Genomic DNA, 204,464 nt, shown 5'->3' with positions numbered 1-204,464 from the left:
TTTTGAGGTGTTTTGACTGACGTCACGTCTATGCTAATATGGCAAAAATGTGCTAGCTCGCTAACCAACAACTGTAACAATGTATTTGAGAGACAACAATTGCTCATTGTGCAAATGTATTTATGTTTTCAATAAACATAGGAGAATATAGTTTACATGTTGTCAACAATCTAAGCCAACCACATCTGTTTTGCCCCATAGTTGCGCACACGTCGGTTTTGTTGCTAAACAACTAACCCGTCTATAAGTGACTTTGTTGAGCTTCACAATACATTTGAGATACTTTCGGATGATTTGAACATGATGTGCGAAAAATGCTAATGTCGGTCCCATGACTTGAATGGGATTTGTGCCACAAATGCTAAAATATTGGCAATTGGAAACATTACCACGGAAGCTAAATTAAAGGATGGATTGTTGTCATATCTTGTCCAAAGACTGCTAACAGGGTAAGGAAACCAATATGGGTGAACTATCCCTTTAATTGCTGTAAATGTAAAGCTTTAAATGAAGACTAACATTGGATGAACAAGACACTACTTACCTGAAAGTTTTGCTATTTTGATGTTTTTCATGAGACATCTGATGCTGAACATTTTCTGACTGATAGAGGGGACAGGACAAATTACAGAAATGTATCCAACCTTACAGTATTTCTAGACAGATTGGATAATGTTTTCATATCAGTGATATTTGCCCAATAGTTCTCTCTCTCTTGCATGATCACACTATGACATCAGCATCTTACCTGTTGACACCAGTTCTCCAGTTGCTTCTTCAGCTCCTGAATATGGCAAACAGCTTTGTTGACACACAGTGAGGGAGTGTTAACCAGGGCACAACTGCGACGTCTGCTGGGGCACACTGCTTGAAGATCTGCCTGATCTTAAAAGATATCAGAAATTACCAGCCATAAATGAAATTTAAGAGTTATGCCTCGAATCATGTTTACTTTTGGTTGGCATGATGAAAAGCCAAAAACACATAACTGATTTCCATAAATACTATACATACAAATAACAGTATGACAGTATATGACAGCTAGCACTGCATCGCACTAGAGATCCTGGTTCGAATCCAGGCTCTGTCGTAGCCGGCGCGACCGGGAGACCCATGGGGCGGCGCACAATTGGCCCAGCGTCGTCCAGGGTAGGGGAGGGAATGGCCGGCAGGGATGTAGCTCAGTTGATAGAGCATGGCGTTTGTAACGCCAGGGTTGTGGGTTCGATTCCCACAGGGGGTAGGAAAAAATATAAAAAAATGTATGCATTCACTAACTGTAAGTCGCTCTGGATAAGAGCGTCTGCTAAATGACTAAAATGTAAATGTAAATGTATAACATAAAAAAATGAACATTCAATGTTTATCCCTTAAAATCAGACACAAAGGTACATATAGTATATCAGACATGTAATCCACTATGTATGAAAGACTTAGTATTATGAAAACCAGTGATTGACTTGGGCAGGAACTGAATATTGACGCCTCAAATGTTCTACTGCTTGAGTTGCACCTCTTATAGAATTTTATCTCAAAAGTATTGTGGAGTTCCTGCACCTAAATATGAACAATACCGTCATCCAAAATTAGTACCGGCATCTATTTCAGTCCACTGATTATGACAATAACACAATGAGTTTATGTCATTTCAGTATCACCCATAACTGTTCATAACCAATCACCGTATTGTAAGGGTCAGTAAATAGGCCAGGGAAGCCTAATTTGAGCCTCATGTGGCACGACACAAAGGCAATATAAGCATAGTGGTGTAAGGGCGCCATCTGGCTGCAGTATGGTTCCTGGCCTAAATGCACAATATTGAAACAGATATCCTACCCAGCCGAACATGCACTTTATGCCAGTGCTTTCAATGTACAACATACATTAGTTGCAGGTGGAGTGCTCATAGGAAATGTGATTAAGCAAGTGAGTGACTTTCACCTTTTGTCATGGTCTGTAATTTGATACAGTACAATACCTGGTGTTGTGCCAACCTGTCAATCAATCAATCAAATGTATTTATAAAGCCCTTTTTACATCAGCAGATGTCACAAAGTGCTATACAGAAACCCAGCCTAAAACCCCAAACAGTAAGCAATGCAGATGTAGAAGCATGGTGGCTAGGAAAAACTCCCTAGAAAGGCAGGAACCTAGGAAGAAACCTAGAGAGGAACCAGGCTCTAATTTTTCTCTGGGAGCAAGACAACGTGTGATGACAGACAGAGTATAACCATAGTAGAAAAATTCCACCACCTATCTCTGTTCTGTTTCAACTGCCTTTCAAGTGTTAAGGTTGTGTGCGTGGGGGAGGGGAGGGGTATTTCAACAAACCTCCAAACAAGCTTCAACGCCATACAACACTCCTTCCGTAGCCTCCAACTGCTCTTAAACACTAGTAAAACTAAATGCATGCTCTTCAACCGAAAGCTGCTTGCACCCAATCTAGAATCACTACTCTCGGCGGGTCTGACCTAGAGTATGTGGACAACTACAAATACCTAGGTATCTGGTTAGACTGTAAACTCTCCTTCCAGACTCACATTAAGCATCTCCAATCAAAAGTTAGATCTAGAATCGGCTTCCTATTCTGCAACAAAGCCTCCTTCACTCATGCTTCCAAACATGCCCTCGTAAAACTGACTATCCTACCGATCCTTGACTTCGGCGATGTCATTTACAAAATAGCCTCCAACACTCTATTCAGCAAATTGGATGTAGTCTATCACAGTGCCATCCGTTTTGTCACCAAAGCCCCATATACTACCCACCATTGTGACCTGTACGCTCTTGTTGGCTGGCCCTCACTACATATTCGTCGCCAAACCCACTGGCTCCAGGTCATCTATAAATCACTGCTAGGCAAATCCCCGTTTTACCTTAGCTCACTGGTTACCATAGCAACACCCACCCGTAGTCTGCGCTCCAGCAGGTATATCTCACTGGTCATCCCCAAAGCCAACACCTGCTTTGTCTGCCATTCCTTCTAGTTCTCTGCTGCCAATGACTGGAACGAACTGCAAAAATCTCTGAAGCTGGAGACTCTTATCTCCCTCACTAACTTTAAGCATCAGTTGTCAGAGCAGCTTACCGATCACTGCACCTGTACACAGCTATTCTGAAATTAGCCCACCCAACTACCTCATCCCCATATTGTTATTTATTTTGCTAATTTGCACCCCAGTATCTCTATTTGCACATCATCTTTTTCACATCTATCATTCCAGTGTTAATACGAAATTGTAACTATTTTGCACTATGGCCTATTAAATTGCCTTTCCTATTAAATTGCCTTTCCTCCATAACTTACTACATTCGCACACACTGTATATATATTTTCTGTTGTATTTTTGACTTTATGTTTTATTTACCCCATATGTAACTCTGTGTTGTTTTTATCACACTGCTTTGCTTTATCTTGGCCAGGTCGCAGTTGTAAATGAGAACTTGTTCTCAACTGGCTTACCTGGTTAAATAAAGGTGAAATAAAATATAAAATAAAAATGTCGTGCAAAATATCATTAAAACCTTGTAAACTCGGCCCCCCTTCCCTGGATGGAAATCTAAGTAGTTAAACTTAAGGCACTGTAGCAGTATGCAATCACCACAATCCTGTGCAAAAACAAATTGTTAGTTAGATCATTGTTAGTGAAATTAAATCACTTATTTGGTACCTACTACATCTTGCCACTGTGTAAACTAATGGCAAAAAAAAGCCCATGTCATTTTAGCTGGCTAGGTGTGTGTCATGTGGCATGAAGGAAATTGAAAGTGTGATTCGCCTGGACTGGAGAGAGTTGGGTTGGCTATCAACTTACGTGACTTGTTCCCAGAATGGATAGATCCTCGTTTTTTAACATTGCAACGTCCTGATTCAGGCGCTACTGTAGCTACCACAGCTACTTTTACCGTCAACAATATATCCCGCGAAACGTTCAACAAAGTTTATTTTCTGACTAGCTAGCTAGCAGCTACATACAATACATTATAATAATGCCCCATAAGATTCTATTCCGCCTTGAATGGCTGCGTAAAATACCGTATCACATTGTTGCTAAGCAACAAGCAGGTTCTCAACGGGGCTGCATCCAAGAGCAGTAGCAGTGGAGGTTTGTTCACTTTACAAAATGCCAAATAATTTCAAATGTTGTAGTTGTTCTCGACTGCTCGAGGCCTTTTGCATGGCACAGGCATAGCTCATCATCTGCCATCTAAATTAGGGGACATGTGATGCATTGTATTAATTCAGAGGTTTACACCAAGGTAACACAAGAGTCAATACATTTTGAGACACTATCAACATTTAAAGCTGGGGTGTCAAACTCGACGCTTTAATCTACGTTCACGTCATCCGCGCCCGGGGAGCAGTGTTGGAGGTTAATGGCCCAACGCGCTTAACCGCTAGGCTAACTCGTTGAAGATGCTAGAAGTTTCACAGTGAAACTGTTTGGCTGACTAGGAGTCAAAGGGATAACAGATACATATGATTATATTAGGGTAATGCTTGCTGTAGAAATATGAGTCACGAAGCAAGTGATAGCATATTAATTAAAGGACAGTGAGACTCATCCTGATTTCCAATGGGGCATCACATTTGTGCTAAAGAAGCAATTACACATACATTCATGTGATAAAGATGATCTGTTATTGATCATTAATTGATGAAATACTAACACCTAAATGTCAGTTATATCAAGGGTTGGGGTTAATTCCACTTTCAATTCTTGTTCAATTCCCTCTCCCTGTGAATTCCATGTAATTCAATTCAAATCCCAGGTCAGTCTTTGAATTCAAAGATAATTCAATTCCTCTCAATTCAAAGGTTAACTAAATTTCAATAATTCAAAAATATTATCCCCAACAATTCCACAAATTCAAATTAAATTCCCTCAGGCTTTCAGGCTGATCATGTCACTGTTCAGACAGCCTGGAAATATATAAATAAAAAAATTGAAATTATTTAAAACAAATCCTTCAGTAATTGTTTGATACCAAGTGCATTATTCCATTAACTGTGAAATTTACAAATATTGAATTCAAATCCAATTAAATTCCAATTCCATAACTTGAAGATTGTTGGAATTCAAATTGAATTCAATGTAAATTCTCCAGTTAATGAGTGAATTCAAGAATTGAATTGGAATTTCAAATTAAATTGGAATTGACCCCAACCCTGCTTATGTCCTTATGGCAATCAACTCCACTTGAAAGTCCAATGTGCTCTACAAGTAAAAGAGCAGATATAGGCCTACTATTGGTAGATTTGTAACAAACAGGTTCTAGGATAGGCCTGGGTCATAAAGACCTCAACTGAATACTGGTATGGAAGCAACACAGGATTATCACAAAATATATTGATTTGATTACAAATATAATTTTTACAGTTCTACAAAGGCCTGTAAACAAAGCACGGCAAATATTAATTGTAAGCACAGCAAACTGATTTTCAGTGCAACACAGCAAACAACACAATATTCAATCAATATGAAAGGTCTTAACAGACTAAAGTGTTACTATCCTAAAACTGACCACGCTCTCTTAATAGACACAATTACAGTATAAAACACAAGGACTCACTTCTGTCATCATGAAGTCCTTTGAGAGGTTAGTTACGGATCATATCACCTCCACCTCCACCTTACCTGACACCCTAGACCCACTACAACTTGTGTAACACTTTACTTGACACCCAGCGTCATAACACTTTATGACACAGTCATAACCATTACATAAATGTCATAACAGCTGACATAACTTGTCATAACTTGTCATAACCCACCATAATATGGCGGCAGGTAGCTTAGTGGTTAAGAGCGTTGTGCCAGTAACCGAAAGGTCGCTGGTTCTAATCCCCGAGCCGACTAGGTGAAAAATCTGTCGATGTGCCCTTGAGCAAGGCACTTAACCCTAATTGCTCCTGTAAGTCGCTCTGGATAAGAGCGTCTGCTAAATGACTAAAATGTAAAAATGTAATAACACTGTCATGACCCATGACACCTGTTGTGATATATATAGCATTCTTTTATGGCTGGTTATGACACCTACATAAGAGTGTCAAAACCCACATTTATTCAAATGTTTTTTCTCTGCCAAGAACTTTCCTTTCGTTTGAAAGTTTGTTTCTTAAGTCCTTTGTTGTTGTTGTAATGAATTATTTACAGTCATCTTTTTTTTCATCATATTTTAAATAACTTGTAGAACATACACTTTATGACACTGTCATAAAGCATTATGACCATCCTGTGTCACTTTACTTGGACTAAGAAAATACACTTTATGACACTGTCAAGAATTGTTTTGACCATCATAATCATATAAGCCAGATAGGCCTATCACGTACAAGCCCTTATCTCAGTCATCAGTCAAAAAGAGGGTGTCTTGTCCTGCTCTTGAAATCTGCTCCTGCATTCATCCCAGTCATCAGCAACAGAGCATTGGGGTAGGTGTATGTCTGACATCAATGTGTGCGCATTTACAATGATAATTTAATATGGTCAATTTTAGAAAATTGTATATAACATAAACATACTGTTGACAAGTAGGCTATGATGTAATGGAATGTTTTGCCTTGTGTGGTAGGTTTTGGATCTCTTATGTAGGTGTCATAACCAGCCATAAAATAACTACCGTGGTAGGTTTTGTGGGTTTTGACACTCTTATGTAGGTCTCATAACCAGCCATAAAATAAAGCAATATGTCACAACAGGTCTAAATATATGTGTCAATCGCCATCGCACTGCACACTGCCCTATCCCATCTGGACAAGAGGAATACATATGTAAAAATGCTGTTTATCGACTGCAGCTCAGCCTTCAACACCATAGTGCCCTCCAAGCTCATCTCTAAGCTCGGGGCCCTGGGTCTGAACCCTGCCCTGTGCAACTGAGTCCTGGACTTCCTGACGGGCAGATGCCAGGTGGTGAAGGTAGGCAACAACACCTCCGCCACGCTGATCCTCAACACGGGGGCCCCACAAGGGTGCGTCCTCAGACCCCTCCTGTACTCCATTTTCACCCATCTCCAACTCAATCATCAAGTTTGCTGAAGACACAACAGTGGTAGGCCTGATTAGCAACAGCCAGGAAAATAACCTCTCCCCTCAACGACATCAAAACGAAGGGGCTGATCGTGGACTTCAGGGAGGTGTGGTCAGCCCAACGCATCACCGGGGGCACACTGCCTGCCCTCCAGGACATCTACAGCACCCAGTGTCACAGGAAGGCCAAGAAGATCATCAAGGACCTCAGCCACCCATATAATGTTCATTCTGTCTATATTTATATTCCGGACTCTGACATTGCTCGTTATGATATTTCTTTATTTCTTTATTTTTGGATTTGTGTGTATTGTTGGAGCTAGAAACATAAGCATTACGCTGCAGTTTCGATAACATCTGCAAAATATGTGTACGCGACCAATACAATTTGATTTGATTTGAATAACTACATCTGCTGGCTGTCTCCAAGTCCACTCCAAACACCCACCAACAAGGTTGTACTGAGAATACTTACAATTACTACTTTACAAGCACACAGAAACTGGAAAAGGATTATTCAATGTGACTGAAGGGCTGCATTTACACAGGTAGCCTAATTCTGTATTTTCTTTTGCCAATAATTTGTATTTTGTCCACTCAGAGTAGATATTTTGCGAATAATTAGGCAAAAAAACAAGGGTGCGTTCAGTTCGATTAATCGCTTGCCACGTTGCTTGCTACATTGTATGACGGTTTTACTGAAGACACGTTTTCACAAAACGTTATTCAACGTTCTTGAACAGACTTTGAGAACGTGTGCTCCGTTTTGTGGGTGTGGCTTGAAGCAATGAGTGATGGTATTTAGAGGGAAGCAGAGCGTTTCCCAACCACCTAACCCCTCCCTGTTTTTCTACTGGTCGTTCAGAACAGCACCGTTTCCGTTTAATTGAACGGTGCACAACGCAAAATGGGCTGCCAGTGAGGGAGTTTGATTAATCTCGCCCGGGTAATGTGTTTTGCACTGGCTGGAAGTTGATTGCATTCGATTTGGAACCGGGCTGTCTCCCGGGCGTGAGCCAGGTGCACCACTCTGTCCGACGGCAAAGTCGGTTCAAAACAAAAGTGACGCAATCACGCACGTGTAGTAATGAGTAGGATTCTGTGTTTTCACGTGCAAAAGTGATTGCTTTTGATTAAAACGCTTTATTTGCCTTCCCAATGGAAACTAGTTTGAAAGGTCAAACATTTATTTTATGGAAAAAACGATGCACCATGTTGCCTTGTTGACAACATGACCGAACGGCGCAGATTACTATTCGAAACTGTTCCTCCCTCCCCGCTTTCGCCCGAAGACGTGACGGACAATAGCGTGACAGAGTACAGTAAACTATCTTTGATAGATTATATTACATGTTATATGTTATTACATTATATAGACATATGCCCACTGTAACCAGATCCTCAAAGGAAAATTGAATTGTGTTGTCGTCTGCATCCTCTCCATCTGTGCGAGGTAGCCTGTGCAGCCTATTGGGGGCTATTGATCTCGAATATTGTCTGTGTTTAATGTGAGCCTAGAACAATCCAGATGTTTCACCGGATGTATAAATCTGAAGCCTCCGGTAGGCAGTTCCACTCTTTACCAAATATGGTGGTGAGCGGGAGCCCAGTGGCTGGCAGTGGGAGAAGATAGAGCGAGATGGATTTTGGACGACCGGTTCGTACGTAAAACATCCTCTATTCCGTCTGCAAAGGCATCTGTTTCCTCCTTAACTTGCTTTAATAGCGTGCCGCCTGATTAAAAAAAAAAGTGCTATTAAATGTATTAATAAAACACTTTCTCCACCACCATTTTCGGATTTTTTGACAACTTCAGGATGTTTCACACCGCGTTCAGCCAATCAGGTTGCAGCAGTCTGTTTACTCTTAGCTGAACAAGGTGGCCAACATCGTGAAGTAGCATTAGCCACTCTAGCATGGTGGTGGAAAATTGTGTTTTATTAAGACAGTACGCACATTTTCCCAGTTTTTTCCCCCAGCGGCACGCAATTAAAGCTAGTTAAGGAAGAAACCGATGCCTTTGCATTCGGAATGGAGGATGTTTTATGTACGAGCCGGTCGCCAGGCAAAGTATTACCCGCTGATCACATAGCCCAGATGATAAGATCCATAGCGCCCACTAGCGGCTTCCCAGGCTATGCATGAGGAGGATGTTTTGTCCTACTCTGAAAGCAATTTCTAAACTCCTTGAAAGTGGCCGCTGATAATCACATGGCTGCTATTACTGTGCTTATCTGACTTTGATGTGACGCTGATTTCTCTCATCCGTTTCTCACCATGTTTCAAGCAGACAGCACTGACTAGTACAATTCAGAGACAGGGCTGTCCAGTGTAATACACTCCCAGACAAACATGCAATTGTTGAGACTTCTTATTTACTGGCTATATAGGCTACTATAAAGACGTCGACATGATGCAGATTTCTCTCATCAGTTTCTCACCATTTCTTATTTTATCAGATGGTGGTTGTTTTCACAGACTGCACTTATTCTTCCTGTGCATTCTATTCATGGTGTTATACAGTAAATATATGGCTGAATCATTATGTGTTTGAATGTTTATTTTGTCAACTTCAACATTTGTAAAGAATACACTGACGCAAGTGAAGAGATTCCGCATTACGTCATCGGCAGAAGCCATACATACTCGAGGCAAATGCTGGGTTGCGCTACTCGAAAATTTCCATCACATCACCACTGCAAAAGGCGTTTGTAAAAACAGGAATAGACCGTTCTAGGGGTAATGTACAATTGACCCAAATGAATCTTAATCACGTCTATGGACACGGCTGACACGTCTAACCTGGATGTAAACAATGCAGTTTTATTCCTCCAAATCCTGGTAAGTATAGACAGCACAAGTGCACTGGAACGACCTTATTATTACTCGTGTAAAATCCAAGTTACTGTATAGGAACTAGTGAGATCGAGATGTTTTTTTAAAATCACGAGGCAAAATGCATGTCAATTGTTAGGATTGAAGGATTGACAATTTGGGTGTTGTAAAAATGCCTCATTTGTTGTTATTATGCCTCATTTGTAGTGCCTCTGTCGTAACATGGGATACAGGTTATTGCAATGGATGTACATATACATCTGTTGTTGCCTTTCTTCACTCATCATGTGTGTTGGACAAGAAACGTTGACAAATGATGCTCTTGGTATTTCACACTGTAAATCATAGTGTTTCTCAGTTCTTTCTGAAATGCACCAGAGCTGAGCAGGATCCATTGTGGTTAAAGTAATCAAGTCATTGACATGGCTATCATGGCTCGTTTATAAAACTGTAACGGCATCAGCAACCAACAGTTTGGTAGACTACATGACCAGAACTATGTGGACACCTGCTCTTCGAACATCTCATTCCAAAATCATGGGCATTAATATGGAGTTGGTCTCCCCTTTGCTGCTATAACAGCCTCCACTCTTCTGGGAAGGCTTTCCACTAGATGTTGGAACATTGCTGCTGGGACTTGCTTTCATTCAGCCACAAGAGCATTAGTGAGGTCGAGCAGTGATGTTGGGCGATTAGGCCTGGCTCACAGTCGGCGTTCCAATTCATTCCAAAGGTGTTCGATGGGGTTGAGGTCAGGGCTCTGTGCAGGCCAGTCAAGTTCTTCCACACAGATCTCGACAAACCATTTCTGTATGGACCTCGCTTTGTGCACGGGGGCATTGTCATGCTGAAACAGGAAAGGGCCTTCCCCAAACTGTTGCCACAAAGTTGGAAGCACAGAATCGTCTAGAATGTCATTGTATGCTGTAGTGTTAAGATTTCCCTTCACTGGAACTAAGGGGCCTAGCCCGAACCATGAAAAACAGCCCCAGACCATTATTCCTCCTCCACCAAACTTTACAGTTGGCACTATGCATTTGGGCAGGTAGCGTTCTCCAGGCATCCGCCAAACCCAGATTTGTCCATCGGACTGCCAGATGGTGAAGCGTGATTCATCACTCCAGAGATCGCGTTTCCAGAGTCCAATGGTGGCAAGCTTTACACCACTCCAGCCGATGCTTGGCATTGCGCATGGTGACCTTAGACTTGTGTGCGGCTGCTCGGCCATGGAAACCCATTTCAGGAAGCTCCCGACGAACAGTTCTTGTGCTGACGTTGCTTCCAGAGGCAGTTTGGAACTCGGTAGTGAGTGTTGCAACCTAGGACAGGTGATTTTTACGCGCTACGTGCTTCAGCACTCTGTGGTACCATTCTGTGTGCTTATGTGGCCTACCATTCCGTGGCTGAGTCGTTGTTGATCCTAGATGTTTTTTACACTTCACAATAAAAGCACTTACAGTTGACCGGGGCAGCTCTAACAGGGCAGAAATTTGACGAACTGACTTGTTAGAAAGGTGGCATCCTATGACGGTGCCACGTTGAAAGTCACTGAGCTCTTCAGTAAGGCCATTGTACCGCCAGTGTTTGTCTATGGAGATTGCATGGCTGTGTGCTCAATTTTATACACCTGTCAGCAACGGGTGTGGCTGAAATAGCCGAATCCACTAATTTGAAGGTGTGTCCACATACTTTTGTATATATAGTGTATACAGTGCCTTCGGAAAGTATTCAGACCTCTTGACACATTTTGTTACTTTACAGCCTTATTCTAAAATTGATTAAATTGTTTTTTTCCCCCCTCATCAACCTACACACAATACCCCATAATGACAAAGCAAAAACAGGTTTCAGACCCTTTACTCAGTCCTTTGTTGAAGCATCTTTGGCAGCGATTACAGCATTGAGTCTTCTTGGGTATGACGCTACAAGCTTGGTACACCTGTATTTGGGGAATTTCTCCCATTCTTCTCTGCAGATCCTCTCAAGCGCTGTCAGGTTGGATGGGCAGCATTGCTGCACAGCTATTTTCAGGTCTCTCCAGAGATGTTCGATCGGGTTCAAGTCCGGGCTCTGGCTGGGCCACTCAAGGACATTCAGAGACTTGTCCCGAAGCCACTCCTGCGTTGTCTTGGCTGTGTGCTTAGGGTCGTTGTCCTGTTGGAAGGTAAACCTACGCCCCAGTCTGAGGTCCTGAGTGCTGTGGAGCATGTTTTCATCAAGGATCTCTCTGTACTTTGCTCCGTTCATCTTTCCCTTGATCCTGTCTTGTCTCCCAGTCCCTGCTGCTGAAAACATCCCCACAGCATGATGCTGCCACCACCATGCTTCACCGTAGGGTTGGTGCCAAGTTTCCTCCAGACGTGACGCTTGGCATTCAGGCCAAAGAGTTCAATCTTGGTTTTAACAGACCAGAGAATCTTGTTTCTCATGGTCTGAGAGTCTTTAGGTGCCTTTTGGCAAACTCCAAGCGGGCTGTCATGTGCTTTTTACTGAGGAGTGGCTTCTGTCTGGTCACTCTACCATAAAGGCCTGATTGGTGGAATGCTGCAGAGATGGTTGTCCTTCTGGAAGGTTATCCTATCTCCACAGAGGAACCTCCCTGACCAAGGCCCTTCTCCCCCGATTGCTCAGTTTGGCCGGGCGGCCAGTTCTAGGAAGAGTCTTGGTGGTTCCAAACTTCTTCCATTTAGGAATGATTGAGGCCACTGTGTTCTTGGGGACCTTCAATGCTGCAGACATTTTTTGGTACCCTTCCCCAGATCGGTGCCTCGACACAATCCTGTCTCGAAGCTCTATGGACAATTCCTTTGACCTCATGGCTTAGTTTTTGCTCTGACATGCACTGTCAACTGTGGGACCTTATATAGACAGGTGTGTGCCTTTCCAAATCATGTCCAATCAATTGATTTTACCACAGGTGGACTCCAATCAAGTTGTAGAAACATCTCAAGGATGATCAATGGAAACAGGATGCACCTGAGCTCAATTTTGAGTCTCATAGCAAAGGGTCTGAATACTTATGTAAATAAGGTATTTAAGTTTTTTATTTTTAATACATTTGAAAAATATATATATATACACTGTTTTCACTTTGTCATTATGAGGTATTGTGTGTAGATTTCTGAGGAAATGTTTTTATTTAATCAATTTTAGTATAAGGCTGTAACGTAACAAAATGTGGAAAAAGTCAAGGGGTCTGAATACTTTCCGAATGCACTGTATATCAGCATATTCCCAACGATCCAGTTTTTCTGTTGTTGCAGAGATATCCTGAAGCAGTTTCACTAATCACCTTTGTAAAGCAGCCAGTATCAGAGTTTTTTTTTTCTCACTAAGGAGCTCACATTTGGACACAGTGTCAGTTCAGGAACAACACAGTTCTGCTTTTCTTTCTTTGACTGTGGTAAAAAAAAAAGAGCCATAATAGAAATAAGGGACTTATAAGGGAATGGTTCAGCGTGGCTGAAATTCAGTTAATAACTGCGCAAGAGAGTTTATCTATCCACTGCAGGAAGAAATGTGATAGTTTTAATATCGCTAACAGAAACTGACTTTATAGCCTTGGTTTGATTCTGGCAGGGGTGGTGCGTTACAAGTCATCTGCAATGTTTATGATATGCGATGATTTGCTCATTTCAGGGCAGTTATTTTTAATACTGCAAGTGTATGTGACACTGGCACAGAGCAAGAGTAATGCTCGCTGGGTGGACGCCAAGTGAGAGGTTGGAAGGGGCTGCAACTGGAGAGCCAGTAAAGCTGTACAAGAATGTGGAGCCTGTTCATTTGAAGTTAAAGATAGAGGCAGCAACACAACCTGTGTCCTGACAGTTTCTAATTTCAGATATCTGACTGTAGCTAAGCTAACCCCCATCCAACTGGGGCTGGCTGCTTTTGTTGTCATGTTTGCCTGGTAGAGGGCTTTATATACTCTGTACAGTTGTTATTAAGAATGACAAGCCTTTGGGGTAGCACACAGACAGACAAGGAAACAGAGGACCATGGTACATTCTGAAGGGTATGTTCAAAGTTGACAAGTTTGTCATCTCCTGATTTGTGTTGTTTGTGGTTGTTTTCAATCTTCAATAGGGGAATAGTAGTTTGTGGCAATCTTAGCTATTTATTTCACTGATTTAGAATAGCTTTCGTAAGGTCAAATACTTGGCACAAGAGCTTGGCTCTGTTCCTTTGTGATATGAAATGGGAGTTTGTGTATGTTACAATGTTATTATTAGTTAGTTGGTTACTATGCGTTTGTTATACAGGGGATGTAGCTCAGTTGGTAGAGCATGGCGTTTGCAACGCCAGGGTTGTGGGTTCGATAAAATAATGTATGCGCTAACTGTAAGTCGCTCTGGATAAGAGCGTCTGCTAAATGACTAAAATGTAAATGTAAATGTTATACTATATGAGACTCAAGTTGATTGGATGATTAATGAATGATTAACTGAAAAGTGTTTAACATTGTTGTAACTTGCTTCAACTAAAACTTGACATGACAGACAGATAATGCAGTCATCTTTATTGTGTGAATACAGTGTCTAGGAGTGAATGCACTACTTGCTACCAATTTGATCCAGTGTTACCATAGAGGGCGTTACTCTGCAGAGAAGGGGCTGTGTGCAGAAATAGTTTTCATTTTTGTGTATGTGTACAGTACCTTAAATTAGCATTTGGGATGAAGCTTTTGGAAGTTCCTGCATGTAACCTGAGGCCACTGCATAATATTAGCATATTTATCCCTTTCAATTATGTAACTTCTACTTCATTGGTGAAAAGTGGCCAGTCTTAGTAGAAAGAGTATAATGAATCATAGTCGTTTATCATTTTGATGTCATTGTGTAATGGATAAGTTCTATTCTATTTTCATTCTATTTGTAATTGCAATGTATTCCAATCCTGATTCAAACATTGATGTTTTGCTCCACAAACTTTGGTCCCCTCTAAAGTGAGAGAGAGGGAGGGGAGGGGGGGCATTGCACCCTGTTTTTTAGGAATGGAGTGACTGGGTTCTTTGCTACCATGGCAACTTACCACATGACTAGGTGTATTAGATTTCCTTGGACAGTGTGCAGCGAGGCATGGTGTGAGCATTCGCTAGCTCTGCCACTCTGCTACTGTGAAACGCTCGTCCTTGTCTCGCTCAAGTTTTTCAATGCCCTGTAGGGACCGTCCGCAGGCTATTAATATGTCCTGACGGTCACCAGGTAAGAAATTATGTGTCATGTTGACATTCATTCAAGTGAAAATGGGCAGTGTGAGGTGGTCAAATGTTATTAGGCATTGATGGAAGAAATGACCCTGAGTTGTGTCATTCATATCACAGATTATGTTTAGTGAAGGACTCTTGGTACTAATGATACAGTATCTTGTGTTGATTCAGGCTATGAAGTGAATTGAGATAATATAGTGTGGATGGTGACATCAAGTGGATGGTGATACAGTATGTAGAGGGTACTGGTGGTGATAACCAAGTGGATAATAGTGTTGCTGTTGTAGAAGTGGTGTCAGATACTTAGTACTGTAGTGTTTGACTGAGGGCTTACTAAATGCATGAGACAGTAGGATGTACATTACATGATAGCAGTTGTGGCTGAGCAGTAGCACAACTATGGAGTAATACTACAACTACTAAAGCTGTTGAGTTAGTAGTGTTACGTTCATGTATTTCTTTTAATAAAATGACCGCATGGGAAGCAATATTGTATTGTCTGCACTCAATAATTACCTAATCATTGATCCATTACAAAAGTGTCACAAATAGGACTCAAGTACTCAAATAATTTAAAAAATGTTATTATTTTAATTCAAACTGTCATGGCCCAGTGAGTGTAAGTCATTACTCATGAATAGTGTTACGAAACCAATAACTAGCCTACTGATTTTGCTGCACTCGTTATGTCTTGGGGTATTAGGCCTAGCTACGTGGTCTGTAACCTGACTGAATGGGTGCTTTAATGTGAGAAATCAGTGTTTGAGGACCGTGTTGGATGCACATGTGCCCAGGGAGACAGCAACCTTACCTTGACCCAAGGCTAGCTCTGTCTCTCTTGACTTCTTGGTCGGCCAGTCCAAGCAGATTATTATTTGCTCAGATGGTGACAAAACATAAATATGTACAAAAAGGAAAAACACCAAAGGCATGCCCAAACTAAAGACTCAAAAACAAACGGAAGGCCTGATGGCCACCAAGCAAAACCAGCAGCATCATGTTGTAAGCTGGGACATTGACTGACAATCCTAATTGACAGCACCTGATATGCTTATCAAGCCTTGGCTCCGCACCTAGACACGGTTGCTGCGAACTGGGGGATGGAGTGTGGAAGTGTGTCCTGGATAGTGTGTTTGTCTATGTCTTAACACTAACATTCCCCCATATCATAACAATAGTCACTCTGTTTTCCTCTCCTCTCCTCCTGATCAGAATGATTGAAGATCGTGGGAGGAGTGGTGACATAATGGCGGAGAGACGACAACTGTTCGCAGAGATGCGTAAGTGTACAGGGCGATCTCTGAAAAGTAGTGAACCACGTTCAAAGTATTATAACTATTGTATACATAATAATAACATTCACCAGGTTATTAATGACATTTACCAAGTAATTTACCTTGTTACCTCTAAGAAAGATTCCAGTATAGGATCCAGTATTGGCCAACACAGCTTATTTTCATTAGCAATACTAGACAGGAATCTATCGTTAAGGACCACATGAATGCACTATCTGCATGGACATAGTGTGTGAGGCAACACTCTTCCCCCTGTAGCTCCACAAAGTCTATCATCAGCAGCATTCCTGTGTTACTGTCTGTCATATTGCCTTGCACACAAATTAATTTTTTCCTACAGGGGCACAAGAGTTGGATTCCATAAGATTGTCCACGTATAGAACAGCTTGCAAACTCAGATTCGTTCAGAAGAAATGCAATCGTGAGTATGATGTGATGTCCTCTGTCTGAGGTTTGATTGTGATTTTCTTGTGTTTCTAAAATACACATGGATAAAAGGGAAAGTGTCCATGCATTTCTATTCTACTCTATCTTTTCACAGTCCATTTGGTGGACATCTGGAATGTGATTGAGGCGTTCCGAGAGAACGGCCTGAACACCATGGACCTCAACACAGAGTTCACTGTGGCTCGCCTGGAAGCAATACTCTCCACCATCTTCTACCAGCTCAACAAGCGCATGCCCACCACCCACCAGATAAATGTGGAACAGTCCATCAGTCTGCTGCTCAACTTCCTGCTGGCTGCCTATGACCCGTGAGTATCCACCATGACCGCATCACTGTGGCACGGTCACTGAGCATGATGATGGGGCGATTTTGTTGCATGTGTGTGTGTGTGTGTGTGTGTGTGTGTGTGTGTGTGTGTGTGTGTGTGTGTGTGTGTGTGTGTGTGTGTGTGTGTGTGTGTGTGTGTGTGTGTGTGTGTGTGTGTGTGTGTGTGTGTGTGTGTGTGTGTGTGTGTGTGTGTGTGGTGTGTGTGTGTGTGTGTGGTGTGTGTGTGTGTGTGTGTGTGGTGTGTGTGTGTGTGTGTGTGGTGTGTGTGTGGTGTGTGTGTGTGTGTGTGTGGTGTGTGTGTGTGTGTGTGTGTGTGTGTGTGTGTGTGTGTGTGGTGTGTGTGTGTGTGTGTGTGTGTGGTGTGTACACCACTTCATTGATGTGTGATTATTCAGTCTTTCATGGGAGAACGAAATCCAGACTGACTGTTGTTTTAGCAATGTAATGGTCTCACAATGGTCTTGTGTCAAGTGATGCATCTTTAGTTCTGATGAAAGAAAAGAGAAAGTAAACGGTGAAAATGACATAGTGATGATGATAAATGCAATTTAACCGTTTTTGCTTGTTTTTACTGTTGTAATTACAGCGTATAAGAGCAACTTAAAGGTGCTGCACATAGGATTTTGGGGAATTTTTGCATTGTAATTTCAGAAAATGTCCAAATATATTTGCCGTTAATAGTGGAATGATAGTGTTTCACAGTATTACTTACCCGCCAGTGTTGTGATTGGCTGTGATATTCGTCTATTAATTTATCCCGCCGGAGTGTCATCTGTTGTTCTGACCTTGTGGCTGTGTTATCTAGTGGAAATCGCTAATTTCCTGGTTGCTAAAATTCTACAATTTCAGTTTATGTGAGAAAATAAGCACTGAATACTGTAGGGAATCATTGTACCATCTAAATCAATGTGAAATGTATTTTCAATGACAAAAAATATTGTTTTTACAGCTGTTTGAAGCTGGTGGACCAAAATTGAAAGTTACTTTCGGTTTTGGTCCAACAGCTTCAAACAGCGGTTTTGGTCCACCAGCTTCAAACGGCTGTAAAAATGATATTTTCTGTTACTGAAAATATATTATAGACATTTTCAGAAATTATAATACAAAAATTCAAAAAAATCCTATGATTACATTATTGCAAGTATTATTCTTGTACTGTATATTCTTGACCTTTTCACAAATACACAAATTATTCTGAAAAAATACTAAACACATTTCTTCTTTTAGGGAAAGCCTCGGAAAAATCTCTGTCTTTGTTGTGAAGATGGCCCTGGCAACCATCTGCGGAGGGAAGATTTTGGATAAATTAAGATGTAAGATACTTGGTTAATCTTTATTAAGATTATAAATTAAGATGAAAATGCCTGATTTAGAAATGTTTCTGCATATAATTTCCGACGTTTTGGTAGGCTATTTGTTTGTCAACTTGTCTATAAATAGATACATGCACTGAGTGTACAAAACATTAAGAACACCTTCCTATTATTGAGTTGCACCCCCACCTTTTGCCCTCAGAACAGCCTCAGTTTGTCGGGCCATGGACTCTACAAGGTGTTGAAAGCATTCCACAGGGATGCTGGCCGATGTTGACTCCAATGCTTCCCACAGTTGTGTCAAGTTGGCTGGATGTCCTTTGGGTGGTGGACCATTCTTGATACACACGGGAAACTGTTGAGCGTGAAAAACCCAGAATCGTTGCAGTTCTTGACACAAACCAGTGTGCCTGGTGCCTACCACCATACCCCGTTCAAAGCACAGGAGGTTGGTGGCACCTTAATTGGGTAGGACGGGCTCGTGGTAATGACTGGAGCGGAATCAGTGGAATGGTATCAAATACATCAAACACATGGTTTGATGCTATTCCATTCGCTCTGTTCCAGCCATTATTATGAGCCATTCTCCTCTCAGCAGCCTCCACTGGTTCAAAGGCACTTCAATCTTTTGTTTTGCCCATTCACCCTCTGAATGGCACACATACACAATCCATGTCTCAATTGTCTCAAGGCTTAAAAATCCTTCTTTAACCTTCTCTATCCCTTCATCTACAGTGATTGAAGTGGATTTAACAAGTGACATCAATAAGGGATCATAGCTTTCACCTGGTCGGTCTGTCATGGAAAGAGCTGTTAATGTTTTGTATACTCTATGTATGTAGCCCTAGAAGACTAAGTAAACCCTTGCTCATCAGAATAATGTCATAAATCGATAGAATGAATGCTTCAATCTAGTAAAGTTCTCTCTGTCATATCTGCTTCTTTCGTGGAGCAAAGACATTTAGGGACCAGGGAGAAAATGCAATAACCCTAAAGAAACGGGAAATATTTCCTTTGCAAAATTTCCAAATGGCATCAGGTTGACCAGTTGTAAGGAAATAATAAAAAAAATAAAAAAATAGATGATGATAAGATTTCAGTTCGGCTTGGATGCATATTTTATGTGGTTGAAATACTATCAGCTTTTATGACGCTGATAAAGATAGCACCTCTACAGATGGTATCTAACTGCGCATTCGCATTCTCTCAAGATGCCAAAATAAATCAATCCTATTTCTCCACTCCTGTTCCCGAGTAAAAATGTAGCCTACATTTGGTGTTTAATTTTACTGCAAGAAACGCTTAATTCTGCAGGAGTTAATATTAAGGCTATGTGAGAAGTTATAGACCTACAGTCAGTGTCCAGATTTCCATTTAACCCATCTGAACAGTAGGCTACAGTTCCCTTGACGTGCCGTGAAAAAGTATTTGCCCCCTTTCTGATTTTCTCTATTTTTCCATATTTTTTTGATACTGAATGTTATTAGATCATCAACCAAAACCTAATATTAGATAAAGGGAACCTGAGTTTACAAAAAAAACAAATATGATATACTTATTTTATTTATTTAATTAACAAAGTTATGCAACACCCAATTCCCCTGTGTGAAAAAGTAGTTGCCCCCTTACACTCAATAACTAGTTGTGCCACCTTTTGCTGCAATGACTGCAACCAAATGCTTCCTATAGTTGTTGATCAGTCTCTCACATCGTTGTGGAGGAATTTTGGCCCACTCTTGCATGCAGAACTGCTTTAACTCAGCAAAATGTTTGGGTTTTCAAGCATGAACTGCTCGTTTCAAGTCCTGCCACAACATCTCAATTGGGATTAGGTTTGGACTATATCAACAATGGACAAATAATGAAACAAATACCAAATAACTATTAATGGCTGGGAGAAGTCATTATTTATAGTAAAAAGGATAAACTTATTACATAATCCACTAATCTATTGCAGCAGAGCAGCCGCAGCTACTCATAGGGAAAATAAATGGAGGGTTAGGGTATTTTAGCTTATGTTTTATGGTAATTAATATGGATTGCTACGCACCTTTCATTCGTTTAGTTTTTGCAACGCAATACACAGCATGATTGCACTGCCTATTGCTGCAATTAGCGAACAATGGTGACAGCTGACAATGAATTTGATCAATTAATTATATATTTTGGAGTAACGCCTCCCCCCCCCATTTTCTGCCCAGATGTTTTTTCACAGATGTCAGACCCTGGTGGCATAATGGTATACTCCCAATTTGACCAGTTTCTGAGGGAGGTTCTCAAATTACCAATGACTGTTTTTGAGGGACCTTCCTTTGGCTATACTGAGCAAGCCACAAGAACTTGCTTTGCACAGCAGGTGAGAGTCCCATCTACACTGAAAATTAACATACATTTTCAAGTAAATCAATGATTGAATGTATACAACACACTATTGGTATAGATACTGTATAGGGGATGGATGTTGTAATTGTGTATGAAACATCCATCATATTACTGTATTTTCTTTCTAGTACTACCCCATATGCCAAACCTGTATGTGATGTGTAACCCCCTCCTCTACTGTATGTGATGTGTAACCCCCTCCTCTACTGTATGTTGACAGAAAAAGGTCTCCCTCAACACATTCCTGGACACGCTGATGTCAGACCCTCCTCCTCAGTGTCTGGTGTGGTTACCACTTATGCATCGCTTGGCTAATGTGGAGAATGGTGAGCCACCACTGCCACCACAGCATATTTAACACATTCATGGGATAGCTGCGGGTAGGAATGATGGGTAATTTTGTTTCATATCATCGCATTGAGTCACTACACAGTAGACATACATGCTCAGGCACACACATTCCCATGCCCGAGTGTGAGCACACACACACAGCGTTCCACCATCGCCCACCTCTTAACCCCTCATGAATGACAAGGAACTGACAACAGAATTAAAGTCTTACACACACTGATGATCACAGAACACCCTACCTTATTTGCTGTCTGATAGACCTGCAAACATCCCAGGGTCGTTGTCCTTTATAAAGATATCGGTTGCACCCAATATGTATTTGTATCCAACAACCTTTGGCGTGTGTGTGTGTTATATGTATGCACGTGTGCGTACGTGCATCCCCATGCACGTGTGTGTTTGTCTGTGTGCGTGCGTGGACATGTATGCACATGTTTGTGTGTGTGTGTGCCATGCCCCCCCCCAACCCTTTCCCTCCGTCCCTGCAGTGTTCCACCCAGTCGAGTGCTCTTACTGCCACAGTGAGAGTATGATGGGCTTCCGCTACCGCTGCCAGCAATGTCATAATTACCAGCTGTGTCAGGACTGCTTCTGGAGGGGGCATGCCAGCGGTTCCCATAGTAACCAGCACCAAATGAAGGAGTACACGTCATGGGTAAGGGGGGTGATGGGGTGGGGAGAGGTGTGGACGTGACTGCATCAGGCCAGCCAGCCAGTGCAGCAGCCATTTCTGCTTTGCTTCACCCAATACAGCGCTATGGAGATGATGATGAGACTGTGATTTGATTCTCTTACATTTTGGTCAATGACGTCTAGTCCTATATCAAATTTTCTGTCATTACTCTGTTTTAAGTGCCTCTCCTTGCCCTCCGAAATCACACATAGCATCTTTTGGGTTTCTCCCAGAAATCACCTGCTAAGAAGTTATCTAATGCTCTCAGCAAGTCTCTGAGCTGTGCATCCAGCAGAGAACCTTTACACCCTATGTTTCCTGACATGCCAGAGAAACCTCTGAACCTTGCCCACATTGTGTAAGTATGGGGCCATTCTATTCTATTCATACAGTAACATAGTAAAACTTGTATTCAATACCATAATCATCCTTTTCAATTTCAATACATTTCATATCCATCCCATCATCCCTTACCAGAGCCCCTTATCCCCAAAGTAAATGTTGAAACATGATGAATTGTATGTACTGTATATCTACATGTTTTGTAATTACCTTATATTTATATACATTACACTACATGCTTCTAACACTCAAGTAATAACAATCAATCAATTGTCGGATGCACATGATCAATTCATGTTAGCTGTAGGAATAAAATAGTGGCAATTTATTCTAATGGTTGACAGTGTGAGACAAATATTAATTTGGTCATCTATACCCTTTTCATGTGAAAGTGAATTCAGTTGTACCACTCCCTGTGGCCGTTGTAGTGCATGCATGGATTGCATGCACTACAGGATTGTAACAAATGTCTTTGTTCTTTTCTTGCTGCAAAATAGAGACACTTGGTAAGTTTGCTTTGAATACTTGCCTAGAATATGCCTGTAGTACATTTAATTAGATCAACTCAAGTACTATAGAAGGCAGTGTAATATGTTACTAGTAGCTAGTGGCATATTATTTTGTCCTTATATACTATGCCCTGTAGTTCCTGAAAGTCACATCCATTTTAGCACAACCAACTTGTGTGCAGTTTACTACAGATTTCTGCATCAGTTATCCCGACCCTCCTTTGTGCCACATGTGAATACCTTTTTAGGTCATGTAAACAATAAGATTATGAGGAGTTAATGACCTTTGGATGAGTGAGGAGGGAATCCACACCCACGCATTGTTTGCATGACAATATTGTCACAATCAGAAACTGCAGTCATTGTGCCCTGACTCCCCAGACCCATTCAATGCTCCTTCGGCCTTCTGAGACCTAGATCAGAAAGACACAGGCACACACACACACACACAGTCTGTGTCTCTCTCTCTCTCTCTCTCTCTCTCTCTCTCTCTCTCTCTCTCTCTCTCACACTCACACTCACACTCACACTCACACTCACACTCACACTCACACTCACACTCACACTCACACTCACACTCACACTCACACACACACACACACACAGTTATGCAACAGTGGCTTCTCTTCCATTTGAGGATGGGAGCAGCTACTGTCATGTTGGCTGTTTGAACATGATCAAGTTTGTCTCCTGCACCACAGGCCTCCCAGACCAATGAACAGCACCAATGACTTCATGCTCTCCCACTCCATGCCCACGTCAGGGAACCCTTACTCTAAGAAGTAAGTATCTGACTGCAACGAGGCCGTATGCAGAATCTTCAAAAAGAGAATCAGGTTACCTGACTGTACATGTTCATCTTGATTAAAGATGAACACATCCACTTAAGTCCCCTGAAAGTCAGGGTAGATTGTTGTGTTTGTGTGTGTTGCTCCTTTCGTGGTCTCACTCTTTTGTCTGGTGTAAATAGCTTGCCTTATAATACCAAGAATAATGAAGCTGAGCAGAGAAAACAGTTGGCTAGGGCTGCTCCAGATCTGTTGAAAGGAAGGGGGTAAGTAACCCAGTGACCCAAGGGGGCCTACTGCCTATGAGAATGGTTTGGTGACTCAGATGCATTCACAAACTAATTTAGATAGATATAGGCTGTAATTTAAATGGAATTATATTCCTTATATAGCACATTACTTAAGTAGTGCTCTATTATTGGGAATATGGTGCCATTTCAGACGCAAATATAGTCATTATAGAGCGTACACTGTAGTGCTCATTGTTCCAGTGGAGCCGTTCACTCTTCTCGTTTCCTATAGATGGGTTTACACAGTGATACTCAAGGGGCTATTTGAAAGATGCTAGATGGTGCTTGCATAGTAAAGGCCATTGACCATTCATTAGGATAGAGTATCTATTACAATCATTTTCATAGGTGTCCCACATTACCTGGGAGAGTGAAACTAACTGTTGCACTAATATTAACTTGGAGTCTCTCGCTCAAGTTTCTTTTACAATGATTAACATACAACTACACTCCTTTTTACATACTTGTATATCCTTTTATTTTCTGTTTCGCTGGCTCGTAATGTCAGCCTTGGACTCAGGAATAATATAAGTGCACGGTAGATACACACACACACACACACTGAGCGAGCCAGGGAAAGTTACAGGAGAAGTTACATACATAGTTATCTGGCGTCAGTGAGTCCTCAATCATTTCTATGTATAGGAGCTGCACCTGCACTTGATGCTAGTCTAAGGAAAGAGACAAAGGCTCCATTGGTTTGAACACTGACCCCATTCATAGAGCCAGGTTTGTAAAGATATATACCTTCAGTGGATGTGATAATTAGTAGAGGTTGTATGGGGTCAGTTGTTGACGATGTGGTCAAGGTGGGGTTTTGGTCTTGTGAGTCAGTAGTAAGCAAACAGTACTTAGCAAAAATCACTCATTCTTGTCTTGAAATGCTTATTGAAATGATTAGCTTTATCAGACAGAGTGGCAGTTAGTGCATGACTACGCTTTGCATCTTGGAGCTATAGGTTATTTAGCAAATTTTTCAAAATGTCAAATGAACGACATATTAATGTTTTGACATTAATTTACTTACATTACTTTCACTGTTGAAAACCTTAACACTGTCTATTCAGATTAAATTCCCATAAAGATATTATGATACAGGATTAGAGATATAAATGCAGGGTTTTTTCTCTGTGTACTGTAAATTATTTGAAAATGCAGTACAGGTACAGTATCACATTCCTATCCATAGTATTAGTATCAAAAGAGAATACAACAGGGATAGCATAACACAGTTTTGTGTTTTCTTCTATTGACTCATTCAATGACGGAGAAGACATTCTGTCTCTCTCCAGACCTGTTCTTGTCCAGTACTCTCTTCTCCTTCCTGTTCTCATCATGTATGTCGTTTGTGTTTGTGTTCTGAAACCCTACACTGTTCCAGGTTAAACTACAGTCTTGATGTGGCCGATAGACTGGCTGATGAACATGTTCTCATTGGGCTGTATGTGAATCTCCTACAACACAACCCCACATCATGGTTAGTCTGGAATCCTCTGTCTGTAAAGTAACAGTGGAAACTACAAGCTACAGTGCCTTCAGAAGGTATTCTTATCCTTTAACTTATTCCACATTTTGTTGTGTTACAGCCTGAATTCAACATGGATCAACTATTTTTTCTCTCTCACCCATCTACACACAATACCCCATAATGACAAAGTGAAAAACATGTTTTAGAAATTTTAGCAAATTTATTGAAAATGAAATACACAAATATCTAATTTACATAAGTATTCACACCCCTGAGTCAATACGTTAGAATCACCTTTGACAGCGATTATAGCTGTGAGTCTTTCTGTGTAAGTCTCTAAGAGCTTTGCACACCTGTACAATATTTGCACATTATTCTTTTAAAAATTCTTCAAGCTCTGTCAAGTTGGTTGTTGATAATTGCTAGACAGCCCTTTTCAATTCTTGCCATAGATTTCCAAGCCAATTTAAGTCAAAACTGTAACTAGGCCACTCAGGAACATTCAATGTCGTCTTGGTAAGCAACTCCAGTGTATATTTGGCCTTATGTTTTAGGTTATTGTCCTGCTGAAAGGTGAATTTGTCTCCCAGTGTCTATTGAAAGCAGACTGAACCAGGTTTTCCTCTAGAATTTGGTTTATTTTTATCCTAAAAAAACTCACTAGTCCTTGCCGATGACAAGCATACCCAGAACATGATGCAGCCACGACCATGCTTGAAAATATGAAGAGTGGTACTCCATGATGTGTTGTGTTGGATTTGCCCTAAACTTAACGGTTTGTATTCAGGACAGAAAGTTCATTTCTTTGCCACTTTTTTTGCAGTTTTACTTTAGTGCCTTATTGCAAACAGAATACATGTTTTGGAATAGTTTTATTATGTACAGGCTTCTTGTTGTTGATCCATCCTCAGTGATCTCCTGTCACAGCCATTAAACTCTGTAACTGTTTTAAAGTCACAATTGGCCTCATGCTGAAATACCTAAGCGGTTTCCTTCCTCTCCTGCAACTGAGTTAGGAAGGACGCCTGTATCTTTGTAATGTATTGATAAACCATTCAAAGTGTAATTAATAACTTCACCTTGCTCGAAGGGATATATTCAATGCCTGCTTTTTTGTTGTTGTTTTTTACCCATCTACCAATAGGTGCCCTTCTTTGTGAGGCATTGAAAAACCTCCCTGGTCTTTGTGGTTGAATCTGTGTTTGAAATTCACTGCTGAACTGAGGGACCTTACAGATAATCATATGTGTGGGGTACAGAGATGAGATAGTCATTCAAAAATCATGTTAAACACTATTATTGCACACAGAGTCCATGCAACTTATTATGTGACTTGTTAAGCAAAGTTTTATTCCTGAACTTATTTCTGAACCGTAACAAAGGGGTTGAATACTTATTGACTGAAGACATTTCAGCTTTTCATTTTTTATTAATTTGTAAAAAATTCTAAAAACATAATTCCACTTTGACATTATGGGGTATTGTGTGTAGGCCAGTGACACAAAATCTAAATGTAATCCATTTAAAATTCAGGCTGTTACAACAAAATGTGGAAAAAGTCAAGGGGTGTGAATACTTTCTGAAGGCACTGTATTCACATAGTATTTACACCACCCCGGCACGGCTCTCCCTTTATTAATTGGAGCTACAAGCCTTAATACTGCATACACTACTCACGTCAATCAGAATAAATGGAGTATGTGTATTCACAAACCACTGACTTGTCTTTTAACAGCTGACATACAGTAATGTAGCTAAGCCATTACAAAATGTAACACTTCTTTCATTCACCATACTGCTTTTGCCAGCTGTTGTGCTACTTAGCAATTATTCTTTACGGCTAAATCAGCGTTATCTTGCTCATGAAGTTGTTACAGGGCTGTAGAAAGTTGCATTTGTTTTGCTCTTCACATAGTAAAAATCTAGTTTACTGCCCTAGAATTGTCATTTGAATGTGCTTATGATGACAGCTTAGAATTTGCTGCTTTTCCTTATTTGCTTTGATAAGTGGCAGTAGTCAGTTCTTTTCAGAGAATATCTGTGTGTTTATGTTTGTCCTCTATTAGAACATCTTGGACTGTTACAGTAAATAGTTTGATTGGGATTTCGATTCTTGGACTTTAGTGCGTGTTCATGATTTTCAATAAATGCTGTACAGTAAATCTCAACGTCTTCTACAGTTTTGTAATTGTTCCTTTTCTCTGAAAGGAAACTCAGACCTTAACAAAATTATCCAGTGGAAGCTACTGACCGTTTACTGAAGTATCCATCCAAAAGGAATATTTTGTAAGGGTGCTAAGATTGTAGGAATCATCTGCTTTAGTCCTTGCTGCTCCGCTCTCCTGCTGCCTCCGCCTCTCTTGACTCTGTAGTAGTATCATCATAGAGATCTTTCTGCAGATGAAAAATACTTACAGATTCAACTGCATGTAACCTTCCTTAGCATTTGTATAAGCTCAATGTTGTTCTTTATTGCGTATAGAATGTGCGTGTGTGCGTGAGTGCGTGTGTGTGTGTGTGTTTGTATCTAGCTGCTTTAAGGCTTTGGCAAAATGGCTATGATTTGTCCCTAAATAGCATCACCAATTGACATGGGAGTCAGATGATTTAACAGATGTACAAACTACTTTACCAGTGTTTGCATGTAAATACTGTACATTATACTTAACTAAACAATCAGATACACTGTTCCAATTACCATTTCCATGAGAAAATTCCCATGTTTTCCCAATTTATGTACAGTAGTGTAAGTAAGTACAGAACTACTCTTTATATTTGTCTGCAGTATTTTGTGGCTGTGTGTCTAGTTGCTGTACTTCACTGCAGTAAATATGTAGGTGGAAGTGTGACTGTCTCCTCTCCTTTCTCCACCTGTAAACAGTTTGCTGGAGAGCAGTAACCACCAGGATGAAGAGCACAGTCTCATCGCCCGCTACGCTGCTAGACTGGCCTCTGACGCAGCCACCGCGGTGAGACACATGCTATCTGAGGGCATAGAGGGAGAAAATACCATGAATAGAAACCTGACATCTTCATGTGCACAGCACAAATACACATTTGTTCCAATTACCTGTTAAAGAAGATGAAAGTTGAGTGTGGGCCCTGAGTCAGGTCACCCAGTCAGGAAAACCTTGTGCCCCTAAGCATATGATCTATCAGTGTTCACTGTGGCTGCTAATGTCACTACTATGTAGTGGTTTATGAGTAGCAGTGTATAAGGAAATGACATCAGCAGGAATAACCTCAGTACAGTAGATAAGGTAATGTGTCCCTGTATGTTATGATAATGTCATGTGTCTGTGTTTTACAGAAACAAGCCCAGCAGCAGAGGGTGCCCAACGACATCTCTTTCTCTCTGGACGCCAACAAGCAGCAGAGGCAGCTTATTGCCGAGCTGGAGAGCAAAAACAGGTCAGGGATGGATTCCCTCTGAATTCGCTTTTCTCTCTCTGTTCACCTCTTTTTTCCAACCCTGCCAATCGTGCCAAATTACAAGAGCGGTGATAGGTTACTTAATGTTCTACTCAATGTGCTTCAAAATTACAATGTGCTTCTCACACAAGCTGTGATCACAAGTTATTCAAATGGGCTGTAGTAGGGCTGTGACGATTATGGGATTTTGGGTAACAGTTAATTGTCATGCAAATAGCCACGGTTATTGACATAAGCTGTTTTGGTGAACTACCGGTAAGCTTCATAATAAAAAATGATCTAACAGGTGAAATGAAGAATGCGATCTGCTTCATCTATTAATGCAGAAGTTGACTGCGGGTATTTATTTAAAAAGTACACATGTATTCAAAAACAAACAACACATTATTTCTACGGTATTGAAAATCATACCGTGGGTATTTCAAAACACCCAGGAATACGGTATATACGGTATACTTCCCAACCCTAGTGCCAGCCCTTGGCTGTAGCCCTGTTTTCATGGTAGTATCAGAAAAATGTGAAAGCAAGTCTAATGACATGATGTGGTTATAGTAGACTTAATGTAGTCAAGCTAGCTGTTAATAATAATAATTTGGTGGGTGCTTATAATTGTCCTATTTCACAGATGTACAAGTTTGTATATTATACGCATGTGTGAATTGGAAATATGTTTTTTGCATATCCCAACTCCCCATGAGACACCCTCGGCGAGTGGGGTCAGCCATTATCAACAGCGACCCTGGAGCAATTAGGGTTAAGTGCCTTGCTCAAGGGCACATCATCAGATTTTTTCACCTTGTCAGCTCAAGGATTTGAACAAGAGACCTTTCGGTTACTGGCCCAACACTCTAACTGCTAGGCTACCTGTCGTCCCTAGACCCCACCTGTAAGGCAAAACACACCATCTGAATCACACAAAACAAAAATATACTGAACAAAAATATAAATGCAACATGCAACAATTTCTGCGATTTTACAGAGTTACAGTTCATATAAGGAAATCAGTCAATTTAAATAAATAAATTAGGCACTAATCTATGGATTTCACATGACTGGGCAGGGGTGCAGCCATGGGTGGACCTGGGAGGGCATAGGCCCATCCACTTAGGAGCCAGGCCCAGACAATCAGAATGAGTTTTTCCTCACAAAAGGGCTTTATTACAGATAGAAATACTCCTCCGTTTCGGCAGCTTATGGTAGAGAAATGAACATTAAATTATCTGGCAACAGCTCTGGTGAACATTCTTGCAGTCAGCATGCCAATTGCACGCTCCCTCAAAACTTGAGACATCTGTGGCATTGTGTTGTGTGACAAAACTGCACATTTTAGAGTAGCCTTTTATTGTCCCAACCACAAGGTGCACCTGTGTAATGATCATGCTGTTGATATGCCACACCTGTCAGGTGGGTGGATTATCTTGGCAAAAGAGAAATGTTCACTAACAGGGATGTAAATTAATGTGTGCAAGGAATTTGAGAGAATAAGCTTTTTGTGCGAATGGAAAAATTCTGGGATCTTTTATTTCAGTTCATGAAACATGTTACCAACACTTTACATGTTGCATTTATATTTTTGTTCAGTATACTTCAGAAAGACTACATATGTGATATACTAGCTTCAACTGGCATGTGTGTACGTGTGTGTATCACAGAGAGATCTTGCAGGAGATCCAGCGCCTGCGAGTGCAGCACGAGCAGGCCTCCCAGCCGCCAACGGGCACGGCCCAACAGAACCCCACTCTGCTGGCCGAGCTACGGCTTCTCAGGTAGACCCATCTCAAGTTTCTTTAAAAAAAACAATGCTGACCATGTAAATGGACATTTAAATGTGTGTGCATATAATTTATATACACTATATATACAAAAGTATATGGACACCCCTTCAAATTAGTGGATTCGGCTATTTCAGTCACACCCATTGCTGACAGGTGTATAAAATCGAACACACAGCCATGCAATCAAACATTGGCAGTAGAATGGCCTTACTGAAGAGCTCAGTGACTTTCAACGTGGCACCGTCATAGGATGCCACCTTTCCAACAAGTCAGTTCATCAAATTTCTGCCCTGCTAGAGCTGCCCCGTCAACTGTTGGTGCTGTTATTGTGAAGTGGAAACGTCTAGGAGCAAAAATGTCTCAGCCGCGAAGTGGTAGGCCACACAAGCTCACAGAATGGGACCGCCGAGTGCTGAAGCACGTAGCGCGTAAAAAGTGCCTGTCCTCAGTTGCAACACTCACTACCGAGTTCCAAACTGCCTCTGAAAGCAACGTCAGCACAATAAATGTTTGTCGGAAGCTTCATGAAATGGGTTTCCATGGCCGAGCAGCCGCACACAAGCCTAAGATCACCATGCGCAATGCCAAGAACGTTACCTGCCCCAAATACATAGTGCCAACTGTAAAGTTTAGTGGATGAAGAATAATGGTCTGGGGCTATTTTTCATGGTTCGGGCTAGGCCCCTAAGTTCCAGTGAAGGGAAATCTAGACGATTCTAGACGATTCTGACATTCTAGACGATTCTGTGCTTCCCCAAACTGTTGCCACAAAGTTGGAAGGCCCTTTCCTGTTTCAGCATGACAATGCCCCCGTGCACAAAGCGAGGTCCATACAGAAATGGTTTGTTGAGATTGGTGTGGAAGAACTTGACTGGCCTGCATGGAGCCCTGACCTCAACCCCATCAAACACCTTTGGGATTAATTGGAATGCCGACTGCAAGCCAGGCCTAATCACCCAACATCAGTGCCCAACCTCACTAACACTCTTGTGGCTGAATGGAAGCAAGTCCCCGCAGCAATGTTCCAACATCTAGTGGAAAGCCTTCCCAGAAGAGTGGAGGCTGTTATAGCAGCAAAGGGGGGACCAACTCCATATTAATGCCCATGATTTTGGAATGAGATGTTTGACGAGCAGGTGTCCACATACTTTTGGTAAAGTAGTATGTGTGTATATATATATATATATATATATATATATATATATATATATATATATAATGGTTGTTTTCCTCTACCAGGCAACGCAAAGATGAGCTGGAGCAGAGGATGTCCGCTCTGCAGGAGAGTCGCAGGGAACTCATGGTACAGCTGGAGCATCTGATGCTGCTGCTGAAGGTGCGTAAGAAACACACACCGTGCATGCCATACAGTTTAATTTCTACTATAATGTAGGCCTACTCAGGCCCTCCAGGAGCCGCGATTCTGTGATCGCAAATTCGTTTGAAAAATGAAAAATTACCCGCATATTATGCGAGGGCTTGCATATTTTACCAATCACCGCACTATTTCTGCATAAAACAGTCAAATCATCGCAATGTTATTGCATAAAATTGACCCATACGCAGTACAAAAAGAGGGCTTGCAATTTCAACCAATCAGCGCACATTTACCGCATAATATAGTTCACTCAAGTCATACTTAAACAAACTTTACCTTGTCAGCGCATTTTTTGCGACAAATTGGACAAAGTCATTGCATATTACCATGCAATAAAACAGAATTGCAGATGCAAAATGAAGCACTTTTGCCGGCAAATATCACAAAAAATAATCCCTGCTAAATCCTGGAGGGACTGGGAAGAAGTGGAGAAAATCGAACACACTTTTCATTATCTGACCACTAGAAGGCGCACTTCTTCATCTCTCACCAAGGAACTTCCCTGGCTTCAGTAAATCCTCAAGTGTTGCTCTGGTCTTGACAAGTCTTCCCTTCTCATCCTCTGACCATAACCCATAACTCTGTCTTTATAAAAAATGACTTTGTGTTCCCCAGTTTCTTCATGTTAAGATGTCGAGATATACGATTTAATTCTTCTGGTCTTTCTACCCAAGGACAGTGTTTGATCATAGGATCATAGGATTATGACCACTGACAATATACCACCAACATCACTATCACATAGTAATAGGATAATATTCAGCCAGAGAGTCAGGCACAACAACAATGGATAGAGAAAGGTGTTTAAGAATTCTGACATAAACTGCTTACTCTACTGGCTTAAGTGGTAAAGCTATCAATCTAATTACTCAACAGAAAGGATAAATGCTAATCCAGTTGGCCCTAGCTAGCATTGGCATGCTAGCATCAGACTTGCTTTAGGCCTAGGCAGAAAATCCCAATAGGTTTTTACATGTGAAAGAAATTGTCTTCATTGAATGATTATGCTATTGTGTGTTTTTGGGACGGTAAATGAATAACCATTTTTCTTAACAGGAGGAGGAAAGGAAGCAAGCTGTAAGTCTGTCTGTAAAACCTAAAAATAACTAATGCTTCTTTCAAAGAGATATGAAGAGACTTGGGGACAAATTAATGTGATTTTATTGTGTGTTTGTGGTTTTGCTGACAATATATGATCAGCTCTAATGGGAACTGGAAATGCAGCAGTGAGTTGAACTAACAGCATGTTAAATATTTAGATAATATTGACTTAATGAAAAGTGCTGCTAAATGAACCTACAATTCCTTATGGCATGTGTGCAATGTTTGTTGCTCACCAATTATGGATGTATTTTTTTATATGCATAACCTAACAGCTTTTTCAGCACTCAGCTGGTCTGAACTTGAGGAATTTTTGCTCCATTACTGGGTCTTATAACGTTGTAATTAACATATGGGAATGATGCTATAACTGATACAACTCTTGACCAAAACTACAATCCCCACTTTAAGTTCCCCATACAGACCTATGGAGATTCATAACTGAATCATTCAGTATAAAAATACCTCAACCAACATTAGATGGATCAATGTTGATCAAGATTATCACTGGTTGTTACTGCACAGGTGTACTACTACTACTACTACTACTACTACTACTACTACTACTACTACTACTACTACTACTACTACTACTACTACTACTACTGAAACAGTGACAGGAAGTCACTCTGGATAAGAGCGTCTGCTAAATGACGTAAATGTAAATGAGGAACTGACACCTAGAGTCATACTAATCCCCTACTTCCTGTTTCAGACTCAGGGGCCTGGCTCCCCCCGCTCATCCCCAAGCCACGCAGTCAGCCGGCCCATCCCCATGCCAACCCAGTCAGAGTCTGCCGCCACCACACCCACTCACACCCCTCAGGACTCACTCATGGGTGTGGGAGGAGATGTGCAGGAGGCCTTCGCTCAGGGTAATACACACGTGCATGTATTCACACACACACACACAACTTTATAGATGAGAGTGGATTGGCCTACTCTGGGTCTGGAGAGCCACAGTTCTCACAGAGCCTCTGTTCTATCCCCAGGCCCCAGGAGGAACTTGAGAAATGACCTTCTAGTTGCTGCTGACTCCATCACCAACACCATGTCTTCATTGGTTAAAGAGCTCAATTCAGGTGATACTATAGTCTCACTGTTTCTATCTGACTTTTGTCAGTATACTTTGCTCATCCTTGCAACATTTTAACACTGTGTTGTCTCCCTCAGAGGCTGGAAGTGAGACAGAGAGCAACATGGACTCTCAGACAGACGAACTGGTCTCCTCTCCCTCATTCGATCTTCTAGCACAGATAACCACTAAACCACAGTAACTACAGTCTGCAGTATGCATAGTGTGCAGATCAGTACTTGACTTGGGCAGGAGCTCACTGGAACTAAGTACCGGCAACTCAAATGTTCTTCTGCTTGAGTATGTGACGACCAGCTCGATTCGGTCTTATGGAGCAAAATTTGAAATTGTGTTTTTACATTGGATAAAAGTAGTGACTGGTATATCATACACTACAGTTGAGGAACAATGGGAAAATAATTCTGCTTAGAAAGTTGATAAACTTGTAACCTCACTTTTGAGAAAATGGCCTTTGAATGTTTTGGTACACCCACTGGAGAGCTCTTCTTTGTCTACACCCATTCAGCATCGTTCACACCCTCTTAAGCTATAGCCCCGCCCGTAAACTCAGAGCTTTGTCAGATTGTCCGTTCGTAAATTCAGAGCGTTTAGCTCTCTGAGCATTTAGAGCGCACACTGGACGCTCTGGCCAAGGAGTAGGGTTGATCAGAGCGTTCTGTCCTAACAACAGCAGTCAAGCACCCAAGCTAACTGGCTAACGTTGGCTAGCTTGCTAGCAACTTCCAGACACAAATGAGAGAACAGCTCACTGACCATTTTACTCACCCTAGCAGAGCTGGTTAGGCAGTTTTTATGTTATCCAGAGCGTTGGTGACTGCAACTGTGCTGCTGGCAACAATTTAATTATGCTTTTTTGCCAACGTTTACTAACACCGGCCATATTCAACAGGTGTTGAGCGTTCGTAAATGTGTCAGTTATTCTGCACTATGGGACACTCAGACGAGAGTGCTCTGAAATCGGAGTAGATAGCCAGTGCGAAGTTACCAGCTACGTCTATCAACAGTTGTCGCATTGACATCATGAACATTCTATTGAAATGGTTACTTGCGTAGTGGAGTCTTTTGTTAAGACATGTAGCTAGCTAAACAATGAACCATAATCCCAACTCATGACGTTACTACCCTGCATGAATCTGCAGGTAGCTAACCAACCAGGTTCAATGTTAGTTAGCTAACAATGCCTATAACTAGCAAAGCAAATGGCTCTGAGATACGAATAATATTACTACACAGATCATACACGTAACGTTAGCTAGCGAGCCAGCCAGCTAACGTTAGCTAGCTAGCTAACAGTAATAACTTTAAATGAAAACGACTTTCTGACAAAATTAGAAACGTGTAATATCTGAAAATGTAGCTAGGTAGAGTATCTTACCCGTATACATGGATGGACGCTTCTCCCTCTCTGCCATGGTTGCCCTTAGTTTGAAGATGTAATCCGGAGACAAGTGTTTTCTCCATCTCCTTAGCTATCATACTATAATTCCACTGATTTCAAAACTCGATCTCTCGTCATGTCCAGCCCACTCATTATCTCAGCCAATCATGGGTAGCGGGAAGGTTGCTGTCTTTTTCTGTGGCTAAACCAACTAGGCTCGTAATTTAACAATTGTATTCGTATTTACAGATGGCATACAAGTTTGTTATTAAGGCACATGAAAGTTCACATGTTCCAGAAGGCATTTCTGCTTAAAAACACATTTTGATAAAAAAAAAAAGTTATGTTCAAATGGCTCTCCTGTGAATTAGTGACACGCGACATACACCTAGTTTCCTGAAACGAGTCTCATATAGAATATTATCTCAAAAGTATTGAGGAGTTCCTGCACCTGAATATAATTGGTACCGGCACCCAAAATGAGCCCCGTCACCTATTTCAGTCCAAGTCAAGCACTGGTGCAGATGTAGGAATCTATGAATCTCTATAAAAGCTACACAATCTTATACAGTAGATTTTAGTATGGTAATGTTGGATTTACCTCCATAGTGTTGGTCGCAGGAACACTGGTGGAGTTGAGGAGGAGTGCTATGAGAATGACCTGGTTCAGGTGCTGGAGGATGAGCTGAAGATGGAGGAACTACTAAAACACAGACAGGAGCAAGAGAAAACCCGTATGGTGAGCTATGGTTAAATATAGTTACATTTAGGGGAATTAGTGCATTACAAAACATATTCCTTATATTATTCCTTGAAATCTTCTCTCGTTGTCTTGGCTATGTTCCTTGTGCCGTACAGGTGACTTTGCAGCAATGACCATGTTGAAAGAGTTTTGTGGTAAGTAGCCTAATTAATTTCTCTGTGGTCTTCTACATCTTCTCACAATTTGAAATATATTGTTTCTCACTACGCTATATACCAACTCAAATGGGCAGAGTATTTAACCCCCTATCCTCTGAACAGCTAAACAATATGAAAAGCAACTAAAGAAGAAAAACACTGGAAGATGGATGAGAAGAGAAGACACAGAGAAGCTTATGAGGAGATGATGTTCCACGCGCATGCAGGATCTCCAAGCCAAACTGAAGAAGAAGTGACAGGAAGGAAGGATAAAGTTATGACACTGCTAAATCCAACAATAGAATACATAGTTATATTATGTAAAGATCTATTTTTTAAACCAACAGCATATTTAAGTGAATACTGTGAACTGATATGGAGAGAATATAACAACAGAGCTGTCTATTATACCACCGGTGCCATAAAATCAAATAACTTTATTGGGAATTATTTGTTGATTTTTATCATATTATTTTTAGGTACGAGCTGTTGAAGAATTGTGCAAGTATATACTGTAGGTGTATGGTGGACAAACCAGGCCATTGTCTTTCAGTGAGATTGCTTTTGAATCCAAATATTAACCTGGTGTATGTGTAAACTGAGGCACAACTGTCTATAACGTAGAGGTTAGCTACAGTATGTCTGACTGCTATGACCAGGTTGGCCTACCAGTCCAGGATTTTTAACTACTGGTGTTGTGTGGCTTTTGTATGTGTTGGTTGACCTTTTTATCTTTGCTTTTAACCAATTGAAAGAGTGGCTTGTCAGAGAATGTATTTATTTTGACTTATCTCATATTATGTGCACTGCCTTAGCTGATTAGCCTAGCTCAACTTTGGATGGGGTACAGTCAAACCTTCAATGCAACATGTAGCTAACATTGTTCCAGCCACTGTTAGAATGCAAAATTTCATCACTGTCAAAATCATTTTGTTTATTTCACTGAGAAATATTGCCTATTAGTTAATAGTACTAGCTATATTAGGTAAGAACTTTGTGGCAGAGGAACAATGTTATTTGCATTCTTCTGTATTTTGTGATTCCCACATTGCATATTTGATTGAATTCCACCTGGAGTATTGAGCCGGTAGGTGATACTAAGAGAATGAGACCGTATAGGAAGAACAAGCTGAACCTATGATAAATCTGATGCTGGAAAGTGATATTGTCTACTGAGGTGTTTTTGTTAACTAATAGCTATATACGTTGATGAAGAGTTATAGTTGAGTTTATTTTATTAATACCTGCTTGAGATTTAAAGATGTGATGACAGACATGAAAATGGAGTAGGAAGTACAATACCTTAAAGAAGAATAGAATGGAAAACAATGTTCATAGCACTTCAGATTCAAAGGTTTACACTTGCAAGAACGGAGAACATTGTTTGTTTACCATGTTTCAGAATTAATATCTACTGTCTTACCATATATTTTGAAGTTGCTTTGTCATTTAAATGTTCTGACCAAATTATTTGCATTTTTCTGCTCACTCACACACATATCTCTCTCAAACACACTCAGTCACACACTTGATACCTGAATTCAGTGTGTGTAAAATGTTACCCAGTCACTTTAAAAGAAGTGGTGCAAGCCAATTTAAAATCATAAATGTATGAAATATATCTAGTATGATTTTTGCGCTAGTTCATATCAGTGATTTTGCATGTTGGTGATGATCCATAATAAAGAATTGACACAACGTGAGAATGTTGTCTCTATGACCTCTTTCTTGCTTCTTTTTTCTATCACTTATAAAAGGCACCTGGCACTGCATAGCCTGGAATCAAAACTGAAACAATGGTGAAATGGAGCACATCAGTTTGGATTCCAGGCTAGTAATATGAATTCCCATAGGCTTGGTTTACTGCTCCACATTTATTATCTGACACTAGTTCACTGCTCACTGCCTCTAATTCATCACATACCATCCCAGTTAGAACAAAAAAGCAGACAACCATTAATAGATGAGATCAGTGCACTCATACTTTTGTATAACCGTCCACAGTAGGTGTATCTCTTGGCTATTGTCAGTAAGATAGGATCCCTGTCAAATAGCCTTCAAGTTGACATAATTCCAAAGAAAAGGCCTTTGACTAATAATTTCAGCCAAGGTAATCTTAAATGCTAATGTATTTTATGCTTTCTTGCTCTCATTGCTTTGCCTGCTCTGTCCTCTGTTTCTGATCCCCTGCTCTTGCTTGACATGCCACTTCATCGTCTGTCTTCCTCCTCTCTAGGTAGGACTTGAGTGCCTTCCCCCTGCTGATGAAAAAGTATCTCAGCACCCAGAACCAAATAATGTCTGCAACGTGACTATTAGCTGTGTTGCTTTCCTACAAGCAGTGGTCCAACCAGTTGTTGGGTCCAACACAAATTATTCCTCTTGACATTCACTTTCATTGTTTGTTTTATGACTGCCTGCACAGACAGTGCTACACAAGCTGTGATTATATATACCTGAGTACCTCAATGGCCTGTTTCCCAGACACAGATTAAGCCTAAAGACTGAAAAGGACTAAAAAGCATTCTTAATGGAGATTATCCATTGAGCTTAATCTGTGTCTGGGAAACCGGTATTAAGAGTACACACTTTTGCCAATGACATATTATGATTGATCAATATCTGAGAGATTTTCTCTGCCACTTTATATAATTGCAGTGTGCTAAGGGAAATGCTAAGGGGAATCTGAACTCCTGAAATTTGTATTTATTTCAAACAAATCAAGGAGCTCAGTATGCAGGCCATTCATTGCAGTCCAGCACAGTCAATGCAGAATTATGAAATACGCTCTTTGACTAAATTCTCATGCAAGTATGCTTAACCTACACATTTTTCTTTTAGGGTCCATGACCCCCAACCCATCCAAAAAAAATTAAAATAAAAAATGCACTTGTCTCTTCCTACTACCACTGACTTTGCTGATAACTACTTTGTTGAGGGAAAATGTACTTGCTACGATTGTGACGTGTGTTGTCTCACTTAGCTATCTTAAGATGAATGCACTAATGTAAGTCGCTTTAGATAAGAGGGCCTGCTAAATGACTTAAAATGTAAATGTAAAATGTTTAATGGAAATGGTTTGTAGATAAGAGCCCAACCTCTAATGAGCTATGAACCTTAAGTCTCGCAAACACTTGTGGGAATGTCTCATTGGTTTGTTTGAAATGTTCTGATGTGATATTTAATTAGTTGACCAAGTCACCTCAGGTGAATGATTTCTTTTTGGCCTGAAACCAAGTTCCATAGAAGCTTCAAAACATAGAGTCCTATTAAATATGGCTGAAGGCCCTTTGGCCCTAGACCACAGCGTCTCAGAAAAAAATTATTTATGGTTAGAAAAATCTATATGGTATTCCTAGCCTCACAAGATACATTTAAACAAACACATGAAACTTGTTTGGCTTTAGAGCTTAATTTAGCAAATGTTGAAACTATATATACTTGCACATTTGTAGCTAAAACTCTCTTGGAGTCTTGCGAAAGGTGCAAGAATGTAAAACTTGGATATCGAAAACCAAGCAAAAGCTTGTAAAAACGAGGTTCAACTATGACGTTCATTGCAAGTCTCAGCCACCAGAGACATAACCTGATTTCAGCACTGCTGTGCTGACTGCTGCTAGGGTTTAACACATGAATGGCACCACAATGGTACAGTTCTAATCAATTCTGCAATTCAGTTGCAGCCAGCAAGGTGGCCCAGACAGCTGATGCTGCTAAGCAGCTGCTGAAAATGCATGTTGAGATCTGAAATTTAAAATTCAACTTGGTATTTTTGCTTTATAGTATGATTTCTGCAGTCATTATGTTTATATGGAGAACACCTATGTGCTAAATCATAATACTTCCATGCAATCTCTTTGGAATTTTTTTTATTTATGTTTTCCTTCAGCGCATGTGTGTACTGACTGAATATTTCTTCACAGAGTACACTTCACTTCTGCACAGAGTACACTGTGTTCAAGTTTACCAAGAATAAATGTATTTTATATACACTACCAGTCAAAAGTTTGGACACACCTACTCATTCAAGGGTTCTAAAATATTTTTACTATTTTTTACATTGTAGAATAATAGTGAAGACATCAAAACTATGAAATAACACATATGGAATCATGTAGTAACCAAAGAAGTGTTAAAGAAATGAAAATATATTTTCTATCTGAGATTCTTCAAATAGCCACCATTTGCCTTTATGACAGCCTTGCACACTCTTGACATTCTCTCAACCAGCTTCACCTGGAATGCTTTTCCATCAGTCTTGAAGTAGTTCCCACATATGCTGAGCACTTGTTGGCTGCTTTTCCTTCACTCTGCCGTCTGACTCATCCCAAACCATCTCAATTGGGTTGAGGTTGGGGGATTGTGGAGGCCAGGTCATCTGATGCAGCACTCCATCACTCTCCTTCTTGGTAAAATAGCCCTTACACAGCCTGGAGGTGTGTTGGGTCACTGTCCTGTTGAAAAACTAATGATAGTCCCACTAAGCCCAAACCAGATGGGATGGCGTATCGCTGCAGAACGCTGTGGTAGCCATGCTGGTGTGCCTTGAATTCTAAATAAATCACACAGTGTCACCAGCAAAGCACCATCACACCTCCTCCTCCATGCTTTACGGTGGGAACCACACATGCGAAGATCATCCGTTCACCCACACCGCGTCTCACAAAGACACTGCGGTTGGAACCAAAAATCTCCAATTTAGACTCCAGACCATAGGACACATTTCCACCGGTCTAATGTCCATTACTCGTGTTTCTTGGCCCAAGCAGGTCTCTTCTTGGTGTCCTATAGTAGTGGTTTCTTTGCAGCAATTCGACCATGAAGGCCTGATTCACACAGTCCCATCTGAACAGTTATTGTTGAGATGTGTCTGTTACTTGAACACTGTGAAGCATTTATTTGGGCTGCAATTTCTGAGGCTGGTAACTCAAATGAACTTATCCTCTGCAGCAGAGTTAACTTTGGGTCTTCCATTCCTGTTGCGGTCCTCATGAGAGCCAGTTTCATCATAGCACTTGATGGTTTTTGCGACTGCACTTGAAGAAACGTTCAAAGTTCTTGAAATGTTCCGTATTGACTGACCTTCATGTCTTAAAGTAATGATGGACTGTCGTCGTCTCTTTGCTTATTTGAGCTGTTCTTGCCATAATATGGACTTGGTATTTTACCAAATAGGGCTTCTGTATACCCCCCCTACCATGTCACAACACAACTGATTGTCTCAAACACATTAAGAAGGAAAGAAATTCCACAAATTCACTTTTAAGAAGACACCTGTTAATTGAAATGCATTCCATGTGACTACCTCATGAAGCTGGTTGAGACAATGCCAAGAGTGTGCAAAGCTGTCATGAATGCAAAGGGTGGCTATTTGAAGAATCTCAAATATAAAATATATTTAGATTAGTTTAACACTTTTTTGGTTACTACATCATTTCATATGTGTTATTGTATAATTTTGATGTCTTCACTATTATTCTACAATGTAGAAAATAGTAAAAATAAAGAAAAACCCTGGAATGAGTAGGTGTGTCCAAACTTTTGACTGGTACTGTACAGTCGTGGTCAAAAGTTTTGAGAATGACACAAATACTAATTTTCACAAAGTCTGCTGCCTCAGTTTTGATGATGGCAATTTGCATATACTCCAGAATGTCATGAAGAGTGATCAGATGAATTGCAATTAATTGCAAAGTCCCTCTTTGCCATGAAAATGAACTTAATTCCCAAAAAACATTTCCACTGCATTTCAGCCCTGCCACAAAAAGACCAGCTGCCATCATGTCAGTGATTCTCTCGTTAACACAGGTGAGAGTGTTGACGAGGACAAGGCTGGAGATCACTCTGTCATGCTGATTGAGTTAGAATAACAGACTGGAAGCTTTAAAAGGAGGGTGGTGCTTGAAATCATTGTTCTTCCTCTGTTAACCATGGTTACCTGCAAGGAAACACGTGCCGTCATCATTGCTTTGCACAAAAAGGGCTTCACAGGCAAGGATATTGCTGCTAGTAAGATTGCACCTAAATCAACCATTTATCAGATCATCAAGAACTTAAAGGAGAGAGGTTCAATTGTTGTGAAGAAGGCGTCAGGGCACCCAAGAAAGTCCAGCAAGCGCCAGGACCATCTCCTAAAGTTGATTCAGCTGCGGGATCGGGGCACTACCAGTGCAGAGCTTGCTCAGGAATGGCAGCAGGCAGGTGTGAGTGCATCTGCACGCACAGTGAGGCGAAGACTTTTGGAGGATGGCCTGGTGTCAATAAGGGCAGCAAAGAAGCCACTTCTATCCAGGAAAAACATCAGGGACAGACTGATATTCTGCATAAGGTACAGGGATTGGACTGGGGTAAAGTCATTTTCTCTGATGAATCCCCTTTCCGATTGTTTGGGGCATCCGGAAAACACCTTGACCGGAGAAGACAAGGTGAGCGCTACCATCAGTCCTGTGTCATACCAACAGTAAAGCATCCTGAGACCATTCATGTGTGGGGTTGCTTCTCAGCCAAGGGAATGTGCTCAATCACAATTTTGCCTAAGAACACAGCCATGAATAAAGAATGGTACCAACCATCCTCCGAGAGCAACTTCGTTTTTCTGGATTTTTTTTTTGTTATTCTGTCTCTCACTGTTCAAATAAACCTACCATTAAAATTATAGACTGATCATTTCTTTGTCAGTGGGCAAACGTACAAAATCAGCAGGGGATCAAATACTTTTTTCCCTCACTGTATACACTGAAACAGTGACTGAGTTTATCAGGAAGTGTATAGGTGATGTTGTGCCCACTGTGACTATTAAAACCTACCCTAACCAGAAACCGTAGATAGACGGCAACATTCACGCAAATCTGAAAGCGCGAACCACCGCATTCAACCATGGCAAGGTGACTGGGAATATGGCAGAATACAAACAGTGTAGCTACTCACTCCGCAAGGCAATTAAACTGGCAAAACATAGAGACAAAGTGGAGTCGCAATTCAACGGCTCAGACACGAGACGTATGTGGCAGGGTCTACAGACAATCACAGACTACACAAAGAAAACCAGCCAAGTCGCCGACACCGACATCTCGCTTCCAGACAAGCTAAACACCTTCTTCGCCCGCTTTGAGGATAACACAGCGCCACTAATGAGGCCCACTACCAAGGACTGTGGCCTCTCCTTCTCCATGGCCGACGTGATTAAGACATTTAAGCATGTTAACCCCCGCAAGGCTGCCGGCCCAGACAGCATCCCTAGCCGCGTCCTCAGACCATGCGCAGACCTGCTGGCTGGTGTGTTCATGGACATATTCAATCTCTCCCTTTCCCAGTCTGCTGTTCCCACATGCTTCAAGAGGGCCACCATTGTTCCTGTACCCAAGAAAGCAAAGGTAACTTAACTAAATGACAATCGCCCTGTAGCACTCACCTCTGTCATCATGAAGTGCTTTGAGAGACTAGTCAAGGATCATATCACCTGTCACCCTAGACCCACTTCAATTTGCTTACCGCCCCAATAGATCCACAGACGATGCAATTGCCATCACACTGCACACTGCCCTATCCCATCTGGACAAGAGGAATACCTATGTAAGAATGCTGTTAATTGACTATAGCTCAGCATTCAACACCATAGTAGCCTCCAAGCTCATCATTAAGCTCGAGGCCCTGGGTCTGAACCCCGCCCTGTGTAACTGGGTCCTGGACTTCCTGACGGGCCGCCCCCAGGTGGTGAAGGTAGGAAACAACATCTCCACTTCGCTGATCCTTAACACTGGGGCCCCACAAGGGTGCGTGCTCAGCCCCCTCCTGTACTCCCTGTTCACCCATGACTGCGTGGCCAAGCACGCCTCCAACTCAATCATCAAGTTTGCAGACGACACAACAGTAGTAGGTTTGATTACCAACAATGACGAGACCGCCTACAGGGAGGAGATGAGGGCTCTGGGAGTGTGGTGCCAGGAAAATAACCTCTCACTCAACATCAACAAAACAAGGGAGATGATCGTGGACTTCAGGAAACAGCAGAGGGTGCACCCCCTATCCACATCGACGGGACCGCAGTGGAGAAGGTGGAAAGCTTCAAGTTCCTTGGCGTACACATCACCGACAAACTGAAATGGTCCACCCACGCAGACAGTGTGGTGAAGAAGGCGCAACAGAGCCTCTTCAAACTCAGGAGTCTGTAGAAATGTGGCTTATCACCTAAAACCCTCACAAACTTTTACAGATGCACAATTGAGAGCATCCTGTCGAGCTGTATCACCATCTGGTACAGCAACTGCACCGCCCACAACCGCAGGGCTCTCCAGAGGGTGGTGCGGTCTGCCGAACGCATTACCGGGGGCAAGCTACCCGCCCTTCAAGACACATACAGCACCCGATGTCACAGGAAGGCCAAAAAGATCATCAAGGACATCAACCACCCGAGCCACTGCCTGTTCACCCCGCTATCATCCAGAAGGCGAGGTCAGTACAGGTGCATCAAAGCTGGGACCGAGAGAATGAAAAACAGCTTCTATCTCAAGGCCATCAGACTGTTAAATAGCCATCACTAGCACATTAGAGGCTGCTGCTGCCTATTGAAATCACTGGCCACTTTTTAAGAAATGGAACACTAGTCACTTTAATAATGTTTACATATCTTCTCATCTCATATGCACTACTCATCTCATATGTATATACTGCATTCTTCTGTATCTTAGTCCATGCCGCTCTGTCATTGCTTGTTCATATACAGTGGGGAAAAAAAGTATTTAGTCAGCCACCAATTGTGCAAGTTCTCCCACTTAAAAAGATGAGAGAGGCCTGTAATTTCCATCATAGGTACACGTCAACTATGACAGACAAAATGAGGAAAAAAAATCCAGAAAATCACATTGTAGGATTTTTAATGAATTTATTTGCAAATTATGGTGGAAAATAAGTATTTGGTCAAAAACAAAAGTTTCTCAATACTTTGTTATATACCCTTTGTTGGCAATGACACAGGTCAAACGTTTTCTGTAAGTCTTCACAAGGTTTTCACACACTGTTGCTGGTATTTTGGCCAATTCCTCCATAAAGATCTCCTCTAGAGCAGTGATGTTTTGGGGCTGTCGCTGGGCAACACGGACTTTCAACTCCCTCCAAAGATTTTCTATGGGGTTGAGATCTGGAGACTGGCTAGGCCACTCCAGGACCTTGAAATGCTTCTTACGAAGCCACTCCTTCGTTGCCCGGGCGGTGTGTTTGGGATCATTGTCATGCTGAAAGACCCAGCCACGTTTCATCTTCAATGCCCTTGCTGATGGAAGGAAGTTTTCACTCAAAATCTCACGATACATGGCCCCATTCATTCTTTCCTTTACACGGATCAGTCGTCCTGGTCCCTTTGCAGAAATACAGCCCCAAAGCATGATGTTTCCACCCCCATGCGTCACAGTAGGCATGGTGTTCTTTGGATGCAACTCAGCATTCTTTGTCCTCCAAACACGACGAGTTGAGTTTTTACCAAAAAGTTATATTTTGGTTTCATCTGACCATATGACATTCTCCCAATCCTCTTCTGGATCATCCAAATGCACTCTAGCAAACTTCAGACGGGCCTGGACATGTACTGGCTTAAGCAGGGGGACACGTCTAGCACTGCAGGATTTGAGTCCCTGGCGGCGTAGTGTGTTACTGATGGTAGGCTTTGTTACTTTGGTCCCAGCTCTCTGCAGGTCATTCACTAGGTCCCCCTGTGTGGTTCTGGGATTTTTGCTCACCATTCTTGTGATAATTTTGACCCCACGGGGTGAGATCTTGCGTGGAGCCCCAGATCGAGGAAGATTATCAGTGGTCTTGTATGTCTTCCATTTCCTAATAATTGCTCCCACAGTTGATTTCTTCAAACCAAGCTGCTTACCTATTGCAGATTCAGTCTTCCCAGCCTGGTGCAGGTCTACAATTTTGTTTCTGGTGTCCTTTGACAGCTCTTTGGTCTTGGCCATAGTGGAGTTTGGAGTGTGACTGTTTGAGGTTGTGGACAGGTGTCTTTTATACTGATAACAAGTTCAAACAGGTGCCATTAATACAGGTAACGAGTGGAGGACAGAGGAGCCTCTTAAAGAAGAAGTTACAGGTCTATGAGAGCCAGAAATCTTGCTTGTTTGTAGGTGACCAAATACTTATTTTCCACCATAATTTGCAAATAAATTCATAAAAAATCCTACAATGTGATTTTCTGGATTTTTTTTCCTCAATTTGTCTGTCATAGTTGACGTTTACCTATGATGAAAATTACAGGCCTCTCTCATCTTTTTAAGTGGGAGAACTTGCACAATTGGTGGCTGACTAAATACTTTTTTTTCCCACTGTATGTATATATTCTTAAATCCCATTCCTTACTTTTTTGTGTGTATTGGGTATATGTTGTGAAATTGTTAGATATTACTGCACTGTCGGAGCTAGAAGCACAAGCATTTCGCTACACCCGCTATAACATCTGCTAAACACGTGTATGTGACAAATAAAATTTGATTTGATTTGAAGCGTGATTCATCGCTCCAGAGAACGCACTGCTCCAGAGTCCAATGGCAGTGAGCTTTACCAGCTGACGCTTGGCATTGCGCATGGTGATCTTAGGTCATGGAAACCCATTTCATGAAGCTTCCGACTAACATTTATTGTGCTGACGTTGCTTCCAGACGCGATTTGGAATTCGGTAGTGAGTGTTGCAACCGAGGACAGGCGATTTGTACGCGCTACGTGCTTCAGCACTCGGCTGTGCCGTTCTGTGAGCTTGTGTGGCCTACCACTTCGCGGCTGAGCCGTTTTTGCTGTCATGGAGATTCAGGGAGTGCAGGCCTTTGTTCTAGCCCAGCACTAACACCTGAGGGTGTGGCAGGGTGGTGGTTAGAGAGGTGGACCATTAATCTGAGTGTTGGCGGTTGGAATGTCTGACACTAGGATAATCTGTCGGGATTCACAGGAATCAGTCAACCGGCAACCAGAGGTTACTGGCATCACTTTCTCAGGTACAACCAACAACCATTTTGCCCTTGGGCAAGGCAGGTCTTAAACCCACCCGGCCTAACCAGGTGCTGCCATTCAGCTGACCCTTTGCTGCTCCCAGCCTGCCATGTGGCGTGTCAGTGGGGCCAGTGCAGCCCTCTATGTACAGTCTATTCAGACCCCTTTAAATTGTTTTTTTCCCCTCATCAATCTACACACAATACCCCATAATGTTTGCAAATGTATTACAAATAAAAGACTGAAATGTCACATTTACATACACTACCGTTCAAAAGTTTGGGGTCACTTACAAATGTCCTTGTTTTTGAAAGAAAAGCAATTTTTCTGTCCATTAAAATAACAAAAAAATTATCAGATATGCAGTGTAGACATTGTTAATGTTGTAAATGACTATTGTAGCTGGAAACAGCTGATTTTTTATGGAATATCTACATAGGCGTACAGAGGCCCATTATCAGCAACCATCAGTCCTGTGTTCCAATGGCACGTTGTGTTTGCTAATCCAAGTTTATCATTTTAAATGGCTTATTCATTATTAGAAAACCCTTTTGCAATTATGTTAGCACAGCTGAAAACTGTTGTGCTGATTTAAAGAAGCAATAAAACTGGCCTTCTTGAGACTAGTTGAGTATCTGGAGCATCAGCAATTGTGGGTTCAATTACAGGCTCAAAATGGCCAAAAACAAAGAACTTTCTTCTGAAACTCGTCAGTCTATTTTTGTTCTGAGAAATGAAGGCTATTCCATGCGAGAAATTGCCAAGAAACTGAAGATCTCGTACAACGCTGTGTACTACTCCCTTCACAGAACAGCGCAAACTGGCTCTAACCAGAATAGAAAGAGGAGTGGGAGGCCCCGGTGCACAACTGAGCAAGAGGACAAATACATTAGAGAGTCTAGTTTGAGAAACAGGCGCCTCACAGGTCCTCAACTGGCAGCTTCATTAAATAGTACCCGCTAAACACCAGTTTCAACGTCAACAGTGAAGAGGCGACTCCGGGATGCTGACCTTCTAGGCAGAGTTGCAAAGAAAAAGCCATATCTCAGACTGGCCAATAAAAAGAAAAGATGAAGATGGGCAGTTTGAGATATGGCTTTCTCTTTGCAACTCTGCAAAACAAGGACATTTCTAAGTGACCCCAAACTTTTGAAAGGTAGTGTAAGTATTCAGGTACTTTACTCAGTACTTTGTTGAAGCACCTTTGGCAGCGATTACAGCCTCCGGTCTTCTTGGGTATGACGCTACAGGCTTGGCACACCTGTATTTGGGGAGTTTCTCCCATTCTTCTCTGTAGATCCTCTCAAGCTCTGTCAGGTTGGATGGGGAGCGTCGCTGCACAGCTATTTTCAGGTCTCTCCAGAGATGTTAGATCGGGTTCAAGTCCGGGCTCTGGCTGGGCCACTCAAGGACATTCAGAAACTTGTCCTGAAGCCACTCCTGTGTTGTCCTGGCTGTGTGCTTTGAGTCGTTGTCCTGTTGGAAGGTGAACCTTCGCCCCAGTCTGAGGAGCAGGTTTTCATCAAGGTTCTCTCTGTGCTTTGCTCCGTTAATCTTGCCCTAGATCCTGACTAGTCTCCCAGTCCCTGCCGCTGAAAAACATCCCCACAGCATGATTCTGCCATCACCATGCTTCACCGTAGGGATGGTGCCAGGTTTCCTCCAGACATGACGCTTGGCATTCAGGCAAAGAGTTCAATCTTGGTTTCATCAGACCAGAGAATCTTGTTTCTCATGGTCTGAGAGTCCTTTAGGTGCCTTTTGGCAAACTCCAAGCGGGCTGTCATGTTGCTTTTACTGAGGAGTGGCTTACGTCTGGCCATAAAGGCCTGATTGGTGGAGTGCTGCAGAGATGGTTGTCCTTCTGGAAGGTTCGCCCATCTCCACAGAGGAACTCTAGAGCTCTGTCAGAGTGACCATCAGGTTCTTGGTCACCTCCCTGACCAAGGCCCTTCTCCCCCGATTGCTCAGTTTGGCCGGGTCTGAATACTTATGTAAATAAGGTTTTTCTGTTTTTTTATTTTTAATACATTTGCTAAAATTTCTAAAAACCTGTTTTCACTTTGTCATTATGGGGTATTGTGTGTAGATTGATGAAAACATTAATTTAGTCTATTTTAGAATAAGGCTGTAACGTAACAAAATGTGGAAAATGTGAAGGGGTCTGAATACTTTCCAAATGCACTGTATGGCTTTGGTTGTGGTGGGTACTGACTCAGCAAAAATACAAGTTTCTGGTGTTATTCTACACTGAGTATACAAAACATTAAGACCACCTGCTCTTTCCATGATGACATAGACGGACCAGGTGAATCCAGGTGAAAGCTATGATCCCTTATTGATGTCACTTGTTAAATCCACTTCAATCAGTGTAGATGAGTGGGATGAGACCGGATTTTTAAGCCTTGAGACAATTGAGACATGGATTGTGTATGTGTGCCATTCAGAGGGTGAATGGGCAAGACAAAATATTTAAGTGCCTTTGAACGGGGTATGGTAGTAGTTGCCAGGTGCACCAGATTGTGTCAAGAACTGCAACACTGCTGGGTTTTTCATGCTCAACATTTTCCCGTGTGTATCAAGAATGTTCCACCACTCAATGGACATCTAGCCAACTTGACATAACTGTGGGAAGCATTGGAGTCAACATGGGCCAGCATCCCTGTGGAACGCTTTCGACACCTTGTAGAATCCATGCCCCGACGAATTGAGGGGGGGTTCGCAAATCAATGTTAGGAAGGTGTTCCTAATATTTGCTATACTCAGTGGATAGGCAAATTGTTAAATTAATTAATACATTAAATTAGATAGTTTATTAGTCACATGAACAGGGTCGTAGATGTGATTGTAGGGTACAGTGAAATTCTTAAGCTCCAACAGTGCAGGTCAAAGAGTGAATAAATCAATAAAAAATAATATATACATATTTAAAGCTGTAACAATGTTAAATGTCTATTGGGGGGTGGGGGCAGGATAAATGTTCAGCAACCTAGTGGTGGCTATTCAGCAGCCGGATGGTCTGGGGGTAGAAGCTATTGGCCAGTCTGCCAGTTTTTGCCATGATGCTCCAGTACTGCCCACGTCTGAGGGATGGAAGCGGGGAAAACAGGCTGTGGCTCGGTGGCTGAGGTCCCTGATGCCTTCCTGCGACACCTGGTGTTGTAGGTGTCCTGGAGGGCAGGCAGTGTGCACCCAATGGTACCACCTTCTGTTAGAGTCTTGCGGTCAGCGGCGTTGGAGTTGCTGTACCAGATTGTGATACAGCCCGACAGTATGCTCTTGATGGTGCTCCTGTAGAACACTGAGGGCCCTCTGGGACAGGCCAAATTTATTCAGCCTCCTGAGGTCGCTGTCGTGCCTTCTTCACCACAGTGTCGTGTGGTTTGACCATTTCAGCTCACTGAAGATGTGTACGCAGAGGAACTTAACGTTTTTGACCGTCTCCATGGTGGCCCAGTTGATGAGGATGGGGGCGTGCCCAGCCTGGTTCCTCCTGAAGTCCACAATCAGCTCCTTCGTTTTGCTGACATGGAGGGAGAGGTTGTTTACCTGGCACCATGCCGTCAGAGTGCCTACCTCCACTCTGTAGGCCTTCAAGTCGTTGTTGGTAATCAGGCCTACTACTGTTGCGTCGTCAGCGAACTTGATTATGGATTTGGAACTGTGTGAGGCCACACAGTCGTGGGAATACAGTCAGCGGCAATCCTGTGGGTGAAAACAACTTGTTGATGAAAGAGGTCGAAGGAGAATGGCAAGAAACGTGCAAGCCAACAGGCGGGCCACAAACAGACAAATAACGGTGCAGTACAACAGTCGTGTGCAGAACGGCATCTCAGAACGCACAACTTGTCGATCCTTGTCACGGATGGGCTATTGCAGCAGACGACTTGACCGGGTTCCTCTCCTATCAGCTAAAAACAAGAAGAAGCGGCTCCAGTGGGCATGTGATCACCAACACTGGACAATTGAGGAGTGGAAAAACATTGCCTGGAACATGACAGCGAGTTCAGTTTACTTGAGTGGCCTGCGCAGTTCCCAGACCTCAACCCAATAGAGCATCTTTTGGATGAGATGGAAAGGGCTGTTTGCAGCATGATTGTACAGCCGTCCAATCTGCAGCAACTGCGTGATGCCATCGCATCAGCATGGACCAACACCCCTGTGGAACGTTTCCGACATCTTGTAGAATGCCCCGAAAAATTCAGGCTATATGGAGGCAAAGGGGGTCCGACACAGGACTTGATCGGTGTACCTTGATGGGTGTACCTAATAAACTGTATATTCTGATTCAACTAATCAAATAATTCCCAGTAGTTGAATCCGTGTTTGTGCTCCCCATAGCTCTCCAGGACCAGGGTTGGTGACCTTATTGTATGATGAGCATCAAAGGCTTTTTTTCTGCTACACTACACTAGACTATAGCTAGTTATGATTGCAGCACAGCACTTTAGAAGGCAATAATTTAAAGCCATCACTGGAAGAGGATTTTCAGTGCAAAATGAATTGAACTGCTTACCGGTATGTAAAAGAAAAATTAACATTTCATGACTTGATAATAGTCCTGTTCTTGAAGGGCAGCATGTTTTGTTGCATTAGGCTCCATTTGGTTTCATTATGGAGAGTAGAGTTCCAATTCAGAATTGGTCCAATATGTCCCGGTCATAGATTGAATATGATTCTTTCTGCATTTCAACAATAAACCAACCACCTGTGACCTTTTATTATTTTAATGTCAATGAAATCCAACATTCAGTATAATTTCCCCTAGCTCAAATACCGGAGAGAAGCACAATAGATGCATAATCTTATAATTTAGGCTTGTCATTTAAATAAATATCTACACGTAGGCCAGCTATTGCTATTGAAGCAGAGACACGAAATAAAGAAAACATTTCGCGTGTGTATGAGTGAGAAAGTAGCAATATGCTATGTCCCTTCGTGTTCTATTAGTGGAATTCGCCGTCCACTGTCCAAGAAGCGCGCCCCCATCACCAGTCACGTGGTTGGTTAGTGTCCGCTGACGTCACCAGAGCCAGATTTGTGAAGAATAAGCAGACAGGAGAACAAGCCCGAGGTGCGGCACTTTATATCGCGTCGTCCTTTCATAGAGAGAGAACAGATAATCTGTTCAATATTTTAGAGACCCAATGCCTGGTCCCACCCAAGCACTGTCCCCAAATGGAGAGAATAACAACGACATCATCCCAACGGACGGATCCAACTGCATTCCTTACAGAAAAAATACAGTGCGAGGAGAGCGCGCCTACAGGTAAATCCGTGCAAATGCCGCATTTGGCGTGGCTTCATAGCAAGGCTTTGAGCAATAATAAGGTTGCTGCAAAACTCTGAATATTTGTTTCACGAGCATTGGATGTTTTCCACGCCATCTGCTCGATCCTTTTCAATTCTGTTACAATGTATCAGCTCGTGCAATACATTGGATGTATTCCCTTTTGGTGACTGTTTCTTGACCATGGCGTAAATCGTATTGAATAGGCCCCTGCAAGTTCACAATTATGCCAAAGCGAAATCGGTGACATTTAAACATAAAATAACACACATTGTGTGGCCAGTTGGAAATGGGACCGTTGTGGAAGAAACTAGCAGGTTAGCTTGATTCATTGTCAAATACACAGTTACTCTCTTGACTATAATTGCAATAGCTGCTAGAATATTCTTGCTGGCCATACGCTACCTAATCGTGTGTTCTGGGAAAAGGGGCACGGTTAATGTCTTAGCTCTTCCGTTTATTTTATGACATGGTTTTAAACCCAGTCTGTTCACATTATAAACTCTTCTGTTTGGGTCAAGTACAGCCAATGAGCTAACAAAGCTAGCAGTACATCTGCTTTGTTGACACGAGAACGGCTGTCCGATTTTCTGTCTCCCCGAATCTATCAGTGCACAATCAATGAAAAGGATAGTTGGAAACCGAACCTCCAGTCCACATTTTGTCCGTTTTTGCCATTCATGTTTAGGGTTTAACTGTTAGGATGTTGATTATGCGCTTGATGTAATTGTAGCCTAACGTTAGCTGTTACCATCATCTTATCAAATGGAAATGCTTGTTCGTAGCATTATGGCCAGCCCTGTGACAAGCGATGTAAGCTCATTAGTTGAATGTTTGTATTTTGAATGGTGGAGCAATAGATACTAGTAGACATGTGTCTCCTATGTCCTAAACACCAGGCCCGTTATTTTTGCGGATACCCATTTGAGAATATGAAATGTTGCAACAACAATTCGGGTCTTACATTTTGACATGATGTGTGCTCCCATCATTAGAATAAAAGTATTCCAAATACCAAAGCTGTGAAAAACTTTATTTTTTGCTGAACTTTACAAGGCTACACTTAAAGACAAGTTTTGCATTTACTGTGAAGGGTGATCAACAGTTTCAAACATTATACTATTCATGCCATTTGTTTGCAGTGTGAGAGCTTACACCACTTTTATGTCACTTTGCTTTGTTGATGTTTCTGAAGATAACATCTCAACTCACAGCCAGCTTCATTATGAAAATGACCGTTTTTAGCTTATTCCCATCCAATGTGCTCCTCCTTATCCCATATAGATTTTGTGCTACACCCATACTCAAACTCCTGTTATGAGTGTATTTACATGATTGTTTACAAGAGTCGATAGTGTGTATACATTTCAGCTAAGTTGGGCATCTCAATCTTATAGCCGCATTACTAACATGTTATTACATTACTGGACCTAACATGGGATATGCATAGAGATCAATTGTAATAGATGTTATTAAGCAATTTGACAGTGGGAATTGGTTGGAATGAAAATCAGCATACACACTGATCTCACAGAATTGGATTTGAGACCAGTGTGCCTTTATTTCGTAGCTCTGGTTATAGGCCTAGGTTTACTGGCTCGCTGTCGAGTTTCCCCTTGATGGTTTGTATTGTTGTTATCTGCCTTGCTTCATCTTTGCGACCGCATCACTTTATATTTAATGTTAGTAGTTGAAAATGATATGGTGGCTTTTATCTGTTGGTCAACAATTGTGTGTACAGAATATGTTGGCTAACCATTCTGTAAAAGAGATTACAAAAAAATCCTTATTTTGAGATGGTAATGTTTTGGAGAAAGTGAAATGTAACTGACTGAGAGGTGGCTTTTTAAAATCTTTTGCAGTTGGGGGATGGCGGTCAACGTATATTCTACCTCAATAACCCAGGAGACTATGAGCAGGCATGACATCACTGCCTGGGTTAACGATCTTCTCGGTCTGAACTACACTAAAGTGGAGCAGCTCTCCTCAGGTAAGAATAATTACCCTGTTAACCTTGCTGCAAACTGTTCTTCCTCCCAGACCGAAGGACCTCATTATGGGCTAAAGATATAGGCCTAGCATAGGAAGGGAGATGCAGAATGATACTGTAGGTATTGGAAGGGAGAGCGATGTCCATGCTTTTCCTCTGTTCCACACTAAGCTTCTGCTAATTACCAGGTAATAGGTATAGTCAAATGTATAGTCAAAGAAACCTGGTCTAAACCTAACCCTGCTCCTAACCTATCCTTGCTCTGACAGAGAAGACATACAGTGCTATTAATACAACTAGTTTGCGCACTTGCTGTGGCTACCATGCCATGGCTGCCCCAAGTTATCCAATATCTCCTGAACCACACACAGTCATGTAGCAAGGTGTGCTAATGGTACTATTTTGAGGTTAAAGCTGCTTGTCACTTCCAGCACTGTCAAGTCTGTTGTGTCTGGTCCGCTGTAGGTAGTGTTGTGCACAGGTTGGCTAATGGCAGTGCTGTGAGACATTTCGATCAAGCGTATGCCTGAAAAATATCATTTGTTCGTTATCATTAGTTTCGAACCTGTATCAGAAGAGAAACAAATTGTAGTTTTGTGTCACATCTTCTGACGTGGTTTTATTTTCATTCACTTGTAGGAGCGGCCTACTGCCAGTTCATGGATTTGCTCTTCCCTGGCTGCGTCAGTCTTAAGAAGGTTAAGTTCCAGGCTAAATTCGAGCATGAGTACATTCACAACTTCAAGCTGCTGCAGGCCTCCTTCAAGAGAATGAATGTGGACAAGGTGAGAGAATGAGGCTGAGTGAGTAGTGTCCTGACGGGACCTACTGTAGCTACTAATAACAGTTTACCATTAGATAGGGCTTTTCTTTAGTTACTATGGCTAGCCTAGGCTATATTTGATTGAACACACACAAACACACTCACACTCACTTTGCTCCTAAAATATATTTTTTTATGAATGTGTCATATCACGTGAAGTGCAGATTATAAAACAAGTACCCCAATTCTTTGTTCTTGATAAATTGTTTTCCTCTTCTCCTCTATAAAGATTATTCCTGTGGAAAAGCTGGTGAAAGCTAGATTTCAGGACAACCTTGACTTCATCCAGTGGTTCAAGAGGTTCTTTGACGCCAACTACGACGGTAAAGATTACGACCCACTTCAGGCCAGACAGGGTCAGGATGCCATCCCCCCACCTGACCCCGGTGAGCAGATCTTCAACCTGCCTAAGAAGTCTCAACACCACGCAGCCAGCTCCCCCACTGCAGGTAAGAATACCAGCCGCCTGAGGGGTATAACACAAAGCAGGATCAATGAGTTAGCCAGTTAATTTGCCTAAATACTCTGAAATAACAGTTTACTTTTTTAGAAAGATAAGCTTGAAATGGGCATGGTCTAATTAACTTGACAACCAAAAACAAAGTGTAGCTTTCTTAATAAACCAGAAAATGAGTAGTTCATTCTGGTTGCTTATGCAAGTTAGCTGGCCAGGAGTTTTGAACAAGGTGGTACTGATGAGTAATAATAATAATAATAATATGCCATTTAGCAGACGCTTTTATCCAAAGCGACTTACAATCATGTGTGCATACATTTTTACGTATGGGTGGTCCCGGGGATCGAACCCACTACCCTGGCGTTACAAGCGCCATGCTCTACCAATTGAGCTACAGAGGACCACAGTAAGGTGGGGGGGGGGTGCCTGTAGTGGGGCTCTGCTCCCCCTTGGACTCAGGTGTTCAAAAAAGCAAAAAGCTCTAAATGCCATTTCCTGCAATCTTGAGCCTTAAATTATAACAAATAAAGTAAAAAATAGTTTATATAGTGGCGCAGCCAGTCCACAAGGTGGTGCAGCGCCCCTCTTACATTCATTTGGAAGAACTCTGCATTGATTCTATTTTGTAGTATACCCCTTTGGACAGCAGACATTGTTTATGTAGATTAGGAAACTGACTGACTAACCTATATTTGTGTTCAGGAGCCACCAGGGCGAGCGCAACAACCCCGAAACAAAACCCTTGCAGCCCCCATCCGTCCTCCAGACCCTCTTCAGCCAAAAGAATCCCAGTTGCAACGACAACTCTGGCCAAAGGAGAGCGGGAACTGGAAGCACAGGTCACATTGCTTAATGACCAGGTATAAAGCCACTACTACAGCATCATAACAATTTAATATATATAAGTTACTACAACAACGTCATTACAACTTAATATATCTAAGTTGGACTCACTGGTAAGATTTGTAAGAATTTGTAATGTTTTTGGCAGAACCAAAATGACAAGTAATTACAAATTGCCTTGAATGATAATTACATAATCCTGATCTTACAAGGATTAGATTACTGTTGAACCCTAAACATGAAAAGGATCCAAGAAACAAGTAATTGGGGATCAGAGGAGCAGCAGTGTATAACAGCAATATTTTTATGATGGAGCATATGTGACCATTTGGATTTGATTGGACAACTGGAAAATCATTAATACTGCAAAATCAGTTTACACACAGACAAATTTGTGGTGTAAAGTCAAATAACAAGAGATGATAGGAATATCAATTTGTCTGTCTCATTTTGTGTACAGGTGAACACATTAAAACTTGCACTGGAGGGGGTGGAGAAGGAGAGGGATTTTTACTTTGGAAAGCTGCGGGAGGTGGAAGTGCTGGCACAGGAGCAGGGTCAGGAGAGCGCACAGTTCGTGGAGAGGCTAATGGAGATCCTGTACTCTGCAGACGAACAGGTCAATTGGCTGTTATTGATTGGCTCTTCAGTGATCATTCATAGGAATTTCCCAAAGGCGATTGGGTGTGGGTTGTTGTAGTGCAACATTTGTTTTAGATTCTAGAATGTTGGTACTGGTTTGAATAGTAAATGTTTTGCTACTTGTTCTTTTCTGGGGAGATATTTTCTTTGTAATCACAGGCCTTTGTTTGATTAATCGATCAATTGATTTAGGTTACCTAATGCTATTAATTACTTGAAAAGATCTATGGTGGCTGTAGCCCTAACATTTTGCTATGACTGCTTGTGTCCCCTTAGGAAGGTGCAGGAGAGGGGGAGGGAGAGGATGTGGACCCAGGGGTCCATGAAGAGGAGGTTCCTGATGATCAGCAGGATGAGTACTGACTGCCATCCCTCCCTGTCCCCACCACCATGCCCTTTTGCTTTGTGAGAACTTTGTTACAGGTTAGATATTTTTGTTTCTTTTATATTTAATTTTTTCCCTCATGGTTTATTTCTTTTTGGTTTTCCTGAAGACTGAGCACATGAAGCAACCTCATGAAAAGGAGCACGACCCTTTTTTTTTTTTTTTTTGATATCCCTCCGCTGTTCTGCATTCTGTGTGTTTTGTTGACTGTCGGTGAAATGCTGTGGGCAGGTTGCTGTTATTACATACCGCCACATGCAGAAAAGCTCAGACCATCACAGAATTTTCCAAGGGCAGTGAAAAAGGGTGAAAATATAAGTCATTCAAAATTCTCGATTTTATTAAATGGTAGTATGGAGTAGACAGATATTGTTTTTATCTGACGTGTTACGTATGTTGCCAGCCTCGGTCGGTCCCATGATCCATCCATTATGTACGTTGTTTCAAAGTTAATGTTTATTTTAAAACTTGTACATATCAACCATATTAATCATGAGAACGCAATAAGCAAAAGCCCTGAAGGGCCGGTAGTAGCTCCTATTTAACCTTCCTCCATATGTTGCACTGACATTTTACTCTGGAATGGACAATCTGTCCATAGATTCTCACAATTCACACAATTACAAATTAATTGCAAAAACAATATTTATTAAAAGCTAAGAAGACTTGATATTGCCTCTACGCGAAGGGAGGCAGTACAGTCCATGAGAATCATGAATGAAAAGTAGTAGTAAGTTAGTTAGTTAGACCAATTATGACTAGTATGTGACTATCTTCAGAAATTCAAAGAATTTTGATAATCAGTGTGTACTCAAAAATGCCTTATTTGGTGCTACAGTGACAGAAACAAGGTTGATTCATCAGTATGGCTTCATCATAAGAGAAGGGAGAACATTTTAGTGTAGACTAGTATGATCACAATAAAACATTTTTTTAACTTCAAGAGCAACTAGCCACCGTCGTATTCTATGGAAGTCGGGTATATTTCAGATGTTTTCATATGATTTTTGAACCACAGGTCTTAGGGAAAGTTGTGAGTCAGTTCACTGAGTAATTTGACATACTATATTCCAAGTACGTATATTGTATACCCTTTCTTAATGTTGCATTTATTCTTATTGAACTCGGCAGTGCACCATAATGCTTTAGTCGTATATTGTGTAAATGAAAAGGAATGTAAACATGTACTGTCAATAATTATAAATAGATCATGTTTTTTCTTCTGATGTCCCACTCATTATGCATTCCCCAAAATGTGTTGCATGTTTGCATTTTATTTGTGAATAACTTGACCTGCTTTTTACATATTTAATAAAAAAACAACTATGTTAAGTGAGCTGTGTTTTGTATGTTGAACTTGCTATTTAAAACTGTTGAGATTTGGATGGATTTCCTGTAATAAAACCTTTCACCTTTTCAGTCAAAGGGAGTGTTTCATTACGTTGTCTTATCCATCAAATAACCAACCTTTATTATTATTATTCACTGCGACAGTAGATTGGAATGTGAACTGTTCATTTAGATTTGGCAGTGGTCACCAGTGATGAAATGGCTACCTGCTGGATAAAGAGAATGAATCCTGATGTCACGTCTACTCCCACTCCGGCGCTCGACGTCGCCAGTCTACTAACCACCGGTCCTGGCAACCAATCCTTACGCACTCCTGCGTCTCATCATCAGTCACACCTGGACTTCATTACTCCCTGATTACTTACCCTTTATATAGCAGTCTTTTGTTATCAGTTATCAGGCAGTATTGGTTATGTTTCCTTGTCAGACGTTTCTCTTGTTTTGTATCGTTCTATGTTCATTAATATTAAACTCACTAACTGCATTTGCTTCCTGACTCCCTGCGTCGATGTTACACCTGAGCTTTGATGCAGGAATCAATCAAGAGGTATTGATGCCCAAAACATGCTCTGGCTACCTGTGTGTTTACTGAAGGAACTGACTCCATTTTGGTTGAAAGAGTATCATATTTCTAGTGCTCCTGTTCCTGTCTATTGCATCGAAATAAATGTAGGGCACTGTAGAGTAGACTGAACCAATGAATCCTCTAACATTTGTCATTTTAGAACCAAGTTATCAGCCGCAGACTCAGAGGCCAGACGGTAGATAAATATCCTCTTGCTTTTCACTTGCTAAGTATTTAAACATCAATAAATCAACAAATATACTGAACAAAAATATAAACGCAACATGCAACAATTTCAACGATTTTACTGAGTTACAGTTCATATATGGAAATCAGTCCATTTTAAATTAATTCATTAGGCACTAATCTATGGATTTACATGACCCCACCATCACCATGGGGCACGCTGTTCACGCTGTTGACAAACCTGTCGCCCGCATGACACCATACACGTGGTCTGAGGTTGTGAGGCCGGTTGGACATACTGCAGTGTTTCCTCTGGAAAATGTATTCTACAGACACCCGACAAGGCCCAAATCCCTGTCATTCGCATGACAAAGAGATGGAGATATCGTGGACGTAGGTCGGGGTGCCTTGTAAGGATCCGACGGCGAGCGAGTAATCTGCCTCTTCCATCAGTCCTATTAGCCAACGTACAATCATTGGAAAACAAAATGGACAACCTAAGATCAAGGATATCCTACCAACGGGACATTAAAAACTGTAATATCTTATGTTTCACGAGTCGTGGCTGAACGACGACATGGATAACATACAGCTGGCGGGATATACGCTAGATTGGCAGGATAGAACGGCTGACTCCGGTAAGACAAGGGGTGGAGGTCTGTGTATATTTGTAAACAACAGCTGGTGCACGAAATCTAATACTAAGGAAGTCTTGAGGTTTTGCTCGCCTGAGGTAGAGTATCTCATGATAAGCTGTAGACCACACTATTTATCAAGAGAGTTTTCAAATATATTTTTCGTAGCTGTTTATTTACCACCACAAACCGATGCTGGCACTAGGATTGCACTCAATGAGCTATATAAAGCCATAAGCAAACAGGAAAACACTCGTCCAGAGGCAGCGCTCCTAGTGGCCAGGGACTTTAATGCAGGAAAACTTAAATCCGTTCTACCTCATTTCTACTAGCATGTTAAATGTGCAACCAGAGGGAAAAAAACTAGACCACCTTTACTCCACACACAGAGACGCATACAAAGCTCTCCCTCGCCCTCCATTTGGCAAATCTGACCATAATTCTATCCTCCTGATTCCTGCTTATAAGCAAAAACTAAAGCAGGAAGCACCAGTAACTCGGTTAATAAGGAAGTGGTCAGATGACGCAGATGCTAAGCTACAGGGCTGTTTTGCTAGCACAGACTGGAATATGTCCTGGGATTCTTCCGATGGCATTGAGGAGTACATCACATCACGTAACTGGCTTCATCAATAAGTGCATTGATGACATCGTCCCCACAGTGACTGTACGTACATACCCCAACCAGAAGCCATGGATTACAGGCAACATCGGCACTGAGCTAAAGGGTAGAGCTGCCCCTTTCAAGGAGCAAGACTCAAACCCGGACGCTTACAAGAAATCCCACTATGCCCTACGACAAACCATCAAACAGGCAAAGAGTCAATACAGGACTAAGATTGAATCGTACTACACCGGCTCCGACGCTCGTCGGATGTGTCAGGGCTTGCAAACTATTACAGACTACAAAGGAAAGCACAGCCGCGAGCTGCCCAGTGACACGAGCCTACCAGACGAGCTAAATTACTTCTATGCTCGCTTCGAGGCAAGCAACACTGAAGCATGCATGAGAGCGTCAGTTGTTCCGTGTGACTATGTGATCACGCTCTCCGTAGCCGATGTGAGTAAGACTTTTAAGCAGGTCAACATTCATAAGGCCGCAGGGCCAGACGGATTATCAGGACGTGTACTCTGACCATGCGCTGACCAACTTGCAAGTGTCTTCACTGACATTTTCAACATGTCCCTGACTGAGTCTGTAATACCAACATGTTTCAAGCAGACCACCATAGTCCCTGTGCCAAAGAACACTAAGATAACCTGCCTAAATGACTACCGACCCATAGCACTCACATATGTAGCCATGAAGTGCTTTGAAAGGCTGGTCATGGCTCACATCAATACCATTATCCCAGAAACCCTAGACCCACTCCAATTTGCATACCGCCCCAACAGATCCACAGATGATGCAATCTCTATTGCACTCCACACTGCCCTTTCCCACCTGGACAAGAGGAACACCTACGTGAGAATGCTATTCATTGACTACAGCTCAGCATTCAACACCATAGTGCCTTCAAAGCTCATCATTAAGCTAAGGACCCTGGGACTAAACACCTCCCTCTGCAACTGACTTCCTGACCGGGCCGCCCCCAGGTGGTAAGGGTAGGTAACAACACATCTGCCACGCTGATCCTCAACACGGGGGCCCCTCAGGGGTGCGTGCTCAGTCCCCTCCTGTACTCCCTGTTCACCCATGACTTCATGGCCAGGCACGACTCCAACACCATCATTAAGTTTGCTGACGAAACAACAGTGGTAGGCCTGATCACCGACAACGATGAGACAGCCTATAGGGAGTAGGTCAGAGACCTGTGGTGCAAGGATAACAACCTCTCCCTCAACGTGATAAAGACAAAGGAGATGATAGTGGACTACAGGAAAAAAGAGGACTGAGCACGCCCCCATTCTCATCGACGGGGCTTCAGTGGAACAGGTTGAGAGCTTCAAGTTCCTTGGTGTCCACATCACCAACAAACTATCATGGTCCAAACACACCAAGACAGTCGTAAAGACTGCACGGCAAGCGGTACCGGAGCGCCAAGTCTAGGTCCAAAAGGCTTCTTAACAGCTTCTACTCCCAAGCCATAAGACTCCTGAACAGCTAATCATGGCTACCAGGACTATTTGCATTGTTACCCCCCTGCCCCCCTTTACGCTGCTGCTACTCTGTTTATTATTTTACATTTTAGTCATTTAACAGACGCTCTTATCCGGAGCGACTTACAGTTAGTGAGTGCATAATTTTTTTTTTTCATACTGGCCCCCCGTGGGAAACGAACCCACAACCCTGGCATTGCAAGCGCCATGCTCTACCAACTGAGCTACAGGAGGTTGATTATCTATGCATAGTCACTTTAACTCTACCCACATGTACATATTACCTCAATTACCTCGACTAACCGGTGCCCCCGCACATGGACTCTGTGCCAGTACCCCCTGTATATAGCCTCCCTACTTTTATTTTATTGCTGCTCTTTAATTATTTTTAACTTATCTATTTTTTACTTAACAATCTTTTTCTTAAAACTGCATTGTTGGTTAAGGGCTTGTAAGTAAGCATTTCACTCTTTCATTTCATTTCACTGTTGTATTCGGCGCATGTGGCAAATCAAATTTGATTTGATTTGAGAGGAGGGTCAGGTTAAAGGTGTTTATCCTCTCACTAGAGAACGCAGCCTGAGGTCCCAACACACTGAAGGCTCCCAGAAGCTCCAGGTGTTGGAACCTCCAGTTGTCACTGGTGTAGAGAGGAGTAGGCAGGAGGCAGTCGCAGGTTTAGAACTACTGAATGTATTTAAGTACCATAGATCAAAGTGGGACGAAACCCAAACGCTGTTGTGCTCAAAATATATCTTCATAAACAAAAAGGCACAGGGCGAACCCAAGGGCAAAATATAAAGTACTCAGGAAATAGTAGGAGTGATTCCTCTCAGGAAAACAAGTAACATTTACAATGACCGACAAAGGTACATGGCAGATGGAGTATATATACAGTGATAGAGTGGGGATTGGAACCAGGTGTTAGTAATGATGACAAGACAAGTCTGGGTTTGATGAGTGAAGGGCGTTTGCCAGCAGTAGGTTTGGCAGCAGCTAGAAGGCCGCGACGCCGAACGCCTGAGCTGGATAGGAGGGGGAGCCAAAGCGAAGGCTGGTGTGACACCGGTCTAGGCTGTCCTGGAGGCCAACAAGATATGGATCCATGACATAATTACAGCACAAAACAGAAAATAAGTGATTAATAGTTTATCCAACACACATGTAACATTGGTTTCATCACAGCATTTGAAATCAAATGTTTTTACCTCCTCTCTGAACCGAGCCCAGAACTGCTCCCTGGTCTTGGTCTTCTCCACCTGGCCTCTCCCTCTGCTCCCCCTCCTTGATGTTGAATGCGCCCAGACCCATTGGGTCATCGAGGTCCTGGTGGAGTTGGCTCAGAAATGACCGCGGGGGCTGGGAATCACCAGTATTTCTTATGGCGAGGAGTGATGCCATTGTCACAGGGACCAACAACACAAGAGTTGTTTTGCTTGAAGTTTTTATAATGAAGTGTCAGTAGTTCTTAAATATTTCACTGAGTAGTGCTGTCCTGTGACTCTGTTAAACTGAGACATTTGCACACGTTTGAACATGAAGATAGAAAATAATGTACCTGCTCTTTTATGGCCAGTTTACATCCTCCTTTTGGAATCCTTTTGAAAGCTGCGTCAGGTGAGGCAGCACATCCGCCTGCAGGTAAAGTGCTGCCACATCTGTAGAGTTAGAAAAGTTTGTCACTCCACAATGATACATCAATTGACAATACAAAACAGGTTTTAAAAGCCACATTGTGGACCACTCAAATAGAGTTTTGAGACACTGAAAGCAGTAATAGCAACATAGTACATTATTTAATTTGGAGTCCACTATAATCTATAATACATGTAGGCCTACCTGTACGTGGCACAGAAAGCGTAGAGGCCCTTAGCAGTTGGGCACCGGTTCACCTCCACCTCCTCAGCCACTGCAGCCAACACTGCGCTGTCTAGTAAAGTAAGCCATACACTAACGTCTTCCTAGCGCCATAAAATACCCCCATGAATAAACATGGACTGTCAATGAAGACATGTTTTTTTCTAAGGCGTCAAACTGCCGACGCGTTCACGTCACGTTCATGTGACATGACACGTACACGTCATGTATACGTAGTAAGGCGTTGGTATGACGGCATGTTAGTCAGATGTTCAATGGTGGGCGACAGCCACACGGTGGTACAGTTGCCTAGGCTTAATTCTGGCACTTATCACCCCCCATGCAGGTGCATTCTGAAGTGATTCAAGTGAATTGTGTTTTGTGCCACAGAGTGTCTGTATCAAGCACTGGTCACTCGCGCACTCGCGCACTGGCATGTTTCTTGAGTTGCAGGCTGCCTGCCACAGCTCACAGAGCTAAATAACCTTCAGAACTGTGTTGAACCCAGACAGATGATCTATTTACCAAGAAAAGCGAATGTGCTTTACAGAACATTATTGAAACTATGTTTGGTAGAAATTGGATGTTTCCTTTGGTGTGGCGGCAATGATTCTGCCGTGGCGCAACGCCACACTTAAATGAACGCAGAGGAAACACTGCATCGTACTGCCAAATTCTCTAAAACGACGTTGGAGGCGGCTTATGGTAGAGAAATGAACATTCAATATCCTGGCAACAGCTCTGGTGGACATTCCTGCAGTCAGCATGCCAATTAATTATAACATGCCAAATGTAATCATACGCTCCCTCAAAACTTCAGACATCTTCACATTTTAGAGTGGCCTTTTATTGTCCCCAGCACAAATTGCAATGTGTAATGATCATGCTGTTTAATCAGCTTCTTGATATGCCACACCTGTCAGGTGGATCGATTATCTTGGCAAATGAGAAATGCTCACTAATAGGGATGTAAACAAATTTGTGCACAAAATTTGAGAGAAATAAGCTTTTTGTGCCTATGGAAAATTTCTGGGATCTTTTATTTCAGCTCATGAAACATGGGACCAACAGTTTACATGTTGGGTGTATATTTTTTGCTTCCAGCATTTTCACCTGAATGAACGTAAGGACTGATACAAGCAAATTACTGGAGTATAGGTGCGTCACAAACATTTAGTACTGCATTTCCCAGAAGCCTTAGAAGATTTGACCACTTCCGGAAAGCTTCACGTGAACAAACGACGCCAGCGGCGCGCCAAGAAGAAAAGTTGTGGACAAGTCAGCTAACGTTAGTGGCCATTTCATATACTGGCTAAAATACTGTATCTCACAATATTTTAATATGCTTGGACATTTCATGTCATACCTACTCACACAAAACGACATGTAGCCATTTGGCAACATGCCTTTTCAAGGAAAGGTACGTTTCTCTAAGTCTATTCTGCTTGGTAGCTAGCTAGCTAACTTAGCTTGCTCTGAGTCTGGTTCAATCGCGCGGCGACAACAACGTTCCAATGATTCTTTCATAGAGGGTTTTTCCCACGATTCTTGTTTAGTGACTGGCTTCATTATACTTTAGTAACTCACTAAAGTGAATGTTGATAGAGTGCAGAGCATCTTTCTCTGTATGTGCAGGTTGTCGCGTCTCCTAAATACGAAATAAACTACTTTTGAGCACGCCAGAATAACTTTGGTCCACGCGTTTGTTGGGATGCGCATGCATCTGGTAGTGCAGATCCGACGCATGCACATGGACCAGAGTTATCTAGCTAACTAGACAGTTTAATTAAATATCTACTTTACAATGTTTTACATATGAAGTCATTTATTTTTCAGCGCAAAAGATATTCCAAGGACATAAAGTGTATGTTCTTTCCTGATGTCAAAGTTGGTGTCTGCAAAGTGGGACGAGGGCCTTCAATCACTGCCACTTCTGCTACCAAGTCCTGGGAGAGATGTGGAGACAGCTTTTTGGATACTCCTGTGATAAAGGTGGGTAATGTACACACACACTATATGACCTAGAAGCAGTCTGAACTACTATATTTCATGTTGTCATTGCAATTAATCTCCATGATTCTGAGTTGCTCATAATGCTTCAAACATATCATTGTGGATTTATTGTAGAACCTAAGTTCATCTGGGAAGAAATGGAGAGCTGTACGACAACTGGCACAGTCACCAGCACAAGGTATTGTAAACAATCGTTGAATAGTCAACAATACGGTTAGGCGATATTATGATACTTGGTCTATCGCCGATTGACAGCGATTGTCGATGGTGACGACATTGGGATGTGACAGACGATCGTTTAGCCTATTTTAACTTGACTGGCGGCCCTATCTGCTATAGCCTATTTCAATAAATATGTACAGAACGCAAGAGAGGAATGTAGGCTAGACGGAGCACAGAATTCCACCGAAGCAGTGCAAATTGTCCAGTCAGTGAATATTGTTTCTCTGTCGGATTCATGGGTCTTATACCCTAAAGCTTAAAAAAAATATATATATATACACTGCTCAAAAAAATAAAGGGAACACTTAAACAACACAATGTAACTCCAAGTCAATCACACTTCTGTGAAATCAAACTGTCCACTTAGGAAGCAACACTGATTGACAATACATTTCACATGCTGTTGTGCAAATGGAATAGACAACAGGTGGAAATTATAGGCAATTAGCAAGACACCCCCAATAAAAGACTGGTTTTGCAGTTGGTGACCACAGACCACTTCTCAGTTCCTATGCTTCCTGGCTGATGTTTTGGTCACTTTTGAATGCTGGCGGTGCTTTCACTCTAGTGGTAGCATGAGACGGAGTCTACAACCCACACAAGTGGCTCAGGTAGTGCAGCTCATCCAGGATGGCACATCAATGCGAGCTGTGGCAAGAAGGTTTGCTGTGTCTGTCAGCGTAGTGTCCAGAGCATGGAGGCGCTACCGGGAGACAGGCCAGTACATCAGGAGACGTGGAGGAGGCCGTAGGAGGGTAACAACCCAGCAGCAGGACTGCTACCTCCGCCTTTGTGCCAGGAGGAGCACTGCCAGAGCCCTGCAAAATGACCTCCAGAAGGCCACAAATGTGCATGTGTCTGCTCAAACGGTCAGAAACAGACTCCATGAGGGTGGTATGAGGGCCCGACGTCCACAGGTGGGGGTTGTGCTTACAGCCCAACACCGTGCAGGACGTTTGGCATTTGCCAGAGAACACCAAGATTAGCAAATTCGCCACTGGCGCCCTGTGCTCTTCACAGATGAAAGCAGGTTCACACTGAGCACGTGACAGACGTGACAGAGTCTGGAGACGCCGTGGAGAACGTTCTGCTGCCTGCAACATCCTCCAGCATGACCGGTTTGGCGGTGGGTCAGTCATGGTGTGGGGTGGCATTTCTTTGGGGGGCCGCACAGCCCTCCATGTGCTCGCCAGAGGTAGCCTGACTGCCATTAGGTACCGAGATGAGATCCTCAGACCCCTTGTGAGACCATATGCTGGTGCGGTTGGCCCTGGGTTCCTCCTAATGCAAGACAATGCTAGACCTCATGTGGCTGGTGTGTGTCAGCAGTTCCTGCAAGAGGAAGGCATTGATGCTATGGACTGGCCTGCCCGTTCCCCAGACCTGAATCCAATTGAGCACATCTGGGACATCATGTCTCGCTCCATCCACCAACGCCACATTGCACCACAGACTGTCCAGGAGTTGGCGGATGCTTTAGTCCAGGTCTGGGAGGAGATCCCTCAGGAGACCATCCGCCACCTCATCAGGAGCATGCCCAGGCGTTGTAGGGAGGTCATACAGGCACGTGGAGGCCACACACACTACTGAGCCTCATTTTGACTTGTTTTAAGGACATTACATCAAAGTTGGATCAGCCTGTAGTGTGGTTTTCCACTTTAATTTTGAGGGTGACTCCAAATCCAGACCTCCATGGGTTGATACATTTGATTTCCATTGATAATTGTTGTGTGATTTTGTTGTCAGCACATTCAACTATGTAAATAAAAAAGTATTTAATAAGATTATTTCATTCATTCAGATCTAGGATGTGTTATTTTAGTGTTCCCTTAATTTTTTTGAGCACTATATATATATATATATATATATATATATATATATATATATATATATATATATATATATATATATATATATATATATATATATAATACACACAGTACCAGTCAAAAGTTTGGACACACCTACTCATTCTACATTGTGGAATAATAGTGAAGACATCAAAACTATGAAATAACAAATATGGAATCATGGGACGGCCGGTAGCTTAGTGGTTAAGAGCCTTGTGCCAGTAACCGAAAGGTCGCTGGTTCTAATCCCCGAGCCGACTAGGTGAAAAATCTGTCGATGTGCCCTTGAGCGAGGCACTTAACCCTAATTGCTCCTGTAAGTCGCTCTGGATAAGAGCGTCTGCTAAAAATAATAATAATAATAGTAACCAAAAAAGTGTTAAACAAATCAAAATATATTTTATATTTGAGATTCTTCAAAGAGCCACCCTTTGCCTTGATGACAGCTTTGCACACTTGGCTTCATGAGGTAGTCACATGGAATGCGTTTCAATTAACAGGTGTGCATTCTTAAAAGTTAATTTGTGGAATTTATTTCCTTAATACGTTTGAGCCAAACAGTTGTGTTGTGACAAGGTAGGGGTGGTATACAGAAGATAGCCCTATTTGGTAAAAGATCAAGTCCATATTATGGCAAGAACGGCTCAAATAAGCCAAGAGAAATGACAGTCCATCATTACTTTAAGACATGGTCAGTCAATCCTGAAAATTTCAAACGCTATGATGAAACTGGCTCTCATGAGGACCGCCACAGGAATGGAAGACCCAGCGTTACCTCTGATTTTAGATTCTTCAAAGTAGCCGCCCTTTGCCTTGATGACAGCTTTGCACACTCTTGGCATTCTCTCAACCAGCTTCTCATGGAATGCTTTTCTAACACTCTTGAAGGAGTTCCCACATATGCTGAGCACTTGTTGGCTGCTTTTCCTTCACTCTGTGGTCCAACTAATCCCAAACCATCTCAATTGGGTTGAGGTCTGGGGATTGTGGAGGCCAGGTCATCTGATGTAGCACTCTATCACTCTCCATGGTCAAATAGCCCTTACACAGCCTGGAGGTGTGTTGGGTCATTGTCCTGTTTAAAACAAATGATAGTCCCACAAAGCGCAAACCAGATGGGATGGTGTATCGCTGCAGAATGCTGTGGTATTCATGCTGGTTAAGCGTGCCTTGAATTCTAAATACATCACCAACAGTGTCACCAGCAAAGCACCATCACACCACCTCCTCCATGCTTCACGGTGGGAACCACACATGCGGAGGTAATCCGTTCACCTACTCTACGTCTCACAAAGACACGGCTGTTGGAACCAAACATCTCAAAGGACAGATTTCCACTGGTCTAATGTCCATTGCTCGTGTTTCTTGGCCCAAGCAAGTCTCTTCTTTTTGGTGTCCTTTAGTAGTGGTTTCTTGGCAGCAATTTGACCATGAAGGCCTGTTTCACACAGTCTCCTCTGAACAATTGATGTTGAGATGTCTGTTACTTGAACTCTGTGAAGCATTTATTTGGGATTCAATTTCTGAGGCTGGTAACTCTAATGAAATGATCCTCTGCAGCAGAGGTAACTCTGGGTCTTCCTTTCCTGTGGCGGTCCTCATGAGAGCCAGTTTTATCATAGCGCTTGATGGGTTTTGCGACTGCACTTGAAGGAACTTTCAAAGTTCTTGACATTTTCAGGATAGACTGACCTTAATGTCTTAAAGTAATGATGGACTGTCATTTTGTCTTTGATTATTTGAGCTGTTCTTGCCATAATATTATTTCGTATTATTTTATATTGTATTTTTGTGATTCTTTCTTTAAACTGCATTGTCGGTTAAGGGCTTGTAAGTAAGCATTTCACTGTGACAAATACAATTTGATTGGTTTTGAATATGGACTTGGTCTTTTACCGAATAGGGCTATCTTCTGTATACCACCCCTACCTTGTCACAACACAACTGATTGGCTCAAACGCATTAAGAAGGAAATAAATTCCACACATTTACTTTTAACAAGGCACCCCTGTTAATTGAAACGCATTCCAGGTGACTATCTCATGAAGCTGGTTGAGAGAATGCCAGGAGTGTGTAAAGCTGTCATCAAGGCAAAGGGTGTGGATACATGATTCCATATTTGTTATTTCATAGTTTTGATGTCTTCACTATTATTCTACAATGTAGAAAATAGTAAAAAATAAACAAAAACCCTTGAATGAGTAGGTGTGTCCAAACTTTTGACTGGTACTGTATATTGAGTGTACAAAACATTTTGAACACCTGCTCTTTCCATGACATAGACTGACCAGGTGAATCTAGGTGAACGCTATGATCCCTTATTGATGTCACTTGTTAAATCCACTTCAACCAGTGTAGCTGAAGGGGCGTAGACAGGTTAAAGAAGGATTTTTAGGCCTTGAGACATGGATTGTGTGTGTGTGCCATTTACAGGGTGAATGGGCAAGACCAAATATTTAAGTGCCTTTGAACGGGGTATGGTAGTAGGTGCCAGGCGCACCGGTTTGTGTCAAGAACTGCAACGCTGCTGGGTTTTTCACACTCAACAGTTTCCCGTGTATCAAGAATGGTCCACCACCCAAAGGACATCCAGCCAACTTGACACATCTGTGAAAAGCATTGGAGTCAACATGGGCCAGCATCCCAGTGGAATGCTTTTGGAAGGTGTTGTTTTGTACACTGTGTGTATATATAATGGACACTCCTTAACTGGCTTGTCTAGCTGTTTCTCTCTCCATTCGATAGGCTATGAGTACGACTTTGGGCTAAGCTTTCATCGTTTTATGCATGGCTTTCTCCTGATCAAACAGAGTGAATCTAATGGAGTTCCATCTCAAAGTTGTTTGAATGACCTAAAAACGTAAGGTAATGATTAGCGAGAACAAACAATATCAATAACCTATTAAAAAATCGAGTGACAAGTTTAATCAATTTTAAGTTTATTAAGAAAAATCCCTCCATGCGAGGTTGAAAACCAAATGGCCAATCCTCCTGCAAAACTTGTCATAAAAGCTTTAAGACAAGGTAAAGTAATAAACAGTAGCCTATTTCCCAAATCCCTAAGGTGTCCTAAAGTTGCCGCTTTCAAAAAGAACAAGAAAGTAAGTCTGATTCTATAGGCTATTCTCAATCACAGTTTTATGAGAGATCCAGAGATTAAACAAACAATATTAAGAGAGGAGGATGACGCAAATAAAGCATTTCTTATCCAGTTCTGAAGACGGTAGACTTTGCGTTTATCCAGCCCATGATTTATAACCTTGCCTAACTCACTACGGCAAGACAATGTGTTCCTTATCGGAGATGGACACGCACAAACCTGTTTCATGCTGAATCTCCACCAGAAAGGAATATTAGAAAAGATATGCCTGCACTTAGCCTCTCCAGGGTTTCAACAACATTATCTTTCGTCATGATTCGTCTAGTTGTGGCATGCAATTTCGCACTATAGCCCAACAGTGGTTAAACTGAGTTAAAAAAAAAAATATCTATATTTGGTTGGCCAATAGGGGGCGATAGCGTTGTACATCAATGTTTTATGAGTACATAATCTCAATAGGCCAAAGGTTGACATCTCACAACCCTAGTCAACAATGCTTCATGATGTTTACTTGTGTCATTTGTGTCAGTGTCTCTTGTGATAACTACCTTGTCAAATATGTTGTACTATACTGATTAAAATACCTATTGGAAGGTTCTGTAAGTGCCTGATGCAAAACTATACAAATGCATCTTCATCCATTATTGACAATCCATTATTACTGAAAATGCTTTATTATTATTATCCATTATTCATGAAAATCCATTTATAGCTCTGTATCGCATGAGACTGACTGTCTTTGTCCTTGTCCCCCCGTGTGTCCAGTGCAGTGCAGTGGTCCGCAGTGTGATGAGGACCCAGTGCACATCTCCTGGAGCTCTAGTGAGAGTGAGCTGTCTGACAGTGAGCCCCAGGCCCAGCAGCCTCCTCCACCTCCCCCCAGCAGCACTGTGGCTCAGGAGCACCGCGGGCCCCGGAGACCAGCAGCCCCCATCCAGTCTTACAGCAGAGCCCTGCGCATGCTCAGCACTGAAACAGGTACTTGAGACGGGTGCAATGTTTAGTGCTCTGTTTGCATTCAGCTTGCATCACTAGCAAGGATTTTGTCCATCGTATGACACAATCTGTGGTTGGTATTTTGATTTCAATATGTATTTGTCTTTGAATAGCATTCAGAGAATATTCATTAATGCCTCCTCATCAGTGCAAAAATAGCAGTCAAGAAAGGTTGTAATTAAGAATTGAATATACTGTGGGCATGGGGGAAAAATCGATAGAGTAGAGTATTGCAATATTATTTTTGCAGATTTTATATCAATACTGTGACTCCTGGGTAGTTAATGTTAGCTAGCACTATAGTCGGCTGTACCTGCACCAAAAATATATACACTGCTCAAAAAATGTAAGGGAACACTTAAACAACACATCCTAGATCTGAATGAATGAAATAATCTTATTAAATAATTTTTTCTTTACATAGTTGAATGTGCTGACAACAAAATCACACAAAAATTAATAATGGAAATCAAATTTATCAACCCATGGAGGTCTGGATTTGGAGTCACCCTCAAAATTAAAGTGGAAAACCACACTACAGGCTGATCCAACTTTGATGTAATGTCCTTAAAACAAGTCAAAATGAGGCTCAGTAGTGTGAGTGGCCTCCATGTGCCTGTATGACCTCCCTACAACGCCTGGGCATGCTCCTGATGAGGTGGCGGATGGTCTCCTGAGGGATCTATTCCCAGACCTGGACTAAAGCATCCGCCAACTCCTGGACAGTCTGGTGCAACGTGGCGTTGGTGGATGGAGCGAGACATGATGTCCCAGATGTGCTCAATTGGATTCAGGTCTGGGGAACGGGCGGTCCATAGCATCAATGCCTTCCTCTTGCAGGAACTGCTGACACACTCCAGCCACATGAGGTCTAGCATTGTCTTGCATTAGGAGGAACCCAGGGCCAACCGCACCAGCATATGGTCTCACAAGGGGTCTGAGGATCTCATCTCGGTACCTAATGGCAGTCAGGCTACCTCTGGCGAGCACATGGAGGGCTCTGCGGCCCCCCAAAGAAATGCCACCCCACACTATGACTGACCCACTGCCAAACCGGTCATGCTGGAGGATGTTGCAGGCAGCAGAACGTTCTCCACGGCGTCTCCAGACTGTCACGTCTGTCACATGTGCTCAGTGTGAACCTGCTTTCATATGTGAAGAGCACAGGGCGCCAGTGGCGAATTTGCCAATCTTGGTGTTCTCTGGCAAATGCCAAACGTCCTGCACGGTGTTGGGCTGTAAGCACAACCCCCACCTGTGGACGTCGGCCCTCATACCACCCTCATGGAGTCTGTTTCTGACCGTTTGAGCAGACACATGCACATTTGTGGCCTGCTGGAGGTCATTTTGCAGGGCTCTGGCAGTGCGCCTCCTGCTCCTCCTTGCACAAAGGCGGAGGTAGCGGTCCTGCTGCTGGGTTGTTGCCCTCCTATGGCCTCCTCCACGTCTCCTGATGTACTGGCCTGTCTCCTGGTAGCGCCTCCATGCTCTGGACACTATGCTGACAGACACAGCAAACCTTCTTGCCACAGCTCGCATTGATGTGCCATCCTGGATGAGCTGCACTACCTGAGCCACTTGTGTGGGTTGTAGACTCCGTCTCATGCTACCACTAGAGTGAAAGCACCGCCAGCATTCAAAAGTGACCAAAACATCAGCCAGGAAGCATAGGAACTGAGAAGTGGTCTGTGGTCACCACCTGCAGAACCACTTCTTTATTCAGACCACTTCTTTATTGGGGGTGTCTTGCTAATTGCCTATAATTTCCACCTGTTGTCTATTCCATTTGCACAACAGCATGTGAAATGTGTCAATCAGTGTTGCTTCCTAAGTGGACAGTTTGAATTCACAGAAGTGTGATTGACTTGGAGTTACATTGTGTTGTTTAAGTGTTCCCTTTATTTTTTTGAGCAGTGTATATTTTTTGGTGACCAGTATTTATTTAGTTTGTAATTTTTCAGAAGGGGGTTACAGGTATAACATTTTACATTTACATTTTAGTCATTTAGCAGACGCTCTTATCCAGAGCGACTTATAGTTAGTGAGTGCATACATTTTCATACTGGTCCCCCATGGGAAACAAACCCACAACCCTGGCGTTGCAAGCGCCATGCTCTACCAACTGAGCTACAGGGGACATATTCATTCAGATATCTTTCCATTTGAAATGTTCTTGTACCTATGGGCTGCCACAAAAACAAAACAAAAATAAGAGAACTGCATATAAAGAACAGTATCAACAGTTTTGTAATATTTAGTATGCAAGGAAAATAAATAAAAAAGGCTCCCCCAACCCATTCCTCCCCTCAGTCCCCATCCACCTACCTGCATTATCCCTCCCCACCCGGAAACCATGTTTCCCACACCGCCTAGCCCCATCCTCCCGCATCTTCATCCAACTCCCCGACCCGAAGAAAGCATGCCTCCCACCTCTTTCCGTCCCACCCAGCAACCGAGGTTGCTTATGAGTTCCCCTTCCACCCAGCCATCCCCATAACGATTAGAGAACCCCCAAAAAGCATTGAACTGCAGGGCACTCCCACATCATATGAAGGAATGTGCCTACCTGATTTAGCGGACAGTGAACATATGAGGCCAATTTCATTTATACATTTTTATTGTGTGTTAGTCTGTGAACAAACCTGAAATTAATAAATTGGTGGTTTGGATTACTGGATGCTAAGGTCATATTTTTCCATATTCTGGTCCAGTTAAAGTATGATTCAGTTACATTTAGATCTGTGGGCCATACTTTTTTAATGGTTAGCTCAGAGTATGATCTTTCCTGTAGTTGTTCATAAATTACAGAGATTAGTCATTTCAGGAGACCAGATAATCTGTTTACAAATTACATAATTGGATGGTTCGACAACTGACCTAAATTGGAGATAAAGGAGAAGAAAAGTTACCTGGTAATATAAATGCTTCTTTCAGATCTTGGAATGTCCTCAAACCATTACTATCCATGATATCCCAAGGGTACGATACCGCATTTGGACCGTTGGGGGGGATGTAATAGGACTTCCTTCTGATTGCAATGCATTATTGTTAAAAATTGAAGTCATGGCATTTCGTTTCCTAGTTGCATCGTTTTTCAATTTTGCGTCAAAAAGAAATTGTGTGAGCGTAGTTTATATTGGGTGAAATGCTAGTGCTTGGAAATACAATTTAAAGTTTGAATTGGGTAGCCCTCCAGCGTCTTTCCTTCTGTTAATTTAATCTGGGATCTTTTACTAGGGATGTTAACCGTTAATCTGTTACAGAGATTAGTCGTTACTTTAGTCATGCCTTTTATTTATGACATGCACAGCATACAGATCTTAGTTTGAGGTGCGGAATAGCCTACCACCTGTCAGACAGCGCGAGAGTAGCTCCTCAAAAAGACTGTAGGCTACTGGAGTGAAACCTGCTATTGTAAACCCTGTCATTGGGCAACAAATAAAGATTCTAAAAGCAATCGCGTGTTAAACTTTGGTGGCCACGATTTAAAAAGGAGCAATTTTTATTTCACAATCTTACCTTGTAAAGCGTGCCTCTCATTCGCCATTCGGATGCATAGGCTATAGCCTGCCTACCGTTGACTATCAACGCGTCACCAACCACTTTGCAACTTGAGTTTGAGGCAGCATAATTGTTTAAATGTGAACGTTTTACTTTACTTAAATAAAGATACGTCTTACCTTGCTTCAAAGTAGCCATGCGAAAATCCATCCATAGAAACGTGGAGGCAATTATTTTATAAAGACTTCCTCATGCCATTAACCAGCATTTCTCTCCTGTTATATTAGTTTTCCTATCAACTTTCTTTCATTGTCCAGATGCCAAAGGCACAATCCTAGTCATATTAGCAACCCATCGTAGTAGTTGCTATTAGATTTCCGCTCTTTCTAAATTTCTAACTGAGATTTTCATCTGTCACATATGGAACTGCTCACATTAGGTGTGCAGTGTAGAACTGTGTTTTCCGCTAATTGCGGAAAATTACGTTTGATTAGCTGCTTCATTACAGGTGTTGCATGTTCAATAATAGGCTATAGCCTTTTGACTGTAATACGATAGGCTTGCTATTGTTGCACGTTTCCATTAAGCTCTTAATGAAAAATGACCGGTCCTTGTATGCATGCGTATCATCAGAGAGGAAGAGGCAAAGCGAGAGGTTTCGCTCTCGCCAAAATCTGTCCAAAATAAATCCAATGCGTTTCTATGGGCATGTTTTGGGCCTTACTAAGCTTGTCGCCTGCCTTCCCACCTTGGGACGACTCCCATTGTTAGAGCGGAAACATAAGCATCTCGTCTTTATATACAGATCTCTGATAGTATTTTCTGTTGGTCACGTCATTTTACTATTAGTTATTTTATTTTTTTTACAATTTGTTGACCGTTTAATGAGGGTCACTTAGTCTGCAGCAAAATTGACCGAAATTTGCATCCCTATCGCTTACCTTTCCATATACATTTTGAAAACGCACTGTGGATTTTATCCCAAAAGCCGGAAGGGTGAGACATAGGAAGCATTGAGCTCACGAAATTCAACGGAGGCAATATGTTCATTTTCACAATATAAATTATTCTGGTTAGAGCGATTGGGATGTTAGTCCATCTACTAAGGTCTGATATAATTTATTTGAGTGTTCTGTTATGTTTTTGGCAATGGTTTTATTTAAAGAAGGAAATACAACAGTACCAGTCAAAAGTTTGGACACACCTACTCATTACAGGGTTTTTCTTAATTTTTACTATTTTCTACATTGTAGAATAATAGTGAAGACATCAAAACCTATGAAATAACATATGGAATCATGTAGTAACCAAAAAAGTGTTAAACAAATCAAAATACGCTCTTGGCATTCTCTCAACCAGCTTCATGAGGTAGTCACCTGGAATGCATTTCAATTAACAGTTGTGCCTTGTTAATTTGTGGAATTTCTTTCCTTATTAATGCGTTTGAGCCAATCAGTTGTGTTGTGACAAGGTAGGGGTGGTATACAGAAGATAGCCCTATTTGGTAAAAGACCAAGTCCATATTATGGCAAGAACAGCTCAAATAAGCAAAGAGAAACGACAGTCCGTCATTACTTTAAGACATAAAGGTCAGTCAATCTGGAAAATGTTGAGAACTTTGAAAGTTTCTTCAAGTGCAGTAGCAAAAACCATCAAGCTCTATGATGAAACTGGCTCTAATGAGGATCGCCACAGGAGAGGAAGACAACAGTTACCTCTGTTGCAGAGGATAAGTTCATTAGTTACCAGCCTCGGAAATTGCAGCCCAAATAAATGCTTCACAGAGTTGAAATAACAGACACATCTCAACATCAGCTGTTTAGAGGAGACCGCGTGAATCAGGCCTTCATGGTCGAATTGCTGCAAAGAAACCACTACTAAAGGACACCAATAATAAGAAGAGACTTGCTTGGGATAAGAAACACGAGCAACGGACATTATACCGGTGAAAATCTGTCCTTTGGTCTGATGAGTCCAAGTGAAGCATGGAGGAGGTGGTGTGATGGTGCTTTGCTGGTAACACTGTCTGTGATTTATTTAGAATTCAAGGCACATTTAACCAGCATTCTGCAGCGATACGCAATCCTATCTGGTTTGCGCTTAGTGTGTCTATCATTTGTTTTTCAACAGGACAATGACCCAACACACCTCCAGGCTGTGTAAGGGTTGTTTGACCAGGAAGGAGAGAGATGGAGTGCTGCATCAAATGACCTGACCTCCACAATCCCCAGACCTCAACCCAATTGAGTTGGACCGCAGAGTGAAGGAAAAGCAGCCAACAAGTGCTCAGCATATGTGGGAACTCCTTCAAGACTGTTGGAAGAGCATTCCAGGTGAAGCTGCTTAAGAGAATGCCAAAAGTGTGCAAAGCTGTCATCAAGGCAAAGGGTGGCTACTTTTAAAAATCTCAAATATAAAATATTTTGATTTGTTTAACACCTTTTTTGGTTACTACATGATTCCATATGTATTATTTCATAGTTTTGATGTCTTCACTAATATTCTACAATGTAGAAAATAGTAAAAAATAAATAAATAAAAAACTTGTGTAGGTGTGTCCAAACCTTTGACTGGTACTGTATATCTACAGTGGGGAGAACAAGTATTTGATACACTGCCGATTTTGCAGGTTTTCCTACTTACAAAGCATGTAGAGGTCTGTAATTTTTATCATAGGTACACTTCAACTGTGAGAGACGGAATCTAAAACAAAAATCCAGAAAATCACATTGTATGATTTTTAAGTAATTCATTTGCATTTTATTGCATGACATAAGTATTTCGATCACCTACCAACCAGTAAGAATTCCGTCTCTCACAGACCTGTTAGTTTTTCTTTAAGAAGCCCTCCTGTTCTCCACTCATTACCTGTATTAACTGCACCTGTTTGAACTCGTTAGCTGTATAAAAGACACCTGTCCACACACTCAATCAAACAGACTCCAACCTCTCCACAATGGCCAAGACCAGAGAGCTGTGTTAAGGACATCAGGGATAAAATTGTAGACCTGCACAAGGCTGGGATGGGCTACAGGACAATAGGCTAGCAGCTTGGTGAGAAGGCAACAACTGTTGGCGCAATTATTAGAAAATGGAAGAAGTTCAAGATGACGGTCAATCACCCTCGGTCTGGGGCTCCATGCAAGATCTCACCTCGTGGGGCATCAATGATCATGAGGAAGGTGAGGGATCAGCCCAGAAACACACGGCAGGACCTGGTCAATGACCTGAAGAGAGCTGGGACCACAGTCTCAAAGAAAACCATTAGTAAAACACTACGCCGTCATGGATTAAAATCCTGCAGCGCACGCAAGGTCCCCCTGCTCAAGCCAGCGCATGTCCAGGCCCGTCTGAAGTTTGCCAATGACCATCTGGATGATCCAGAGGAGGAATGGGAGAAGGTCATGTGGTCTGATGAGACAAAAATAGAGCTTTTTGGTCTAAACTCCACTCGCTGTGTTTGGAGGAAGAAGAAGGATGAGTACAACCCCAAGAACACCATCCCAACAGTGAAGCATGGAGGTGGAAACATCATTCTTTGGGGATGCTTTTCTGCAAAGGGGACAGGACGACTGCACCGTATTGAGGGGAGGATGGATGGGGCCATGTATCGCGAGATCTTGGCCAACAACCTCCTTCCCTCAGTAAGAGCATTGAAGATGGGTCGTGGCTGGGTCTTCCAGCATGACAACGACCCGAAACACACAGCCAGGGCAACTAAGGAGTGGCTCCGTAAGAAGCATCTCAAGGTCCTGGAGTGGCCTAGCCAGTCTCCAGACCTGAACCCAATAGAACATATTTGGAGGGAGCTGAAAGTCCGTATTGCCCAGCGACAGCCCCGAAACCTGAAGGATCTGGAGAAGGTCTGTATGGACCTAAAGGACTCTGACCATGAGAAACAAGATTCTCTGATCTGATGAAACAAAGAATGAACTCTTTGGCCTGAATATCAAGCGTCACGTGGCACCATCCCTACGGTGAAGCATGGTGGTGGCAGCATCATGCTGTGGGGATGTTTTTCAGTGGCAGGGACTGGGAGACTAGTCAAGATCGAGGGAAAGATGAACGGAGCAAAGTACAGAGAGATCCTTGATGAAAACCTGCTCCAGAGCGCTCAGGACCTCAGACTGGGGGCGAAAGTTCACCTTCCGATCGAACATTTCTGGAGAGACCTGAAAATAGCTATGTAGTGACGCTCCCCACCAACCTGACGGAGCTTGAGAGGATCTGCAGAGTAGAATGGGACAAACTCCCCAAATACAGGTGTACCAAGCTTGTAGCGTCATACCCAAGAAGACTCGAGGCTGTAATCGCTGCCAAAGGTGCTTCAACAAAGTACTGAGTAAAAGGTCTGAATACTTATGTAAATATAATATTTCATTTATTATTTTATATTTGCAAAAATTCTAAACCTGTTTTTGCTTTGTCATTATGGGGTATAGTGTGAAAAAGTTAAGGGGTCTGAATACTTTACGAATGCACTCGAGATAGAATTTTGATTAACCACATGACATGAGATGTGTAGACTTTATTATAAATTAAATTAAACTGTTTCACGAAAATGTGCATATGAAAATTATAACTGGCACGCAGATCAGAACTTGGCGCTGACGAAGATGGCGGCCTTGCGACTAGCTCTTAGGAAACTTTGCGGTATTTTGTTTTTTTTATGTATTATTTATTTTACATTATTAACTCAGTGTTTTATATCATTACGTACAGCCAGGAAAAACTATTGGATATCAGAGCAGCGGTAACTCATCAGCATTACGACCAGGAATACGACTTTCCCAAAGCATATCCTTTGTTTGCGCTCCCCAGAGCAATTTAACAGATTCCAGCGAAAAACTTTGAGGATAACACAGTGCCACCAACGAGGCCCACTACGAAGGACTGTGGCCTGTCCTTCTCCATGGCCGACGTGAGTAAGACATTTAAGCATGTTAACCCCCGCAAGGCTGCCGGCCCAGAAGGCATCCCTAGCTGCGTCCTCAGAGCATACGCAGACCAGCTGGCTGGTGTGTTTAGGGACATATTCAATCTCTCCCTTTCCCAGTCTGCTGTTCCCACATGCTTCAAGAGGGCCACCATTGTTCCTGTACCCAAGAAAGCAAAGGTAACTGAACTAAATGACAATCGCCCTGTAGCACTCACCTCTGTCATCATGAAGTGCTTTGAGAGACTAGTCAAGGATCATATCACCTGTCACCCTAGACCCACTTCAATTTGCTTACCGCCCCAATAGATCCACAGACGATGCAATCGCCTGCACACTGCCCTATCCCATCTGGACAAGAGGAATACCTATGTAAGAATGCTGTTCATTGACTATAGCTCAGCATTCAACACCATAGTAGCCTCCAAGATTATCATTAAGCTTGAGGCCCTGGGTCTGAACCCCGCCCTGTGCAACTGGGTCCTGGACTTCCTGACGGCCTGCCCCCAGGTGGGGAAGGTAGGAAACAACATCTCCACTTCGCTGAGCCTCAACACTGGGGCCCCACAAGGGTGTGTGCTGAGCCCCCTCCTGTACTCCCTGTTCACCCATGACTGCGTGGCCAAGCGCGCCTCCAACTCAATCATCAAGTTTACAGACGACACAACAGTAGTAGGCTTGATTACCAAAAATGACGAGACAGCTTACAGGGAGGAGGTGAGGGCTCTGGGAGTGTGGTGCCAGGAAAATAACTTCCCACTCAACGTCAACAAAACAAAGGAGATGATCGTGGACTTCAGGAAACATTGTTAGTCTACATTGATCTTTAGTAATTTGTGTCTTCATTTTGTATCAAATTCCTTAAAGCATCAGACAAGCTCAGTAGCCTACAAATAGTTGATTTTATTCAAACAGGGTGTGTCTATATATGGAAAAATACACGTTTTAAAATGTTGGCCAAATGATTGGTCGAATGAACAGATGACTCTCGGTCGACCAAGATTGTTTTTAGTCGGGGACAGCCCTAGATTTCATAAGTAGAAATGGGGTCCTCTGTCGGGTTCTTGAGGGGGAGTAGGGCAGATTTGGTTAGATTTGTTTGATAACTTGAGATGGAGCTGAATTTGTCTATGATCTTCAAAGCGTTTGGGAGAGATTGAGATGCATTGTCTAGATAAAGTAAGATGTCATCTGCGTATAATGAGATGACGTGATCTGTATATTTGAAAGATATTGGTGGAATTTGCCTGGGCCAGGGGCTCCATAGACAACAGAAATAGCAAATGTGAGATGGGATCACCTTGCCTGCTACTTCTATTTATTCTGAACGGAGCAGAGCAGGTATTGCCTGTTATTACTATGACTGAGGTATTAGCCTTTAGTATTTTAATAATATTAGTGAATTTGTAGCTAAGTCCCATATGTTCCAAAAACGACGAAAATATGACCATTCTAGTCTATCAAAAAGCTTTTTCTGTGTCCAGAGAGAGAACTGCTCAAAGAGATTTGGTTTCTGATTAAGCATGTAAGATACGTAATAGACGACAGAGGTTATCAGAGGACAATAGATTTTTAACAAACACGCAATGGTCTGTATATACCAATTTGGTTAAGTAAGTTTAGAGACGGGATGACAGAATTTTAGAAAAATAATTTGGAGTAATAGTTTACCTAATTGGTTCCAAAATGTTAAATGGACCTCAGGAGGAATACCATTCCAAACAGGTGATTTGCCTTTTATTAATGTTATCCAATGCCCTTTTGAGTTCATGTTGAGAGAAGAGGAGTTATTTTATCTTTTAAAAAGGACTCAATCTGGCTTGGTGTGGATTTACAATCAGAGGTGTATAATTCTATATAGAAAGGGAGAGTCTTTGGTTGATTTTAAATTGGGTTCTGATAGTAATTCACCTGATTCAGATTCAATGGTTGCAATATCCGCTAATTGATCATTACTGCGAAGCTTGTTGGCCAGTAAACGACTTGGATGTTTACCATGGGAGTATTGGAGAGCCAATAATATAGGCCTACTCTAGGCTACTGTCAATAAAATGTGGAGTAAATGTTACTTGTACAAGGTAAACTTCTAAGCAGATATTTATATTATTGTGGAAGTGTTTATTCATATCCTTGAATTGCGCAACGAGCATTACATAAGCTCCCACAGCAGCGCTTATAAGCGGGAACAACAAATAAGTGTTGCCTATAAAAAGAATAACCCTCATTTGGATAGGCTACAAATTACAAAATAAATAAAGTAAACAAAATAAGTTCAAATTTAATTACGGTGCAAATAAGTTTAATGCACAAAACAGAATATTGTAGCCTAGGCTACATTTATTTAGAATAAGATACATCAGTGAATACAGGCTTTGAAAATTAATGCAATGAAGAACCATTCTGACTATTTTTATTTTCATTATATGTTAACCTACCTAAAGGTTTCTGGCTAGGAACACAAGCATGTTCACCTTTTCTGGCTTTAATAGACTACAGAGTGGGGTAACAATATTGCCTACTGAAACACGTTCAGACGGAATGGTTTTTGCACAGATGCAGAGGTATTCGAGAGCGACGTTGGCCATGAGCGGAAAGGGATGTCTTCTATGGTGAACATGCGCACTCTATCTCGGTTGAAATTGTCTGAAATCACCATTGAAAGGGTCTCTTATCACACTGTAGGCCTACAACGTTTGGTTCCAAATCACCATTCAACGTTATCGGTACCACATGTCACCATATGATTGGTTTAGATTTATTTATTTGCACTCAAGAAAATACAATCTTGGTAAGATTTCCACATTGTAGTCTAATGATTAGACTTTAATCGGTGGTTTGTGCATGAAACAGGCTGCATTACAGATCATTTACTGCATTGCTAGGCAATGCAACGACGCGCTCCCCCCTGCCCTGGGTATTTAAAAAAATAGACGATACAATCGTATGTCAATGATGTTTGGACAGGTCGATGGGACGATGTGTCATTCCAGACATCGCCCAACCCTAGTCCCCAGCACAAGGTGCACCTGTGTAATGATCATGCTGTTTAATCAGCTTCTTGATATGCTACACCTGTCAGGTGGATGGATTATCATGGCAAAGGACAAATGCTCACTAACAGGGATGTAAACACATTTAGAAAGAAATAAGCTTTTTGTGCGTATGGAACATTAATGGGATATTTTATTTCCGCTCATGAAACATGGGACCAACACTTCACATGTTGCGTTTTATATTTTTGTTCAGTGTAGCTGGCAAACATTTTGTTGTGAATTTCATACTGCAATTAGATCATCTGGCGCATGCTGCACAACAGTGAGTGACTCAAGGCTCGGGTCTCCTCTTTGTGTGCTTGTAAACAAACACCATATGACGTGACTGGGGACTACCATAAGCTTCATAATAATGTGATAGGTGAAGTTAAGAACGCAATGTTTTTATCTCCTAATTTATTACACAAGTTGACTGCAGGTATTTACTTAAAAAGTAGCTACAAATATTCACATTTCTTAAACTTCAAATAAATAGTTTCAATGGTATTGAAAAACCATCCTGTGGCTTTTTCCAAATACCCCGGTATACGGTATACCGCCCAAGCCTACCAGTTTGTACAAATGGTTCTCTGTTCTATGTGCGTCATTTTGGAGCAGGTGTGTTTCTTGGAACATTGCTATATCAATATGGTTTCTTGCTAGAATATCAAGACACCTGGAACGTTTGATAGGACTATTAAGGCCTTTCAAATATCACAAGAGAATAGCTAGTCTTGCCATTGTTTTTCTAAAATGTAATTGTTATCTTTGGTGTTGATAAGCCCATAGATGTAAAATAAAAAGCAGGACCCACAGGGAAACCCACCCATTGGTCGCTCCCCACCCAGAAGACCCTCAATATAAACCGTTCCTGGTTCCCCCCACCATGCACTATAATTACAGGGTTGTAGCATAATGGCGAGTGGCAGACTTACACATGGAATCTCTTAAGCAGCATATTTTTTGGTCTTAAGGTATAAAATACACTGAGTATACAAAACATTAAGAACACCTGCTCTTTCCATGATATAGACTGACCAGGGGAATCCAGGTGAAAGCTATGGTTATTGATGTCACTTGTTAAATCCACTTCAATCAGTGTAGATGAAGGGGAGGAGACAGGTTTTTAAGCCTTGAGACATGGACATGTGTGGCATTTAAAGGGTGAATGGGCAAGACAAAAGATTTGTGCCTTTAAACGGGGTATGGTAGTAGGTTCCATGCGCACCTGTTGGTGTCATGACCTGCAACGCTGCTGGGTTTTTCACACTCAATAGTTAGCCGTGTTTATCAAGAATGATCCACCACACAAAGGACATCTAGCCAACTTGACAACTGTGGGATGCATTGTAGTCAACATTGACCAGCGTCCCTGTGGAACGCTTTCGACACTGAGTTCATGCCCCGACGAATTGTGGCTGTTCTGAGGTCGTCAGAGGGAGGGGGGGAGGTGTTCCTAATGTTTGGTATACTCAGTGTAAGAAATAATAATAATAATAAAGTCAAACATGAAATAAGTAACCAATTCAGACCTTTACAGTTGTTGGCAGAAAATGAAAACAAAAAGATGCGAGATATGCAAGCCTAATGCCTAAACAGTAAAAATAGGATAGCTGTAGAAGCAACAGCACTTAATACATGATCTTCATTTATTATTAGCAATATGATTTGAATGACCTTATATAAATTTGCCCTCCTTTTTAAGTTCTCTATATATACAAGTCCTCCCTGGGAGATAAATTCAGTATCCCATATGGGCCTGGCCGTCTCTCCTTGCCAGTAGCAAAAAATAAATATAAAACAATTGAAGGGGAATAGCTGCCAACTTATATTGCTATATTTAGTTAGCCCAAATGGATTCAATGCGCTGTAGCCACACAAGAAAGCAGTCCCAGTACATATGACACCTCCATATATTGTTCATTAATTCACTTCTTGTCATCACTGTGTAAATATCCTGGATCATAGGCAATATAATTTTAACAAGTTCAATGGACAGCAATAATAGTAATATTGTTCCTTGTACCCAATAATGAGGGGTTTTCCTCATTGTTTTATACTGAGGGTAACATCAGGGCAGCGGTCTGCAATGTTAAGCAGTGGCATGGGACCCAACTACTCCTGCCCGAACAGTTCATAGAAAAGACTGCTCATGAAGCTGAAAACGCAAATATGTTTTGGGCACTTATCTCAAACTCGTTTCTCATGGCTCTCTTTTCACTCTTCAGCAGACATAGTGAGAAATATGTTTAGAACATTAAATCTCAATAGTATCGAATCGCAATACATATAGAATCGTGATGCGTACAATCGCAATACATATCGTATCGGCACCTAAGTATCGTGATAATATCATATTGTGAGGTCCCCGGCAATTCCCAGCCCTAATGTACTGTGTATGTTCATTATGTCATCAGCTGCATATGGTAATGTATTAAAGTAACTGTCCAGTGTTTCCAGATTTCTATGAAATATAACTTATCATTAATTACAAAATGAGTTAAATAATTTTCCTTCCAAAAAATGGTGATTTAGGTATGTTAAAAAGCAGCTTTTCTGTGTTTTGAATAGTGTGGGCCTAACCCAACAACAGAATGTTGTCAGCGTATACTGGTAATTACAAATATTAATGCCAGAAGAACGCTGATTAGCCAGCTCAGCCTCCTGAGGAGGATGACATGTTCTATGAGGAAATGGCAAGCAATTTTTAAATGGCCTGTTTGAGATACAAGTTTGAGGTGGGGTTTTTGAAGTATTTCTTTCTCCAATGTATGCTTTGACCACTTACGAACGAGTATAGGATGAGTCAACAACAACATTTTGGTATGAGTTAACGGAATATGTATTTTTAAAAGTGAGATTTTCACAGGACATTTGTAAAAATTATCTTTTTAGATGAGCTTCCGACGATAGACACAGATAGCGATGTGGATGAAGCTGAAGCTGATCAGGGAAAGGAGGAGGATGGTGTGGGGGAGATCTCTGACTGTGAGTCGGAGTCCTGCGCTGGGGAACCAAAAGAATCATCACCTAAACCTACAACGGTGAGTAAACTAGAGCTTTGCTCAAACTTTACCAATACTACAAAAAACAATAAGATCAAATACTATGTATAATCACATCTAGAAATACTAAATAAAAATTGTTTATTGAAATAAATAAAAACTCAGACATTTCATATTGTTGTTTAAGACAAATATACTATTGCTAAAAATCCATTATGCTACGCAAACAATACCGTACACAAACAATACTTTAAAGACTACAAAAATGTACAGAGGCAAATTACCGGGTATGGCGTTATAAGAGTTTCAGCCATGTTCAATGACACTAGGTGGTGCTATGCACCTTACAGTGCGTTGTTTTGTTCCCTCTGCATTTATATGACAGTGTGACAGTGCTGTGTTTACTATTGTCTACCCCCAGTTTAATCTAATCTCTTCACTCATGAGCATAATGGTAAATATGTGCACGTGTATAGCAACATGTCAATAGCATCATGATGGTTTCCCGTATCATACAGTCAGTATGTCCGCAGGGCCACATGGTTTGCCCATTAGGCTATACCTGATAAGATATTCTACCACTAGGTGGAGTATTCAAAAACAAACTGACAGAATAGGTCTGGCAGGCCAATACCAACAAAGTACAATGCAGTACACTTTCCTCTGTAGCTCAGTTGGTAGTGCATGGCGCTTGCAATGCCAGGATAGTGGGTTCAATTTCCGGGACCATCTGTAAGTAAAATGTATGCACGTATGGCCTCCTTGTAGCTCAGTTGGTAGAGCATGGCGCTTGCAATGCCAGGGTTGTGGGTTCGATTCCCACGGGGGGCCAGTATGAAAATGTATGCGCTCACTAACTGTAAGTCACTCTGGATAAGAGCGTCTGCTAAATAATGTAAATGTAAGTTTCTTTGAATAAAAGCATATTCTACACTAAGTGTACAGAACATTATGAACACCTGCTCTTTCCATGACATAGACTGACCAGGTTAAAGCTGTGATCCTCACCTGTTAAATCCAGGATTTCTAAGCCTTGAGACAATTGAGACATGGATTGTGTATGTGTGCCATTCAGAGGTTGAATGGACAAGACAAAATATTTAAGTGCCTTTGAACGGGGTATGATATCAGGTGCCAGGCGCACCAGTTTAAGTGTGTCAAGGACCACAACTCTGCTGGGTTTTTCACGCTCCACAGTTTCCAGTGTGTATCAAGAATGGTCCACCACCCAAAGGACATCCAGCCAACTTGACACAAACTGTGGGAAGCATTGGAGCATCCTTATGGAAAGCTTTCGACACCTTGTAGAGTTCATCTCCCGACGAATTGAGGCTGTTCTGAGGGCCAAAGTGGGTGCATCTCAATATTAGGAACATGTTCCTAATGTTTTATACACTCAGTGGTGTATATTTTAAGTTCAGGTCGTGTTCTAAATTGTTACAGTTCACTAGTAGCGTTGCTGAATGGAGCACTGTCTATGTGGGGAGAGGGTAGGCCACGTTCCAAAACTGCCAGTAGCCACTTAACCAATGTCCATGTATCAATAAACAAAAAAATCTATTTCAGGCAATATACACGTTTAACCTACTTTTTCTGGAAGTTTTAGGTTTGTTTGTCTCTAAAGTTATCTATATTTAATTGTGGGAAGGGGGCTATTCTTTAGTGCTGCCTGACCTAGGTTTACATTGTTTACATCATGAGATACAAACAGCCTATTAGATGACCCATTATTCAATATTTTACATTCAACGTTGTTAATGTGTTTGACATAAGTCAATCTGTTATTTTATGGCGGTAATATGTTTGTCTTTAGCCTACCTGCTCACATGTAATGACTGAACAGGGAAAGGAGGCTGCCTTTATGTCATGTGTTGTACAGTGGAGGCTTGCATTATGTCACTCTTCAGAAGTCATTCAACAGTGTTTGTTAAAGGTTGGCCAGACACCTTGAGAATGTACAAGGAGTGGTGTTCTGTTCACTCCAGTGTTTTCCAAAGTTCTAGAATTTTCTAATATATGGCTTTGGGATTGTTCAACTAGCGGCCCACCCGTGGTCTCTACTGATCCCCGCCCACTGACATTTTGAATGATCAATTAAATCATCGATTGGTTAAAGCTTACAGGTAAGGATGGAAATAATACTCTGACCCTCTTGAGGACTAGAGTTGTGTTGAACCCGCCAGATGAGGATTAAAGTGCCTTCGAGAAAGTGTTCACACCCCTTGACTTTTTCCACATTTTGTTGTCACATCCTGAATTCTAAATGAATTAAATTGAGATTGTGTCACTGGCCTACACACAATACCCCATAATGTCGAAGTGGAATGATGTTTTCACACATTTTTACAAATTAATAAAAAAATAAACAGCTGAAATGTCTTGAGTCAATAAGTATTAAATCCCTTTGTTATTACAAGCCTAAATCAATTCAGGAGTAAAAATGTGCTTAACAAGTCACAAGTTGCATGGACTCTCTGTATGCAATAATAGTGTTTAACATGATTTTTGAATGACTACCTCATCTCTGTATCCCACACATTAAACTATCTGTAAGGTCCCTCAGTCGAGCAGTGAATTTCAAACACAGATTCAACCACAAAGAACAGGGAGGTTTTCCAGTGCCTCGCAAAGAAGGGCACCTATTGGAAAATAAGTTAAAAATAAAAAAATTAAGCAGGCGTTGAATATCCCTTTGAGCATTGTGAAGTTAGTATTTACACTTTGGATGGTGTATCAATACACCCAGTCACTACAAAAATACAGGCGTCCTTCCTAACTCAGTTGCTGGAGAGGAAGGAAACCACTCAGGGATTTCATCATGAGGCCAATGGTGACTTTAAAACAGTTACAGAGTTTAATGTCTGTGATAGGAGAAAACTGAGGATGGATAAACAACATTGCAGTTACTCCACAATACTAACCTAATTGACAGAGTAAAAGAAGGAAGCCTAAACATGCATCCTATTTGCAATAAGTCACTAAAGTAAAACTGCAAAAAATATGGCAAAGAAATTAACTATGTCCAGAATACAAAGTGTTATGTTTGGGCAAATCCAACACAACACATTACTGAGTACCACTCTCCATATTTTCAAGCATAGTGGTGGCTGAATAATGTTATGGGTATGCTTGTAATCGTTTAGGACTGGGGAGTTTTTCAGGATAAAAAAGAAATGGAATGGAGCTAAGCACAGGCAAAATCCTAGAGGAAAACCTGGTTGTCTGCTTTCCACTAGATGCTGGGAGATGAATTCACCTTTCAGCAGGACAATAACATAAAACACAAGGCCCAATAATAGTGCTGAGCGATTAGTGCTTTTTGGGGTCTGTTTGATTTCTATAATTTGTTTTACATTAAATGCACTATGCATTATGTGGGTTGAATTTTGTAACAACACTGAATAAAACAATTAATAAAAGTCACATGATGGTAGTGACTGCCCATTACTGCTTATCACTTAACTGCCTATGCTGTCTGACAATCACTATTTTACTAGTTCTTCAAATAAACTTTTATGACTGCTGAATACCAACTATCAATCACTTAGATCATGTATTTTCAGGCTCTCAAAGCAACTGCTTTCTATCCCTCTCGATCGCACATTCTCTCTTCTCTCAGTCTCCATGTCTGCTCAGCACAGACCGGACAGGTTTAAGCGGGAGTGCAATGGATTAGGGTCATTGTTGTTAATTACAATGTTTCCTGCGCTAAACTATGTCAAGTATTGGCCTGTTGGAAACTACAATGCCTTACTACAGGGTTCTTCAATTCCGGTCCTGGAGGGCCGAAACACCTCTGTTTTTCATCCTCTCCTTCTAATCAGGGCTAATTCAGACCTGGGACACCAGGTGAGTGCAATTAACTACCAGGTAGAAATAAAAAACGGAAATGTTTCGGCCCTCCGGGACCGGAATTGAAGAACCCTGCCCTACTACATCACAAAGTTTAGTCTTCATCTGATTTATCTCTACAGAAACTGCACATCAAACTCATAGAAAAAAAACAGAACTAAATGGAATTTCTGTGAATTAGTTGTTTAAAAAATGAAAAATAACCAAAATGTTGGTTAATCGCTCAGCACTACCAAATTTACACTGGAGTTGCTTAACAGGAAGACAGTGAATGTTCCTGAGTGGCCGACTTACAGTTTTGACTTAAATCTGCTAGAAAATCTATGGCAAGACTTGAAAATGCTTATTTAGCAATGATTAACAACCAATTTGACAGAGCTTGAAGAATTTTCAAAAGAATAATGTGCAAATATTGTACAATCCATGTGTGCAAAGCTCTTAGAGACTTACCCAGATAGACTCACAGCTGTAATCACTGCCAAATGGGATTCTAACATGCATTGCGTTGACTCAGGTGTGAAATTTCAAAAAACACGTTTTCACTTTGTCATTATGTGGTATTGTGTTAAGATGGGTGAGAACAAAAATATATTTAATACATTTTGAATTCAGGCTGTAACACAACATTTGGAATAAGTTTAGGGGGTATGAATACTTTCTGAAGTCACTGTGAATTTAACTAAGGCGCTTAAGCCTATGTTTTCATGAAGATACTGAAATATGTATGGCCAACGAGAAGCTACCTATAGGCCCTAGTTCTGTTGCCAGAGACTATGTTAAAAGGAATACTGTTGCTTGAGATTGATTGCTGTATAAACGCTGGATTGGAGTTACAGTGGATGGATGTGTTGTCTTGACAAGTTAGAATGTGCCTCTGAAGGAGAAATACAGTCAAGGCTATTTTCATCAGGAAGCCTCAGAAGCAGGTAGTCAGATAATCATCACCCCCACAGACCGTACAGCCACTTCCCCCTTACTTTCACAGCTGTTATCAGCATTCTGGGAGTCAAAGGTTACCTATCTAACCTCCCTGAACTGGAGGCTTGTGGTCTGAGGCCTCACAGAAACCAAGAGATGATCTCATAAGGCTGAATCCACCTAACATGAGAAACATTAAAAGTTGAAAGTTTTTCTTAAAATCAAGCATTGTCAATGGGAGATTTGCTTGTAGGTTTGAGTTAGCCAGATACAGCCTAGGTTATACTCTTGACATGAATGGATGCAGACATAACGAAGGCAATCATTTAGAAAGTAAACTGAACAAAAATATAAGTGCAACATGCAACAATTTCAAAGATTTTACTGAGTTACAGTTCATATAAGACAATCAGTCAATTGAAATACATTTGTTAGGCCCTAATTTATGGATTTCACATGACTGGGAATACAGATATGCACCTGTTGGTCACAGACACCTTTAAAAAAATAAATAAAGAAAATAAGTATGGCTGTTGATCAAAAACCAGTAGTGGAAGAACTGGGACATTTTAAGCTTCCAGGTATTGTGTACAGATCCTTGCAACATGGGGCCTGCATTATCATGCTACAACATGAGGTGATGGCGGTGGATGAATGGCACAGCAATGGGCCTCAGGATCTCGTTACGGTATCTCTGTGCATTCAAATTGCCATCGATAAATTGCAGTTGTGTTCGTTGTCCGTAGCTTATGGCTGCCCATACCATAACCCCACCGCCACCATGGGGCACTCTGTTCACAACGTTGACATCAGCAAACCGCTTGCCCACACGAAGCCATGCACGCTGTCTGCCATCTGCCCAGTAGAGTTGAAACCGGGATTCACCGTCAAGAGCACACTTCTAAGGCGTGCCAGTGGACATCGAAGGTGAGCATTTGCCCACTGAAGTCATTTACAACTCCGAACTGCAGTCAGGTCAAGACCCTGGTGAGGACGACAAGCAGATGAGCTTCCCTGAGATGGTTTCTGTCAGTTTGTGCAGAAATTCTTCGGATGTGCAAACCCACAGTTTCATCAGCTGTCCAGATGGCTGGTCTCAGACTGTCCTTTAGGTGAAGAAGCCGAATGTGGAGGTCCTGGGCTGGCGTGGTTACACGTGGTCTGCGGTTGTGAGGCCGGTTGGACGTACTGCCAAATATACTAAAATGACATTGGAGGCGGCTTATGGTGGAGAAATTAACAATCAATTCTCTGGTAACAGCTCTGGTGGACATTCCTGCAGTCAGCATGCCAATTGCACACTCCCTCAACTTGAGACACCAGTGGCATTGTGTTGTGACAAAACGGTGGCCTTTTATTGTCCCCAGCACAAGGTGCACCTGTGTAATGATCAACATTTGAGAGAAATACGCTTTTTGTGCGTATGGATAATTTCTGGCACCTTTTATGTCAGCTCATGAAACATGGGACCAACACTTAGCATGTTGCGTTTATATTTTTGTTCGGTGTAAAAGCTAGTGTTTCCCTATCCTATTCTTATCAGTGGCTATCAGTTTCCCTTTCCTTTGACTATAGTTTGGGTAAGAGTTAGTACTTTCTACTCTCTGCAAAGGATGAGATGGTTACTGTCAATAGTAAATCAAACTGGATCTAACAGGAAACGGACTTTGAGATCTCAATCCAAAAGGACAGATTTATTGTTCCGTATAAAGCTGAAACAAATGGCTCGGCTGACTTCACTTTATCTGTGTTTGCCAGCGTAGTACTCTTTTTTTTTAGTTTTTATTATTGATCTAGAACTGTGTGGTGGGTAGAGAGGAGGAGGAGCATGCATGGTTACAGTTTATTTCAATAGTAGATTTGGCTAGCCAGCTACATCCAAGCTCAAGCTAAACCTCCAAAGCCAAGACCTGGTTTCAATATTATTTGAAGTATTTTTCAAATAGCTGTTATTTGATTGAGTGGAATGGAACCAATAGAAAAGTCCCAAAAGTACAAACTCCACCCACCTGGGCTGGCATTCCAGGCACTGGCAGGCTAAAGCGATCACTCAAACTATTTGAAAGAGTTCAAATAGTATTTGAACCCAGGTCTGCCTCAGCTGTCAGCAGCCAACAGGGTTAATAACCTGCACCCCATCTGCGCCGTGCCATCAGGGTTGTAAACTAGCCTTTTACTACTGTTGGTTCAGCAACAACATGTCAGCTAGGAGGCAGAACCTGTCCCTCATAGGCCGAGAGAGAGCAATGTGTGAGCTGTGTACTTATTTACAATGCATCCAGTGCCGTGCAGGCAGGGTGAGTGAACACATTTTTGAGCACGGGCCAGGAACATCGTGTTCCTGCTCTCTGTAGCTAGTTAGTGTGACATCTGCTGGCACTCCGCCTAGCAGGGTCAAGTTGAATCAAATAAGAGAGCATGCTGCTCGGCTGCTGCGTAGGCTGGGTTGGTGTGGGTGGCTAACAGGAAAAGGGGGCTGGTATGCTGGTCTTGTCTGCACATGACAGGGTGGAGAGTGTTTTGGATTTTTCCACATGGGAACTGATATCCTCAGGTGTGCTGTGTGTGTGACCAATGAGACAGCGTTCTGTTATTGTTAGTGTAACGGCTTGTTCCTTTTTGCCCACTCTTAATTGTTCCACATGCGTGCCTTAATCCTCATTGATGACAGTTTAAGAGGGGTTTTTGATCATATTGTTCATAACACTTGACACATATTAGCATTCAAGTGTTGGATCTAAGATGAAAACGTACTCCTTTGAATGAAGGAAAATACTTCTGCCAAAAGTACGACATTTGGAATTAACATATTGCACTGATATCATGTTATGATGTGTAAAGCTCATAATAATAGACTAATCATCCCCAGGTGACAGACACTGACATCTCAGACTACCTGTCTGATGGGGAGGGAGAGAGCCATGACACCCTGACCCAGAACAGACTGGAGGCTGGGGTTGTGGCTGATTGTCCTCTGCAGACTGGGTCTGGGGAAGGGGAGGGCAGCAGAAGGTCAGTCAGTAACTGGGTCAGGTCCGCTCAGGCAGCGCTGCAGACGCCCCAGAAACAGACTGACAGGAACTCCAAGACCCCAGAGGACTCCAACAAAAAGAAAAGGACATTTCAAAGGTTTGACTTCTAAAGAAAAAATATTTTTAAGAAGCATTTATGATCTCTCTCATAATAGGTTAGATCAGGGGTAGGCAACCCTGTTCCTGGAGTGTACTGCAGGATTGTGTTCCAACCACACACGACCAACTGAGCTAATTGATCAGTTCAGTGATTGCCTAAATTCAACACACCTTGTCTTCCAGGTCGGTTAAATCAAAATCATTAAGTGCCAGCTGCATTCCAGGACCAGGGTTGCTTACCCCTGGGTTAGATCTTGGATAATGAGAAACAATGAGGGAAAAAATCATCATGATCATCGCGAGTCACATACATACACACACACACTGTCTGCAGATGTTTCCAGGGCGATGCTGCTGATCAAAGGACCACCTGGGTGACATCATGTGGGTGCCAAATGTCACTGTCATAGTTAAGACCCTCGGATAAGACATCTTTCTCCACAGAGTATCATAACAAACTACTGCTTTGTGATTCCTTTGTATTTCTACAGTTGATCAAATAGAATTGTATTTGTCAAATGCGCCGAGTACAACTGGTGTAGACTTTACCGTGAAAGGCTTGCTTACGAGCCCTTCCTAACAATGCAGAGTTTAAAGATAAGAATAAAATAGTAACACAGGGAATAAAATTAAATACACAAGAATGGAGCTATAAACAGGGAGTACCAGTACCAGATCAATGTGCAAAGGTACGAGGTAGATATGTACATGAAGGCAGGGTAAAGTGACTAGGCATCAGGGTAGATATTATTATTATTATTATTATTATTATTAAGAGTAAAATATAGAACAGAGCAGCGGAAGCAAATTATGAAGGTTAGTGTGTGTCTGGTGTCGATGCGCATGTGTGTGTTATGCGTATGTAATGTATGTGAATGTTTGTGGGAGTGTCAATGTATTGTGTGTGTGTGTGTGGTTTGTACACTGAACAACAATATAAATGCAACAATTTTACTGAGTTACAGTTCATATAAGGAAATCAGTCAAATGAAATAAATGAATTAGGCCCTAATCTATGGATTTCATATGACTGGGAATAAAGATATTGAGCTGTTGGTCACAGAAACCTTTTTTATAAATGTAGGGGCGTGGATCAGAAAACCAGTCAGTATCTGGTGTGACCACCATTTGCCTCATGCAGTGCGAGACAACTACTTCGCATAGAGTTGATCAGGCTGTAGATTGTGGCCGTGTGGAATGTTGTGGCCTGGTGGAATGTTGTCCCACTCCTCTTCAATGGCAGTGCGAAGTTTCTGGATATTGGCGGGAATTGGAATGCTGTCGTACACGTCGATCCAGAGCATCCCAAACATGCTCAATGGGTGACGTCCTGTGAGTATGCAGACCATGGAATAACTGGGAAACGTTCAGTTTTCAGGAATTGTGTACAGATCCTTGCGACATGGGGCTGTGCATTATCATGCGGAAACATGAGGTGATGGCAGCTGATGAAGTGCACAACAATGGGCCTCAGGATATCATCACGGTATATCTGTGCATTCAAATTGCCATCGATTAAAATGCAATTGTGTTCGTTGTCCGTAGCTTATGCCTGCCCATACCATAACACCACCACCACCATGAGGCACTCTGTTCACAATGTTGACATCAGCAAACCGCTTGCCCACACAATGCCATACACGCTGTCTGCCATCTGCCCGGTACAGTTGAAACCAGGATTCGTCCGTGAAGAGCACACTTCTCTAGCGTGCCAGTGGCCATCGAACGTGAGCATTTGCCCACTGAAGTCGGTTACGACGCCGAACTGCGGCCTGGTCAAGACCCTGGTGAGGACGACAAGCACGCAGATGAGTTTCCCTGAGACGGTTTCTGGCAGTTTGTGCAGAAATTCTTTGGTTGTACACAATGGTGTAAAGTACTTACGTAGAAATATTTTTTGGGGGGTATCTGTACTTTCCGATTTACAGTACCAGTCAAAAGTTTGGAAACACCTACTCATTCAAGGGTTTTTCTTTATTGTAGAATAATAGTGAAGACATCAAAACTGAAATAACACCAAAAAAGTGTTAAAACTAATCAAAATAATGTTATATTTGAGATTCTTCAAATAGCCACCCTTTGCCTTGATGACAGCTTTGCACACTCTTGGCATTCTCTCAACCAGCTGGATGTTTCTCCCATCTCCACAGAGGAACTCTGGAGCTCTGTCAGAGTAGCCATTGGGTTCTTGGTCACCTCCCTGACCAAGGCCCTTCTCCCCCGATTGCTCAGTTTGCCCGGGTCGGCTGGCTCTAGGAAGAATCTAGGTGGTTCCAAACTTCTTCCATTTAAGAATGATGGAGGCCTGTGTTCTTGGGCACCTTCAATGCTGCAGAAATGTTTAGGTACCCTTCCCCAGATCTGTGCTTCGACAAAATCCTGTCTCGGTGCTCTGCGGACAATTCCTTCGACCTCATGGCTTGGTCTTTGCTCTGACATGCACTGTCAACTGTGGGACCTTATAGACAGGTGTGTGCCTTTCCAAATCATGTCCAAGTAATTGAATTTACCACAGGTGGACTCAAATCAAGTTGTAGACACATCTCAAGGATGATCAATGGAAACAGGATGCACCTGAGCTCAATTTCGAGTCTCATAGCAAAGAGTCTGAATACTTATGTAAATATTGTATTCATTTTAGAATAAGGCTGTAACGTAACAATGTGGAAAAAGTCAAGGGGTCTGAATACTTTCCGAATGCACTGAACAAAAATATAAATGCAACATGTAAAGTGTTGGTTTCATTAGCTGAAATGAAAGATCCGAAAAAATGTCCATATGCACAAAAAGCTTATTTCTCTCAAATTGTGGACAAATTTGTTTACATCCCTGTTAGTGAACATTTCTCCTTTGCCAAGGTAATCCATCCACCTGACAGGTGTGGCATATCAAGAAGCTGATTAAACAGCATGATCATTACACAGGTGCACCTTGTGCTGGGGACAATAAAAGGCCACTCTAAAATGTGCAGTTATGTCACACATCACAATGCCACAGATGTCTCAAGTTTTGAGGGAGCGTGCAATTAACATGCCGACTGTAGCTCTGGTACCATTTGCCGGACGGTATCAAACAGTCTATAGCTTGGATGCACAGCACAGAATAATGTTCACTTCTTATAAATCGATTTTAAAGTAGCTTAGCCTGTATTGAGCGCTATTTATACAGTATTCTTGAGGATATTGAAGGTGGTGTGTGTTTCCTACAGTGGCGGCCTGGCGGAGCGACTGAACCGACTCCAGTGCAGACAGAGGTCAGCCATCAGCTTCTGGAGGCACCAGTCCATTTCTCACACTACTACTACTACTACTACTACTACTACTACTACAGCCACAGGTAATACAGACAACAAACAAACGCACAAGTCTGTGTCTTACACCACTAAAGTAGGGCTGGGAATTGCCAGGGACCTCACGATACGATCAATATGATATTATCATGACACTTTGGTGCCAATACGATATGTATTGTGATTCTCATGATCCTATATGTATTGCGATTCGATACTGTGAATTTATTGCGATTCGATGTTCCAAACATATTGCTCACCATATGTCTGCTGCAGAGGGACAAGAGAGAGCCATGAGAAAACGAGTTTTGATCAGTCATGGAAATAAAAGTGCTGAAAACAAATGGTCTCTGTATTTAAAAAGAATATGGAGAACAAGCTATGAAGGAAAAATACTGAACTTTTGGTAAAGATACAACCAACTAGCGCAAAAATAATGCGATTTGTCAAAACTATGCGATATATTGTCAAAAATAGTATCCCGATATGTAACTGTATTGATTTTTTTCCTCTCCCATCACTACACTATAGGCACAGGTATTAGGCTACAGAGTTTGTTTTATTTTAAATTGTAAAAACTGAGAAACAACAACAAACATGCAGAGGTGAAATGAAACATAATGTGCACGGTGAGAATAGAAACCCAAAAGGGCTTATGAAAGGGTCACCGTTACCACACATTCCTACGTATGCTAAGTATTCTCCGTTAATGGTTCAAGATTAACTTTGATTTGATGCTCTCTCTGAGACAGAAGTCAATCTCTCAGGCAGGTGTGATTCTCTGCGCAGATCTGTGGTCACGTGAAGACTGGAGCGTGTGGAGGAAATGCTGGTTGCTCGTTGATAATTGTGGCAGCAGTGAATTTGGTTCGTCGGGGCCAGTACGTAGGTGACAGGAAGCACTCTGCTTGCTGACTTGTCTTTTCTTTCCATGGTGCTACCAAAGCACGAGTCTACCCTCATTATCATTGGCTCCTAGATAATTAGGTTAAACCACTATTTTAATGTGACAGTTGATCGTGGAAAAACACAACCCTAAAAACGCCCACCTTTTCCAACTCGTGTTCAGTCAGTAGGTCAGTTAGTTGGCTTGGTTGTCTTTCGTCGGAGTGAGAGAAGAACTTGTAGAAGATAGAATGTTAAATTGAAGAAGTTTGCTCTAACTTGGCCTCATTTTTAGAATCATGTGACATCTAGTGTGAGTATTTGGCCCTCATCCTGGATCATAACAATGCACATAAGTGTGCTATACTGCATACTAGTGTTGCCACTTTTGTTTGTTGACTTTCTCACATTGATTTAAGAGCATCTACACAAACAATAACACCGGCAGTTATTTCAACACAACTAGCTTGAGCTATTATTAGTGCTGAGCGATTAACAACTAAATGACCAACTTAAATTGATTATTTGTATTTCATTTAGTTCTTATTTTTTATTTTTTGTGCACTCTGGATCAAGCACGAACTGTGTGATTTAGTAGGGAGTTGTAGTTTCCAACCGGCCAATATTCAACATAGTTTATAGCAGAAAACGTGGTAATTAACTACATTGATCATAATCCATTGCACGCCTACTTGTCCGGTCTGTGTTTCTTTTAGCCTGCTACATATGAGACAAGAATGCGCAATCAAGAGGGATAGAGAGCAGTTGCTTTGCAAGGGACAGTATCTCTACCTGAAAATAGTGATTGATAGTTGGTATTCAGCAGTCATAAAAGTATGCCTTATTTACTTTGAAGAACTAGTAAAATTGTGATTTTGTCAGACAGCATAGGCAGCAGCTCTATAGAGATGAGATGATGACTTGCAATTAAATAATAAAGTCATCAAATAAAACAAAGTGATTAGCAGTAATGGACTGTCACTACTATCATGGAACTTTTATTAATTGTTTTATTCTGTGTTACAGCATTCAACCCACATAATGCATAGTGCATTTAATGTTTGTAACAACAAATAATAATAATAATCTAAATACATTTTTTATTTTTTACTAATTGAACTGAAACCGAACCGGCCTCAAAAAGCACTAATCAGCACCAGCTGTAGCAAACCTGTTCATTCTCACAAGAATAAGCTGTGTGTGTGTGCGCACAAGTGTCTGCGTCAGTCATTGATGTTATTCCTTCACACACTATTCCACTTTAGATTTATTTGTTTATTGCAGGTCAGAAGGAGGACTCCATTCAGTCTGTCCTGTATTCACCTGCCCACTAATAAAGGGTTCATTATCATTGTTATATACTGAACACAAATATAAACGCAACACGTAAAGTCATGTTTCATGAGCTGAAATAAAAGATCACAAATGTTATTTACATACAAAAAGCTTATTTCTCCAATGTTGTGCACAAATTTGTTTACAGCCTTGTTAGTGAGCATTTCTCCTTTGCCAAGATAATCCATGCATCTCACAGGTGTGGCATATCAAGAAGCTGATTAAACAGCATGATCATTACACAGGTGCACCTTGTGCTGGGGACAATAAAAGGCCACAGTTTTGTCACAACACAATGACACAGATGTCTCAAGTTTTGAGGGAGCGTGCATTTGGCATGCTCACTGCAGGAATGTCCACCAGAACTGTTGCCAGATAATTTAATGTTAATTTCTCTACCATAAGCCACCTCCAACTTCGTTTTAGAGAATTTGGCAGTATTTTCAACCGGCCTCACAACCGCAGACCACAGGTAACCACGCCAGCTCAGGACCTCCATATCCGGCTTCTTCACCAGCAGGATCGTCTGAGACCAGCCACCCGGACAGCTGTTGAAACTGGGGGTTTGCCCAAACAAAGAATTTCTGCACTAACTGACAGAAACCATCTCAGAGAAGCTCATCTGCGTGCTCGTCATCCTCACCAGGGTCTTGACCTGACTGCATTTCGGCGTTGTAGGCTGGGTTTCTGTACAGCACTTCGAGATATTAGCTGATGTAAGAAGGGCTATATAAAATAAAATTGATTGATTGATTGTAACCGACTTCAGTGGGCAAATGCTCACCTTCGATGGCCACTGGCATGCTGGAGAAGTGTGGGGGAGTATTTCTGTCTGTAATAAACCCTTTTGTGGGTAAAAACTAATTCTGATTGGCTCCCCCGTGGCCCACCCTATGCCCTCCCAGGCCCACCCATGGCTGCGCCCCTGCCCAGTCATGTGAAATCCATAGATTAGGGCCTAATTCATTTATTTCAGTTGACTGAGTTCCTTATATGAACTGTAAATCTGAATTTTTGCATGTTGCGTTTATATTTTTGTTCGGTATAGTATGTCTTATGTGTGCCAAACGGAGGAACATATCTCTGGATATGATACATGTTCTAACAATTCCTTCCACTTAGTGCTGGTGTTGATGAACCCTCCTGTTGTAAATCCTCTCAGGCAAATATCAGTGATTGTCACATACTCCAACATAGAGCTGCCTTGTCTTGCATTGAATTGGAGCGCACTAATATCGTCATGATTCACATCACAAACAGCATGATACAGTGGGGAGAACAAGTATTTGATACACTGCCGATTTTGCAGGTTTTCCTACTTACAAAGCATGTAGAGGTCTGTAATTTTTATCATAGGTACACTTCAACTGTGAGAGACGGAATCTAAAACAAAAATCCAGAAAATCCCATTGTATGATTTTTAAGTAATTCATTTGCATTTTATTGCATGACATAAGTATTTGATCACCTACCAACCAGTAAGAATTCCGGCTCTCACAGACCTGTTAGTTTTTCTTTAAGAATCCCTCCTGTTCTCCACTCATTACCTGTATTAACTTCACCTGTTTGAACTCGTTAACTGTATAAAATACACCTGTCCACACACTCAAACAGACTCCAACCTCTCCACAATGGCCAAGACCAGAGAGCTGTGTAAGGACATCAGGGATAAAATTGTAGACCTGCACAAGGCTGGGATGGGCTACAGGACAATAGGCAAGCAGCTTGGTGAGAAGGCAACAACTGTTGGCGCAATTATTAGAAAATGGAAGAAGTTCAAGATGACGGTCAATCACCCTCGGTCTGGGGCTCCATGCAACATCTCACCTCGTGGGGCATCAATGATCATGAGGAAGGTAAGGGATCAGCCCAGAACTATACGGCAGGACCTGGTCAATGACCTGAAGAGAGCTGGGACCACAGTCTCAAAGAAAACCATTAGTAACACACTACGCCGTCATGGATGAAAATCCTGCAGCGCACGCAAGGTCCCCCTGCTCAAGCCAGCGCATGTCCAGGCCCGTCTGAAGTTTGCCAATGACCATCTGGATGATCCAGAGGAGGAATGGGAGAAGGTCATGTGGTCTGATGAGACAAAAATAGAGCTTTTTGGTCTAAACTCCACTCGCCGTGTTTGGAGGAAGAAGAAGGATGAGTACAACTCCAAGAACACCATCCCAACAGTGAAGCATGGAGGTGGAAACATAATTCTTTGGGGACGCTTTTCTGCAAAGGGGAAAGGACGACTGCACCGTATTGAGGGGAGGATGGATGGGGCCATGTATCGCGAGATCTTGGCCAACAACCTCCTTCCCTCAGTAAGAGCATTGAAGATGGGTCGTGGCTGGGTCTTCCAGCATGACAACGACCCAAAACACACAGCCAGGGCAACTAAGGAGTGGCTCCGTAAGAAGCATCTCAAGGTCCTGGAGTGGCCTAGCCAGTCTCCAGACCTGAACCCAATAGAAAATCTTTGGAGGGAGCTGAAAGTCCGTATTGCCCAGCGACAGCCCCGAAGCCTGAAGGATCTGGAGAAGGTCTGTATGGAGGAGTGGGCCAAAATCCCTGCTGCAGTGTGTGCAAACCTGGTCAAGACCTACAGGAAACGTATGATCTCTGTAATTGCAAACAAAGGTTTCTGTACCAAATATTAAGTTCTGCTTTTCTGATGTATCAAGTACTTATGCATGCAATACTCATGCAATAAAATGCAAATGAATTACTTAAAAATCATACAATGTGATTTTCTGGATTTTTGTTTTAGATTCCGTCTCTCACAGTTGAAGTGTACCTATGATAAAAATTACAGACCTCTACATGCTTTGTAAGTAGGAAAACCTGCAAAATCGGCAGTGTATCAAATACTTGTTCTTCCCACTGTATACAGTGGGGGAAAAAAGTATTTAGTCAGCCACCAATTGTGCAAGTTCTCCCACTTAAAAAGATGAGAGAGGCCTGTAATTTTCATCATAGGTACACGTCAACTATGACAGACAAAATGAGAAAAAAAATCCAGAAAATCACATTGTAGGATTTTTAATGAATTTATTTGCAAATTATGGTGGAAAATAAGTATTTGGTCAATAACAAAAGTTTCTCAATACTTTGTTATATACCCTTTGTTGGCAATGACACAGGTCAAACGTTTTCTGTAAGTCTTCACAAGGTTTTCACACACTGTTGCTGGTATTTTGGCCCATTCCTCCATGCAGATCTCCTCTAGAGCATTGATGTTTTGGGGCTGTCGCTGGGCAACACAGACTTTCAACTCCCTCCAAAGATTTTCTATGGGGTTGAGATCTGGAGACTGGCTAGGCCACTCCAGGACCTTGAAATGCTTCTTACGAAGCCACTCCTTCGTTACCCGGGCGGTGTGTTTGGGATCATTGTCATGCTGAAAGACCCAGCCACGTTTCATCTTCAATGCCCTTGCTGATGGAAGGAGGTTTTCACTCAAAATCTCACGATACATGGCCCCATTCATTCTTTCCTTTACACGGATCAGTCGTCCTGGTCCCTTTGCAGAAAAACAGCCCCAAAGCATGATGTTTCCACCCCCATGCTTCACAGTAGGTATGGTGTTCTTTGGATGCAACTCAGCATTCTTTGTCCTCCAAACACGACGAGTTGAGTTTTTACCAAAAAGTTCTATTTTGGTTTCATATGACATTCTCCCAATCCTCTTCTGGATCATCCAAATGCACTCTAGCAAACTTCAGATGGGCCTGGACATGTACTGGCTTAAGCAGGGGGACACGTCTGGCACTGCTGGATTTGAGTCCCTGGCGGCGTAGTGTGTTACTGATGGTAAGCTTTGTTACTTTGGTCCCAGCTCTCTGCTGGTCATTCACTAGGTCCCCCCGTGTGGTTCGGGGATTTTTGCTCACCGTTCTTGTGATCATTTTGACCCCACGGGGTGAGATCTTGCGTGGAGCCCCAGATCAAGGGAGATTATCAGTGGTCTTGTATGTCTTCCATTTCCTAATAATTGCTCCCACAGTTGATTTCTTCAAACCAAGCTGCTTACCTATTGCAGATGCAGTCTTCCCAGCCTGGTGCAGGTCTACAATTTTGTTTCTGGTGTCCTTTGACAGCTCTTTGGTCTTGGCCATAGTGGAGTGTGACTGTTTGAGGTTGTGGACAGGTGTCTTTTTTATACTGATAACAAGTTCAAACAGGTGCCATTAATACACGTAACGAATGGAGGACAGAGGAGCTTCTTAAAGAAGAAGTTACAGGTCTGTGATAGCCAGAAATCTTGCTTGTTTGTAGGTGACCAAATACTTATTTTCCACCATAATTTGCAAATAAATTCATAAAAAATTCTGAATTTTTTTTTCTCAATTTGTCTGTCATAGTTGACGTGTACCTATGATGAAAATTACAGGCCTCTCATCTTTTTAAGTGGGAGAACTTGCACAATTGGTGGCTGACTAATTACTTTTTTCCCCCACTGTATGGTCAGTGTTACACGCACACATTACATTGAGCTGAGTCACACTCTGCTTATTTGTCTATGGCAGGTTTGTTTGAATTGGGACGTTGGGTATGTTTTGTTCTCTAGAGAGCCGCTCTCAGCTTGCTGGATGCGGCAGGCACACAAGATTCACCCAAAAGCATTTGCAAGAACCTCACTGAATGGATGAGCTTTCCAGTTGCTGCATTTCATTACAGGATCATAGTTATAGCCTACTTTATTCATTCACATAATCACTCTCATAAGAGATATCTCATCATGAGTGACACTTAGTGAAACTGTAATGAATATTTTTTTCAGATTCAGGAAGTTAATTTCTATTGAACTTCCTTAATTGAAAACTGAATTGACCCTAACCATGCGAGACGAGTGACCCCACACAGACACTCACATCCCACACCATCTGTGTTGTTCTTGTCTGTCCTCCAGTGAATAAGCCTGGGGTGCTGGTGCTGGAGGTCCTGTCAGTCCAGGAGGAGAGCTGCATGCAGCTGGCCCTGTGTGAGCAACACCACCCCCCTGCTACAGGCCACCACAGGCCTTCATCCAACAGCTCCACCACTACGACAAGAGCTGACCAGCACAACCCCTCTGCTACACACCACACCCCCCCTCTCTCCACCAAAAGCAGAGCTCGGGTCCTGGTACTGTTCAATAAGGAGACGACTGCCCAGCTCATGCCTGCGCCTAGAGACCTCATCCATATATACCCACCATGGTGAGAGAGCATTAGTCTGCAATAGTTAGTAATGCACAGTTATGGTGTCAAGGAATCACTTTAATATTAAAAGGGGAAATGCCCAAGTCATTATATGTTATCTACACATCTTCCTCATGCAGCAAAACTATAGTCATAAAATTGCCTGCACTTGTCTTTTCCGACTAGCACTGACTTCGCTGATAATTACTTTGAGGGAAAATGTACTTACTTTGACTGTGATGTGGTTGTCTCACCTAGTTATCTTAAAGGGATAGTTACCCAAATTACAAAATGATACATTGGTTTCTTTACAGTGAGTACGTTTACATGCACAGTAATAATTCTATGTTAAACTGATTATGGTAGTAGGCAGATTATTCAATGGTCATCTAAACACCTTACTCTGCTTATTGTAATCGGCGCGAGGTCAAAATCGAAGTAAGCATATGGCGATTAAAACACCTGGTTTTCTGAGCAGTCTTTAGAATTATTAGGACATGTAAACACCTTAAAAGGCGTTCCAGCTGTGTATTTGATCTGTACGTGTGCTAGCACCAGCCAAACGAGCCTCCCTCTTTAGCGCAAGTGAAGAGTTCAGAACAACTGAATGTATGGGTCTTTAAAAGTAGTTTTCACATACAAACTTTGTGTCCGAACTCCGAATCACATATGCTTCCCAAATATAACATTGTCGCTATGGTAGAATGTTTATTTAGATTTTCTTCATTTATCAGAATGCCATCTTGTAGCCTGATTTCAGATGTGTCCATGCCATGTAAGCAGGATTATTAGGGAAATCGTTCTTCTTGCAAAGCATGTAAACGCTTTAATCAACTTATTATATTAATCTCACTATCCGCAATAATCATATTATTGTCTGCATGTAAAAGTACTCACTGTAAGCAGTCTATTGACAAGGTATGACAACAATTCATGCTTTGGTTTAGTTTCCCTGGTACTGTTTCCACATGCTGAAGTTTTAGCATTTCTGGCACAAATCCCATTCAAGTCATGGGACTGATATTAGCATTTTTCATGCTTCATGTCCAAATCATCCAAAAGTATCTCAAATTGATTGTGAAACGCAACAAAGTCACTTATACAGTGCATTTGGAAAGTATTCAGACCCCTTCCCTTTTCCACATTTTGTTACGCTACAGCCTTATTCTAAAATGGATTAAATAACACATTTTCCTCATCAATCTACACACAATACCCTATAATGACAAAGCGAAAACAGCTTTTTAGAAATGTTTGCAAATGTATTAAGTAAATAAACGGAAATACCTTATTTACATATTCAGACCCTTTTGCTATTGATCATCCTTGATGTTTCTACAACTTGATTGGAGTCCACCTGTGGTAAATTCAATTGATTGGACATGATTTGGAAAATAACACATCTGTTTATATAAGGTCCCACAGTTGACAGTGCATGTCAGAGCAAAAAGCCATGAGGTGGAAGGAATTGTCCGTAGAGCTCCCAGACAGGATTGTGTCGAGGTACAGATCTGGGGAAGGGTACCAAAAAATTTCTGCAGCATTGAAGGTCCCCAAGAACACAGTGGCCTCCATCATTCTTAAATGGAAGAACGTTGGAACCACCAACACACTTTCTAGAGCTGTCCACCCGGCCAAACTGTGCAGTCGGGGGAGAAGGGCCTTGGTCAGGGAGGTGACCAAGAACCCGATGGTCACTCTGACAGAGCTCCAGAGTCCCTCTGTGTAGATGGAAGAACCTTCCAGAAGGACAACCATGTCTGCAGCACTCCACCAATCAGACCTTTATGGTAGAGTGGCCAGACGGAAGCCACTCCTCAGGTACCTTTTGGAGTTTGCCAAAAGGTACCTAACGGATTCTCAGACCATGAGAAACAAGATTCTCTGGTCTGATGAAACAAACCAAGATTGAACTCTTTGGCCTGAATGCCAAGCGTCACGTCTGCAGGAAACCTGGCACCATCCCTACGGTGAAGCATGGTGGTGGCAGCATCATGCTGTGAGATTGTTTTTCAGCGGCAGGGACTGGGAGACTAGTCAGGATCGAGGGAAAGATGAACGGAGCAAAGTACAGAGAGATCCTTGATGAAAACCTGCTCCAGAGTGCTCAGGACCTCAGACTGGGAGCGAAGGTTCACCTTCCAATAGGACAACAACCCAAAGCACACAGCCAAGTCTACGCAGTAGTGGCTTCAGGACAAGTCTCTGAATGTCCTTGAGTGGCCCAGCCAGAGCTCGGACTTGAACCCGATCGAACATCTCTGGAGAGACCTGAAAATAGCTGTGCAGCGACGCTCTTCATCCAACCTGACAGAGCTTGAGAGAATCTACAGAGAAGAATGGGAGACACTCCCCAAATATAGGTGTGCCAAGCTTGTAGTCTCCCGAGTGGCACAGTGGTCTAAGGCACTGCATCGCAGTGCTAGCTGTGCCACTAGAGATCCTGGTTCGAATCCAGGCTCTGTCGTAGCTGGCTGTGACCGGGAGACCCATGGGGCGGCGCACAATTGGCCCAGCGTTGTCTAGGGGAGGGAATGGCCAGCAGGGATGTAGCTCAGTTGGTAGAGCATGGCGTTTGCAACGCCAGGGTTGTGGGTTCGATTCCCACGGGGGGCCAGTATGAAAAAAAAAAAAAAAAAAAAAAAAACAACAAGGTATGCACTCACTAACTGTAAGTCGCTCTGGATAAGAGCGTCTGCTAAATGACTAAAATGTAAATGTAGCGTCATACCCAAGAAGACTCGAGGCTGTATTCGCTGCCAAAGGTGCTTCAACAAAGTACTGAGTAAAGGGTCTGAATACTTATGTAAATGTAATACAGTGCTATGAAAAAGTATTTGCCCCCTTTCTAATTTTCTCTACTTTTGCATATGTGTGATACTGAATGTTATCAGATCTTCAACCAAAACCTAAAATTAGATAAAGGGAACATACGTGAACAAATAACACAACAATTACATATTTATTTCATAAACAAAGTTATGCAACACCCAATTCCCCTGTGTGAAAAAGTAATTGCCCCCTTACAGTCAATAACTGGTTGTGCCACCTTTAGCTGCAATGACTCCAACCAAATGCTTCCTGTAGTTGTTGATCAGTCTCTCACGTCGCTGTGGAGGAATTTTGGCCCACTCTTCCATGCAGAACTGCTTTAACTCAGTGACGGGTGGACTTCATGTAGACTTGATTGTGTGTTTTGGATCATTGTCTTGCTGCATGACCCAGCTGCGCTTCAGCTTCAGCTCACAGATGGATGGTCTGACATTCTCCTGTAGAATTCTCTGATACAGAGCAGAATTCATGGTTCCTTCTATTAAGGCAAGTCGTCCAGGTCCTGAGGCAGCAAAGCATCGCCAAACCATCACACCACCACCACCACCATGCTTGACCTTTTGGTATGATGTTCTTACTGTGGAATGCAGAGTTTGGTTTTCGCCAGGCATAATGGGACCAATCTTGTCCAAAAAGTTGACTCAAGTTTGCCAAAAAGCACCTGGATGATCATCAACACACTATCAAATCTACATGAAAATTGCTAAAAAGCAACAAATTGGAAGTTTTGGAATGGCCTAGTCAAAGTCCAGACCTAATCCCAATTGAGATGTTGTGGCAGGACTTGAAACGAGCAGTTAATGCTTGAATACCCACACGTCACTGAGTTAAAGCAGTTCTGCATGGAAGAGTGGGCCAAAATTCCTCCACAGCAACGTGAGAGACTGATCAACAACTACAGGAAGTAATTGGTTGGAGTCATTGCAGCTAAAGGTGGCACAACCAGTTATTGAGTGTAAGGGGGCAATTACTTTTTCACACAGGGGAATTGGGTGTTGCATAACTTTGTTTATGAAATAAATATGTAATTGTTGTGTTATTTGTTCACTTATGTTCCCCTTATCTAAATATTAGGTTTTGGTTGAAGATCTGATAACATTCAGTATCACAAATATGCAAAAGTAGAGAGAATTAGAAAGGGGGCAAATACTTATTCATAGCACTGTATTTTTGTTTTTTATTTTTAACAAATTAGCAAAAAAAATCAACTGTTTTTGCTTTGTTATTATGGGGTATTGTGTGTAGATTGATGAGGGGAAAAAACAATTTCATCAATTTTAGAATAAGGCTGTAACGTAACAAAATGTGGAAAAAATCAAGGGGTCTGAATACTTTCTGAATGCACTGTAGATTATTTGAATATGATGCATGAAAAATGCTGATATCAGTCACATGACTTGAATGCTAAATTGTTAGCATGTGAAAACCGTGCCAGGGAAACTAAACCAAACCATGGATTGCTGTCATACCTTGTACATAGACTGCTTACAGGGTAAGGAAACCAATGTCATTTTGTAATGTTAATTTGGGTGAACTTTCCCTTTAAGATAATACACTAATTGTAAGGCGCTCTGGATAAGAGCTTCTGCTAAATGACTAAAATGTTAAATGTAAATATCACTTATATTTTTTAATATAGGCCTACCAGTAATCTCTATTTCAAAATGTGTAATAACGGGATACAGGAACTTATGTAGTGCTGTAGTGTATACACAGTCAGAGTAGTTGGTGTGTGAAGTTGTTTTGGAGCAGGAGCAAGGCAGAGGCTGGTTCCAGCTGTTGGGGGTTTAGTTTGGGAGTCCAGCATGCAGCTCTGGAATATCCAGGCTTGGGGCTGGCCTGGCGGAGGTCCAAGGGCCTACTCGGTGCTCTGACGTCGAAAGCTGCTCCAGGGAATGCTGCTTCAGATTCCTCTTCCTGGCAGTGGAGTAGTTAGGTCATTTCCAGCAAGCCGGCCCGGGAAAAAACACACAGGTTTTTTTTTTCTGGAGCATTTGGGAACAGAGTGGAAGAAGTCAAGAGGACATAATTGAAAACACATGCTGCTCTGCTGCGCGCACACACACACACACACACACACACACACACACACACACACACAGCGTAGTGTATCATTGGCTTAGCAATATTATAGCAGTTCTCTTACATCTGTATTGTTTTACACCAGCAGTGGAGAAGAGTAGTCTCCCGCTGACTGTTATTGAAAGCAAAATAATTTCTGCATTTATACTGAACAAAATATAAAGGCAACATGTAAAAGTGTTGCTTTCATAAGCTGAAATAAAAGATCTCAGAAATGTTCCGTACGCACAGAAAGCTTATTTCTCTCAAATGTTGTACACAAATGTGTTTACATCCCTGTTAGTGAGCATTTCTCCTTTGCCAAGATAATCCATCCACCTGACAGGTGTGGCATATCAAGAAGCTGATTAAACAGCATGATCATTACACAGGTGCACCTTGTGCTGGGGACAATGAAAGGCCACTCTAAAATGTGCAATGCCACAGATGTCTCAAGTTTTGAGGGAGTGTGCAATTGACATGCTAATTGCAGGAATGTCCACCAGAGCTGTTGTCAGAGAATTGAATGTTAATTTTTCTACCATAAGCCGCCTCCAACGTTGTTATAGAGAATTTGGCAGTATCTCCAACAGGCCTCACAACCGCAGACCACGTGTAACCACGCCAGCCCAGGACCTCCACATCCGGCTTCTTCACCTGCGGGATCGTATGGGACCAGCAACCCGGACAGCTGATGAAACTGAGGAGTATTTCTGTCTGTAATAAAGCACTTTTGTGGGGGAAAAACACATTCTATTTGGCTGGCCATGGCTCCCCAGTCATGTGAAATCCATAGATTAGGGCCTAATTTATTTATTTAAATTGACTGTTTTCCTTATATGAACTGTAACTCGTTAAAATCGTGGAAATTGTTGCATGTTGCGTTTATATTTTTGTTCAGTATAGAACCCACAATCTGCTCTTTTATACCCAATTTCGTATTTTGATAATGAAATATAGACCAACTATTCAACCTAGCTTATTTGCCTATTGCTGGACCTCGTAGCTATTCATTCATTTAGAACAGCCAAAAGTGGAAAAACCCAGGAATTCATACATTTTACCAGCATTGCACATTTTATCTTTTGTCTATCAGCTTCCTGTGTGTCACTTTAATTGTTCCCTCCCCCATACTCCTTCACTGAGTGGGCCGGCCCCTCCCGTCTTCTGCCTCCCACTCCTTGTGAGTGGGCAGAGAGCACAGCCAGCAGCGGAGCGGAAATACCTGCAGACATTATTCACCTTACAGTCTCTGACGACAGCAGGCACTCCTTAACCTAAAGTACCTGTCTAATGACACGTAGTGAACATGTACTAGTTCCCAACAGTCACCTGCACTGTGCAGGGTCACACTTCCTGTTGTTCCTTTAGGATAGCCTTGACACTAATAGATTAAATGTAGAAAACAGGTTTTTCAAAACCTTGATTCTGACACTGAGTGTGCTGAAGCACCCTATTTATATTGAGGCTTTATTAACATTGAGGAATCTTAGGCTAAATTATAACTAAAACAATGCATGTGTGTAAGTAGTGTAGTTTGTGCACTTGTTCACTTCCGGACAACATTTTAAAACAATCTATTCTTTATAAATTCCTGATGATCGACACTACCAGAAATGTGGACCTTCTGAATATTAGATAACACATTTTTTAAAGTGTACTCAATTACCTCATATCAAATGTGTTATATTGAAAGCAACTGTAGCCTACATTGTATAAAGTGTGATTTATTATCCTGGCTCATCCATCATATCACCAGTCAGAGGCAGGCTGGGACATGTAAGCCTACCTGGAGCCACAGAGACTGCAGTTGGCCCTGAGTCAACTATAAGCCATGTTGTTATTACCTATGTCACATCAAAAAATAAATATTGAGTCAGAACTTAGTATCATCCACATAGTAAATACTTAGAGAGATGATGCGATCAAAATTAGATGGAATGTTTTCAAAGGATGGATATTGCCTGTAAAATTATTGTTCAGATGGGCGTGAAGTGAATATCCATGATAAGCTGAAATGCATGACTGTTGATTTAAAAAAAAAAATTGATTAACCTCTTTACATGCAAAGGATCGTCAAATGACGTGCAATGCACACATTTCCTTTCTATTTTTTGTCAGTCCCAACTGAAATGTACATAGGCTATTATTCTGAAATTGAATTGGGCGTGTTATCAAAATAACAGGAAGAAAGAAAGTGTTAACAAACACACAAAAAACCAGAGCTTTGGATCGTACTGTGAAGCATGTTTGGTCAGGCTTGCCGCTTTTCACAGTATCCTGAACAGCCTGTCTGAATTCACGGTTGTGGAAAAGAAAAGGGCAGCTTTCTATACAGTGAAAGCTTCCAAACTTATCAGTTCAGTTGTATTTTTCCATGGAGCGTGGGGGCAGGCTAACCCACCTGAATCTGCTATGTGCCTGGGGGTAGGGTGTTTAGAGAGTGAGGAGACTGATGGAGGTAGAGGCGGCTGCCTGCTTATCAATCCATCTACATTTGACATTCATCATACGTCTTCTTCAGCCTTCCTGCCTCTGCAGTCTTATGCAAGAACAGAGCCCCCCTAAATCTATACGTTTAGTTTACTCAACCTTTCCACTCCTTTTAACCTGAATATTGCGTCTGTGAGAGATGACCGAGTCAAATTCCAGCTATAGTTTTCTGTCAATTTACTAAACAACATTTGGTATTACACAACTTATGCTCTGTATTTCAAAATGATCCCCCCCCTTTTTTTTTCTCTCTACAGGCAAAGTCTCATGATTGAGGGTCAACATAATACCATTATTCTCAACACACACTTCAGCCAGAAGGTCTACTCTGACACCAAACAAACCAGCATGTCCCTCCCCAGAGCCCTGGTCCCAGTAGAGAGATGCAGCCCATACTCTCTGACCAGGTCATTTGGTCAGCTTGAGATCAACAAGACCTCACCAGAGGGAGATGGCAGAGTCAAACAGGTGGGTTGGGTTTCACTACATTTACTGGCAGATATTCCACCTTGGATGGACAATGAAGTTATATTCTGTTGATGTTAACCCAGGTTTGATTAGCCCTATCATTTTGGTCTGCACTCTACACAGTCACAATTAGTACCAGTGGGGTAAAGTACAGTGTTGGCTAACCTGCTAGGTTCAGTCAGTGTCTCAAATCTTAATTGAGTAACACAACTATTCCACTATGTTTGTTCAGGTAAAATATGATGTCCTGGTCCAATAAGTGTTTTTTTCCCCCCTCTCTCCAAATTTCTGCCCTCCAGTCTTTATGCGGCCGGGGAGGCCCAGGTGCAGCCAGCAGGGGAGGGTGTGACTCCCTCCTAGAGACCATCGAGGGCCTGGGCCAGGCTGGGTCGGTGGTGCAGGACGTAGAGGTGGTGGTCCAGAGGGTTTACTGTACCCCCATCAGGGAGCGCTCCACTGGGGCTTTACTCAAGTCCAAAGGCCCTGGCAGATCCCCTACAGCGCCACCTCCTCTCCAGAAGGGAAAGAGCAGGTAGAGTTCAGCAACATGTCTTATCTTTTTGACTGATATCTTGTTTCATCTACCATGACGTCCCCATGAGGTTGAATATGATGGCCCTTTGTGAGTATTTACATGGTAAACTAACTGTAAAGCCGGGCGTACACTACACGATTTTGGCCCCGATTTAGCTGTCCCAGACAAGTTAATGAGATACGAGACAAAATTCCTCTACTAGGGGTGTGCGGCCGTCACCTACGCTCGTTTAATGTGAGCGGGTCAGAGACACAATCTGAGGGCTACTGATCCCGTCTTTGAGTTGTCCCAGACGTCCCGATGCTTTCAAACATTAGATTTTATCAACACAAAATCTGCAATGCACTTGTAGTTTGAGATGTGCAACAACAAGTTTTGAGAACGGTGATCAGCAATAGCCAATGAGAGCTCGCCAGAGAAGAAGCTAGTGAGGTGATAACGTATCTCATCACCCAGAATGTGTAGACTCTTGAGCAGGGGCAATGACTACTACTAGTATGCGTTTGTAGCCTACTTGCCTTTAACCAAAGCCAAAGTGTCTCGTTACATCTCTGAAGTTCACAAGCAATGTTATTTAATTCAAAATGTATTGGCTAGATATTTCAGCTCTGTATGGCAAGTGTGAATGTCTGACTGAAAACATTTTGAGGCTGCTTTGAGCCACAGCTCGTTCTAGCTACGTTAACAATCTAATCACATTGTTTTCGCGAGACAACGTGGTATGTAGAATCCTCACGAAGTGAAGAATCCTGTAGCATGTGACCCCCTGTCTGTGCCACATTGTTTAGTGTGCACACCACTACGTTGTCAAGACAAAATAAACTACAGGAAAGACGCTTGAGAGGCTCAGCAATGTTAGGGTTTAGTTTACTGTTCTATGGCAAGATATGAGTTGCCACAATGTTTGTTCTTCAAATTATGTATTTTATTAAAACAGAAACATTTAGTAAATAGCCCACATTGTCTTGAGAAATAAATTAAAAGTTTAGTTTTTTCCCTGTTTTTTTTTTCAGGTGTTCGCTCTCAATCACTTTTTCTTTAATAGAAAAAAAAAATTGGATGTTCTAAGTTCACAACAATGCTTAAACCACATCAGAAGACAACTTTTGAGGTCTGGGACAAATCAGAGAAATTTGGATTTTTGGCTGTAGTTGGCCTTTAATTCAAGTGCACATCTAGCAAGAGGCTGTTGTTTAGCATGTTTTTGTAGCACACGCAATGGTAGAGTTTGCAAAACAAATAACTACTGGATTGATGAAAGTAATTATATCATTCTGCCAGGTAAGCATAGTTTACTTTGTAGCTAACATGTAATTGAGAAGGTTTTTGGGATAGCCTTTCCATCTACCAGAAGACTGTTTTCATTAGCATCGCTAACGGCTACACAAAGTGGTAGATACGCACAATGCACAGACACAGACGGGCATTATCATTGCCTTTTCAGAAAGTTGCAGGAAATATTAATCACTGATGCGTTTTGTTCATGTCTTATGATAAACTTTGGCTAATTAATTAATTTTCAATATAAATGTAAATAGTTGATTTTTTTCAATATGTATTTTTTTATATTGTTGAATGTCTCTATGCCTGGATTCCGTGAGGGTACTAATTTTCATTTTGGATCAGAATGAGGAATGTGAAATGTCAGAATAATAGTAGAGAGAATGATTTATTTCAGCTTTTATTTCTTTCATCACATTCCCAGTGGGTCAGAAGTTTACATACACTCACTTAGTATTTGGTAGCATTGCCTTTAAATTGTTTAACTTGGGTCAAACGTTTCGTGTAGCCTTCCACAAGCTTCCCACAATAAGTTGGGTGAATTTTGGCCCATTCCTCCTGACAGAGCTGGTGTAACTGAGTCAGGTTTGTAGGCCTCCTTGCTCGCACATGCTTTTTCAGTTCTGCCCACACATTTTCTATAGGATTGAGGTCAGGGCTTTGTGATGGCCACTCCAATACCTTGACTTTGTTGTCCTTAAGCCTTTTTGCCACAACTTTGGAAGTATGCTTGGGGTCATTGTCCATTTGGAAGACCCATTTGCGACCAACCTTTAACTTCCTGACTGATGTCTTGAGATGTTGCTTCAATATATCCACATCATTTTCCTTCCTCATAATGCCATCTATTTTGTAAAGTGCACCAGTCCCTCCTGCAGCAAAGCACCCCCACAGCATGATGCTGCCACCCCCGTTCTTCACGGTTGGGATGGTGTTCTTCGGCTTGCAAGGAACCCCCTTTTTCCTCCAAACTTAACGATGGTAATTATGGCCAAACGGTTCTATTTTTGTTTCATCAAGTACGTTCATCTCTAGGAGACAGAGAATGCGTATCCTTCCTGAGCGGTATGACGGCTGCGTGGTCCAGTGGTGTTTATACTTGTGTACTATTGTTTGTACAGATGAACGTGGTACCTTCAGGCATTTGGAAATTGCTCCCAAGGATGAACCAGACTTGTGGAGGTCTACAATTTATTTTCTTGGCTGATTTATTTTGATTTTCCCATGATGTCAAGCAAAGAGGCACTGACTTTGAAGGTAGGCCTTGAAATACATCCACAGGTATACCTCCAATTGACTCAAATGATGTCAATTAGCCTATCAGAAGCTTCTAAAGCCATGACATCATTTTCTGGGATTTTCCAAGCTGTTTAAAGGCACAGTCAACTTAGTGTATGTAAACTTCTGACCCACTGGAATTGTAATACAGTGAATTATAAGTGAAATTATCTGTCTGTAAACAATTGTTGGAAAAATTATTTGTGTCATGCACAAAGTAGATGTCCTAACCGACTTGCCAAAATTATAGTTTGTTAACAAGAAATTTGTGGAGTGGTTGAAAAACAAGTTTTAATGACTCCAACCTAAGTGTATGTAAACTTCCGACTTCAACTGTATACAGTACCAGTCAAAAGTTTGGACACACCTACTCATTCAAGGGTTTTTCTTTATTTTGACTATTTTCTACATTATAGAATATTAGTGAAGACATCAAAACTATGAAAGAACACATATGGAATCATGTAGTAACCAAAAAAGTGTTAAACTAATCAAAATATATTTAATATTTTAGATTCTTCAAAGTAGCCACCCTTTGCCTTGATGACAGCTTTGCACACTCTTGGCATTCTCTCAACCAGCTTCATGAGGAATTCTTTTCCTACAGTCTTGAAGGAATTCCCACATATGCTGAGCACTTGTTGGCTGCTTTTCCTTCACTCTGCGGTCCAACTCATCCCAAACCATCTCAATTGGGTTGAGGTCGGATGATTGTGGAGGCCAGGTCATCTGAAGCAGCACTCCATCACTCTCCTTCTTGGTCAAATAGCTCTTACACAGCCTGGAGATGTGTTTTGGGTCATTGTCCTGTTGAAAAACAAATTATAGTCCCACTAAGCGCAAACCAGATGGGATGGCGTATCGCTGCAGAAAGCTGTGGTAGCCATGCTGGTTAAGTGTGCCTTGAATTCTAAGTAAATCACTGACAGTGTCACCAGCAAAGCACCATCACACCACCACCTCCATGTTTCACGGTGGGAACCACACATGCGGAGATCATCCGTTAACCTACTCTGCCTCTCACAAAGACACGGCGGTTGGAACCAAAAATCTCACATTTGGACTCATCAGACCAAAGGACAGATTTCCACCGGTCTAATGTCCGTTGCTCGTGTTTCTTGGCCCAAGCAAGTCTCTTCTTCTTATTGGTGTCCTTTAGTAGTGGTTTCTTTGCAGCAATTTGACCATGAAGGCCTGATTCACATGGTCTCCTCTGAGCAGTTGATGTTGATGTGTATGTTACTTGAACTCTGAAGCATTTATTTGGGCTGCAATTTCTAAGGCTGGTAACTCTAATGAACTTATTTACATTTTACATTTACATTTTAGTCATTTAGCAGACGCTCTTATCCAGAGCGACTTACAGGAGCAATTAGGGTTAAGTGCCTTGCTCAATGGCACATCGACAGATTTTTCACCTAGTCGGCTCGGGGATTAGAACCAGCGACCTTTCGGTTACTGGCACAACGCTCTTAACCACTAAGCTACCTGCCGCCCAACTTATCCTCTGCAGCAGAGGTAACTTTAGGTCTTCTGTTCCTGTGGCAGTCCTCATGAGAGCCAGTTTTATCATAGCGCTTTATGGTTTTTGCAACTGCACTTGAAGTAACTTTCAAAGTTCTTGAAATTCCAGATTGACTGAACTTCATGTCTTAAAGTAATGATGGACTGTCATTTTGTCTTTGCTTATTTGAGCTGTTCTTGCCATAATATGGACTTGGTCTTTAACCAAATAGGACTATCTTCTGTATTCCACTCCTACCTTGTCACAACACAACTGATTAAGAAGGAAATAAATTCCACTAATTAACTTTTAAGATGGCGGACCTGTTAATTGAAATGCATTCCAGGTGACTACCTCATGAAGCTGGTTGAGAGAATGCCAAGAGTGTGCAAAGCTGTCAATCAAGGCATAGCGTGGCTATTTAAACTTTTTTGGTTACTACGTGATTCCATATGTGTTATTTCATAGTTTTGATGTCTTCACTATTATTCTACAATGTAGAAAATAGTAAAAATTAAGAAAAACCCTTGAATGAGTAGGTGTGTCCAAACTTTTGACTGGTACTGTGTATGTATATGGATGGATGGATGCTGAATTGGTTAAAAGTGCATTCCAGCCGGTGTCTATTCCCCAAGTTACCACCGGCTAAAGCTATGACGTTGAAATGCCTATTTACTCTGTTCAATCTCGCTGCGAAATCCACTGTCTCATCAGCCCAGCCAGGCTACACACAATACCCCATAATGACAAAGCAAAAACAGTTTTTTTTAGACATTTTTGCAAAAAACTCACATTTACCTGAGTATTCAGAGTCTTTACTCAGTACTTTGTTGAAGCACCTTTGGCAGCGATTACAGCCTCCGGTGTTTGTGGGTATGATGCTACAAGCTTGGCACACCTGTATTTGGGGAGTTTCTCCAATTCTTCTCTGCAGATCCTCTCAAGCTCTGTGAGGTTGGATGGGGAGCGTCGCTGCACAGCTATTTTCAGGTCTCTCCAGAGATGTTCGATCGGGTTCAAGTCCGGGCTCTGGCTGGGCCACTCGAGGACATTCAGAGACTTGGCTGTGTGCTGTCGTGGAAATTCTTAAACAAGGACACTCAAAGTCAATCTTAAATGAATCATTCTTTGTCAGCGCGCTGGAGAGGTTCCAACCAACTCAATGCACCAAGTACACATGTTGATCTGGAGCTCTACAGTATCTATACACACTTAGTACTATTACCAAACACACTCGGTAATCTCTCTTATTACCTCATGTGCATCTTCAACGATTCTCTTGACGTTTCTTCCTATACATATAAATAACACCCCGTGTTCAAAAACACCTTGTGTTATTTGTAGTGGCTACAGACCATGTAGACACTTCTCTTATAAATGCATACAGACAGCTGTCAGCGGGGCTTTCAATGGTACCGTTACACCTTCACTTTAGTCTTCTCATAAGTCTAGTGAATTAGCCTTCTCTCTATAAGACTATGGGTACCCTTTTATGCGTTACTCGCCTTCATTTTATTGGTTTATCTTAATTTTTTTGATATACTTTTTTATTGACTTACTGAAATCAGTTGCCGTCCCTCAATTTTTCTCGGATGATATGTCTCCTCCTGGGCAGCTCACAGTAAGTGTCTGGTCTGAGCGGGTCTCGTCGTCTTTTGGTCAGACGGGAATTTCCCTCACACTTAATAAAATGTGCCTCCAGTTTTCCTCGCAGACCTCCACTGGAAAGCTCCTCAGGCAGAATCAATCATCCTGTTCTTTGACGCCAAATTGTCATGAAAATTCTACACAGGGACGCTAAAAGTCAATCTTAAATTAATCATTCTGTTTATTATCAGCACGCTGGAGAGGTTCCAACCAACTCAAAAATAATGTTTCTAATAACTCAGAAATTGGTTATTAGAAAAACACAAACATTAAAAATTCCATCGTAGTGCTTAAGGTCGTTGTCCTGTTGCAAGGTGAACCTTCGCCCCAGTCTGAGATCTTGAGCGCTCTGGAGCATGTTTTCATCAAGGATCTCTCTGTAGATTTCTCTGTTAATCTTTCCCTCAATCCTGACTAGTCTCCCAGTCCCTGCCGCTGAAAAACAACCCCACAGCATGATGCTGCCACAACCATGCTTCACCGTAGGGATGGTATTGGCCAGGTGATAAGCAGGGCCTGGTTTCCTCCAGACGTGACGCTTGACATTCAGGCCAAAGAGTTCAATTTTGGTTTTATCAGACCAGAGAATCTGGTTTCTCCTGGTCTGCGAGTCTTTAGGTGCCTTTTGGCCAACTCCAAGCGGGCTGTCATGTGCTTTTTACTGAAGAGTGGCTTCCGTCTGGCCACTCTACCATAAAGGCCTGATTGGTGGAGTGCTGCAGAGATGGTTGTCCTTTTGGAAGGTTCTCCCATCTACACAGAGGGACTCTGGAGCTCTGTCACAGTGACCATCGGGTTCTTGGTCACCTCCCTGACCAAGGCCCTTCTCCCCCTATTGCTCAGTTTGGCCAGGCAGCCAGCTCTAAAAAGAGTATTGGTGGTTCCAAACGTCTTGCATTTAAGAATGATGGAGGCCACTGTGTTCTTGGGGACCTTCAATGCTGCAGAAATGTTTTGGTGCCCTTCCCCAGATCTGTGCCTCGACACAATCCTGTCTCGGCGCTCTACGGACAATTCCTTCGACCTCATGGCTTGGTTGTTGCTCTGACGTGCACTGTCAACTGTGTGACCTTATATACACAGGTGGGTGCCTTTCCAAATCATGTCCAATCAATTGAATTTACACAGGTGGGCTCCAATCAAGTTGCAGAAACATCTCAAGGATGATCAATGGAAACAGGATGCACCTGAGCTCAATTTCGAGTCTCATAGCAAAGGGTCTGAATACTTATGTAAATAAGGTATTTATTCAATTTTAGAATAAGGCTGTAATGAAACAATGTGGAAAAAGTGAAGGGGTCTTAATACTTTCCGAATGCACTGTATATGGAAAAATACACTTTTAAAATGTTGACCAATCGATTGGTCGAAAGAACAGATGACTTTCGGTCGACCAAGATAATTTTTTGTCAGGGACAGCCCTACAATATCCAAACGGAGATTCAGTGAAAACAGAAATCGGACATTGATTGATTTATCAAGACTAGTCCCCACGCTTGTCTCAAAGCAGCGCAGTTGTGCTGTTCCAATCAAAATGGTGCTGAAATGATCATCTAGTTGATCACACGTGGGTAGGCTATCGCTATAAATGTATTACAACGGTGGGATGACTGGGATTTTCAGTAAGCAACAATTTGATACCTTCAATTGCATTAGCCTACTTTATTTCAATATTTTCATCATTCAGTGATATTTATTCCCACAGTAATTCTTTATGGATCCATCCAGTTGTGGTTAACAAAACATTGCATGCTTAGTGGTGGGCTATGCGAAGAGATGGTAGAAGTGAAATGCTTTGCAAAGTTTAGAACTGGCAGGAGGATGGTTAACTGGCGCTGCCTAGCAACCATCAAGAGATTAAGAGCATAGCACTTGCCAATGCCGCCTCAGCATTACGGTTACGTTTCATACTAAGCCGTAGGCAGAACTTTACTGAAATGATTACTAAACTGAACAAAAATATACAGTTCATATAAGGAAATCAGTCAATTGAAATAATTTAATTAGGCCCTAATCTATGGATTTTACATGACTGGGAATACAGTTATTCTTCTGTTGGTCACAGATACCTAAAAAAACAGGTAGGGGAGTGGATGAGAAAACCAGTCAGTATAGTTGTTGGTCTGATGTGTGTAATGAGGAACATCCTGAAGCTGCACTTGAAGAATTTACTGAATTGCTTATTTCAGTTACTAATAAGCATGCACCCATTTTAAGAAAATGACTGTAAAAACGGTTAAATCCCAGTGGATTGATGAGGAATTTAAGAATGTTATGATTGATTTGTAAATTATTTGGGTAACAGACATATATCACTTAAAGGTATTAATTAAAAAACGTGTTTCCAAAGTGGTCCTTGATGGTTAAAAACAATAACACATAATGATTAAAAGGCAAGACAAAATTACAAACAACCATAAATACATTCATTTATATTGACATCCTAGAAAGTGGCACTATTAATTGCATTTTTCCCTAACCGTAAAAATCAACCACATTCATTGCATATTTTCAGGGTTGAGCGTGATGAGGCAAAATAAAGGTCAAGTAAGTCTGGTTTCACAGCTGATTGGCAAACGTACTGTAAATTGAGAAATCATGTGACTAAACTTAACAAAAATAAGAAACTGTACTATGAAACAAAAATAAATATAAAGAATGATAGTAAAAAGCTTTGGCGCACCTTAAATGAAGTTTTGGGCAAAAAGGTGAACTCTGCTCCATCATTCATTGAATCAGATGGCTCATTCATCACAAAACGCACTGATATTGCCAACTACTTTAATGAATTTTCTATTATCAAGATTAGCAAATGTAGGCATAACATGACAACAAATTCTGAACCTATACATCCATACATAACTGACCAAATTATGCAAGGCAAGCGTTGTAATTTTGAATTCCGTAAAGTGAGTGTGGAAGAGGATGAAAGAATGATTGTCTATCAACAATGACAAGCCATCTGGGCCTGACAACTTGGATGAAGAATTACTAAGTATAATAGCGGATTGTATTGCCACTCCTATTTGCCCTCTCTTTTATCTAAGCCTACAGGAAAGTGTGTGCCCTCAGGCCTGGAGGGAAGCCAAAGTAATTCTGCTACCCAAGAATAGCAAAGCACCCTTTACTGGCTCAAACATCTGACCAATCAACCTGTTACCAACCCTTAGTAAACTTTTGGGAAAAATGGTGTTTGACCAGATACAATGCTATTTCACAGTAAACGAATTAAGAACAGACTTTCAGCACACTTATAGGGAAGGGCATTCATCATGTATGGTACCTTACACAAATGATTGATTATTGGCTGAGAGAAATTGATAAGAAGAAGATTGTGGGAGCTGTTTTGTTAGACTTCAATGCAGCTTTTGACATTATCAATCATAATCTGCTGATGGAAAAATGTATGTGTTAAGGCTTTATATCCCCTGCTATATTGTGGATTGAGTTACATGTCTAACAGAACACAGAGGGTGTTCTTTAATGTTAGCCTTCAACATAATCTAGGTAGAGTCAGGCGTTCTACAGGGCAGCTGTCTAGGCCCCTTACTTTTTTCAGTCTTTACTAATGACCTGGCACTGAGTAATGCCTGTATGTCTATATATGCAGATGACTCAACACTGTACACGTCAGCAAACACAGCAAGTGAAATCACTGCAACAGTTAACAAAGAACTGCAGTCAGTTTCAGAATTGGTGGCAAGAAATAAGCTGGTCCTAAATATTTCAAAACCTAAAAGCATTGTATTTGGAACAAATGATCCACTAAACCTCAACTAAATATTGCAATTAATAATGTGGAATTTTAGCAAGCTGAGGAGACTAAACTGCTTGGTTTAACCCTGGATTGTAAACTGTCATGGTCAAAAGGTATTGACGTTGAAATCTCCGAGCTGTCTGTTTTAAGCAACTAGCGCACAGCTCAGACACAAATACAGCCATGCCACCAGAGGTCTCATAACAGTCCCCATGTCCAGAACAGACTATGCGAAACGCACAGTACAACATAGAGCCATGACTTCATGGAACTCTGTTCCACATCATGTAGCTCAATCAATCAGTAAAATGAGATTTAAAACCCCCCAGATAACACTACACCTTATGAACTGTGACGAGAGACACACACACACGGGCACACACACACAGCATTCGCTAACATATGCTAACAGACACACTCTCCTCATACATACATTTTAATATTGTTATTTTGCTGTATTATTGATTTTGTATTGTAGATATGTTATGGTAGAGTAGTGTGTAATAATATGTTGCTCTGTATTGTTTTATTGTATGTAATTGTGCTTTGACCCCAGGAAGAGTAGCTGCTGCCTTGGCAGCAGCTAATGGGGATCCAGAATAAAATAAAATAAAAAAATACAAATACCATGGCCTGGACATATAACCACATTGCATGATGTATGAATGGCAAAGGGATATAGGAGATCGACTTTATTTAGTCAGTTCGACAGTTTTTTATTAACTATAGTCAACACTTGCTGTTCAGTTGTCAACCAACGCACAGTAAATATGCCCCACGACGCCGCGTGGCTGGCTATGTGAAACACGCAAAATAAAATAATGCCATTGTTGATTCTTTACTGCAGCAAGTTCCTCTGCCCCTCCATGGAAATTTGCCTTGCCTCTCCTTGGTGGCAACATGTGCCCCAGCTGAGTTCTTAGCTATTGTTAAAGTAACTGTCAAGTAGAAATCTCACTTTTAAAAGTTAATATTCTGTTAACTCATACCCAAATAATGTTGTTGACTCGTCCTATACTTGCCTTTGTCGCCAAAGCATAAATTGGAGAAAAAACTCTTCAAAAACTCAACCTCAACATACCGTTTCAAAAATGCTTGCTATTTCCTCAGAGGATGATGTCATCCTCCTGAGGAAGGATGAGCTGGCCATTCAGCGCTCTACTCGCATGAATATTTTTAATGACCGGTATACGCCCACACCATTCTGTTGTTGTGGTACGCCCACACCATTCCAACACAGAAAAGCTGCTTTTTAACATACTTAATTACCATTTCTTGGAAGGAATTAATTATTAATTATATTAATTATAGGTCATATTTCATAGAAATATGGAAACACTAGACAGTTAACTGAACAGACTCCCTCCACAGAGGGCTCTCTCTCTTTACTCTCCAGCCATATGGCATTGCTTGACAAAGGACACAAACATTTCTAATTGAAGCCAGACCTGCTGTGCTGTTGTGATCCACCAGGCCAATTCTTTGGAACAAAAGATGGCATGTTGTGGAGCTCCAGGGAGGGTACTGCTGGGGCCTGGCTACAGCAGTAGGCCATAGATTGAGGGGATGCCCAGCGCCCAGTAATACCCACTGGCCACAGGGTGGCACAACGTTGCCCAATCTATAGCTTCCAGGAGGGCCAGCAATAACCTTTGATTGACTAGCAGACTACATAAAACTAATTTCCATTTAATTACCTTGTTCAGCGAGCGAATGGCTATTTGCTTTAGGGAAAATATTGTTTTTTTTAGCTGTTGTTTTTTATGTTATGCAGGCTTGACAGTTGCCTGAATATGGACACTAGACTGGAGCTCACGATAGAAGGGATGGTCGTTGAGAGTACTCGTAGTAGTTCCCTTTATTATCCCACAATGGGAAATTGGTTTGCGGCAGTTTTCAAAAGAGACAAACATGAAAGTCATAACAGTAAATACATATCACCAAAATACATCTGTACTGAACAAAAATATAAACGCAACATGTAAAGTGTTGGTCTCATGTTTCATGAGCTGAAATAAAATATCCCAGAAATTTGCCATAAGGACAAAAAGCTTGTGCACAAATTTGTTTACATCCCTGTTAATGAGCATTTATCTTTTGCCAAGATAATTCATCCACCTGACAGGTGTGGCATATCAGAAGCTGATTAAACCGCATGATCATTACACAGCTGCACCTTGTGCTGGGGACAATAAAAGGCCACTCTATAATGTGCTGTTTTGTCACACAACACAATGCCACAGATGTCTCAAATTTTGAGGGAGCTCGCAATTGCCGTGCTGACTGCAGGAATGTCCACCAGAGCTGTTGCTAGAGAATTTAATGTCCATTTCGCTAGAATTTTAAAGAATTTGGCAGTATGTCCAACCGGCCTCACAAGCGTAGACCACGTGTAACCACGCCAGCCCTGGACCTCCACATCCGGCTTCTTCACCTGCGGGATTGTCTGAGACCAGCCACCCAGACAGCTGAAGAAACTGGGTTTGTACAACCAAAGAATTTCTGCACAAATTGTCAAAAACCATCTCAGGGAAGCTCATCTGCATGCTCGTCGTCCTCACCAGGGTCGTGACCTGACTGCAGTTCGGCGTCGTAACCGACTTCAGTGGGCAAATGCTCACTTTCAATGGCCATTGGCACACTGAAGAATCCCGGTTTCAACTGTACCGGGCAGATGGCAGACAGCGTCGTGTGGTCAAGCGGTTTGCTGATATCAACATTGTAAACAGAGTGCCCCATGGTGGCGGTGGGGTTAGGCATACGGACAATGAACACAATTGCATTTTATTGATGGCAATTTGAATGCACAGAGATACCGTGATGAGATCCTGAGGCTCATTGTCATGCCAGTCATCCGCCGCTATCACCTCATCTTTCAGCATAATAATGGACAGCCCCATGTCGCAAGGATCTCTACACAATTCCTGGAAGCTTAAAATGTCCCAGTTTTTCCATGGCCTGCATACTCAACAGACAATGTCACCCATTGAGCATGTTTGGGATGCTCTGGATCGACGTGTACGACAGCGTATTCCAGTTCCGCCAATATCCAGCAACTTCGCACAGCAATTGAAGAGGATTGGGACAATATTCCACAGCCCACAATCAACAGCCTGATCAACTCTATGCGAAGGAGATGAGTCACGCTGCATGAGGCAAATGATGGTCACACCAGATACTGACTGGTTTTCTGATCAACGCCCCTACCTGACCAACAGATGCATATCTTTATTCCCAGTCATGTGAAATCCATAAATTAGGGACTAATGACTTTTCAATTGACTGATTTCCTTATGTGAACTGTAACTCTGTAAAATCTTTGAAATTGTTGTGTTTTATATTTTTTTCAGTGTATATATACAGATTGCACTGGATGGACTGGAATAAAGTGCTGGGTTGAGCGAGCATGGCTTCTGCCATTTGAAGTATTATGTTTCTTTTGGAGCCATATTGTTGAATTGCTACCATGCTTTATTACTTTTAATCAGCCATTAGTCATATAATGACCTCTGATGTTGAACCCAAGATAACATTGACAATTATTACACTCAAACTGTAGGTGACTTTAAAATGACTTTTATTGAGGGGTGGGATCCGAGTGGCCATGTTGTGTTGGTTAATGAACACACGAGCACACTTCAGCCCAACCCTGGCCTGCCTTACTTATGCATGCATGTAGTATATAACCTTTCGTTCCCTTCCCTGGCCCTCCCCTGGCCTGTTGTTTTTGTCCTGTCCTGCTGCTGCAAAGTAAAGCAGTGGTTTTTGGGGCTGGGGGTGGGATCACAGTGAGGCGCACATGGGGACTGGAGTGGTACGTTAGGGTGGGGACTGGAGTGGTACATTAGGGTAGAAGGGGAGTCCCGGATTGGCTGACCGGCAGTAGTAATTTGACACCTCTGCTCCTGTCCCCCCCTGCACCCCTACTCCTGCCATGCTGCTACAGCTGGTAAGCAAACACCTCATCTCACAGGAAACACAGTGCACAGCCTTCAGCCGACTTCCTCACTAGTCCACAACCAGATTGAGCTGGCTCAGGTGGGGGTGTGTCCTGGATATGGAATGTGGCCATGAGGTCTGGAATTTCAGAATGAACGTCTGCCTGCCTGCCTCTGCTTGAGCCTGTTAGTCAGTGTCCGTATTGCACACTTTGTTGAATAGGAATTTGCCCAATTGTAACATTTAATTCACATTTAGTCAACTTAAATTATAATGTAGTCGTGTTCTTTGGGTGTAGTAATCCAACATTTGAAATAATCTTTGTTCTGTTATTTTAATTTATTGTTCATTTTAGGCAATCATTATTGAGGGATTGGTAGTGGAGTTTTTAGAAATATAGGTTAGTGCAATGTAGGCCTAGTCCATAATCCACTGGCCCAATGGCCCCATTAAGTATTCAAAGGAAGTAGGATGAGTGACCTATGGACCTCTTTTTCCCTCTCCCCAATCTATATGACTCACTATTCTGGTTAGCCACACTTCTCTGGTTCTTTTGTTGTTCGATTTTATAGCCTGTTCCTTTCACATACACAGGGGAGAGTGGAAACCAGGATTATATTTATGCTAGAAGATTGTTTAGTTCCAGTAAATTCAGAATTGAATCAACAAGAAGATTAACTGTTTGCAGGGAGGAATATAGAAGGGTGGGTAGGAGGAGTGGCAGAAGAGAAGACAGGATGGGGGGAAAGGAGAGGGATTGAAGAGGAGAGGATGGGGAAGGAGAGGAGGAGGAGGCTGGCTATTTTCACAGAGTTTGGAACACAATGTGCTGCAGGGATCCTGTTACAAGTGTGTTTATCACTCTGCGATGTGATTGGTGGACGGTGCAGAGGAAGGAATCCCTCCTCCATGCCCCCTGTCAATGAGGCCTCTCGGCTGTGTTCTTAACGTTTGGGTCGCTTACTTACTGTGGGGCCAAGTGGAGTGTGTTTGTGTGTGTGTGTGTGTGTGTGTGTGTGTGTGTGTGTAAGAAGGCATGTGTGTATTTGGACAAGCTCAATGGATCGGAATTCCTGGAAGAACCCCCGAGTTGCTGAGAGTTCCAGTGATTGCTCACAATAACAAATCCTGAAATCAGCCCGTGACTGAAACGGAGTGGTACTGGAGAAGGCTAAAAAGAGGGGCTGAATGGGGGATAGTTTTAGTTTAGGGGCTGGCTAGGTTGGTGGTTATGTCAAGATGGTAATACCACCAGACGCCTCTCTCACCTTTCTCCCCAACTCTGTCTCTATCTCCTCACTGATTTAGCTTTCACTTAAGGATTTCAGGTTTGAACAGGCTCTGCTGTCAAAAAAAGAGAAACGTGTGTAGGCTATGTTTTGTGCCACAGTTTACTTTAAAACAGTGACTGTTTAGACTGGACAAAATTAGCTATTCTAGTTTGGACTATTTTATGCATGCTCTGATTTTAGATCTCTGGTTGTTTTTCAACATTCGGAAAATAGAAGTTTAGTCAGAGTACTACAGGATATTTTTCAGTTCTGCCCAAAATGATACATCTCCCAAATTAATGTAGCTATTAATGTGTGTTTGGTGGAAAAAATATGCACTAAGATAAACAAATGCACAAATGTCTTGACTACAGCACAGAGATACTAGATGTAACTGGAGACAAATTTACACGTCAACACTATTTAGTGTCACCGTAAACAATTTAATATTAGACTGCTTCTCTGTCCCTCCCTGTGTTTTATTAATCATAATATACCTATTAATACAGATAGGCTTACACACTTATAAATGAATGAAGTATAACTCCGCATGGAGTATGATTACCTGATTACAGTGCATTTGGAAAGTATTCAGACCCCTTAACTTTTTCCACATTTTGTTACGTTACAGCCTTATTCTAAAATTGATTACAAAATAAATAAATAAAAACATCAATCTACACACAATACCCCATAATTAGTTACGTAAGTATTCAGACCCTTTGCTATGAGACTCGAAATTGAGCTCAGGTGCATCCTGTTTCCATTAATCATCCTTTAGATGTTTCTACAACTTCATTGGAGTCCACCTGTGGTAAATGCAATTGATTGGACATGATTTGGAAAGGCACACACCTGTCTATATTAGGTAAAAAAACAAGCAAAAACCAAGCAATGAGGTCGAAGGAGTTGTCCGTAGAGCTCCGAGACAGGATTGTGTCGGCACATATCTGGGGAAGGGTACCAAAAAAATGTCTGCAGCATTGAAGGTTCCCAAGAACACAGTGGCCTCCATCATTCTTAAAAGGAAGAAGTTTGCAACCACCAAGACTCTTCCTAGAGCTGGACGCCCGGCCAAACTGAGCAATCGGGGGAGAAGGGCCTTGGTCAGGGAGGTGACCAAGAACCCAATGGTCACTCTGACAGAGCTCCAGAGTTCCTCTGTGGAGATGGGAGAACCTTCCAGAAGGATAAACATCTCTGCATCACTCCACCAATCAGGCCTTTATGGTAGAGTGGCTAGACGGAAGCCACTCCTCAGTAAAAGGCACATGACAGCCCGTTTGGAGTTTGCCAAAAGGCACCTAAAGGACTCTGACCATGAGAACAAGATTCTCTGGTCTGATGAAACCAAGATTAAACTCTTTGGCATGAATGCCAAGTGTCACGTCTGGAGGAAACCTGGCATGGTGGTGGCAGCGTCATGCTGTGGGGATGTTTTTCAGCGGCAGGGAGACTAGTCAGGATAGAGGGAAAGATGAACGGTGCAAAGTACAGAGAGATCCTTGATGAAAAAATGCTCCAGAGCGCTCAGGTCCTCCGACTGGGGCGAAGGTTCACCTTCCAACAGGACAATGACCCATAAGCACACAGCCAAGACAACACAGGAGTGGCTTCGGGACAGGTCTCTGAATGTCCTTGAGTGGCCCAGCCAGAGCCTGGACTTGAACCCGATCGAAATTCTCTGGAGAGACCTAAAAATAGCTGTGCAGCGCTCAAGAGGATCTGCAGAGAAGAATGGGAGAAACTCCCCAAATACAGGTGTGCCAAGCTCGTAACGTCATACCCAAGAAGACTCTAGGCTGTATTCGCTGCCAAAGGTGCTTCAACAGAGTACTGAGTAAAGGGTCTGAATAGTTATGTAAATGTGATATTTCAGTTTAGTATTTTGTATTAATTTGCTACAATTTCTAAAAAACGGTTTGTGCTTTGTCATTATGGGGTATTGTGTGTAGATTAATGAGGGGAAAAAATATTTAATCAATTTTAGAATAAGGCTGTAATGTAACAAAATGTGGAAAAAGTGAAGGGGTCTGAATACTTTGTGAATGCACTGATTGATAGATGCCCCGTGTCTTAAACGGTGTTTAGTTAAGATCAGTATTCCGATCACCCAAGAGCAGTGTTTTGGCTTGATATGATGACAGCAGATGACAATATTTACCACCCAAATGTTCAATTTCTCCCCTTAGATCATCGCTAGATAAATTACCTAACAAATTGTTTTCCCTAAAATCTGTGCGTTGTTTGCCCTCAGAATAGTCTCAATTAGTCGGGGCATGGACTCTACAAGGTGTCGAAAGATTTCCACAGGGATGCTTCCACAGTTGTGTCAAGTTGGCTGGATGTCCTTTGGGTGGTGGACCATTCTTGATACACACGGGAAACTGTTGAGCGTGAAAAACCCAGCATCGTTGCAGTTCTTGACACAAACCAGTGTGCCTGGCACCTACTACCATACCCCGTTCAAAGTAACTTAAATATTTTGTTATGCTCATTCGCCCTCTGAATGGCACACATACGCAATGCATGTCTCAATTGTCTCAACTTAAAAATCCTTATTTAACCTGTCTCCTGTCCTTCATCTACACTGATTTGGATTTAACAAGTTACATAAATAAGGCATCATAGCTTTCACCTGAATTCACATGTTCAGCCTTTCATGGAAAGAGCAGGTGTTCTAAATGATTTGTATGCTCTGTGTATATTGCTATGAAATATTTCATGATCCACATATTCAGACTTTTTCAGACGTTCCCCATGGACCTCCCTTGTATACAGTTCCATAATTAAACTGATAACGAAACTTTGCCTTATTGAGTGATTAAAACTTTGCCATAAAGTGTAGTAGAATGAGGTTTCTTCTTTGATTGTTGGACTCAGCCAATTTCCAACTCTAAGTAAGTAGGATATGGATTGGTAATTGTCAACACCTTAATAAAACGCTGTACTGTTCCCTAGCAACGTGATGTAGATGAGAAATAAACACACAGACCAATGTTTACCAACACAGTTTATATAGCCAATCAGGTGGTTGGAATGGAAACCAACATACTCCCGTTCCTAGTGTCTGGGAAATGCATATGCATGGATAGCCTTGAACTTTTGTCCGTTACACTTCTTCCTCCTACTCCTCCCACTGTTCTTCCTCCCTCTATCCTGACGGAGGGCATAGAGCACTAGGAGTCCACTCCCCTCTCTGGTGTCTTTTAACTGGGGGTTATGAACAGCACTGTTTACCCTCTAAGGACTGGTACAGTACAGGGGCTGTGTCTGGACTTGAAGGGCTGACTTGAACTCCTATCTCCTTCTGCGATCTCCTTCTGCCAAAGTCTCCTGCTAACTCCTCATATTAACTACTTCTGCTATCCTCCTGCTGACTCCCTCTGATATCCATCTGTTAGTCCTAGTAACTCCTTCTGACACCACCTTAGTAACGCCTTCTGATATCTCCTAGTAACTCCTGATATCTTCTAGTAACTCCTTCTGACACCACCTTAGTAACGCCTTCTGATACCTGCTAGTAATTCATTCTGATATCTCCTAGTAACTCCTTCTGATACCTTCTAGTAACTCCTTCTGACACCTAAGTAATTCCTTCTGCCATCTCCTTCTACTCCTTGGTCACTGGGAGCAGCAGAGTGCAGTGGCAGAGCAGCACATCTCATTTACTAGGCCAAAGGTTCTCACTCTCAGCAGCCAGCCTGTCAAACCAACCTCCAACACCTCAACTTTAAAATGTCAATACAAGCCCAAATCACAAAGCTGTGGGTTTGGTTCATAATGTTTGTTCAATTAATTGTATATTCTTACGCCCTCACCAACACATTAATATGCCAATACAGATTTGAAATAATAGTCAATGGACTGGCAAACGACTACCTTTTCTTGCAACCCTCAGTTTATTTCACTCCATTCTCCCTGTTTCTATGTGGCCCAGGCTGTGTGTTACGTTCTCCCTGTGTCTGTGTGTTCCAGGCTGTGTGTGCTGGTCCAGGACAGCTATGGGATGTTCAGCATGGTCCAGCTCCACCCTCTGCCATCTGAGGACCCTCTCCACCTCTACACCAGGAAGTGGGAGGGCCGGACCTGCGTCCTGCGAGCCATCAAAGTGGTGCAGCGGGTCACTCGGGAAAGGTGAGAGAGTCTCACATACACTGCAGGCCTTTCATTTGAACATCAACCCAGGGCTACAGACTATAGTTAGCCAGAGGTTTGTATTTTCCTGTATACATGTATGTATTAAGATTTTGAAGATTATTCATGAGGTTATCTATTCTAGGTCCCGAATGGGGCCAACATAGCCTTGGGCTTAGGCCTGAGGCTAAAGCTACAAAAACAGGTGTGAACTGTGAATGTTAGATAGCTGCCAAATGTGTCCCTGATATGAAAGCCATGGCCAGTTTCCACTGCCCTCATTTAACCTGCATTTGGAAAGTATTCAGACCCCTTCACTTTTTCCACATTTTGTTACGTTACAGCCTTATTCTAAAATGGATTAAATATTATTTTTTTCTCATCAATCAACACACAATACCCCATAATGACAAAGCAAAAACAGGTTTTTAGAAATGTTAGCAAATGTATTAAAAATAAAAAACAAATACCTTATTTACGTAAGTATTCAGACCCTTTGCTATGAGACTCGAAATTGAGCTCAGGTGCATCCTGTTTCCATTGATCATCCTTGAGATGTTTCTACAAATTGGAGTCCACCTGTGGTAAATTAAATTGATTGGACATGATTTGGAAAGGCACACACCTGTCTATGTAAGGTCCCACAGTTGACAGTGCATGTCAGAGCAAAAACTAAGCCATGAGGTCGAAGGAATTGTCCGTAGAGCTCCGAGACAGGATCGTGTCAAGGCAGAGTTCTGGGGAAGGGTACCAAAAACTTTCTGCAGCATTGAAGGTCCCCAAGAACACAGTGCCCTCCATCATTCTTAAATGGAAGAAGTTTGGAACCACCAAGACTCTTCCTAGAGCTGACCGCCTGGCCAAACTGAGCAATCGGGGGAGAAGGGCCTTGGTCAAGGAGGTGACCAAGAGCCCTGATGGTCACTCTGACAGAGCTCCAGAGTTCCTCTGTGGAGATGGAAGAACCTTTCAGAAGGACCACCATCTCTGCAGCACTCCACCAATCAGGCCTTTATGGTAGAGTGGCCAGACGGAAGCCACTCCTCAGGAAAAGGCACATGACAGCCCGCTTGGAGTTTGCCAAAAGGCACCTAAAGTACTCTGACCATGAGAAACAAGATTCTCTGGTCTGATGAAACCAAGATTGAACTCTTTGGCCTGAATGCCAAGGAGGAAACCTGACACCATCCCTATGGTGAAGCATGGTGGTGGCAGCATCATGCTGTGGGGATGTTTTTCAGCGGCAGGGACTGGGAGACTAGTCGGGATTGAGGGAAAGATGAACGGTGCAAAGTACAGAGAGATCCTTGATAACCTGCTGTAGAGCGCTCAGGACCTCCGACTGGGGAGAAGGTTCACCTTCCAACAGGACAACGACCTTAAGCACACAACCAAGACAACGCAGGAGTGGCTTCGGGACAAGTCTTTGAATGTCCTTGAGTGGCCCAGCCAGAGGTGCTTTAACAAAGTACTGAGTAAAGGGTACTGAGTAAAGGGTCTGAATACTTATGTAAATATGATATTTCAGTTTTTGTATTTTCTTGCTTTGTCGTTATGGGGTATTGTGTGTAGATTGATGAGGGGGGAAAAAACGATTGAATCCATTTTAGAATAAGGCTTTAACAAAATGTGGAAAAAGTTGAGGGGTCTGAATACTTTCGAATGCACTGTACCTCTCATACGAACTTTCCAACCTGAGTTCAAGATGGCCACCCGCTGATCATCCTGCCATGTCACTGTCTCATGTTTACATGTAAAGTGATACATCATTGGTGCACGCACTGGACCTATGAGTTACTTTCCACAGTCAGGAGCTCAGATTAGTAACAGTTTGGAGAACTGGTGTGGGGACATTTAGAGGAGGGGTTAGTGTGTTTACAGATTCATTTAATTCTAAGGAATCATCTCTGTGTGCCAGAAAGCATCCCATAATGTGGAGGGGGAGGGTTGTCTGCAGTCCGCCATTATGGATATGTCACCTTCAGGAGCAAGAACAAAGACCCAACCCCAGATCGACCTCTAAGCCCTACGCCGTATGCACTTGAGGTCAAGGTGGTGCGATAACTATATTACTTACACCTGTAAAATCCTCTCAGATCTCCTGAAGTGCGTAGGGTTTAGGTGTCAATTCGGGATTGGGCCAAACACATTTAGCCACCATTTTATACTCTGTGCAAAACATTCCTGCCATATCAGGGCTCTATGCTGACCTTCTTTACAAGGAACACTTTTGCACCTAAGTTGAAATATGTAGGCGCACACAAAGAAATGTAGGAGCACAATGAAAAATATTTGCGGTATTAAGGAATCCTTATTTTTCTAAGCGGACTGGTGCTCCTAAATTAAAATTCCAGGTAGCACAGCAAAATATTTAGGTGCATATGCGAGTGAAATGGTCGCACTGTAGAGCCCTGCATATACAATAGCAGGTGTTTGCTATTTTAATAAGCCTTTATCAAGGCTTAAACAATTGTTATTGATGTGTTGGCACTTAAAGACCTCCACATTTTAATCATCATTATATCGACAATTAGATCAAGTTACTGTAATCATGTTAAATCAGTTTTTGATAAATGTTAGTGTTGTCACTGAGTCCTTGACTCCCTGTTTTCAGTACTCACATACTACTTAAACAGTATTCTTCACTAGGCAAATCAGCCGACTTGTACAATGTCACAATAAAGCTACAGTAAGGTCTCGGTAACAAAGTCAGTTGTGTGAGGTGAGCTCATTCTTCACCCTGACCTGTTGGACCAGCCCAGGGTGCAGAGCCAGTTCTTTACACAGATACCCTGTGATTAGGACCTGGGGAACCGGTTCTTAACAACCGACTAAAACAGACTGAGTGACAGCACCAAAGAGGAGGAATAGTAATGACAACCCAACCCCTCTCTCTCTCTCTCTCACACACACACACACACACACACACACACACACACACACTGACTGACTGGCCCTGAACTCAAGGACAGGTTTAATTTATTTTGCTTCTGGGCGTTTAGGGTGGGGGTGGAAGCATCGCTTTTTTCAGTCTTCCTCTCAGTAGGTCCCCTAGTTTGATTTTCTAGACGGGGCGCCTCAAAGCAACAGCAACATTTGTCAATTGAAACAACACTTGTTTTTGTGTGTGAAAACATGCTTTGGTGGTGAAATTTCACTTCCTTATGTTAAAAAATACATTTTACCAAGACAAATATGATTATTCATGTTCTGAATCGTTCAGTGGGGTCTTTCTCTAACATGTCATTAACATTATATCCAAAAAGTCCGATTTTGTAACATAATACATCCGATAATAAGCACAGGCTTCGACAATAAGAAGTTTTATGCATTAATATGAAAAGCGTATACTAAAATATAAAAATGTTTAGTGTCATGTTTCAAAATTGATATCTATCTTACCTCTATATTGTTTTATGTCCTCCGGATTCGAGAAGAAAGACAACGAGTTCAACGGTGAGCCTGTCAGTTAGTCTTAATTCACGCACAGCATCCATTGATTTAGTCACCCTAATTTTGGCCATCCTAAAAGGGTAAAAACTCCAATAACTTTAATGGATTATGATAGAGACATGAGATTTGGACCAATAGTTTTCTTAGAGGAGTATCTACGCAATTAACATATTATTTTACATTGGTCAAAATATGCGTTTTTTGATTGGACACCCTACATGGGGTGTTTGCTCTATGTTCCATTTGTTGGTGTGTGTAAGAATCAAAACAATTGTATTCTTCACGTACACAGTTTACAGTGGGTACAAAAGGGGCAGCGAAATGCTTATGCGATAGCTCCCTCAAGTGTGCCTTGAATTCTAAATAAATCACAGTGTCGCCAGCAAAGCACCCCCACACCATCACACCTCCTCCTCCATATGGGTGGTCCTCTGTAGCTCAGCTGGTAGAGCACGGCGCTTGTAACGCCAAGGTAGTGGGTTCGATCCCCGGGACCACCCATACACAAAAAAAAATGTATGCACGCATGACTGTAAGTCGCTTTGGATAAAAGCGTCTGCTAAATGGCATATTATTATTATTATAACAATGCAGTACATTAATCAATAATAGCAATGCAAAGAGTCAAGTCAAAATAACATAGAAGTAATAGAAGGAAGTAGTATGCATAGTAATAATGGGCTGTATTTACAAATATAAAGTGGGTAGTGGAATCAGTAGTATATAAAAGAACAACAGCTGTGTGTGAGTTCTGAGTGTGGGTGTGTTTGTTTGTTTATTGGTGTTTAGGTGGAAGGGTTGGATGTGTGAGTAGTCAGTGCAAATAATTTATAAGGTGCATATAGGCTCTCCTCTGCAAAAACTCTCTAAGCTGCAGGTCTGTGCAGGGAGACGGCTTATCTTTTCAGCAGTCAGATTGATAGTGATAAAGAAGTGAGAGCGAGAGTGTGTCTCTGTCGCACCAGTCTCAGCATGCTTTCTGTTGATTCTGTGGAAGCTAAAAAGTGCCCTGTCTTAACAGATCTGTGATTCCATAAAAGGGAAACCAACTGTGATATTGTTGCACCTCCCACTCTGTGTACCCTGTAGTTCACTGTCTTTTCCCTTTCCAACCCCTCTCCCTCCCTCTCTTCTTCTCTCGCTCTCACAGGTGTACCAGACTCTTCAGCCTGATAGACAGCCTCTGGCCACCAGTGATGCCCCTCAAAGTACTTGGAGAAAACCAGAGCTGTCAAGATGTAGGTTATTCAATATTCCATTGAGTATCATACCCTGCCTTTTCCGCAATTGAAACTCACGTGAATGATGTATACACTATCGGTCAAAGGTTTTTAGAACACCTACTCATTCAAGGGTTTTTCTTTATTTCTACTATTTTCTACAATGTAGAATAATAGTGAAGACATCAAAACTATGAAATAACACATATGGAATCATGTAGTAACCAAAAAAATTGTTAAACAAATCAAAATATGTTATATTTGAGATTCTTCAAATAGCCACCCTTTGCCTTGATGACAGCTTTGCACACTCTTGGCATTCTCTCAACCAGCTTCACCTGGAATTCTTTACCAACAGTCTTGAAGGAGTTCCCACATATGCTGAGAACTGCCTTCACTCTGCGGTCCGACTCATCCCAAACCATCTCAATTTGGTTGAGGTCGGGGGATTGTGGAGGCCAGGTCATCTGATGCATTACTCCATCACTCTCCTTCTTGGTTAAATAGCCCTTACACATCTTGGAGGTGTGTTGGGTCATTGTCCTGTTGAAAAACAAATGATAGTCCCACTAAGCCCAAACCAGATGGGATGGCATATTGCTGCAGAATGCTGTGGTAGCCATGCTGGTTAAGTGTGCCTTGAATTCTAAATAAATCACAGTGTCGCCAGCAAAGCACCCCCACACCATCACACCTCCTCCTCCATGCTTTATGGTGGGAACCACACATGCGGAGATCATCCGTTCACCCACACCACATCTCACAAAGACAAATTTGGACTCCAGACCAAAGGACACATTTCCACCGGTCTAATGTCCATTGCTCGTGGTTCTCGGCCCAAGCAAGTCTCTTCTTTTTGGTGTCCTTTAGTAGTGGTTTCTTTGCAGCAATTCGACCATGAAGGCCTGATTCACACGGTCTCCTCTGAACAGTTGATGTTGATATGTCTGTTACTTGAACTCTGTGAAGCATTTATTTGGGCTGCAATTTCTGAGGCTGGTAACTCTAATGAACTTATCCTCTGCAGCAGAGGTAACTCTGGGTCTTCCATTCCTGTGGCGGTCCTCATGAGAGCCAGTTTCATCATAGCGCTTGATGGTTTTTGCGACTGCACTTGAAGAAACTTTCAAAGTTCTTGAAATGTTCCTTATTGACTGACCTTCATGTCTTAAAGTAATGATGGACTGCGTTTCTCTTTGCTTCTTTGAGCTGTTCTTGCCATAATATGGACTTGGTCTTTTACCAAATAGGGCGGTCTTCTGCATACCTTGTCACAACACAACTGATTGGCTCAAACGCATTAAGAAGGAAAGAAATTCCACAAATTAACTTTTAAGAAGGCACACCTGTTAATTGAAATGCATTCCAGGTGACTATCTCGTGAAGCTGGTTGAGAGAATACCAAGAGTGTGCAAAGCTGTCATCAAAGCAAAAGGTGGCTATTTGAAGAATTCAAATATAAAATATATTTTGATTTGTTTAACACTTTTTTGGTTACTACATGATTCCATATGTGTTATTTCATAGTTTTGATGTCTTCACTATTATTCTACAATGTAGAAAATAGTAAAATTAAAGAAAAACCCTTGAATGAGTAGGTGTTCTAAAACTTTTGAACGGTAGTGTATACAGTATTTCCAGTTGATATTGAGAACCCATGTTATTATGGTTAATTTATGTTAGAATAAGCTAACTATGAATAAGCTGGCTACGAATACTCTGCACGTAGTGAATTACCTTGATTCCATGTGTTTGTTTTGGTTGTAGGACAGCAGACCCAAAGGCCCAGCCCCAAGCTTCTGTTACATGCTGTCAGGCCAAGAGGGCTCTGTGGAGCCTGTAGAGGGACAGTCTTTATCCTCTCTATACCTGCCTCCTACAGAACAAACCCTCAGAGACATACTGCAGGTAACTAGTGACACACACAGAGAGAGAGAGCGAGAACTGAAGTCTAACCCTTACTGTTTTTACCTCCCCAACTATTCCTCCAAACATTTGAGTTGTTTAGACCAGATTACACATTTTTCCTTTACTCTGACTTTGTTGAACCAGTGGTGATCGATCAAATATGAATTGTAGTAATGGCCTGTCATATCTGTTTCAGTGTGTGCTCAACAGCCATCGCTGTAGCTTTGTCGCCACTGTCATCCACAAGAGAATGCAGGTACTTTTAAATGCATCCTTGGATTTCAAAAAGAATGTATAGTGTGACTAAGAAACTGTTATCTGTGATATCTATCTTTTTAGAGACGTGTAGATGTAACACAATGTAGTTAGAGTTGACAGGAACATGATCACGTCCTGCTGTGGTGGACAGTGGGGATTCATTTGAACTTACTGTGTTGATAAACGAGGCAAACCGCCTTCACCATCTGTATGCATACTAACCTACATTATCTACCAGGCGTTTTTTTACTGTTGGTCAGTGAAACCTTTACACTTTGACCACTGGGAGGGAGATAACAGCCCAGAACAAAGCGAGTGGCAAAGTCCAACACTTTCTGTCTATCCCACTCTGTTTGTCATGTCAGTCATCAAATAGATGATTCTGAGCAACCAGACTGAGCTAGCAGAGCCTAATGTTTTTTATTTGATGCACAAACAGATACAGACAGAAAGGTGTTTATTCACTAAGACACTTAGAATTGTACTTTCCAAGTAAGCTCATAGTCTCTCATGCCCATTTTCTCTCGTTGTCTGTCTCTCTCGTTGTCTCTCTCTCGTTGTCTCTCTCTCTCGTTGTTTCTCTCTCGTTTCTCTTGTCTCTCTCTCCGTTCTTTCTCTCTCCCGTTGTCTCTCTCTCTAATAATCTACACTAACGACTGATCCCCTCTCCCTTTTTCTCTTGCTCTCTTTATTATCATCTTGGCTGATATGAATGATAGCCCCCACCATCTCTGTCTCCCCCCCATCTCTCTCCCCTCCAGTCTCAGAGTGGTGATGTGGGTCAGAGCCCAGGGGAGGTTTGGCTGGTGGTGACTGACCCCAGTTTGCAGGAGGATCAGCAGCACGAGGGGCCACCATGCAGACGAACGCTGGCTGTGTGTGTGACCACTTCCTGTGTGCTCACTTCCTCTGTCGCCAAGGCAATAAGCACCCCCACCCCCAGCGCCTGCTGCTTGTCATTCAGGGACTCGGTCAGAGAGCATGGTACTGTTTTACTGCAATATCATGGGTTGCATCCCAAATTGAATCCTATTTCCTATGTAGTACACTACATAGGGAATAGGGTTCCATTTGGGACAAAGGCATGGTGTTATTAATCTAGTCTGTCACTATATAGTGTATACTGCATTAGCCACTATGTAGTGCATACTGTAGGACATCTGAAGTCACATGGCTGCTGCTTCCCCAAAACTATTAATAATGGAAGCACCTCCAATGTCAGGGTTAACTACTGTTTTATGACGCTATGCCATGATTTCTCTCCATGTTCAGGTGTGATCCTGTGTGTGGAGCAGTCAGTTGTGCAGCTGCAGCCTCTGGTATCTGTGTGCTGCCCGGAGACCGAGAGGACACTGGGCCCAGGGTCACTGTCATTGTCCCAGGCAAAGCCCTTAACTCAGCCCCTACCTCAAGCCCAGCCCCATGTCCTTCCTCAGGCCTTACCACAACCTGTGAAGCTGGATCCCCTGGGTCCAGAAACACCACCTAACTCCCTCTGCACGTTCTCGGGTCAGTTTATACTGTACACTGCATTCATTCACACTTGTGGCTTGAAAAATATGTTTTATGTTTTTAAAAAGTCACGCTCTCCTCCTTGATAAATTATTTTTCAGGGTTAGCCCGCATAATTGTTGTTTTATTAGACAGACAGACAAACGGTTTTGAGTGTTTTGTGGCTGTTGCCTGTTTGTCTCTCACAAAGTAACAAATACAGAGAGGCCTTCGTGTGGCTAGTCGAATGCATTGTGTTCTTCCGCTGTCATTCACAGTTTCCCTCATGCGGTTGAGCCACTGATTCTGACAACCTTTCAACCTGTGGACTCTATCTATTGATAGGAACAAATCATTCAAGGAATTTACTTAACACTCAAAACGTGTTTCTATAGATGCAGAGTAATTTGTAAGTAGAATTTACTTGGTTTGTGTTTTTAGTTCGTTAATCCAATATGTTTTGGTGAATGTTTATTGAAGGACTCATCACTCAGGAGAAGCTGCTCTTTCTCTGTTTACTAACTGCAGATAGGAGAAGATACACAACCGTCAAACTGTTATGCTAACCTCAATGGTAATGATATGAATCTGATTAAGTGATCCACTCAAACTACAGAGTAACTTAAGCGCTTAAGATACTGGCACAAAATACATTCACTGTCTGTCTACAGTCTTATTTTATATGCAACGCAGGGAAAGTTGAGTAAATCACGATAAGCTGCATCTGTTAGCACCCTGTGTCACAGGAGAGATCGAAGGTGAAACTGTGAACCCTTTTGATTAGTTCAGGTCTCTCTCACTCATCTTCCATGTTGGATCAGCTGGCTGAATAATACAACAAACACCAGTGTCTGATTCACACTATTCACGCTAACCTGAATGCTGTGCTGAACCCCATGCAGTGCTGGCTCAGATTAGTTTCTTTTCAAATGGTCATTTCTAGCATGGTTCCAGTCGCTATGGTAGATGCATAACCAGGCCAGCACGGTACAGCTGTGCTTGGCTCTGTAGTGTAGAATAGTGTATAATGTGTATTTATCTGCACTCGTAATTAAGTTCTAACTTATAGCAGCTTGCCTGGCTCTGTGTGAATGCTGCATTTTTTTTATCGGTTGGAAATTGTGTATCTATTTTACATAAGGTGTGTGTGTGGGGGGGGGGAATATCTTGGGTTGTTAACTATGATTGTGTCAGTTCTTTAAGGAAGTAAACACTTGCTATCCGTATCAACTCACAGATCAGAATAATGGGGCTTCAGACTTGATTTCTTTTATTTTGACCCTAAAATGACATTCTTATTTTCTTACTGAGCTTGTTTTATCTTTCCTTTTTAATCCATACCACAGTGGCCTCAAGAATATTGATAAAGTTGTTACACTGCTAAGTCCCAGTTTCCACCCATGTTGCTTGCCTGTTAGGCAGTTTAGTCAGTGTGGTGCCCTATAGAGGGTTGTTTCCCTGGCTAGTGCTGATGGTTGTGTTGGTGTTGGCAGGTGTGATAGTTGGTGTGGATGAGGATACGGCCTACTCCTGGCCAGTCTGCAGCCTGTGTGGGAGCGACCGCTTGGAGATGGCACCCCAAAAGCCGTAAGTCTTCAATTCATCTGCTGATGTGCTATAGTGGATAAGCCTAATTAACTGATTGAATCTTATTGGTTTACCAATAGAATAGAATTACTTTTAATATTTTGCAAAGGGAACTTCTGTATTATGGTTGAAATGTGATGTCAATATCTGCATTATGTCTGTTGTCCCCAGTCAAGCATTCCTTTGTGTTGCTTGTGATTCACTGGTTGACCAACCAACGATGAACATGCAGCTTGAAGTGTTCATGAATTGTTCTACACTAAAGGACTGCACTGTGAAAGTAAAGGTGAGACAGGATTTTGAGTTTAGGTTGTGTATTGGCAAATGTGTGTATTTTCAATGTGTGACCTAGCAGTGCATAAGCATAAAGTAATATAAAGGGATGGTTGATCAAATCTAATCTTAATCAAGGTGTGAGCTCAAAAAATATTTTAGCATGAAGTGTATACCAATACTCCTCTATTTTCTTATAGTGTCACTGTCATATAGTCTTAGATTGTATCATTAATGGTAAGATGAAACTGTTAAAAACGCTATGACAAAGTCCATGCTTATAATATCTTATTACATTATTATAAGGTATGTGCTGTAATGTAATATGACATAATTTAATAAAACCGCTAATATGAAGAACTCTAGTTTGACAGTCCAGTCCAGACCATTCCAACTAGTATGGTGACTATTCTCTCTACTGTTTTCTAGCTCCAACAGAGCACCATCATATCTGTGTTGAACTGTGCAGCCTCTGGCCATGAGGTGAGCGCTCTCTCTCTCTCTTTTTCTCTCTCTCTCTCACGTTATGTAATACACTGTACCTGCCTTTTTATGCAGACAGTACTTACCTCTCAGTTTAGTGCACCAGTATAGCATTTTGATCCTCCTATGTGTTAGACTGTCAGTATATTTGCTGACAGTGACATCATTGTCATCTGTCTAATATCCCATAGTTAGACTGTGTTAAGAGATCTGTTTAGAACAATGGCCGGACTTACTCACACAGATCAATACTGTAAGAGGAGCCAGATGATACTAGTCTCGCTGGAGTTGTATCTATATTGCCTTCTAATCTACAAACACCAGTATCACCACATACCCCTATCAGAGCCATATATCTAAATATATGGCTCTGACCACCATATACCATCCAGCATTCTAGAATGGATATCGTTGATAACCTGGCATACATCCATTATTGAGAATAAGGGCAACCCAACAATCCAGGTTAATTGAGGTGGATCAGCGCCACATACCCAGTACAAATATTTACTATTGAGTTTTTGCATTGGGTGTTTTCCCCCCCAATCTAATAATAATACTGTGTTTTTGTCATTAGAAATGATATTATAGAGTAACATTCACTTTTGATGTTTAGCTTAGCTCCAACTTTTGTTCTCATTGAGCATGTCTAACTTGTATATAAGTCTTACTCTTAGACTAGCCTATGACTATAGATCCATGGTTAGGTTGATTGTTCTGTAGTTCCCAGGTTACGAGGTGGAGAATGTGTTGGGGAAGGAGGTGGGACCCCTCAGCGCGTACGTCCGCGTGGTCACCAGGAAACCTGCCCTGTGGATCGGCCTGGAAGAGATCTGCCTCTGAGGCTGTCAAAAGTTTGGAGAGGGATCCCATGAAATCAATCTGTAGGACTAGGAGGCCGCCTCAGCCCAGCCAGGCCGCTGCCCCACAGGCTCTCTCTGTACGGAGCGTGAATAGTTAGGGTGGAAAAATAGATCTGTTTGTATGTTACTGATATGTTAGGACCCTGGAGCTGACAGCCCAAGGTTAGAACTGAAGGACCAGAGAGGAGTAACATGTCAGACTTGGCTCACGTGGGTCCAACTGGTGACTGTAAAATATGCCTGTTTGCTGTATATAGCCACACGTTTCTTTCAAAGTGTTTCCTTGAATACCTACCTCCTAATATATCTCTGAAGATGAATGGTGCTTTTACTGTGTCAATAAACCTTGTATTATATGTTAGTGTGTTTGTTTACCTTTTTCTGTACTTTCGTCCACTAGCTGTGAAAATGTAATTCTAGAGGTAGATTCTTGCAAACACCAGATCCACATAAAACACACTTTAACCATGCCAAGTAATTTATAATCACAGATATGTACTAATATATTCATCCCAAACACACTCATAGACCAGTTGATTTGTATGACTTTTCAGCACTTTTATTAGAGATTCCATATAGACAAATATTTCTAGTTTTTTTTATTTTATATAAACTATATACAAATTCAAACATGCTCTTGCTCTTACAAAGTTTGGAATTATAAAACATGTACCATATCTGGTATAACAACAAGTAAATGAAGTGGTAAAATAATTTAATATAGAAAAGAAAATCCCCCAAAAAGACTATGGCAACAATATGGGAGTAGGCCTACATTTCCAGTGCCATAAATGTAAGCTTGTTTATAATGCATCTGTTACAGATGGTAATAAATCTGTGTTGAGGTATGTATTTCAAAAGTTGTTAATTAGAAAGTGAGATTAATTGGTCACCGGCTGTCTCCACCCGTGGTCCCCACAAACGAGGAGTTGTGATTGGGAAGCTGCTTGAAGAATTCCCTCAGGCCAGTGAGCTCACTGGTTAGCTGATCGATAGTTTTGTGTAATCTGTCATTATCTGAACCCAGTTCAAGCATCTTTTGCTGCATTTCCACGTTGCGTTGCTTTGCCTTGTCCCTACTTTTCCTCACTGCAACGTTATTCCTCTCACGTCTCTGGCGGTACTCTTGGCTGTACCTGTCAATATTCTTTTTCCCTTTCTCCTTTCCGACCTTCCGAGGAGAGGAGTGGGCTGAGAGGCTTGAGAGGGGCTCTGGGGTTGTTGGTGGAGTTGGTTGTCCCATGGGAAGGCTCACGGAGGTCTGTGCGCAGGTTTTGATTTGGGAAGGTAACGACGAGGACATGTCATTGTCGCTCCAGTCCGATTCCTGCTTGATCGGTGCACTGAAGACCCCCTTGCTGTCAAATCCAGCCTTAAGCTTCCTCTCGAACTCTTTTTGGCTTCCAACTGCGTATGCGTTGGTTGAACAGTTTGTCAGCTGCTGCATATTGCTGGACGACGTAGTCGAGCTTGGCATGTAGAAGTCTGTCTTCTCTTGCTTCACAGTGTTGAATAAGTCAAGAAAAAGTTCATCGTTGCAGAGTTCCAGGTGTGGTACTGCTGTCATCGACTCTATGTAGGAGCTGAAGTCGATGGCACTCTCGTCGTCGTACATTGCAGGGGCTGTGCTTAGCTCGGCCATGGTGGTGTCCTCGCCCGTGACCGTGCTGTGATCACCTCTCCCGGGTTTGCAGACCCCCTGGAGACCGTTGCTCAGCTTATTGTCGTAGAAGTTTGTAGGCTCCATCGCCCAACTCATGTTGCATTGTGGAGATACGCACTGAGAATCCAGGCTGTATATATCACACATGAACTCTGCTTTCTGCCCTCGTGGGATCGGACGTCAATATATTGTGACTTAGTAGCCAGGTAGTTGGAACAAGCTTGATACAATGTATCACGTTCACTCTGTATTACTGGAGCTTCTCTTCCTTTTCCCCACCGTTGCTTCTTTTAAGTGGTGTTTAGGTTTATCCTAAAATAGTGGCGGTATAGTCACTGTAGGTTAAGATCTGTGAGTAATATGTAACTCCTAACTTCTCTGAAGCTTCCGTATTTCGCGGAGTGTACTTTGTATCTTTCCTCTGCTTACGTCAAAGTTTTACCTCCCCCTTTGACAAGCCAGTAGAGTCAAGTTTGAATCACGTGGTCTCCCTTGCTCCCATTTGAGGAGAGAAGGGTGTGCGCACATGCCACCCACTTTCTTTACTACGAGTGTATTGGGCGGATTAGATTATGCTGAGCCGCAGGGCACCGGACTATGACCCGTGACGTAAACGGGAAAAAGCGGTGAGGGAGGAGCGCAATTCACAAATCGAACAGTAATCTGCGCCGCTCGGTCATGTCAACGAGGCCATGTCAATGTGTCCAGAAACACATCACTTTTCCATAAAATATGTTTGAATTTTCAAACTAGTTTTCATTTTGAAGGCAGATAAGCGTTTTTATCAAAGCGATCACTTTTGCATGTGAAAACACAGAATCCTACTCATTATTCCACATGCTTAATTACTTCACTTTTGTTTTGAGGCGACTTCGCCGTGGGCTTTAAACGGGGCACCTGGCTCATGCCCGGTAGGTAGCCCGGTCCCCAAAACGAATGCAATACACTTTCACCCGGTGCAAAACACGCCACGTCGCCCGGGCCAGATTAATCAAATTCCCTCATTGACAAGCGCACAATTTCATGCTGCGTGTATGGAGCCAGAGTTTTTATAGGCATCATGTAAACCAGTGGTTCCCAACTTTTGGTTACGGTACCACCAATTGAATTTTGCTCTGTCCAATGGGGGTACTTGGCCTACCCCTGAAGTACCCCCTCATGTGGATTTTACCAGTAGGCCTATGGTCTCATGAGTCTTCTCAAGTACCTACTGTGGGTAGGCCAAGTACCCCCATAGGTCCAAGGACCCTTGGTTGGGAACCACTGATGTAAACTGTCAAGTGCACGTCTCTGGTCATATGACATTGTGGACAGTGGATATGTTACATAATGAACAATATTTTATATTCACAGATTGCATATGCAGTTGTCTATAAATTAAATTCAATGTCCATGATGGCCCTGGGAAGTAGGTTATCATGGTTATTCATTTGATATAAAGGCATTATTACTATATAGAAGAGGAATGCAGAGTAATTACTTATGGTAAGAGCAATTCTGCATGTTTGATGTGTTCCCGGAATTTCTGTTTCATGTAATTCCCATAAATTCTATGAAAACCTAAGGATACGCATTCTTTATTTTTCCAGTGATAGTCGAAAAATGTACACATTTCTCATGGCACATACGCCACCTTGTGGTAAAAGTTTACACTAGCGCCCCTGAGTGGAATATGTCGGGTGAAACGAATAAGACTGACGGGGGGATTACCCAGACCTTTAGGTGAACACAATTATTGCAATGAAAATAATGGGTCTAGTCTTGAAATAATAATGAAATACTTACAACAAATACGATTATTCATGTATTCCGTGAAAATGTTTAACCGTATTGACATTAAGACACTCCGGTTAAGACACTCCGGAACCCCATTGATGTGCAAATGCAAATGGTTAGCGCTCAAGTAGTTTAGCTTTGCTATTGGTGCAAAGTTTCCCGGGACTATAACGTCACACCCACAATTTCGCGCCAAATGCATTGCGTAGTAGGTAAGAAAAGTCATTGTAAGATACTGTAGCTAGCTATTTCTAAAGTTATCAAAAGTTAAATTAACTCGATTGGTAATTTCTTATTAAATGTTTTATGTTGTTAAAGCAAATTCAGATTATGTGTTTGGAAGTGTTAATACCGGATTTTTAAGTAAAATCTGACTGGGTTTCCTCGGCTAGTAGTGCCTTTCATGCACTGATACTAGCTAGCTACAGTATCTTTCTCTCTATTGATAACTTGCGCTAGCTAGCTACTGTTTACAGTTGTCTTGAACATGCCAGCCATCAAAGTATTTGACAAAAAATGATTAGGAATATATATTTAGAGAATGTACTTAGTTAAGGATTTACAATCAATATTTTCTTTCTAGTTTACAAACTCTTTCGGAAGTTTAGTTGACTTCCCAGCTTGCTAACTAGCGAATTTAGCTAACTGGCTAGGATGCATTGTTTCATTGCACGTCGAAAAGAATGCAAGTAGCTACCAACAACTAACGTTAACTAGTTAGCTAGTGACATAACTAACAACTGGCTTTGTTAATAGCAAATTGTAGTTAAACTCCACTATGTTAGTTACTGGTTGCATAATGTTATTTTACGAGCTAATGACGCATACATGAGTGTAACTTTTTTTGACCGTATAATCAACCAGATTTAATTTCTAGGACCTGTGATCATTCAGAATGTCTTCACCAACATCAACTCCCGGTGGACGCAAGCGCAGCAGGGATGCCATTCCAGCCACTCGTAAGTTGACAGCAAAAGCTTCTCAGAGTACCATAAACGATATTTACTGGTTGATTTTGTACAGTGATATTCTATGTTTCATTGAATATATAACACTCAAGGACTTATAAATCACATGAAAGGAAGCAGTCTTATCTGAGCTAACCAACTCTATGTCTTTTTCTGTCTCTGTAGCGGACAGTGATGGCCTGGTCTCCCCTCCTTCCCAGCGGCGGAGAGGTCAGGACTCCTCCAACGGGGATCTGCCAGCCATGCCCACGTCTCCAGCCACAGACATTGCCAGCCCTGCAGTCCTTGACACCTCTCTGTTCTCTAGCCCACGCCGCTCAGGTAACCGCCTCTCCAGCATTGACACACAGAATGATCCTGTTTGAGATAGTATTTTTTGCAGTCGCATAAATATATATTTCTGCTGTATTGCTATTTCTGATACACAAACACTTCTCCAGGCTTTGTGAGATCTGGGCCCATATCCACAAAGCGTCTCAGAGTAGGAGTTCTGATCTAGGATCAGTTTAGCCTTTTAGAAAATAATGAATATGATTAATATGGACAGATCCTAGATCAGCTCTCCTACTCGGAGATGCTTTGTGGATACGGGCCCAGATCATTTATGCAGCACAACTGCAAAAAAGAAACTGGAACTGTACTTAAAAGAACTGAGATTTTGACCCTGTGATGTCACTCAATGTTAAGTCAATGTCATTTCCTCAGTTCTCCCCAGTGAAGTGGACATGAGCTCCCCTCTAATGTACGGGACTCCTAGCTCCAGGGTGGAGGGCACCCCCCGCAGTGGTGTGCGTGGCACCCCAGCCAGACAGCGCCCTGACCTGGGCTCCGTCAGGAAGGCCCCCCAGGTGGACCTCCACTCTGAGCCGGTGAGTAGAGAAACACTCCTATATGGAGAATGATAGTTAGGAAATCTGTAACAGCTAATGCTATTTAGCTATAGAATGATAGCGTTAGCAAATCGCTAACGGCCTATGCTATATAGATATAGAATGACATTGTTAGGAAATCTATAACAGCTAATGCCATTTTCTCTTCCACCAGCCAAGTGCAGATGGTGCAGTAGCCAGTGAGCAGGCAGCGGGTCAGAAGCTGGTTATCTGGGGCACTGATGTCAACGTGGGAACGTGCAAGGAGAAGTTCCAGGTATGGAAGTTAACCTTAGGGCTGTGCAGTCATTGGTGTAGAAAAATAAATAATACAAATCTAATTGATAAAAAATTGAGTTCAATCTATTTTTAGAGCTTAGTTAATGCTATTATTGTTCATTTTCCCACAGAGATTCCTGCAGAGGTTCATTGACCCGACTTCCAATGAGGATGAGAATGCTGGTTTGGACCTGAATGAGCCTCTCTACATGCAAAAGCTGGAGGAGGTAGGGTCCCCCACCCCCTAGCTCTGCGTGACACCTAAAACAATGATCAACCATTTACATCTAGTCCTTTATTGACGACATAAGGGCGGCAGGTAGCTTAGTGGTTAAGAGCGTGTGCCAGTAACCGAAAGGTCGCTGGTTCTAATCCCCGAGCCGACTAGGTGAAAAATCTGTCGATGTGCCCTTGAGCAAGGCACTTAACCCTAATTGCTCCTGTAAGTCGCTCTGGATAAGAGCGTCTGCTAAATGACCAATTATTATTATTATTATTATTATTATTGTTGGATTTCTTGTATTTGGTTTCTTGAGGTATTCTTGAGACTAGTATTGCAAAATTGCGCTTATTCTTTTGCAGTGATGTTCATTTTCTATTTCTGCTGTCCCTCTAGATCAGTGTGGTTGGTGAGCCTGTGCTGAACATCAACTGCGGCCATGTGCAGTCCTTTGACGCGGACCTGTACAGGCAGCTCATCTCCTACCCCCAGGTAAACACGCACGCACCAGACGGTCTAACACATTAACCCTCTAGAGTCTGGGGAGGGGGTTCTACTAAGCTAACATATGGAAATGTTTTAGGACCCCTTAATATTGATGGAGGGTAATGGGCTATGAATGCAAAGTTAAAATGTTTCACTTATGACAGTATTAAATTAAATTGTGACAGCTAGTACAGGTGGTTTGCTGTAATATTTGTCTGCTAAATATTTTTCTACCATTTATTAAAATGGGCATAGAGATACAATATGTTTCATTATGTGGGCATACCAATAAGAATGGTGATTCATAACTTTGTTTCTCCTATATCTCTTTCACAGGAAGTCATACCCACGTTTGACATGGCTGTCAATGAGCTGTTCTTTGAGCGTTTCCCAGACTCCATCTTGGAGCACCAGATCCAGGTGCGGCCGTACAATGCCCTGAAGACCAGGAACATGAGGAGCCTGAACCCTGAAGGTAATAGACTATGGCTCTAGTTCATTTAGCAGCTTATAATTCCTGTGGCATTTTATATTATTTTATAGTAAGAAGAATACAATTGAACATAGCTGAATAGAATAGAAAGGATATTTTTCTGAGGAAGTGCACACATGCATGCTGCTATTCTGTGTTGAGTGGTTAACAAAATAATCATTTAAAACATGTCCTATATGCTTAATTTAGTCATTTATGCAACTTTAGTTGTGACACAAACCTTAAGCTATGTTTTGATTTCTAATACATTCTAAGGCTGCATGATGCGACTAATGATGATTTGAAGAAAGTTTGCATGTTTCTTGCACAGGCTGCACACACTTCATCAGTCTCTTATTTGCAATTTGACAAGCACTCGATAGTATTCTCACCCATCAGACTATTCTGAATTTAATCTGGTATTTACATATAGACTACTAATATGTGTGGAATTATTTGATTTAGTGGCCCACAAAAAAAGCCTAGTTACTGTGACTCATCGGTCATGTGGAATTTGACTGCAGTCATGACTGGTGACTGCCAGTGTGGCTATAATACGGGAACTGTAACAGCCTTAGTAATAGACCATGTAATCTGATGGATGACTAGCTTCCCTGAACAACGCACAAACATCTATTGCACTATAAACCATATGAAGAGTGAATTATGCTCAATTAAACATTGTATTGATTTTCTTTCAAATTTGAGTGTTTGAATGAGCCTGCGGCCTAGAGTGGCAGATTTGCACTTTTGGGACTTCCATTGGTTCCATTGCTCCGGGCAAGCTGTCAAGCATAACTAAAATGTTTGAAACAAGTACAATTTTGAAAACACATCTGGTGCTATACTGCTCAGTACTTAATACAATCTTCATCTGTCCCTCTCCTCCCAGACATTGACCAAATGATCACCATCAGTGGCATGGTGATCAGGACCTCCCAGCTGATCCCAGAGATGCAGGAGGCCTTCTTCCAGTGCCAGGTGTGTGCTTTTTCTACCCGCGTGGAGGTGGACCGTGGCCGCATCGCAGAGCCCGCCGTGTGCCGCAACTGCAACACCACCCACAGTCTGGCCCTCATCCATAACCGCTCGGCCTTCTCCGACAAACAGATGGTGAGCTATGGGGAGAGAAAGAAGGCACTAGAAGTTTTAAAAATATATACACTACTGTTCAAAAGTTTGGGGTCATTTAGAAATGTCCTTGTTTTTGAAAGAAAAGCAATTTCTTTGTCCATTAAAAGAACATCAAATTGATCAGAGATACAGTGTAGACATTGTTAATGTTGTAAATGGCTATTGTAGCTTGAAACAGCTGATTTTTAATGGAATATCTACGGATGCGTACAGAGGCCCATTATCAGCAACCATCAGTCCTGTGTTCCAATGGCACGTTGTGTTTGCTAATCCAAGTTTATCATTTGAAAAGGCTAATTGATCATTAGAAAACCCTTTTGCAATTATGTTAGTACAGCTGAAAACTGTTGTGCTGATTAAAGAAGCAATAAAACTGGCCTTCTTGAGACTAGTTGAGTATCTGGAGCATCAGCAATTGTGGGTTCGATTACAGGCTCAAAATGGCCAGAAACAAATAACTTTCTTCTGAAACTCGTCAGTCTATTCTTGTTCTGAGAAATGAAGGCTATTCCATGCGAGAAATTGTCAAGAAACTGAATATCTCGTACAACGCTGTGTACTACTTAAAATGATAAACTTGGATTAGCAAACACAACGTGCCATTGGAACACAGGACTGATGGTTGCTGATAATGGGCCTCTGTACGCCTCCGTAGATATTCCATTAAAAATCTGCAGTTTCAAGCTACAATAAATTGCTTTTCTTTCGAAAACAAGGCATTTCTAAGTGACCCCAAACTTTTGAACAGTAGTGTATATAGTAGGACAAGACCACGAAGAGGGCAGGGGGGTGTTGTTATACTGTATGACAGTCTGCTTACTTTAAATGGAAGATATCATTTGCTTGGATGCTGCTGAACAGAATTGATGAGATGGTGGTTTAGTTCAGATACCCATTACTCCATAAGGTTAGAACACAAATCCAATACTAGTGTATTCCCAGACACAGCTCTGAAGAAGCAGAGCTCTGGTTTTCTCACTCTAATTCTTTTTTTTCCCTCTCCCCTTTCAGATCAAAGTGCAGGAGTCTCCTGATGACATGCCTGCTGGGCAGACCCCTCACACCACCATAGTGTACGCTCACAATGACCTGGTCGACAAAGTACAGCCAGGAGACCGCATCAACATCACTGGTGAGCTGTTTGATCCGCAGAAGAAATGGCTGTGAAGCAATAATGTATAGCTTTGCTGTTGGGGATATGGTATGTGAAAGAGAGCGACCCGGCTCTACGTATTTTACTGGTTTGTGACCCACTGACACCGCCCCCGGTTAGAGGGGAATAAAGCAGCCCAAGAGTTAACACAGAGGAACTTCATTTAAACACCCTGAGGAAGATTAACATGGGGATGGTTCTGTGAAGGTACAGAGACCGAGAGATAATGAATATGCTATACAGGAGATAAATACACAGCATAGATATGTGCGGAGTGCAATACAATGGGATAAGCTATTCATGAAGGAATGATTATGAATACAATATATACAATGAATAGAACAACTAATAACCATGTATTACATAGCATGAGCACTATTTGTGACTCGTGTTACTAACAATAAACATTCAATGAACACAGTGAAGCTATACCCAAATAGGCAACGTAAATGGCAAGAAGAGGTCATATCTATTTGTAGCACATGTGGTAAACACATCCAACAGGCATAACAATAGTGATGCAAACGTATGTTTTCACGCATCCCCATGCACACCAGTCCACCCACACTCAAACTGGGAAACTGAAAAGACCGTTCGGGGTACGGGCCATATTTACTCCCTTGGAGAGTGTGGGTCAGGCTGGCTAGCCAATTAGGGCTTGGAGAGACTGCATGGCTAGAGCGTGCACAGGGGTGAGACACATAGCTATTGTCTAGTTGGCGGAAGCCACGAGCTGGAGATGATCAATCTCTCACGTGAGGGGGAGAAAGGGTGAGGATGAGTAAGAGCCAGACAGCGCGGCTCCAGAAAGCAAATAAACAAATGCGCACACAACACAATGATGTAGCGCCCTCGACAAGGGGATTCTGTAACAGTATGATAACACAGGCTATGAAGTGCTTTCCAAAAATGGTGCTCTAGTTAAAAGGGCAATCTGCAGTTGCCACATCCATTTTTGGACTTATAAATAAATGGTATTCATTGATTTCTTGTAGAATATAATTTAAGTGCCTCATGCGCTTAGTTCAACTACCGTGCCCCATGTTTGTAACAAAAAACTGTATAGACTTAAAATATGCTTAACTATAATTGGGATATTTTGGATGGTCAGTCCTTGCATCAATAGCGCTTTGTTGTTTCAACTGCTGTTTGCCCCTTTTTAAAGCCTATAACCATGGGTTTAGTTTTTCTGGTCAGGTCACGTGGTAAGGAAAAACAATTAGCTGAAGTCATGCATACTGCTGCTGTGCCTTACTGCAGTTTGAATAAGAAGACATGATCCTATAGACTCATTTCCCGGCTGCGTCATGAAAAGTTGAGCGCATAGTTCGTCATCAAAAACCTCTGTGTACCTAGCAGTGGATAAGATCACATGCAACTTCAAATGCAGCGCATGCAAGTTAACAAATACGTAATCAGATGGTTATCGTCAACAACGCAGATGTCATCAGAGGATTGATAACCTAGCAAGCCAACAAGGCAAGGTAAAATATCACAAATAGACCTAGATAAAGCCATAAGAATAATATACTTGTTGAACAAAGAAACAGGGGTTGGAACCTGTTCAGGGAACGAAACCGGAAAAGACTGACATTTCTTAAGGAACCGAGAGCGAAAGCAGAAACGTTATTTTAAAAGCATTGGAACCGTTTAATAACGTTCTGGGCATTTTTTTCCAGTCCCACAAAAAACGCAACAAAGCGCCTCTTTCACTCAGAAATGGATTCCAGTGTCGGTCATCTGAAAATCACTCCCTCCGAAGCATGCACAGTCTACTGGACCTACAGGCATGATTCAGAAATTAGGGATGTATTTTTAATTGGAGAATAATGGATTAACTTTTTCAATGCTAGTTAAGGATACTATAGGTATCACGTTTCACATTGGATTTATTAACTACAAAAAGGGACGTGTTTTATTTTAATTCTGGCGCCGCTCTGCACACACAAGCTTATTAGCTAGTTAGCTTGTTAGCTACCTCTGGTCTAGCTCTCAAACTCTAGGTGGCATAATGTAATGGAACTGAGAGTCATGATCAAGGGCTAGCTCTGGTCCAATGTCAGTTAAGTCAACTCTCTGAAGTTCAAAGTTCCTTCGTAGAAGCCACTCCTCCGTAGGTATAATTCTGTGGGCCTAATTCGGATAATACATGTCATAACAACAAGATGCCCAGCACTTCATGACCAGTGCTCTCCTCACCTGCAAAATTTTATTCGCATGTCGTACACTACACTTGTCTGTAGCTTGCCCGCTCCATAGCAAGCTGCTCTATCCATTTAAGTAATTTAATGTCGAGATAAATGTAAAAAATAAATCTATTTCAGAGGTTTAAAAAGGAACAGAAATTAAAGATAAACTGTTTTGGTTCAAAACGGTTCAGAACTTTATTTTGCTGGTCGAAACAGTGGAACGGAACAAAAAAAATAATGGTTCTGTTTCAACCCCTGCATAGCAATAGCCATCAGTCTTGTGTGTTTTTATGGTCATCACTCACTCACTGTTAAATTTGTCAAGGTCCCGAGACTCCCGACATCAGCGTTCGCTATCCTGCTACAGAGCTTTTTGATGTTGGGATGCGCGTGCATCACTGGAATGTGACGTTTGACGGTAAACAGAAATTGGTCCTATTGTCATGACTAAACTCCTCAACTCCCCCACAGGTATCTACAGAGCAGTTCCTATGCGTGAGAACCCTCGCCAGAGCAACGTGAAGTCAGTGTACAAGACCCACATCGACGTCATCCACTTCCGTAAGACTGATGAGAAGCGCCTTCATGGGCTGGATGAGGATTCAGACCAGAAGCTTTTCACTGAAGAGCGCGTCCAGACATTGAAGGAGCTGGCCTCCAAACCAGACGTATACGAGCGTCTCTCCTCCGCCCTGGCCCCCAGCATCTATGAACAGGAGGACATCAAGAAGGTCAGTGGAAGCGAAGTTGTAGCGCAAAGATAATACTTTCTACATTGCCTGCTATGGAATTAAGATGTTTGTGCTACAACGCTTTTGGGGAAACTCACCACAGGACAGTTCTCCCATCTCTCTCATCAAATGAACGTGGGGTCCTCTGCTGCCAGGGATGTGGAACTGCTGTCTTTCATATTATAGTGGATTTTGCTTTCATTCAACATCCATGAACAGTACTATAAAGATTGTCATTAATTTCCCAGGGCATTTTGCTGCAGCAATTGTTTGATTTTGACTGGTGTGAGTTTAGATTTGACTTCCATTCAAAATGCATGACCAGTACTGTAAACTTTTTCTCTTCTTTTCCCCAGGGTATTCTTCTCCAGCTGTTCGGGGGCACCCGTAAAGACTTCAGCCAGACAGGCCGCGGTAACTTCCGTGCCGAGGTAAACATCCTGCTCTGTGGAGACCCCGGCACCTCCAAGTCCCAGCTGCTGCAGTACGTGTTCAACCTGGTGCCCCGCGGTCAGTACACGTCTGGGAAGGGCTCCAGCGCCGTGGGCCTCACAGCCTACGTGATGAAGGACCCAGAGACCAAGCAGCTGGTGCTGCAGACGGGGGCCCTGGTGCTCAGTGATAACGGGATATGTTGTATTGATGAGTTTGACAAGATGAGTGACAGCACACGCTCTGTGCTGCATGAGGTCATGGAGCAGCAGACTCTCTCCATCGCCAAGGTGGGTTTAGAAAAGAACAACACAAGATCAGGGGATGAAGTTTAGACTGATGTTGACGTTTCAGCACTAGGTTCAAGACTATTCACAGAAACTATGCACTTCACAGAAACACACACTACCGTTCAAAAGTTTGGGGTCACTTAGAAATTTCCTTGTTATTGAAAGAAAAGCAAATTTTTTGTCCATTTAAAATAACATCAAATTGATCAGAAATACAGTGTAGACATTGTTAATGTTGTAAATGGCTATTGTAGCTGGAAACAGCTGATTTTTAATGGAATATCTACATAGGCGTACAGAGGCCCATTATCAGCAACCATCAGTCCTGTGTTCCAATGGCACGTTGTGTTTGCTAATCCAAGTTTATCATTATAAAAGGCTAATTGATCATTAGAAAACCCTTTTGCAATTATGTTAGTACAGCTGAAAACTGTTGTGCTGATTAAAGAAGCAATACAACTGGCCTCCTTGAGACTAGTTGAGTATCTGGAGCATCAGCAATTGTGGGTTCGATTACAGGCTCAAAATGGCCAGAAACAAATAACTTTATTCTGAAACTCGTCAGTCTATTCTTGTTCTGAGAAATGAAGGCGCAAACTGGCTCTAACCAGAATAGAAAGAGGAGTGGGAGGCCCCGGTGCACAACTGAGCAAGAGGACAACTACATTAGTGTTTCCGTTTCCAGCTACAATAGCCATTTACAACATTAACAATGTCTACACTGTATTTCTGAAAACATTTGCTTTTCTTTGTAAAACAAGGACATTTCTAAGTGACCCCAAACTTTTGAACTGTAGTGTATAGGCCTATGTTGAATGTGGTTTTGGTAACGTCTAATTATTAAATAGTTTCACTACTGTAGAAGCATTATGATTGTGTTCGTTTCTGTTTTGTAAATAGATTGTTAGTAACGGATGCCTGGTTGTTCCTTAAAAGTAATTTCCTCTCAATCTTAAATAAAAAAAATACAGAACTATACAAAAAATACAGAACTAAGAACCGATATAGCCCCTGGTTCTCCTCAGACTTGACTGCCCTTGACCAGCACAAAAACATCCTGTGGCGTACTGCATTAGCATCAAATAGCCCCCGCGATATGCAACTTTTCAGGGAAGTTAGGAACCAATATACACAAGCAGTCAGGAAAGCAAAGGCTAACTTTTTCAAACAGAAATTTGCATCCTGTAGCACTAACTCCAAAAAGTTTTGGGACACTGTAAAGTCCATGGAGAATAAGAGCACCTCCTCCCAGCTGCCCACTGCACTGAGGCTAGGAAACACTATCACCACCGATAAATCTACAATAATCGAGAATTTCAACAAGCATTTTGCTACAGCTGGCCATGCTTTCCATCTGGCTACCACTACCCCGGCCACCAACTCTGCACCCTCCGCTGCAACTTGCCCATGCCCCCCCCGCTTCTCCTTCACACAAATTCAGACAGCTGATGTTTTGAAAGCGCTGCAAAATCTGGACCCCTACAAATCAGCTGGGCTAGACAATCTGGACCCTTTCTTTCTAAAACTAGCCGCCGAAATTGTCGCAACCCCTATTACTAGTCTGTTCAACCTCTCTTTCATAACGTCTGAGATCCCCAGAGATTGGAAAGCTGCCGCGGTCATCCCCCTCTTCAAAGGGGGTGACACTCTAGATCCAAACTGCTACAGACTTATATCCATCCTGCCCTGCCTTTCGAAAGTATTTGAAAGCCAAGTTAACAAACAGATCACCGACCATTTCGAATACCACCGTACCTTCTCCGCTATGCAATCCGGTTTCCGAACTGGTCATGGGTGCACCTCAGCCACGCTCAAGGTCCTAAACGATATTATAACCGCGATTGATAATAGACAGTACTGTGCAGCCGTCTTCATCGACCTGGCCAAGGCTTTCGACTCTGTCAACCACCGCATTCTTATTGGCAGACTAAATAGCCTTGGTTTCTCAAATGACTGCCTCGCCTGGTTCACCAACTACTTCTCAGATAGAGTTCAGTGTGTCAAATCGGAGGGCCTGTTGTCTGGACCTATGGCAGTCTCTATGGGGGTGCCACAGGGTTCAATTCTTGGGCCGACACTTTCCTCCGTGTATATCAATGATGTCGCTCTTGCTGCTGGTGACTCTCAGATCCACCTCTACGCAGACGACACCATTTTGTATACATCTGGCCCTTCATTGGACACTGTGTTAACAAACCTCCAAACGAGCTTCAATGCCATACAACACTCCTTCAGTAGCCTCCAACTGCTCTTAAACACTAGTAAAACTAAATGCATGCTTTTCAATCGAACGCTGCTGGCACCCGCCCACCCGACTAGAATCACCAATCTCGACGGGTCTGACCTAGAGTATGTGGACAACTACAAATACCTAGGTGTCTGGTTAGACTGTAAACTCTCCTTCCAGACTCACATAAAGAATCTCCAATCCAAAGTTAAATCTAGAATCGGCTTCCTATTTCGCAACAAAGCCTCCTTCACTCATGCTGCCAAACATGCCCTCGTAAAACTGACTATCCTACCGATCCTTGACTTCGGCGATGTCATTTACAAAATAGCCTCCAACACTCTACTCAGCAAATTGGATGTAGTCTATCACAGTGCCATCTGTTTTGTCTCCAAAGCCCCATACACTACCCACCACTGTGACCTGTACGCTCTTGTTGGCTGGTCCTCACTACATGTTCGTCGTCAAACCCACTGGCTCCAGGCCATCTATAAATCACTGCTAGGCAAATCCCCGCCTTATCTTAGCTCATTGGTCACCATAGCAGTACCCACCCGTAGTCTGCGCTCCAGCAGGTATATCTCACTGGTCATTCCCAAAGCCAACACCTCCTTTGGCCGCCATTCCTTCCAGTTCTCTGCTGCCAATGACTGGAACGAATTGCAAAAATCTCTTAAGCTGGAGACTCTTATCTCCCTCACTAACTTTAAGCATCAGTTGTCAGAGCACCTTACCGATCACTGCACCTGTACACAGCCCATCTGAAATTAGCCCACCCAACTACCTCATCCCTATATTGTTATTTATTTTGCTCTTTTGCACCCCAGTATCTCTATTTGCACATAATCTCTTGCACATCTAGCATTCCAGTGTTAATACTATTGTAATTATTTTGCACTATAGCCTATTTATTGCCTTACCTCCATAACTTGCTACATTTGCACACACTGTATATATATTTTCTGTTGTATTTTTGACTGTTTTTTTACCCCATATGGAACTCTGTTGTTTTTATTGCACTGCTTTGCTTTATCTTGGCCAGGTCGCAGTTGTAAATGAGAACCTGTTCTCAACTGGCTTACCTGGTTAAATAAAGGTGAAATAAATAAATAAAAAACGGTGAACAACGGTAGTTTCTCACAAAGCTCTCTTTTTTTCATTTTGTGCAGGCTGGAATAATTTGCCAGCTCAATGCTCGCACCTCCGTCCTGGCAGCAGCCAATCCTGTGGAGTCTCAGTGGAACCCCAAGAAGACGACCATCGAGAACATCCAGCTCCCTCATACACTGCTCTCAAGGTAAATATTACCTGTTAGGTCAACCGCCCTGGACACTTATTGATAAATTATATTGATTGTCAATAAGTCACTTCACTGATGGCCACTGAACCCTAAACAATGACTTCTCCACTGTAACTAAATGCACGTTGTTGGCCAAAAAATATAACTTTTTTTTTTATCACTCACAACATGCATATGACCTGCTATAAAAAAAAATATATTAAAAACTAAATGAAATGTTTTCCCCTACAGATTTGATCTGATCTTCCTGATGCTGGATCCTCAAGATGAGGCGTACGACCGTCGCCTGGCTCACCACCTGGTGGCGCTGTACTACCAGAGCGAGGAGCAAATTGAGGAAGAGTTCCTGGACATGGCTATGCTGAAGGACTACATTGCATACGCTCGCACATACGTCAACCCCAGACTGAATGAAGAAGCCAGCCAGGCACTCATTGAGGTACGATATAGGCATATATATATATATATTAAGTGCTCTAAATTGAAAGGGGTTGCGATGTAGATGTTACTTCAGGGCCTGACATTGGCATCAAATGCTGGTAAAAAGTATTAAGTGGCTGGCTAAGTTTGTTTCAGGCCCTGAATGCAACAAGTTCTGTGCTGGTTCCAGGTTTAGGCTATATTAAGCCAGACGAAATCCTGGTCAACACATTGCATAAAAATATCCTGCAGAAGCATTCAACAGTGTAAAGGTTTTATAAATAAATTGGATTGATTGTATGGGTATCTTTCTAACAGGCCTACGTGGACATGAGGAAGATTGGCAGCGGGCGGGGGATGGTGTCTGCCTACCCCAGGCAGCTGGAGTCTCTGATCCGCCTGGCCGAGGCCCATGCCAAGGTGCGCTTCTCTGACAAGGTGGAGACCATCGACGTGGAGGAGGCCAAGAGACTGCACCGCGAAGCCCTCAAGCAGTCCGCTACAGACCCCAGAACTGGCTTTGTCGACATCTCCATCCTCACAACCGGTATGGAGGATTTTTGTTTTTATTTTTATTGGATGGATGTGCAAACCCAACCATGTTATGAATTTGTATGTGTCAGTATCTTTGATAATGTGCAACATGGTGTTTTTACTCAACCCAGGAATGAGTGCCACGGCCCGTAAGCGTAAGGAGGAAGTGGCCCAGGCCTTGAAGAAAATGATCCAGTCCAAGGGAAAGACCCCTGCCATGAAGTACCAGCAGCTGTTTGATGACCTCAGAGGACAGTCTGAAGCTGTAAGTAGTACCTCCCAGCTCTGCTTTCCTATTGATGAGAACTATCAAGGAAAACAGTCCTCACAATTACCCTAAAACAATATTTGAATATGTATTTTTCTGTACATTGTAATTGGATGGTATGCATATCTATCTTCTGAATAGTGTATTTCTGTCCCATAATGTATTTTTCTTCCAATGTGTTAACCTTCAGGCGATAACGAAGGACATGTTTGAAGAGGCTCTGCGAGCCCTGGCAGATGAAGACTATCTGACTGTGACTGGAAAGACTGTTCGCCTGCTGTAAAGAAACACACGCCTCCCCTTGCCTTGTACAGTCATTGAATTTGCACTTATGTCCCTGTAGCAGCAGCTTTCTCTCTACAGAATACTGATCTGTAAAGAACATTTGACCACAATGTTAATGACTGTCAGGACTAGCATTGTATGCTTCATGATTACTGATAGTTCTTGGTGGCTTTGAGATGTTGTTATGGTGAGCAATAAATAAATGCTTTTGTATGTCATTTGGGATGTTTCAGGTTTGGAAGAATGCTGATGCCAAACATGCCAGGGCTACAACGCCCAACTATGACAAGGTGCCATGATGACAGGCAGTGTGCACTTTAGACTACTCTGTTGTGTGTTAGTTACCCAGCCTAGACCAAAAACAGCAAGCAAAGCAAAAGCACAGTAGCCAGGAAAAACTCCCTAGAAGGCAGAAACCTAAGCGGAACTGGGGGGAGGGGGAGATCTTCTGGCATTAATAGCATTTTCAAGCTTATTTCGTAGCTATGCAGTTGGTGTAATGTGCCCCTCTCTCCTGATTGTCCCAATGCAAGACCACCTTGTCAGCCACATATTCTTGGTATGCCTTTTGGCTTTAATCGAATCTCGTCCAACCCTTACCTATTAGTATAGTCGAATACATTGTTTGCTTGCTAGCTAGCTACGCCACACGCGCGTGCATCACTAGCTACAGAATGATACGTCACCAGATAATGTGGTTTAACAAAATAATTTTGGTATCCATTATTACTGGGAGTTACAGGTTAGGTACTGTACTGGTTAGCTGAGGAACGTTCAACTCAGTCGATACTTGTAAAACTATAAATTCTGAAAACGCTTACCTGTATCTATGTTTGTCCTGTATAACTGTAGACAGCGGCCATGACATAGTAGGTAAGCTGATAATCAATTGGCACATACACATTCGCACAGAGTTGAGGAAAAATTCAGTGGCTGTATTCAAAAGTTTTTTAGTATGCATTTCAGCACTCTTCAGAAGAACCGCGGTTGTACAGGACAAACATAGGCATAGCCAGGATTTATTGGTCCGCTAATACAGGACTACGGGCCCACTGCACAACTTTTGTGAAGGAAAAATAAATGCATTTTTAATTATAACTTTTTTTAAATTCTGATTTTTCAGGGGGTGGTGCAGCACCCCTACTTCCCGCGGCTATGAACATACTGTAGGTACAGGTAAGTGTTTTCAGAATTGACATTTTTACAAGTATTGACTGATGGTGACTCAATGTTGTTGCTAGCAAATCGCACAACCTGTTATCAAAACTCAACCTGCCTCAATACAAGAGAACGGAATTGAGCATTCCACTAACTGTTTGGTGTATCACATACAATTTTAGACCAACCTTAACTTGGCGACACTATGTTCGTTCTCGATCGGCCAAACTTAACTTCTAAATGGCTGTATCCAGTTGCATGTGATGCTTCTGAATTTAGAAAATGCTCAGATATTAAAATAAATCAATTTATTTTCTCCATGAAGTAATCCAACAGTGTGTACTCCACCATCTTGTCTATTTCAAATATTCTTTCATTGATTGAGACAGGTGGGGCTAATAAAAAAAAATCGATTCAAATGTTATTTGTCACACACCGAATACAACCTTACCTTGAAATTCTTACTTAGGAGCCCTTAACCAACAATGCAGAGTTTTAGAAAAGCAAGAAAAATGTGCTAAATAAACAAATGGAAAAATAGTAACACAATAAAATAATAACGATGCTATATACAAGGGGTATCAGTACCGAGTCAATGTGCATGGGTACAGAGTATGTGTGTGTTGGAGTGTCAATGTAGTATGTGTGGTTAGAGTCCAGTGAGTGTACATCGAGCATGTGCAAGAGAGTCAGTGCAAAAAAAGAAGAATACAATAAGGGGGGTAATACAAATAGTCAGCGTAGCCATTTGATTAACTGTTTAGCAAATCAAATCAAATCAAATTTTATTGGTCACATGCGCCGAATACAACAGGTGCAGACATTACAGTGAAATGCTTACTTACAGCCCTTAACCAACAGTGCATTTATTTTAAACAAAAAAAGTAAGAATAAAACAACAACAAAAAAAGTGTTGAGAAAAAAAGAGCAGAAGTAAAATAAAGTGACAGTAGGGAGGCTATATATACAGTAAAATAAAGTGACAGTAGGGAGGCTATATATACAGGGGGGTACCGTTGCAGAGTCAATGTGCGGGGGCACCGGCTAGTTGAGGTAGTTGAGGTAATATGTACAATATGCAGTCTTATAGCTTAGGGGTAAAAGCTGTTAAGGAGTCTTTTGGTCCCAGACTTGCCACTCCGATACCGCTTGCTGTGTGGTAGCAGAGAGAACAGTCTATGACTCGGGTGGCAGGTGTCTTTGACAATTTTTAGGGACTTCCTCCAACACCGCCTGGTATAGAGGTCCTGGATGGCAGGAAGCACGGCCCCAGTGATATACTGGGCCATACACACTACCCTCTGTAGCGCCTTGCAGTCGGATGCTGAGCAGTTGCCTTACCAAGCGGGGATACAATCAGTCAGGATGCTCTCGATGGTGCAGCTGTATAACTTTTTGAGGATCTGAGGTCCAATGCCAAATATTTTCAGCCTCCTGAGGGCACGACTGTGTTGGTGTGTTTGGACCATGATAGGTACTTAGTGATGTGGACACCAAGGAACTTCAAACTCTCGACCCACTCCACTAAAGCCCTGTCGATGTGAATGGGGGTGTGCTCTGCCTTCCTCTTCCTGTATTCAACGATCAGCTCCTTTTGTATTGCTCACGTTGAGGAAGAGGTTGTTGTCCTCCTGGCACCACACTGCCAGGTCTCTGACCACCTCCCTATTGGCTGTCTCATCGTCGTCGGTGATCAGGCCTACCACCGTCGTGTCGTCTGCAAACTTAATGATGGTGTTGGAGTCGTGCGTGAACAGGGAGTACAGGAGGGGACTAAGCACGTACCTCTGAGGGGCCCCTGTGTTGAGGGTCAGCGTGGTGGATGTGTTGCAGAGAGAATTGTTCAGTTCCAGGGCCCTTAGCTTAGTGATGAGCTTGGAGGGCACTATGGTGATGAATGCTGAACTGTAGTCAATGAACAACATTCTCACGTAGGTCTTCCTTTTGTCCAGGTGGGAAAGGGCAGTGTGGGGTGCAATAGAGATTGTGTCATCTGTTGATCTGTTGGGAAGGTATGTGAATTGCAGTGGGTCCAGGGTTTCTGGGATGATGTGAGCCATGACCAGGCTTTCAAAGCATTTCATGGCTACAGATGTGAGTGCTACGGGCGGAGGTCATTTAGGCTCGTCTGGAAAGCTCGTGTTACTGGGCAGCTCGCAGCTGGGTTTCCCTTTGTAATCCGTGATAGTTTGCAAGCCCTGCCACATCAGACCAGCGTCAGAGCTGGTGTAGTAGGATTCGATCTTAGTCCTGTATTGACGCTTTGCCTGTTTGATGGTTCATCTGAGGGCGTAGCAGGATTTCTTCTAAGCTTCCGGATTGGTGTCCCGCTCCTTGAAAGCGGCAGCGCTAGCCTTTAGCTCAGTGTGGATATTGCCTGTAATCCATGGCTTCTGGTTGGGATGTGTACGTATGGTCACTGTGGGGACGATGTCGTCGATGCACTTATTAATGAAGCTGATGACTGATGTGGTATATACAGTGGGGGAAAAAAGTATTTAGTCAGCCACCAATTGTACAAGTTCTCACACTTAAAAAGATGAGAGAGGCCTGTAATTATCATCATAGGTACACATCAACTATGACAGACAAAATGAGATTTTATTTATCCAGAAAATCACATTGTAGGATTTTTTATGAATTTATTTGCAAATTATGGTGTAAAATAAGTATTTGGTCAATAACAAAGGTTTATCAATACTTTGTTATATACCCTTTGTTGGCAATGACACAGGTCAAACATTTTCTGTAAGTCTTCACAAGGTTTTCACACACTGTTGCTGGTATTTTGGCCCATTCCTCCATGCAGATCTCCTCTAGAGCATTGATGTTTTGGGGCTGTCGCTGGGCAACACGGACTTTCCTATTGCAGATTCAGTCTTCCCAGCCTGGTGCAGGTCTACAATTTTGTTTCTGGTGTCCTTTGACAGCTCTTTGGTCTTGGCCATAGTGGAGTGTGACTGTTTGAGGTTGTGGACAGGTGTATTTTATACTGATAACAAGTTCAAACAGGTGCCATTAATATAGGTAACGAGTGGAGGACAGAGGAGCCTCTTAAAGAAGAAGTTACAGGTCTGTGAGAGCCAGAAATCTTGCTTGTTTGTAGGTGACCAAATACTTATTTTCCACCATAATTTGCAAATAAATTTATAAAAAATCCTACAATGTGATTTTCTGGATTTTTTTTCTCAATTTGTCTGTCATAGTTGACGTGTACCTATGATGAAAATTAAAGGCCTCTTTCATCTTTTTAAGTGGGAGAATTTGCACAATTGGTGGCTGACTAAATACTTTTTTCCCCCACTGTATACTACTCAATGTTATCGGATGAATCCCGGAACATATTCCAGTCTGTGCTAGCGAAACAGTCCTGTAGCTTAGCATCTGTTTCATCGGCCCACTTCGATATTGAGTGCGTCACTGGTACTTCCTGTTTGAGTTTTTACTTGTAAGCCGGAATCAGGAGGATAGAGTTATGGTCAGATTTGCCAAATGGAGGGCGAGGGAGAGCTGTGGAGTAAAGGGGATCTAGAGTTGTTTTTCCTCTAGTTGCACGTGACATGCTTGTAGAAATTTGGAAAAAACGGATTTCAGTTGAACTGCATTAAACTCTCCAGTCACTAGGAGCGCCACCTCTGGATGAGCATTTTCATGTTTGCTTATGGCCTTATACAGCTCGTTGCGTGAGTTGTTTGTTCCAGCATCGGTTTGTGGTGGTAAATAGACAGCTACTAAGAATATAGATAAACTCTCTTGGTAAATAGTATGGACTACAGTTTATCATGAGGTACTCTAACTCAGACGAGCATAACCTTGAGACTTCCTTAATATTAGAGATTGCGCACCAGCTGTTGTTGACAATGAGCCCCCCCCCCCCCCACAATCTTGGATATGGATTAAATCCGACTAGCTTCTACTTGGGCTGTCAACCGTCAAACCAGAGACTGGTGTGTTGTTGGTAAGTAAGTAGCTACATTTTGTTAGCTAGCTAGCTATATGTCATTATTTGATAGGCTATGCCGCTATGATACTAGGCAATGATACTGTGATGTAACTAGCTAAATGCATAGCTTCTCCCTTACATGTAATTTGAGAGGAAGATTTGCATAGCTAACGTTGCACCTGATGACAGGTTTGATCCCTGCTAACTAATGTTAGCTAGCTAGCTAGCTAGCTCATAATCAAGCAAACCTGACGACATGTTTGACGCATGTTGCCAGCTTTCTTTCAATAATGTTTAAACTCGAACTTGCTAGCTACTGTCCTTGTTTGTTGTGATTGAATGGCAAAGACACACCCACATCAAACCACACCCCCAAGACAACTCTCATTTTCCTTCTGTCATGGCATTTGTTAATGAGCATTGATGAAAAACGAGGCCAAATCAGGAAGTGCAGTTGACTTTTAATGGGTGACTGCACTTCCTTCAGTTGTGTTGTGACAAGGTAGGGGTGGTATACAGAAGGTAGCCCTATTTGGTAAAAGACCAAGTCCATATTATGGCAAGAACAGCTCAAATAAGCCAAGACAAACAACAGTCCATCATTACTTTAAGACATGAAGGTCAGTCAATACGAAACATTTCGATAACTTAAGTTTCTTCAAGTGCTGTTGCAAAAACCATCAAGTGCTATGATGAAACTGGCTCTCATGAGGACCGCCACAGGAATGGAAGACCCAGAGTTACCTCTGCTGCAGAGGATAAGTTCATTAGAGTTACCAGCCTCCAAATTGAATATTTTTGGTTCCAACCGCCATGTCTTTGTGAGACGCGGTGTGGGTGAATGGATGATCTCCGCATGGGTATTTCCCACCATAAAGCATGGAGGACGAGGTGTTATGGTGTGGGGATGCTTTGCTGGTGACACTGTCTGTGATTTATTTAGAATCAAGGCACACTTAACCAGCATGGCAACCACAGCATTCTGCAGCGATACGCCATCCCATCTGGTTTGGGTTTAGTGGGACTGTCATTTGTTTTTCAACAGGACAATGACCCAACACACCTCCAAGCTGTGTAAGGGCTATTTGACCAAGAAGGAGAGTGATGGAGTGCTCCATCAGATGACCTGGCCTCCACAATCTCCCGACCTCAACCAAATTGAGATGGTTTGGGATGAGTCAGACCGCAGAGTGAAGGAAAAGCAATGTAGAAAATAGTAAAAATAAAGAAAAACCCTTGAATGAGTTGGTGTTCTAAAACCTTTGACCGGTAGTGTATGTGTATACATTTCTACAATGTATTTTTGTTTTGGACAAGACTGACTTTATGACCAAAATTATCCTATTTACACTTTGTAGTCAATTTTTACAGTAGAATAAATGTTTCTGACTCATATCGATGCCACAGGCTGTTTTCTAAATGATAAGTTGTTTTTTAGGGGGTGGCTCTCCCTTAGGCACCTATGCATTAGCAGCTGGGTCTGGTCTGCTTAGTATATTGACTGTATATGAACCAGAAAAAAAGAGCAAGTGGGATGTCTTGCTTCCTCTTTTGTCTCTGGTTTGATTACCGAATCACCTCTGTAACAGAAGCACCTCTAAACGTGTTTCCACCAGGGAAGTGGAAATGTAATATGTGTGTGTAAGACCACGCTGTTGCAGAATTGTGTTGTTGAAAATTCTTGAAAAATAACCAGTAAGTCAAAACAGGCATGGTAATGTACATAACTGATCACCTTTACCCTTACCCTGACCAAGCAATGTTTGTTTCTGTGTTTTGTTTTCCAGACTAATTATCAGAACAGGATATACAGTCTGAAAGTGGAATGTGGTCCAAAATATCCTGAATCACCACCGATCGTTAGATTTGTAACAAAAATGTGTAATTTAGTAGGTAATTTGTAGGTACATTGTGGCTGTAGGACAGAAGTAGTGTCACCAAGTGTGAAGGATTTGTTTTATATATATTTCTATTTTACACAATTCCAATGTCTCTGTTCTGCAGCTTTTTGACTTGTAACAGACGTTCAAGCCTGTTTTGTTCTGAAAAAATCCCCCTTGCATTAAACTTTTTGTGAATATTACCAGTGATTAGAACCAGGATCTCCAGTGGTCTCCCGAGTGGCGCAGTGGTCTAAGGCACTGCATCGCAGTGCTAGCTGTGCCACTAGAGATCCTGGTTCTAATCCAGGCTCTGTCGTAGCCGGCCGCGACCGGGAGATCCATGGGGCGGCGCACAATTGGCCCAGCGTCGTCCAGGGTAGGGGAGGGAATGGCCGGCAGGGGATGTAGCTCAGTTGGTAGAGCATGGCGTTTGCAACGCCAGGGTTGTGGGTTCGATAAAATAATGTATGTGCTAACTGTAAGTCGCTCTGGATAAGAGCGTCTGCTAAATGACTAAAATGTAAAAATGTAAATGTATGTATGACATTGTTATTTTTCTGACATTAAAATCACTATCTGAAAAATATGTTGCAAACTGGATACATTTTTACTCAATCTATTATGAAATATCTGTTGAAGATTAAGATAATACTGGAACTGTTATTTAAGCAATAAGGCCTGAGGGGGTGTGGTATATGGCCAATATACCACAGCTAAGGGCTGTTCTTAAGCACAACGAAACGTGGAGTGCCTGTATACAGCCCTTAGTCGTGGTATATTGGCAATATACCACAAACCCCCGAGGTGCCTTATTGCTATTATAAACTGGTTTCCAATGTAGTTAGAGCATTCAAAATAAATGTTTTGTCATACCCGTGGTATACGGCTGTCAGACAATCAGCATTCAGGGCTCGAACCACCCAATTTATAATATGAAATAAATTCTGAATGTCTTGTACTGACCTGTCTAACAGCCAGATTATCAATACTATCAACGATTCTCATACATAAGTTACAGTTGAAGTTTACATACACCTTAGCCAAATACATTTAGACTCAGTTTTTCACAATTCCTGACATTTAATCTTAGTAGAAATTCCCTGTCTTAGGTCAGTTAGGATCACCACTTTATTTTAAGAATGAATTGTCAGAATAATAGCAGAGAGAATGATTTATTTCAGCTTTTCTTTTATTCATCACATTCCCAGTGGGTCAGAAGTTTACATACACTCAATTAGTATTTGGTAGCATTGCCTTTAAATTGTTTAACTTGGGTCAAACATTTCGGGTAGCCTTCTACAAGCTTCCCACAATACGTTGGGTGAATTTTGGCCCATTCCTCCTGACAGAGCTGGTGTAACTGAGTCAGGTTTGTAGGCCTCCTTGCTCGCACACGCTTTTTCAGTTCTGCCCACAAATGTTCTATATGATTTAGGTCAGGGCTTTGTGAAGGCCACTCCAATACCTTGACTTTGTTGTCCTTAAGCCATTTTGCCACAACTTTGGAAGTATGCTTGGGGTCATTGTCCATTTGGAAGACCCATTTGCGACCAACCTTTAACTTCCTGACTGATGTCTTGAGATGTTGCTTCAATATATCCACATAATTTTCCTTCCTCATGATGCCATCTATTTTGTGAAGAGCACCAGTCCCTCCTGCAGCAAAGCACCCCCACAGCATGATGCAGCCACCCCCGTGCTTCACGGTTGGGATGGTGTTCTTCGGCTTGCAAGTGACCCCCTTTTTCCTCCAAACATAACTATGGTCATTATGGCCAAACAGTTCAATTTTCGTTTCATCAGACCAGAGGACATTTCTCCAAAAAGTACGATCTTTGTCCCCATGTGCAGTTGCAAACCGTAGTCTGGCTTTTTTATGGCGGTTTTGGAGCAGTGGCTTCTTCCTTGCTGAGTGGCCTTTCAGGTTATGTTGATATATGACGCGTTTTACTGTGAATTTAGATACTTTTGTACCCGTTTCCTCCAGCATTTTCACAGGGTCCTTTGCTGTTGTTCTGGGATTGATTTGCATTTTTCATACCAAAGTACGTTCATCTCTAGGAGACAGAACGCGTCTCCTTCTTGAGTGGTATGACGGCTGCATGGTCCAGTGGTGTTTATACTTGTGTACTATTGTTTGTACAGATGAACGTGGTACCTTCAGGCGTTTGGAAATTGCTCCCAAGGATGAACCAGACTTGTGGAGGTCTACAATTTATTTTCTGAGGTCTTGGCTGATTTCTTTTGATTTTCCCATGATGTCAAGCAAAGAGGCACTGTGTTTGAACGTAGGCCTTGAAATACATCCACGTTGACTCAAATGATGTCAAATAGCCTATCAGAAGCTTCTAAAGCCATGACATCATTTTCTGGAATTTTCCAAGCTGTTTAAAAGCACAGTCAACTTAGTGTATGTAAACTTCTGACCCACTGGTATTGTGATACAGTGAATTATAAGTGAAATTATCTGTCTGTAAACAATTGTTGGAAAATGACTTGTGTCATGCACAAAGTAGATGTACTAACTGACTTGCCAAAACTATAGTTTGTTAACAAGAAATGTGTGGAGTGGTTGAAAAACAAGTTTTAATTACTCCAACCTAAGTGTATGTAAACTTCCGACTTCAACTGTATATATTTTCTAGCTTATATCCATCTGTAATGTTATATAATATAATACTTCATAGAACTTGTTAGCCTTGATACCGTTGCTTTCATGCTTTAAATGGGGTTCAGGGATTAACCACTAGCAATTTGCACCAAAACAATTACAGTGGTGATGTCAGGCTATTTGGACAGTGTATAACAACCATTTGCCAAGCCATAGCAGATCATTAGAAAATGATCCGTTAGCTTGTGTTTTCAGTCTCTTTTTCTTCATACAGTTATGAGTTTTATGTGTAAAAGGCCATTAACTCTGATTAATAATACTGATTAATTCATGTTACAGAGGACTGTGTGATGTGACGCTCAGGGTGATAGAATGTAATGGTTAGTGACTGTAAGGCCACCATGCCAGTCCTCGGCATGGCCTGAACACCATTTATCTCTCCCACTGCAGTGGCCTGACCGAGAGCAGCTTGACTGTCTTGGGGCTGAGCATCACATTCACTGCAGACTAGTAGACTGCCCACATCGCTCTAGACTGGACACCACATCTCTCACACGCATACACATTGTACACACACACACACACACACACCATATAACGTCAGTATGGGAGAGCTCATTGTCAGCATAGCCACAGAAACATTTCCTTTGTTAGATGTGTTCATTCATTTCTCATCTCAAGCTGATAGGTTTACATAAACAACGGATATATTCTCAACAGAAAAACGCAGGATTAATGGTATCCCAAAAGACGAGAGGGACAACAAAGCCATATCCCATATCCAAATATTTTCTGTAAATACCACTGGTGTTGCGCTACGCACCAGCTTGATCATCTGAGTAACAGCAGAATAACTCATTAAAACAACCTAAATATACAAAGGAAGCATCTACTCGAAGAGCACACAGTAAAAATTTGCTTATTCATATGTACAGATGCTGGGAGGAAACCAGCTTTGAAGAGAGTGGTTGTGGGAAGAGTTGGTGGAGGATCTCTTCCCTGGTGGACTAAATCTAAACAGTGGTGGAAAAAGGACCCAATTGTCATACTTGAGTAAAGATACCTTAATAGAAAATGACTCAAGTAAAAGTCAGTCACCCAGTAAAATACTACTTGAGTAAAAGTCTAAAAGTATTTGGTTTTAAATATACTTAAATATCAAAAGTAAATATAATTGCTAAAATATACTTATATATCAAAAGTAAAAGTATAAATCATTTCAAGTTCCTTATATTAAGCAAACCAGATGGCACAATTTTCGTGTTTTTTGTTTAAATTTACGGATAGCCAGGGGCACACTCCCAACACTCAGATATAATTTACAAACGAAGCATTTGTGTTTAGTGAGTCCGCCAGATCAGAGGCAGTAGAGATGACCAGGGATGTTGATAAGTGTGTGAATTGGACCATTTTCCTGTCCTGTAAGTAACAAGTACTTTTGGGTGTCAGGGAAAATGTATGGACTAAAAAGTGCTTTATTTTCTTTAGAAATGTAGTGAAGTAAAAGTAAATGTTGTCCAAAATAGAAATAGTAAAGTAGTACTTTAAAGTATTTTTACTTAAGTACTTTACACCACTGAATCTAAATAGGCTTTCGTTGATTCTTTGTGTCCTCTCCATCCTGGACCTCCAATGTGATTTGAGAAGGAGCTCAATGAGGAATCAACGAAAGACAATTGAGATTCTCCATGAGGAATCAAGGAAGACGATTGAGATTCACCCCGTCTTGTTATAAAGCTTCAGCCATTTCTATAATTAATCAACTCTGACATCATCCCCTAGAGGGAGCTATATGCCTGTGAGTTCATACTACTGGGTGTTCTCTGAGCGCTTTCTATTCTAGCTGTGGTTTCTACTCGAGGGGCCATGACTGTTCTGAAAGGCAGGGGCAGCAGTGTGATGCTGCTTAGGTTTGTCTCCAGGGCCTCCATTGCTGCATGTTTACATTAGTCTTTAGAAAGATATACTTTAGACCGAGCTGCTCACCAAAGGGAAGTATGATTTGCACTAGCTACTCGTGCTGTGCAGTGCTGCCTGCCTGTTAGCCAGCAGTCAACATGTGTCAACAATTGTGCTTTTGAATTGGTGTCCAAAGCAAGGAACTAACTATGAATTATTAATTTATGTAATTAAGACATCATTCTGGACACCCGCAAGTGATTATTTATCTCACAAGATGTCCTCCTCTCTTGAAGACTTAAAAGCAACCAGATAGAGAACACAATTATTCCATCATTTTGTCAGGAGCCTTTGAATGTAGTTTTTGTCTGTGCTGATATGTTTATGTCTACCAGGGTTTTGTGTCAATATATGGTTTCACAGGAAAGCGAGAGAAGTACAGTATGTTAAAATATATTTGAAGTATGGTAACTTACTGGAAGTATTGCTAGTATAACTTCTGACTTGATGTGACCTGATGTGATATAGAGTGCCCTAAGGGCAAAGCCCCAAGCCAATAGGCCTGTGGGTTGGCTACTATATGCTGTTGGGTGGTGTATGGGTTAATTATCACAGGAACGGGGAGTAAGGTCATTGTCAATTTTTACTAGTCATTACAATACAACACAATCTTCTCTATAAGTTCTTGAATCTGGTCTCAGAACATGCAATAAATCATACTCTGTCTGGACAAGTACCTGCCGCTGAAGTTGGATGGCGAGGTAACGACATCCAATCTACTTTTTATTTTGACCCCAAGAACTATGCATTTACTATAAGTCATTCATTTGAAGTCTTTAGTAGAGCTCTGATTTACTCTACCCAAATTTAAAGAACCTTCCCAATTCCCAGTTACACATATAGGAAATACACTGACTGTACAAAACATTAGGAACACCCGCTCTTTCTATGACATACTGACCAGGTAAATCCAGATGAAAGCTATAATCCCTTATTGATGTCACCTGTTAAATCCACTTCAATCAGTGTAGATTAACGGGAGGAGACAGGTTAAGAAGGATTTTTAAGCCTTCAGACATTTTGACACATGGATTGTGTATGTGTGCCATTCAGATGGTGAATGGGCAAGACAAAATATTTAAGTGCCTTTGAAAGGGGTATGGTAGTAGGTGCCAGGTGCACCGGTTTGAGTGTGTCAAGAACTGTGTATGTCTGGAGATAACATAGTAGGCTGTTGTAAAAGTTCCAATGCAGCGGTTTTCAATGAAAATGGTCATAAATAAAGTAAAATAGCTTCTTAGCAAAGAGTAATTTCTCAAGCAAGAATTTTGAGTGTGGAGGGGAAAACTGAAAATTAGCTGTTATTGGCAGAGAGGTTTGGAACTCTCTTAAACAGGCTGAAATTATCATGATCATCCTTTTCACAATTTCACAGTATCAAGAATGGTCCACCACCCAAAGGGCATCCAGCCAACTTGACACAACTGTGGGAAGAATTGGAGTCAACATGGGCCAGCATCCCAGTGCAACGCTTTCAACACCTTGTAGTCCATGCCCGACAAATTGAGGCTGTTCTGAGGGCAAAAGGGGGTGCAACTCAATATTAGGAAGGTGTTCCTAATGTTTTGTACACTCAGTGAATATTAATGCATACTAACAGAATGTGTTTACTAAAAATACTGTCATATAAAGACTTCGCTCCACATAATAAAGTATTTAACCTGAGAGCGATTCATCTTAATAATAGGAGCAGCAAATCCACACCTGACTGTTTAACCTCCAGCACCGTTACGCTAATCTGAATTTCAACTGAACACCTGAATAAAGACTTCAATTTATTCATTTTTCTTATTTTCTCAAGGCTCTCTCTCTCTCTCTGCAGGAAGCTCAAATGGAGGCTTATAATGACATTATTTCACTTTTTACACCCTCTGTCTTCTCATGCTCAGCTTTCTACCCATGCAGTCAGGCAACCAATCTCCCACCTTTCGAAAATGTGTGAAATTAGTAAATTTTGGTTTGGGTTTAAGTGACTGAGCTGAATGCAGACTGCAAGTTTTTCAGTGATCTAAGTTGGGAAGGAATGTAGTGAGGAGGACATGATGCTAGTCTACAGACTGGCTGCTGGAGCCAGCCCTCCTTAGTGGGTTCCCAGAGTTCTCACCTTCTGCCCCCCGGGGCCAAAAGGTCATGTCTTCTGTCTGTCCGTACTGTAAAAAGCTTTGGCTCTTTTTACAGCCCACAGGACAGGAGGAATGAGTTGAAATGGAGAATGTCCGTCTATCGGAAACACTTTTCTGTATACATTTCACAGGACTTACCCCAATCATTGTCTGAGTCTGAGGCTGACTCTCCCGAGTGGCACAGTGGTCTAAGGCACAGTATTGCAGTGCTAGCTGTGCCACTAGAGATCCTGGTTCGAATCCAGGCTCTGTCGTAGCTGGCCGCGACCGGGAGACCCATGGGGCGGCGCACAATTGGCCCAGCGTCGTCCAGGGTAGGGGAGGGAATGGCTGGCAGGGATGTAACTCAGTTGGTAGAGCATGGCGTTTGCAACGCCAGGGTTGTGGGTTCGATTCCCATGGGGGGCCAGTATGAAAAAATAATTTAAAAAAATAATGTATGCACTCACTAACTGTAAGTCGCTCTGGATAAGAGCGTCTGCTAAATGACTAAAATGTAAATGTAAACATACAGTGGGGAAAAAAAGTATTTAGTCAGCCACCAATTGTGCAAGTTCTCACACTTAAAAAGATGAGAGACGCCTGTAATTTTCATCATAGGTACACGTCAAGTATGACAGACAAAATGAGAAAAAAAATTCCAGAAAATCACATTGTAGGATTTTTAATGAATTTATTTGCAAATTATGGTGGAAAATAAGTATTTGGTCAATAACAACAGTTTCTCAATACTTTGTTATATACCCTTTGTTGGCAATGACACAGGTCAAAAGTTTTCTGTAAGTCTTCACAAGGTTTTCACACACTGTTGCTGGTATTTTGGCCCATTCCTCCATGCAGATCTCCTCTAGAGCAGTGATGTTTTGGGGCTGTCGCTGGGCAACACGGACTTTCAACTCCCTCCAAAGATTTTCTATGGGGTTGAGATCTGGAGACTGGCTAGGCCACTCCAGGACCTTGAAATGCTTCTTACGAAGCCACTCCTTCGTTGCCCGGGCGGTGTGTTTGGGATCATTGTCATGCTGAAAGACCCAGCCACGTTTCATCTTCAATGCCCTTGCTGAGGGAAGGAGGTTTTCACTCAAAATCTCACGATACATGGCCCCATTCATTCTTTCCTTTACACGGATCAGTCGTCCTGGTCCCTTTGCAGAAAAACAGCCCCAAAGCATGATGTTTCCACCCCCATGCTTCACAGTAGGTATGGTGTTCTTTGGATGCAACTCAGCATTATTTGTCCTCCAAACACGACGAGTTGAGTTTTTACCAAAAAGTTATATTTTGGTTTCATCTGACCATATGACATTCTCCCAATCCTCTTTTGGATCATCCAAATGCACTCTAGCAAACTTCAGACGGGCCTGGACATGTACTAGCTTAAGCAGGGGGACACTTCTGGCACTGCAGGATTTGAGTCCCTGGCGGCGTAGTGTGTTACTGATGGTAGGCTTTGTTACTTTGGTCCCAGCTCTCTGCAGGTCATTCACTAGGTCCCCCCGTGTGGTTCTGGGATTTTTGCTCACCGTTCTTGTGATCATTTTGACCCCACGGGGTGAGATCTTGCGTGGAGCCCCAGATCGAGGGAGATTATCAGTGGTCTTGTATGTCTTCCATTTCCTAATAATTGCTCCCACAGTTGATTTCTTCAAAACAAGCTGCTTACCTATTGCAGATTCAGTCTTCCCAGCCTGGTGCAGGTCTACAATTTTGTTTCTGGTGTCCTTTGACAGCTCTTTGGTCTTGGCCATAGTGGAGTTTGGAGTGTGACTGTTTGAGGTTGTGGACAGGTGTCTTTTATACTGATAACAAGTTCAAACAGGTGCCATTAATACAGGTAACGAGTGGAGGACAGAGGAGCCTCTTAAAGAAGAAGTTACAGGTCTGTGAGAGCCAGAAATCTTGCTTGTTTGTAGGTGACCAAATACTTATTTTCCACCATAATTTGCAAATAAATTCATTAAAAATCCTACAATGTAAGAAGCATTTCAAGGTCCTGGAGTGGCCTAGCCAGTCTCCAGATCTCAACCCCATAGAAAATCTTTGGAGGGAGTTGAAAGTCCGTGTTGCCCAGCGACAGCCCCAAAACATCACTGCTCTAGAGGAGATCTGCATGGAGGAATGGGCCAAAATACCAGCAACAGTGTGTGAAAACCTTGTGAAGACTTACAGAAAACGTTTGACCTGTGTCATTGCCAACAAAGGGTATATAACAAAGTATTGAGAAACTTTTGTTATTGACCAAATACTTATTTTCCACCATAATTTGCAAATAAATTCGTTAAAAATCCTACAATGTGATTTTCTGGAGAAAAAAAATCTCATTTTGTCTGTCATAGTTGACGTGTACCTATGATGAAAATTACAGGCCTCTCATCTTTTTAAGTGGGAGAACTTGCACAATTGGTGGCTGACTAAATAATTTTTTCCCCCACTGTATATTATGCCATATTTTCCCTTTATTTTCAAGCTCTGTCTTCAAGCTCTGTCAAGGTGTTGGAGATCATGGCTAGACAGCTATCTTCAAGTCTGGCCATAGATTTTCAAGCAGATTTAAGTCAAAACTGTAGCTTTGTCACTCAGGAACATTCACTGTCTTGGTAAGCAACTCCAGTGTAGATTAGGCGTTGTGTTGTAGGTTATTGTCCTACTGAAAGATTCATTCCTCTCACAGTGTCTGGTGTAAAGCAGACTGAAGCAAGTTTTCCTCTAGGATTTTGCCTGTGCTTAGCTCCATCCCGTTTCTTGTCATCCTGAAAAACTCCCCAGTCTTTGCCGATATCAAGCATACCCATACCATGATGCAGCCACCACCATGCTTGAAAATAAGGAGGCAGTTACTCAGTGATGTGTTGTGTTGGATTTGCCCCAAACATAAGGTTTTGCATTTCGGCCAAAAACTGTATTCCTTTGCCGTGTTTTTTTGCAGTGTTACTTTAGTGCCTTGTTACATACAGTTGAAGTCGGAAGTTTACATACACCTTAGCCAAATACATTTAAACTCTGTTTTTCACAATTCCTGACATTTTAATCCTAGTAAAAATCCCATTTTAGGTCAGTTAGTTACCACTTTATTTTAAGAATGTGAAATGTCTGAATAATAGTAGAGAGAATTATTTATTTCAGCTATTATTTCTTTCATCACATTCCCAGTGGGTCAGAAGTTTACATACACTCAATTAGTATTTGGTAGCATTGCCTTTAAATTGTTTAACTTGGGTCAAACGTTTTGGGTAGCCTTCTACAAGCTTCCCACAATAAGTTGGGTGAATTTTGGCCCATTCCTCCTGACAGAGCTGGTGTAACTGAGTCAGCGTTGTAGGCCTCCTTGCTCGCACACGCCTTTTCAGTTCTGCCCACAAATGTTCTATTGGATTGAGGTCAGGGCTCCAATACCTTGACTTTGTTGTCCTTAAGCCATTTGTCACAACTTTGGAAGTATGCTTGGGGTCATTGTCCATTTGGAAGACCCATTTGCGACCAACCTTTAACTTCCTGACTGATGTCTTGAGATGTTGCTTCAATATATCCACATAATTTTCCTTCCTCATGATGCCATCTATTTTGTGAAGTGCACCAGTCCCTCCTGCAGCAAAGCACCCCCGCAGCATGATGCTGCCACCCCTGTGCTTCACGTTTGGGATGGTGTTCTTCGGCTTGCAAGTGACCCCCTTTTTCCTCCAAACATAATGGTGGTCATTATGGCCAAACAGTTCTATTTTTGTTTCATCAGGCCAGAGGACATTTCTCCAAAAAGTACGATCTCTGTACCCATGTGCAGTTGCTAACCGTAGTCTGGCTTTTTTATGGCGGTTTTGGAGCAGTGGCTTCTTCCTTGCTGAGCGGCCTTTCAGGTTATGTCGATATAGGACTTGTTTTACTGTGGATATAGATACTTTTGTACCTGTTTCCTCCAGCATCTTCACAAGGTCCTTTGCTGTTGTTCTGGGATTGATTTGCACTTTTCGCACCAAAGTATGTTCATCTCTAGGAGACAGAACGCGTCTCCTTCCTGAGCGGTATGATGACTGCGTAGTCCCATGGTGTTTATACTTGCGTACTATTGTTTGTACAGTTGAAAGTGGTACCTTCAGGCGTTTGGAAATTGCTCCCAAGGATGAACCAGACTTGTGGAGGTCAACAATTTTTTTTCTGAGGTCTTGGCTGATTTCTTTTGATTTTCCCATTATGTCAAGGAAAGAGGCACTGAGTTTGAAGGTAGGCCTTGAAATACATCCACAGGTACACCTCCAATTGACTCAAATGATGTCAATTAGCCTATCAGAAGCTTCTAAAGCCATGACATCATTTTCTGGAATTTTCCAAGCTGTTTAAAGACACAGTCAACTTAGTGTATGTAAACTTCTGACCCACTGGAATTGTGATACAGTTAATTATAAGTGAAAGTCTGTAAACAATTGTTGGAAAGATTACTTGTGTCATGCACAAAGTAGATGAACTAACCGACTTGCCAAAACTATAGTTTGTTAACAAGAAATTTGTGGAGTGGTTGAAAAACGAGTTTAAATGACTCCAACCTAAATGTATGTAAACTTCCGACTTCAACTGTACATATGCATGTTTTGGACATTTTTATTCTGTACATGTTTTGTCTGCTTTTCACTCTGTCATTTAGGTCATTATTGTGGAGTCACTACAATATTGTTGATCCATCTTCAGTTTTCTCCCATCACAGCCATTGAACTCTTGTAGCTGTTTTAAAATCACCAATGGCTTCACGGTGACATCCCTAAGCAGTTTCCTTCCTGTCCTGCAGTTCAGTTCAGAAGGACGACTGCATATTTGATGTGTCTGGGTGGTTTAATACATCATCCACAGCATAATTATGAACTTGACCATGCTTAAGGATACAATATATTCAATGTCTGATTTGTTATTGTTACACATCTACCAATCACTGCCCTTCTTTATGAGGCTTTCGAAAAGCTCCCTTGTCTTTGTAGTTGAATCTGTGCTTGAAATTCAATACTTGACTGAGGGACCTTACAGATGTTATATGTATGGGGGACAGAGGAAGGGGTAGTCATTCAAAAATCCATATAACTTATTACATGATTTGTTAAGCCAAATGTAACTTCTGAACTAATTTAGGCTTGCCTAAACAAAGGGGTTGAATACTTATGCATCTACTATATTTGAGTTATTTACATTTGATTAATTTGTAAAAATGTGTAGAATTTTCTTTTCACTTTGACATTATGGTATTTTGTGTAGATCAATGACAAAAAAATACAATTGAATCTATTTCAATCCTACTTTGTAACGCAACAAAATGTTTTAAAAAAGATCAAGGGTGTGATGGGTGATTTGAAGGAGTTAGGCACAGGAGGGTAAATCACAGAATAACAGGATTTCTTCCGTAATACAGAGTTACGCAGTAATGCGTCAAAACAGTCCAGTGTGCAAAACAGGCGCACTGGAACCAACAAGGCACACGGGGAAAATAACCTGGCAATACAAAATACAAGGAGCTCAACCGAGCTTCACTCTCCTCACAATAAACAATCACACACAAAGACAAGGGGGCAGAGGGAACAGGTACTGATGAGGGGATATGAACCAGATGTGTGTAATAAACAAGACAAAACAAATGGAATGATGAGATGAGGAGCGGCAGTGGCTAGAAGGCCGGTGACGACAAACACCAAAGCCTGCCCGAACCAGGAGAGGAGGAAGCTTCGGAGGAAGTCGTGACAGAACCCCCCCTTGACACGCAGCTCCAGCAGCGCGCCGACACCAACCTCGGGGACGGCCAGCAGGACGCGGAGCAGGGCGAGCCGGATGGCGACGGTGGAAATCCCGCAAGAGGGAGGGATCGAGGATATCCCTCACCGATACCCAGCACCGCTCCTCCGGACCGTACCCCTCCCACTCCATGAGGTACTGAAGGCCCCCCACTCAACGCCTCGAATCAAGGATGGAACGGATGGAGTACGCCGGGGCCCCCTCGATGTCCAGAGGAGGCGAAGGGACCTCCCGCACCTCAGACTCCTGGAGTGGACCAGCCACCACCGGCTTGAGGAGGAGTTAATACGATAATCTGGCGGGAGTAATAACTTATAGGTAACCTCGTTTATTCTCCTCAGGACTTTGAACGGCCCCACAAACCGCGGGCTTAGCTTCCGGCAGGGCAGGCGGAGGGGCAGATTCCGGGTCGAGAGCCAGGCCCAATCACCAGCATATTCGGCCCATGGCAAGAACACCGACCACTCCCCCGGCCAGTCCTGGCAGTAGGACCGCAGGAACCTACCCACATCCTGATTCACCTGTTCCACCTGCCCATTAGACTCGGGGTGAAATCCAGAGGTTAGGCTGACCGAGACCCCCAGACGTTCCATTAACTCCTACCAGACCTTGGATGTGAACTGGTGGAACTTGTGGAACTGGTAAAGGCTGTAACTTACCCGCTGGGAGGTGCCTAAGTGCCTTACTCTGGGCGCACACAGAGCAGGAGGAGACATACACCCTCACGTCCTTAGGCAAGGTAGGCCACCAGTACTTTCCAGTCAGGCAGAGCACTGTACGACCGATACCTGGGTGACCAGAGGAGGGGGACGCGTGTTCCCAATACATCAGACGATCACGGACAAAAGCAGGCACGTACTGCAGCCCAGCTGGACACTGAGGTGGAGATGGCTCTGTGCGTAACGCCTGCTCTATATCCACATCCATCGCCCATACTACCAGTGCCACAATGCAGGAGGCCGGGAGTATGGGGGTGTTGTCTCTGGGCCTCTCCTCTGTGTCGTACAGCCGTGACAGTGCGTCTGCCTTCATGTTCTTCATACCCGGGATGTATGATAGTGTAAAATCAAACCGGGTGAAGAATAGGGCCCACCTGGCCTGGCGAGGGTTTAGCCTCCTCGCTGCCCGGATGTACTCCAGGTTACGGTGGTCCGTCCAGACGAGGAAAGGTTGTTTTGCCCGCTCGAGCCAATGCCTCCACACGGTCAGGGCTCGAAGAACAGCCAACAGCTCCCAATCACCAACGTCGTAGTTCTGCTCCACCGGGCTGAGCTTCTTGGAGAAGAAGGCACAGGGCCGGAGCTTGGGTGGCGTGCCCGAGCGTTGAGATAGGACCGCGCCTATCCCTACCTCGGACGCATCCACCTCCACTACGAACGGTAGTGATGGATCAGGGTGGGCCAGTACTGGGGCTGAGGTGAACAGACCCCTCAGGTTACTGAAGGCCCTGTCAGCCTCAGCAGACCAGCGGAGCCGGGACGGCCCACCCTTCAACAGAGATGTGATGGGAGCTGCGACCTTGCCAAAGCACCGGCTAAACCTCCGATAGTAGTTGGCAAAGCCAATAAAGCGCTGCACCTCCTTTACCGTGGTGGGAGTCGGCCAATTACGCACGGCTGAAATGCGATCTCCCTCCATCTCCACACCTGTGGTGGTAATGCGCTATCCAAGGAAGGAGACGGACTGTTGGAAAATGAGACACTTTTCTGCCTTGGCATAAAGGTCATGTTCCAACAATCAGGCTAGCACTTTGCGAACCAGGGACACATGCCCGGCGTGCGTAGCGTAATACACCAGAATGTCATCGATGTAGACCACTACACCACGACCAAGCATGTCCCGAAACACCTCGTTCACAAAGGACTGGAAGACGGATGGAGCATGCATCAAACCGTAAGGCATCACCAGGTATTCGTAATGCCCTGTGGTTGTGCTGAATGTTGCTCCACTCGTCCCCCTCTCGGACACGCACCAGGTTGTACGCACTCCGGAGATCTAATTTTGTGAAGAAGCGTGCGCCATGCATTGACTCGATCACAGATGGAATGAGGGGTAGAGGATAACTAAATCGTATCGTCCCCTTGTTCAGTGATCGGTAATCAATACAAGGGCGCAGACCTCCGTCTTTCTTCTTCACAAAAAAATTAACTTGAGGATGCGGGCGAAGTGGAGGGACGTATAAACCCCTGGCGCAGGGACTCGGAGACGTATGTCTCCATAGCCTCCGTTTCAGCCTGTGACAGGGGATACACATGACTCCTGGGAGGCACAGTGTCTACCCGGAGGTTTATCGCACAATTCCCCGCCCGATGAGGTGGTCATTTGGTCGCCTGCGTTTTGGAAAACGCGTGCGCCAAATCGAGGTATTCGGGGGGGAAGCGCACGGTGGAGATACTGTCTGGACTTGGCGGCACCAACGGAAACACCTAGACATCTACCCTGACACTCTCGCGACCACCCCGTGAGAACCCACCCATGAAAAGGTGGGGTTGTGGAGTGCTAACCAGGGAAGACCTAACACAAAGGGAAATCAGAAGACTCAATAATAAAAAAAAGTGACTTACTCTCAATGAGTCTCATGTGTAACCATAGTGACTGGTGCGGTAACCTCCCTAACGAACCCGGACCCTAATGGTCGACTGTCAGGTGCTCTGATGGGGAGTGGAATGGATATGGGAACCAATTTAATGCCTAGACTATGTGAAAATGACCTGTCCATAAAGTTCCCAGCTGCGCCTGAATCGACCAGCGCCTTACACTGGGGAACTACAATGTAATCAGGAAAGTGGATGGGTAGGGTACAGTGCGCAGCAGAGGGCTCTGAACGAATGGGGGTGTTCGATACCTGGGGTGATGCGAGAGTGCCCTGCCTGCCGCCTCCAGACCCAAAAGAACGCTCACAACAATGTGCAGTGAAATGTCCTCTCGTGCCACCAGAGTGACACTGGCGCTGTCGTCCTCTGCTCTCCCGGATCGGCGCTCCACCCAGCTCCATCAGCTCGTGATCTGGGTTGGTGGGGGGGACGGGTAGGCCCCCTCCAGGACGTCCTCTGGCCACCAGCAGGTTGTCCAACCAGATGGCCATGTCCACCAGTTGAGTGAAGGATAACATGGTGTCCCGGCAGGCTAGCTCCCTTCGGACGTCCTCCCGTAGATGGCACCGGAAGTGGTCGATGAGGGCCTGCTCGTTCCACCCGGACCCAGCTGCTAGAGTCCGGAACTCCAGGGCGAAGTCCGGAACTCCAGGGCGAAGTCCTGCGCGGTCCTCGTCCTCTCCCTCAGGTGGACCAGCCGCTCGCCCGCCTCTCTACCCTTGGGCGGGTGATCGAAGACAGCCGAAAGAGGCGAGCGAACTCCCCGTAGTTGTCCAATGCGGCTCCTCCTTCATTCCAGACGGCGTTGGCCCACTCCAGGGCTTTCCCAGAGAGGCAGGAGACGAGGGCGGACACCTTCTCCCGCTCCGATGGGGCCGGGCCGATGCTTGAATAGTATAGCTCCAGTTGGAGGAGGAATCCCTGGCAGAGAGCAGCTGTCCCATCGAAATCCCGTGGTCGGGATATATGGATACCTCTGGGTGCTGGGGTGTGGGTGGCTGGATCTGGTCGCCCAGCTGGTCCCGACAGGTTGGTGTCCTCTCCTCTTCAGGCTTTGGACGACCTGGAGAACCCGATCCATCGCTTCTCCCAAGCTGGCTAGCATCGTCGAATGCTCCCGGACCCGTGCCACGACTCCAGGTATGTGCTCTTCTCCTGCTGACTCCATGACAGGTGTGTGATTCTGTGATGGGTGATTTGAAGGAGTCAGGCGCAGGAGGTTAAATCACAGAATAACAGGATTTATTCCGGAATACAGAGTTACGCAGTAATCCGTCAAAACAGTCCAGTGTGCAAAACAGGCGCACTGGAACCAACAAGGCACACGGGGAAAATAACCTGGTAATACAAAATACAAGGAGCTCAACCAAGCTTCACTCTCCTCACATTAAACAATCACACACAAAGACAAGGGGCAGAGGGAACACTTATACAGGTACTGATGAGGGGAGATGAACCAGGTGTGTGTAATAAACAAGACAAAAAAAATTGAATGATGACATGAGGAGCGGCAGTGGCTAGAAGGCCGGTGACGACAAACGCCAAAGCCTGCCCGAACCAGGAGAGGAGGCAGCTTCGGAGGAAGTCGTGACAAAGGGGGTGTAGACTTTCTATAGGCACTGTAATAGGCCTTGTTGAAGTCGATAAATAAAACAAATAGATAAAGATAATTTACTTGTTCTGAGATTGATGCAATTTGAGGCCCATTTTCAAAGAAATTATGCACAGACTGTATTACAACAATGGTAACGTCGAACCACAGAGAACAGGATATTTCCCACTATTAGGCTTGTTGTTTATCTATAGATGAGATTTTTTTATGTTGATTATAACAAAAAAAGGCATTGTTTTCTCCAGATCGGGGATTTGCTCACACATTCAAGTGCTGTATTTACAGTGGGGGGCTAGTACATGAATGGCCTCTTCTCACTGTGAGAAAAGGGACAGATTAGAACCACATGTCTGCTTGCACTCTTGTTTCCCAGGGCTATTGACATGCACTTCACAGACAAAGTGCAATACTCATGCAGATAGCTAGGCTTCAGTCAGCCTGTGTATACTTATGGCCCATTGTGCTCACGGCTGTTGGAATCCAAGATCCATAGAATGATATATCAGCTAGTCAAGGGGAAGTTCTCTGATATCTTATGGCCGATGTTGATAATAAACATACTTTCTGAAACATCAATTCAAATAGCCTATTTATTGTCACTTAATATGTGGCCAATGTGATATTAAAGAGGGCCTCACATCAACTGACTGAATGTTGAGAAAGGAGGTAAAGAAATAAATATGAACAAATAAGCTGTGTATTTATTGCATTCCAAGTTATTTATACAGAGGAGAGAAAAGTCAGTAGACTTCATGTCTCTACTCTGCGGGAACTATTAAATTACATCTGGATGTTTCTAATTACCTCACTATAAATGTTGGAACACAACACTTCTCTAGTGTTAGCGAGCCCTTATAATGCCTCCTTGCATGTTTAGGGAAGTACTGGCTCATGGTGGTCCCTGTATATGTGTTTCTGGCATTTGGAATGTGGCTTAGCGAGAGAAAAGTGAGCATTCCTGCTGCTGGCGCAAGGGGAAAGGAAATGGGTAATAAACCCCCTCACCCCCCCAAAAAAAACTCCCTCACTCCGCAGCATGCTGGAGCCAGTGATTCTGACTGGGATCCACTTAATTGCTCTTAAATGAAAAAGATTGTTGCCTTCCCATTTTTCTGTGTTTAAGAAAGTCAAGTCAAATCCCATATGTATAGCAGCCAAAGCAGGGAGCGCCGCGGCCGGCAGGCGACTCTCATCCAGCAGTTTAAACACTAATCCTGCTCTCTCAGTGCGGTGCCATCAGTAATATTATTATTAATATTGATCGGAGGACTGTGTGCAACAGTAACCAAACTCTGAAGGAGACAGAATGTCCAGCCTGCTTTGCTCTTAGCCCTACGGCCATATGGAATGTGCAACATGTCATTTCCCCCAGTGTTATATAATGTAGTCTACGTATAATATAACATTTGGATGTTATTCTGTATCCGTATTGACCTGAAGAGCTCAGTGACTTTCAACGTGACACCGTCATCAGATGCCACCTTTCCAACAAGTCAGTTCGTCAGATTTCTGCCCTGCTAGAGCTGCCCCGGTCAACTGTAGGTGCTGTTATTGTGAAGTGGAAACGTCTAGGAGCAACAACGGCTCAGCCGCAAAGTGGTAGGCCACACAAGCTCACAGAACGGGACCGCCGAGTGCTGAAGTGCGTAGTGCATAAAAATCATTTGTCCTCACTTGCAACATTCACTACCGAGTTCCAAACTGCCTCTGCAAGCAACGTCAGTACAATAACTGTTCGTTGGGAGCTTAATGAAATGGGTTTCCATGGCCGAGCAGCCGCACACAAGCCTAAGATCACCATGCACAATGCCAAGCGTCGGCTGGAGTGGTTTAAAGCTTGCTGCCATTGGACTCTGGAGCAGTGGAAAAGCGTTCTCTGGAGTGATGAATCACGCTTCACCATCTGGCAGTCCGACGGACTAAACTAGGTTTGGCGGATGCCAGGAGAACGCTACCTGCCCGAATACATAGTGCCAACTGTAAAGTTTGATGGAGGAGGAATAATAGTCTGGGGCTCTTCTTCATGGTTCGGGCTAGGCCCCTTAGTTTCAGTGAAGGGAAACCTTAATGCTACAACATACAATGACATTCTAGACGATGCTGTGCTTCCAACTTTGTGGCAACAGTTTAGGGAAGGCCCTTTCCTGTTTCAGCATGACAATGCCCCCTGTGCACAAAGCAAGGTCCATACAGAAATGGTTTGTCGAGATCGGTGTGGAAGAACTTGACTGGCCTGCACAGAGCCCTGACCTCAACCCCATTAAACAGCTTTGGGATGAATTGGAACGCCGACTGCGAGCCATGCCTAATCGCCCAACATCAGTGCCCGACCTCACTAATGCTCTTGTGGCTGAACGGAAGCAAGTCCCCCCAGCAATGTTCCAACATCTAGTGGAAGCCTTCCCAGAAGAGTGGAGGCTGTTATAGCAGCAGAGGGGGGACCAACTCCATATTAATGCCCATGATTTGGAATGAGATGTTCGACGAGCAGGTGTCCACCTACTTTTGGTCATGTAGTGCATCTAACCGTATATGGCCACTTTTACATACTGCGTGATAGATAGGCCTATTGTACTATCACTTAAAACTATCTGTCAGACAGAGTCCATCATTACACTGTCATGTCGTATCAGGCGTTTTGCTTTGTAATGTAGTTAATTGTTGAGGAAAAGAAGTGTCACATCCCCAACAGTCATTGGTCACATCCCATGAAGCTGAGTTGACTGCTGCTGTCTGTCCCCGTTGTCACCCTTCCATGCGCAGGGCCCAGGGCATTGGCTGGTTAGTTGGTTGGTGCTATTGTGGCAGGCAGCGGCTACAGGGCCATAGAGAGCTGGGAGCCTGGCCCTGCAGGATGTCAGACAATGCTGGGAAGGAAGAGGAGGGAATCCTGGGCTTTGTGTTGGATGGAGCCTGGTGGTCATCATCAGCCGTGGTTGTCTTGAATAGCCTCCCCCCCCCCCCCCCCCCATAATGACTCCTTACCAGTGGAGGCTGGTGGGAGGAGCTATAGCAGGACAGGCTCATTGTAATGGCTGGAATGGAATGAATGGAACGATATCAAACACATCAAACATATGGAAACCAGATGTTTGACTCAGTTCCATTTATTCCATTACAGCCATTACAATGAGCCCATCCTTAGCTCCTCACACCAGCCTCCTCTGCTCTTCACTCACTGACCCCCGGGTCCTCTTGAAGAGAAGAGAAGAGTGAACAGAGGATAGGAGGAGAACGGAAAAGAAGAGAAGAGCTTTTTATTATATGAATGACTCCTCACTGTCCCCCGGGGCTTGGCTTGAGTTAGCTTGGTCATCATTCATCAGTCTCTTGTTGCATGTTCTGTGAATGATAATGAAGTATTCTATCTCTGTCTCTGGTTCGTGCCAATGTCTTTGATTAATATTTCATGGTTTTTCAAAACAGTATTTTCCAAAGCATTGACACAGAGCTGACATCATCAAGACATTGTTTGTTGTTCTTCATTGGAATTCACCTGTCATTCAACAGGCCCATATCTGTCAAATCTGCTGCATTATGGGTTTGTCACAGTACTAAGGAGATGAAACCTACACGGAGGCCTGATTTTCTTGGTACTCTCGTGCTCAGAGGAGTGGCGTGCCCGGCCAGACCAGACCCCATCTGCCACAGAAGGGGGCAAAGCGGATTACGTCAAAGTAATTCTCATATGTTGATAACCAATTATAGCTGGAGTCTCTACACACTAGAGCACATCAAACAAGATGAAATAGTGACCTTATACAGCTAGCTGCCAAACAGACACAATGTTTACAGTTTGGAGCTCTTTACTGTTATTTCATTGTGGAACATTGTGGTATATGATGAATCAATGTTCATATTCACAGTTATGAAAGGACATGGCATCATGATTGGATGGAGAGTTGGTTATCCAACAGACGTATGCGTTGGCCTTATGGGACAAGCTGGGATGCTGGGTCACATTTTTCTAATGTTGAGCGGTTCAAATGCAACAAAAACAAAAGAGGCCAAACTTCTGAACGCTCTGCCTCCCTCAAGCCACATGAAAACGTGCCTCTTAACCACAAAAGATGATGCAGTTGGTTACATCGCAGACGAGCAGAGGGAGCAAAAAAAAAGATGTCCAAATATTTCCATGGCTCCTGTGGCCTTCTGCTAGCATACTTCTGGCATGAGCTCATGTGTGCTGTGGCTAGTTTGTGCTCTCTCAGCACTGTTACCTTCCCAGTCTCTTTAAGTATCAGTGTCTTAGCTCAACTAGCCATCTACATTATCATCCAAGATGCTTTTCTTCCCTACTCACTCACTCACTCCACCTGAAACACCCCTGGGAGTGATGTTCCACTGAGAACCCAGGGTGGAGATTTGTTTTGTGAGAGGACATCATAGCCTACATAGTTATTCCATTACACTGAAACTAAACATCTAGATGTTTATTCAAAATGTGGTTTTAAACATTGGTCCTCAGAGGACAGTGGTCCTCAAGGGTTTGGGAGTCCTTATGATCTTGTTATGATTACTTATAAAAACTCAGGAGTCAACTGTTTTAATAAACTGTCTCTCTACTTCTACTGCCTGTAATTGTGACTATAATTAAGGCTTATGAAACACTTATTCTTTGAATTCTTCCATCAGTTATCTTTGTGAGCCCTGCATGATCCAAATGGGGGAAAAGTTTAGAAAATGTGGCAGAAGCCTTTTTTTCAGTGGTTGGGGGTTAAGCTTTTGCTTTTCAACTGGACCGAGAGCAAATCTCAATAACAAAGAGTCTCTCTGTGGTATTAACCAACCATAAATTGACATGAAATGTATTCCTGATAATGCAACCATTGGGAACAGAGGAGCCAGAAATAACTCTCTCATGCAAGATGTGGAAGAGATTAGGACTGAACCAAGCAGCAAGCAAGTGGAGGCGGGGGTTGAAAATAAGTGTGGAGGGAGTTAGGGGTGGAGGTGGAGAGTGGCGGAGTGTCACTCTACTATTCTGTGGAGAGAGAGAGAGGAGAGGGGGGTGGCCCTGTGAAAAAGAACTAATAAAAGTCACATTTGTTGGTGATGCATGAGGAAGTGAAGCCAGCTTTGACACATGTGTCTGTGGTGCTAAATTAACTGTTAACACAAATAATCAAAGTGCAAGGCCCATTGAGAGCTGGCGCCAGTGAAATGAGGGGGAGAGGCTGGCTTTGGAGGCGCCTCCATCCCTCCTTCCCTCTCTCTCCCTCCCTCTCTCCTTCTCTCCCTCCCTGGGCTAGCTAGCAGGTGGAGGTCTACCAGGGGCTTTCACAGGATGGAAGTGCTTACAAAACAGGCTGGCCGGGCCACTGACAGAGGAAAACACCACCACACTACTACTTTCCAGCTATTGTGTAGAAGTGTGCTTCTCTTTTTAGAACCTCACCTTTGTACTGTTAAGCACCGACACAGCTCTGAGAGCCGGAAGAGACATGGCACCGGTAACTACCTCGCCTACTGTAGCTACATGCCTGCCTTAAGCTAATTAACATGTTACTATTAGGACCTTGACTTTATTATTTTTAACCTGGTACAGTACAATTACTGCCCTAGCTCACTGGAGCAGAATGCTTTTCTGTAAAATCACAGTGAGAATTAGGTAACACTTTATTTGAAGGGTACCTACATAGACTTCATAACAAATTCATAACCTATACATAACACATTCATAAGCAGTATATAAGCATTTCATAAACACTTATGTCAACAACCTCAATGTAGGTGAGAGGGGAGGACTGTTGTCTGATGGAGATAGTTGGGGGGCAAACTGTGGCAACAGAGCTGCTTCCTGTGTCGAAATGCCCCTCCAGACTCCTGTTGCCAATGGGCTGTAAAGAGAGGCTCCACAAACACATAGATTTTTTAAATAAAATCATCCTGAAGCCTTCAGGGTCTGTTAATATCTCAGAGTTTGTTGCCCATGATCCTAGAAAATAAATAGCTTTTAGTGTGATTATATTACTTGCTATTATTATGCTTATTTAAAAAAAATAGACAAAATTGGGATGCAAATAGGTGATGAAATGTTGGCAATAACGGAGTTTAAACTGTAAAAAACACATCTTAGTTAATGGTTTTATTAGAATTTCGACCCTATGACACCATTGCCGTTGTTCACGTACTGTCTGGATTTGGGTTGGAAATAAACAGATAAAGGGAAGATGTGTCATCAGATAAGCTGTGATACTTATGCTATGTATTACAGCTTTAGAAAACGTTTCTATCAGATTGAATAAACAAAATTATTATGCTGCTGCTACAAGACCATTTCAGTTGAGCTGAGCTCTGAACAAAAACAGTCCAAGTCGTGAGGGGAAAATAAATATAACAATTTGGAAAAAGTAATACCCTGCAGTCTTGTAGCCTCGATGCTATGTGACATCAGCACAAAGGAAGCACGGCCCTGGCCGATGATCCCCACTTCCCATGCAGCCCAGGCAGCAGCCCACAACTTCTGGCTGCAACCTGGACTCAAGGGTAGACGTAACATAGTAAAAGTGATTATGTAACATGCCAGTTAGTATGATATGTTTCGTATGATATGTATTAATTTGTGGATGTCTGTCATCCATTTTGTATGATATGATACAAATTACAATTTGTATGATATGTTATGAATTGCAATTCTTACAATATGTTACGAATTTGCAAAACATATGAATGTTATGAATTCCAATTTGTTATGGATAACATTAGCTAGGTGGCTAACGCTAACGTTAGCTGGGTTAGGGGTTAAGGTTAGGGTTAGGGCTAGGCTAAAGGGTTAGGGTTAGGGGAAGGGTTAGCTAACATACTAAGTAGTTGCAAAGTTGCTAAAATGCTAAAGTTGTCTGTGATGAGATTCGAACACGCAACCTTTGTGTTGCTAGACGTTCGCATTATACGCCCACCAATCCACCCTGACCAACCACACTACTTTCGTTTTTGCCTTAAGTAACCTTCTGTCTTATGTAACCATACCAAACGTAACATATAATTCTCATTTGAGTTTCCCGGATTTACATTTACTATGTTACGCCTAGTCTATGAGACCAGGCTGCACAACTGGGCCCTAGACCTAGGTTCCCTGGCGCCACAGTCATCATGTGTGTCAGTCACTTGCAAAACGCTCTGTTTTCCTTAGAGGATGAGCTAAGCTCCTCCTTTAGCCCTAACGATTTATTTTAGACTCAGAGTCTAGAGACCCCCTTTCTTGAAAATCTTTCGTTTATCTTGGCCATGTTGTTTCAATACGAACCAATCAGCTTAGCCTTCACTGGAATGTCCCGTGAGACCCGCTTTTGGTTTCCCAATAGGCCCATTCATTTTGAGGACACAAGTTTAACATCTGGTTCATATTAGCAGCTCTTACAATAGCTCTCATCTAGGGGCTCCCTCCGCCGGCATCACTCACTGGGACAAGAGGGCAATCAGTCCCTCCAGAAACATTATTTGATAGTAAATCTTAAAGCAGAAATGATTGACTATTCCCTCTTTATGCTGAGATAGTCTGTGTTTTTGTTTTACTTGTTAACTGTTGCAGCTTATCATGGTGTGAATTTTGAGAACTTTGTAAAGTGGACTAATTTGACATCTATATAGATATTTGCCAATTGCTACAGTATGTATTGAAATACTTAGATAAGGCAGACAGAATATAGATCATACCAATTTTTTGATGAAGCTGTCACATGGGGGAAATAAACCAATGAATAGATACACAAACAGTCAATTGTCCTAACATGTTCAAATAGCATAGAACCACAGTGACAGCATTTGAGTCAATATCTTTAAAAAGTCCCATAACATGAGCATTTGAAGGTACCTGAACGATAGGTGACTAGCCATTTAATATTAATGAAAAGGAGGAATCAAGTCCCTGGTATGATGTGACCTAATTCCAACTTCTCTGTGTATTTATGATGTATTTTCATGGTGAGTGCTTCACTCCTAGTGTTATTGTCATTCAAGATGCCTGGTTGGGCTGCACTTGTGTTTCAGGTAATCTCTGTTCATCCTCCTCCTCTCTCTCTCTCTCTCTCTCTCTCTCTCTCTCTCTCTCTCTCTCTCTCTCTCTCTCTCTCTCTCTCTCTCTCTCCTTTGCTCTCTCCCTCTCTCTTCCCCACGTCACTCTGGCAGCCAAGGTCTGGGCCTGATGTTCATTTACTCTGCTGCTAGATCATCATATTCCCTCTCTGATCCTCCGGACAACACTGGAGAGAGAGGTACACTGAGGTGCTTGCCGGAGTATGCTGCTCGCCAAATGATTAAAAAGGATGTTGAGAGGAAAAGCTTGTTAAGTTCCTTATCTATGCCTTTTTTTTAAATGATAGGGAACGTCAGATTAATGTATTGCTTTAATTTGGGCATTGATCAGTGCAGCCTATCTGTTTGAAAAAGTCAGTAGAGCATTATTACAATTGTTTTTCAAACACATTTTCTCATAAAGTGTTTTCTCTTATCAAGTCTGAATCTCAGACACACAGAGTGGCTATTGTGCTTTTTATTATTTTAAATTACCCTTTCAACCGCTCTCTGTCTGCTGTAGTTCCTGTTGAACTCTTCAGGGGTTTTTCTTTTGGGGGGGGGGTGACTTGGACAGGATCATTCACTATCTATAATTGACACTGCTGTCTCAGACTCAGACTGAATTCTTGCGGTTTCTAATTCATACACTTGGACTGGCATGTTGTTTATGTTCATTTCTTTGCTATTTATTCTACGGTTTCTGGCAATTGTTATTGGCCTAATTTTAGAACAAATCAAGACTGTGATCGCTACAGTACAGTAAGCCTACAGGCTCTAGAATACAGCATCTCGTTTTACTATTAGCTACGTTCAACACCTACCATGGATGGGCCCTTGTCTGGCTCTACAGTTAACCTCCACCTATCTCACATCACCAGACTCAGTAATCTAGCAACTCCTTTGGGGAATACTTATAGATCAAATTGGATGTATTACCTTTTCTCACAGCAATTTCACAAGTTCCAGACTTATTATACATGGTCCCAACCAAGCAAGCATATATACTGTATGTTAAACACAATGCGATGAGGGGTGGCAAAAGGGTATTGTTTGAAATTAAATTGATACCCCAGGTTTTATAAATAGAGAATGTCAACATAAACATCACAGATAACATACATTCAAACATCACTGCTGTGTTGTTACATAACATTTAATGACATGGCTAACTAACCTAGCTGTCTGCAACTAGTATTCCTTTCAGCCCTTTCAGTGGTCATGGTTTTACATTTCATGACTAAATGAGCTTGTTATTATCATTACATAAGTTTGATTTAGTCTGCCAACAACAATCCACATCAGAGTGTGTGTGGGTGTGTGTGTGTGTCTGTTTGTTATGTGTGTGCGCTTGTGTTTGCTTTTGTGCGCGCGTGTGTGTGTGTGTGTGTGTGTGTGGTGTGTGTGTTCCCTGAGAATGGAGCTCCCTGATGGCCGAAGTTGAGGCTGGGGAGAGGTCATTGATTCAAGGGCTGTAACTGTGTGACAGGCTTCATTGTAAATCCTTGCCATGCTTCACCCATTGGCGTCTCTCTGAAGCCCAAACATTTCAACCTTTGACCCCCAGGGAGGTTTGGTTTACAGCCGGCGTTAACAACCTTGATAGCCTGCTGAGAACCTGCCCATTTGATCTGAGGGACAGAGCCCCTATTTACAATGAATATCATTGGACACTGTGACCATTTTGTCGACCGAATTGTTGATCTGGTGCATTTTTTTTCTTAACATTATTGACTTGATTGATGTTTTTAGATGTATTTGGGCTGTATTGTTTTGGTAAATGCACCTTTTATCAGTAAAACAGAACACGCCTCTACAGAATTACCAACTTCACAATAGTGACAGGTCACAATAATGCACAATAATGGTGTTGAACAACTTTTGTGTTGTGTAGTGTTTAATTAGTAACATTTCAGAAAAGGGCAAAAACTTTGTCTATGGCTATCCTGAAAAAACAAAATACCTTTTTTCTACTGAACAATGACTCTGTGGAAAAACACTATGACCAGTAAGTGGCCATTTTAAGGGCCCCACATTAAAACCACCTTCTCCTAGACTATTTATCACACACGTTTATTCCCCAATTAGCAGCACCTACTCCTCTGAATGGCTGGCAGAGAGAACTAGCTGGCCACTTGGAGTTATACCTACGATTAGATTCTCATTGTGAAGTCTTTAGGGCCAGCCAGCTCCTGTGGGGGATAGTGTTTTATTTGTCACCTGGGACCTCTGCTCGGAGGGCCAGGTCACAGTTCCACACAGCAGGGACCTTGTAAAATGCCTGTTGCTGCCGCCTAGGCTGACATGCAACAGGGCTGCCATTCAACCGTCCTGCTGTAGGAATATCTTCTGCACCAGTGGGGGGAGTTGGGGGGGGGGGGGGGGTGGTAGTGGAGAGTAAGGGAGGGTCGGACGGAACTCAGATCTGGTTTGAAGAGAACAGACAGAAGGATGGGATGAGCTTCGTGTGCAGACAGTGGTTGCTTTGAAAGAGCACTCAAAGCATCCTTTGACAGGATCCCTCCCTGTGTTGGTCAGCTGATTGCTGAAGTCTTTTAAGTAACACTTTCATCTGATGTTAACTGAAATACATTTAACTGGAAAAGTCCCAAGCGCCCACCATGCAAGATCGTCTGTGTTGTTAATTTGGTCAACCCCATTCTGTTGTGGATTATCTGTAAAAGTAGACAAAAGCTGAATAAATAAATAGGCAGCTGTTACATTTCTGCTTTGATTTCTTGCTATTGAAATGGTCCACAATCAAAACTAGTGCACCAACATTATACAGGTAACTGCAAAAAATAAAGGAAACACTTGAGGAAATGAGGGATACAAAGTAGACTGAAAGCAGGTGCTTCCACACAGGTGTGGTTCCGGAGTTAATTAAGCAATTAACATCCCTTCATGCTTAGGGTGATGTATAAAAATGCCCAGTCACCCATTATTTTGTCTATCATGGCTAGAAGACGAGATCTCAGTGACTTTGAAAGAGGGGTCTCAAAGGAGCATAGTGGGTTTAAAGGGTGTGTGTGTGTCTCTCAGTCACCAGATCTCAACCCAATTGAACACTTATGGGAGATTCTGGAGTGGTGCCTGAGACAGTGTTTTCCTCCACCATCAGCAACACACCAAATTATGGAATGTCTCATAGAAGAAGGGTGTCGCATCCCTCCAATAGAGTTCCAGACACTTATAGAATCTATGCCAAGTCACATTGAAGCTTTTCTGGCGGTTCGTGGTGGCCCAACGCCCTATTAGGACACTTTATGTTGGTGTTTCCTTTATTTTGGCAGTTACCTGTACATGCATACAGTACCAGTCAAAGGTTTGAACACACCTACTCATTTAAGGATTTTTCTTTATTTGTACTATTTTTTACATTGTAGAATAATAGTGAAGACATCAACACTATGAAATAACACATATAGAATCATGTAGTAACCAAAAAAGTGTTAAACAAATCAAAATATATTTTATATTTGAGATTCTTCAAATAGCCACCCTTTGCCTTGATGACAGCTTTGCAAACTCTTGGCATTCTCTCAACCAGCTTCACCTGGAATGCTTCTCCAACAGTCTTGAAGGAGTTCCCACATATGCTGAGCACTTGTTGGCTACTTTTCCTTCACTCTGCGGTCTGACTCATCCCAAACCATCTCAATTGGGTTGAGGTCAGGGGATTGTGGAGGCCAGGTCATCTGATGCAGCATTCCATCACTCTCCTTCTTGGTAAAATATCCCTTACACAGCCTGGAGGTGTGTTGGTTCACTGTCCTGTTGAAAAACAAATTATAGTCCCACTAAGCCCAAACCAGATGGGATGGCGTATCGCTGCAGAATGCTCTGGTAGCCATGCCTTGAATTCTAAATAAATCACAGACAGTGTCACCAGCAATGCACCCCCACACCATAACACCTCCTCCTCCATGCTTTATGGTGGGAAATACACATGCTGAGATCATCCGTTCACCCACACCGCGTCTCACAAAGCCATGGGGTTAGAACCAGAAATCTCCAATTTGGACCGGTCTAATGCCCATTGCTTGTGTTTCTTGGCCCAAGCAAGTCTATTCTTTTTATTGGTGTCCTTTAGTAGTGGTTTCTTTGCACAGTCTCCTCTGAACAGTTGATTTTGAGATGTGTCTGTTACTTGAACTCTGGGAAGCATTTATTTGGGCTGCAATTTCTGAGGCTGGTAACTCTAATGAACTTATCCTCTGCAGCAGAGGTAACTCAGGGTCTTCCATTCCTGTGGCGGTCCTCATGAGAGCCAGTTTCATCATAGCGCTGTAGCGGGTGATGTTCGACAGAGTCAGGCGCAGGAGAGAAAATCACGGAATAAATGGTTTATTCAAATAAACAGAGGTACACAGCAATGCATAATATACACCAGTGCGGTAAACAGTGCACTGGGGAAGACAAGGCACATGGGTGAACATCCCGGCGATACACAATACAAATCTAGCTCCACCGAGCTATATATCTTCTACAATAAACAATCACACACAAAGACAAGGGGGCAGAGGGAACACTTATACAGGTACTGATGAGGGGATATGAACCAGGTGTGTGTAATAAACAAGACAAAACAAATGGAATGATGAGATGAGCGGCAGTGGCTAGAAGGCCGGTGACGACGAACGCAGAGAGAAGGCAGTCTTGGAGGAAGTCGTGACAGTACTCCCCCCTTGACGCGCAGCTCCGGCAGCGCGCCGACACCGGCCTTGGGGACAACCAGGAGGACGCGGAGCAGGGCGAGCCAGATGGCGACGGTGGAAATCCCGCAATAGGGAGGGATCGAGGCTATCCCTCACCGGGACCCAGCACCGCTCCTCCGGACCGTACCCCTCCCACTCCATGAGGTACTGAAGGCCCCCCACCCGACGCCTCAAATCCAGGATGGGACGGAAGGAGTACGCCGGGGACCCCTCGATGTCCAGAGGAGGCGGAGGGACCTCCCACACCTCAGACTCCTGGAGCGGACCAACCACCACCGGCCTGAGGAGAGACACATGGAACGAGGGTTTAATGCAGTATTCTGGAGGGAGTAGTAACCTATAAGTAACCTCGTTTATTCTCCTCAGAACATTGAACGGCCCCACAAACAGCGGGCTCTGGCGATGCACTGCGCGTTGGAGGTGGACGTGAGCAGCGTTCCACGTCTCCTCCACGCGCCGAAACCAGTCATCCACCGCAGGAGCCTCAGTCTGGCTCTGATGCCACTGTGCCAGAACCGGCTGATAACCTAAAACACATTGAAATGGCGTTAGGTTAGTGGAGGAGTGGCGGAGAGAAAATCCTCGTCCCCTGCCTGAAATGGACCAGCCGCTCGCCCGCCTCTCTCCCTTCGGGAGGGTGATCGAAGACTGCCCGGAAGAGGCGAGCGAACTACCCGTAGTTGGCCAACACGGCTCCTCCTTCACCCCAGACCGCGTTGGCCCACTCCAGGGCTTTGCCCGAGAGGCAGGAGACGAGGGTTGACACCTTCTCCCGCTCCGAGGGAGCCGGGCTGATGGTGGAGAAATACACGTCCAGTTGCAGGAGGAAACCCTGGCAGCGGGTCACTGTCCCGTCGTACTCCCTCGGTCGGGAAAGGTGAATTCCTCTGGGGGCTGGGGTGTGGGTGGCTGGATCCAGTAGCTCAGCTGGTCCCGAAGGGTTGGGTCCTCTCCCCTCCAGGCGTTGGACGACCTGGAGAACCCGATCCATCGCTTCGCCCAAGCTGGCTAGCATATTCGAATGCTCCCGGACCCGGTCCACGACTCCAGACATATTCCCAGTTCCTGCTGACTCCATGTATTCGGGTGTGTGATTCTGTAGCGGGTGATGTTCGACAGAGTCAGGCGCAGGAGAGGAAATCACAGAATAAATGGTTTATTCAAATAAACAGAGGTTCGCAGCAATGCGTAATATACACCAGTGCGGTAAACGGCGCACTGGTGAAGACAAGGCACAAGGGTGAACATCCCGGCGATACACTCTGAGCTATATATCCTCTACAATAAACAATCACACACAAAGACAAGAGGGCAGAGGGAACACTTATACAGGTACTGATGAAGGGATATGAACCAGGTGTGTGTAATAAACAAGACAAAACAAATGGAATGATGAGATGAGGAGCGGCAGTGGCTAGAAGGTCGGTGATGACGAACGCCGAAGCCTGCCCGAACAAGGAGAGGAGGCAGCCTTGGAGGAAGTCGTGACAGCGCTTGATGGTTTTTGCGACGGTACTTGAAGAAACTTTCAAAGTTATTGTAATGTTCCATATTGACTGACCTTCTTGTCTTAAAGTAATGATGGACTGTTGTTTCTCTATGCTTATTTGAGCTGTTCTTGCCATAATATGGACTTGGTCTTTTACCAAGTAGGGCTATCTTCTGTATACCCCCCCCCCCCCCCCCCCCCTTACCTTGTCACAACACAACTGATTGGCTCAAACACATTTAGAAGGAAAGAAATTCCACAAATTAACTTTTAACAACACCCCCCCCCCTCCCCTTCCCCCCCCCCCCCTATAAAAAAAAGAAGAAAAGTGGTTGTCCCACTGGCTATCATAAGTTGAATGCACCAATTTGTAAGTCGCTCTGGATAAGAGCGTCTGCTAAATGATGTAAATGTATATGTAAAATTGAAATGCATTCGTGAAGCTGATTGAGAGAATACCAAGAGTTTGCAAAGCTGTCATCAAGGCAAAGGGTGGCTATTTGAAGAATCTCAAATATAACATATATTTTTATTTGTTTAACACTTGTTTGGTTACTACATGATTCCATATGTGTTATTTCATAGTTTTGATGTCTTCACTATTATTCTACAATGTAAAAAATAGTACAAATAAAGAAAAACCCTTGAATGAGTAGGTGTGTCCAAACCTTTGACTGGTACTGTACAGTGGGGAGAACAAGTATTTGATACACTGACGATTTTGCAGGTTTTCCTACTTACAAAGCATGTAGAGGTCTGTAATTTTTATCATAAGTACACTTCAACTGTGAGAGACAGAATCTAAAACAAAAATCCAGAAAATCACATTGTATGATTTTTAAGTAATTCATTTGCATTTTATTGCATGACATAAGTATTTGATCACCTACCAACCAGTAAGTATTCCGGCTCTCACAGACCTGTTAGTTTTTCTTTAAGAAGCCCTCCTGTTCTCCACTCATTACCTGTATTAACTGCACCTGTTTGAACTCGTTACCTGTATAAAAGACACCTGTCCACACACTCAATCAAACAGACTCCAACCTCTCCACAATGGCCAAGACCAGACAGCTGTGTAAGGACATCAGGGATAAAATTGTAGACCTGCACAAGGCTGGGATGGGCTACAGGACAATAGGCAAGCAGCTTGGTGAGAAAGCAACAACTGTTGGTGCAATTATTAGAAAATGGAAGAAGTTCAAGATGACGGTCAATCACCCTCGGTCTGGGGCTCCATGCAAGATCTCACCTCGTGGGGCATCAATGATCATGCAGAAGGTGAGGGATCAGCCCAGAACTACACGGCCGGACCTGGTCAATGACCTGAAGAGAGCTGGGACCACAGTCTCAAAGAAAACCATTAGTAACACACTACGCCGTCATGGATTAAAATCCTGCAGCGCACGCATGGTCCCCCTGCTCAAGCCAGCGCATGTCCAGGCCCGTCTGAAGTTTGCCAATGACCATCTGGATGATCCAGAGGAGGAATGGGAGAAGGTCATGTGGTCTGATGAGACAAAAATATAGCTTTTTGGTCTAAACTCCACTCGTCGTGTTTGGAGGAAGAAGAAGGATGAGTACCTCCCGAGTGGCGCAGTGGTCTAAGGCACTGCATCGCAGTGCTAGCTGTGCCACCAGAGATCCTGGTTCGAATCCAGGCTCTGTCGTAGCCGGCCACGACCGGGAGACCCATGGAGCGGCGCACAATTGGCCCAGCGTCGTCCAGGGTAGGGGAGGGAATGGCCGGCAGGGATGTAGCTCAGTTGGTAGAGCATGGCGTTTGCAACGCCAGGGTTGTGGGTTCGATTCCCACGGGGGGCCGGTATGAAAAATAAATAAATAATAATAATAAAAAATAATGTATGCACTCACTAACTGTAAGTCGCTCTGGATAAGAGCGTCTGCTAAATGACTCAAATGTAAATGTAACACCATCCCAACCGTGAAGCATGAAGGTGGAAACATCATTCTTTGGGGATGCTTTTCTGCAAATGGGACAGGACGACTGCACCGTATTGAGGGGAGGATGGATGGGGCCATGTATTGCGAGATCTTGGCCAACAACCTCCTTCCCTCAGTAAGAGCATTGAAGATGGGTCGTTGCTGGGTCTTCCAGCATGACAACGACCCGAAACACACAGCCAGGGCAACTAAGGAGTCGCTCCGTAAGAAGCACCTCAAGGTCCTGGAGTGGCCTAGCCAGTCTCCAGACCTGAAGCCAATAGAAAATCTTTGGAGGGAGCTGAAAGTCCGTATTGCCCAGCGACAGCCCCGAAACCTGAAGGATCTGGAGAAGGTTTGTATGGAGGAGCGGGCCAAAATCCCTGCTGCAGTGTGTGCAAACCTTGTTAAGACCTACAGGAAACGTATGATCTCTGTAATTGCAAACAAAGGTTTCTGTACCAAATAATAAGTTCTGCTTTTCTGATGTATCAAATACTTATGTCATGCAATAAAATGCAAATTAATTACTTAGAAATCATACAATGTGATTTTCTGGATTTCTGTTTTACATTCCAACTCTCACAGTTGAAGTGTACGTATGATAAAAATTACAGACCTCTACATGCTTTGTAAGTAGGAAAACCTGCAAAATCGGCAGTGTATCAAATACTTGTTCTCCCCACTGTATATACAGTGGGGGAAAAAAGTATTTAGACAGCCACCAATTGTGCAAGTTCTCCCACTTAAAAAAATGAGAGAGGCCTGTAATTTTCATCATAGGTACACGTCAACTATGACAGACAAAATTGAAAAAAAAAAATCCAGAAAATCACATTGTAGGATTTTTACTGAATTTATTTGCAAATTATGGTGGAAAATAAGTATTTGGTCAATAACAAAAGTTTCTCAATACTTTGTTATATACCCTTTGTTGGCAATGACACAGGTCAAACGTTTTCTGTAAGTCTTCACAAGGTTTTCACACACTGTTGCTGGTATTTTGGCCCATTCCTCCATGCAGATCTCCTCTAGAGCAGTGATGTTTTGGGGCTGTTGCTGGGCAACATGGACTTTCAACTCCCTCCAAAGATGTTCTATGGGGTTGAGATCTGGAGACTGGCTAGGCCACTCCAGGACCTTGAAATGCTTCTTACGAAGCCACTCCTTCGTTGCCCTGGCGGTGTGTTTGGGATCATTGTCATGCTGAAAGACCCAGCCACGTTTCATCTTCAATGCCCTTGCTGATGGAAGGAGGTTTTCACTCAAAATCTCACGATACATGGCCCCATTCATTCTTTCCTTTACACGGATCAGTCGTCCTGGTCCCTTTGCAGAAAAACAGCCCCAAAGCATGATGTTTCCACCCCCATGCTTCACAGTAGGTATGGTGTTTTTTGGATGCAACTCAGCATTCTTTGTCTTCCAAACACGACGAGTTGAGTTTTTACCAAAAAGTTCTATTTTGGTTTCATCTGACCATATGACATTCTCCCAATCCTCTTCTGGATCATCCAAATGCACTCTAGCAAACTTCAGACAGGCCTGGACATGTACTGGCTTAAGCAGGGGGACACGTCTGGCACTGCAGGATTTGAGTCCCTGGCGGCGTAGTGTGTTACTGATGGTAGGCTTTGTTACTTTGGTCCCAGCTCTCTGCAGGTCATTCACTAGGTCCCCCCGTGTGGTTCTGGGATTTTTGCTCACCGTTCTTGTGTTCATTTTGACCCCACGGGGTGAGATCTTGCGTGGAGCCCCAGATTGAGGGAGATTATCAGTGGTCTTGTATGTCTTCCATTTCCTAATAATTGCTCCCACAGTTGATTTCTTCAAACCAAGCTGCTTACCTATTGCAGATTCAGTCTTCCCAGCCTGGTGCAGGTCTACAATTTTGTTTCTGGTGTCCTTTGACTGCTCTTTGGTCTTGGCCATAGTGGAGTTTGGAGTGTGACTGTTTGAGGTTGTGGACAGGTGTCTTTTATACTGATAACAAGTTCAAACAGGTGCCATTAATACAGGTAACGAGTGGAGGACAGAGGAGCCTCTTAAAGAAGAAGTTACAGGTCTGTGAGAGCCAGAAATCTTGCTTGTTTGTAGGTGACCAAATACTTATTTTCCACCATAATTTGCAAATAAATTCATTAAAAATCCTACAATGTGATTTTCTGGATTAAAAAAATAAAAATTGTCTGTCATAGTTGGCGTGTACCTATGATGAAAATTACAGGCCTCTCTCATCCTTTTAAGTGGGAGAACTTGCACAATTGGTGGCTGACTAAATACTTTTTCCCCCACTGTAGATAGCTAATATTCAATATAATGTTGACTAGATGTTTGTGGGATGAATGAATTGCCCCCAAGGAATAATAAAGACTTTACTCTACTCTATACCGCTACTAGAAATGTCCCATAAATTCTCATGGTTCTCAATAGGGCATATGAAATTTGTGCTGAGGGAAAGTCTCAGAGAGTGAGAAGCTGTACGTCACTCTTGGCTGAACATATCCATGGAAAAGGGGTGAGACACACACAGCCCAACTCCTGCCAACAGCAC

The 204,464-nt window shown here is 42.6% G+C and overlaps 5 protein-coding genes across 6 annotated transcripts; 4 read left to right on the top strand and 1 right to left on the bottom strand.

Moving 5' to 3' along the window:
- Positions 1 to 9,785: 9,785 nt before the first annotated feature.
- LOC311146366 (dystrobrevin alpha-like) lies at positions 9,786 to 38,019 on the top strand. The gene is made up of 21 exons (XM_084182852.1): positions 9,786 to 9,874; positions 16,290 to 16,357; positions 16,713 to 16,793; positions 16,914 to 17,127; positions 18,375 to 18,460; positions 20,662 to 20,816; positions 21,063 to 21,168; positions 21,682 to 21,848; positions 22,100 to 22,224; positions 23,419 to 23,499; positions 25,177 to 25,272; positions 28,145 to 28,232; positions 28,574 to 28,674; positions 30,348 to 30,461; positions 31,710 to 31,806; positions 33,665 to 33,824; positions 33,942 to 34,031; positions 34,123 to 34,222; positions 36,033 to 36,162; positions 36,282 to 36,320; positions 36,447 to 38,019. Exons 2-20 carry the CDS (start codon positions 16,291 to 16,293, stop codon positions 36,297 to 36,299), a joined length of 2,076 nt encoding a protein of 691 aa, XP_084038978.1. The 5' UTR covers positions 9,786 to 9,874; position 16,290; the 3' UTR covers positions 36,300 to 36,320; positions 36,447 to 38,019.
- Positions 38,020 to 52,325: 14,306 nt separating this feature from the next.
- On the top strand, positions 52,326 to 59,568 carry LOC311146482 (microtubule-associated protein RP/EB family member 2-like). The gene is made up of 7 exons (XM_084182989.1): positions 52,326 to 52,569; positions 54,453 to 54,580; positions 55,220 to 55,365; positions 55,633 to 55,852; positions 56,563 to 56,720; positions 57,164 to 57,322; positions 57,622 to 59,568. The coding sequence occupies exons 1-7, from the start codon at positions 52,448 to 52,450 to the stop codon at positions 57,706 to 57,708; spliced, it is 1,020 nt and encodes a 339-aa protein (XP_084039115.1). The 5' UTR covers positions 52,326 to 52,447; the 3' UTR covers positions 57,709 to 59,568.
- A 6,095-nt stretch (positions 59,569 to 65,663) lies between these two features.
- Positions 65,664 to 144,765, top strand: spidr (scaffold protein involved in DNA repair). The gene is made up of 20 exons (XM_084183897.1): positions 65,664 to 65,843; positions 66,260 to 66,415; positions 66,551 to 66,614; positions 72,374 to 72,586; positions 86,969 to 87,117; positions 94,718 to 94,977; positions 98,188 to 98,315; positions 105,395 to 105,683; positions 113,309 to 113,519; positions 113,819 to 114,051; positions 132,710 to 132,868; positions 137,472 to 137,559; positions 139,309 to 139,449; positions 139,646 to 139,705; positions 140,469 to 140,691; positions 140,980 to 141,216; positions 142,692 to 142,785; positions 142,957 to 143,071; positions 143,488 to 143,541; positions 144,265 to 144,765. Exons 1-20 carry the CDS (start codon positions 65,826 to 65,828, stop codon positions 144,382 to 144,384), a joined length of 3,012 nt encoding a protein of 1,003 aa, XP_084040023.1. The 5' UTR covers positions 65,664 to 65,825; the 3' UTR covers positions 144,385 to 144,765.
- Positions 144,766 to 144,937: 172 nt separating this feature from the next.
- On the bottom strand, positions 144,938 to 146,466 carry cebpd (CCAAT enhancer binding protein delta). The gene has a single exon (XM_084183894.1). It carries the CDS (start codon positions 146,212 to 146,214, stop codon positions 145,294 to 145,296), a length of 921 nt encoding a protein of 306 aa, XP_084040020.1. The 5' UTR covers positions 146,215 to 146,466; the 3' UTR covers positions 144,938 to 145,293.
- A 1,554-nt stretch (positions 146,467 to 148,020) lies between these two features.
- LOC311147026 (DNA replication licensing factor mcm4) lies at positions 148,021 to 162,318 on the top strand. Of its 2 annotated transcripts, none has more exons than XM_084183634.1 (17): positions 148,021 to 148,055; positions 148,721 to 148,802; positions 148,977 to 149,132; positions 149,517 to 149,680; positions 149,856 to 149,957; positions 150,091 to 150,186; positions 150,576 to 150,671; positions 151,002 to 151,140; positions 152,030 to 152,250; positions 153,283 to 153,403; positions 156,085 to 156,344; positions 156,701 to 157,066; positions 160,463 to 160,590; positions 160,825 to 161,032; positions 161,332 to 161,560; positions 161,679 to 161,812; positions 162,006 to 162,318. In XM_084183634.1, exons 2-17 carry the CDS (start codon positions 148,739 to 148,741, stop codon positions 162,096 to 162,098), a joined length of 2,577 nt encoding a protein of 858 aa, XP_084039760.1. In that variant the 5' UTR covers positions 148,021 to 148,055; positions 148,721 to 148,738; the 3' UTR covers positions 162,099 to 162,318. The 2 variants fall into 2 exon arrangements, with proteins under 2 accessions (XP_084039760.1, XP_084039761.1); XM_084183635.1 differs by having other exon boundaries at positions 148,054 to 148,127.
- Positions 162,319 to 204,464: the final 42,146 nt, after the last annotated feature.

This window comes from Coregonus lavaretus (genome assembly GCF_964263955.1).
Source record: "Coregonus lavaretus genome assembly, chromosome: 19".
NCBI classification, from domain to species: domain Eukaryota; kingdom Metazoa; phylum Chordata; class Actinopteri; order Salmoniformes; family Salmonidae; genus Coregonus; species Coregonus lavaretus.
Note: the sequence above shows the minus strand (reverse complement) of the source record. Positions and strands in the feature narration are given on the sequence as shown.

Excerpts from the sequence above, each read along its gene's own strand:
- LOC311146366 (XM_084182852.1), top strand. The coding sequence starts at position 16,291 with ATGATTGAAGATCGTGGGAGGAGTGGTGACATAATGGCGGAGAGACGA. Across the intron at positions 16,794-16,913 it reads CGTTCAGAAGAAATGCAATC|TCCATTTGGTGGACATCTGG; the intron begins GTGAGTATGATG and ends ATCTTTTCACAG. Across the intron at positions 21,849-22,099 it reads TGAAGGAGTACACGTCATGG|AAATCACCTGCTAAGAAGTT; the intron begins GTAAGGGGGGTG and ends GGTTTCTCCCAG.
- LOC311146482 (XM_084182989.1), top strand. The coding sequence starts at position 52,448 with ATGCCTGGTCCCACCCAAGCACTGTCCCCAAATGGAGAGAATAACAAC. Across the intron at positions 54,581-55,219 it reads AGTGGAGCAGCTCTCCTCAG|GAGCGGCCTACTGCCAGTTC; the intron begins GTAAGAATAATT and ends ATTCACTTGTAG. Across the intron at positions 55,853-56,562 it reads AGCCAGCTCCCCCACTGCAG|GAGCCACCAGGGCGAGCGCA; the intron begins GTAAGAATACCA and ends ATTTGTGTTCAG.
- spidr (XM_084183897.1), top strand. Across the intron at positions 137,560-139,308 it reads AAAACCAGAGCTGTCAAGAT|GACAGCAGACCCAAAGGCCC; the intron begins GTAGGTTATTCA and ends TTTTGGTTGTAG. Across the intron at positions 140,692-140,979 it reads GGACTCGGTCAGAGAGCATG|GTGTGATCCTGTGTGTGGAG; the intron begins GTACTGTTTTAC and ends CTCCATGTTCAG.
- cebpd (XM_084183894.1), bottom strand. The coding sequence starts at position 146,214 with ATGTGTGATATATACAGCCTGGATTCTCAGTGCGTATCTCCACAATGC.
- LOC311147026 (XM_084183634.1), top strand. The coding sequence starts at position 148,739 with ATGTCTTCACCAACATCAACTCCCGGTGGACGCAAGCGCAGCAGGGAT. Across the intron at positions 149,681-149,855 it reads TGGACCTCCACTCTGAGCCG|CCAAGTGCAGATGGTGCAGT; the intron begins GTGAGTAGAGAA and ends CTCTTCCACCAG. Across the intron at positions 149,958-150,090 it reads CGTGCAAGGAGAAGTTCCAG|AGATTCCTGCAGAGGTTCAT; the intron begins GTATGGAAGTTA and ends ATTTTCCCACAG.